The 282,500-nt window shown below is 41.5% G+C and overlaps 1 protein-coding gene and 1 long non-coding RNA gene across 2 annotated transcripts in view; both read left to right on the top strand.

Moving 5' to 3' along the window:
• Window positions 1-31,741, top strand: part of LOC119624861 (uncharacterized) — a 349,687-nt gene extending 317,946 nt beyond the window's left edge. Inside the window, exons 6-8 of the mRNA XM_073018620.1 lie at window positions 12,350-12,477; window positions 28,382-28,517; window positions 31,256-31,741. Coding sequence (XP_072874721.1) covers window positions 12,350-12,477; window positions 28,382-28,517; window positions 31,256-31,397 — 406 coding nt within the window. The 3' untranslated portion in view covers window positions 31,398-31,741. The remainder of the gene's footprint in view (window positions 1-12,349; window positions 12,478-28,381; window positions 28,518-31,255) is intronic.
• A 39,907-nt stretch (window positions 31,742-71,648) lies between these two features.
• Window positions 71,649-192,590, top strand: LOC140712247 (uncharacterized). The gene is made up of 8 exons (XR_012093769.1): window positions 71,649-72,015; window positions 83,894-85,505; window positions 86,428-86,685; window positions 89,572-89,671; window positions 118,538-121,378; window positions 124,587-124,782; window positions 185,469-185,615; window positions 187,000-192,590. It is a non-coding gene; the product is annotated as an uncharacterized lncRNA (long non-coding RNA).
• Window positions 192,591-282,500: the final 89,910 nt, after the last annotated feature.

The raw sequence follows: 282,500 nt of genomic DNA on the forward strand, positions 1-282,500 counted from the left end.
TCCTTAGCCCTGAGGGATGCCCCAGAGGGGTTTTAAGGATGGAAGAGACTGATCTTGCTGTCTTCATGCCCTTATTTCATTTCATTTTCTGCCTTTCCTCTCCTGACTCTGCTCTTATTTTTCTATTCTTGGACTAACATACTTTGTGTTTTTTTTTTTGGTTATCTTATTTGAAAATCAATATAACCACATCTATAAAAACACTTTTAAAGAATGCCCAAACCCCAGAACCATCATCTTACCCAATTACAACTCTTGCCTTCATGTCTGCTTGGCCTCTTGCCCCCTCTTCCTGCTGTGCGTGCATACATTTTATAGAGATGTGTCCTCAGTGGACGTGGGATTTTTTTTTTCCTCTGTTGCAGATTTTTACACAAACGTTTTCATTTGTTGTTCCTGTTTTTCCTTCTTTCCCAGGAGGCTTTAGGCTCCCACTCTCCTCTCCCTGACTTTCTCACTGTCCCATCCACCGCTCCACCCCTCAGGCCTGCCTATGTGAAAGAGGTCTCTTTCTATGCAGAAAATCCACTTTAGCAAGATGTGGGTGCCCTTACACAGACCTCATAAGAGGAAAATAGCACATCAGTGAACTTGGGGTCAGTGAACACAGTGATGTTCACCAGAACCAGATAATGGTAATGTACCTCTCCCATCAGGTTGCCAAAAATTAGAATAGGTTTTGTGTTTTTGTTGTTGTTGTTGTTTTGAAACGGAGTCTTGCCCTGTCACTAGGCTGGAGTACAGTGGCATGATCTCGGCTCACTGAAACCTCCACCTCCTGGGTTCCAGCAATTCTCCTGCCTCAGCCTCCTAAGTAGCTGGGATTACAGTTGTACACCATCATGCCTAGCTAATTTTTGTATTTTTAGTAGAGACGGGGTTTCACCATGTTGGCCAGGATGGTCTTGATCTCCTGACCTCGTGATTCATCCATCTTGGCCTCTCAAAGCGTTGGGATTACAGGAGTGAGCCACCGCGCCCAGCCGGTTTTGGGGTTTATTTTAAGAATGTGTCAGAGCCTGGCATATGCCTCCATTGCCAGTGGCAGCATAATTTGTTCTTTTGGAGCAACAATTTGTCAAGAGGCATCAAAGCCTTACTTTGACCTTCTAACCCTATTTGGGAAGTTTATTTAGAAGAGAGTGTCCAGAAAACGAGAAAGCTGTGTGCCAAAGGGGGTTCTTGCAGCCTATTGCACTTAAGGGCAAAATTAGAAACAAAGTGGACTCCAGGGACACATGGTCCTTCTGTTTCACGAAATCTTTCCCAGACATCTGAAGGGTCCTGGTGGAGAAGAGGTAGCACCTTAAGGAGAGCAGTGACAACCTGTGATGTGATAATTACATAAGGCATTGCGTCCTTCCTGAGATTACAGAAAACCTGTCTAGGGAGAGGCTAGCTGTTCACTGGAAAAAATGAAGGTTTTACCTGCTTGGAATAATAAGAGCATGACAGCTTCTTTTTTCTCTTTTTTCTTCTCATCTCTTCTCTTTTTTATAACTTGTCTTATTCAGTTAAACTCCAGTCATTTCCATAGAATAAAGTAAAAGGGAATATATATATTGAATGTGTAAGGCCCATATTCCCCCAGGAATGACATCACGGAAGGACAGCCTGACCCCCGCTGCTGTATCAGGCGTGAGCACAGCGCAGACCGCTGCACACAGAGGTCAGGACAGGAGGTGCTCCTGGGTGTCATGATCTTGCTTTTTGTCCCTTATTGTCATGTTTCATTTCAACTGCACCATAGTCACGCTGGGTGGGTAATGTAATAATCCCCATTTTATAGAGGAGAGAGCTGAGTCCTTAGGACTCCTGGCAGTTGCCATCCAGGAAGCCCCTGCTACGTTCCAAGCTCAGAATCTCCCCACACTATCTCCTTGGATGCTCACATAATAGCTCTGCAGAGTCACTCTTCAAACCTGCTCTTCATGATGGGGAAACTGAGGCGCTGTGATTTGCCAAAGAGTGGTAGCCAGGAAGGATCAAGGCAGCATTCATACCTGGGTTCTCTGACTCTAAATCTGGCTGTGTTTTTTTCTTTTGAATTTTATTATGAATGCCTTCTTTGTTCATTGTCATTATCGTCATCATGGATCTCTACCAGGCCCTTTACCCCCAGCCACTTGCCTCCTCTGTTGCAAGAGGAGATGAGGAGACCAGTGTAGAATTTTCATTCCCATTCCCTTCCCTCCTCCATAGGCAGCCACTCCGGTGTGCTTGCTGTAGGCCCTGCGTGAGGATCCTCCCTGTCTTGTTCTGATTGGGTATCTGTTTTTAATGTAGACAAATGGGATTCTGCTGTAGACCTCAATCTGGTTTTTTTGCTTACTCAACCCTCTTTTTCAGAGCCAGTCTTGGTGCTCTGTGTTCACCTGGTTCATCTGAGGGACTGCATCTACCCTGCCCTTGCCATAGTTCCTGCCCTGTTTGCTTCTCCTGTTGCTGCTAGTGGACATTAGGTAACCACAGCCTAGTTCTGTGATGAGCTCTTCACACCTGTGCCCATATGGACTGTGGGAGAGTTTCTCTGATATGGACCGTGGTGCGGGTGAGTCATAGTGCACACTCACACTTAATTTCGCAAGTACTGCCAGATTGTGTTCCAGAATGACTGTACTAATTTACACTTCCACAGGCAGTGCTCAGGGGTTTCTGTTTCCCTCTCTCCTCGCCAGCACCTGGTATTGGCAGATGCATCAAAAAGGACGCATTTGACAGCTCAACCGCATCAGCGCACTTGATTAGCATCCCTGTGATGGCCCTTTCTGCTGCAGACATCACTTTGTCATAACAGCATTTTGAGCAGGCAAAAGCATCAGGCAGGGAAAAAGGGGCCTTTTTACTGTGACTCCCTGTCTTCTATTAGGGAAGAAAATTTTCCCCAGAAATCCCCAGTAGACTTCCCCTATGTCTCACTGACCAAACTGGGCCAGGTAAGCTCCCAGACAGTCCCTGACAGAGATAACAAGATTGTCATGGCTGTTTCAAGCCAGGGCCAGTTCTTCCCCCTGCCATAGACTTCTTTTGAGCACATTGCCATCGGCCTTATCCCCAAACAGAACTGGGAATATTTTAATAAAGAAGAAGAGAGCAGTGGCTGATCAGTAACTTGGCAGCCAACAGAGTCTTCTGTATCAGAGTTCTACATTTGCTAATTTTTTGCATGCATGCTGCCTCTTCTATACCGGGGATCTTCCCCCACATCTGTTGGATTTGCAGAGAATTTCAGAAGCAGTGAGTCACTCATACATGTCCATTGCTTTGGGGATTAGATCCAGCCAGCTCGTTTTGGAAACGGCAATTCTTTTTGCCAGGCAGACGTGAGACCCATTTCCATGCCAGCTGCTCCAGCTGAGGTTCCCATGCAGGTTCTGCGTGAGAGAAATCAATAGAAAGATTCAAAGGGCAGAGCACCAAAGTCCCTGCCCTGCACCATGATGTCAAAGCAGAATGCCTGCTGAGGGCAGGTGGGGATGAAAACCTGTCAGAGAGAACCACTTCTGCAAGCAGCAACTTCCCCTTCTTATCAGCCACATGGATGCCATAGTAACCTTGTCTTTCTGGCTAGCTCAAGAAATTAATTTTTAGGATGGGTGCAACAGGTCATGGCTGTAATCCCAGAAATTTTGGAGGCTGAGGCGGGAGGATCGCTTGAGGCCAGGAGATTAATACCACCCTGGGCAACTAAGGAGACCCCCGTCTCTATAAAAGTAAATAATAATAATAATTTTTAAAAAACAGGCTTGATGGCACATGCCTGTGGTCCCAGCTAGTTAGGAGGCTGAGGTGGGAAGATCGCTTGAGCCCAGGAGGTCAAGGCTCTAGTGAGCTATGATCATGCCATTGCTCTCCAGCCTGAGAGACAGATTTGAGACTCTGTCTCAAATAATAAATAAATACAAAAGAAATGGAAACCTTGTAGTTATAATTTGTTGAGCACTTATCTTTGCCAGGTGGCCTGGGAAGTGTTTTATTTCCACGATCTCATAAATATCTCTTGGCAGCCCTCTGAGAGCACTGATATTGCTCCATCACAGGCTCCTATAGAATCCTGGTTCTGACGATTAGCAGCCATGTGGCCTTGGGAAAGTCACTTCGATTTTTTGTCGCTTGGCTTTCTCATTTCTACATGAAGAATGATAATAGTATATTGCACCTGCTCACATAGTTAATACACATAAAGTGCCTAGAATGGCACTGGATACTTATTAGCTATTATTGTTGCCATTTTTTTAAATGAAGAAACTGAGAGGTTCAGAGGGGTCAATTTACCAAAAGTTAGTTATAAGTAGCAGGGCCATGATTTGAATCCAAAAGTTTCTGGCTCGGAAGCTGGACTTTTTTATCCAAGGGAACATCACCGTCACTCCCCTCATCAGTAGAATCAATTTTCAGGTGAAGACTCAGTGATAAAGACCACAAAGACATAGTGTAATTCTTCTAACACACGACTGGATCATTTCTGGAAGGTGGCTGGGGACATGGATACTGGGCCATAGAACAGGCGTGCATGGGATGGAAAACACAGCGCTCAATTCCTAATTTGGCCACTCAACCTTGCAGAGCCTCCACCTCTCTGTTTTTAAAATCAAGTTTTCATTATAGTTCCTCCCAGTAAGGATTTTAAAAGTGCCTTATAAGCTGAGCATTGCCAGGGCTCCTTATTCCAAAATTAGGATTTTATATGTCACTTTATATTTTGTGTGTCATTCTCAATTTCCACTTACACTGACAGAAAGTCTAAGAGTCATTTCCCCCCAACTCCATTTTAGTCACCGTGAGGCTCAGGAAACTAGAATTTCAGAATCTTCTGGAAGAGATGTTTCCTTTCTTAACCAAGCGAAATGGGCTGGAGGCAGGCACCGCTGGGGTTTTTAGAAGGTTGGTTAACCACAGTGCCTAGCGGTTTGGGGAAAAATAAATCAGGTAGCTTTCTGTAGCACGAGACATTCCCTTACCACGTTTGTCCACTTGCGCACTTTTATTTTATTTTTATTTTTATTATTTTTATTTTTTTGACAGAATCTCACTGTTGCCCAGGTTGGAGTACAGTGGTGCGATCTCGACTCACTGAAACCTCCACCTCTTGGGTTCCAGCAATTCTCCTGCCTCAGCCTCCTAAGTAGCTGGGATTACAGTTGTACACCATCATGCCTAGCTAATTTTTGTATTTTTAGTAGAGACGGGGTTTCAGCATGTTGACCAGGCTGGTCTCAAATTCCTGGCCTCAAGTGATCCACCCACCTCGGCCTCCCAAAGTGCTGGATTACAGTTGTGAACCACCGCACCCGGCCCACCTGAGCATTTTTAGATGTAGACTTGGTGATGAGTCTGAGGGGCCACATGTTCGGTCTGAATGGGGATCGCAAGCTCAATGATGTGGCTTTAAGCAAAAAGGGTAGCTTCAAGGTCTAGATTTCCTTGAGAGGACGTTTTAACCTAAACCCACGTAACTAGTAACTCAGAGATCTTTTCATTTTGTTGTTTTTTAATTTAATTGACCCCATTCTCCCTCCTTTTCTCCCGCCATCCCTTCATTCCTCCCTCCCTTCCTTTGGACACAGGTCACCTGATATAGAATCTCCCACCTGGGAGATGGAGCCAGCCAGTGAGGCTCAAATTTGAATCACACACAAATCTCCAGGGGTACTTGTTAAATACAGATTTTTGACCAATTTTTCGGTGTGGGTCTACTCTAGTAATGAGCTCTCAGGCAGTACTGATGCCGCTGGTCCACGCATCAACCCATTTCAACTCGTGAGGCAGGCAGTTGCAGATACTCTCTAGAATACCAGATTGTTTGTGCACACATTTGACCTTCCTGACCATCCTGGGGGGTGTGAGAATACCAAATTTTTTTTTTCTTTTTCTTTTTAAGATGAGAAAACTGCTACTCAGAGATGCTGAACGTAACTCGACACAGCTGATAAGTAGCAAAGATGAAAGTCCAGGTGCAGAGAAGTTCCGAGAATGTGGCCCTCCTGGGATGGAAGGTGTCCTTGTGCTAGTCATGAACGAGACAGAAAGCAAGTGCCATTTTCTCTTCTCTTCCCCTGTTTATCTCTGAGATCTTCACTTGGCTGCTTCTTTTCAGAAAACAGTGACGCACTGGACTCAGGTGATAGCCCCAGCAGTAACATCGACGCAGAGAAAATTGAATACTTTTCCAAGAGAGCAGAAGACACATGAAGCTAGAAAAAGGAGCCCAGAAAACTGCCACATTGTACCCATATAGAAAAGCATATCCTGGCCGGGCGCAGTGGCTCACACCTGTAATCCCAGCACTTTGGGAGGCCAAAGTGGGTAGATCACAAGGTCAGGAATTCGAGACCAGCCTGGCCAATATGGTGAAACCACGTCTCTACTAAAAATTAAAAAATTAAAAAAAGAATTAGCTGGATGTGGTGGTGCATGCCTGTAATCCCAGCTACTTGGGAGGCTGAGAGAGGATAATTGCTTGAACCCGGAAGGCGGAGTTTGCAGTGAGCCGAGATCGTACCACAGGACTCCAGCCTGGGTGACAGAGCGAGACTGTCTCCAAAAAAAAAAAAAAAAAAAACCCTATCCCCCTCTTCCTTTCCCGCTCATTTCTCCCATAACACATAATGCTTTTTCTAGTGATTTGGTCACTGCTTAACTATCTTCACTTAATGTGGTTTTGACAGAATAGTTGGTTGGGAAATTTTATTTTCAATTAAAATAACTTGTTGAACTGCCTTGGTTTTGAAAGGATTCCATTAGGATGGCTAATTATATAGCAGTTGCTACATGGAGATATTTGCACTCAATTTCAGCTCTTAGGTAATTCAAATCAAATGCTTGAGATTTTCCTCGCTGGAGCTGTGTGCAACCATCTTCCTCTCACACTGCAGGCTTCCCATGAGTTATTTTTAGAAACCCAAATTTAAGCAGCAATTTTGGCAGAGCCATTTCTAGTCTAGTGGAGTAAACCATATGCACTGATAAATGCAGCCAAAGAGTCAGTTTCTTTAAAAAGCAACAAAACCATCTCTCTCCGTTCATGGGGGTTAAATGTTTACAAACTGCAAACTATCCGCTGTACTATTATATTCATTTGTGAACTCTAGCTGAAATGAGGGATCATGGATATTACTTTAAAATTACAAAAGATGTGTCCTTCTGCAAACTGTTGTCATAATACTCATTTTTTTCCAAGATGGCAGACCTTGGCAGAATTGACTGGGGACTCTGTTTTTGGCCTTTGAATTTCCTGTGAAACATGGAGATCCCTTTCTTTATTTTCCTACTCTGCTCTGGCTTCTTCATTCACCAGAGCACTTGTAATACATCTCATCATGCTTATAAGCAAGAAACCTCCTCCTTCTATGTTAGAACATATTCTTGTGGGCAGGGGCTGGATTTTTTTACCTTCTTTCATGCCTGGCACATAATAGATGCTCAAATAGTGAGGGAATAGATAGATGAATCATTAAAATTATATTTCTATTTTCTCCTTTTTTAAAACAAATTAAACTTTTATTACATAAATATTAAATGATTGCACTCATTTCGGAAAAATTAAAAACTTTCCATGTAAGGCCAAAGTCCTTTTAGCTCACCCATCCTCAATCTTTGTCTCCTCATTAGTTCTGTGTAGGTCACGTTTCTTGTCTTTTATAGCGCATTCTTGCAGACTGCTATAATTCATTTAAGTGTACACGCATGCACATATACACACCGAGTACTGTTGTGTACACCTCTGGTAGAGTATTTTGCAGTTTACCCCTTTTCACTCAGCAATATATTGGGGAGTGCTATCCATGGTAGCCACTCTGTTCTTTTTAACTGCTACATTGTTTTATTGCATCATGTGGATGTAACCACCTTTTATTTGGACCAAATACACAAATTATTTATCTGTTTTCCCATACATTATACTTCCAGATCCCTTCTCACGTGTAAGTTGACAGACCCAGACAGGTTCACTGCTATCTTTTCATAGCTACAACTCATTTTATCAAAATGAGCCACTTGCCTTAGAAATTATATCAAAGCAGTAGACAGATTGTGTAAAATTCGAAGGGTTGCCAGAGGGACCAGAGTTTCCTTTGTCCTCACAGTCTAGAGAAGTGCCCTGTGCTCTGGGAACCCCACAGGGTTGGATGATGAGGGATGTTGACCACCGCTCACTCTGTGTTGTGACACAGTGATCTGGTGTCTGCTCTGCCCAAAGCCAGCTGGGTTTCCTCGAGCAGATCACTTCTTCTCCCGGGACATTACTTCTCTTATCTGCACAATGGACTCAGTGCATAGCCTGAAGCTCTTAGACTGAATAACTGGGTCTACACACTGCCACCAGGATTGACATAAAGAGTGTCCTGTTAGCTCACCCTTCACTACATGTTGGGGTGGGGAAAGGTAATTCCTGATAAAGCTCCAAGCTCCAGCCCAGAGCTCTGAGCTGAGACAATGTCTCAAAGAGTCCATGAGTGGCAAGGAATGTATTGTCTTTAGATTTTCCTCCTCTTTCCTACTATTTTGCCATCCAGTTAAAATGAATATATATATTTTTCTTTTGCTTAGGTGTGTCTCTGTTCTAAGCAAGGTGGTATGATGATGGGAAAAAAGGTTGTGGTTCCCTGAATTCTACTTCCAAATTTGTTTAATTCTACCTGTGTGTTCTTAGGCAAGTCACTTACCTTCTCTGGGCTTCCGTCTATTGACACCACAATTCCAAATGAGCCAGGTATTCACTAAAATGACACTGAAAAGTTGAAAACCACACTCACTTATGAGTGTTTCATTTGGCATTTGTGAGCCTTGTCACCTGCAAATAGGCCATCTTATGAATTGATGAAGCATCCTCAGAGACCAACAGAGCCCATGAAATCTTGTTTCACAGGAGGATTTGCAGCTGTCCTGGCCCTTGGTGACACATGCTAAGCCCTTCAGGGGCTTCTGAGAGAGGCCCAGAGAAGGTGCTGAGCTACCATGATTCACAGGTGAAATTTTCTCACCTAGGCCCTGAGGCTTTGCGGTGGATCCACGGCAAAGGGTATTCCCCTGCTTTGAGACTCAGGACCACAGAGGTCACAGGATCTGATTCAGATGCCAGCGGGTTTCCCTAGGGGGCCCAATCAGGCTTTCCATGTAGTGCAAGAGTTATGGCTCCCTGCTGGGTGTTTCACACAGGACAGCAGACTCAATGCGGTTCTGAAGGTGAAAGGTCAGTGTAAGTGGGTGTGAAGCCACGTGGGAGGCATAGCCCAGCTAAGTGTCTGGGGTTTTGGTTCCCCTAGTCCCAGAACTTTGTTTTTTGCCCCTACTGTGAGTTTCTGTTCCTGAACACCCCTTTAGTTAAGTGTTCCCTGGTTGAGCAGGTTTCTACCAAAGGAGACCAAAGCCTGTGGTGCTTTTCTGCTGCTGAGCTTGCTGGGGTAGGTGACTAAGCCTCTCCTAGCCTCTGCTTTCTAACCTGCTCAGGCTTCAGGAGGTGAAATGAGACTCTACAATAGGTGCTCAATCCACATTTCTTTTATTTCCCTTTTCCTGTTTCATATGGAAAAAATAACCCATAATTTTATAAGCACGGAATCTGTAACGGAGCTTCCAAAAACCCACGCTGGGCATTTTTTCACATTAACTAAGATAAACCAAAAAGGCAGTACCACGAATACAGAAAATGTCATTAGGAAGGTGTACATGATACATTCGTTTTTTACATAAAAGGAATGGTGATCGTTTCCATGTATCAAGCCTCTCTGACTGCAAATTTTTCAGCAGCTGCCTTCCTCATTTTAATAAAATGCCGGCAGATCTGGTTTGCATTTTGGTAGATAAATGCAGAACAAGTCGCATTGACGTTCCCTGCGTTTATCATCCTTCCAGCCACCAATACCATTTTCATTCACAGCCCGGAAACTTTAAGAAATGAATCAGCCTGGCCTATGATTCACAGATACTTGATCTGAAATGGTTGGTGGTGTGGGGTTGGTGGATGGGGTAGAGACAAAAATAAATTTCCTGACCCTAAAAGTCAGTTCAAGTGAACTAGAATGAGCAGAGCGGGGTCGTGGGGATGGTTGCCGCCCTCCAGGAGCTGCACTTCCAAGTCTGACTTAGGGTGATCACACGTCCAGGGTTGCTGGTGGAGCTTCAGTTTACACCTGTGGTCCTAGTCTCTTAAACGGTGAGCGTGCCTGTCCACAATTAGGAATGTCCCAGGTTGAGAAGATGTAGGATTCTGAGGAGAGTAGCGTGGTAGTTCTTAAAGGCCAGAGATAACATTGAATCATGTGTATCTTCAGTGCCTAGCCTCTTGTAAGGAATTAATAAATAAATGCTTGCTGAGTAGGCGAGTGAGTAAGTAGTTTCTTAACCTCCCATCCTTGTTCTCTAAATGTCTATTTCTCATTTTTCTTCGCATGTTTGAAGCACCTAGTGACTCTACTGGGTTCTCAATAAGTATATTTTGAATAAGCCAGTGGTTCAGAGGTCAGTTTCTTACTTGCTTGTAAGCAACCCCATGCTATCTAGCTCTGGGCTTTGAGTGGGTTAGCCCAGGTTAGTTAGAACTTAGTACTAAGAACAGTGGCTTCCACGTAGTGAGTTCCTAAGAAATGGTCACGGAGGAGGTGGACGTGCTGCTATTGTTATTAGCCATCTGGCTTTACTACCGGTTTTTGTCTTTTTTCCCCTAACTGTAGGATTCGTAGACTATATATATATTTGAGACCTCATACATATTTTTAGAAGATAAATCAAACATATTATAAGAAATTGAAAAAAATGAATAAAATAGTTATCCTAATTTCATGCCCCTGGTAACATACTATCAATTGTCATTACCAATGTGCTGTACCCCATTTGTGTCCATTTATACAAGTGTTGACAGGGTCTCACTTGGTTGCGTAGGCTGCAGTGCAGCGGCGCAAACATGGCTCACTACAGCCTCGACGTCCTGGGCTCAAGCAATTCTCCCACTTCAGCACCCCCCCCCGAGTAGCTGGGACTAGAGGCAACGGTCACCAAGCTTGGCTAATTAGGGTTTTTTGTTTTGTTTTGTTTTGGGGGTTTTTTCTTTTCTTTTTTTCTTTTTTTTTTTTTTTTTACATGTTATCTTAAGGTGATTTCCAATTTTTTTTTCCATTTGCATTTTTCCACAAGCATTGTCCACGTTATTCCATAACCTTTTCAACTACCATTTCGAAATTTGCTTTTATCCATGTGGTTGTTTGTGATGAACTACAGGTTGCTGACTTTCTTCCCCTTCTGTAAATAAAGTTTTCCTCCTACTATGTCCTGTATTTCAAGAAGAGCTCAGCAGTGGAATCATTCGATCAAAGGATATGACTGTTGCTCAGCTCTCTGTGTGTATGTAAATTAATAGGCTGTTTATTTGAGCAGTTGTAGGCTTACAAAAATATTGAGTCAAAAGTATAGAGTTCCCATATATTCTCTTCTTCTCCCTCCATATCCCCTATTGTTCGAATCTTGAATTAATATGGTACATTTGTTACAATTTATGAACCAATATTGATACACTAAGAGTTACTGGAGTCCATAGTTTACATTGGGCTTCACTCTTCATGTTGTATAGTTCTGTGGGTTTTGATAAATGCATAGTGTTATGTACCTACCATTATAATATCATACAAAGTAGTTTCACTGTCCTAAAATTCCCCTGTGCTTCCCCTCTCTCTCCTCATTACTCTCTCTCTCCCCCTAACCCCTGTCAACCCACTAATCTCCACAGTTTTGTCTTTTTAGAATCACACAGTTGGAATCACATAGGATGCAGCCTTTTCTTTTCTTTTTTTTTTTTTTGAGGCAGAGTCTCGCTCTGTCGCCCAGACTGGAGTGCAATGGTGCGATCTTGGCTCACTGCAAGCTCCGCCTCCTGGGTTCAAACAATTCTCCTGCCTCAGCCTCCAAGTAGCTGGGACTACAGGCGCCCGCCACCATGCCTGGCTAATTTTTTCTATTTTTAGTAGAGACAGCGTTTCACCATGGTAGCCAGGATGGTCTCGATCTCCTGACCTCACGATCCACCCGCCTTGGCCTCCCAAGGACGTGGCCTTTTCAGACTGATTCTTTCAGTTAGTAATATGCATTTAAGGTCCCTCCATGTCTTTTCATAGCTTAACACCTCATTCTTTTTTAGTGCTGAATAATATTTCTTTGTCTGGATGTACCACAGTTTATTTACCCTGTCACCTACTGAAAGGCCTCTTGGTTGCTCCCAGGTTTTTGGCAATTATGCATAAAGCTGCTATAAACATTTGTGTGTAGGTTTCTGTGTGGATGTAAGTGTTCAACTTATTTGGGTAAATATCAAGGCATTCTGTTGCTAGATCTTATGGTAAGAATATGTTTTGTTTTGTAGGAAACTGCCAAATTGTCTTCCAAAGTGGCTACATTATTTTGCATTCCCACCAACAATGAGAGTCCCTGTTGCTGCAAATCCTTCACCAGAATTTGGTATTCATGTTTTGGATCTCAGCATTCTAATAGGTGTGTAGCCGTATCTAATTGTTGTTTCAATTTGCATTTCCCTGATGACATATGTTTATTTGCCATCTGTATGCCTTCTTTGATAAGATGCCTGCTCAGGTCTTTTGCTTATGTTTTAATTGAGTTGCTCATTTCCCTATTCTTGAGTTTTAAGAGTTCTTTGTACACTTCGTATAACATTCCTTTAAGTGACATGTCTTGTGCAAATATTTTCTCCCAGTCAATGGCTTGTCTTTTCATTCTGTTTATAGTGTCTTTGCATATCAAAAATTTTTAATTTTAGTGGAGTCCAACCCATCTATTAGTTTTTTCATAGATTGTGCCTCTGGTATTGTATCTAAAAAGTTATTGCCATACTCAAGGTTATCTAGGATTCTCTCCTTTGTTATCTTCTGAGAGTTTTATCGTTTTTAATTTACTTTTAGGTCTATGATGCATGTTGAGGTAATTTTTGTGAAGGGTTTAAGATCTATGTTTAGATTCTTTTTTTGCAAATGAATGTCCATTGTTTCAGCACCATTTGCTGAAAAAAAAATATCTTTCCTCCATTGTAGTCTCTTTACTCCTTTGTCAAAGGTCAATTGACTATATATATGTGGGTCTGTTTCCAGGTTCTATGTTCTGTTCCATTGATCTGCTTGTTTATTCTTTTGCCAATACCACGCCATCTTGATGACCGTAGCTTTATAGGAAGTACTGGAGTTGAGTAGTGTCAGTCCTCCAGCTTGTGTGTTCTTTTCCTGCAGTATTGTGTCAGCTATTCTGGGTCTTCTGCCTCGCTATAAAAGAATCAGCTTGTAGATATCTACAAAATAACTTGCTGGGATTTTGACATACCACAGATTGTTTATCTGTTCACTTACTGAAGGACATCTTAGTTGCTTCCAATTTTTTGTCAACTACAAATAAAGGTGCTGCAAACATTGGTACATAGGTTTTTGTGGGAACACGAACCCTACTCATTTGGGCAGACACCAAAGAGCACAATTATTGGATCACATGGTAAGACTATGTTTAGCTCCTTAGGAAACTGCCAGAGCTATATGGTTTTTGTATTTATTGAGAGATTTTTTTGTTACAATGTCACTAACATGATTAACCCACAGAATAGCAGAATAAATCTTTGGGTCGGGGGTTATTAGCCTTGCCTTCTGGCTAATGTTATTAAATGTTATTGCTGAAAGAAACACTGAAGATTCCTAAGCCTCTAAACTTTCTGAGTGTGAGATCCACATCCCCTATCACTGCTCCTCTATGGCTTCCATGGCACTGTGAGTATAATAGTTGCTCAATTAGTGTCCACTACACACTGAATACCAGTAATGGAAAAACCACTTCACCATACAGATGAAAACACAAAGGTCCCCAAATGAAAAATGAGATACTTCTGACCAAACAGCATTTTACTAGTAACAGAACCAAGGCTAAAACTAAACTATTGTGCCTTGTAGATCTGCAGACCTGTATTTTGAAGCATCAATCCTTGGTTCACGACATTCAAGCAAGACAAGCTGGAGGATTCTTAAATCTGTGATTAGTATTGTATGGAACACCTCCCCTCACTTTCAGGCCTACCCACTACTGACTGCCATTACCAGATTGCCCAAAGACGCCCAAAATGGTATTCTAATCTGAGTACAAGGCCACTGTAGCTACAAAGTCTAGTAGGGTAACAAGTAATAATAGCAGTGACAACAATAATAAAAATAGCCAAGAATTATTCATTGCTTAGTATTGTCAGGGCCTTTGCATATGTTATTTCATTTTACATTCACAGCTGCCCCTTGGTTCACATCATTACTAGCCACAGTTTAGAGATAAGTAGATTGAGCTTTAGGGAGGTTAAGTAACTTGTTCGGGGTGCTACAACTTTCGCTTAAAGCCAAATGTGTGTCCATCCGTTCTCGACTCCACTTAGCAATGTATTACTTTACATTTAAAATAATGAGATTTAGAGCTAGATGGGCCTGCATTAGTATTCTGGAGCTGCCATATTGTCAGTCATGCAATCTTAACCTTGTGCCTTCTAGCTGCAATGTTCCCATCATGGGGTACTAACACCCATGGCAGATGCTCTCTCTTGTTACCTCAAAACCATTGCTTCCCACTGTACAGAATGTCAATATGTTCAAAGGGTTGGCAGGAGACCTCAGGTCTCAGGGAAGTCAGACTCTTATCCCAGCCTGGTGAGATGAATCGTGACTGGTTTAAACTAGATATGGTAATGGCAGGCAAGTTACCCAGTCTTGTTAGTAACAGTATGCTGAGGAGGGAGTCTCTTTCTAAAGAAAAAGGCAAAGCCCATTGCAAAGGAAGCTTATTACTGTTTTCCTTTCTTCCTGCCTGGATCTTGGATGTGATACCTGGATGTGCAGCAGCCATCTTGTAATTATGAGGTGACAAGTCAATAGACTGAGATAGTGGAGCAGCAAAGATAGAAAAGGTCTGGATTTTTTATAGCGTTGTTGAACTGTTCCATCAGCCTAAGACAGATGGCTATCTTCAGACTTCTTGTTATGTACAACATGTCCTATTGTTTAAGTCACTCTAATTCGGATTGTCTCTTATTTACAGCTGAAATTATTTCTAATACATATAGAGATTTCCAACAAAGCACAGTGTAGAGCAGCTTAACATGTTACCTATGTGCCAAAGTTCCAGAGCAAGAATTCCAGGGTTCTAATCTTGACTGTGTGACGTGACTTTAGACAAGTCACTTAGCTTCTCTGTGACTCACTTTTCTCATGTATAAAATGCTCAGTAACTGTGTATTGACTATTAAATAAAGGATAATAGTGATACTGAATTCATATGATTGTTAGGATCATTAAATGCCTAAACATTTTATAAAATGATTAGAACATTGCTTGACACATTGTAATTGGCTGCAGATGTGCTTGTCAAAGTAAAATTAAAAGAAAAGTAGTCACTATTATAAGGCTTGGGTTTGCATCTTGATCCCATCCTTGGGCCACTTGTGGTATTTAAGCGGCACCTTGACCCTTTTACTACTGAGGCTCATGGAGCATGAAACTCCCCCTAAAATCTGTCTCAAAGCAGACACAATGGTGGTTTCTTTTTGACAAAAAAAGGCTCCTTAGAGAACGCTGGCTTGCAAAGGAGGGGCTGTGACCACCAAGTCGTGTCAACAACTGAATGGCCGAAATACCCAAACTTGCCCATGCAAATGGGCTCGCGTGTCTCCTGGCAGCCCCCTTTGAAGGCTCTAGACTTATCTGTGAACTCCTTTTTTGAGAGGGTCTTTCCAACTAGTGGTTTGTTCTTTGACTCTCCTCATACCTTTCTTGCCAGAGAGTGAGAGTGAGAAGGAAGGGCTATTGCCTGAGCTTCTGCCCCTTCTGTGCAGTGAGGGTCAAGATCCTCAGCTAGTGTTTGAGGGGAACCGGTGTAGCCTGGGTCTCTCATTTTCTGCCACCCAAGTTGCCACCTCTGTCGAGGTCCCACTCTAATTTGGGCAGCCACTAAGCAATATATTGAAATATACCTTGTTCATGGGTTTAAAGGATCAACTGGTAGGTGTGTCCATTAGCAAATCCCATGGAACCTTCCTTCAAAATATCTGCTCTTTTTACTCCCTACTTACCTTCACCACCAAGGACAGTTCAAACAAAGTTGTCACCACCTTTAGCCTGATTTACTGCAGGAGACTCCTAATCTATCTTCCTGTTTCTACTCTATCCTTCATCCCCGCCTTGGTGGCCAGGGGATCCTTTAAAAATGTGAACCAAAGCATGGGACTAACCACTCAAAATCTTCCCATGGATCTCATCTCAGTTTAAAATCCTAAGTGCCTTCTGTGTCCTCAGTGAACCCCAGGTGCACCCTTCCTCTGCCACTTTCCCCCCTTGTTTATCCTACTTTCCACCCTGTCCTCCTTGCTGTGGGCCAGACAGATCTGAGACCAGTGTGGCTTCAGGGCTTTTGGACATACCATTTTCCTTTTCTGGAACACTCTCTCTTCCTTGCACATCTGCCTGGCTCTCTGCTCAGATGTCAGCTCTCAGAGAGGCCTTTTCTGACCACTCCCTTTAAAAGAGTTTCCCCCGCCTCTCATTGCCTATCATTATCTGTAGTACTGATGACTTGTGGATGTTATTACAAATTTGGTTATTTTTTGCATCCTCCAGCAAAATGTAAGCCGAGTGAAGAATGAGATATTGTTTTGTTCATCAAGGAATCCACAGAAACCAGAACATTCTGTAGCAAGTGATCACTAAATATTTGTTACACTACAAAAAGCCATTTTAGGTTAGAAATAAGGTATAGCTGACACAATTCTAAGCCTGATGTTTCTTGTGAACCTGCTAAATTGGCCCTGAAATCACTTCCCAGAAAGCTCTAGATATGTTCTGAACAATGGGAGCAATGCTGGACCAGTGTTTGAGGTTCCAAAGTGAATACGTTGAAAATGAAGCTACATGTGACCTGATGAACCTTCTTGCATTTGTTTAAAAATCCTCTTCATCATAATTAGTTCACACTCTGTTTTTCTTGCTTTGCTTCTAGGCACCAGACAAGTCATTCCAAATATGGGGTCTTGGTACCAATCAGAATGAGGTTCTCATCTGTTCCCATTTGTTTAAAAACAAAATGGTCTTGTTCCTTGATATTCTTTCCAATGAAAGATGGGATATATGACTTTTCCTTGAGTCTGTGCAGGCTTGTGACTGCTTTATGCAGCTCCTGCCTGGTTTTCTGAGCATACTTATTCCAGGGAAAGCACAGAGACTGTCAAGCCAAAGAAGTCCCTGGTGGGTGCTCTTGTCTGTAGCCTCAGCTGAGCTCCCGGCATCAGCCAAAAACCCTGAGAGCCGCCATCTTGGATGCACATGTAGGCCCTGTGCACTTTCAAAAGTCCATGACCCAGCTGACATCTGACCACAAGGGCATGGGAAACTCCAAGTGAGAACCACCCAGCCAAGCCCATCCCAAATTCTTGACCAAAAAAAATCATGCAACATAAAACAATTATTGTTTTACAACACTGTTTTGCAGTAAATATGTAATCTGCAATAGTAATGAGAACCCCACCCTAACTCTTCCTCCTACGTACTAGGTAATCATGAGCAAAACCTTTTCTTAACACTCTGGGCATCAGATTTCTCATCTATAAGTTAAGAGTGATAACATATATTGATATGGTGGTTGTTTTTAGCAAAAGCAAGTTTTGTCCAAAACCTGGCATGCTTCTCCACACAAACGATATTTTCTCAAATTTAAGATGCCTTCATTTGTATGACTCACACTTAATTCATGTGCACTGAGAAAGAAACAAATGCTTCCAATTAAACTACTGCGTTAGTGTATGCCACTGGTGGTAGGACACATACCTATTTTGGAGATGTTGAAATTTGAAAAAATATATGTCTTAGCATCTTTGATTTAAAGACTGATTAACATAAGCACCTAGCTAAACCCAGGCAAAATACAAGATCTCCAAGATTAGAGTTTGTGACGTGTAAGAGGAGACGTTAAAGCAAAGGTACCTTTGTATGAACGTCTCCAATCTGCCATTCCGTTTTATACAATAAAACACGAAGATTAGTACAGACATCCTTGTGGTCCAGACAGAAAGTGCCTTCCTTGTCAGCTGTCAAATGGTTAGAATTCAAATGACATCATGTCACAGTTATTTAGCCAAAATGTATTTTGCAAAAGGGATGAAGTCAGATCCCTAAATCTGGCTGTGAGTCGATAAGTTGTTTTCAGCAGTAACTCATCCCTAGTAATGGTCCAAGCCCCGTTTCTCTTTGGTTCTTGAGAATTTCCTTTTTTAAGGACATGAACTAGTAGTTTCTTGAGTATTCCAGCCAATGGGCAGAAGGGGTCTAGGCAGTGGGCAAAAGGATGACACAGGGAGACCCAGGGCCGCATCTAGTGGGACAGAAACATAAGCATCAGCTTCCTAGCAGGCTTGATGCTAAGTGTTCACATGGAGCTCTGCAGTTAGTGCAGCTGCCCAGAGTGCTGCTATGCTAATCCTCATGTGAAAGGAAAACCCACTTCAGGACCAGAGAGGTTAAGTCTCTTCCCCAAAGTCACACAGCTGATTATGTCAACTTAGACCATCAGACACCAGAGCCTGTACTTATACCCACAGCACTATACTAACCAGAATGTTTGCAAAGACACAGAAATAGTTCATAAGAGGCTCCAACAAGCCCAAAGCTCACACCACAACAGCTGTCTTGTCAGCTTTACGTAAACAGAATTTCTTTTAATCCATACCATCTTTGTTCAGTATGGGTTTTCCGATAAGGCCGTTCTGACCTCCTCCTCTTTCTGGTAAAAACCAAAACATCCTTCAAGACCCAGCTCAAATGGTATAGCTTAACTCCTTGTTTCTACAGGGTGGCCCCTGGCTGCATTTGGCTCCAGCAAAGAAGTCCCTGGTGGGTGCTCTTGTCTGTAGCCTCAGCTGAGCTCCCGGCATCAGCCAAAAACCCTGAGAGCCGCCATCTTGGATGCACATGTAGGCCCTGTGCACTTTCAAAAGTCCATGACCCGGCTGACATCAGCATGACCCCATATTTGGAATGACTTGTCTGGTGCCTGGGGCTGTAAGGCTGGCTGTCCTGGAATTGTTGGGAGTGGTTTCTGTTGATTACTCCTATTGGACTGGAAGTTTCTTGAGGTTCTAGAGTTAGACTGAGTTTGAATTCCATCTCTATGACTTACAGCTGCGTCCTTGGACAAATGTCTTAGCTTTCCTGAGCTTTAAGTTTCCTATCTACTTCCCAGAAATGTCATAATGCAGCGTCTTTGCTTAGAGTGCACGGTCACTGCTCAGTATTGTTTACTGTTATGTGATTGGCACTTGTGGAACATCTTTATGCATTATCTCAGTCTTCAACAGCCCTCTGAGGTAGGTTCTTTCACTGCCACCCTCTTTTCACAGATGAGGAAACTGAGGTGAAACCTCTTGCCCATGGTTCCACAACTCAGATGTGACAAAACTGGACTGTAACCGTACCTTTCTAAACTCCCTTCCCTTGATGGAATCTCAGTGAAAGCCTCCATGAACTGATTTCCAAGGATGTTTTGTCATGTATCAGTCTCTTTAGATGTGTTTTAATTCAGATCTGAATTTTCCACTCATTTGTGTCTAGGTGACATTATCCTAGTTTGTAAGAAAATGATGCTGCAACCAGCTTTGTCTCTGTAAACTGTAGTTGTTTACACATTTCTAGCATCTGGCAATAATGTGTCCCTCCACCTGGCTCTTATGGGTGGCAGATTATTAACACCACAACTGCCCGTTTAGTTAATGAACCAAAAACATGGATCACTCTCATTATTGGCCTTGAAAAGCTCAAGCAAACTCTTAAGTAAAACTAAGGGCCCAGCTCATTCTCCAGCCTAAAGAATGCCAGGCCACTCCTGCCATTTACTTTGAATGATTGACTCACCAAGATTTTTGCCGGTTTTCTGTGTTGCTACACTCATGGAAACCCTCTAACTCCACTGACGTTCCCGATATGCTACTTTTTTTTTTTTTTTGAGGTGGAGTCTCGCTCTGTCTCCCAGGCTGGAGAGCAGTGGAGTGATCTCAGCTCACTGCAACCTCCGCTTTCTGCCTCCCAGGTTCAAGCATTCTCCTGCCTCAACCTCCCGAGTAACTGGGATTACAGACACGTGCCACCACGCCCAGCTAATTTTTGTATTTTTAGTAGAGACGGAGTTTCACCATGTTGTCCAGGGTGGTCTTGAACTCCTGACCTCAAGTCATCTGCCCACCTCGGCCTCCTAAAGTGCTGGGATTACGGGTGTAAGCCATCGTGCCCAGCAGCTACTTGGTTTTTTCCCTCAAGACATAACAGTTAAATTCTGCAAACAAAACAAAACAAGTTTGATTTTATTTGCCCGAGAATATTCTGAGTAAGCCGAACAAGATCCATTACTAAATCAAGCCTCACCCCACACATGAGCAGCCCCCTCAGCAAGGTAAGTGCCCTGTTTGGCAGAATGGTGGAAATCTTCCTGTCTAAGTGTGGATCTGGTGAAAGCACATGGGCTCAGCCAGAGGCCAAGGTTAATTCACGGTCCCAGCTCCCGGTGCAGACTGCCAGTGAGAGACACACTCAGGGCTTCAGCAATGTCCTTGCTGGTTTACCTTCACCTTCAACAGCACCAGAGGAGTTGGTCTTACCTGACGTGGAGAAAGATGTTGGTGCAGAGGTTGGGGGATGGAGCTAATATTATTGAAAGGCTACTTTGTGCTAAGCACTGAGCGAGGTTCCCCTTTTGCAGGTATTCGGGGATTGTCTACCTACTTACTGTTGTCAACTTCTAGTTTCTTTCCATTGTCCGCAGAGAAGATGCTGTGCATGACTTCAGTCCTTTGAAAATTATTGAGGTTATTTTATGGCTCAGTGTCCTGTGACGAATGTTGCACATGCACCTGAAAAGAATGTGTCCTCTGCAGTTTGGGGATGGAGTGTTCCATAAATATTAACCGTGAAAGGTCCAGTACTCAGCCTGGTATAGACTCACTGTTCAAGAAAAGCTTGTTCTTTCATTTATTGCCGTGATTACCAGATAAACCCACAAGCAAGAGGCTATTTTGCTAGTTGTGTGGACCAGCAGTTTCTGGAGAGAATGTAGTCTTCACTCTGCGGTGAGTTCAGAGGAGGAGAGAAGGAAAAAGTCCGCGTGGGTGAGAAGGCACTGCCAGGCCCTGACCCCAGGAGGCAGGTGCTGTGCCAGCTTGTCCTCCATGTGGCCCAAATAAGAAGAAAAGGCCGAGAACTCTAAACATATCGTCAAGGGAAAATAGCTTCAGGTTTGCTGGAGGGAGGGAAATTTACCCTTGGAAACAAGAGAAGCTATATGCGGTAAGACCCCTCCTCTTCAAGCACTCAGTCAAAACTGATCTGATCAGAGACCTACTGTCTTAGTCCATTTTGGCTGCTACAACAGAACACTCTAAGACTAAGTCAACTTCTCTCAGTTCTGGAGGCTTGGAAGTCCAAGATCAAGGTACTGACAGATTCTGTGTTTGGTGAAGGACCATTTCCTCGTTCATAAATGATTGCTTTTTTGCAGCGTCCTCATGTGAAGGAAAGGGCAGGAGAGCTCTCTGAGGTCGCTTTTATAATGGTACTAATCTCAATCATGAGGGGTCCACTGTCATGACCATCATCCCCCAATAATGGTACCAATCCCAATCATGAGGAGGACTCCACTGTCGTGACCATCACCCCCCAAAGGCCCCACCTCCCAATACCATTACCCTGGAGGTTAGAATTTCAGCATATGAATTTTGGGAGGACACACATGTTCGGTCTATAACTGGGACGCAAGGATTCAACATTGCCGCTGCCCTTCTGGACTTTGCGGACCATGAGGGTGTACAGATGATTAAACACACAGTTATGCAGAGCAGGGTGGGGGGGTCATAATTGGAAAAGTATGTCGAGATTAGAAGAAAATCGTTCTTTCTTTGTTTCTCCCTCTCTCTTTCTCTGTTACACACATTTGCAGACAAACCAGGAGGATTTCCACAGGGAAGCTGAAAGGGGAAAACAACAGGATCCTATCTATAAGCCTATTAGAAACCGTTAGAGAGTGATTTCATGAAGAGTAAGGAATTTGTGAGTTCGCTAGGGCCTCAACCACTAGGATCAGAAATGCTTGGAACATTTTTTTCTATCATAAACCCTTTCGGCAGACTAGAGAAGCTATGGACACCTTTTCAGAATAATGCTTTTAAAATGCATGTAACAAAATCCTCAGATTTTATTTCAAAAGATTGCAGAGAAAACCAATTATGTTGAATTCAGTTCTATGCGTGGGCCTTCCCCTCCACCTCACTCCGTCTATGGGACAGGGACCTGGATGCTTATGGAGTAGTAGGGAGATATTTTGCAGATAAAGAAAAAAGTCTTTCCCAGGGCCAGCAGTTTTCTATATTTATGGAATTCGTTACCTCCAAGGAGGGCCTGACTGGAAGTTTTACTTTCACATAGGTTTGGGTAACTCCACAGAAGACTGTCTTTACCCACCTTTGGTGAACTTATGGTTTCTGTTTCTTTTCTCAAAAGACTATGTGTCCAGACTTCCAGAGAGCAGACATATTGATGCAGTCGAATTGCCCACCTTTCACATTTCCCTTTTTGTTCCATGGATGGAGTATAATGAATTGGCAATTAAGGGAAGAGAAAAGTTAAAGTCTGACTTTGATGGGTGGCTGAGTCATCAGAGAATGTGTTTCTTACGGAGCCATCGGTCTCTTGTTAGGCTTTGGAATCCTCTTTGGGAGTTCACCAAACAGAGAGTGCAGCCCAGGAGGATGGGGAGCTGAGGAGAAGTCAGAGGTTCAGGGAGGACCCATGTCATATTCTGGGAGGTAGCAGGGGCTGTGGGTCCCATGAGATCAGACACCAGTTATGAAGGAACTACTGGCAGACACTTTGCTCATTAATGTCACTCCCCATGCTCATTACCACCCTAGGACCTGGGGTCCCCACTATACCACTGAGACAACAGTTGCTGAGCATAGTTAATCCAAGATCATCCAGCGAGCAGCAGTGGAGCTAAGATCTGATTCCACATAATCTCGGCTCCTAAATATATATACATATATGTTTTTTTTCTATTGCCACATGGCCAGCAGCCTCCCTGTGTCATGGAGGTCGTGGGTGCAGCTTGTGGGGTCAGGTTGCCGGGTTTCTATTCCAGCTCCTCTATTTAAATAACTCGGTGATCCCAGGTCAGTTCCTGATCCTCCTCTGTAAAATGGGAATAATTTTTTCACCTTTCCTACAGACTTTCCTGGAGGATTAAAGGGAGAATGTGTCTAAAGCTCTGAGCACACGTGCCTGGCATGTGAGTGGTCCTTAAATGTTAGTTACTGTGATGATTATTAGCCCAGCAGGACAGGGAGGAGTGTTAGGTCCCTGGGGCGCGATCACTCCTCTGTTTACTCCTCAGATTGTCCCGGCCTGGCAGGCATTCATGAGTTTGTTTTTCCTGTCCCAAGGTTGCCCTGGTGCTCTGCAGTGACCGGCAGGGCTGAGATGATTATACAACCTGCGCTCTCGGCCAAGTCCGGCACTGGTCCTGGCTGTTGGCTAAGCCTGTGCTGCTGTGGGTGAGGGAATCACTCCTCTCCAGCTGGCTTTCTCACGCCGGAGAAGCCTGACCTTTATTCAGAATCATCCTCCAGCGCCTGCATCACACAGCACCCTGGCTCACCCTCCCCTCCCCCAACATGTCCTTTACATTCTCATCTGGGGACGTAATGGGGCTCCAGTGTCCCCAAGACAGCGGCTTCTCCCTTCTTCTTCATTCTTGATAACTCTCTGTTCTCCAGAGGTGCTGCTTAGACTCTAGAGGGATACATGAAAGGGCGGTAAGGTGACAAAGAAAACAGCTGGGTTCAATCCTGGCTGCATACTCGGTGTGGGACAGAACAACTGCTCTACCTTTAAAGTTATATATCAGGATAATATACAGTATTTCATTTATATATACATACATTTATAATAAGTAATAAATTTTTGTGAAGTTGTGAGGATGGTAAAAGCTTAGCCCAGTGCCTGGCACCCACAGGTGCCAGCTGGCATCATTAGCAGTCATAGGAAAACTCAGGGTATGTCTCCATTCCAGGCTTTGTGGCCTGTGGGTCTCAGTGTCCCCGTTGTCCTGTGGGGTTGCTGAAAGCTGTCCTCATAAGGTTGTGAGGGTGGGAATATGAGAGGCGTTTGAGAAAGCCGAAGCCCACCAGGTCAACAGCTGGACTGAGCTCTCCCCTTGTTCCCTGGGCCATGTGCAAGCTTTGGGCCTGGTGGTGACACCTACCCCTCCATCCCACCGGGCGGACCCAGCTGACCCTCCCAGTGCAGGGGCTGGGAAGCTGCAAAGAACCCTTAAGCTCAGAATTTCCAGCTGTCAGCACGTCCCCCTGCCGTGTCTCATTTATTTTTCTCTATCTCCTGTTCCATCTCCCCTTCCAGCACCTTCTGAAACTCTCTAGTCTTGTACTACCAACACACCAACCTTTGCTTAATTGTCACATCAGACAGATGGCCCAGGTGTCTCCAGCTCCCTGAAGCTCTTCCCTTCCCCTCCCCTGGGCTGGGGCCTCAGGCCTTCCTCTGACTGATCCAGCCCACCTCCCAGTGTCCATACTATTAGGTTGGTGCAAAAGTAATTGCGATCTGCAATTACTTTTGCAGCAACCTAATAACTTTTGCACAGCCAAGATATCTTCTGCCATCTACTCAGTCTTCCCTCCTGCTCTCTGGGGCTTTATTTTTTCTGTTCTTTCTGTTTCTTGCTGCCCATGGTGCCCCCACCTCCTGTGTCTGAAATGCTGCCCTCTCCTATCCTGCCCAGATGCCTCTTCCACCAAGCTTTTTCAACTGCCACATCTGGAATAATACTTGTATGCAACTTTAAGATCTCTCTTTCTTTTTTGATCTTTTTTTTTTTTTTTTTTTTTTTTTTTTCTCTTTTGGTTATTTGCTACCATGTTCCTTAAGGAAAAGATTCTCCCCTCACAATGCCTAAGCAGCTTGGATCATGGAAAGAGCTTGGGCTTCTCTCCACACTTCTGTTCTCCCATCAGTAAAATGGGGATAAGCGTTGTAAATAACCAACCCTCTTAAGAGTTTCTGTAAGGCTTGGCCGGGCACAGTGGCTCACGCCTGTAATCCCAGACCTTTGGGAGGCCAAGGCGGGTGGATCACCTGAGGTCAGGAGTTCAAGACCAGCCTGGCCAACATGATGAAACCCCATCTCTACTAAAAATACAAAAATTAGCCAGATATGGTGGCAGGTGCCTGTAGTCCCAGCTACTCCAGAGGCTGAGACAGGAGAATCGCTTGAATCCAGCAGGCGGAAGTTGCAGTGAGTTGAGATCGCGCCATTGAACTCCAGCCTGTGGGACAAGAGCAAGACTTCAACTCAAAAAAAAAAGAGTTGTTGTAAGGCTTGAAGGAGGCCTTTGGCATGAATATCACCTGCCTCAGGGCTCTGCACATTTTTTCCTTTTTTGAGACAGAGTCTAGCCCTGTCACCCAGGCTGGAGTGCTACGGCGTCGTCTCGGCTCACTGCAACCTCTGCCTCCCAGGTTCAAGCGATTCTCCTGCCTCAGCCTCCTAAGTAACTGGGATTACAGTCACGCACCACCATGCTCAGTTAATTTTTGTAGTTTTAGTAGGGACGGGATTTCACCATGTTGGCAAAGGTGGTCTCAAACTCCTGACCTCAGGTGATCTGCCCACCTTGGCCTCCCAAAGTGCTGGGATTACAAGTGTGAGCCACTGCGCCCTGCCAGCTCTGCACATTTTGAGGAACCAATGAATAAATGATTGAATGATTGAATGCATAAAGGCCTTTACTGTTCTACTTGAAGTTGTCAAAATGGATAGGTTTTTGCTGTAGCCCTCACCACCCCTCCTAATGCCACATCAGCAGCATGGCATATGCACCTGCAAACCCAGACATCAGGTTGCATCAGGTTGCCAGGTCACCTAAATGACAGCTGTGAATTCTTCTAGAACAGGGGTCAGCAAACTATGATCCACAAGTTAAATCCAGTCTACTGCCTGTTTTTGTATAGTTTGCACACTAACCATCCTTAGATGGTTGCTGCATTTTAAAATGGTTTTTACATAGAAAATGTTACATTTTTCAATGTAAATGTAAATTAAATGCAAATAGAAACATTTACATTTTTACATGTTTAAAATAAAAAATCACAGGAAGTATAATTTTATAGCATGAAAATTATAGGAAAATCTAACATTAGCATTTATAAATAAAGTTTTATTGGCACACAACTATGCTCATTCATTTATGTATTATCTACACAAGCTATAGTTGGTGTGTGCAGAGCTTTCACTCAATGATGGCACAGTTGAGTAGTTTCAACAGAGATAGGATGGCCCACAAAACCAAAATATTTACTACTTGGCCCATTACAAAAACATTTTGTGCTGATCCTTGGTCTATGAAACAGGAGCAATGACAAATACCTGCCCATCGTGTGTGGGTAAAATGTTAACATGCTTGATATCTAGTGGGCAATCAAGAAAGGTTTTTTCTTCTACTCTCTGTTCCTGCCTGTCTTCATTCCCTTTCACAGAGCGCTCTTTTATTTCAGGGTCCCAGCCATGTAAAACCATAAGAAAAAGGATAGCAGGGAGACTCTGAACCACTGCCGTGCCCATACCCAGCCTCGAAACAGCAGAGCTGTGTTTGTCAGCTCCACCTTCCTGCTCCAGAGCCTCCCCCAGACCTCTCAGTCTATGGGACTGTTGGCGGACAGGCAGAGTTTAAATCCATTGCATCTTTTGCATCTCTTGGTTCCAGATATGGATGGGGCCAGCCCTGCATGGCCTGCCCCGGAGAGCGCTTTTATTAGGTTTATCTGAGGCTGGACAGCTTCCACTGCATCTTTTCTTGCTTTGGGCATTAAAACTTGTTGCTGTTGCGTAAAAGATTGCAGCTGCAGTTTGACTTGGCTGAAAATGAGATGCAGCCTCTGGGCTGAAATTGAGGGTCCTGATTCTGCTTTGAGAGATGGTATGGCACCCTGAAAAGAACCGAGATTTGGAATCTGGGCTGGAATCCCAGCTGTGCCCCTCACAAGTTCTAGGATTCGTACCTTTTTCTTTTTCTGAAAAGTGGAGGTGATGCTTTTTCCTGGGGTGGGGGTGGGGTGTTGGCAGGATTCTCCACCATGTAAGCTTGAGGGAGCAGGGTTTTGTCTTTTTCTGTACTGAAGCCCAGCTTCTAGAACAGTGCCTGGCCTGGAGTGAGCACTCAGCAAATACCTGCCTTAGAAAGGAGATTAAAAGATGTAGAGTTCCTGGCACACGATAGAATCTCATTAAGTGGTCACATTGCCATTGTCTGTACTCGACCAGGAATTGGCACACTATGGCTCACAGCCTGTTTTTGTAAATAAAGTTTTATTGGAACATAGCAATGTCCATTTCTTTACATATTGTCTGTGGCTGCTTTCCTGCTGTAGTGGGGGAGTGGAATCGTGAGGCAGACCTGTGCCCTGCCGAGCCTAAAATATATACTGTCTGGCTCTTTACGGCAAGACTTTGTGGTTTCTGCTCTGAATGTCAGGGTGACCCTGTTTGAGGATGATCACGGATTTCATTTTCCCTCGTTGGTTAGTGTTGCGGTCAGTCACAGTTGAAAACAAGGAACCAGCTTGAGGTACGCATTCTTGATGCCCTTTCTAAGATATTTATGGAGGCTTTTCTTTTCCACTCCAATTCCACCAGACTCTTTCGGCATGGTCAGAACTGGCTTCTTTGTGCCCTCCAGATCTCATATGTAAGATGGTGTTACTTTCATTTCTGTGTAAAAAGAAACTCAACCCACCTGTCAATTGCTGGTATATTCATTAGGGATTAACCATGGGTCCTGCAACAAGTAGGCTCAGGGCACAGAGGACATAAGTTAAGATAAAAAAGAAAACCAACCAGGTGCAACTGTGCTTTGTAATATTAGAGAATAGAATGCTGGTGGGGTACGGGAAGGAGTCCACTGTGTTTGTGGGGCACAGGGTACAGAAGATTCTGATTTACTTTTCCATCATGGTGAATGGCATGATCTTAGACACCTTAGTTAGCTTTATTCAAACTCAGTTTTCCAATCTGTAAGATGGCAACATTCACTATATGTTGTCAATCTCTTTGACGGACAGGGCCCACAGTTAGGAGCCTCTCGAGACCTTGGTGTCTACAGTGGTGAAGGAGAGCTTTCTGGAATGAGCGAACATATGTCAGATGCTCTAAGGTCCTCATTAGAAGGGTGCCCTGTCCCCTGTACCAGCTGAGCAAGGCGGGTGGGCCACCATCCTGCTACCATTTTATAGTCAGTGGATCTTTTTTTTCTTTTTCTCTTTCTCTCCAGAAGGACAGAATAATGGGCTCCAGATTCGCAAGCCCCACCAAGAGGATCACCCCAGGAACCCTTGGAGGCTGAGGAGTTCACTGAGGCTAGTGCATCTTGAGACTCAGGATGAAGACCCAACTTGGGGCTGTCAAAGGTGCAGCCTGCCAGCTGAGACCTCCAGGGGTCAAGCCCGGGCCCCTTTGCCTTGTTCATGGCTTAGGCCAGTGCTTAGCATATAGCAAACAACTTGTAAATGTTTATGAGAGGATGTGGGGGGGTCATCCCTTTGGAATGGCACACTGTCCATTATCATTGTCCTCAGAGGCTCCAGCCTCAGGTGCTTCTTAAACTGCGATGGGAATGATGGCAGCAGGTGGGTCCAGGGCTCAGCATGAGAGCTCACAGCAGGCTGTGCTCCACCCCACCCAGGACCCTAGTCTTGCCATGTTTCCTCTGCCTCACCAGGCTGGCCTAGAAACTGCTTCCAACTGAAGCCAGCCAACATGCATGCCCCTAACCACACCTGCAACTCTAGGGTCACCATTAGTCTAGATCAGAGGTCCTTAAACTATAGCCTTTGCCAGGCACGGTGGCTCATGCCTGTAATCCCAGAACTTTAGGAGGCCGAGGCAGGTGGATCACTTGAGGTAGAAAGTTCGAGACCAGCCTGGCCAACATGGCAAAACCCCGTCTCTACTAAAAATACAAAAATTCGCCAGACATGGTAGCGCACACCTGTAATTCCACCTACTTGGAAGACTGAGGCAAGAGAGTCTCTTGAACCTAGGAGGTGGAGGTTGCAGGAAGCTGAGATCACACCACTGAACTCCAGCCTGGGCGACAGAGTGAGACTGCCTCTCAAAACAAACAAACAAACAAACAAAGAAACAAACAAACAAACACTACAGCCTTTGGGCTAAATCTGGTCAGTGTTCTGTGCTTGTAAGAACTCTGAGTGAAGAACAATTTTTATGTCTCTCTAAAGGGTTGAAGAATACAAAAAGAATATTCAACAGAGACCATCTGGCTAGCAAAGCCTAAAATATTGACCCTCTGGTCCTTTACAGAAAAGGTGTGCCGGTCGCTGGACTGGGCAGTGCCGACCGCACCCCGGGCTCCCTGTGAAAATTTCACCCACACAGACTCATTTCCTTTCTCTTATCAACACTGAGGCAGGTGAGATTATCATTCCTTGTAAACGTGGAGAAACTAAGGCACGGAGAAGTTTAACTCATTTACCTGAGAATCTATTAAGTAACAGAGCCAGGGTTCCAACCCAGGCCGTCCAGCTTCAGAGTCCATACCTCCTAGCTGCACTCTGGGCCATCAGCGTAGGGATGAGCTTCAGACAAGAACTCCCCTCTTAGCTTCTGCCCTCTCCTGCCCCACAGCCAGTGGACAGGCATTTTGCACCCCAGTCTGCCCCAGCCAGCTCCTCCTCAGAGATTTCCTGCAGGGACTTAGACGGGGCTCTGGGACCACCCTCCTTTTCTGCCCCACCCAGCACCTAGAACTCTGCTTGATCCTGCTCCCTCTAAGGCTGGACACGTCTCCATGAGCCAGGCCTGAAGTTGTTCCCCTCTCTGGACCTCAGGACCTCCCTTTCTAGGAGCAGTTCCTGTATCCCCTCTCCTCTCTGCCTTCCCCGCTTCCCACCATGTCCTTCCAATAAGGGACTGGATTTGTAGTGTGCAGCCTTGGGAACAGGGTTGGGCTCAGGGGTTGGGAGCAGAGGCCCAGGGCTCTGGCTGACCCTCTCTCATCCCAGGAGGAGAAGCTGCTGTATTTAGAGTGTCACAAAGAACAGTGTTGGAGGCTTCAGAAACCATGGGAGATTCTGAACTTCTAGGCTGAGCAGATGGGATGGTGCCTCTGTGATCAATAGGCCTGGCAGAGGGGTGCAGGAGGGGGTGAGAATGGAAAGACAGCTGCCAAGGGGAACAGAGAGCTTTTCAAGTCACCCTTGTCCCCTCCCCCCCTCATCATCAGGGCTAAGACTAAACCTCACCATCCGGTTGCAGCCCCTCGGCCCTGGGGATGGAGATTAGTGTGCATAGAATGAAGGTACAGAGGCCGTGTTCTGGCTGTGTGACCTTGCACAGGTTACATAACACTCTGTGCCTCACTTTACTCATTTTTAAAATGATGAAGATGATAACTACCTGGCAGGGTCTTATATTAGAGATAATACGGTTCCCGGCACTTTGTAAGCACTCGGTGTGAAATTGTCTTCTGCTGCTCCCCTTCATCAGTCCACCCCTCCTCTGCAGAGGTTTCCTCCATGCTGAGCAAGCTGGCAGTAACTAAGTCCCTGCTGGGCGCATCCCTAGTGTCTTCTGCCCAGGCCTTGGGACCCCCAGGGATCCTGGCCCCTGTGGACAGGGACTTTTGTACTCTCCTTCACTGTTACCAGCAAGAGTGAGTCCTGCACTGAATTTCCACGGGATCATTGTTTGCTAACATTTGTGCGTGAGTTACTGTCTAGAAAGCAGCTTTTCTGGCCTTTTCCCATTAATTTCACGAAAGTTATCTTCCTTTGCCCTTACTGCAGTCCTGTGAGAGGTTCATTACCCCATTTTACAAACAACTAATGCTCCGAGATGAAGTGACTCCCCCGGGGTCGCCTAGCTAAGCAGTGGAGAGTGGGTCTCCCACCTGGCCCTCTCACTCTGACTCCTGTTCTCTGCGTCATTGCATATGGCGACATGTGGGTCACGTTTTCACACATCCCTAGCTGATATGGAATGGTGAGCTTCTCCTGGGTCTTCCGAGGAAGGATGTTTGCAGGGGTGTTTTGGAATGAAGGCAGTGGAGGCCAAGAGACCTCTAGGTCAAAGCCAGGCAGGAGGGTCCTCTCAGGGACCCAGCCAACAAGTTGTATTTCTCCCTCAGAGGCTTGAAGAGGCAGAACACCCGAGAGGAGTCTGGGGCCACCACCCAGCGTCACTGTGGGAAAACGGCAGCAGGAAATGTCGTCTCACCTGCGTGCTCCACCTCTGTCCACGCCTTCCCTCCTTCTGGAAGCCTTGCCTGACCACTGGCCTGCCCCTTCTATGGGAATCGCTGCTGACCTTGCAGCTCACTGTAGACTTATATGTATGCAGAAATATAATTTTAATTACTTTTGTATTGCTCCAAGAGTGATACCGAATCACGACAGAAAATTTAAATAAACAAAATAACCAAGTTAATACAAGCAATCACTCCAGTCAAATACACCCAGCTCACATTTTGATGTAAAATCTTCCAGTACATTTCCTATGTACATATATATTTTTAGGAAGGAGATTATATTTTACATGCTGTTTTCTAAAACGTTCTTTTAAAACTGTGTCATAAACATTTTTCCTTATAATTAAATTGTCTTCTACAACAAAATTTGCTAATGAATTTTTTTTTGTATCACGGTCACTGTTGTGTTATGTACATCTTAGTTTAGCATCCTCAGTTACATTGTAAGCATTTTAAGGACTCAGTTTCCCCAGCCAGCCTCAGGATGGGTTTGTTCATTGATTGATGGCTGTGTGGGGTGGAGGAGGGAAGTAGAAAGTGAGTGAGATTTGGGTAAGCAAACCTGGGTTTAAATGCTGAGTTTGCAAATTCCGTAAATTCTGCTTCTTTCCCTTCCTCCCTACCTCCCTCCCTCCCTTCCTTCCTTCCTTCTTCCAGCCTTCCTTCCTTGCTCCCTCCATTCCTCCCTCCCTTCCTTCCCTGCTTGCTGAAACAAATGCCTTGTTAGATATTTTATATAGTCCTGTAAATATGCACTCATTTAAATATCATGTGGGCACCTCCTCTGAGTGGCCCTGAGCTTGGTTCTGGGGATGTGGCACTGCACAAGAGAAACCAGGTCTCTGCTCTCATGGAGCTTGATGCATCCAGTTGGGGGCACAGACCCAAATCAAGCCAACAGACAAAACCTAAGCAGGCTACTAACTGTGTTTAAGTACAGCATCCACATGGACGGGAACGAGAATTACAGGGGACCACACTTGAACTGGGGTCCAGCAAAGCCCTCTCTGGGGAGGTGACAGTCAAGCCCAGACCTAAAGAAGCCTGCTGCAGGGAAGATGGAAAAGACGTTCTGACAAAGCCCTTGAGATCGGGAAGGCTTTGGCTTAGATGAGGAACTTCAGTTGGTCATCCCCTCTCTCATCCACCCTATTGAAACCACCTTTGCAAAAAGTATATCAGTGAGAAAATTATTTGCAAAAAATTTTCAAAAGGTGTATCAGCGAGAAAATTGTAACAGTAAGCTAAGCTAACCCAACCTCCATCTTGCCTTTCCCTTAATTATTCCTGGGCTATTGGGTCAAGCTAACTTTAGAAGATATTTAGGCTACAGTTTAAATGATAATAGGCCTTGCCCAAAACTCAACCACTTTTGTAAAGCTAATAGGGGACCATCAGGGTGTGGGGAGAAGAGCCTGAATCCTACTAAGGTGCAGACATTATTCCGGAGGTTATAAGATATGCAACTTTCCCAATACAACACTACTATTATAGATTGGCCTTTTGAGATATCTTTCCAGGTTTTTTGCATATTTGACACCCATGGCTCCACCTGGACCTGATGGCTCCACCCAGAAGCAATTCAGCCCCACAGGAGGACAGCTTCAACCCATTACCATTTCCTCTCTGCCCCAACCAATCAGCAGCAAGCACCTGTTACCTGTCCATCCCCACCCCTTCCCCCAAACTGCCTTTGAAAAATCCTTAACCTATGAGCTTTGAACAAGATGATATGAGTAGGAACTCTATCTCCCATGTGGCGTGGCTGGCCTCGTGTCCATTAAATTCTTTCTCTACTGCCATGGTCTTTCTTTATGCAGTGGGCAGGAATAACCCCTTGGGCGGTAACAAATTTGGGGTCTCATGTGGGATTGTACTCTTGGCTACCTGTGCATGGTTCGGTAGCCCCTTGTTGGCAACGGACCTGGAGGCCAGCCCAAGCGGCTGCCTAGTTCTCCTGGCAGAGAGATGGGGGCTGACTCTGGCGCCATCCCTAGTGGCGGGACACTGCTGACCACGGTGCACGGATGCAGTGGGCAGGAAGAATCCCTTGGGCAGTCACGCTATCTATCCAGTCCATCTGTCAAATGTATCCAGACTATGACCTCCTCTCATTTCTTGGTCAAAGACACCATCATTCCTGCCTGGAATTTTTGTAACAGCCTCTGGGTTGGTCTCCCAGCTTCTGCCTTTGCCTCTCAATCTGTCCTCAAAACAGCAGCCAGGGTGATCCTTTGAAATGGCAGCCAGAGCACATAAGCCCATTTGCTTCAAAACCCTCAAAGGGTTCCATCTAATTTGGAGTAAAAGCCACAGGCCTCACCGTGGCCTGCGAGGCCCATGGGATGCAGCCCTGTGACATCTCTGATCACGTCCTCTTCCTTTCCATCTCATTTCACCCTGGCATCCTGGTCCGTTTGTCATAACTCAGACCCTCCAGCCATAATTCTGCCTCAAGTTCTCTGCACCTGCTGTTTCCTCTGTAGCCTGTCTGTCTACTCCCTCATCCCTTCTCAGTCTTTGCTCAGGTATCTTCATTTCCATGAGGCCTTCCCTGGCCACCAAATTTAACACTCAAACTTCCCCACATCCCATGAAGCTCACTATGCTCTTTGCTGGTTCTCTTTTCCTCCATTGTTCTTGGTGTCTCCTACTGGGTCCTACAATTAATTGTCTGAGTTGATTTATTAGTTTCTCCTACTCCCCTGGAATAGAAACTTCAGGAAGGCAGGGAGTTTTGTCTTATCTCTTTCCAAGAAAAATATTTGTGACGTGGTAGGCACTCCGTAAGTATTTGTAAAACAAATGACTGGACTCCCTTATACCAAAGATATACCAAAGGCAGTCTGCACAGAAAACAAATCTTGACTTTAAGCACAAACCTTTTGATATACATATATATGTCCAAGGTTTCCTTTTTTTGTTTTTTGTTTTTTTTTTTTTTTTTGCAGAAAAGTGCCCTTTCTGGTTTCCCCTGCTGCCCATCGGGATGCACTCAGGCAGCAACTGTGCAGTAAATGGGACACCTTTAGCCTCTGGTTTCCCAGAGCAGAGAGCTGTCAACACCCTAAGCTATTTTTGCCTCACCTCTGGTGCTCTGGAGTGGCAGGCCAGTCACAGGTGTGGTGCATCAGACTATGAAGAGGCAGCGTGGCCACAACTCTGTGCCGGGATGCTGACCTCTTTGAGGCAAACAGCATGAGCTGGAAAAAGTTATCTCAGAGTTAAAAACTGGTGAATTCCCCCGTTGCTCTTCAGTATCTCCTGGGTCCGTATGATCTGACTGCCACCCACTATCCCTTTTCCTCACTGGGCTCCAGACACACTGGCTTCCTTCCTTCCTGAAGCCTCCATCTGCTGCCAAGCTCAGGGCTTCGTCAGATGCTCACCCTGCCTGTGCTGCTTCCTGCAGCGTGCTGAATTGTGTCTCGCGAAAGATATGCTGAAGTTTGAACTTCCAGAACCTGTGAATGGGACCTTATGTGTAATAGAAATAGGGTCTTCACAGATGCAGTCAAGTTTAGATAAGGTCACTCTGGATGAGGGTGGCCCCTAATCCACTGGCTGGTGTCCTGAGGACAGAGACACACAGTGGGGAGGCCTTGGGAAGGTGGAGGTAAAGGTGGGAATGATGCATCTCCAAGCCAAGGAGCACCGAGGATCGCTGGCAACCACCAGATGCCAGGAAGAGGCAAAGAAAGGTTCTTCCCTACAGCCTTCAGAGGGAATACGGCCCTGCTGACACCTTGATTTCAGACTGCTAGTCTTCAGAGCTGTGGAGAAACACTTTTCTGTTATTTTAAGCTCCCCAATTTATAATATTCTGTCATGGCAGCCCCAGGAGACCAATACATTCCTTTCTCCTCCTTCAGTTCACACCTCCAGTGCCATCTCCTTGAAGAGACATTCTTTAACTCCCAGTCATTACTAGGTTCCCAAGTTCTACACCTTTTGCCCTGTAACCTATTCCCATGGGAGATTCTCTTTTGGTAGCCTCCCCCGACAGTGTAAGCCCCTTTGTGTTCAGGTTGCTCACTATGGGTCCTTAGTCTCTGAGGGCGTCTTCAGCACACATTGTGTGAGCAATCAATTTTTGTTGAATGAATGCATTGCAATCTGGAGTGAACCTTCTGGGCCTCAGAAGCATCTTGATTTGATTCTGTCTGTGTGTTATAAGATCCCAGTCAGAAGGTTGCCCTGGGTGCTTCCCCTAGAAATCCTCAAAGTACAATTATTCAAATTGAGTCACTCAGCCCATGGTACCCTACGGTTACAGATGACACAAGAAGCATGAGAACCTCTGAGGACTTTCCAAGCCGGGGTCTGTTCTTACTGTTTAGCATGAAATGTGTTTTCCTGCTAAGAACATGAACCAGAAATGAGTTTTACCAAGTGGTTAGCAAGACCTTAAATAGAAAGGAAACTCCAAAAAATGTAACTTCTCTCACACTTAAGCCTCCTTTTCAACTTCCCTTTCCTGCTTCCCATCACTAGAACCTCCAGATCTTATTTCCTGGGTTATGATGAATGGTGGCCCCTATTTCAGACCTCCCCGAATTCTGCTGAACTTCCCCTCTTTGGGCTTTAAACAGAGATGTGTGGTAAGTGCCTCTAGAACTGACATCTCCTGTGAGGCCCTTCTCTTACATGCTAGGTAGGTTTGGCCTCTGATGGATTCAGAATGGTCTTTATTGAGCACCTACTAAGTGCTAACTTTTACACTAGGTAGTTTGACACTCTGTAACTTCTTTTTCATTTACTCTGTTCCAGAAACTTATGTTCACTGTGATGTGATCTCGCTTTTGATCCATTTTACTGATGAGGAAATTGAAGCTCAGAGAGGTCAAGTAATTTGCCTAAGGTCACACAGTTAATAAATGGTAAAGCCATTTTCAATTCTACATCTGCTTGACTCTAAAGTTGGAGGTTTTTCTCTCCTACCTTTTACAACTAAAAACCCACCCTAGCTAGAAATGGCAAGGGGCTTTATTGTAAGGATTTGGGCTGTGCCTGGGACTGCCTGGTGGTTATCCAGCAGCCTCATACGAGGAGTTTAACTGTTGGATTTATGGACTTGGGACCGTTGGTATGTGCTCAGCACATGCCACAGACCTGGCAAGCATGCTGGCCTGGGGGTCATCGGCTCTTGGGGCTGTGTTTTCTGATTAAGGGACATTAGGCTAGCCACTTCCCACATCCAGCTTCAGTTTCCCCAGCTATAAAATTAAGACATAGATATGCTTTCCACGCTGCCATCCTGCCGTGATAATCGGGGATTTTAGCATCCCAGGGCTATAATGACCCATACTTCTATACCCCTCAAACTCCTGCCTTTCTATCCTATATGGAGCCATGGCTTGCATAAAAACTCCCAAGGCATCCATGCAGGTCCGTTCTGTCAGAGGCCCCAGCTTCTCTATCCCTTTTCCTCCCCTCAGTCGACATCCCCTCCTCTCCTGGAGTTAGTCCTGCTGGAGGACCTTGGGCAAGTTCCTTCACCTCTCTGAGCTTCCATATCCTTCTGTTTAATGATCTCAAATGAATGTAACAACCCCACCTCATGGGCTCATTATGAGGGGGAGATGAAATGAAACAATAACCACTGTTTACCTTTCAGGCCCTGGCAGAAGTGCACGCTCTGGAGCTGAGCGGATGGGTGCAAATCTTGGCCTTGCTGCTCCTCCCCACCCAGGCCGTTTGGGCCTGGACCAGTTGCGTGTTGCTCCACACCTCCACATGCTCTCTTGTCAGGCAGAAACAGTACCGACATCCCCCCACGCCTGTTAAGAGAGTTAAGTGAGTTGATATTTCTAAAACACATCAAACAGTGTGGGGCATTAAGTATCCCCTAATGCCATTCATGCCAACAAGTGCTGCAGGAGAGTTAGCCATTATTCTTAGGTCAACTAATTATTCAATCAGCCTGCCAAAGAAGGGACTGTTATTAGCCCCATTTTATAAACAGGAAAGATCAGTAACTTGGCCAAGGGCAGAGGGGCAGGCCTTGAGCCCAGATTGATAAGACATTCTACGGGGAGGCACCTCACCTTCAGTTACGCTGACTGCTAGACATAAGAGGCCTCCCTACTTGGGGCTTAAAGGTTTGCAATAGTCACCTTGAAATTCTTGAAAATCTTAATCACTTTATCTTTGAGTTTGTGTTTTGTAAGTGAGGTTCTGCTTCTGCCGCCTCCCTGTCTGCCCAGATGTGCCCAAGACTGAAGAGGGTCAGAATCAATCCCATAATTGTGCCATGGGGCAGGGCTGTGGAGGTCTTCAAGGGGCCATATTCACCCTGCAAGTATTCCTGTGAGAAAGAGAGTATGACATTAAATAGCAGATAAAAGCAAAACAAAACAAAACACGCCAGGACGGAGATCTCAGAATAAAGAAAAAAGCTTTTTTTTCTTCCTGTTTGAACAAGCATTTTCATTCTGCACCAGGTCTTGCTAATAAGGTAGCCAGATCTGGGTGCATAGCATGTCATGGGTGGGAATGAAACGATAGCACTCTTTCGCTTCAGTAAAAACCCTCAAAATACTTGTTGCAAGTTTAGTAATTCAGAGCAGTTTGTTCTGACTTTTGATTCACAGGTAGAGACGAAGTCTTTAGCTGAAAGGTAAGAGTTTTGCCACCTTCTACAAATATAGATATATTTTTTCCCTAAAACCTCCTAAGGCCTTTGTAAGATTTGCATCCAAAATATGGGCCCTTTGCCACTGACATTCCTGTTTGGTAGTGGATGAGAGGGAAATCTTATTTTTTTTCTTCTTCTGTTGTTATAATCCTCGGATGCAGTGTTCTCTTTAAAAGACGCATTTAAAGAGCAATTACCTTATGCAAATGTCGGTATCTCTGGATGGCTGGCAAGGCTGGAGTCAGGCCACGGAAAAAGTGGACTGTGCAGGCTGTGCAGGGGACCAGGAGGGAGGCCCTGCTTGCCGGTATCAGCAACTTTCTTCGGCTGCCCCCTGGACCTCTGGGAGAAGACTCAGCAGCCACAGCCAGAGTAATGGGAAGATCACAGCCGCCCGGGGCAGAACCAGGGGACACCTCATCTGGTTTATTTCATGTGAAATAGATGAGGCTCCTTGAGATCTGAGCCAGTAGCCACTCGAAGCCAATCCTGGGAGCTACTGCAGACCTGTGTCCAATGAGAGATCTCAGTTAAGGTAGAATAGACCACACAAGGCTGGGAGCGACTTCTCCTGCTTCCGTGTAGGCCACAACACAGCAGAGGGTGAACAATCCAGGAAAGAGTGAAGGATGCAGAAGGAGCCCCCTAGGGGGCTAGGGGAGGCCAGTATGGGAAAAGGTGGCCTGGGATTGTATGGTGGGGGAGAGGCAGCTAGACTACAGCCCCTTTTCTTACCCTCGGAGCCTATGCAGTCTTCAAGAGGTCACTGCCGGCAGGGCGCGGCGGCTCGCACCTGTAATCCCAGCACTTTGGGAGGCCGAGGCGAGCGGATCACGAGGTCAAGAGTTGGAGACCATCCTGGCCAACATGGTGAAATCCCATCTCTACTAAAAATACAAAAATTAGCTGGGCATGGTGGTGCGTGCCTGTAGTCCCAGGTACTTGGAAGGCTGAGGCAGGAGAATCAACTGAAGCAGGATAATCACTTGAACCCAGGGGGCGGAGGTTGCAATGAGCCGAGATCGCACCACTGCACTCCAGCCTGGGCAACAGAGAGAGACTCCGTCTCAAAGAAAAAAAAAAAAAAGAAGAAAAAAGAAAAAGAAAGAGGAAAAAAAAAGAGAGACCACTGTCTCAGTGGCTAGGCCCAATCTCATTCCCACAGCTGCTTCAGGCATCTCTGAAACCCCCAGATAGAACAGTCCGGGCTGTGGACACTCTGTGGCATCCATGCCTGCTTATTGCTTAGTGAGCCTGTTCTCATCACTCCCCCAGCGCCACCCTCTGCATTTGCTCCACTCCTAGAGCTGCATCTTTCATGTTTGCATCACTAAATGCACCTTTTCTGTTTCTCTGTTTATGGGAGAAAAATTAGCAAGCATAGGAGGCAGGCCACAACAGTCTTCGCCCCGGGTTCCATTGGGTAGGTTTTGCCCCTTCTCCAAGAGGGGACCTGACTAGAGAGGCTCATGGTTCAGATCGGTGCTCTAAATTCCCAGCATACAATTGAGTCGTTTTTACTTGTTTCTCCAATTTGTTAATAGTAGCTGGCCTTTACTGAGTTCCATCTATGAGCTTGGCCCCCTTGCTAATCTCTCTACTACATACAATATCCCTTTTAAATCTTTTTTATCGCTCTATAGTTTACAGATGACAAAATGCAAAGATCTTAAATTAGAATTTGGTGTGTTTTGCAAATGTATACATCCTACTACCCCTCACCCACAAACAAGAACACAGGACATTTCTATCACCCCTGGGAGTTTCCTTGTGTCTCTTTCTATTTTCTATCCTGCTCACCCCACATGAAGGTGACCACTGTTCTAATTTCTGTCCTACCCATGCATTTTCTCTGTTCTAGAACTTCTTAGAATCATCTTTACTTTCCTCATGTCTAGCTTCTTTTCTTCAGCACCCTGTTGATGAGATTCATCCAGGTTGTTGCACAGATAAAGAACACTTCCTTTTTATCGCTATTTACTATTCCATTGTCTGGATACTCCACACTGTTAATTATTTCATCTATTTGATGGACATTTGGGATGTTTTAAGTGTGCGTTGATGATGAATAAGGCTGCTATGAGATTTCATGGACAAGGTTTTTTATGGACATATGTCTTGGGGAAATACCTAGAAGAGGAATTGTTGGATCATATGCTAAGTGTATTTTTAGCTTTCTAAGCAACTGCCAAACTGTTTTTCCAAGTGGTGGTATTTTTTTTTTTTTTTTTTTGAGACAAAGTCTTGCCCTGTCACCCAGGCTGGAGTGCAATGGCATGATCTCAGCTCACTGCAGCCTATGCGTCCCAGGCTCAAACGATTCTCCTGCCTCAGCCTCCCGAGTAGCTGGGATTGCAGGCACCCACCACCACACCTGCCTAATTTTTGTATTTTTAGTAGAGGCAGGGTTTCACCATGTTGGCCAGGCTGGTCTCAAACTCCTGACTGCCTCGGCCTCCCAAAATGCTGAAATTACAGGCGTGAGCCACCGCACCCGGCCAGTATTATTTTTTAACTCTTGCCAGGAGCAGAGGAGAACTCCAATTGTTCCACATCCTCACCAACATTTGGTATTGACGGTCTTTTTGATTTTGGCCATCTTAGTGGGTGTGGAGTGCTGACTCGCCGTGGTTGTTATTTACATTTTCCTAGTTACTAATGGCATTGGGCATTGTTTCATGCACTTACTGCATATATCTTCTTTGTGAAGTGTCTAGGTCTCTTCTGTATTTGGGAAGATGGGTTGTCTGTGTTTTTATTATCGAGTCACAAGGGTGATTTATATATCCTTGATACAAATCCCTGGTCAGATCCAGGTGCTGCAAATATTTTCTTCCAGTCTCTACTCAGCTGTCTCTTTTAATCCTCCCAGCAACTCAGTGAAGTAGATGTTACTATCCTCTACTTTATTTCCTAGAAGCCAAAGCTGAAGCACAGAAAGTTTAAGTGAAATTTTCAGAATCACACAGCTACTCAGTACGGCAGTGAGAATGTGGGCCCACTGCAGTGTGACTCAGAGCATCAACGTTCAGAAAATCCCAGGAAGCTTCTTTTTACACATGAAGCCTTGTATCTCCCTGGCAGTCTGGAGGTATGTGGCCCTCGAGCCAGTGCTGGGCTGGGTTATTTCGGTTCACACTCTCTCCCTCTGCCTTGCACATACCAGACCATCCTGGGAAGTAGGCAGCTCCCACAACCGGGTCAGGAGCGTGGTCTTCTGGGGAGGATGCCACACAGCTTTGAGTTGCTCTGATGAAAGACAAACTGCGGGGATTCTTATGGGCCTCCGAGGACATGGGCAGTATTACCTCATGCCAGGAATAACATTGAGGGGCCCAGGGGAGCTCACCGCCAGCCCTTCTCTGGGAGGCATTGCTGGAGGAAACCAGCCGGGAGATGGGAGGGCAGGGCTGGGATATTTTGTCCACAGCTGTCTCAAAAGAGAAGTGTTGGGTGCCTCAGGGACTTCCCTCTTCCTTTCTCCTTTCTGAGCAGGCAAAACAGTCGCTGTGGCAGTCAGAGCAAAAGGCTAGGAGGTTTTGTGAGAGGAAGAACAGCAACTCTAATCCTCAAAATTCTAGTTGGAATAGCGAGCCTTTCTGAGCACTTGTTGTGTAGCAGGCACCATGTTCACACTTTGCAGCCCTGCTTGATGCAAGACGCTGTGTAGCGGCTTTGCATTTACTACCTCAATCCTCATCACACCCCCATGAGATAGGCATTATTAAAATGCCCACAGGAGGAAACTGAGGTCCAGAGAGGTGAAGTAATTTGCCTAACGTCACTTATTTGTAAGTGGTTGAAGTTTGAATACGGGTTTAGCTAATTCTAAAGTCCAATAGCTTTACTGTTATGCATTTCTGCCATTCTGTTAAAAATGTTGTCAAATTTCCAGTTTGTGTCATGCATTACAAATGAGGTGTCTCGGTCAGTGGAATATAAGATTGAACAAGACCTGACTCTTCTTTGGGCACTGTGGTGGGTGGGATGGTGGACCCCCAAAAGAAATGTCTACATCTCAGGACCTGTGAATATCATCTCACTTGGAAAAAAAATATATTTTGCATATGAGGATCCTGAGATGGGATCATCCTGGATTCTTTGGGTGACCCTAAATCTAGTGACAAGTATTTTTATAAGAGACAGAAGAGGAGGCCATTCGAAAAAGGAAGCAGAGATTGGAGTGATGTAGCCACAAGCCAAGGAACACCTGGGCCTCCAGAAGCTGGGAGAGGCAAATAATCCTCCCCTCGGACATTTAAAAGGAGCTTAGCTTAATATATTACATTCATTAGAAGTGAGTCTCTAGGTCCAGCCCAAGTGCAAGTGGAGTACGTTACACAAGGGCTTGAATACTGGGAAGTAGGAATCACTGGGAGCTCACAAGCTGTCCAGCACAGTGCCAAGAGGCAGGAATCACACCTTCTATTGCTTTCTTTAAAAAAAATTTTAAATTTTTTTTGAGAAGGTGTCTTGCTCTGTCACCCAGTCTGGAGTGCAGTGGCGTGATCTCAGCTCACTGCAACTTCTGCCTCCTGGGTTCAAGCGATTCTCTGGCCTCAGCCTCCCGAGCAGCTGAGATTACAGGCACCCACCACCACGCCCAGCTAATTTTTGTATTTTTTAGTACAGATGGGGTTTCACCATGCTGGCCAGGCTGGTTTTGAACTCCCAACTTCAAATCATCCTCCTACTTTGGCCTCCCAAAGTGCTGGGATTAGAGGTATGAGTCTGACCCCACCTTCTATGTCTCCGGCAATCCCCATCCCCACCTTCTATTTTTCTGGCAGTCCCTGGCCCCTAGCTGAAAGAAAAAGAACTAACATTTAACATTTTTGTTTATTAAGAAATAACATTTATTGTGCATTGACTGTGTATCAACTACCATGCCAGGCTCCTTAAACACATCGTTTCATGCAGTATCACTTGACCCTCTTATGAACTCTGCAGAGGGGCGTGTTCTTATCTCCATTTGACAGAGGAGGAAACCAAGGCTCAAAAAGATGAAGGCCACACGGTAACCTCTCAGAGGAAGCCAGTGGTTCTCAAACTGTAGCTGCATTGGAATCACTTGAAAAGAATTTCTAAGCCCTGAGCACAGAGTTTCTGTCTGATTTTGCAGCTTTAGGGTGGGACTTGAGAATCTGTGTTTCTTTTTCCTTTTGCTTTTTTTGAGACAGAGTCTCTGTCTGTCTCCCAGGCTGGAGTGAAGTGGCATGATCTTGGCTCACTCTGCCCTCCAGGTTCAAGTGATTCTCTTGCCTCCTCCCAAGTAGCTGGGATTACAGGTGCCCACCACTACACCCGGCTAATTTTTGTATTTTTAGTAGAGAGGGGGTTTCACCATGTTGGCCAGGCTGGTCTCAAACTCCTGACCTTAGGTGACCCACCCGCCCTGGCCTCCCAACGTGTTGGGATTACAGGCGTAAGTCACCGCACCTGGACAGAGAATATGTATTTCGGATAAGTTCCAAGTTGAGGCTGAGGCTGTGGGTTTGTGGATCAAGCTTTTAGAACCACTGGAGAATCACTATCTTTTACAGCAACAAACCTAAAGTTTCAATGGATTAACATATCGAATGCATTTCTTGCTTAAGTTGCAGTCTTAATCGGGTAGGGCAGCCCTCCTTAATGCTATAGCCCCTATAATTTGGAGCACACGATCCCCAAAGTCACCATGGAAGGAAAAAGAGAGGGCAGAGGGTCACTTAGGATGTTCAAAAAGGCTAGGCCTGCAAGTGGAGGCTTTTGTGCATTTTGCTCAGTCTGCATGGGCCAAGACTCAGCCCCATGGCCTCAAACTAACTGCAAAAGAGGCTGGGAAATGTAGTCTTCCCCAGGAGGAGCAAATGGTTGAGATGAGCACACAGCTGGTCAGGGCAGGGCTGGGATTGGTGCTCAGGTGCTTTCCCTCCTTCTTCTCTTGCCTTTTTCCTGGTCTGGGTGTTTTTGGTGGGCTTTCTCAGTGGTAAGGAACTTCTGTACGTATGTGTGTGAAATTGAAAAAAGAGAAGAGGAAAGAGACATTTTTTGGGTCCTTCAGCCTGCTCTCTTGCCAGGAGCCTTCACCCTCTTAGAGGTGCAGGTGACAGGTGATAAGTACCTTGAAAGCCCTCCATGTGTGTGCAGGGCATTCTTGCATAAGTTTCATCTGTACCATGTTAAGTGATTCAGGGCCACCATCTCTGAATTTGAAGAACCCTCAAGCTACTGGTTCTCCGGGACCTAAACCCTGGACTCCAAGCCACAGATAAGCTCTGAGTAAAAAACGAGTCCTTCTTGCCGCTCCTCCCGTATGCTTCAGATTGCTCCAAACCTACCTGCCTCCAACACATGGTATAGTTTCTAGCTTCCCTTCTTTTGCATGTACTGTGACATCTGCCTGATATCTTTCTCTACCCTCCAGACTTGACTCAGATGATACCAGCTCTACGAAGCCTTCATCAATCTGCCAAAGAAATATTCAACTTACCCTCATTCTGGGTCAGAGGCACAGGCATGTTTCTTTGTCCAATCTGTGGTCTAGCACTTTTCAAGGCCTGTGTAGACTTTGCCCTTGCCTGCCTCTCCTTAGAGAATGTGAGATGTTCATGAGCCAAAACTGTGTAGCATCTTTTCTTGGCCTCTTAATTTCTGACAAGACTGAGTCTAGAAGCCTTCCTGTGACCAGCAAATCCCTCCTCAAGATCCACAGGTGAAGAAGGAAGTCTCTGGCATTAGTCTGAATCCCAGCTGAGCCATTTGTAGGCTGTGTGACCAAGGGGAGATTCTCATTAGTCTCATTAATGCCTCAGTTTTCTCATCTGTAAAATGGAGCTAGTAATGTTGTGTATATTCAATGAAATAATGCACCTAAAGTCCTTTGAACAGTGCATGGAAAAAACTCAGGAAATGCCAGCCATCATTGTGTTCTTATCATTGCTCTTGTTAGTACCTTGCCACTTTAGCACACACCAGCCGCTCCAGATCACTTACTTGCTGACAATTTAGATATTCTTGCATGCTCCTTTGCTTTTGCACTTAATCTCTTCCACGCAGAGGTCCCTGTTTCTCACCTATTAATTAATTAATTCATACTTATTCATTTATTTAACAAACTTTTTGCTTAACTCATTCCTGTTCATCCTGTAGACTCGTCTTGGCCCTTCCTGTCCATTCCTGTTGGATTCACCACTCCTGTTTTGACTTCTGTTTACTTTTCCGTATGTCCGTGAACAACTTGAAAGCAGAAAAAAACGATGCTCATTTCCTACTGGATTTATTGCTCTGAATCCAGTTCCTAATTCATGATTGTCACATAGTGGGAACTTAATGAACGTTTGCTGAATGAACATATGAACGTTTCTCACCTCTGAGTCTGTTCCCAATGCTTAGTGCATTGTGGATGTTTACCCGGGACTCTTTCTCTTGCAGGAAAGCAGATGACTTATCATCTAAAGGCTTATCATCTAAAGGCTCTAGTTGTGGGAGGGCTACTTTTAATCAGTGTTATAGGCCGGGTGCAGTGGCTCATGCCTGTAACCCCAGAACTTTGGGAGGCCGACGCGGGTGGATCCTGAGGTCAGGAGATAGAGACCATCCTGGCTAACATGGTGAAATCCTGTCTCTACTAAAAACACAAAAAATTAGCCCGGCCTGGTGCTGGGCGCCTGTAGTACCAGCTATTTGGGAGGCTGAGACAGGAGAATGGCGTGGACCCGGAAGGCAGAGCTTGTGGTGAGTTGAGATCACGCCAGTGGACTCCAGCCTGGGTGACAGAGAGAGACTCTGTCTCAAAAAAATTAAATAAATAAATAAACAAATAGCTAGCATATCTAGATTTTGCCACCTTCAGAACCAGAAGACTCTCCGTGGTCTAGCCTGACCAAGTCTAAAATGTCTGGGGGTTGGGGGGCTCTCTGAACAGTGCAAGAGGCACCATTTTATCTGTGTTTCTTAGACAATCCCTAACGTTATCCAAGACTTCTCAATAGTTGCCACATTTGAAGACACACTGCAGAGTATGTGTCTCATCATCTTCTGATACCACGGTACCTAGATTAGTGCCTAGTAACCAAGGAAAAAGGGAAGAAGGCGCCTTTCCCCCACTGGTCAATGTCTTAGATACGTGGATTTGGAGTCAAAATGTTTGCCCTACTAGCCTAATGGTGTGGATGGTAACATCGAGCTAAAACAGACCCTCAGGCTCTTATTTCATGAATTTGTCTGATTTCTTTGGTAGCTGAAGTCTGGTTTTGATTTGCAAACTGGCTCTAGAAATTAATCTGTCCCCTTTCTCTCTCACCCTTTTTAATTGCCTGATTTGTTTGTCTCTTAGGGGTGGCAAGGTGGGAAGTTTGCTCTCCCCAAGGCTGGCCAGGATAGAACCTTCTGTGCTGGTGCTGGTCTGACTGTGGGAAGACGTGCAGATGTTGAGGTTTGGAAAGTCATTGTCTGGGTTCCATGTCATATGGCCTCCTGAGAGGGACCCTCTTGGTTATTGCCTGCTCGTGTCATGGAGGAACTGCGCGTGGTTTTTATGGACATTTTGGTTCTATTTCTATTTATAGGAGGTTGTTCAGAGGTTGTCCCAGTTTTTACTCCTTCTTATTAATTGTCATGCTTAAAGCCATGCATATTTTCTGACTATCCACTTGTCTTTTCCCTGTGAAGCAAAAATAATATTAATTGAAACTGTAATGTGTGGCAGAGACTTTGCTTGATATTTTCACACTTGTTATTTCATGTGTTTTTCATGATCATTCTGCAAGGAAGGTATTAATATTATTAGTTCCATGTTACAAGTGAGGAGATTGCAGCTTAGGGATTTTAATTTCACAAAGCTAGTAAACATCTTTTTTTCATGACAGGTATAATCTGTCTGGCTTTTTAATCATCCTGCCTCGAAGCTAACTTCAAGGTTCTTTTTCAGGCGATTTTGGTGTTTGACTCTTCCCGTGTTGCACAATGGGTGCCCTGTACTGCTGTGCTTGTATTTCACGGTCTCTTGTAATAAATGCTTCTAAACATGGGCTCACAGGTTAATTTGTTTGTAGTAATTATTTCCCTGAAGGAAAAAAAAAAGTCCATTTATTTTTTCTCCTTTTATCTTTCAGACCCTCGGGCCTGATTCTCTGTGGCTCTTTTGGAGCAGATATAACCAAGAAATCAATATAACCATTAGATTCATCCATGGCAACCATAATGTCATAGCATCTCCTGCCTTGTAATGTTGACAGAGGAGTCGGAGCCAGGAGGATGGGAAATACTTAAAAGATGGGATGGGAGCCTTTAAACTGAAGGGGAGAATTAAAACCCCACAGAACCTCACTTAGCAGATGAGAAATTGTAGGTTGTTGCCTACGGCATAATCAGGTCTTCTTTCAAAGAACATAATGGCTTGATGTCAGGCATGGCAGAGGGATCTCCAGCATTCAAGTATCGTGAGGTCCTTTAGCAGTGGTGGGGAGCAGCTGATGGGCCGGAATTTTGTATTTGTCCTTTAGGTACCAATGCTCATCGCCTCCAGGGGTGGGGATGGCAGATCTCATGTGATTTCCTTCTTCCAGTGGATCTGGGCTTTTATTATTATTGTTATTATTAATTATTACCTGCGGCGAGGAGAGAGGGCATCTTTTATAAGCACAGTGCTCGGTTTATGGAAAGCGCCCCAGGTATGTTTGACTAGTACATGCTGGTCTAGTCTAACACATTCGGTTAGTTAACAACTATTTATTGAGCACCTTTTTGGAGTCAGGTGGTACTGCAGGTATGGAGGTGGAGATTCTGCAGAAAACAAAGAATACAAAACCCATGCATTCAGGGAGTTCACATTCTAGCAGGGACTAGGAATTCAGCTGAGCTAGTAGCTTGAATTTTCTCTCTCCAGAAGAGGTTGCCAGGTGCCTCGCAGTATCTCTTCTCCCCTTCTTTAGTGTAAAGCAGTATTTCTTAACCAGGAGCAATTTTTCCCCCCAAAAGACATGTCTAGAGACATTTTTGGTTGTCACAGCTTGGTAGGAGTTGTATCCTCTGTGTGTGTGTGTGTGTGTGTGTGTGTGTGTACTGGTGCCTGTACTCACACTACTAGTATCTAGTAAGCGGAGGCCAGGGAGGCTACCAAACATCCTACCATGTGTACAGGACAGCCTGACAACAAAGAATTATCCACCCTGCAATGCCAGTAGTGCTGAGGTTGGGAAGCCCTGGTGAGACAGAAGTGGCTGTTGCGTCAGTGACTACATTTCCCAGCTTCCCTTGCAGCTAGCTGTGGCCACGTGACTGGTTTTCACCAAGGGACCATGAGTGGGAATACTGTGCCCACATCCAGGAGGAGGGCTTTTAAGATGTGGATGTACTAGGCCAGGCGCGGTGGCTCACGCCTGTAATCCCAGCACTGTGGGAGGCCAAGGCGGCTGGATCACAAGGTGAGGAGATCGAGGCCATCCTGGCTGACACCGTGAAACCCCGTCTCTACTGAAGATACAAAAAATTAGCCGGGCATGGTAGTGGGCGTCTGTAGTCCCAGCTACTCGGGAAGCTGAGGCAGGAGAATGGTGTGAACCCGGGAGGTGGAGCTGGCAGTGAGCCGAGATCGCGCCACTGCATTCCAGCCTGGGCGACAGAGAGAGACCCCCTCTCAAAAAAAAAAAAAAAAAAGCGGATGTACCTTTTTCCTTTCCTCAGGCTGGATGAAGAGAACAACAAAGTTCCAGGTGACTCTGGAGCCGCCAGGGGCCCTGAGTCACCACGTGGAGGACACTATCTGTAAATCTGAGACTCTCACCATGGACTCCCTTGTATATGAGAAAATAGAATCCTGTTGTGTTTTAACCATTATGAATGTGAGGGTTTCAGCTACAGCACTTTGGTCTACCCTGACTACTGTTGTTCCTAAGTGTTCTTAACAGTTTTTCAACAATAACAATAGTTAACACACTATGAGCACACACCATGAACAAGGCAACAGACTTTTAACATGTGAGATTTTATTTTATCTTCATACGAACTCTATGGAATCAGTACCATTATTACCTTCGTTTTACAGATAAAGAAACAAATGCTCCAGGAGGTTAATAGGGCAAGTAAATGCCTTAAGCCAGTTAGTTCTCTTCTAGGTTCTAGTCTCAACCACTGAAGCAGGTTACTTTCTCCAGCCTTAGTATCTCTTCATTTGGGCATTAGCATCTTTCTTCAGGGTCACGGTAACTGTTCCCTCTTTGGTTCCTCTGCCACCACTGTGGATACTCCAGATTGAATGACTTTTTGAAAACCAATCTGAACATGCTTCTTTCCTGCCCAACTTCCTTCAGTGACTTTTTATTGCTTCCAGGATAAAGCACACACTTCTTAGCAGGGCAGAATGGTCCTTCTGCATCTACCCAGCCTACCCAGCTGCCTTCATCCTTTGTTCCTTTTTCCTTTTGCCACGCGTTCCAGTGGTGAGTGCAGGCTTCAGCAGCACAGCAAAAAAAGAGGACTATTTTTTTCCCCCAAATTATTCTTGCTCTGCAGAGGGATCACAGTTAAAGTATCAGGCTTCCCATGTGGATTTCCAAGAGTTCAAGAAAGGATTGTTTGACCATCCCCTGGGAATGCTGTTGAAAGAATTCTTACATTGGGTGGGTGGCTCATTCCAACCAGATATTGCTACAGTTCTTCAAAACAGATAATTGCATAATGTAAGGGGAACCTGGTTTTCCAGCTTTGTTCAGCTCTCAAATTCTATTTGTTTTATTAAAGACTATATTGACTTTGGAAAGTAATTTGGCAGTATTACGCTACAGCAACTTTACTCCTAATTATACTCCCTAGAGAATGCTCATGTGCAAAGCAGAAATGTAGTATTTGCAACACCAAAACATAAAAAAAAAAAAAAAAACATTAAATTAAATGTCTATTCAACAGGGAATGGACAAATAAACTCATACAAAGAGTATCACAGACAAGTGAAAATCAAAGAACTAGAGCTGCATATAGTAAATATAGGTGAATCTCAAACACGTGATGTAAAGCATAAAAAGCAGTCTGAAGAATCAGTATATGGCTGGGTGTGGTGTCTCATGCCTGTAATCCCAGCACTTTTGGAAGCCGAGGCAGATGGATCACTTGAGGTCAGGAGTTTGAGACCAGCCTGGCCAACATGGTGAAACCCATGGGAATAAATAATGGGCTTATTTATTCTCTTGGTATAAGGAGTAGCAAATTCCTATTTGCTGTGGCTGCCATTCCAAATTCCTATTTGCTGTGGCTCTCATTCCATTATTTATTCCCTATTTGCTACTCCTTATACCCAGAGAAGGGGCAAGTATAGGCGGCAGTGTTACAGGAACCCGGTGGGGGCCTGAGGTCAGAGGAGAGGCTGCCAGGCAGGCCCCAGGATCACACCATAGCAAGGATGAAGTGCGGTAAGAAATACCCCAGTCTCTCCCTCCTCCTGCCCAGCTGCAATCTCTTGCCAGGCTCTTTGGCTAAACCCAATAAGAACCAGAAAACAAGGGCATCTGGGAGATGCCCTCTACTGGAAGCAGTCTCTGGGGCACAGAGATGGATCTGGGTAGGACAGTGGTAAATAGAGAATAACCAGGATGTTGTTGTTCACTAACAGCACACTATATACACATTTAAGGGAATGAGAAACCTCAAAGTTACTTTTGGGAAAGAAGGATGTTTACCTTAAATAGAACAGCAGGCATTATGTTCCCATATATACTTTTTTTTTTTTTTTTTGGTATGTCTGAAATCAGTCACATTTAAGGGGAAATTAAGCCACCATTGAGTCACAGACTTGAAACATCACCTGACCTCTGCAAGCCTCCTTTTCTCTGTGAATGAGGGTAACAACACTTCCCTCATGGAATCCACATGGGGTCAAACTTGTGAATGTACCAGCGCAGTGGCTGCCAGCCAGGTAATTTTTAAGCAGTTAGCTCTGTCACACATAAGAAGAAATCACATACAAGGATGTGTGTGTGTGTATGTGTGTGTGAGAGAGAGAGAGAGAAAGAAAGAAAGAAAGAAAGAAAGAAAGAAAGAAAGAAAAAGAAAGAAAGAAAGAAAGAAAGAAAGAAAGAAAGAAAGAAAGAAAGAAAGAAAGAAAGAAAGAAAGAAAGAAAAGAAAGACAAATAGAAGAGAGAGAGAGAGAATACTCCACTTTGGTGAAAACCATTATCTGCATGTAAAGTAAGGGAACTCTTAATGCCTTTCCAGCTACCCTGTCATGCCCAATTCTCCTCCCCACCAAGCATCATACACATACTACACACACACCTACTACACACACACACACTACACACACACCTACTACACACACACACACTACACACACACATACTACACACACACACTACACACACCTACTACACACACATACTACACACACACCTACTACACACACACACACTACACACACACCTACTACACACACATACTACACACACACCTACTACACACACACACTACACACACACCTACTACACACACACCTACTACACACACACACACTACACACACACACTACACACACCTACTACACACACCTACTACACACACACCTACTACACACACACACTACACACACACACTACACACACACCTACTACACACACACCTACTACACACACACACACTACACACACCTACTACACACACCTACTACACACACACCTACTACACACACACACTACACACACACACTACACACACACCTACTACACACACACCTACTACACACACACACACTACACACACACACTACACACACACATACTACATACACACACTACACACATACTACACACACACCTACTACACACACACCTACTACACACACACATACTACGCACACACACACTACACACACACATACTACACACACACACTACACACACACCTACTACACACACACCTACTACACACACACTACACACACACTACACACACCTACTACACACACACACTACACACACACCTACTACACACACACCTACTACACACACCTACTATGCACACACACCTACTACACACACATACTACACACACACACTACACACACACTACACACACCTACTACACACACACCTACTACACATACACCTACTACACATACACCTACTACACACGCACATACTACACACACATACTACACATACACATACTACACATAGACATACTACACACACATACTACACACACACATACTACACACACCTACTACACACACACATACTACACACACACATACTACACACACCTACTACACACACACATACTACACACACACATACTACACACACACACACTACACACACACCTACTACACACACACTACACACACACACTACACACACACATACTACACACACACATGCACACTTATGCTCTCTCACACACACTCATGCACACACACTCACACTTGCACTTATACACATGCACAAACACACATGCAGGTACACAGAGAGGCACGTAAATACACATTCATGCTCACACATGTACGCATTTAAACACATACACATAAACACACACACACGCACAGACACACATGCAGGCACACATGCACAGCGATCTCATAACGCCCACCAAAGTGCCTGTTAAGACAAGCAGGAGTCAACCTCTTTCCTTCAGCTTGTCATTTTTCCTGCAGGCCTGGCTTCCTCCAACCCAGCGCTATGGCATTTGCTGACACGGAATTAGGACATATGAATAGGAAAGTACGCTCATGCCTGGAATCTCAGCACTTTGGGAGGCCGAGGCGGGTGGATCACTTGAGGTCAGGAGTTTGAGACCAGCCAATATAGTGAAACCCTGTTTCTACTAAAAATACAAAAAATAGTCAGGCGTGGTGGCACACACTTGTAATCCCAGTTAATCGGGAGGCTGAGGCATGGGAATTGCTTGAACTGGGGAGGCAGAGGTTGCAATGAGCTGAGATCACGCCACTGCCCTCCAGCCTGAGTGACAGAGCCAGACTCTGTCTCCAGTGAAAAAGGGAAAGCACCATTTTATGGGGGTTTAGAATAAGCACCTTTTATTTCAGTCTGTTGAAGTCCTGCCACCTGCCTCCTGATAGTGCTGTGACTTGGACCACTTGTGTGACATCTCTTGAAAACCAGCTTCTTCTTCAGAAAAATGGGAGTAGTGAGAATAGGAGAATGTGGGTGACTCGGCACCAGGCCTGGCACACAGTAAGCGCTCAATAAATGGCACAGGGGCTGCTGAGTTTCAGACTTAAGTCTCTCCACCTCCAGCACCTGTGTCTGGATGAAAGATCCTTCTTGGTGTGGTGGGCAGGTAAATACGTTTGTTCCTCCCTCCCTCCCTCTTTCCCTCCCTTGCTCTCTTTGCATTTGAGGATGGGGGAAGAGAAAAATAATTCCTGCATAATATTTGTCTAAAAGGAATGTGTAAGATAAAATAGTGTGTGTGAGACCTGTCTTTTTTTTTTTTTTTTTTTTTTTTGTTAATAGCCCCCATAGCACCTGGCATAGGTGGGCACCACAGGATCTATGATGATTGATAGGAGTGTTTTTCAAATTCAGCTGTCAAAGACAGGGCAATCATCCTGCCTCCTGCCTGGAAAGTGATTTACAATTTTCCTCCTTGGTGGCATCCTAAAGCAAACAGGCACTTTTGTTTCCATGGAGAACCCACTCTTCCCTCTAAGGTAGATGGTCCTCCCGCCTCGCTCCTTCTCTCCCTCTCCCCTTTCCTTCCTCCTCCCTCACTCCCTTCCTCTTCCCCCTCTCCTTTCTCTCTCTCTCCTGCTTTACTCCTCAGTCTCTCTAGCCTTTTCCTCCTCCCATGGAGGCTTCCGCCCCAGGAGGGCCAAATGCTACCCTTCAGCTTTGTCCCCAGGAAGAGCCATGCCCGTCCCTCCTTCCTGCCCCTATGGAGAGGTGAGACCCTTTGGGGGCTTAGAATTTTCACCCTAACTCTTTGGACTGTTTTCTTCTTAAGAACTTGTTTTCTCAAAGAGCTCAGAGCTCTTTGAGAACCCTTTACACAGGACCCAGAAACCATCTACCTGGGTCTCCAGGCCAGGCCCCTGGAGGCTGCATGGTGGTCTTGGCTCCAGGCCAGGGGCCAAGTGCAGGTGTATGTGCCACCTCATCTCTCAGTTTCTTCACCGGCAAAGGGAGAACAACTCTCCCAGCGGCTGCCATGAGACAGAGCTGGGGGCCAGCGGCTGGAGAGTTTCCTTTCCGTGGGTCCTCTGGCTCACTCAGCTGATACCTCTGCCTTTTGGCCTTGAAGTTAACAGCCCAAAAAGGAGAACCCAGGACACTCCTCAGGCCCAATGGCAAGGGATCCTCTGGAGACTGATTGTTGAGTGGGATCCTAGGAGTGCCGTCTTCATCCAGAGCTGAGGTCCTGCGGGGGCCCTGGGCACGCGGAGCAGCTGGGGACCCTGGGGCTATCTTCACGCTTGGCATCTGTGGAGATTCAGAAATGCCTGTAACCACCGAGAGCAGAGTCTGGGTATTTGGAACACATAAGAAGATAAAGCTGATCTCAGAGTGTGTGTCTGTTTGCTGTGAGCAGCTCCAGATGTGTGCCCCTTAGTGTGTATGTGTGTGCGTGCCCTCTCCACCAGTGCGTGAACAGGAAGTTTGAACAAAAGCCATTTATTTTGCATCAGATGCATGACTCCAGTGACAGAATGTGAATCTTGGACATCTGGACAGAACATTGGGATGTTCAACTCTGAGTGGATGAGCCTGGCCTGGGAAACCCCAAGCCCTAACCAGAAGCTCTACTGTTCCCATGTGCCCACTTCAGGGCACCGTCTCTGTGTTAGAGAAGATCCGTGTCCATGTGGCCTCTTTCTGCTCAAGGTGGGGCTTGGTGTCAGGCACCCAAGCTCAGGTTTTCATGCGTTTCCAGAATATAAGTATCACTTTTGTCTGTGTTTTGTTATGAATAATTATGCAGATTTTTATGTGGCCCCTGCTAAATATATAGTGATGCTTCTTTCCTTTTATCCTCCCCCATCTCTCTAACTCCCACATATACCCGGCACCTTTTCAGTACCGGGATGTCTTCCTTGTGTGCTCAGCACACACAGATGATTCAGAACTAGTTCCTGCCTGTAAGAAACTTCCAATCTGTTTGGGGGGAAGATAAACCAGGCTATGGCAACAGTGTACAGTCCTGAGGAGGCCACGGAGCAGGTGTTCTGGGAGTGCAGAGGAGAGCCCCTAACCTCCCAGGGAACCTGAGAAAGGTGTTAGGATTGGGAGGATGATAGAAGAGGCTTTGCAAGAATAGCTGCTGTGTTACAGAGGTGGGCTGTTGGGAGCAGGACAGAGTCATTGTCTCGTTTCTGGAAGATGTAAGAGGTCTTACAGTTTCTTGCAAAAAATGACTGGGCCTGTGTGTTACTGTCACAGCTTTGTACTAGAAAGACACATTTAAACACATTTAATGGAATGGCAAGCAATACGGGGAAAACAAGGAAGGGGAGATGAGCACCCTCCGGTCTCCATGAATTACCAACTTAGCTCCTCAAAGCGGGAAGGAATAGTAGAGGAGGAGATGAACACTTACTGCTCACCCATTGTATTTCAGCCTACTTTAAACATGATCTCATTTAGTCCTCGTCAGCAACTCTGTAGTAGATTGATTAACCCCATGTTACAGTTGAGGAGACTGAGGCTCAGACTAAGTAACTGTCCAAGCAAAGAGCAGGATTTTAAACTACGATCTCTGTGGCTCAGTTCCTGAGTCTGTGCTCTCTTTCCATCAAACCCTATTGCCCACAAGAACCTTCTATAGAGAACATAGCATTGTGGTCAATGAACTTCTTGTCAAGGATCATAAACTTGGAATTCAATATAAAGTCACTATCATTCCAGAAAAAAAACAAAAAGAAAAACCCTGATGGCTGCCTCCTTTGAAAAAATAGCATGCCTTAGTGAGATGGGCTATTAATACACTTTGTCACTGACATCAGTATTGCAGACTGGTTCTTTGGGAGAGCCAGGATGATGCTAATTTGCATGCTGCTTTGCATTTATTTGCATTCTCTCTCCATATGCAAAATCCAACACAGCTAATTAGTGCAACCTTGTTACAATGAGAAGCAGGCCCAGCGTTCAGTGCCAGGGCAGATGGAACCCACAACAGGGACTGAACCAACCCAAAGCCAGTCACGTACTGGGTTGGACACACCGGGAGACTTGAAGGGGAGGTACACACCCTGAATGAAAACTAGGGTAACTGAGCACCATTATTCTTCAAATATTATTCCTTTGAAGTAGCTATTGCAGAGAGGGAGGGTGAGAGAGAGAAAAAGACGGTGGGGAGTAGGTGGGGAGGAGAATGGAGAGATCACAGAAGGTGGCCAGAACTTTGCTGCAGGCAGGATTTTGTTGGAGAAAGAGCACAGGATTTGGATCCCAAAGGCCTCAGGTAAAGTCCGGCTTGGAGTTTGGCTTTGCCACTTACAAACTGTGGGACCTTGCACTTCGTGGGCTTGCAGGGATTACATGGGAAAAAGTGGGTGGACATGTGCTGTGCAAATGGTAATGTACAATATAGATGTGAGGGCTCCAAGACATGCCATATGACCGTGGAGGGCAGCACCAGAGCCATGTGGGGTCTGCAGACTCAGCCTCCTCTCAAGGTCCAGACCCTGGATGTGATCCACAATATGTGGATATATTATAACATATGGATGATATAGCGTGTGTGTATGTACATACGTATATATATGTATATCTGTGTAAACACACACACATGCTAGCATTTAATGATCATCTAATATGGACCACATACTGTGCTGTGCTTGTGCACATATCAATCATTTCGTTTAGTGATTCCCATGACCACTCTAAGATCTGTTTATTATTATGACCCCATCTTACAGATGTTACTAAGGCAAAAAATGCTTGCCAGGTGAACCAGGGCACTCTTGCCAAATGATTGGGAATTCATATTTTATGTCACCATCTCCCTTTTCCAGCTCCTATGGAGACTATGGCCTTTCCGTTAATCTGCTTCTTTTTTTCACATTGCCTAGTTGTGATAATTTTGATTTGGCCTTGGGTTTTGTTCTGTGTCATCTGAGGACTCCTTCTTCTCAACTGGTCATTTTGGTTGGGCTCAAATACTTCAGCTCTGTGTTTCATTACTTAAAGTGGTCCATTCTACAAGGGTAGCTCTAATCAAGCAAGATAGATTGAATTATTGTTCACAGATATTCGCTGGACTTCATAGAGGGTGAAAAATATTGTCCTGCCCCATGGTGTACAGCATGGTTATGAAGCTTGCTCTGGCCACTGAAAGGTGTGCGGAAGTGAGACGTGTCATTACCAGGCAGAAGGCAGCATGCGGTTTATCATAGTTGTCTTACTCTTCTACTCTGATGATAGGCGACATTGCAGACAGAGTCTGCTTCCCAGCGGGTCCAGGAGTTTCAAAGGCAACTGGCGATGAATAAGTCACGTGAATAAGACATAAACATTTGTTGTAATTGTAAGCCTTCATGATTTGTTACAGGAGCACGAACTAGCATATTCCGACTAAAACGTTCACTGTCTATTGAATATCAGGAGATTAGCTCTCACAGGATGGCCTTTCTCCTAAATTGTAGAGACACATTATTTGAGCCCCCTGTGAATTGGCTGTACTTGTTTCTGTGGATAGCTGGACAGTTCTCCCAATGATATTGTCATTACTCAAAATATTTTCCACTTCTATTCAAAAAACTGCTTTACATTATAAAAGTACTAAACTCCTGATAACATTACTACTCCTGCTAACAGTCAATGCTTTTTAAGATTTTCTTATTTAATCTTCACAAAAGCTATGTGAGATAGGTGTTCTTAATTTTCATTTTCCAAACAAGAAAAACAGAATCTCGGAAATATTCAGCAATGCATTCAAGATCACACAGCTAAGTAGAGAGTCAAGATTGAAATCAGCATTCCTCTCAGGCACAAGTCCTAATCTCATTACTTTCTACTCATATTTTCCCCCCTCCAAAATGGACATTAACTAGTGGAGTCACACACCTCATTTGCCAGAGATGGCTGCAAAGATTTTGTCTGCTATGAAAAGCAAAATAATTATAACGAAAATAACAGTAGACTTGATATTAGGAGATGTGGAGTTGGTTCACAGCTGTTTCTAGTAAGTCCAGTGACCTTGAGTTAGATGATTTTCCTCCCTGGATCCTGGTATTTTCCTCTGTAAAGTGAAGAACTTTGCCTCAGAAAACATAGTGTATGGATCTGGCCAACAGAGTCCTTCAATCTCCTAAAAGGGTATGCAAAACATTGTTTTGCATTGTTTTCAAAATCCTTCCATTGGAGGATCTATACTATTCATCCGGTTTTGGAAGGGGCCTGTTACTTGGAGAAGATGAGGAACTCTAATTCTCTGATTTGTTGAATTGATTTATCACTTTCCTCAGAATTGGGTGTGCAGGCAAAAAGAATTTAGTCTGAAAAAAATCGCAGTTAAATTTTGTAGGGTGAGTGTCAGAGTCATCAAAGAATAACTGGAAGGCAAGCTGTATCATTTCATTTAAAAATCATTAACAAATGTTTCTGCCTCACATTCCTGTGGTTCCTTATTGCTTACTCTGCATAGAAGTTGTTCATTCATCTCCTCAGCCAGGGACTGTGTCATTAGTTGTGGCTATTGGTCATTTCCTGTCTCATTCAGCAAATAATCATATTATTTTGACTGGGATGAGAATGAGTCCTGAGCTGTGAACTTAGTCTCACAGTAACTTGCGGATGTATTTCTTTGAATGGGGGAGGAAAGGAAAACAGAGCAGGAAAAAAACAGAGCAGGAAAACAGTGAGGCCCTACACTATCCCAAGCTCTTCAGTGGCATTTTATTCATTTATTTAGTCACATAGGTCTATTTTCAACCAAAATTTTGGGGTAACTATCATCCATTGGCCACTGTTTTAGGTGCTGGGGATATAGAAATGAACAATCAGACAAAAAAAAAAATCACATTCTGTAAGCTTATGTTCTGGTGGGGGAGAAAAAAATGTGCTAGTAAAATTTAGTACAAAATATATTAGTAAAATATATATGCTTACGTATGCTACTGTGGTATATGTGATATCCTCACATTACAGAGTCAGAGACATGAAATACCATTTATTATTGTTATTTCTATATCTATGTCTATATCTATATCTATCTATATCTAATGAATTGTTGACCTCTTTATTATTATAGTGTCTTTCAATGTCTTTAGTAATCCTGCAGTTTATTTTGTCTGGCATTAATATAGCCACTCGAGTTTTCTTATGCTTATTGTTTGTATGGTATCTTTTTAATTATTTTACCTTTAATCTGTTTGGATCTTAATTTTAAAATACATCCCTTGTTGGCAGCATATAGTTGGTTCTTAATTTTTTATTCAGTTTGAGACTGTCTTTTTTTTTTTGAGACAGAGTCTCACTCTGTTGCCCAGGCTGGAGTTCAGTGACATGGTCTTAGCTCACTGGAACCTCTGCCTCCTGGGCTCAAGCTATTCTTGTGGACTTTCTCCCTTTTATTTGAGGTTATTATAATTATTGGTAAATTTGTATTGAGGTCATCTATTTTTATCTTTATTATTTATCTCATTTGTTTTTTATTTTTCTCTCTTTTCCTGCCTTCTTATCAATTTTTTAAATATCTTGTTTTAATTCCTTGTTTTCTATCTATATCGCTCTGAGTTTTTTTTGTGTGATTTCTCTATGGATCTTTGAGTTAATATTAAACTAATTCTGATTTATCTGAAAATATATCTTCCACCTTCATTTTTTAAGCAAAATAATTGGAAACACAATTCTTGATGGATAATTTGTTTGTTTGTTTTGTTTTGTTTTTCTTTTTTTCTTTTTTTTTTTTTTAGATGGAGTCTGGCTGTGTCACCCAGGCTGGAGTGCAGTGGCCCAATCTCCACTCACTGCAAGCTCCGCCTCCCAGGTTCACGCCATTCTCCTGCCTCAGCCTCCCCAGTAGCTGGAACTACAGGCACCCGCCACTACACCGGGCTAATTTTTTTGTATTTTTAGTAGAGACGGGGTTTCACCATGTTAGCCAGGATGGTCTCGATCTCCTGACCTCGTGATCTGCCTGCCTCGGCCTCCCAAAGTGCTGGGATTACAGGCACGAGCCAGCACGCCTGGCCAATAATTTGTTTTGTTTTAACTGCTCTTTGCTGTTTCAATATCTTCCAATCTACAGAGTTTCTGATGAGATGTGTGCCATAGGTTTTATTGTTAGTTCCTATTGGGATGTATTATTTCTTTTGGTTGCTTCCAAAGTTGCTTTATGCTTGGCTTCTGGCCAAAGACAGTCATAGTTTTACTGTGATGTGTTCAGGAATATAGGTCTTTGTGCTTATTATGCTATGGGTTTGTTAAGCTTTGGGGGCCTTTAAATTAATCATTCACACCCACTTTGGGGACATTTGGACCATTATATATTCAAACAACATTTATATTCCTTTATACCACTTTACTTCTTCAATTCTTGTTATACACATGTTGGATCATGCTTGATATTGTCTCACAGGTCTCTGAACTTCTCTCTATTTTCCTTGAATATTTTAAATTTCTGTTATTTGAATTGAATCATTTCTATTGCTCTATCTTCATATTCACTGATTTTTTTCTTCTGATATCTCTAAAAATTGAACTTTTCTTTCAGAGCTATAATTTCTATTTTAATAGTTTCTAACTCCCCATTTGAATTCCTTATTAGATAATTCATTCATGTCACATTTTGAAACACTTTTCTGCTAACTACAGTATCTTTGCCATGCCATGTTATTTTTTATTGCCTTTTTTTCCTGAGTATGGGTCACTCTTTTCTGTTTCTTTGCATGTGCAGTAATTTATGGTTGAAAAGTAGACATTGTAGATAACACATTATAGTGACTCTGGATTATGTTGTGTACTTTTGAAGAGTACTGCATTTTTGTTATAGTGTGTAGTTAACTTAATAGGATTCAAAGCTCAACCGTTCTCTCTCTTATACTGTGTAACACCTGATAGCCTTACTCTCTTCTTATGGCTTCCAGTGTTGCATTTTTAGCCTGACTCTCTGGGGATCTCCTAGGTGCCTACAAAACTTGGTTATTTGCCAAGATTTTGTGCGGTGTGAGGTTCACCCTCTTAGTTTTGTTTTCTTCTAGGTTTTTCCCCTAATTTCTAGTTTGTCTACCCACCTCAGGTTTTCTATCCTGACATTTCAGGCCTATAAGACTTCCTTTTTCTGCTGCCCAAGCTGTGCAAAATGGGAAAGACACGTAATTTTAAAAATATATATATGTGTGTGTGTGTGTGTGTGTGTGTGTGTGTATATATGTATATCTCTCTCTCTCTCTCACAGATCTTACCCTTCGTAGTTCTATCTTTAAAGAGTAAATGTCCAGCTGGTCTACTTATGCCCTTTACTGGTCCCTTTGGGATGCTCCTGTGCATGCACAGTTTAGCTGTCAGCTGAAGAATTTGGCAGAATTTATAACTGGTGTTTATATCTCACTACTTTTGTGATTCTCATTGCCAGGAATCATCCTTTAAAATGTTACCTCCTCTTCTATCCCTATATTCTGGCACCTTAGGCCAGTAAGATTGTGGGTTTTCACAGTTGCAGCCATGGGGATCACAGAGCACCCTCAGTTCAGAAAGCTACAAATTACCAATCCTTCTCACAGTTGTGGTTTTTCAGGATTAAACTCTCCTCTGGCTACTGTCTGGTTTGGGATGCTTTCCAGTGTTTTTAAACTGTTTAAAGTTTTAAATCCAGTTTTTATAATAGTCCTCTGCAGGAGGACTCATGTAACCACTCTACTCCTGTGCCATTGTTCCTAATTAGATTTGACCCTGTGAAAATACTCTATTTAAGACACACAGGGTGGGGTGAAAGGTTTTTCTACTTCAGAGACCTTATTAAACTGAGTCCATTTTTTGGCATTTGGTCTCCTTTCATTCTTCTTTGTCTCCTGTGAAATTCCTAGAGGCTATGTCTTCAAATAAAATGTAAGCTCTTGAGACTAGGGCTCTTCATGAAATAGAACTGGGTGTGCTGAAAATCTTCAGTAAATTATACAGCCTCATCAATAACAATAACTATGGTGAAAATAAAAGCAATTGGTCCTTAATGCATTCCTACTAGAGGAATAAGCACTTACTATGGATTCTACACTGTATTTGCTTTGCACTACATTGATTTAGAGATGGAAGACTGAATGTAATGGCAGTCACCTGGATGCTTTCTTCTGAACACCCAAGGTTTATTCAACTTTGTCATTCACCTCTTTTGAATCTAAGGCTGGTATGTATTGGTTTTGCCTGCCCTGCAGCCATTCTCCCTTTTGGTCCAATGTCTTAATTTCTTCTTCTGAACCCATCCCTGACTCTTCCAGATGAGTGGGACTAAATGCAATGGGCTAGTTAGAATTAGCCAGGCTAATTAGTATGTCTCTGTCCTTGGCTGGGGATTGAAGATGTAATTGAAGATGTAATTTGATCCAGGTTGGTCCACTGGAATTTATTCCCGAGATTTTTTTTTTTTTTTTTTTGAACTTTGGAGAGAAAGAAATTCTCCTTCACCTGAGATTGCTAAGAAGACAGAGAATGAAACTTTTTTGACTTCTCACTATTAATAACTTCAAAGAAAAATAAAAGCAATGTGGATTTGGTCATTTCTGGAGAGATGGAAATCACCTTGACATCTCCTGGGAAGAGTCTGCCTTGTTGAAATTAAAATAGGAGAAATTATACTAAAAGATGGCATTTGTGTTTCTGGAAGCAGCCATCTCTGAAACTTTTATACGTAAAGTTTACGTTTAAATTTTTTAGTAACCTGAGCTCATAAATATCTTTTATACCAAAGCCAGTATGGGGTAGTTAGGTTTCTGTCACTTGCAACCCAAGGAATCCTGACTAAAAAGTAATAATTAATTGTCTCTTCAGACCTCACAGATGCATTAGAATCACACAAGACCCTACATAACTATAGTGGGTTGAATAATATCTCCCCAGAGTTCATGACCTCATGGAGCTTCAGAATGTAATCTTATTTTGAAATAGGGTCTTTGCAGATGTTGAAAATTGAGATGCTATCATACAGGATTAATGCGGGTCCTAAATGGCTGTTGTGGTTGTAAGAAGAGGAGAGAATACACAGAGACACAAAGAAGAAGGTGGTGCAAAGATGAAAGCAGTGATTAGAGTGATGCATCTACAAGACAAGGAAGGTGAAGGGTTACCAGGAGTCACCAGAGGTTGGAAAAGTCAAGGAAGGATTCTCTCCTGTAGCCTTCAAAGATAGCATGGTTCTGCCCACACTTTGATTTCAGAATCCTGGACTTCAGACTGAGATAGAATAAATTTCTATTGTTATAAGCCACCCACTTTGTGGCAGTTTGTTATGATACCTCTAGGAGACTAATACTGTAATTCCTACTTATCTTTCCAGCCTCATTGTAGAGGCAAAAGAGAGCACAGTGGATAATGGTACAGACCATGGAACTGGACTCTCTGAATTCAAATTTTGATGATTTTACTTAAATCTCTGTAGTAGTCCAGGTTTTCTAGAGAAGCAGGATTTATAGGAGATAGATATCTTAAAAAGAGATTCATTATAAGGATTTGGTTCACATGGGTATGCAAGCTGAGAAATTCCAAGATCCAAAGTCAGCAAGACCCAGGAGAGCTGATAGTATAGTTCTGTTCAGGTACAAAGGCTTGAGGAGAAGATCCATGTCCCAGGTCAGTAGCAGTCAGGCAGAGAATGAATTCTCTCTCATTCAGTCTCATTCTCTTCAGCCCTTCAATGAACTGAATGGGGTTCACTAGCATTGGAGCGGGCAATCTGCTTTACTCAGTCTACCATTTCATGATAATCTCACCTAGAAACATCCTCAAGACACAACCAGAATAATGTTTAATCAAACATCTAGGTACCCCAAGTCCCAGTCAAATGGAAACATGAAATTAACTATCACATCCTGGGTCTCAGTTACCTAATGGAGTTAATAAGAGTAACAACTCACTTCTTAATAAGGTTGTTGTGAGAACAAAATGAGTTTATATGTTAAAGCACTTAAAACAGGCTTTGGCACACGTGAAACACTTAGTAAATAGCTATTGTTATCACTTATTATCATTGTCATCCTCACTCTCTCCTGCCAGAGCCCCACAGATGCTGCCTGCTCCAACTATAGTAAATTGTTTGTAGTTCCTCAAACGGAACTTAGACCAAGGAACTTGAGAGAACTTCTTGCTCAGGATCAACCGGCTCCCATGTGTCATATTATTTCTTTTTAATTTACCTTTTATTTTGAAATTTAAAAAAATTTTCAACTTTAGTTGATACATAACAATTATTTATATTTGTAGGGTACATGGTGATGTTTCAACACATGTATAAAATGTGTGATGATTAAATCAGGGTAATTACCATATCCCTCACCAAAAATATTTATGACTTTGTTGTGCTGAGAACATTCAAAAGCCTCTCTTCTAGCAATTTTGAAATAGACAATATGTTAACTATAGTCACCCAACTGTGCAATGGAACACTAGAAATTATTCCTACCCTCGGTCTAACTGTACCTTTGTGCCTGTTGACCAACCTCTCCCTATTCCCCTGTTCTCCTCCCCATCTATGTGTCAGATTTAGAATTCAAATTCTGGTTTGCTTGTATCCATAACAGGCACAATGACTTATTCCAGAGCAAAAATAGTGAATGGCATGGAAGGCCCCTCTCTCCATCCCTCCATCCTATTCTTTATCCTGAGCCCTCTCCCCTAGCTTTCAGGGCTTTTGACCAAGTTCAGTCATCACACTGTGGTCACAGGGGATGGCCCGCACTCTGAACAGAAGTGTTAACTTTACTTAAGGCCTGCCCGTTTCTTCCCTACAGTAACAGACTCCTCCTCCTGTCTTTAAAATCAGGAAATAGCTTTGCTTTTGGGGGGAGGGGAGGGGAACTTTAAAAAACTCATTACTTCTATTTGTCATATTTGCAATCAGTAAGACATCCCCTAAAAGAACTTTTATAAGCTTAGAAAGACAGACTAGAAAGGAGGGCCCATAAACCTTTACAGATATTTCTGATAAAAACAAGTGGGAAACATATTCTTCAATGTTCTACAAACTTTGCCATCGAAGCGTTATATTGATCTTGTCTTGGTTTCTGTCAACACAGTTATCCCTTGGGTCAATATGTCCTGATTTTCCGTCCCAGTACAGGCTGGAATGAAGAAACGACTTTTTGACATTTCCAGTCAAGACATTTTCTTTGTGTTGAGGACATAAACACTGTCACAACCCTAGAGAGGTAATACCAGCATATACGTAAGATACACAAAAATTTTTAAATGTCTCCTATTCCCCTCATTGTGTGGTACTTTTTGTGATTCCCTGTTCTGTTTTCTGCCTGTACCTTTCCTCTTTGTCCCTATTTCTTTTCCGTTGTTTTTTTTTTTTTTTTTTTTTTTTTTTTTTTGAGACGTAGTTTTTCTCTGTCACCCAGGCTGGAGTGCAGTGGCACAATCTCGGCTCACTGCAACCTCCACCTCCAAGGTTTGAGCGATTCTCCTGCTCAGCCTCCTGAGTAGCTGAGATTACAGGTGTGCACCACCATGTCCTGCTAATTTTTGTATTTTTAGTACAGACGGGGTTTCACCATGTTGGCCAGGCTGGTCTTGAACTCCTGACCTCAGGTGATCCACCCACCTTGGCCTCCCGAAGTGCTGGGATTACAGGTGCGAGCCACCACGCCCAACCCCCTATTTCTTTTCAACCATCTCCATGGATGTCTTTCTGCCTCTTCACCATACTAATTTCTCTCATCTGCATTTCTCTGTTTCTGTCTTAGGTCTCACAACACATCTTTCATTGACTGTTTGTCGTGAGAAAATAATGTTTCTTTCAAGTCTACAGGTAATTGCCAAACTCATTAGCTTTTCTTGTCTCCTAAATTGTGATAAGTGCATCAAGTTTTTATTTCCTCTCCTACTGCAAAAGGGCCATCTGGTTATATCAAGTTTTATTCTGTAAAATAAAGTTTTATTCTGAGCAAGGTCAGCAAACTCTTTCTGTAAAGGATTAGATAGTAATTACTTTTTGGCTTTGTTGGTCGTACGTAAGTCTCTGTTGCAATTACTGACCTTTGCCATTGCAATGAGCAGAACAGCCATAGGCAATGTGCAAGCACACAATGTGTCTGTGTTTCCAATAAAACTTTATTTGTAAAGATAAAGTAGTTTGCCAGTGTCTGTTCTAGAACATTCCTTGTGAATGATGAGGTGACTCAGTGTATTTCTGATTTTCTTACTTGGTTTTATCCTCTTGGTGTGGTTGCCCAAGATTGCACAGTTAAAAGTGTGACTAGATTTGAACCAGGTCTGCCTGAATCCCAGATCATGCTTATTCCTCCTTCGTCACACTTCTTCTCCAGGGAGACAAGTATTTGCTGAGGCAGAGTGGAGTCATTTTTCCTTTCCAAACAATTTTAATGGCTTTTCTTTACCCATTTAATAAGGAGTTGTTTCCTTAGCCTGGAATCTAAGTCTCACTAAAGTAGGGTTCCAACCTCTTTTTTCAAGCTTCTGGTCCACTGGGCCTTTCCCCAGAACTTCCACTGTGTCTGTCCCCATTTGCCCACTGACTCTTCTCCAGCAGCTGAAGTGCATTTTCACTACTGCTCCAAGGACTGCATGGCCCCCCTGCCAGAAACACCTCCCCCTGTTCCTACATCTGTCTTTCTCTACTTTCAAGACAAGTTGAATTCCACTTAGGGAATCTGGGTTAGATGCTCTCCTAGGTATTCTAGTACAACACTCGCCTACCTAAAACTCTCCAACACCTTTCCATCATACTCACCATGGCTTGCAAATTCCTCTGTGCTCTGTCCACTGGTGACCATAGCTTCCCCTACGACCAGACCCCCTCACGTCCACTTACCCAGCTCTACATGTACCTGGCTTTGTGACTGTATGTGAAACATTCTCCCACCTCAGTGAATGCTCTTCTTCTTTTTGTCCTGATAGTTGTATAACTCACTTCCTTCCACCATTCAGGTCTCTCCTTAAATGTCGTCCCCTTCAATATCCCTTCCCTGGCTACGTGATCAAACACAGCATACCCCAAAGCTGTTATGGGGCCTTGTTTCAATTTACTACCCCGTATGCAAAACCTGACGATACAGTGTATGTTCATTTATTTATTGCCTTCTCCCCAACTAAATGGAAAGCCCCTCAAAAAGAGGGCTCTTCATGTTTAATTCACCAAATTGATCAACTGCTTAATCAACATTTGTTGACTGAATGAGGCCACCATCAGAATAAAACTCATTCTGGGAAAAACATAAACAAAAGATAGAGCAATTCTGGCATCAGATACGTGGTTGAACCAAATCTCTTTACAACCCTTCTGATTCTAAGATTTGATGATTTGAGGTGATACCATCTCTCTCTGAAAATCAGATCATTCCCTTGACTTCTGCGTTTCTGTTGATGGGTCTACTGTCCTTTCAGTCATTCAAGGTTTAAAACACATCATCTGTCAGAGCATGTTGTCAGGCCCCTTCTCCATCCTTCAGCCTGGCTTCCTCTGCATGTTGGCTTCATGCCACCTGGCTGACTTTCTCTCTGGGGTAGAGAACATTTCTGTATAGATTTCCAACTTGTTTCCTCCTAGTTTAGCAACATCAGCTGAGAAAAGACTTCTCTTTCCCAATATCTGTGTATTGATCCAGAAAAATATTCTAAGTGGCTCTTGTTGAGGAATCTGCTCACCACTGGACTGGTCATTATGGATTGGATGGGTTTTTATGATGGACCTTCTTGCATCCACTCCTGAGACTGTGAGACTACCCTAACTGAAGACCTATTAGACCCATTTGGAATGGAAAAGGCTGTGGTTCCTTCAAGGAAGTAGAAGGACTGGGAAGACAGTAGCAGCACATGTCTCCTGCATAGTTGCCTATAAATGTTCTTAAGATGCACTTTTGATTGTGTTACTTCCTTGCTGAAGGAAGCAGAAAGGGCCAGTGCCTCCGTGTGGAAGTTGTGGCCAGGTCCATGATACTCTAGCACTGTGGGTGTAGGAGGTTTCTGGAAGAGCTGGTGAGTTTGCTGAATACTTGAGGTTAGACTCTTTTCTGCTCCTGAGCACTGTCTTTAGATGGCTGTCTAACCAAGCTTTTCTGAAATGCACCACCCATTTTCTGTCTTTCTTTCTGTTTGCTTCAAATGCTTTTTCTTCCTGGAATGATTTCTTCCTCTGTCTCCAACTGAACCCACACAGAAGTGCTTTACTCTTGTGTTTTCTAAACACTTTCTGAAATCTTTTCTGGTGCCCCTCCTTTGAATATTCATAGTCTTTTTTTTTTTTTTTTTTTTTTTTTTTTTTTTTTTTTTTAGTGCGTTTGTATTGGCTGTTTTACGTTAACAGGTTGAGCGTAAGGACTTCTTTTTTTTCTGATTTATTTTTGTATCCCCTCCTGTTCCTTTACTGTTCCTGGAAGGCACAATTAATATTCGTTGGACTGAATTTAATGAAACAGAGTTAAATATATCAGTCTACCTAACATCTACAATCTGTATCGTTCATTTAGCATTTACATTTGCCAACCTCTATTGTTAATTACTTCTTTATGCATATTTGTCTAAGCAGGATTACTATTATCGAGCATGGAGCCTTCACATTAGGTTGCCAAAAGATGTTTTGTTCAATGTGATACATATTGATCGTGTGCCTTTTATATGCTGGGCACTAATGTCGGGGCTACGGCTACAGCAGAGAACATGGCAGACCTGCTTGCTGCCTTTATCGAGAGCCTAGTCTATTCTGGGAGTAAGATAATGAAATGTGCATTTGTAGGACTGTGTGCTGAGAGCTGAGATGGGAGAGGGGAGCTGCTGGAGAATATGGGTGGGTTGGGGAAACGTTGCTTAATCTGTGTTTGTGAGATGAATGACTAGGGAAGTTATGGGTGAGAAATAGCCATTTTCTTTCTTGACTTCCTTTCTTGAAGATGTCCTCTTCTTCAGCTTATACTAAATCCCTCACATAGGGCTAAGCCCCCTCTTCTATTCTTCTGGGTTTCCATGCTGCTGTCTTTTTTCCTTTCTTATTGCATTTAACACATTATATTGAAATGTAGGTGTACATTTGTAGTCTGCTTACACACAGAAAACAGATTGTATCATACTCAACAGGTCTGTCCCTGGCATCTAGCACTATGCTTGGTACATAATGAATGTTCAAGAAGTATCTACTGGGTTCAAAAAAAAAAAAAAAAAAGAGCTAAACAAGATGAATCTGAGTTTTGTTGGGGAAAATGAGAGGTTTATCAGAAATGTGCGTTGATGGGGGCACCTTAAGGCCAGGGTAATAAACTCTAAGAGTTTATGGAACATGACTCTTTATTACAGAAGAAGGGGTAAAGGTGACTGGGGACAGTGACAAAGACTGATGTTCTGATGTTGTTTGAAGCGAGATAATTTCATAACTTCAAATAGGGAAGTACCTGACCCTTTGTGCTAGACCAGAGGACAATAGACCTTGACTCACAACCACAGAGGTGGGAGAGATGCAGTTATTATCTTCTGTCAAGAGGTTACTCAAAATTAAACCTTCCTCCCAACTCCCAAAAGCCAGGGCCATGGCCTTGTCTGGGACTTGCCTTGTTCTGAAGAAGTTTATTCTTTGGCACATGGGTTTGTTTTCATTCTTCAAAAACAAAAATAGACTCAGTCCTTGAGTAAACTATTCTCAGGGTAAGGGTGGGGGTTTTGAAATGCAGTCCGAAAAAAGGATACTGAATGAGCATATATGCCCTTGGGCACTGTCAGGAGTGCCCCAGGCAGGGGAAGTGGGGAGAAGTGAGAATTGTGGTGGTTATCTGATACCACCAGGAATGTGATAACTGCCAATCATTATTATTGTTATTTTCTCACATTCATTATGGTATAACCATATGCCAGGCACCATGCTGAGCCCATGACGTGGACATTGTCATTTGTTTCAGAAAACAACCTCCCGTTGTAGAGACTACCAGTATCCTCATTTTGCAGACAGGCAATTGAGGCAGGGAGTAATTTACTGAACATTAATTTGTGCCAAATAGAATACTGAGTGGCACATAGAGCCCATGCAATTCTCCCAACAGCTTTGTAAAGTAGGTACCATGTAATACTTCTTGGTAAGGGGATAACTGGTATAAAGTTTCTGTTATGACAGTTATCTATCAGATAACTGAGACCCTAAGATGTGAAGTCACTTGCTCAGAGTCACACAGTACATAGTGTTGAAATTGGAACCTGTGTTCCAGTGAGTGGACCTGGAAGCCCCCCTAACCTTCCACTCCGTGGCACAAATCTGCCTCCTAGACCAGGCATGTGGCTATGGGTAACAAGGCGGTGGTTCTGGGGAGTGACTGGGGGCACTAAGAGTGATCGGGACACCTGAAGTTCAGAGACCTGAACTTAAAAATAGTACTAATTGTTAATTTTCTGCTTCCTCTGTTCAGGGACTTGATCTAGATTGTGTTGAGTTCTGGCAGCCCTTCTTTAATGGGGCAGCCATTATCCCCATTTTACAACTTAGGAAAGTGAGACTTCAGATGGCTAAATCACCTGCTAAATGTTACTAAGCAACTCACTGGGGAAGCTGGGCTTTGAATATAGGTCCACCAAGAACTTAAGCCAGTGTGGACTCTTTTAAGAGACCTTCCCTCTGGTTCTCAAGTCTATACACATAAACCCTACTTTATCTGCCAAAACAAAATGTGTCTGCAAAGCAAAATATATCTGCATGTCCAGGGCAAAAGCCTCTAGGAAGGTGAAATTGGATTCAGAAAGCTGAAATCGTTTATGAGGGTCAAAACATCATTGGTAACATGAAGCACATATAGTCAGAATTACTACCCAGAATTACTTCCCCTACTACTTGCAGGTTTCATGTGGGTGTGGCAAGGGCAGGCACACATGGCACCTTGCTCAGAAGAGCCCCAGGCTTGGTTTCATGCTCTGCTGTCACTAGCTTGAAACTCTCACAGATTTTATCTTTGAATTTGAGTTTTATAAGTACAGTCTGATGGGGTAATGCAACATGTAAGTGATGAGAGGAGATAGGCACTGTATCACATTTCTTGTTTATCACATATCGTCCTTGCCATGCCCCATGAGGACAGAATTCTGGTGGACCCACAGAGCCCAGAAGTTCGATAGAACTCACGGCCAGTACGAGGTAAGTGTGTAATGAAAGCTGCCAGCCATTTTGACTGTTGGTATAATGTGTGAGTATTGAAAGGTAAAATAAAAATAACTGAGTTTGTTTGGGGCAGTGTTTTTACTCTTTTGGTAAGAACAATATATTTATGTGCATAGGCTAGAAAATACAAATTGGGTCATTTTGGTGATTCTTTATATGGATTCAATGCTCTTACACTTGCACTTAAAACTGGAATTGTACAATATAAAGATGAATGATAAAATTTATGCTGATGATTTAAAATATTTATAATACTTTACTTATATTTATATTAAATAAAAAATTTAAAACAGCATGACAAGTCAAAAGAGAGACTGACAGAAAGGAAATAGTTTTATATTTTATTAATAGTACTTTGAATGATAATCTCCCCGTACTTTTCCAAGAAGGGGCCCCTCAATTTTATTGTGTTGTCAGCTCTGCTCTATTGTGAGAACAGCAAGGTCAGAGAGGTCAGTGGCTTGTCTGAGGTCTAGGAGTTGATAATCATCCAAGTGTTCACAGTCTGATTTTACTGGCCTGCTGGGTATGGCTGGACTCGGAAGCTCTGAACAGTTGGGTGGTGACACTTCTGTTTCAGCACCCCTTTTTACAGACTGTCTCACCCATATCTATTGACTGGTTCTCCCTAGTGGTAAGGAGAACAGAAATAGTCAGGAACTTGGATTCTTCTCATTTTTCCTACTTCTGTTCCTATCTGTAGACAAACTTATCTCTAGACCAACTTGAAATATGATGAAGAAACACTGGATGAAGAAACTTAGAAAATATGCACATGTAAGTTAGTTATTGTTAGTTGTGGGTTCAAGTTGCTGTTATGTCCCTTCTAGCTGGGAGACTTTGGGTATCTGCTGAAAAACCTCTAACCTGGAACCGTTTGTCTTCTGATTCTCCATCTTTGCATCTTCTCATACTGAGGCCAAGTGTACCTCCTCCCTGCATCCTTACCTGATTCTACCTGAGAATACTGAGATGGAGAATTTAAGTATAGACTTCAGGTCCCACAGCTTAATCGGGGATTCACATCTATCTATGATGTATATTGTTTCATCTTCCTGACTATCTTATTCTTTTTCCTGCCTCAGAACCTTTGCACATGCTGTTTCCCAGAAAAGTCCCTCACCCCACACCCAGCTGGGCCTTGAAGGCAGCCTCCTGCTGATCCTTCAGTCCTCAATCTCATTGCCCCTGCTACAAGCAACCTTTCCTATCCTCCTATCTGGAGGTTGCCGTTTTACTCTCTCTTCTCTTCTCTGGCACCCTGTTCTCTTTTCTTCATGATGCCACCACAACTTTTAATCCTATACCAGCATCTTCATTTGTTAGTTAATGTCTATGTCCTCTATAAACTCTACAAAGACAGGGACAGTGGTGTTTTTATAACTTGATCACCATTACCTGGCCCTTTATCATATCACAGAATTGTGCATGCACAATTAGTTAACTTTTTTTATTTTTATTTTTGGTGGGGGTCAGGATTGAACAAATTAAGAAGTTGTAAGTACAGCGAGAAAAAGGAGGACAACCTGCGGAATGCAGAAAAGCTTATTCTCCCTGATGGAGTTTGGTGATGGAGGCAAGACAGCAAGGTACCTGGGCACACCTGTGAAGCTGTTGTGTGCTCTGTGGCTTGGCTGTTCTGCAATCACAGGTTCCTAAGGGTGCTGCTGTGGCGACCAGGGAGTGTCTCTGGCGTGGGTGGCCCTCCCTGGAGTGTGCAGCTGCTGTGCAGGCCAAGGCCCAGAGCTCGTCCGAGGCCCAATAGATGGAGCAGCCCACAGCATTTTTCTTGCCTGGTTGCTGGCAGCTCTCTGACTTCAAAGCTGGGACATGCTGACCCAGAACACTGTGACCTTTGGCACAATTTCCTCTATCCTCTCCCCTGCTCACCCAGCAAGGAGGAGGGAGCCCAGCTCCCTTGCACTGGTTTTTGCTGCCTGTAGGGCAAGTTTTCCTTTGATTCAGAGACTGAAGAAAGGGAGGCATAAGAGAGGATCCGAGGCAGTTGCCTTCTGAGTATCTGGGAAGCCAGACTGGGTTCCACTGTGCTTGGAATTTGGCACTTTGGTAAACTGGGTGGCAGCCCGGGAGATTTTCTCTTTCTCAGCTTGAAATGGGACCTGTTGTTGGAAGTACCTGTCCAGACTCTGGAAAAAGTAGGGCAGGGCCACTTCTTATCTACCAGCCCTTGCCATCCACCCTCCCAAGTGCCACCTGATTAGATGAGTCAAATTGCATCCTGATTTAGCTGAGAGTTACTAAGGGTTCCCTGAGTAACTGTTCTGTCATCTTTGAGATGTAGATAGTAACAGAAACTTTCTAGAACCAACATGAGGATTGGAGCTGTGGGCAAAAAGTGCTTAAGCACAGTTGTCTGGCATGAGGCAGAAGGGAGTTGATAAGTAGTAGCTTCCATCACCATCATCAGGGATGCCATATTTTCTCTTAGGCTGCCCTATCACACATTAGCTCTTTTATCCTTATGGATTGACACAACCTCTTCTTAGCAGAGGAAATTGAGGTTGGGAAGTGATCAAATTACTCTCCCATAGTCACACTGCTAATATATGTTAAAATAAAGGCCACAAATCCAAGTCTGTCCCACTCCATTTTGGGTCTCCCTTGCCTTCCCTTCTCTTCTTCCCTTCTTCCCTCCTTCCCTCCCTCCCTCCCTTCCTTTTTTCCTTCCTTCCTTCCTTTCTTCCTTTCCTCCTTCCTCCTTCCTTCTCTCTCTCTCTCTTTTTTTTCTTCTTTCTCTTTCTTTCTTTCTTTCTTTCTTTCTTTCTTTCTTTCTTTCTTTCTTTCTTTCTTTCTTTCTTTCTCTCTCTCTCTCTCTCTCTCCCTTCCTTCCTTCCTTCCTTCCTTCCTTCCTTCCTTCCTTCCTTCCTTCCTTCCTTTCTTTCTTTCTTTCTTTCTTTCTTTCTTTCTTTCTTTCTTTCTTTCTTTCTTTCTTTCTTTCTTTCTTTCTTCTTTCCTCTCTCTCTTTTACTATGTATTTATCTATTTATTGCCTTGGCTTACCTCCTTGAGCCATGCAATAGAATCTAGTTTATGTTGTTGGCATCTGCTGAAGACATATGATTGTCACTATAACCATCACTATCAATAACAGAGAGCAGAGAGAGCTGCCAACACTCGCAGAAGACTTAATAGTTTATGAGGTACTTTCACCTACACTGCCATTTTGGCATCCACAATCTTGCCTTTGTAGATGGAAAAATGAAGAAAGTATTAAGACAGTGACTTCATAGAGTTACGTCCTTCTACATAGTTAAGGCTTTATTTGCCTATGCCAAGGAGTGATTAGCTAATTCCTGGGTTATGTACTTATGTGATCTCTTTTAATCTCAACTCTACCATTCATGAGCTCTGTGACCTCAATCATTCTGTGTGCCTTTCTTCATCTGTAAAATGAAGATAATTATAGCAATATGAGACAATATATAACAACTGCTTATCACAGTGTCCAGAACATACAAAAGCTTGATAAATAATAGATACATACTACTATCGGGTTGGAAAAAAACACATTCTGTTGCTAGAATTTTTTATTTCTTTTGCAGTGATAGTAGCTGGGTAAAATTAGACTTAAAAATATTAAATTCCACAAAAGCAAAAACTGACAAATGGAATCTGATTAAAGAGTTCCTACAATGCAAAAGAAACTATTAACAGAATAAACAGACAACCTACAGAATAGAAGAATATTTTTGCAAACTATGCATCTGACAAAGGTCTAATATCCAGCATCTATAATACACTTAAATTTACAAGAAAAAACCCCAAACAACCCCATAAACAGGTGACAAAGGACATAAACAGACACTTTCCTAAAGAGGGCATACATGCAGCCAACAATCATACAAAAAAAAGCTCAACATCAGTGATCATTAGAGAAATGCATCAAAACCACAGTGAGACACTGTCTAACATCAGGCAAAATTGCTACTATTAAAAAGTAAAAAAGTGCCTGGGCACGGTGGCTCACTCCTGTAATCCCAGCACTTTGGGAGGCTGAGATGGATCACCTGAGGTCAGGAGTTTGAGACCAGCCTGACCAACAGGAAGAAACCTCATCTCTACTAAAAATACACAATTAGCTTGGCATGGTGGCGCATGCCTGTAATCCCATCTACTCGGGAGCCTGAGGCAGGAGAGCCGCTTGAACCCGGGAGGCAGAGGTTGTGGTGAGCCGAGATGGTGCCATTGAACTCCAGCCTGGGCAACAAGAGTGAAACTCCATTTTTTTTTTTTTTAAAGTAAAAAAGTAACAGATCTGGCAAGGTTGTGGAGGAAAAAAAACCACATTCACTGGTGGAAGTGTAAATTAGTTCAGCCACTGTGGAAGACACTGTGGTGATTCCTCAAAGACGTAAGGACAGAAATACCATTCAATTAAGCAATCTCTTTACAGGGTATACACCCAAAGGAATATAAATTGTTCTATTATAAAGAGACATGCACTTGTATGTTCACTATAACACAATTCACAATAACAAAGACATGGAATCAACCTAAATAAAGACTGGAGAAAGAAAATGTGGTACATATACACCATGGAATACTATACAGCCATAAGAAAGAATGAGCTCATGTCCTTTGCAGGGACATGGATGGAACTGGAGTCCATTATTCTTAGCAAACTAATGCAAGAACAGAAAACCAAATACTGCATGTTCTCACTTAGAAATGGGAGCTAAGTGATGAGAACACATTGACACATAAAGAGGGACAACACACACTGCGGCCTTTCAGAGGGTGAAGAGTGAGAGAAAGGAGAGGATCAGGAAAAACAACTAACAGGTACTAGGCTTAATTACTGGGTGATGAAATAATCTGTACAAAAAACACCCACGATACAAATTTACCTATGTTACCTGCACTTGTATACATAAACTTAAAATAAGTTAAAAAATTAAGTTAAAGAATACTAAGGAAACCTCTGAGCACTGGGGGGATTAGGCAGAAACCCACTGCTTTAGGGTAACTAGAAATAGCAATGCTCAAGGGTGTGGTTTTGGTTCAGGACCAAGGACAGCACCAAGCTTGCTCCCCTGACCCTCACTTGGGACTTGGCCTGTGGGACCTGAGTAAGAAATCTACCTCAAAGCTTCCTGTTCTGTCTTTGCCACATGTCTCCTGACTTCTCTGCACCTGCCTGTGGCATTCTTCCCACCTGAAATGCTTTTTCCTCTCTTGTCATGAAATATTTTCAACATAGCAAGAAGCGCAGGGAATATACTAATTACCTTTGCACCTACCACTCATGTTTAACAGATGTTGACATTTGCCACAGTTACTTCTGATCTTTTCTCTTTTAAAATGAAACTTGGCAGAGGCCATTGTAGCTTTTTTACACACCTCCTCGTCAATATTTCTCCTTCCTCTCCAGAGATGACTGTGGGCCTTCACTATCTCCCTCTTTTCTCTACCCCAGTTTTCTTCCATTCATCTAAGTCCTCCACCTTTGAGAGAGCCAGGTCAAGGCCCCTGTCCTCCAGCTCATGGTGACCTTTCTTGCATGGCATTATTGCACTCGATTTTGGAGGGCTTATTGTGATTTATTATTTATCATCCTAGTCATTCATTCAACCTGTGCTGAACAGACCCTACTTTGATGCAGCACTCTTCTGCTTGCTGGGGTTGCAAAAATGAGTCCCACGTGGTCTCTGCTTCCAAGAGCTCACAGAACATGGCATGTGGGTGAACATTATCTTGCAGTGAGAAGGAAAGCATGTTGGGAGAAGGACTTGTCTTTAGAAGTCTGCCACAGCTTTTACACAGGAATTTGATCTCACATAAACACTTGTGGCCTTGTGATCATAAGACTGGAAATGGTGTGAGAATCAGAAGCAAGGTAGAGGTGTCTGCCCCATGTCAGGCCTTATGCAAGGCTCTTGAAATATAATATTTCATTAAATGTTCCACAAACCAGCAAGATGAGTGTTATACCTTTCTTTAACAGATGTAAAGTCAAGGGTTGGAGAGACTCCAAATCTGGTCAGAAGTGCAGTTCACATTTGAACTGAAGCTCTTTAATGTCAATGCCTGTATTGATCTGTCTCCCTCTTTAGGCCATAATCAACTCAAGACAGACTGAACCTAATTCATCTTTGTTTCCCAGACCCAGCACTGTCTCTGAGCAGATATTTGATGTGTGAACATATATGCTGCAGTAGATCTCTGGAATTAAAAGGAAACAAGGACACATGGGCCTTGCCCCCAAGGAGCTCACCATTTAGGTGGGAAGACAGACTTTGGTAACAGATGCAAGAAAGCAGTACCTAAATGTCTGTCACACAGCAAGGGATTTCTACTCTAAATGGGAGGGGGGATGATATTCTCTTTGCTGATCTAGCCTTTTAATTGAATCACACCAAATCACTTGGGTTTACAGAATTTTCTCAGGACCCCTGTTTTACTGCAGCTAAGGTTGCCTCTTTTCCCCCAAACTCTGACATTCCTGGCTCTATCCCTGTCTTCTCAATCTTCCCCATTGCTCTGTCACTCTTCAGACTTTGGGCTCAAACTTGCCACACAGATTCTCTGCTCTCTTCTTTCCCTTTGGTGTCTCTTGCTGTCTGGATGAGAATCTACTGCTCCAACCTCAGGGTCCCCATCAGCTGGACCAAACTCCACTTCACCACCTCCAAAGTCAGGAAAATGTGGTATGCATACGTGCGTGCACATGCACAGACACACACATACACACACACACACACCATTTATATAGTAATAATAATAATAATATATAATATATATAATCCCTCTTCCAAGAACCCATGTGTCCTTCAGAACAGAGTCTGGGGCAGCGGCTCTTCTGGGTGGCATAGACCTCCTTGGCAGATTGGTGAAGCCTATGATCTCTTCTCAGAATAATGACTTTAAATAAATTAAATAAAGATACATGGGATTTCAAAGGAAACTAATTATAGCAAAAAACTGTTATGAAACAGTACATACACACACACAAATATATTAATTGTTCATCACTGAACAACAAACAGCATATTAGAGCAACAGGCATTTATTATCTCCCAGTCTCTGCAGGTCAGGGTCTTGGGCATGGCTTAAACAAGTCCTCTTGCTCGAGGTATCTCATGAGGCTGCAATTCAGGTGTCTGCCAGAGCTGTAGTCATCTTGAGATGGTCTAAGGATGAGCCTGCTTCCAAGCTCACTTACAGGCTTGTGGGCAGAATTTGGTTTCTCACAGGACGTCTAACTGAGGGCCTCATTTCCTCATTGATTCTTGGCCAGAAGCTGCCCTCAGTTTTCTTCCTGCGTGGACCTCTCTGCGAGCAGCTCACAACGTGGCCTCTGGCTCTGTCAGAGTGAGTAGGTAAGAGGGAAAGTGAGTATGAGCAAGACCGAAGTCATAATCTTTTCTAACCTCCTCATGGATGTGACACGTGACACCTCCTCATCTTTGCCCTGTTCTATCCTTGAGAAGTAAGTCACTAGGTTCAGCTCACAGTCAAGGGAGAGCTGAATACGAATTGTGAAAGCCAGAAGGCGGAGTCATTGAAGGTCATCTTAGAGGCCTGACTACCACAAGTGCTCTATATGCTATTTAAAGGCATCAAATAAGATCTAGCAGAAGTCCAGTAACTAATGTAATTTTGAAATAGACATGAGGGCAATATTTCATGATCTCTGCCACAGCTGACATATGATATGAAATTATCTGTCATTTCTGTGGATGATAAAAATCACAGCTATTGCTAACAAACTGTGTGTTGTCTACATACACAAGTGATAGAAATAGTAAATTTCAATTAGACATGAGTGCAAATCAAGCTGTATTTTTTCATTATTCTTCACAGGCCTCCAGGCGTCTGCCTTCTGATCCTTGAAGAGTTCATGGACCTAAGTTAAGAACCTCCCCTCAAGAGACTGAATGTAGGCAGAGATGGCTTATTGGTTCATCACAGATTATGCGAACTACCTACTGTTAAGATCCCCAGATTCCGTGGGGCTAAAAGGTGTCCCAAGAGGGTTTACAACACGGTCAGAAGTTAGTGGGGTCACTTCTGTCCAAGTTCTTGTTTTCAGGCTTGTGTGTCTAAAAAATACATTTTTCCTTCTATATTCTAAGGTGAGTAGGGTTTAAGATTAGACTCACGTTAACTAGATTTGTAAGAGGCAGATATATAATACATAGTTTATTCACTCAATCACTAATCTAGTCAATCATTCATATAGTCTTCCATTCCTTCAGAGCACATTGTTAGGTGCACACTGATTGACCACTACTGTGTGCCAGGTACAAGATACGTGCTAGGATCAGTGGTCTCTGAATAGTAGTTGACATAATCCCTGATCTCTAGGACCTCATGGTGGTTTACAGTAGTCCTTGACTTCCCTTTTCACCCACGACACATGCATGACCACGATATTTACTCTAGGGAAAACCATTTTACTTCCACCCATTCCTGCATTAGCTCACTTCCAAATAGAAATTCTTGTAGTCTCAGAAGAATTGGGGAGGAAGCTTCTATCCTGGTCCGTTCTTCCCCATGAAAGAATGGCTTTCAGAGTCACGGGTGTGTTCTCTCAGCTTCTACCTCTTCTGTAAGGTCAGTTCCCTGGGACAGCCCTTGCCCTGAGTCAGGGTGATAGGAGGGGTGGAGAAGAGAAGCAGGGAGGAAAGGAAGAGAGAAGATTACAGTTTTCTAGCTGTAACTGCGTAAGTCATCTCTATCAGAAGAGGCAGGAGTGGGAAACCTATTTTTGACTCATTTTTAAGCCATGTGTTCTAATCCATATTTACCAGCATAGGGAAACAGTTCATCCCCACCTTACTCTCAGGTCTACGGCTCATTTGAGGGGGAAAAAAGTATAATTATCACCAAACATTTTACACCTTTTTATGGCCATGTCCAGGATGACACCCAATTCTCCATGTCCTAACTACAACTCCACACTTTTTTTCCCCAATGCATGAATGGCATTTTTAAGTCTATAATTCACTTTAATGGGTCTTCATTCAACAAATATGTATTAAACAATGGGCTAGATGCTAAGGATTGAGGCAGGAATAACGTCAAGGAGAAGGTGCTGCTCTCATGGAGCTTACATTCTGGAGGACAGAGACAGGTTACAAACAAGTAAACCAAGATATGGATGAGATCCTGAAAAGTTCTTTAGAAAAAATAGTCCACAGGCTGGAGAGAGAATAACCAGATGACGTTTATGTTGACAAGGTGGCCAGTGGCCAGGGAAGTCTTCGCTGAGAGGAAGGCATTTGACCTGAGACCTGTAGGACAAGAAGCTGGGCAGGAGAAGGTTGGGCAGAGAACATTCCAAGCAGAGAAAACTGCATGAGGCCTGAGTTTCAGCTGAAGCTTGGCATGTCTGGAGAAAGAAAAGATTTGCATATTTTTACTTAATTGTGTTCAAAGGAAAATACATGTGATAATCTTGGTTTGATGTACAAGTGGTATGAATGCAGAGATTACTTCTAAAATATTTTTTCTTTATGTGTATATACATTAATAATTTTACCTATCACACTTTGGGAAAACTAACCACTTTTAGGCCCATACTAGAGAACTTACGGATAATTCTAGAGACTTGAATATCTACCAACCTCAGTAACTGTCTTTCTAGAACAGCACTGGATAACTCCTGCCTTAGTCTTCCTTTTATCCTAGACTCTACAAATATTCTCTTCATGTTGATCCATTGACATACCTTAGACTTTTAAACAATCCATTCAAGTAGCAACCATCATGCAATGTCATCCAAAAAGATGTCTGATTTCTAAAAAGTTTTGGCCCTTCTTCCTGTCCTTGGTGAGATTCCTTCACCTCTAAGGACCTCTGCAATATTATAAATATTCAGCATTTATTATATATAATTTTTTCCTCTACCTGTTTTCAAGTTCCACTCTGGGAGCAAGCCGTACCCAGCACTTCCTCTTCTCCCTCCCTGTGTCCTCTGCCGCTGAGTGAGGCCACACTTAGTCCAGCTGGCAGATCTTTCTACCCTCCCTTCCCTCTAAATATCCTTGGCCTCAAATGCTAATTGAAGAGCTCAGAAAGAGGACATTAAGAAGGGGGCTTTCTGGTGGGCAACAATGAATCACCGGCAGAATCACTGTTCAGACAGGCGGAGACGGGTCTTTCTCGCCATCTGATGAGTCACCACTGTGGTGTGGGGGAGTGGACGGTCAGCCAGACAGATAATGTGTCAGTCTCTCTCCTCGGCCTGACCCTGGACATCAAAATAGGCTGCAGTTCCCTCCTTCTGGGCCCATTGCTGGCATTTGACCTAACGCTATAGAAATTTAAACCAACAAGGACGGTAGTAAAGTTCAGCTTTCTAGGCCATTGAGCTTAAGTTTAAACATTGTAACAGAGATACTTAAGAGAGGCTTGTCACGCTGGTCAGCGACTACCTAAGTAATGTCTTGCTGAGTCAGGCCATCCTCTCCACTAATATAAATGCTCTGGGCTTCATCTAAATGTTCTCATCATTGAGGTCTCGTTTCATTTGACAGTGAACAATGCAGAGCAGATGAAAACCACTTTCTACAAGGCAAACAATAACAGCTTCTGTGAATTAAACATCTACTGTGCCAGGCACTTGGCAAACATCATCTCATTTAATTCTCACACCTTCTCAAGTAGGTATGGCTCACTCTATGATAGAGACCATGAAACTGAGGCTCAGAAAGTTTCAGCCATTTCCCCCAAGTGCTCACGGGTAGGAAAGGGTAAAACTGACTATAGAATAAGGTGATTATAGAACTTATCATCCAAAACAGGGCACTTTTGAAAGTAAAAGGGAGAACTAGTAATAATTTCACAGCCACAGATGCAAAGGGGAAATGTCCCAGCAAGCCAGAATATAAAAATGCCTGAGTTTTGAACCAGTGTTTTTGGCTCTACAGCCCAGCACATTCACCCAGTTGGTTGTCAGGAAGGTAATAGGAGAAATTTGTAATCAGCTCCCCTCATTCTCTTTTGACATTTTTGCTTGCTGTTTCCTTTCTCTCTCTTTTCATTATGAGATAGTAGGATGAAGCCCAAACCTCTGTGCTTTTAAGCAGCCCTGTGGATGATTCTCCTGTGCTGCCAGGCATGGGCACTCCTGAGGATATGCTCTTTGAGGACAGGCAGTTGTTCTTGTTCATCATTGTATCTTAATAAGTAACATACAGACATGCAGTAAGTGCTTAATAAATGTTCATTCAATGAATAAGTTATTGAATGAATGCAATGATCTGCAGAAGCAAGCGAGGATGAGTATCACTGTGTATCTGAGTAATAAAAATGAGTTTGGGACATCCATATAAAGAGAAATGAGAAAGAGGAAACAGTGGACGCATCTGCCAGGCTGAGCTTCAATTTCATCGTTAAGGCAGAGCCACCAAAGTCTCTGAGTAGGAAAGTGACACAGTCTGATTTGCATTTTGGAAAGAACATGTCTGTGATTGTGTTCCAGGTTAAGCCTGTGAGAAACTAGACACTGGAGGTATTTAAAACATGTTTTCAAAAGGGCTACTGAGTGCCCAGCATAATATAACCTTTTACATATTTGAACAATCTCCAAGCCAGGGCTAGTACCACCCCTGCTTGGAGTCAGAATCTGGACACACTCTCTGGACCATAATTGGTCACCTCATTGGGACACCTAAGAGCCACTCTGTCGGGGGAATATTTTCTGTCTGTTTGTTTTCTGGCTTCTTCCTTGATATTAGCAGTTCTACCATGGGGTAGCTGGCTGGGTGGAAGGGACCCACCACATTCAGGAAAGTGAGGGGCAATTTCTGTGATTATAGCAGACCCATTCACTGGACTTTTTCCTGACATCTCTCCCTGACCTTTATGCCTCCGAGGGCCTGGACACAGTGCAGCAGCTCTCCAGCTGGGACAGGGCACATGAAGGGTTATCATACATGAGTGTTCCACCAAGTGGGGCTGTGGCTATTATTGCCCCTGCAGAGCAACCCAGGGGACCTTGCTGTGCACAACCCTATGTCCTGGGGTTTCCCGCAAAGCTTTGCCCTGTCTGGTGAGAAGGCTGCCAGACAGTGTGAGATGAAAGACACCGTTCACACTTAACAGTGACTGGAATGTGCGCCATGTAAATCAGATGATGTGGAGACCAATTCATAACCACTTCACAGTTCAATGATGAATGGTGGTTCCCTTGTACTGACTCTTTAACTAGCTCCCTTCCAGGGACAGGTGGCTTCCGAGATCGTCTTAAAGCAGTGTGGGATGTCCAGGCCCTGCCCAGGTCCTATCCTTTCTTCCAGCACCATCCACATCCCTGAAATCTTCTCACAGCACCTGGTCCTTACCTTGTTCCTCTTGTTGAATTCTGTTTCCTCCTTGATCTCCACCTTGCTACATTCATTCCACAGGCATCTCTGTTCTATTAGGCAGTCCTTTCCCTAAGCATTTCCCAGGGATATTATAACCTAACCTTCAAGCTTTGTCAGCACTTGCCAGCAGAATTCTGCTTGTATCTTGGGCCAGAATGAGTCACAGCGCACCCCTAACTGCAGAGAAGGTTGGGAACTCTGATACTTGACTTCCCAGCTTCCATACAAGAGGTAGCAATGGAGAGGAGTGTTGGGAGAAGCTTTTAGTGGGGAATCAACAGTGTTGACTCCAGGGCTACCATTGTCATTCTGTTTTACAGATTATAAAACCAAGTCACACGGAAGATAAATAACATGCTCAACATCACCCAGCCAGAAGTGCCGGAGACATGACTGACCTCGCAGGGGACAACTCCTGAGTCTGTGCTAGGAACAGCCAGTCTTCCTGTGAAGGTCCTCACAGAAAGAGGAAGAAGTAGATGAATTCATGATAAACTAAGAGGTAGAGCCATGGCCAGTGGTCTTTGGGAGAAAGTGGGATCAAGGACAACTCCAGGATTCTGCCTGAGATGGGACACACTAGAGCATTACTTGGGAATGTAAATAATAATATCAAATTGCTGAATGATTTCCATGTGCTACTCTCTTTATACACCAGTTCTAATTCTGATAAGCTTGTATCGTTATCTTCTTTTTGAAAAGCGTGAAAACAGAGGCTCATAGAGATCATATTATTTTCCCCAAGTCGCAATGATGGTAAACACAGATGACAGCTGGACATCAACTGGGTCTGGGTGGCCTCCAACTCCAGTGACTCAACGCTGCTCCACACGGCCTTCTTACAAGGAAAAATGAGAACAGAGGCCGCAGGCCGGCTTCTGTGAATCGCGTGTTGTTGGAATTCCTGTCCTTCCTTGACCCAGATTTGTAAACAGAGGCTGTGGAAGCCAAGGTACACATGGGCAGATGCAAACGAGCCGTCTGATGAGGAGAAAGTCGAATGTGCTCAGGGTGGGTGCGCATCTGCCTGAAGCACGTGTCCCTGAGGCTTCCTGCTGTCTCCCCAGCCGGCTGACTTGGGCCCGGTGGTCTGCAGATGGCCGCGAAGTGTCTCCGGGCTGTCCAGCTGCAGCCTGGGCGGGCTGGCGGGGATTTTTTTGTTGTTGTTGGGGAGTGATGCTGAGGGCTCTGGGTGGCCGCTGACAGAGCTTCCTTCTACTACTTTTAGGCTTGCTGCTGAGTGCTTTTAAAGGGAAGCGGGGGAAATAAGCAATGGTATTTGCTGTGACCCGCAACTGAAATGCCTCACTTTAGAAACAACTGTCATTTCCTCACTCATCCAAGAAATACAGGTTGAGCCCCTTCAGAACAACAGGCCCTGTCCTCAGTGCTGTGGACGCAGCAGGTATGCACACAGAGTACCTGTCCTCAGGGAACTTTCAGTTCATTGGATGGAGACAGACAACCCATAAAGATTTGTATAAATGTCTAATATGTCTACAGAAAGAGAATCGGCAAAGTAAAGGGGTGAAGATTGAAAAGGTCAGGGGATACTGCTCTGATGAAGCGACATTTGAGCAGAGACCCAAACAAAGCAAAGCAGTGGGCCCAGCAAATATCCGAGGCCAGGATGGTTTCTGGCAAAGGGAACAGAGAATTCAAAAGCCCTGAGCAAGGCGGGCCTTCACAGCCGTAGGCGTTCTACAGATGTGTAAAGAGCACCGTGCTTGGGGAGGATCGGGAAGCCACGGCCTGGGAACAAGTGAGAGAACTGAGGTGTTGAGGGCAGAAAAGGGAAGCCTTGTGAGTAGCAGGCAGCTTCCCTCACATAAAGCTTTCAAATGTGGAAGGATAAGACTTTTTATTACGTAATGCCAGAAGTTGGAACCAAAGACCAGACCAGCTGGAAGCTGCTAGAGGCTGTTTGCAAAGGTGTGTTGAATAATGCCCAAAGCATCAACTCTAAAGATAAGGGACCCGATATTAGTGTGCTAAGGCTGCCATAATAAAATATCATAAACTGGAGGCCTTACACAACAGAAATGTATTTTCTCACAGTTCTGGAAGCTGGAAGTCTGAGATGAAGGTGTTGGCAGGGTTGGTTTCTTCTGAGGCCTCTTTCCTTGGCTTGTGGGTTACCATTTTCTCTGTAGGCCTTCACATGGTCCTTTGTTGGACCATCTGTGTCCTAATCTCCTCTTCTTCTTCTTTTTTTTTTTTTTTTGAGACAGAGCCTGGCTTTGTCACCCAGGCTGGAGTGCAGTGGTGCGATCTCTGCTCACTGCAACCTCCGACTGCTGGGTTCAAGCGATTCTGCCTCAGCCTCCCAAGTAGCTGGGACTACAGGTGCATGCCATCATGCCTGGCTATTTTTTTTTTTTTATTTTTATTTTTAGTAGAAATGGGGTTTCACCATGCTGGCCAGGCTTGTCTCAAACTCCTGACCTCATGACCCACCTGCTTCAACCTCCCAAAGTGCTGGGATTACAGGCATCAGCCACTGCGCCTGACCCTAATCTCCTCTTCTTGTAAGGACACCAGTCATATGGGGTTAGAGCCCACTCACATGACCTCATTTTTACATAGTTACTTCTTTAAAGACCTTATCTCCAAACATAGTCACATTCTGAAGTACTGGGGGTTGTGGCTTCAACGTCTTAATTTTAAAGAGGGGACACAATTTAGCTCATAACAACCTTTTCCTCACAATTTAAATTTATTGAAGAAGCTGAGTTATTTGTTCTGCTCTGAGTTATTCATTCTGTCTGGATTTCTCAGATTGTGCCTCTGTGGTTCACTGTTTTTTTGGTAAATGGTACTTAGATCCTTGATTGAATTTAAGTTTGATTTTCAGGCAAGAATACGACATCAGGTGGTGGTGTATACTTCCATCCAGAGGCAAATGATATCTTGTTTCTCTGTAATGTACAAAACAATTTTCAACCAGAAATGAAGATTCTGAAGTACCTAGTGAGGATTCTGACATACCTAGAATATTTGGATGACTGCTGCTTGAATGGATGGCCTTGAGTCACCTGAAGACCCTGATGTGCCTTCTGAATCAAACCATGACTCAATTACATCCATCATTTAATAACAACAATTTTAGAAGGTATTTCTTTTGTAGATGTCATTACATTCGTGTATGAAACTGGAGTCTGGAACAGAACCCCCCGACTAACCTGTCATGCAGAAGGGCAAACATAAACAGGCTTCAGGGTAGGAAGGAAATATTCCGAGAGCTGGCTTTGGATCCTGATCCTGACCTTCCACATACTAGAATGTGATCCTAGCCAAGCGACCTAAAACTTTGAGTCCACATTCCTTATTGGTGAAATGTGTATTGCATTTCCGTCTTCAAAATTTGCTTCAGGTGTCACCTCCCCCAGGTAACCTCCTCCTACCCTTCTTCCCTGACAGCTCATCCCTAGGATATCCCTCTCACTGAATGCTCACCTCCAGCATGCAGGAGGTGAGCTATTTTTGCTATTTACCCGTGTGTCTCCTCCTCAAACTAGGAGTTCCTTCAGGTTCAGGGCTGTGTCCTCAAAACGGTTTTCAAGACAGTTGCTTGTTCATCGTAGCTGCTCAACCAATAATTCAGTGACTAAAAGGTTTGTTCCTGAGTAGTGTTCTAAATCTAAAAATCCCAGGAAGTGTTTTTTTTTTTTTTTTTTTTTTTTTTTTTTAGATGGAGTCTCACTCTGTTACCAGGCTGGAGTGGAGTGGCACGATCTTGGCTCACTGCAACCTCCACCTCCTGGGTTCAAGCGATTCTCCTGCCTCAGCCTCCTGAGTAGCTGGGATTACATGCATGTGCCACCACACCTGGCTCATTTTTTGTGTTTTTAGTAGAGATGGGGTTTCACCATGTTGGCCAGGATGTCTGGATCTCCTGACCTTGTGATCCGCCTGTCTTGTCCTTCCAAAGTGCTGGGATTACAGGCGTGAGCCACTGCGCCCGGCCAGCTTTTCGGCAATTACTGATATACCCCAGGGCTCAACCCTAGAGCTCTCCAGGTGGTTCTAATATATAGCCAGAGCTGAGAACCACTGTTGTAGGGCAGTGGTTCTTAAAGTGTGGTCCTTAGACCAGTGCATTGGCATCTACCTGGAAATTTGTTAGAAGTGCAATTCTTGAGTCTCACTCCAGACCTACCCAATCAGAATTCTGGGTCTAGGGCTCAGCTACATACATCGATTTCATAAGTCCTCCAGGTGATTCCGATGCAGGCTAATGTTTGAGAAAACTTGTGCTAGGGCAGGAACCAGCAATTATTTTTCTGTAAAGTGCCAGATAGTAACTATTTATGCTTTGTAAATCATACTGTCTTTGTGACAACTACTTAAGTCTACTGTTACAGCAGGAAAGCCACCATAGATGACATGTAAATACATGGACTTTTTTTGTTCCAATAAAATTTTTTTTTACAAAAACAGAACCTAGGCCCAGACCTTGGTTTGCTAATCACTGTTCTGGGAGATGGAATTGGTCAGTTGTTGTTATGTAACAAGTCACCACATAAGTGGCTTCCTATCCACTAATTTGCACCATGTATTCTTACTGAAACATCTGTGGTTAGCTGATGTAGCCTAGGTTTGCCTGAGGGGAAGAAGTGGGGAAATACACCCCACCTTTAGGGACAACTATAAGTCACATGGCAAAGAATGTAAAAAAGGGAAAAATGAAAGATGAAGAACTGAAATCAATAATCCATTCTATACCAGGGAGTAAGTGAAATAACACACTAAAAGTGCCCAGAAGTATCTGAGCATATGATCCATGCCTTGTGAATGCTGGCTATTGTTATTATTATAATTATTAATTATCATTCTTTATTTCGTGTAATCCAAGACTAGAAATTGGATTCAACTGTCCATTCTTTTGGGAAGGCTGTTTCAGACATCCTCAGTGATTAGTGTCACTTATCATTAGCACTTGTGACAACAGGTGTACAGAGTTGTCCGTGCTAGCAGCCTGCTGGTTGACAGAACAGTTTGTTCTCAGTGCTGTGGGCTGTTTATTCAGAGGAGGCCCCAGGACAGGCTTGTCATGTCATGATCAGTTGCTGCTGAAAAACAGGCAAATCATTTCTGATAGCTGATGTTCAGTAGGGATGCGCAACTTAGATCCTGGTTTGAAAGAAGAAATGACTTGTTTGGAGCTCAAGTAACTGGATATTCTTAATTAAGGAGAGTATGTTTTTGGTATGTCTTAGGGAAAAGAGGCACATGAAGAGGATGCAAATTGGCCTTAGAGATTTATTAGTAATGATTAACTTGGCAATGTAGGTCCTGGGCTCAGTACAACTTCCATCAGCTTGGCTCCTTCACTGTGGTTCCCATGTGCTCTGTGTAGACCGCTTGCATCTGAATCACCTGGGGGATTAGCAACACATACTCATTTCTGGGGTCTAACTCTAGAGTTTCTGATTTGGGAGTGCGAGGTGAGATGCTGGTTATAAAATCTTTCTGTGCTGGGTGCAGTGGCTCACGCTTGTAATCCCAACACTCTGGGAGGCCGAAGAGGACAGATCATGAGGTCAGGAGTTCAAGACCAGGCTGGCCAACAAAGTGAAACCCTGTCTCTACTAAAAATACAAAAATTAGTTGGATGTGGTGGTGGGCACCTACAATCCCAGCTACTCGGGAGGCTGAGGCAGGAGAATCTCTTGAACTCAGGAGGCAGAGTTTGCAGTGAACCGAGATTGCACCACTGCACTCCAGTCTGGGTGACAGAGCTAGACTCCATCTCAAAATAAAATAAAATAAAATAAAATAAAATAAAATAAAATAAAAATAAATAAAAGCTTTTGGTACTTGTGATGAACCATCCTCAAAGATGTCACTGATCTCCCCATTTGTACACTTACGTATATTTACACAATTTGACAGAAACTGAAGTTCAAGCTCACAGCTGATCAGAACTAGAGAGCTCTGACTTCCAAACTCTCAAAGTGTGAGAACCATGTCTTATTCATCCTTGTATCCCTGGCAGGGTGTCCTGAAGGAGTACCATATTGAATCCAGTGTTTATGGGGCCTTCATTTCATGGGATTGGAGTTGGAACCCAGAATGGCAAAGTGACTCACCCACAGGTATGCCCCTGATGCAACTTAGGATTCTCTGAGTCCTCTACTGTCTCCTGCCCCTTGGAGTCTGGCCCTTCCAAGCTTCTCCTTGGGAAGGAAACTCCTGTGTATAAAACCTTCTGACATGTTAGATGTTGTGGTAGGTGATTTCAACCTGCAATTTCATTTTATTCTTCAAAAAATAAAATCTGTCAAATTGACATTATGAACTCCACTTTATGAAAGAGAAAATGTGCTGAAAGTCACATGGCCGATGAGTGGTGGAGGTTGAATCAGAATTGAGGTTTGCTTGATGTGTGCAGTGATTGAAATGGAGCACGAGGGGATGGTCCTGGGGGCCTGATAATGTCCTGATTCTTGATCTGGATGTGGGCAGCTCAGGAGAGAACTTCAGTGTGTAAAAATTCATCACCATATACTTGGGCTTCCTGCACTCGTCTGTGGGTATTGCTCTTCAGTGACGAGGTAGATAAACAAATCCAGGTGTGTCTGGTTTGCAAACTCATGCTCTCCATTATTTCCTCCTACTTTTTAAAAATAAGAGCTTGGTTCCTTCCCAACCAAGTTTTGGGACAGCTCCATGTGAAGTTACACAGTGTGTAAAAGAACAGTCTGAGCTAGAACCCAGGTCTTTTTCTTCCTCAACCAATGTCAACTGATACTCTTTTTTCCCCACTAGTCCCACCTCTGGGGAAGCTCCAGCAGATGCCTCAATGTGCCTGTTTCTGGGATAGTACAGAAGCCCATTTTGCACAAGACTAAGAAGTTTTCATTATAGGCCAGAAGCAGTGGTTTACATCTGTAATCCCAGCATTTTGGGAGGCTGAGACAGGTGAATCACTTGAGGTCTGGAGGTCAAGACCAGCCTGGCCAGCATGGTGAAACCCCGTCTCTAGTAAAAATCCAAAAAATTACCTGGGGATGGTGGCATGCATGTGTAATCCCAGCTACTGGGGAGGCTGAGGCAGGAGAATCACTTGAACCCAGGAGGCAGAGGTTGTAGTGAGCCAAGATCATGTCACTGCACTCCAGTCTGCATGACAGTGCGAGATCGTGTCTCAAAAAAAAAAAAAAAAAAAAAAAAAGATGCTTTTATTACAATTAACACCTATATCTCTATGTCCTTTAATCCCAGGGTTTTCTTAAAACAAACACTTCATTTAAGTGTGTATATTATATACTTATATTTAAAGTGTGTAGTTTGGTAAGTTCTGACATATATCTACACGCATGAAATTAAGGTAATGAACATGCCAATCACCCCCAGAATTTTATTGTGACCCTTTATAATCCCTTCTTTCAGGGTTTCCCTGTTAACCTTCCTGTTCCCCCCATCCCCAAGGCACCAACGATCTGCTTTCTAACACTGTGATATTAGTGATATTAATTGTCACTTTCTAGGATTTTATATACAAAGAATTAACCATCATATACTCTTTAGCATGTAGCTTTTTTCATTCTGCATAATTATTTTGCAATGCATCCATGTTGTAGCATATACCAATCATTCATTCCTTTTTGTTGCTATGTGGTATTCCATTGTATGTATGTACCATGATTTGTAGATCCATTTGTTTGTTGATGGACATATGGATTGTTCCCAGTTCTTGGTTATTTCAAACAAAGTTGCTATGAGCCTTCTTGTACACATTTTTGTTGGACATATGCTTTCATTTGTGAAAACACCCAAAAGTAGAGTGGCTGGATCATGTGGTAGGTGGATGTGTAACTATTTAAGAAGCTGCCAAGCTGTTTTCCAAAGTGGTTGTACCATTTTACATTTCCACTCACAGTGTAGGAGAGTTGTAGTTCCTCCACACCCTTGCCAATGCTGAATATGGTCAGTCAGTCTTTCCCACATTAGCTATTCTAATAGGTATGTAGTGCAGACTTCTGCAGTTCTTTGTGCAGCTCTTTTCTGTCTGGTTCTGGGTTCTGTGAGCTCCAACTACATTGTTCTACTTGGACTCACCTTCATCTCCCCAACTCAGCCTGCCTGCTGGGCTCTGCCTAGATCCCCCTCCCTGTGTTGAGACCTGGAAAACTTCTCAAAGTGGTCATCTGGCGCAATCATAGGACCCACCTGAGCTAGAACCCCAGCCTTTGCCTCTCCAGTCAATATTCTTTATATTTCCATACCATGCCTCAGGTATGTGTTATTGTTCTTTGTTGCCTGATGTCAAGTGTTTTCCAAACTATTGTTCATATTTGGTCCCTTTTTTTCTTTTTTTGTTAAGTGAGAAGGCAGATCTCATCCCTGCTACTCCAACTTGGCCAGAAGTAGAAGTTTCCTCTACTTCCAGGGTTTTCAAATCTCTCAGGCTCTCAGTGGATATGACTCCATGGGTATCCATGACTCACAAACTTTTAGAGCCCTTTGTATGTATTGAGAGTTCAAAGCTTATACTATAATTATACTCTTAGGATGAAATGCAAGCATCCACCTGTGGGTATGGTAATTCTTGCCCAATCTGGTTTATGAAAACGAACAAATAAACAAACAAAAACAACAACAACAACAACAACAAAGCAAGAAGCAGCTCATGAATTTAACAGAGATAGCTAACACTGATGATTAAGTAAGGCTGTATTGGGTACCACTTTTTTTTCCCAGACGTTGTATTAGGCTATGAGGATCTAAACGTGAATAATGACTATATTCAGTGAGCTCATATTCCACTGGCTACAAAAATTCATGGACAAGTAATTACAATCTAGTTTTAGAAGTATAAGGATTTGAGTAGGTATTAGGGTGGTTCTGTGTCTGTGGACTAAGAGCTGAGCAATCTGCTCACGGCGGTCAGTCAGAGACCCTAACTGATGGTGCTTATGATATCTACCTCCCAAAGGCGGCTCCAGAGACCACCCTGATAACTATTCCAGTGACCTAGAAGGAATAGAACATGAGGGAGGTCACCCAAGGGAGGTTTATAAGGGCCAGGCCAGGAGGTGGTGCTTATCTTACCTGCTCCGTTCCCACTGGCTAGAGCCCAGCCACGTGACCACACCTAACTACAAGGAAGACTGGGAAATGTAGTCAATCTCTTGCCTGGGAAGAAGAGGAAACAGATTTCAGTAACCTGTTCACAGAGTCTGTCAGATTATGGATTTCTCTAATATCAGTTTGAAAAATTTACTTTTTTCTAAGCTATTTGTTGCAGTGACTCTTACTTGCATTTGATGGGGGGGAAACCGTCACTGTCATGTGCATTTGACATTGCCATGTGGCATTTCTGAACTCAGAGGTATGAGGAAAGGAGCAAGTGGAGTATAACCCTGTGTCCAGATGAGCAGTGGAAGTAGGAATGTGAGGCACACCTGTTTCCCACCTTTCATGTGGAATTAGCAGCTTGCCACAGAGGAAGAGTGAGGCCCTTTAGTGACATGGCATCGAAGCCGCATCAGGGCAAAGTAACAAAATCAGAGTCCAGAGAGACAGCAGTCCCCAAATCAGCCCTGCGCTTCAGTATATGACAAAGGCAAAGCAGCTATGTGGTTATTCCAAACTCTGACTTTAGGTCACTTTTGGGTCTTGTCCATCTAACATGTCAAACTAACATATTATAGATGAACTTTGGAGTAAGGTAGACCCGGGTTTGAATTCCAGCTCGCCAATTGCTAAACTTAGGAGGTTACTTGACCCCTCTCTGTATCTTGGTATTATTATTTTTTTGAGATGGAGTCTCACTCTGTCACCCAGGCTGGAATGCAGTGGCATGATCTCGGCTCACTGCAACGTCTGTCTCCTGGGGTTCAAGCGATTCTCCCTGTCTCAGCCTCCGGAGTAGCTGGGTTTACAAGCACTTTACAAGCCCAGCTAATTTTTGTATTTTTTTAGTAAAGACGGGGTTTCGCCATGTTGGTCAGGCTGGTCTTGAACTCCTGACCTCAGGTGATCTGTCCCCCTTGGCCTCCCAAAGTGTGGGGATTACAGGCGTGAGCCACCACGCCCGGCCTGTATCTTGGTATTCTTATTTGTAAAATGGAACTAACAAAATGCCTACTCATCACACTGTTGCACGAATGAAATATGTTTATACTTAGAAGATACCTGGTATAGTGCCGGGCACGTGCTAAGCATTCACCTCACGACAGCAATTACTGTCAGTAAATTGGGAATTATAATTCCTGTCTTGTAGAGGTGTTGTGAGGATCAGTGGGAGAATGTCACAGAGCCTGATCACAGAGCAGGCATTCAATAAGTAGTTGTAATTATTATGGCAGTATTACCGGCCACATACACCAGCAAGGCCTAAGATGCCCCAGGGGACACTCAGAAAGTAGTACCCAGAGATGGTGTTCACATATGGTATGTTGGTGGCTGATTCATGGTGAGGAGAAGAGAAAACAGTTATTAATATCAAAAGGAAGAAATGAATTAAAGTGTCTTTCAATGGTGACTACTACACAGCTGAGGTCCCAGGAGGTCTAGAATGGTCCTAGCCATTTCCTCAATCAAAGTTACTCAGCTTACTATATTTTCAGATTGCCTCCTCAAAGACCAGTGCAGTGGATTTTCTTCTTCATCTTCCCATCAGCTTCCTCCAACTTGTGTTATTCTTCTGGGCCTAGTATCCTGTTACCAGCACTATTGTCACTGAAAGCAGCTCCCTGCATTGTTTGGCTCTTTATCCTCATAAAAACCCTATGCTTGTCGCTCCATATCCAGCTCGAATGCTACTGCCTTTTTGATGTCCTTCTTGGCACTCCTGCTGATAACAGTCCATTGCCATATCCCGTGGTGATTTAGACATAGCCTTGTTGTGATACTTACCACCTTATATTAAAGTCATTTGTTTATGTGCCTGTCTCCCCAATAAGCTAGTGGCCCTGCCACTTTAACTGCAGAGTTCCTAGCCCTAGCTTGATGCATTCATGCATTAGGTGCTCACTCACTGTGTATTAAAGACATTTGTGGAATGTTCCCATTGTACCTGGAGCAAGAAGAGAGTGAACCAGAGTGGTCAACACACCATGCGCAGGTAATATCAGGTCCTCCTACCCTTACCTTCAAAATATACTCTACTCCACTCTCTTCTTCCCATATGTATCACTGTCATTCTATTTCAATCAATTCATTCTCCATCATCTCACACCTCCACTCATTCTTTTCTCTACAGCAGCCAGACTTAAGTACATTAAGTACATTAAGTACACAGCCAGACATAAGTACACATTATATACTTCTTGAGTTAAACCCTCCAATTGTCAACATATTATATTTAGAATGACATCCCAACATCTTCCTCTTTCTCATAACGCTGAACACTCTCTGACTTTCTGTCCTCTCCAGCCACGGAGGTCTCCTTTCCCTTTATCCAACATACCAAACTCTTTCCTCCCCTTGCTCTTGGCAAGGCTGGCTCCTCCTTGCCATTCAAGTCTCAGCTCGGATGTTGCCTTTTCAGGGACTGTCCTTGACTACCTAATCTAAAGTCATACCACACTTTCTCTATCACCTCACCCTTTTATATTTTTTTTCAGCATTTGATACTATATGAGTCCATCTTGTTCATTTTCCCGTTGAGTTGTTTATCACCTGTCTCCTCCACTTGAATCAAAGTTCATTCTGCAAGAGACTTTATTTTAATCATAGTTGTATTGCCATGAGTGTCTAGAACAATGTCTGGTGCACAGTATGTATTGAGTTATTGTCAGTACTTTTCTAAGGATTTTATCATTCTACATTTCTTTACATTGGGTTCTCGGGTAAAACTATGTCTTAGGGGGTCAAAGGCTGAGTAGATGCTAGGCTTCCAAGCCAAAATGCAGAGTATCAAATTCTGTTGATGCAAGAGTTATTTTTTGAATTATCAACAGCGTTAAGTTTCATAAAAATAGTGCATGAATAAACAAGCAATAACTACACCAGACAAATGTTCTAATCTTGTACGAGTTGTGTTCTAGCAGAAAATGGCTCCTTCAATGTACTGAGAATAAATTTTTCCCTGAACACTGGTCTTCAGGGAGAATTTGCAGACGGCAAACTAGTAAAGAGACAAAACCAGTGTGGCAGCTTGACTCTGTGGTTATGTTTCAACAGAGTAAGAAGTGAGGCTCATTGGTGCACTGAAACTGACTCATTGGCTCATAAGAACCAATTATGCTCACATCTTCCCAGCTCCTCGTGTTGCTAACATGAAATGAACATGGTGAAAGTGTTTATGCCCTGGAAATTGGCACTGTTATAAATCAGGGCTTTGAAGAAATTGTGTGTGTGTGTGTGTGTGTGTGTGTGTGTGTGTGTTTGAAGTGCTGTTTCACTAGTACACAATTTCAAATCTTCATTGTGTTTTGGCCCTGGGGAATGGGAAAGAATGAGGGGGCAGTGGATGGCTGGGCAGGACTCAGGATTTCTAGGTGCTGTGGTGACTGGCAATATTAGCTAAAGTGCTGTATACACACACATAAGCACCTATGCACCTATTACCTAAGAGTAATTGCAGCATTTTACTCTGAAACAAATGCTTGACTGTCATTCTGATTAAGCCACTAACAGGTTGTTTCTGCAGAGGCAGGCTGGGTGACAGTTCTGTAGGGCTTATAAAGAAATGAAGCTTAGAGTTTTTCAAGGAGTTGGTAATCCCTCTGGCTCCAGGATGATTTTTTTCCCCCGCTTCAGATCCAGAAAATAGAGGTTTGACAATTTTTATCCCTGTGATTGTGACAGATTGTAGTAGAAAAAGCACTGGAATGGGAGTCAGGCATCCTACAAAACACCTGGATGACATTGGACAGGTCAGTTAATTTTTCTTAGCCTCTTCTTTAGTATCTATAAAATAGAAAACATGATCTGACCTGAGAATTCATTGAATAAAGATGAAGATTTTGCAAACAGGCATGGAGCCCATTGGGATGCCCATAAACATTAAGAGATGAAATAGTGAGGGGTGAGACTGAGACTCCTAGAGAGTATAAGAGAGATACTGAGGGAAAGTCTTTGAGGAAGCTGGAACATGGACAGATATCAAACTGGTCTCTATAAATCTTGGTGAAGTCTCTGATAGATGACAGGCTTATCAAACAAGTTAATTCCTGCTATTTGTTGCTATAAAATAAACTACCCCAACCTTTGTGGTATAAAACAACACCCATATATTATGCTCACAGATTCTTCAGGATTCCATGGATTTGGACAAAGCACAGCAAGAATAGCCTGTCTGTGCCGCATGCTATCTGGGGCCTCAGCTAGGAAGACTTGAATGGCTGGGGATTGTTCAAACAACTGAGGGGTGGAATTTCTCTACTAGATTAACTGGAAGCCAGAAATCAACTGGAATGGGCTACCGGGTACCTACAGATGGCCCTTAGATGTGACTTGGGCATTTGATGGGGCCGGGGGGAAACCATCAAATGCTTGCTTCAAGCATGGTGGCTTCAAGATGGTCATACTTCCCACATGTCTGTTTAGAGCTCCAAGATGAAGTGTTCCAGTAAACAGGACAGAAGAACATGACCTTTTATCACCTAGCTTTAAAAGTCGCACAGTGTCTTTTATATTCTACGCTACTCGTCAAAGCTATCCTAAACCTGCCCAGAGTCAAGGAGAGGGAATATAGACTCCACTTCTCCATGGGAAGAGAGTTTAAGAATTTGCAGCCATTGTTTTAAAATCAATGAGCTAAAAAAGTCTTCTTGAAATAATAGGATTATAAAAGTAAGTTGTGTGCAAAAAATAGTAATAAAAATAATGACAATGATAGCTCACACTGTAGTGCTTATGTATGCCAGGCACTGTTTTATATACTTTAATTTACCCAATCCTCATAGTAATCCTAAAAGATAGAAGCATGGAGAGGTGAAGTCACTTGGTCAAACTCACACTGCGAGTGACTGACAGAGTAGGAATAGCAGCAACTAACGTGTATCAGGCACTTACCATGTGCAGGTACTCTGCCACACACTTTTTATGGATTGTCTTACTTAATTCTCAAAAGAATCCCATAACATAGATATATTATTTCTACTACCTTATGGGTGAGAAAACTGAGGCCCAGTGAGTTTAAATCATACAGTTAGGAAGAATTTAGTTCTCAACTCTGCCTTCCCCCAAAACCTTGTGCTCAGCATGTATGCAATGTAAGAACCCACAAAGGAGAGCAAGTGAAGGGCCTGGGAGCAATGCTGCTGGGGCTGCTGGTGGAGCGGGGTTTATACAGAGGAGTTCAGTGCTTTGATGGAAATGAAGGAGGAGAGTATTCTGAGATGAGATGATAATAACTGTATGTCTCTGAGTGTGTGTTGTGTGTGTGAAAAAGAAAGCTCAACTCAATCCAGCACATGTTGATGATACTCATCTGGTGTGTCCATCCTTGTTGCTGTCTCCACGACGAAGGCAGAGGAGCGTCGTCCAGGAGAGAACTGACCTGCACCTACTCATCCCTTCCCAGGGCTCAACATGTTTGTATTTCTGTATATTATCCTGTGGAATCTTCTAGAGTCTCAAGGTTTGGTTATTAGCATCTTAATTTTACAGACAAGGAAATGGAAGCCTGGAGATGTGAGATGAGCAATATGAAGTTAATATGAAGTCACTCAATATGAAGATCAGACCTCAGGCAAGAGAGACCTTGGTCTTTGTGACACTCCAGCCCCCTCATGAGATCCAAAGAGATGAGATAACTTGCTCCAAGCTTTCACAGACAGAGGTGGAGTATGCACCAGAACCCAGGTTTCTTGATTCCAGCTGTTCATTCATCTCACTCATCATTCCAAACACATCTAGACTGCCACCTGCTTTTGGAAGCCTTCTCACCCCTCAATCGACCGGAGAAGTTAAACATTTCTATAACAGGGAAGCATCTTCCAAGTTCTTATTGTTACTCTTATTACCCTCTATTGCCATGTATTTCTTATTCTTCTGTGGCAATGAGGACAGGGGATGAGTAGCTGCAGGTCAAGTCTCCTCTGGACAATGCTCCTCTGCCTTCTTCATGGGGACTAGAACCAGGATGGACACACAAAGTGAGCATCATAAACACTTACTTGATTGAGATGAGCTTTCTTTTAAACACTGCATCCCAACATCTCCACAGAACCCAAGAACAGAAGGTGCTCAGCACATATTGGCTAAATGAATGATAGGATGAATCCATGAGTAAACAGAGTAGGGTAAACAAATCTGGTCGAACAAAAGGGAATCGAGGGGGTCATCTTTGAAATATGACTCAGAGTCAGGGAGGCAGAGAAGAGCAAGAACATTCCCAATGGGGACCAATTCAGGAGCAAAGTCCAAAGGCCACGTGGGGCTCCTAATAAGGACATCCTAGAACAAGACCGCAGCCGTTTGCATCTTAGTTTGAAATGAGGCCGGAGATGGAAGCAGGAAGTCACGGTGGGTCTGGGAAATGTCAGATAGCATGGGCACTGTTCTTGTATCTGGAGCTGCTGTTGGTTTAGGCTTCCTCTTTGATTTGGAAGTCGCCATGCTGAATCATGCCTCAGTCACTGGCAGTCTGGATTCCCCTTCATAAGCACTGGTATTCTAGAAACCCCCACTCTTTCAAGGCAAACACCTCAGCTGCCATTCCCTGCTTAATTAAGGGAGTGAGTCAGGGTGGTGGCTTAAGACACAATTTCCACTGTGCTCCATGCTCCCTTCCTCTTCTCTCCCTCCGATGTTATTTCAAGCACATAAACTCACAAGACTTTGTGAGGAGTGGAAAGAATGTGGACTCTGAGCTACCAGACCTCCTGGGAAATCCCAGCTCTGTAGTTCACTTGCTATGGGACCCTGAGCAGAGACCACATCTACTCTGGGTCTCAGTTTCCTCAACATAATGTAGGATTGTTGTGAGAATGGATTGGTGTTAAACATAAAGGACTTTGCAGAAAATTTGGGGTACGGTGATGTGCAGTAAGGACCAAGAGTGCCTTTGGTTTGAGTCTGTGTGCCCACGTTCTCACCCTTCAAGATGTAGATGGCAGGGCCATTTCAATAGAGGTCTCCAGCAGGATTCTGGGAATAGTTTTCTCCTTCCTTCTTTCTGATTGGCCATTGTGGATCATTCCTGCAAAATTACTTTCTGTGGTTCTCCAGGGCTGGAGGGCATAGCTCAACTGCTCTTGAAACTAAACCCTTTCACAACCTCCTGGGCAGCTGCCAGACCCTGGTGCTAGCAGGGCCATATGGGCCAGGTTTCTGCTTTGAGGATTTTACTGAATTGTCCAAACACAGTCTCAGGTCTTTTCTCTTATCAACTCTTTGGTGACGTAAACAGGCACCAGAGTAAGGTCCCTTTACCTGAATGCTCCTGCTTAGAGTTGGTGAAGCTGTGGAATTAGTTTTTGCTTCCTGACTTTTGGATGGGCCTTCAGACTCAGCTGAAGGACTCGCCGACCGGAGGCCCCCAGATTCTTGTGTGGAGTGCCTACTCTTCCTTCCTCACTCCATTCCTTACCTAATGTAATCTCCTTGGGTTCAGACAAGTGCTAGTGGTTTCCTGCCTCTGGTACATCCAGCCTGCCCCAGACTGGGCATGCACTGAGTGTGCACACTCTTTTTATGAGTATCCTTTGCTCAATCCATTCAAAACTGTCCTGTTTTGTACCTCCACCAAAACAGCTATAACACACGGCGCTGAGACACTGAACTGAGAGTCATAAAACTCTCATTCCCAGACCCACTACTCACCAGTTTTATAATCTTGGGCAAATCACTTATTCTCTCTGAGCCACAAGTGTTCATATTTGGAAGGGTGGGGCTATTGATAATTGCCCTATTTCTCCCCACCTACCTCCCCACAGTTCAATTTACTGTGAGAAACAAATGAGATAATGTCTGTGAAAGTACTCTGTAAGCCAGAGCTGTTATTATACAGAGGCGACCTATTATTATTAAGAACTGGTTTTCCTGATTCTTCCAGCTCCCGCATCCTCTCCATCCCCTGAACTGACTTGAGGCTGGAGATCTGTAGAAGCACAACTTTGGGATCAGAGCCTAGAAATCATTCTGCTTTGCTTATGAAGGAATAGTCTTAACTCCTCGTATTTAAACATGTGGAACCAAAGAAGAGTTGAAAAAGCCTGACACCAAAATCTTTCTTTGTTTGGTTTTTTAAAATCCTAGTGCAAGCTACCACGTTAAGCCCCACATGAAACCCAGACAGAAAACTCTGTTCACGCAGATGCTCTAGGTTTACATCCAGAATGAATGTGCTTGGCCGACACTGCTCCTAATGGTTTCCCCAATCTGACCACTTTCTGGGTCCCATTGCCACTCTCTTTTTGGGGCCACTATTATTTTCCAGAAGCCTCTGCTTCCGGGCTTGCTCCCTTCATCCATTCTTACACCCATGTGAGCTCTCTAAATGCTTGTCTCTTCATATTACTTCTTTGCTTAAGCCTCTACGCCATGAGTCCACATTCTCCTCACAGTAAAGTGCACTTGCTGTAAAAGGGGCTCCTGATGAGCTTTCCAGAGTTGCTCCATGACCTCTCACCCCCTTGTGCTTGATCCTTAAGTAATTCTGCTCACCCAGCACCTTGTTCTTTGTTCTACCTCTTCTTCCTGTAGGGCCCAGCTTAGATATCACCCACTTATGAAGCCTGCTTGAACTCCCCTTGACAAAGTGAGGAGCCCTGCAAATTGCTTCCATAGCATCCCTCTTTTTGCCTATAGTACCCTTCTCATCCTTGATCATGGTCTTGTGTTAAAATCTGTCTTCTCCAGGAAGCTGGAAGCTCCATGAGGGTAGACGCTATAATTGTCTTGCTCATTCATGTCATAGTCATGGCACCTAGCCCAGTGCCCAGCCATGAACAAATGAATGGCATAAGTCAATGTTTAAGATTTTTGTTGTGGAAGTCAGGGCACTTAAAAACTTCATGGATAAACACAGATGAACTCGTTTTAGAGAAGAATGAACGCATTATGGAACAAAGTATGCAACCCTTAATTTTCTTCTCCTAAACCTCTCAGCACATGCCAACTAGCTAACGTTGCCTAACATTTATTGAGTGCTTCATTTGTGCTAGGCACGCTAATGAGCATTTTACATAAGTCAACTCCTTCAACCTTCATCGCCATACTCAGAAGTGAGTGTTATTATCCTGCAGCCACCGATGAGACACTGTGATTCAGAGAGACTGAATCACTCGCTTAAGGTCACCCAGCCAACAAGTGAAGGATAACTGTCGACCTGAGTCTGTTCTCCTCTAAAATCCATGCTTTTAATCACTGATCCAAACTGCATGGGCTTTGGCACCAGAAATATATAGGTTTAAGTTCTCAAGAGTTACTAGCTGTGTTCATTGAAATAAGTTAGGTTTCCTTCTTGTGCCTCATTCTTTATTAAAGTGTCTGTGAATGAAGTGAAATAATGTTGTAGGGTGCTCGGTGTTTAGTAGGTTCCCAACTTTCATTGCAAGTCAGTAAGTTAGAGATAGAGCTTAGATGCTTAAAATTCAGGCAGTCCTAAGAATTAAGACTGATTGCTTTCTTCTTTAACATCCCTGTACAGTGGGGAGGTCAGCATATAATTGAGCTGCTTGCATCCTGGGGCATTTATCACTCCTTGAGGCACATTAATCTGTCCTTTGACAATTGAGTCTGTGAGAAAATGCTTTTCATCAGAAGCCTGCTGCCTTCTTGTCCTACTTGCTCAGAGCCTTTGGAGAAAGTCTAGTCACTGTGTCACCAACACCTTCCTGGCCATCTGAGGGCAGCTGTCATGCCACCACTTCAGCCTATGGACTCTCACTTTTCCAGAGAGGAGGATGCCAGTTTTTCCACATTTTTTTCTCATGGAATGAGTCTTAAACTCTCATCATCCACCCAGTTGCTAGTTTAGAACAAACTCCAATGTATCAACATTGTCTTAACCTATAATAGATAAGACAAAGACTTAGCAACAAGGATTTTCACTGCAGTATTTATTACTTTGTGAACAAATGTCCAGCAACAGAGAACTGGCTGAACAGATTACAGCTTATCCATATGAACTAATGGCCATCAAAAATGACTATGGGAATGAACATTTATTGATCTAAAAGATGGTTACAATGTAATAGTAAATGTAAAAACCACGTTATAAAATAGAATGTAATGCATGATCTCCAATTTTGAATAATAGTATTCATTTATATATGGAAGATAAATCTGAAAGTGTTTAAAAGAGTAAAAGTGTTTATCTCAGGGTCACAAGATTATGAGGGATTTTCTTGTTCTAAATTTTCTATTAAGGGAGGAAGTAATAACTTGGTGGTTATGAAAATGGACTTCAAAATCGGGTAGACTTGGTTTTAGTCTATTTTCTGCCACTTAGCTTCATCACCTGAGTTTCATAATTTGTAAAGTAAGGCATATAATAGAGTTTGCTTTAGTATTGTGGAGAGATTGGTAAAACTAGCTTTGTTTTTGGAGTGCTTGCTATGGGCTAGGCACTTTGTGAAGCAATTTACATGCTGCTTTTTATCATTATTCCCATTCTCTATATGAGAATGAGGCTCAGAGAGGCTAAGGAACTTGTCCCAGTCCTACATCCAAGGGGATGGTGACTTTCCCTATTCTTGGCACTTGAGTTATTTCAATGTTGTTAAAGTGGAAATCTGTCTTCCTGTCATCCACATCTCCCTGCTGACTCATTCTGGAACCACTTTGACTAAAACCCCCAGATATTTTCGTACTGGCCATGTCTCCTCTATTCTCCGGTTGTGCTTTGTCTTATGTTTTTGGACTTAAATGAATTTATTATTGAGCAGACAGGTGGATGACTATGAGGAAGTCCAAGAATAAGCCTTGTAATTTGTCAGTAAAAAGTTGCTGATTAAATTCTACTATAATTTGGCAGTGAAAGGTGCCAATCATACTGTAGAGCCACAGGAGTAGTAAAATGCAGGAGCTTTGCATTTTCTGTTTTTTGCTCATCTGGAAAGAGTGACACTTCTGATGGAAGAATGAATAGGGGAAGGTGCCAGGATGGATCCAGCAAAGATGTCATTGGCCAGGGCTCCCAGGAGAAGCTGGAGGATGGGGTCCTTGGAACAGAATGTGGGGTACATTTGTGAGAGTGGGAGCCAGATCCCTGGCAGACCACGATTCTAATTCCTGCTCTTACTCACCTGTTATGTGGCCCTGAGCACCTCACTAAATTCTCTGAACTTCATTTTCTTATCCTCAAAATGTGATAGGGACTTGGCTGAGTAGATTTCAGCATATCCGTATGAACAAATGCTAGGCAGCCATCAAGAATGACTACAGGAATGAAATTCATTTACTTAAAAAGATGGTTATGATGTACCGGTAAATGCAAAAAGCAGGTTGTAAAATAGAAGGACATATATAGTACTCATTTATAGACGAAAGAAAATCTGAAAATCAGTGGTATCATTTGGATGTTCAGCTTTCTATAGCCAGTAGTACTTTTTTTGTGGGGATTTTAGGAGGGTGAAAATGAGATTGTGCAAGGAAATGGCTCAGACAGTGCTGGGACCGGTTTCAGTCTCTTCTTTTCCCTGTGAGCCCTTCACTCCCTCCTGAGAGACCTGATAAGTGTTGAAGAGCAAGGGAATAAATTCGTGTATCAAGAGGCTCCACGACAAAGGTGGGAAAATTACTGTTAGAAGTATAAGGGAGCTGGCCCAAACTCATCCTGTGTTCTCATTTTGATAAACTTATTACTATTTTTAAATTTCCAATGTGTTCATGGTACAAAAAAATCAAACTATACAGAAACACTTAGAGAAAATAGTAAAAATTCCTCTTTACGGCTCTTCTAATCTCTTTTGTCTCTCCAAAGATAATCACAGTGAAGAGTTCTCTGTGTATCTTTCTAGACATTTTATTAGGGATTTGAAACATGGGTGTTCAAATGTACAGACTTCCTCACCAACAGTATGAATGGTCCGTGACTTGAATGTCCATGAAACTTTTGTGACGAAAATAAAATGTTGGCTAGAGAGAACAGTCGAATGGGCTCCACATCTTAATTGTTTTTCCATGACTTTTTGGCCTGGGTTTGATATTAACAAATCCAGATGCCTACCAAATTTAGAAATGGCGGGAATCCTCTTGTCATTCTAATATTTCCATATGACCAAAGATTTTAGCTCTAGTTATTATGTTTCTGCTTTGGAAGCCATGGCCTCAAACCAGATCTCTCTCCTGAAGGATTGCCTCCTTTAGCCAGACTGATCCTTCCCCATTCAAGGAGAAAGGGGACAGGCCCAGGAGGAAATATGTGCCTGAATGACAAATTGCATGAGTCAAAGACATTTATGAAAATGACAAACGCTATTTCAGAGGAGGAAGGTGGTTGCTTCTGCTTTCTTTTTTCTTTTGAGAATGGGTGGAAGGCCTTCAGAGATGGTGCTGAACACAACACTTTGCAATGAGTAACATTTCAGGGATAATATTAGCATTAATGCTTCCTTTAGTTCCTCAGTTTTGGAGAATATTAGTAACTGGGGCCAATCCAAAGCACTGTGTGGATTACTGAGGCATAGCAAAAGCTACAAGGATTTTCATTGCTAGATTCTTTACCTCCCTGCCTCAAGACATTTAGTGTGATATGAGATTCTAACAAAAGGCAGAGACACAATGCCTTATACTAAGTAGGCACCTAATTGCTATTGATTGATTTATCTCAATTGTCAGCATTCTTACAGACCATTCATTTATTCATCTGCTCATTAATCAAAATGTACTGAGGTAATACTATCTGCCAGGCACTGCATCCTTTGTATCAGTGTGGGCACAAAAGAGGAAGTGATCAGTTATCCTCAAGGCTGTGGCAGGGACAGGCTTTCAGAGGAGAAGACATCTGAGAAAGGTTTCAAAATAGGAATAGGAATTTGCTAGGCAAATGTTGGGGGAGGGTATTTCATCAACAGGGAACAGAGTTAGCCAATGTAGGAAATATAGGAAGAGGGGCAAGGTTGTGAGGTTGAAAGTCATGGCCCTGACTGATTGACTTGACCAAATATTCATTAGAGAAATATCTCCTTTAACTCAAGTCAAAACTGAGTTCATTGAGTTGTCAATTTACTCAACAAACATTTATTCAACAACTTTGCGCTGCGCTAGATGCTAGCAATATAATGCTGACAAGTTTCTAGTGGCAATTTTCCTAAAGGCTCAGTAGACACTATTAGAGCTTAACCTGACAGTGATTACTATTATATTGGACACATGTCAAAGCACACCTCTATTTATGGGACATCTACTGTGGGGACAACATTCTTCTGCATGTCCTGCACAATGCAAAGGATAATTTTTTTTTTTTTTTTAGACAGAATCTTGCTGTGTCTTCAGTGACACGATCTCAGCTCACTGCAATCTCTGCCTCCTGGGTTCAAGTGATTCTCCTGCCCCAGCCTCCGAAGTAGGTGGGATTACAGGCACCCGCCACCATGCCCAGCAAATTTTTGTATTTTTAGTAGAGATGGGGTTTTGCCATATTGGCCAGGCTGGTCTTGAACTCCTGACCTCAGATGATCCGTCCACCTCGGCCTCCTAAAGTGCTGGGATTATAGGTGAGAGCCACTGTGCCTGGCCGCAAAGGAGAATTTGACATACTCTTTTGCTACCTTCTCAAAATACAAATTTAGATTTCAAAGTGACTCATTGTTTTATCTATTGCCATATACTCTGATTAAACTCTGTCTTCTGAGAGATAACTTACAAAGGCCTTTGTAGGAATTATAGTCATGGCTTTAAGTGTAATCTTGGGTTCAACTGTTTTGTCCCATGAGGAAGAAGTGACTTGCCTGATGTTACATGATGAGAGTTATCAGATTGTGAAGGAGAACTAAGGCTGCTGATATATATGACACTACATTGTATTGCCTCCATGAATAAAATGTTAATGTCACCCAATCAGTTCGTAACCAAAACCACCCTGGGATCGGCTCTGAGTTCACAGTTACTGTGATTGTATCTTCTGTCCCCACCTACCTCTACCGCTTCCCTAATTCTAGAGTTTAAAGGGCAGTAAACTCAATTTTGAACATGTTACCTTTGGACTCCCTCAGTTGACTATCTGATCTTTTGTGCAGCTGTCACTTTTCCAAAAAGACACACTCAGCCTCACTCTAGAATCTTCATTGGACAGCCCTTTCACTTGCTACTCTATGTGTCTTTTTCGGTAGACAAAACCACAAACCCAGATAGGCAATTGGGGATTAAGGGCAACAGTGGTTTGGGATTATTTCGGCTAATTGCTATCCTATGTGAAAGATTGCATCATCTCTGACAGCTGGCATGAGTAATCATCACTGTTTTAGCAGTAAGTTTACACCTTCTGTGTGGTAGGGACTGCCAATGTTATTTTGACTGGTTTATCATCAGAGTGGTGAATGTGAAAAGTTTTTGTATGTATCCCCTTGGTTGTTGTGACAATTAAATACAACAAAGCCATCACATTCTTACTATCTGCCTGTTTATAGTATACATTTGATTTAGCTTGGCTGTTTTTACTTTTTAGGCTGTGTATCTCTGACCCTTGCAAACATCACACCCTGTGCCATTATTTTCTGCTGTTAATGGCAGATTGGCTGTGATGCCTTCCTTTCTTCTGTACTGGGGTGGAGGGTTGATGTGATTTGCATATAGTTACCCAGAATGCTCTGCCAATGATCAGTTCTCTGCTGGCTGGGAGACTGAGCTCGGGAACAAGCTGCAAGGTCTAAATGGGCTTTTGGATATGCTGATTTATGTTCTCATTTATACTCATGTGACAAGAATTGACCCCTGATTGTCTTAGCTGGAGTGGAAAAGGTCCCTGGACAGGGGCAGGATGGGGAATTTGATGTCCATATATATCCACTTTTAGAGTTTTAGAGTTCTTTGGAAATAGGGATTTTTTTTTTTTTTTTTTTTTTTTTTTTTTGTCTGTCTCAGACTGCCAAGTAGAAACCCAGAGAAGGAGGAAGTTAATTCACATTCTTACTTTTTTCTAAGGGCAAAAAAAAAAAAAAAAAAAAAGCACCGACTCATTTTCCATCTCTGCTTGGGTCATCAGTGTGCATTGTGAGCCTGTACAAAGGCCTTGGAGGGGGAGTGCTGCCGAGAACATCACCTTTTGTGTCTTCCTTTATATGAAATGTGCCACTTCCCCACTAAGCCCGGCTCTGGGCTCTGCCTCTGCTCTCCTGATGGTGTGTTTATGGTGGATTCAGCATTCTGGGCCACACAGGGAAGCTACGGGGGGTGTCCAAGTTCACACATCCCTGCATTCCAGGCGAATGTTTCTGACATTGAGCAATGGTATGGCTCTGCCAGATTTAGGTCTGTCTGATTGGAATGCAACCCAAAAGGAAAGTCCCGGAATGATTCAAACACTCACCTCCCCACAACCCCTTCTTTTTTTTTTTTTTAATTCCTTTTTAATTCTCCAATGACAAACTCAGCCCAGTACTCTCACTGACCGCATGGCACTTGTTGGTGCTGATAAGTGCAACTTCCCAAGAGATAGGAATGCAAATCGTAATATTTTGTTGAGTCATGTGTACTCTGCGGCTCTTTCCCAAACATTGCATCAGACCTGTAATTGGCAGCTCCCAGTACTCTGCTGGATGACATCGAATGTCCAGGAAAAGCTCAGTCCATTTCTCGAAAAATGTAGTCTCACTCTCTCCATCTGACTAGCTGTAATATCCTGTTCCTAAGGAAGTAGAACCCCTTGGGGGAGCAAGGGCAAAACCGGTTTTGCAGATAAGTTTGAAAAATATGGCTGTTGGCCTTTCCCACCCACTCTGGTCTCTTAGCAACAAGACAGCTGATGGTATTCACTAGGAAAAAAAATAAAAACAAAAAACAAAAACACAAAACAAAACAAAGAAAACATAGAACATGTGGGGGAGCCTGTCTGAATTGTTGCCTACAGCCTGATTTATTTAAACCTCCACTACATTCTTGGATGTGAAGACCTAGGAGTCAAGTCATGGGAGCTTTCCCTTGCCCTTCTCTTGACCTCCATGAGGCAGATAGAGGAAAATCTCAGAATGAGAGGAACTTTCTTCCTCCTCAAGAGTCTGCGTTATCCGAGATGGTCATTTCCTTTGACCTCAGGAGTAACCACTTGAAAACTTGGACACATTTATAGAAAATTTGAACTCCTGGGATACAGTGCTGGGAAAAGCACAGGGCTGAGGGGCTGGAGCTTGGGGTAACATGGTAACAGTTTCTCCCTCCCTATGGGAGCACTGGCAGGAAATCCACTGTGCCCTCATCCCTACCCAGGGTTGATTTTCTCCACTGCAAAATAAGGAGATTGAATTAGATCTTCTCAGTCTTCTCTTAAGGTACCTTTCACAGTGAGCCTATGGGGTTGGTGGTATGTGCATGTATGTGTGTGTGTTTGTGTGTGTATGGTGTGTGTGTATGTATTTATGTAAACTTTATATTATATCATGTTTCAATCCAATTCTCCCTCTCTCTTTCTCTTTCTCTCTCTCTCTCCACAGAGCTAAGTGGTACCACAAGAATTCAAACCTAGATCTAACCAAGTTTGAAATCTATGTTCTCAGTTCCTACCCTATGCTGTTATGATCCACACAGAGAGACACTACATAGCTAGTATTTTGTTATATCTGGTGAACTTTCTATGTTTATCAATTCATAGGAGTAGAATTGGGAGTGTTGGCGTTTAGAACATGATATCCCAAAGTATGGCGCCATGGTCTGTTGAGTACTTTGAGCTGAAGGACATAGGGAGTTCATAGAAGTGAGATCCTTTTGAACTTCTGCTCCCACTCCTCTTTTTTGCCCAGAACCAGCCACAAAAACTAGAAAAAACTTTCTCCCACCTTACTGTGGAGGAGCTGGCCAAAAAGAAATTCTCCGCCCTACCTTACTGGATAGTAGGTCATCAGACTCCCATTTCGGAGGAATCCTACCTGATACCTGGGAGGAAGAAATGCCACACAGCGAGGCCAAGAAGAATAGGAACAGACAGATCATGCTGAGTTGCCCTCTGTTACCATCAGATCATACCCTCTTGCCCGATCACATTTCTACATGGCGGTCCATTCTTCACTGAATCTAAGCATAAAAATGGATAGTTTTCTGTAGGTCATTGGGTCTTCATTTCTGAAGGTTCTTATGTCACATCAAACTCTCATTTAAAAAAATTGTCATGCTTTTCTCTTGTCATCCTATCTTGTTATAGAGGTGCCATCCTTATGACGAGGAAGGACGAGGAAAGGTATCACACCTTTGTGCTCCTACAGGAAGTTATAGAGGACCTAGGGGTTAATAGAGAAACCTGAGTTCACATCCTTGCTCTGCCCCTGAACAGTTATGTGGCCTTAGGATTCTCTACTATGAAATGCGAATAACAGAGCCTATCTGATCAGGTTGCTATGAGAATTAGGTGAAATGATGTAAAATACCTGGCACAGTGCCTATAACCTAGTAAGTGCTAAATAAAGAGAAGAGAGCTTCGGAGAGACAGAGAGGGAGATGAAATATTGATAAAGTATAGGTTTCCTGATGACAAGAACTTGCCTTATTTATCCTGTAGCCTCAGCACAGTGTGTGGTACACTGAAGATGATTGTGTTTTCTGAGTCAAACAGATGACACACACACACACACACACACACACACGATAGAGTGATGAATTCCACAACTCTATGTTGCTGGAACTTCTTAGTAGAGCTCTGCATTTTAGAGCAATGCATCACAGTTAAAATAACCAATGTGATCTGACTGTAGTTATTTCTTTAATTATTTAAAAATATCAACAGTTGCTTTTCAAAGCACTTTGATTTTTTTTTTGGCCAGATTTTGTTAGGGTGTTTCTCTCTACCACCACTCTTTTTGTTGAGCACTTACTGTATATCAAGTCCTGGATCACGTGTCTTATATTGATTGTTTTATCATTATTCCTAATATCCTCCTAGCAACTTTATCAGATAGGTTTTGTTATTTCCATTTCACAACTGAGGATCTTGAAGCTCAGGAAGTGTGAGTCATCTAAGATCACACACCTGGTCAGTGGCAGAGAAAGAATTTGAACCTACATCTCCCTGCTTATTAAAGCTGGGGGTGGGGGAGGGGCATAATTTATACATCTTTGGTCTTGATAATTAAGCTCACTCCTTTGGAAAAAACCATTTACTTCCCGTAAATACGAGAGAACCTGGAGCACTTCACGTTTTTCGGTCACTGAACTAATTCATTATACCCTATCTTATTTAATCCTATTAATGACCCTGCAAGGTAGGTACGAATTATTAGGCATAAATTTCAGAGAAGGTAATTATTGATAAGGAGGTTAAGTAAAAAGCCTAAGTAACTGGGATTTAAACTTAGGTAGTCTGACTCCAGAGTGAGCTTTCCTCATAAGAGTGATCCATTGATTTTATTCATGCCCATGAGATTATGTGGTCTTCATGCACTTGGGGAGTGTGATTGTGGCTTATCTAGAACTTAACTTCTGCTCTTTTTGGAGGTGCCCATCACCTCCTTCTCTGCCCTGAGAATAAACAATAGAAATTGAGAATGCAGAAGCTATAGAACCATAGGCCAATAGAGTTTAAAACTTGAAAGGCTTCTTCAAGAGATCATCTAGTCTAATAGTTTCCAACTACGAGACATTGCTTATTTAGTGGCTTATAAAATCAATTTAGTAGTTCATGGCTGACATTCAAAAAATGAGGTGAGTAGAATAGAAAACATGAGATTGTGTTGTACTTAGGGTGAAGTAGTCTTGAGAGCAGTAGTTTCAATTATCTATATGTTAGTGTGTCCTGGGTCACTATGTAAAATGCATTTCTTCCTAAGGGTTATGTTTGCGAAAGTTTGAAAAATGTTGACTTCATCCAGTGTTTTTCAAATTTTATTCCATGGCATCCGAGGAGGCCTCTGATATCTTATGTGAGATAAGGATGGAAAAAGTTAAGTAGAAAGAATTTCAGAAATGTCTTCTTATGTTTATCTGCCTTTCATGTTGGATTTTCATAAAGTATTTTATCTTAAAAAGAAGAACTTTACTGAAAAAAAGAAAAAAAAAAAAAAGAGTTCAAGAACCACTGATTTACCCCATTGGAACTGTGTTGTTTTGCGTATTGATTCATTCTTATATAACTTCATGAGGTAACCAGGGACCAGCTATGTGCTCAGAACAGTGGTGTCTGCCATAGGATATGCAGGAAGACTAGAAAATGTGTATATCCCTGTTCTTATATTGTTGATAGAACCAATCTGATATCAATTTATTGCTTACATCAGCTATGATAAGAAAATACATGAAAAGATTATTCAGAATATGGCAATTGATTTAAAAAGAAATCAAAAGATTGCTACGAGAAGAGATGTGAAGGGATCAAAGCTGGCTGAAGCAATGGAGATGAAATTGAACATGAAGGGTTGCAATTGGGTTCTAATCAGCTGCATAAATACAAGTGTAATATGAATTTAGTTGCCAACAGTTCATGATTAAAAGTCTAAAGGTTGTGGCTGGGCGTGGTGGCTCATGCCTATAATCCCAGGATTTGGGGAGGCTGATGCAGGCGGATCATGAGGTCAGGAGATCGAGATCATCCTGGCCAACACGGTGAAATCCTGTCTCTACTAAAATACAAAAAATTAGCTGGGCGTGGTGGTTCACACCTGTAGTCCCAGGTATTCTGGAGGCTGAGGCAGGGAAATCGTTTGAACCTGGGAGGTAGAGATTGCAGTGAGCTGAGACCATGCCACTGCATTCCAGCCTGGTGACAGAGTGAGACTCTATCTCAAAAAAAAGAAAAAAAAAAAAAAGAAAAAAAGAAAAAGAAAAAGAAAAAAAAAGTCCAAGGTTGTTTATTGACTTCTCTGTGAGTTAACAGTGTGGCATGGGCCAAAACCCAAGGCAAGCTTGGTTACATTCAATGCATTCATGAACATACAGTACAGAATACTCCTGTTGTGGAATTGCAGAAATGATCACTGTACTTTCCAGCTTCTCCTATATGAGGTTCAGTCTGTTTTTCATTCTGGTTTGGCCCCATGACTTGCTTTGGCCATTAGAATATGGTAGAAGTGAGGTTGTGTCACTTGAGCCCATTTGTCAAACATGCAGTCTCCATTCTCGAACCCGTGGAACCCTGATACAGCCATGTGAATAAGTCCTGGTTAGCCTTCTGGAGGAAGACAAACAGTGTTGAGAGAGATCCCACCTGTCCTAGCCCAGGTCACCCTAGACCAGCCAATCTCTAGCTGATATGCAGCTGATGCAGATGCATGAATGATTCCAGCTGAAATCACCAAGTCCAATCCAGACCAGAATAATTGCCTAGCTGACTTCTAGGAGTGTGAGCTAACTTTTGGAATGTTTTGTTAGGCATCGAATCCTAACAGATGGGCCCATTGTCTTGCGCTGGCAAGGCCACTCTGGAAGACAATACCATGACCACATCTGATGGCTAAAAGCATTCACAAATATTGGCTACAAATGTTTACAAACTAAAATGTGTTCAGATCAGGGTGGGGAGAAAGGTTCTGAAAACCAAGGAGTTGAGAAAACTTCACTTGAAAAGTAAAGATGTTTTTAGGAACATGAACTCCACCTGCTGAGATCCAAAATTTGTAGGAAAAGTGAGTTGAATAATTTGTAACTTCTGTAGTTGGTTGAATATTTCACTGCAATTCTTGCCCCATTGCATCCATTTTGTCATAGCCTTGTAACAGGCAGCATGTACTTTCCTCCTCCTTTACCTTGGGATTAGATGTGTGGCTTGCTTTGGCCAATGAAATGTAGGTATATGTTACAGAGTGCCAGTTCTGACCCTATAAGGAACGTCTCATGTTTCCACTCATCCTCCTATACTTCTGCTATCACTGTGATAACCTAGCCCACTTGGCCCACTGGTCCCAGATAAGGTGAGAAATGTGGAGCAGAGCTACCTCCCACCACCCTTCAGCATGCTCCAGAGTCTTCCCAGCTAGCCCATACCTTCATAAGTGAGAAATTAATGCTTATTGTACATGCCTCTGAGGTTGTGATAATGATTCTTAACCAGAAATAGTTGGCCAACATACTGCCGAGATTAAAATTAGGATTAAAAAAACCATAAAATAATTAGGATCAAAGAATAGCTGCACCAAGAAAGCAGACTTCTGTTTCATTTAAGGAGGAATCTCTTTGCCAAGGAAGAAGAACTGGTAAAATTAGGAATTCTGTATCCCGAGGGATGTTCAACCATCAGCAAGATGTACATAGTCTTTGTAGCTGGAATGAGAATCAGACCTTCATTTCCCAGTGACCAAGATATCAAATAATCTGGGGGATGAATAGTAGGTCATTTCAGGTATGTTTCAGCAGAGAGGGAGGATGAGCATAGGAGCTTATGTGTGTGTGAAGGGAAGCTGTTGCTTAGAAGAAGCAGAGGCTGGGGGAGTTTTGTATGCCTCACCAAGGTGCTGACCTTTGATTTAAACTTGTGTGCATTTGTTATTCAATCTCAAATTCCTCCCTCTTACCAACAAGTTCTGCTCCTGAAGATCCAGTTTAAGTCTAATTTTCTCTGTGACAATTTTCTCTGACCTTTCTAGCCTACAGAGACCAATGCATTTCTGAGGTTTTTTTTTTGTTTGTTGTTGTTGTTGTTGTTTTTAATCTTGGCTGTAACTTATACGCTGTCTTCGCTTTTCTTTGACTTCTTTTCCAGGCTGAGTTAGATGTTTTCCATGTACTCACATAGTGTTTCCTCAAATTAAAAAACCTGTTACTCTGATCATGATCTTGTCTCTTTCCTTAAACGTGTGAACTGGTAGAAGGCCAGGAGCATGGCTTATTCACTCTGGTGCCCCTGTATCACCCACAATGCCCAGCATGCCATAGGGCCTCAGGAAATAGTTCTTGAATGAGTGGACATGGATTTCTTTTGTCTTTCTGACTCAAGTATAAATTCCTTAAAAGGCTACTGTTACTCACATTCTTATAGTGTTTCAAGGCCTGTGCATTTATTCATTCAACACATATTTGATGAATGATCCTTACTGTGGCTTACAAAGTCCTATGTCACCTGGCTCCTAACCATCTCTTTGACATCATCTTGTGTAACTCTCTCTCTCTGAATCACTGACCTTTGCTAGCCACATCCATTTTTCTCAGTTTTTGAAGCTCTTAAAGTTCTTTCCCATCTCAGGGTTTTGTAGTTTCTTTGGCTACAATATCTTCCCCTTGATTTTCTGTGGCTTCCTCTTTCTTGTCATTCAGGTTCAGTTTGAAGGGCTCTTTTTTTTGAGAATCCTGTTCTGAATACCCAATTTGAAGTATCATTCTGCCTCTCTCCATTACCTCTTTCAATCTCAGTTTTCTGCATGATATGCCTCACTTTCTGATAATTTCCCCTTTTCCTTCTTTTATTTCTCTTTCTCTTGCTCCCTCCCTCCCTCTCTCCCTTCCTTCTTTCTTCCTTCCATCCTTTCTTTCTTCTAACTTGCTTATTTATTTAATTGATTGTCTTTCTCTGTTAAAATGTAAGCTTTATAATTACAGGCACCTTTTTGGTTTTGTTCACCGCTGTGTCCCTATTGTCTTACAAACATGTTTTGAATGAATAAATGAATGAATATGAGTCTAGCACTTAGATGAATGCTAAGTGCTAGCATTGGGGGTAGAGAGGAAATAATTTAGACAAAGTTATCGTCTTTGAGTTTTTTACAATTTTTGCTGAATGATCAGTGTGCAAATGATAAAGCAAAATGAGCAAAAACAAAATAAAACAAAAACAAACAAGCAAACAAAAACAACCAACCAACCAAACAGCAAAACAAAACAGACTGGATTGCATGTAGCCCATCTGATGTACTTAAGCCTCAGCTTCCTGTGCAAAATAGGAATAATAACACATAGTTTGCAGGTTTGCCATGAGGATTAAATGGGCAGTGAACAGGCAGCAGCATATCATTTCTAGAATATCATGCCTGGAATTCAGCAGGTGCTCCCAGAATGGTATTCTTCACTCCCCTGCCTCATCTACCTTCTGATATGTGAAATAAAGTAATTAAGAAGCTCATATTGGTCTCCCATCTGAACCACTTCAGAGAATTGAACTCCAATTCCAAGTATGACTCCTAGATTCAAATCCAGTTATGAAAATCTCTCTATCCCAAGTTCTTCAGAGTGTTAACAGTGGAGGTGGAACTGATTATAGTTCATTTGTGTGATATGTACTTTGATTCTTTCAAAGCCTTTGTGTGACCTGGGAAGTCTTGTCAGTTGCTGTTCCACCGCAATGTGGTGGGGAACTATGTGATAATTGGCTAAAAGCCACTGAAAAAGCATAAAGTGTCTGGAAATGCTATAGACAGGGCCGGTCTTCTGCAAAGGTGCAGTTGACAATGCTGGCGTTTCCTGAAACACCACCATTGAAGAGTCAGTCCTTTAGGTTATATCATTTCTAGATAAAACAAAACACATTTTAGTAGTGATTTACATGTTAATACAAGTTTGCTAAATAGCAGGGTTTAGTTCTAGACTTTTAAATAGATCTTGTTCAGCCCTGACATTCAAGACAATTGAAATATTCTGTGAGCAGAACTCTGACCATGACTATAATAAGGTTAAGTGAATCCATATTTTGGGATAGTTCTTTCTGAGGCTGGGTGGCTGTGTCTAGTGAAGAGGTCCCACAGAAGCCCTGGAGAAGGGCAAGTTTAGCCACTGGGAGGGGCAAGGTCAAGGGCAGTTACACAACAGAACTCCCAAAGTTAACTCATATCTGTTCCTACTGTTCCTAATCGATTTCTCTCCCTCCTCCACCTACACGGATGTGCCCTTTAAGTATTTATTTGCCCACCTTTGTAGTGTGTGGTAGACTCAGTCTCAGAAGTCAGCTCGATCCCTTTGAAGGTGTTTACTAATTGAATCAGGCTGGGAGGTTAGGAAAGTTCGGATATATTTATCCTGTGTAAAGTAGTCCCTGGACCCAGGACCCTAAACAGCCCCAGGGAGGTCAGCTACAGTTTTCCTCCTTACTTTCTTTGGTGGAGGAAGTCCTAGTCATTGCCCAATTAAGCTGATGCTGCTTCTTTTTCTGTCATTGGCTCCTGACACAGTTCTAAGACAGACATCAGAATGACTGGAGCCAGAAAGCTAAATGCTCTTAACAAGTATGTTTATGGACCAGTTTCCCACACAACCGTATGAAATTCTCGCTCAGTGACACAGCATCTGAGCCACAGACACTGACTCAAATACAATTTTGGCTTGGAAGGAAAAGTGCTGCTGTAGTAATTCACAGGTCATTTCCCTCTAATATTTTAAAATAATATTTGTTTCAGGAGAATCTGTGCATATGCATGGATGTACATGTCTGAGTGTATGTGAGTAGTGCCTGTGTGTATGTGTTTGTATACATCTTCAGAAAAGGCGAAACACAATGTGAGGGGGAGAACTCCATTGTGTTGGGTCTTAGGGCAGCCTCTACCTCAGTGCAACTCCATTGTATTAAGTTCAGGCTCATTTGATTCTCTTCATCTGCTTTGTTCATTTTTACTGGTCTGATAGAGAGTGAGAAATAGCTGATCATGATTACATGAAATGTCTGGTTTTGGTCTCAGGGAATCCCCTTAGAGATTCTTGTCTTAAAGGTCTTAACTAGTTCCAACAGCAAGGCCAACCACTTCCCATTTCTGGAACAGTGGCATGAAGCACTTGGGGGTGCCTGAAAGCACCCTGAGAATCATGCAGTTAGCACTGTGACAAAGCTGTGGGTGCCCATGGGCTTTTCTAGGCATGACCTTCCTCTCATGGACAGAGTCTGGAGCATTCTGCTTTCTGTATCTATGGGTCATCATTCACTGGGCTGCCATGTCCATAATCCGCAGTCTCTTGGTATTTTTACCATGAAACTGGGAGCATCTTAACCCTGTAACCTCAATCCCTAGCTCTGTGCCCATTAATGTAGAATAAATAGCTAGTGGTGGTGTTTCTGGTTTAAAGGGCCTGCACTTTTTAAGGTTTTAATGAATACTCCCTAATTATTCTACAAAAAAGCTTTAACAAGTTCAAGTTTCTTTCCCAATAATCTATGGCAATAATTTCAATCTCCCCCTTCCCTTTTTTTAACTTTTATATGGTGAACTTGGCTAAAAAGAAGAATGACATCTCTGGGAACTTCTGCTGCTCATAGGAATGAGAGCAAAATCCTGGCATGACCATGATCCTTCAATGAGCACCACTGTGTTGCTCCATTCTCTCTGGCCACTCTAGTCTATAATAGTTTTTCTGTTTTGTTGTGTGTGTGTGTGTGTGTGTGTGTGTGTATGTGTGTGTGTGTTTTAAATTTTAGATGGAGTTTTGCTCTTATTGCCCAGGCTGGAGTGCAATGGCATGAACTCAGCTCACTGCAACCTTCTCATCCCAGGTTCACTAGCTCAGCTCCCCAAGTACCTAGAATTACAGGTACCCACCACCACACCCAGCTAATTTTTGTATTTTTGGTAGAGATGAGGTTTCACCATGCTGGCCAGGCTTGTCTAGAACTCCAGACCTCAGGTGATCCACCTGCCTCGGACTCCCAAAGTGCTGGGATTATAGGTGTGAGCCATTGTGTCCAGCTATAATAGTTTTTATGCATCATATTAACTCTGGGTTTTTGTTATAAAAAGAAGCCTTTTTTTTTTTTTTTTTTTTTTTTTTTTTTTTTGTATGGGAATAAGGCTGGATGGTGGGTTAGCAGGGTACTGGAGAAAAGGCAGTCAGTGCTACAGGTGAAGAGATATTCACCTCAGGAGTGCCCAGCGGGATGCAACCAGCAGTTGGGGCTTAAAACTCAAGCACATTTCTCGGGTGATAATTTACAAGGAGTAGCTACTTTTGGTTGAGGCTGCCTCTGGACTATCCCCAGTTTCTCAGTGGAACTCGGTAGTCCTGAATGAATCATAATAAAGAAGCATTACTTGTGGGATGTGGCCAACCTTTCTGTTCGGCTTTTATTGCAGAGCTGATGGCAGCAGCTGGACTTTACGAAGGTGATGGTGGCTCAAAGTCCTTCTGCTCCAGTGTGTCTCATAAAGCTTTTATGAAGCCTCAATCATCTCTTCAGCAGATCCTGTGTCATGAAGAAGGATGCAGAGAGCACAAGGAGCACCCCATTGATGGTGCATCCCAGGTTTCTAAACCTTCCAGGGAGGGGAAATCAGCATTTTTGGCTCTGGCCAAAAAACCAAATTGCTGAAGCTATGGGACTTGTTCCGAACTGCAAGATCTTGTTTGATGGGAATGATTGTAGCTTTAGGTAATTCTGGGGCTTATTGGCCTGGGTGAGAGCTCCCTAGTGTCTGCTGGAATGTGATGGCTGTAAGATGCAGGGAGGAGAAATGGGAAAGTAGGGTCTTTATTGACTCAACAGAGCCTTGTAAAGAAGTACCAACTACATATATGCCGTCTGTGCATTTCGAAAGCAACAAACAAACAAAATCAGTTTACCAACTCTTGGGAGAGAAAATGGATTATCATTCACTGCAAATTCTCCTAGGTAAGCAGGAGAGTGCTATACCTGTGCAGAGAGAAAAGTTTTTATATGCTCAACTCTGGGTCCTCACTATAATACAGTCCCATCAAGTATTTCCTGAGACATCTACTAAGGAGACTTCCTAGAATTGAATCTTTCTCATCTTTTTTTCTCTTTTCTTCCTCGAGTCTTCTGTGACATGCGATAATACAAAACAAAATACAGGTCTTAGAATAAATTTACCTGGAATCAAGTCACTGTGAAAGTTGGGCTTCTTTGACCCTCAGTATTCCCCTCTGCAAACCAGGAATAATAAGACCTGCATTTCTCCAGTGACCAATAGTAAACTGAGCTTCAATTATCTAGTTAGTGAAAAAGTTAAATATTGCTTCCAAAGTTTAACACACGTTTTAATATTTTTACTTTCTGCTTTAAAAATATGCTTCTCATTTTCTTCCCGTGACTAGATCTTTGACTGCCCGAGAGATGTGTAAGTATCTTGAGCTCCACTGGTAGAGTTATGAGTTCTTGAATTTAGAGGTTAGTAGAAGAATTTTTTTCCTACTGTTTTCATGTAAATTACCACTCAGGAAACAATGGTGGAATATGATCTTTATTTCTCTTTTATAGTGCTTTTTTCATTGCTTCCAAACTTTTCATAACTTTTCTACAGTTACCAATACCATCTTATATCATCCAGACTGCCATTGCAATACACTCCTGACTCTTTCCATGACAGCACATCTTATACATAGCATTCATTCATTCATTTGCTCACTTAGCAAACATCCCTGGTAGAGCTCGAACATTCAAGTAGGTGCTAGATATATTAATGAGCTCAAATATCTTCTTCAGATTCCCATCACTTGTCATATAAATGTCAAGGCCCATTGCCTATGATTCAGAAACCTCTGCATTTACTTGTTTCAACTGCTTTGATACCTTTAACTTATTTTTTTCCTTTTTTTTCTTTCCTTTAAGAAATAAGATCTTGCAATATTACCCAGGATAGATTTTAACCCCTAGGCTTAAGGGATCTTCCGGCCTCAGCATCCTGGTTAGTTGGAACTATAGGTGTGTGCCACTGTACCTGGCTCGACCTGCTTTTTAATTCTTTCTCTCACTACATGGTATTATGAACTCTCAACTCCAGGTGGACCAGTCTCCTCTTGTGTCTGTGCCTTTGCTTTGGTGGTCCTCTTCCAGGTGTGCCTGCCCATCTCGATTTCACTTGTTCAAACCTAATACTCAGTGGGAAGTTCAGGTATTACGGCTTTTGTGAAACTCCCCTGACAACAAAGGTCCATAAGACCCTTGTTTAATATCTGAATTGATATAATTCAAACTACTAGTTATCTAAGCATATAGGAAAACAACAAGATTTCAAGATACTTAAATGAAAAGAGAGAAAGATACTGGTTTATCTGTTCTCTTACCCGCCATAGAATCTAATACAGTCTCAATACTCAACAAATACTCGCCTATTTATTGTTTAAGCCACCTAATAACACATAAAAATGGAAAGTGATTCGCTGTTGGGGCTATTCCAGTAGTTTATGGCTTCCCTGTTATTTATTTATTTTTTGGATGACTTCAGATACCAACTTGGTTCAAACCCTTATCAAAAATGACATTTCCAACTTGGCTCCTATGGAGTCTTCATCCTTCTGTCATTGCTATAGAAATACAGGATTGCCTAGTCTAGTCTGGAGAGCTCAGTGTCAGGTAGTGGAAAGAGTTGCAGCTTTGCACAGAAAAACTAGATTTGAGTTCTAATTCTCCCTGCAAATTGTTTGACTCTAGAAATAGCTTGCCTCTCTGAACCTCAAGTCCCTCTTCTATAAAGCAGAATTAATAAAACCTATTGCACGACTGTTGTGAAAATAAAATGTGATAATATATGAATATAGTACCTATTTTGCTCACTTCACGGTAGGTGATTGCTAAATTATAGCTATTATTTATATCCACCATGAATGCTATAGTGTTCTGCATCTTCTAGGGCTCTGGAAGAACCACTGAACTTACAGGGATGCATACCAGCCTCCTGTGTAGTGAGCTCTCCTAGATTGTAATTTTGTGAGCTGTCCAGCATGCAGACTCCTTCCTTGTTGGTACAGAGCCTCTTTCTTTTTGTAGTATGGTTGGAGAATAGTGGCCTCTACTTATCACAGATGTCAGAAACTAAATCCTCCCTCTTTTCATCCCTAGGTTGATAGAGTATAGCACATGTCCAGAGTTTGGCCCATTATGTCCCTCTGCCACCTTATCTCTGAGATTTTGAATCCTGACTGTGTGACTCTTGCTTCTGGGATTTTGAAACCTGAGCGTAAGTCCTAAAGCTAAATACTCATGTATAATTTATTCACAGCTCAGGCAGTTGCAGTGGTGGTATTTGGCTACGTTCTTCCTACGAGATCATTGTTGAGCTTCCTCGTCTTTAATCATCCAGACTGCTACGATTCTTGTTTTCTAAGTCTCCCGTTGCTGTGAACCTCTGATAAACTTCCAATAAATCACTAACCCCTCTTCCCCAATTTTTCTCCATATGTTATTGAAACCAAGAACTCAGAGTGATATACTACATGTCCCAGGTGCTTCATTCAATGAGAGAGGATCCATGGTGCATTGGCCCACCCTTTGATCTCATCCCTATGACTGGCTGTAAGGCTTGGTGAGGTCTTCTGCTGTCATCGTCTTTGTATCATAGTTTCCAGGGAATCCTGGTTTTTAAGGAATCCTGGAGCCAGAAAGAATGTTGAGCTGCCCTCTAGCTAAGCCACTGGCTTTCCAGTCACCTCCTGTCTGTTTTCACAGGATGGCATTTCTCACCTTGAATTGTTTCCATGTTCCAGTTTTCCCCTCCTTCTTTAGAGGAATGGTTCAACCAATGGAATTCTGGCAACTTCTCTTTTCAACACCTGAACATGTTATCAGGAGACACAAATTCTCTTGTAACCTTTGCTGTCGATAGTCGTTGTGTCAGCCGGTTCATCTCTTTGTCCTTCAGTCTTCTCACCTATAAACTAGGCTAAGTAGCAACAGAAGGTCATTGTGAGGGGAAAATTAAAAAATTGTCATGGTGGAATATTTTAACATTTTTTAATTTTAAAAAATTAAATTACTGGAAGTAATAAGCAGATGATGTCCTGAATATTTTTCACAGAACAATGATAATAAAATGAATGGTAACAACATTAGGAAAGATGGGGTGACTTTTTGGTTTAACTATTAGCCATGGAGAATTGTGCGTGGAGTGGCAGTGAGGGGCTGGGGGCTGGATGAAAGCTACTGTTTTTCTAATCAGGTAGTGACCTCTTCTGGGGAAAGAAAGAGTCTAGCAGGGCCTCAGCATTAGGAGACATGTACAACGTTTGTACCAAGGCAACCAATGATAGAGAGGATGGTCCCCAGAGGAAGAAGCTCTTGGGGTAGATGTTTGCCCTGGGCAGCCAGGTGGAAAACAAAAATAAATGAACTGAAACTAAAAATCACTTTCTGGGTAGCCTTACCCAAAAGAGCCCTTACTGAGAGAGCTAATGAAACCTTGTGGACCTGTGTATGCAATGTGGTGAGGTTACTATCTGTGCAAGCTGGCCATATTCAAGAACCCAAGATTGGTTTTCACGGAGAATAGTTCAGAAAAGGTCCAGATGGGAAATATATTTGTGTGCATTCCTAACTGGAAGAAAAAAGCACTCTTTCAGAGGGACAAACCAAGGTTCAAATGAATGGTGAGGTCTAGAGTGGCGAGTGACTTTTGCCCAGTGGTCCTTCAGGGGGTAGGAAAGGGGCAAGTTCCTATTGCGATCTTGTCAATTGAACTAGAGTAGTACAAACTGTAAGTTTTTTTTTCTCTCTACTACACACCACTATATTCATCTGCTACTTAAAGATCTTGGAAGGAGGAAGAAAGAAAATCTCCAGGAAGTCTTCTAGGTGACTTCAGCAATAATTGCATTCCCCATTTCCAGGTACCTAAAGGACTTAAATTGTGCTAGAGAATGGAACATTAAATCAGACAGATTCTGCATTGAAAAGTGCTGCACGACATTACTGATTACTGAAGATACAAGCTATTGCTTCCACTTACACTAGTGGACAGCGAGGTGCAGGACTGATGAAAACCATATTGTCTTATCTATTTTTGAATAGCATTAGAAGAATGGGTCTCAAAAGGTGATGGGACTTGCCCAAGGCCAACTCAGAAACGTATGGGCATAACTCAAGTTAGATCTGGGGTTTCTGACTATCTTTTTTTTGTTTGTTTTCTGTTAGCAGTCACTCCTCTTCCACCTTTCTCCAGGCCCACATTGCATATTAAATTGATTAGTCATATTAATATTAATATCACTTGGATATTAGATTGATTAATAATATGGTAGGTATAATTTAAACAACTACCACATGTTAGTCTCTGTCCATTCATTCATTCAACAAATATTTATTGCATGCCTACAATGTGCTAGGCACTGGAGATACAATAGCAAGCAAAAATGATAAACTCAGCCATTGTCAAAAATGTCATCAACAAAGATATAACTAAAACTGTGCAATCTCTGAAGGCAAGAGATTTGATGTGGTAAGAGATTATGATGGTAAGGGCAGGGCTATTAGTCTAGGGAGAGCTTCCTGAAGGAAGTGAAAATTCTGTTTGTGTGTTGATCAGGTCTAAAAATCTCAGTATCATCCTTGACTTCTCTCATTTTCTTACACCATATATCCTATCCGCTAGCAAATCTGGTTGGCTTTGCATTTTAAATATGTTCAGAATCCAGTTGCTTCTTACCACCTCTGCTGCCATCCTCCTTTGCCCAAACACTTCTTGTCTCTTGCCTGTATTGTTGGATTATGGTGTCTCTGCTTTCACTCTTGTCTATCCATGCTCAAATATATTTGGACAATGCTGGGTCAAAATAAATTTCCAAGTCTTGTACTGCCACAGGACTTCTCAGAGGCTTTCATATAGTAACAAATGTACTGACTCTCCAAGAAGTGGGTGCAGTATACAGCATATTACACACATTTGACCACAGGGACTCTTTTCTTATAGTGCATTTCACACAACTGCTGTTCCATGGAAGACATCCTGAAAAATACAGAAAATGTTTATGAAAATATTAATACATCACATAAAGGATTATTATTATTCCACAGGAGTACATGATGGGGAATGGAGCCACCTACAACAGTTTCACGAAACAGGGAGTTAGGTTTACTGAGTCCTAGCTGCAGTTACGTTTTTCTGAGCTGTGTGGCATTCAACAAGTTATTTAATGTCTCTGGGTTTCCTCATCTGTGAAATGCAGACAATAATTCCCGTCCTGTCTACTTTTCCAGGCTATTGGAAGAATCAAATAAAATTAAAAATGTTAAAGAAAGAGCATCCCCTTCCTTCCACTGTACCAAACATGAACTAAACCCAACACCATTACTGTGCTAGTGTGGACACTTAGAAAATCATTAGTATTTTCAGTTACACGATCTCTGCACTTAATCAATGAGCAACACATTAACATTTGGTTTATTTGTTTAAGCAACCAGGAGCAAACCCCAAAGAGTTGCTAACTGTTGGCTGGAAATCAAACAAAACAAAGAATTAATTGGAGCTAAGGCTGTGGAGAGTGCCAGCCTGTGACATGCATGGAAGACAGCAAGGAAAGCCTGGAGTGACCTGGACTGCATAGCAGAAAGAAAAATTCCTGCAGGGACAATGTGAAAAAGACTAGGGAGGTAAGAGAAGCTGAAAATACAGCACTGTAGGTAGAAGGCTGTAAAACTGGAATGATGCTAACAAATACTTTATTATTACCTTAGCTGATAGCAGTGACATAATGGCCCACACAGAATCATTGAATAGCATTGGGTATGGTAATTCAGGGAGAGCCAATGGGGCAATGTGGAAACTCTAAGCTGGCAAAATTCTGTGGTTTTTGTAAAGTGCTTATCCAGAGTACATGGTTCATTCATGCCAGGTCAGCAAGAAGCAGCTGCAGATGTGATGCTGATTTCCCTTTTGGGCTAAACCTCTACAGAGTTCCCTTTTTCTCTAAGGCTTTTGGCTGTGACTGATGAAGTAGCCTTAGGCTCAGGATTCTAACACCCCACAAAAACAAAAATTGACAAACGGGATCTAATTAAACTTAAGAGCTTCTGCACAGTAAAATAAACTATCAACAGAGTAAGCAACCTACAGAACAAGAGAAAATGTTTGCAAGCTATGTATCCAACAAAGGTCTGGTATCCAGTGTCTATAAAGAACTTAAACAAATTTACAAGAAATAAAACCAAACAACTCCATTAAAAATGGGCAAAGGACATGAACAGACACTTCAAAAGACAACATATATGAGGTCAACAAGCATATGAAAAAAAGCTTAATATTACTGATCATTAGAGAAATGCAAATCAAAGCACAATGAGATACCACCTTACACCAGTCAGAATGGCTATTATTAAAAATTTTTTAAATGACAGATGATGGCAAGGTTGCAGAGAAAAGAGAAAAATTATACACTGTTAGTGGAAGTGTGAATTACCTCAATCATTGTGGAAAGCAGTGTGGTGATTCCTCAAAGACCAAAACACGGAACTATCATTTGGCTCAGTGATCCCATTACTGGGTATATACCCAAAGGAAGAGAAATCGTTCTGCCATGAAGGCACACCCACACATATGTTCATTGCAACACTATTCACAATAGCAAAGACGTGTAATCAACCTAGGTGCCCACCAATGGTAGACCGGATAAAGAAAATATGGCATATATACACCATGGAATACTATGTGGCCATAAAAAGAATGAGCTCATGTCCTTTGCAGGAACACAGAAGGAGGTGGCAGCCATCGTCCGTAGCAAACTAACACAGGAACAGAAAACTAAATACAGCATATTCTCACTTATAAATGGGAGTTAAATGATGAGAACACATGGACACAAATGGGAACAACAGACACTGGGGCATACTTGAGGGTGGAAGGTGGGAGGAGGAAGAAGATTAGAAGAAATAACTATTGAGTACTACGCTTGGTACCTAGCTGATGAAATAATCTGTACAACAAACTCCTGTGACAAGAGACTGCCTATGTAACAAACCTGCACATGTTTCCTTGAATCTAAAATAGAAGTTTAAAAAAATAATAAAAATAAAAAGGATTCTGATGCCCCAGACTAACTTACACTCAGTAAATACATTTTGATGTATTTGTGGGCCAAAGCTCCTCATGGAGATGACGATGATGATGATGATGATGATGATGATGGTGATGACTGTATTGATAACGGTAATAAAAAACATGGCTTTCATATGGAGTCAGGTTACATGAGATACAATACTCTTTCAGAGGGACAAAGCATGATTCAGAGGATGGTGATGGTGAGGTCTAGAGGAGCAAGAGACTTTTGCTCGATGGTCATATAGCAGCTTAGAAACCACACTCATGGTCAGGTGCGGTGGCTCACGCCTGTAATCCCAGCACTTTGGGAGGCCAAGGTGGGCAGATCACGAGGTCAGGGGATTGAGACCATTCTGGCTAACATGGGGAAGCCCTGTCTCTACTAAAAATACAAAAAATTATCCGGGCATGGTGGCACGCGCCCATAGTCCCAGCTACTCAGGAGTCTGAGGCAGGAGAATCGCTTGAACCCGGCAAGCGGAGGTTGCAGTGAGCCGAGATCGCGCCACTGCACTCCAGCCTGGGTGACAGAGTGGGAGTCCATCTCTAAACAAACAAACAAACAAACAAACAAACATAGTCATATCTAACCCCCTTAAATGATGGCCTGAAGTTGGTATTGAAATCCCCTTTGAATTAAAAAGGGGAACCCAAGTTCCAACAATTTACTGGAGGTCACATGGCAGAGAGAGACAGCAATGGGGCAGGAAGCAAATCTTTTGTTCTTCCATTGTCTTTGTTTTATATAATGTGCTTCTCTGGCCACCAGCCGGTGGGGTCATTAAACCTTTTGGGCACTCAATCCTGGGGAAAAATATCTTGCTGGACTCTTTAATATTTGAAATGAATCCCACTGGATAAGAAGTTTCATGTTTTGCACCACACGTTCTCATTCATAGGTGGAAATTGAACAATGAGAACACTTGGACACAGGAAGGGGAACATCACACACTGGGGCCTGTTGTGGTGTTGGGGGAGGGGGATGAATAGCACTAGGAGATATACCTAATGTAAATGATGAGTTAATGGGTGCAGCACACCAACATGGCACATGTATACCTATGTAGCAAGCCTGTACGTTGTGCACATGTACCCTATAACTTAAAGTATAATAAAATACATATATATGTGTGTATGTATATATATATAAAGAAGTTTCATGTTTTGGGGCATTTGTAAGTCAAGATAGTCTAAGCTGATGGCAAAGTTAAGTAGTCATCCAACCTGTAAGTTAATGCTTAGAAGTTTTACTTGAGGAAGCAACGTATGGTCATTAAAAACTACAAAGTTTTCCTCCTCAAATGTGGCACTTAAATGCTGTGTGACCTGATGTGTCCGTGGTTCAATTTCCCAGCTGTAAAGTGGCGTTCAGAATACTTCCCACCTTTGTAGGATTGTTGAGATGGTTACACAAACATGTGTAAGGCACCTGGGATTGTGCGAATGTATGTGAGCCACATTGTCAGGCACACACAGGCTTTACAATTCTTGTGTATTTTGTACCTGTTAGTTTTGCTTTCCTACAGTTCACCATTCTGAATGGTAGTTATCTGGCCCTAATAGACTAACAGGGCTTGGAGGGCAGGGAGCGTCTCATTCACTGCTGTATTTCTAGTACCTGGTGGAAAAAAAGTCTCAGAAAACAATTGTCGATTGAATGAGGGAATAAATAAACATATGAATAGCTGTTTAATACAGCCAATTAAAATAACAGGTAAAATATTTACATTACTTGTTTTATTATTTGTGAAGAGTCACAATTTCTTCTGACACAGTAAAAAAAAAAAAAATTAAAAAGCAAGAGGTAGATAACTTCTTAAAGTCTTGTCTTTCCTGTACTCATACATTGGCCAATATAAATTAAACTACTGAAGGTGACAGAGCCAGTGCTTATTGGCCAAATACTCTGCCATTAATTATTTGTATCATCTAGCATATTCCTTGATTGTGTATTAACAAAAGAGGGCAAAGCCTATGCTATATTCTCTGTTATAGTCTGAGCAGCTAAGAACTGTGCCTGCCACCCAGTACGCACTCAATATTTATTTAAATGAATAAAGAAATTGCTGCTAAGTGTTCTTTCATTATTGTTATAAGCTCATTTGTAAGGTAGTTTAAATCCAAAGCACTTTTTCCACCTACCCCTGGACCTTAACATTGAGCCTCTAGTGTCACAGGCAAGAACCCAATAGAATTAAAAGGTTTTTGTTTGCACAAAACTATTTGCCAGGATTACTAAGCAAACAGGAGAAGTGGAACAAAAATGATAAAAACAATTTGTGGTGCTTTCCTGTGGGATTTTTGGAGGTTTTTCAAAGCATGACTAGTGAGTAACGTAATTGACTTTTGGAGGAGAAGGGGAAGAAAAATGGACACATGATTATGGACTTTGTCTCCTATGAGCTTTGTGGCTCTATCCAGCCTTTGCAAAACATCACTTTTTTGGAATGGTCTATAGCTAGGTACATAGGCCAATGGCATTCACTGGAAACACAGGGAGACTGGTCTTCCTCAGAAATGAGGGTTCATTACATAACAGAATCCAGGTGGCAGCACAGTCAAGGGACAGGGAGCAGTGACTGAACTCAGGTGATCAGTGGTGGCACCTTAATTGCCTGGTTCAGTAATGGACACAAATGTTTAGGTAGCTGTTTGATTTCTCACAACTAGAAAGACAATAGCTCACAAAACAGGCTGGCAGCTCATTTGGTTTGAGGTTAACATTATTGTTCCCATTGAACAGATGAGGAACCTGAGCCCTGGAAATTGTGTTGAACGTGTTTGAGGTTACCCCACTAGGTTACCCAGGTCCAAATTTTGAGTTTTCAGTATTGTGTCATGAGCTCTTTCCTTACAGTAAAAAACTAAAAAACTTAATGTTGTCTAGCTACTAGCCCAGAAATTGGGAATGACTCATTATCATCCTGTAATTACTGGTTTACTCTGAAGCTGGCCTGCATCTCTGGAAAGCTCATGGTATAGAGATGCATTCAATAGTTATGATAGTTGTTTTTTTTTCTGGGGGCTGTGCAGTGCAGCCTAGTGAGGGGATGCAGGATAGTTGATCCCAGGGGATTTAAAACCCCTGGAATTTTAACAACTCACAAATATTGAGTACTTGCTAAGGGCAAGGTAGAACACTGAAGGCTCTATGTACAGGAGCTCCCCCAGTCATTGTAATAACGTTTTGAGATATGCATCGTTTTCATTTCCAGTTAATGTTGACTGAGACTGAGGCTCAGAGAAATTGACCTGTCCAAGTTTGCTCAGCTAGAAAGTAGAAGAGCTGAACAGCAACTTCAGGTAGGTTGACCAATTCATCCTGGCTGTGCAGGTGCTTGTTCAATAAGAAAAGACTATACCAGTGGTTCTCAAAATGGTATTAGGACCAGCAGCATTGGCATCAATGGGTAAATTGTTACAGATGCAAAGTCTTGGTCCCACTCCAGACCTACTGAATCAGAAAATCTGGCAGTGGAGCCCAGAAATCTGAGTTTTAACAGTTTTCCTGTAGGTCTTGCTGCATACTCAAGTTTGAGAACTTCTGGACCATACTAAATCACTGTGCTATCAGGAAAGAAAGGACTTACACAGAGCACTGAGCATACCAGAGGGGCTTAGAGCCTTGGGAAGATGTTCTTCCAAAAGATGCTGTTATTTTGGGCTTCTGGACCATAACTGAGGGAGTACAGTGGAAGCAGAATCTCTTAAGAAAGAGTATGTGATGGGAGGAGATGGTAGAAAGAGGTGACATCACAGCCACCTTCTGAGAATATGATGTGTTTGTAGAACAGGTGTTGATTATCCACTAAGTCTCACTGAAGTCAAGTGACTTGGTCAAGGTTGGGTAATCAGTGACAAATGAATGGACTCAAACCCAGTCCCCTGGCTCGTTAGAGAGTATGTTAAAGCTACATTTCCTCACTAGAGTAGGGTGAGGCATAGAGGTTCAGTGAGCATCTGAATCATGAGAACCTCTCCTCAGTAACTGTCACAACTTCTCCGGACTAGATGAGCTAGAATCAAAAGAAGAATTAAAAAGATAGTAATTTGTTGGTCCCAGGAAGGAGGGAAGACTAAGGCAAGAATTCAGAGACAAGCACTAAGGAGACGAGGATGTCTTCAAGGTACCACTCTGGAACCCATGACTGTCTCCTTATCGTGATCATCATTGTTACCATTTATTGGGTTGCACATGCTCTAGTATGTTACCAATCAGAAAATGCAACACAGGGGACCTTGAGTTTAATTCCCAATTTTGCCAGTGACCCCAAGTAGGTTATTGAGCTTCTCTGAGATTATTTCCTTATGTACAAAATGAAGATCATCAGAGTTCCAACCTTATGGGATTTGAGGGAAGTTTTAAAAGAAAGAATGTATGTAAAACTCCTAGATTGTCTAGCTCATAACAGGTGCTAAATAAACATGCACTGTGTTGTTATTAACTTATCCAAAGGCTGGTTCACAGGACAAGGCAGCCATGCACATAAAAGGATGCCTCAGTGAGTGAGGATGATAATTTAGCTGTTTGTGGACGCATAAATCTCCCACTACTTGTCCGTTGCCATTCTTATCTTTACTCTCTCATCCACCACTTCAGTCCTCTCAGACCCTCACTCAGAGAGAGTGGTCTTAAGAAAGGACTCCTTCAATTTCTTGTTCCCAGAGAGGCCATGGGTCCATCTCATCTGCTTCACTGTATCACCCAACACTGTGTGCAGCGTCCAGGGCATTAGAAGCTCACTCACCTGGACACCAGCTGCAAGGAGGTGGCAGGTAGACAGGAATGTTTTCAAGGGATCTCATCTGGACATTCCTTCTGATTGATTGCTTAGCAGATTCCTGGCAAAACAAAGTTTTCTGGACCCTCTTACCTCCTTTGTCTACTTAAATGACAATAATATTTATTGATCAATTGCAATAGGCCAACCATTTTATGATACTTTAGAAATGTTATTTCATGCAAATGATGCAATGGTATTTGTAAAGTGAGTATAATTATTTCTACTCTTACATCTTAAATGATGTAAACAGTAATAGATTTTGGAATCAGGATTTAAATCAGATTTCTGGCTCCAATTTAGTCTTTTATCAGTTGATGTCTTAAATGGCTGCTTCCTCTTAAACAAAATGAATACCTTGATAAGGAGGCCCCTTGGCAAGGCACATGGAGGAATGTTTTGTAGCGAAGGGGCTTGATTCCCTTTAAATTAAAGACATCTTTCTGCTCATGCTGGTATGTGATTTGGCTCCTCTCCACTCTCTGGCCATATCTGTGTGATTATGCCTTTTAACTTAGCCTTGAAAATGGGCAATAACTCTACTCAGAGTCAAATTAAGGGGTGGACTAGACAGGAAGTTGCCAGAGGATTGATTCTATAATAGGCTCTGAGACATCACTGGAAATTTAATGACATGGAACACAGTTTATTTATTAATATTCCTTACATGGAGAATTTTGCTTGGAAAAAATGTTTGATAAGACACTGAAGGTGGAAAGAGGTACCAACAGAGTTATCTTCTAGGGATGGTGGATCAGGTCAGTGCCAGGAAGGTATGCAAGTCTGGGCCAGAGCTGAATTGTCTGAGAGGACAGAGGGGAGGCTGAGGCTGCTACCAAAAAGCTATTTTCTCTGATTTCCCCATACAGAATAGATGGCTAAACAGTTAAAAACATATTTCCTTGAAGGAGCACTGAATCATTCCCCTGCCCAGGGTGCTCCCACCCCTGAGTAAACCCCTGATGCTGCTCAGAATGCTCCATGGGCCCTCATGCCCTCATACTCTTTTCTCTTTTTCCTTCTCTTTCTCCTTCTCTGGACATTTCTGTGCAGTGTTCCATTCTGATCTCCAGCTCTGGGTCATTTTCCACTACAGAACAACACCTGCAGCCTGGACAAGAACAACAGAGCATGTGAAGGGCAGTGGTAAGACCTGAGAGGCAGAGACAGAGGGCTGGGTTCCAGGACATTTCTAGCATTAAGAAGAGGAGGCTGGAATTTGGAATCTCTTGCTCTGCCTCTGCCTGCATGCCTCGACCAAGATTCTTGGGCTCATCCATAAAACAATATGAAAAGCAAACATTGTTTGAGCACTTAACTATATTCCAGGCACTATTCTCAGTGCTTCATGTGTTTATGCAAATAATTCTCATAATAATCCCACAATATAATTACTGTTAAAATCCTCACTTTAAACATGAGAAAATGGAGGCACAGAGAGGCTGAGTAACTTGTTCAAGTTCACACATCTAGCAAACAGGGCTCAAATGCCAGTATTTTGGTGCCAGAAGTTTCATTCTTAATCACTTTGTGATACTGCCTCCCTGAAGGGGACAGAAAGCATTGGTGAAGGTAAAATGAAGTCATGTATCTAAAATCTTTTTGGAAATTGAAGTTGTTTGAATGTGAATATTATTATTATTCACCCCCTAAATCTTGAAGAACGGAAGAACAGAAAGATGCCAGAAGTTTCATTCTTAACCACTAAATCTCTGCTATTGGCAGAAATCCCCCTAAATCTCTGCTATTGGCAGAAATAAAAATGTGAATCTAGAGATGCCTAGAAGGGAACGGAACTCACCCAGGTGGTGTATGTAGATGGAGAAGGGGCTGCCCCTTTTGCCAAAGAGTGAAGAGAGATTTGAGTTGTTGCTCACAATTGTGTTTTCTGTACTTAGCCCATGCCCAATGCACAGTAGAACATCAGGTAATATTCATTAAATAAGTCTGGGTTTGAATCCTTTCTCTGTCCATTACCTTGGGTGAGTTATTGAAGTTTTCTAAGCTTCACTTTCCTTTCATTTTGGAAATAAGGGTTTGGGTACCTACTCCAGAGGTCGTGAGGCCTAAATCTAGATAAATGTGGATTTTGAATAACTGATAGTTGCTGATATTATTATACTAGACCAGTGGCCAACAATCTTTTCCTGTAAATGACCAGGTATAAAAAATATTTTAGACTTTGCAGAGTAGACTGTCCCTGTCACAGAAACTCAATGCTGCCATTGTAGTGTGAACATGGTCATAGACAATTCATAAGCAAATAGACATGGCTGTGCTGCAATGAAGCTTCATTTACAAAAAGAGGTGGCAGACGGGATGTGGCCCTTGGTCTGTAGTTTGCTGACCTCTGTATTCTATGGTCTGAGCAGTGTGAATCTGAAAGGTGCTAAGCCATATTAACAGACTGAAAATGTTCTTGAACTTCCTGGGCCGATCTTGTCTCTTCATTCCTTTCCAGCGTTAAGGAATGAGCAACATTTTCCTGGCAGAGACAGTGTGCTTGCAGGGGAATCTGTTCTCAGAGTTTGTGTTTGTTTGTAATATTTCTTTAACAAGTGTGAGTGGTGACAGCCCTTCCTCCCACATATTTTCCTTCTAACTCCTTGTTTCCTGGTAACTGTGCACCTTCTCCACATACCTCTAGAGCTAGTCTATGGTGAGAACACATAGAATTTGGGAGTCTGGAACTTTGCTTGACTCCCAGATAGAACCTTAGTAATACAGTATATTTATCTAGAATAAGTGATGTGCTGAAAAATATATTAAAAAGATGGTGATTAAAAAAATGTGGTGGGGTCTTGGAAAAAGAACAAGGTAAAAATACTATATTTTATATGTTAAAGAGAATGAACCAAATGTGCTTTGGGGTGTGGAGAGAGAGAGAACATCAGTAGTATTTTAGTGTTTACTGTTTCTCAATTATCTAAAAGGGGCCTGAGACACCACAGTTGATGGTTCATCCGGAACCACATGGGATGGGTAACCATGGCTCCACATGGGAACATGAAGGGGCTGTTAACACAAGAAGAGGGAAAGATGATAGAGACTTAAAAACTGCATTTAATCTGGGTAAATATGAGGTGGCTGCCCAATCTCACTCTTTTGAGCATCTGTTTGCTCTCCTGTGCAGATGAAAACAGATAATGTGAAAAGCACTTTGCCCATTGCTTGGCACAAAATATATCTAGAATAAGTGGATACTATAAGTTTTCATTTTGTTCATTGATATTATTAATAAAACCTGACATTTCTTAAATCTTCACAAGCGTTAGGCCTATCTGAGCTGATCACATACTTGCTGGACTCTGATGCATGTCACCTTTCGATGTCATCGAGGACCTACTTCCTGTACATCTTTCTGTTCTTCCATTCTTCAAGTTTCAGCAATGTTTCTCCTTATGGTTGCAATATGGCTGCTTCACCCCCAAACATTTTATCCTATCAGAACATCATGTCGGACAAGAAGAAAGGGGGAGGGCTGGCAAAAGGGCCTCTTCTCCTGTGCTTTTCTTTCTATCTGGGAGGCAAATATTTCCAAGAAGGCCCCTTTCAGACTTTCTCTTACATACCATTGACCAGAAATGTGTCACATATCCAGCTGTAAACAAATGGCTGGCAAAGCGAGTGGGTTGGCTGAGAAGACTCAGGATTGATCCATGGGACTGAAACAAGGAAGGTGATTTGGTACGCAGGGTCTGATGAAAAAGGTACTTCCTTTCTCATCCCTCCCTTTTCCTTGAGAAACAAGTATGCTGTTTTCGTCAGTTCCTAACACAGGGCCTGGCCTAAAATGGCACTCAATATGTATTTGTTGGGGATAAATAATGACTAAATAAGTCATGAATAGAATGTTCTTCTTTTTGCCTTTTTTCCATCTAGAATTCTGGTTTCCTCTTTCCTGAGTCTGGGGTAGGCAGCCATGGAGCTATTCTTTCAGTTTGACAATGACTCTTTCTAAATTTGGTAATGTGGAAAGAACTGAATATGGCTTGTCACACTGTCTGCATTCAGCCTTTGATATGAGTTGGTCAGTGTGGTCAAAGACAGGCCAGCATGGGTGAGGTTGATGGTACACTCAAAGGTTGCATGCACAGACATGACCAAGCCCTTTCTAAGCAAGATTGGAAGTCAAGATAAGCTTGTTCCCTTTAGTCATCTCTTTGGGCAGGTTCCTATGGCTTTTCAAGGTCCCCTGTTAGAATGTGAACAAAATAACAGGGATCTGCACGAAAAAACCTTAAGAGAAATGATTTGAAATGCACTAAGCACCTTGGAAGCACTAGTTGTCAAGCCTTTAATGAGATAATTATAAATGTCCTCTACTTAGCACATAGCTCAAATGGTCTACAACACCTTTCTAGGCATCACTTTGTTGATCTGGTTTGAATGAAGCACTGGAAAATATTTCTTTAAATACAAGGTTATTCTTGATTATTTGTGGTTTCAGTCTTTTTTACCCACACTGCTAGGCCAAAATGAGGATTTTTATGCTCATAACTGGAATACCCAGGGGAAGAAGACAGAATGGCAGAGTGGTTGTCTAATCTGACTTGAATCTGATCACTATCACTTATTAGTGTGATACATTGGGCAAATAGCTTAATGTCTCCAATGTCAATGTCTCAATTTCCTCATCTGCAAAATTGGGCAATAATCGAGCGTGGTTCTGGCATGGTGTATGGCATATTGTAAGGGTCAAATAAATGCTATTTTTAATTGCTTTTGACAACATGTTATATTCTTCAGTTTGTCATTGAAAGGCATACTTAACAACTATAGTTGTCATCTTTGAAAAGTAGACTATGCCGTGTGGATATCCCAATTTCAGCCCATCCAACAACAGTCCGTCAATGTTGTAAGAAGGTTTCTGTAGTCTTGGAATGGTTCTAGGCAGTAGGATTGTATTGACCAACTGATGAGGCCTCATGCCGCTGAAGACCTTGACCAGACAATTAAAGTGGTTTAAAAACACTCAAGAAATAGATATTTCTTTACTACGCAGAAATGAGTTTCTTTAGGTTAAATAGACTAATTATGTTTCTCAAAATAGATACTTCAGGTTTCTTGATTGTGTCCTGCAGTTGGTGTGAAACATGAAGTCATGTAACACTGCAGCATGGAGTGCCTATAAAACTAGGAGCTGGGCAATGTCAGTTTACCATACCTGTTTACTAACATCATGGCACTTCACACAAGTGATCTCACTGTTCTGGGACTCGGCTCTCTGATCTCTAAAGTGAGTAAACACTCATTCGTGTCATTTGGCTGGTTATTCCAGAGTAAAAGATAAAATATTTCATTATAGCAATCATTGCAGTTACTGTGGTATTTGAGGAGTTTTTTCAGAAGCCAGAAATTTCTTGGACAAGGGGTATGAGAGTCATTGTTTTTCTATCATTAATTCTTTCTAACTCTCCGAAGGTGAGTTAAAAAAAAAAATCTTGATAATCTGAAAGTCTGAATGAATGAATGTGGAAGTTTGGGCCCTCTGAGAAGCACACACAGAGGGCAGGATTAACTGTGCAGGAGATTTGTTAGAGGAAACACCCATGAAGAAAAAGAGGAAGTAGAAGGCAGGGAGAGGCTTCAGACCTGCTGCAGGTCTCACGCCTGTGAAAGGAGAGGAGGAGGAAAGAAAATTGAGTGGCAACGAGTCTCAGATTGTAGTACAGCTCTACATTCTAGAATTTGGCATGATCAGAGGGAGTTCTTGAGCCTGTGTGAACATTTTCATGCCTTAAAACAGGGGCCCCCAACCCCTGGGACATGGACCTGTACTTTTTCCATGTCCTGTTAGGAACTGGGCTGCACAGCAGGAGGTGAGTGGTGGCCCAGCCAGTAGAGACTTATCTGTGTTTACACCTGCCCCCCATTGCTTGTATTACCTCCTGAGCTCCACCCTCTGTCACATCAGCCGTGGCATTAGATTCTCATGGGAGTGTGAACCCTATTTTGAACTGCACATGTGCGGGATCTAGGTTGCACACTCCTTATGAGAATCTAATGCCTTATGATCTGTCCCCGTCTCCCCTCACTCCCAGATGGGATCATATAGTTGCACGGAAACAAGCTCAGGGCTCCCACTGATTCTACATAATGGTGAGTTGTATAATAATTTTGTTATATATTACAATGTAGTAATAGTATTAGTAGAAATAAAATGCATAACAAATGCAATGCAATTGAATAATCTCAAAACCACTCTCCTGATCCCACGAGTCTGTGGAAAAATTGTCTTCCACGAAACTGGCCCCTGGTGCCAAAAAGGCTGGGGACTGCTGCCTTAAGGAATGGGCGCGGACCAGCCTCCTTGCGGTGTGTAGTCATTGGCTGGGGGCTGCCTATGGGAGGCGTGGCCATGACCTGAACACAGCAGATATCAGCAGCTGTGGCATTCAGTCAGCTTCTCATGGCAGGAGATCTGAGCAGTATATTTTCATGGACAGCCCCTAAATTTCCTGAAGTTTTCTGTTTTGAAGACAGACTTTAATGAGTTTGAAAAAAACCCAGAACATATGTGATAATAGAGATTTTTTCACTCTAGATCAATGTTTCATTCCTTCGTTTGATTTTCACTTCCTCCTCTGTTTCAGCTAGGCCAACCATGTTGAAAACCCCACCCAGGTTTGTAGAGTTCCTCATTTCACAATTAAAAATAAAATCTGTATGTGAATAAGCCACTTGTACTTCCTTTGTTTTACCTGCTCAGGGAATTATGATGTACTTTCTTGAGTTTCACGTGTTTTCTCCCTTCACTCCCTGGTGGCAAGGTCTTTGTTTTGGGATGACGACATGTGATAGAGAAACCATAAGTTATGTTCCATGAGCAGACACACATAGCTGTGTGGCCTTGGGCAAATTACACACCTCTCTGAGCCTAAGTTAACCCTTTTATCTAATGAAGTTATCTACCTCGCTGAGATGTTATAAATATTAGGAGAGATAATAAATATAAAGTTCTCAGCACAGTGCCTGGCACACTGTAGGTGTTTAATAAATGCGGGATGAATGAATACACTTGAAGACTGTAGGCACACAGGCCTTTTTTCCTTTACCTACCTTCTTCCGGTGTTCCAACCCTATGCAGTCAGAGGATTTAGATGAGAACAGGCAGATGGATAAGAGACTAAAACCATAGCAACAAACAAGCCATTCTTGAGCATTTATTGTGCACAGCCACTTGGTTAAACACTGCAGGACAAGAGGAGGGCACTGACTGAGGCACAGTTTCTGGCCTTGTAGAGGTTGCATTTCCCCATGGCATTAAGCATTCAAAGGTATGATGACTGGGGACATGGGGTGGGGAACAGGGTGATTAAAGGCATGGTCACAGGCTAAGGGTGGCAGCTTGGGAGATGGTGGAAAGTCTAATGTGAGGAAACAGAAGATGTAGCTGGAAAGTTGTCTTGGGATCAAACTCCTGAGGGTTCTGAAAACCAAGCTGAGGAAACTGGACTTGATTCTGTAGATAGTAGTGAGTCAATACAGGTTCTCAAAGAGAGACTTGAAATGGTCCAGCTCATGAGAAGGATTCACTGAGAAAGAATACACTGAAATGGCATGACTGAACAACCCCAAGGCAGGCGGTCCCCCTTGGTGGGTTGGGCCAAATACCGTTGTCAATAAATGAGGGTTATAATGTCTTTATTTTCGTTTTCAATACAGGCAATCTCCAATAATGGACCATTGAGAGCTAGCATGTTGCTCTTCCCTGTGGGGAGAAACACAGGGAGCGAAAGTTTTAATCTCTGTTATAAATGAGCTTGCTTTAGTAGAGGGGAGAAGAATCACACTCGCCTACTAAGTCACATTTGTTCAATCAGTGACATTTGCTCCGAGCTCCTACTGTGAGTCAGGTCCTGTGCCAATGGCTAGGGTATAAAAGCAGGCATATCGTCTGCCCTCAACGGGCTTTGCCTTCTATTGGGATAGCAAAACAAGTAAGTGACTGCAGTAGCACAAGACTAAGGGCCAAAAGGAATGGCACAGACAGGGAGTGATACGGAAATTTGCTAGGAGAAAGAGAATAATAGAAGATAAAATAGTAGAGAAAGACTTCTCAGAGGGGATGAGACCTCAACTCGGTTTTAAATTTATTTATTTTTTACAAATAATAGTTGTACATATTTGGGGATATGTGTGATATTTCGATACCCATATAAAATGTGTAATAATCAAATCATGGTAATCAGGATATCCATCACCTCAAAAGTTCATAATTTCTTTATCTTGGGAGTGTTACAATTCTTCTCTTTTAGTTACATTTTGAAATATATAATAAATTAGTGTTAACTATAAGTTCCCTTCTGTACTATCAAATACTAGAACGTATTTCTTCCAGCTGACAGTATTTTTTAAACTCTTTAACCAATTTCTCTTTGGGGGGATTTGGGGAGTAATACAGAAACTTGGAAGTGTAGTATATAAAGAACGAGAGTATACCCACTGGAATCTGACTGGGTGGTATAGACGCTGAATCCACTTCCTAGCTGTGCTCACTAGAGCATGTTGTCCTCTGTACCCCAGTGTCCTCACTGTTAAAGTGGAAACACTGGTGGGAGCTCACACGTAGGGTTGTTAAGTAGACAGAGCATGGGTCAGAAATTCTTTTCTGTAAAGGGCCAGATAATAAATATGTTAGGCTTTGCAGGCCATTTAGTCTCTGTGTCAACTTCTCAACTCTGTTACCACAGTGGAAGGCAGCTGCAGGCCACAGGTTAACAAATAAGTGGCTGTATTCCAAGAAACTTTATTTACAGACACCAAAATTTGATTTATGTCATTTTCATTTGTCACAATCTATTACTATTGTTTTGATTTTTTCCAATCATTTAAAAATGTGAAATCCAGCTGGGCACGGTGGCTTCTGCCTGTAATCCCAGCACTTTGGGAGGCCAAGGTGGGTGGATCACTTAAGGTCAGGAGTTTGAGACCAGCCTGACCAACACGGTGAAACCTTGTCTCTAGTAAAAACACAAAAAAACCAGCCAGGTATGGTGGCACACGGCTGTAATCCCTGCTACTTGGGGTGCTGAGGCAGAAGAATCTCTTGAACCCGGGAGGTGGAAGTTGTGGTGAGCTGAGATTGTGCCATTGCACTGTAGTCTGGGCAACAAGAGTGAAACTCCATCGCAAATAATAATAATAATAATGATAATAATAATAATAATAATAATAATAATAATAATAATGTAAAAACCATTCTTAGATCTCTGGCTATATGAAAATAAATGGCATGCTGGATTTGGTCCACAAACCATAGTTTCCAGCCCCTGTGATAGAGTAACAGACTCCAAAGGTCAGCTGTCATTATTTTTAACCTTACTTCTTAGACAGGAAAATGGAGTCTAGAGTATTCATACAAGACTCCAGAAAGAAATTTTTGCCATGTGGGGTCTCATCAAGTGTCTTCTACCAGCTATATATACGTACAAGGGAAGTGCAAAGAATTCTGTAAAAGACTGATTTCTTTTGCTAGCATAAATAATACATCTGAATTCTAAAGGAGCCTCATCTTCCATGCAAGGCTTTACTTAACAGAATATTTAATGTGATAGGATTATGCTCTACAAGACCCACATGAAGAGTTCTGCCCAGCTAAGGGGGAAGCACTATAGCAACACAGGGCATCAGCTCTGAATCCCTTCCTGTATTAGGTTGTTCTTGCATTGCTGTAAAGAAATATCTGAGACTAAGTAATTTACAAAGAAAAGAGATTTAATTAGCTCACGGTTCTGCAAACTGTACAGAAGCATGATACTGGCATGTGCTTGGCTTCTGGGGAGGCCTCAGGGAACCTACAATCATGGCAGAAGGTGAACAGCCAGTAGGCATATCACACGGCAAAAGTAGGAGCCAGAGAGTGCGATGGGAGAAGTGCTACACACTTTTGTTTTGTTTTGTTTTGTTTTTTGAGACGGAGTCTCTCTCTGTCACCCAGGCTGCAGTGCAGTGGCACAATCTTGGCTCACTGCAACCTCCGCCTCCTGGGTTCAAGTGATTCTCCTGCCTCAGCCTCCCGAGTAGCTGGGAATACAAGTGCATGCCACCACGCCTGGCTTATTTTTTTTTGTATTTTTGGTAGAGATGCAGTTTTACCATGTTAGCCAGGATGGTCTCCATCTTCTGACCTCGTGATCCACCCGCCTCAGCCTCCCAAAGTGCTGGGATTATAGGCGTGAGCCACCATGCCCGGCCGGTGCTATACACTTTCAAATGACCAGATCTCACAAGAACTCATCACTATCATGAGGACAGTACAAAGGTGATGGTGCTAAACCATTCATGAGAAATCTGCCCCCATGAGCCAATTACTTCCCACCAGTCCCCACCTTCAACATTGGGGATTACATTTTAATATGAGATTGGAGGGGGCAAACATCCAAACTGTATCACTTCCTCAACTGAAATTTCTCTCCACTGATCAGCTCTCTTTATGTATGATTTCTAGAGCTCTAAAAATGGCAGACACAGGAAACGCAGAATATCCCAAACAGCGGAAGTAAGGTAGCCGAAACGAAAGCACATACCTTCTTCAGCGAGTGATAATTATGTACTTGGGGTTTGGCCACAAATCCAAGACAGAAATGAAAGACCTATCTATGAGTACAACAAACTCATGTTTCTTTTTGTTTGTTTTGTTTTTTTTTAAAAGAGTTAAACAAAACAAAAAACACTTGGGAATTTTTTTACTTTAAAATAACACTTAAACGTTTTGAATGATCTGTGACTTACTCTTTTCCCCCAGCTCAGCAAGCTCTGTGCCCTCCTCCTCATTTTCTGGGGAAGAAGGAATGTTTCAGCTAAAAACCGGTGTCAATCACTGTGTGAAGAAAATGAACAGGCAGGATGTGCCTAGGAACAGTACTTAATTTGAAAAGCTTCATTTTTCCCTTAGCTTGAGGGAATGTGTATCTTACATTTGTGTGTTGCCTGGGTATTTGGAAGCCTTTTGGGTACAGTTAGCCCATTTGTTTCTCAGAGATTTTTTTAATTGTAAAAAAAGTACTTGCATGCCATCTAAATTTACTACTTCTCCTTCTCCCACCCAGAGTAAACCAAAAGAGATGGTGCATTCAAGGAATCTAACAAACTTTCCCTTAGCTGATCTCCCTGACCCCCACTTCCCATCCGTCTTTGTTCACAAAACAGCCAGGGTCATTTTTCAAAGACACACTGTTGCCTCCTCTGCTTACCTTCCTTGGGGGGCCCTCATTGGCCATGGGATAAAGTCCCATCTTCTGAAACGACATATAAGTGTCTCTAGCATCTGAGGCTATTCCTGTGTTTCCAGTTACATGTCTTCTCTCACTGTGGACTCTGAATTCAAGTCACTCTGTGGTGTCCAAAAGTCACAGCTGGCCCACATCCCTGTGCCTTTGCCCATGCTTTCCCCTTGGAATTGAGTGCTTTCCACCCAAGATCAGCCTAACTTGGGGGAAGCCTGGATAGAACAAAGAATCCAACCTGAGGAAGCTCTCTAGCAACCAGGCCTCTCAATTCTCCCTCACCCCTTTCAAATAGCAAATGTGTCCATTATTTTGAAGAATGAGAAGTGCAAGAGTGGGTGGAAGAACCCATCCCTGCATCCGCCTCAAATGTCCTGAGCATCCTCTCTGTATTGGGTGTGGGAATGTAGCAATGAATTAGCCCTCAGTGAACTCGCAGCTAGCAGGGAAGATGAGAGCAGTCCATGAACTCCCAAAACACCAGGCAGGAACTAATAAGAATATGTACAAACAGAAGTCTCCATAGAAAGCTCAGAGGAGGGAGAAACTATATGAAGCTGGAATAATCAGAAAAGACATTTTGGAGCATTTCCCCTGTGACTTTAACCTTGAAAATAAGAAATATTTGAATATGCAGAGAGGGTGGGAGAGTTTTGATGCCAGAGTTCATTCTGTGCAAAGACAAGGAGGTGGAAGATAAACTGGGCTTTCAGAGAACAGAGAGCCTCAGCTTGGCAAGAGCAAGTGGGAGCTGAAGAAAGAAAAGATAGACTAATGGGTCAGGGATAGACAATGGAGGAACCAAAGGTGTTGGCTGACAGCTAACCTGCAGATTCCCTGCTCCCAGCCATCCACAGACTCAGAAAGCTTCTTTCCTGATTCAAATTGAAAAAGAGGTTGCTTGGCAGCCAGAGATTGATCAGGACGCTGCTGGTGTGCCTTCAGGCCACCAGCAAGACAGTGCCAATGCCTTAAAATTGTATTAGAGCAATTTTGTCTATTTTGACTTTCTACTGAGTTTATTAAAAGCATGTTCCCTGAAATGGAAGATAAGGGTCAACTGCTGATAAGAACTCAATTGAATTGAAAAGAAAAAGTCAGGCCAGGTGTGGTGGCTCACACCTGTAATCCCAATACTTTGGGAGGCTGAGGAGGGCAGATCACGAGGTCAGGAGTTCCAGAGCAGCCTAGCCAATATGGTGAAATGCGTCTCTACTAAAAATACAAAAAGTAGCCTGGCGTGGTGGCATGCACCTGCAGTCCTAGCTCCTCAGGAGGCTGAGGCAGAAGAATCGCTTGAACCCGGGAAGCGGAGGTTGCAGTGAGCGAAGATCATGCCACTGCACTCTAGCCTGGGAGACAGAGTGAGACTCGTCTCAAAAAAAATAAACAAATAAATAAAAAGGAAAAGGAAAAGGAAAAGAAAAAGAGGAATATAAAGTTATCGTGTGTGTGTGTGTGTGTGTGTGTGTGTGTGTGTACTCACCTTCTTGCAGAGAGGTCAAAGAACTTTTCCAACATCATCTCTTCTGTAGGGCTCGGTGCTCTCTGTGGCTTGGTAAATGAGGACATATTTGAATGAGAATAAAGGTAATCAGATAATTACTTTTATATCGATGTTTTCCATGCAAGAAAGTATTTAGTTGGCTAGAGCTGGTTCTTGACTCCTGGGCTGATTGGACTCTGATTAGAGTTCTACCACCTGGCATGTCTAGTCAACAAATATTTTCTGGGCCCCAACAAGGCATCAGGAACTGTGCTATGTCTTAAAATAGGAATGTTGGGTGGAGGCACAAAGAAATAATGGAAATGACCCGTCTTCTTGAGAACTGTGCATCTAATGGAGCGAATACATATGTCCAAACACTTTTGGTTCAATGTATTAAGGGACCAGGTGAAAGTAGGCACTGAATGCTGTGGGAGCCCAGAGGGGAAACACCTCATCCAGCCTGAACTAAGGATGTTGGAAAGGGCCAGGGAGGGTTATCTGAAGGAGTTGACACATCAGTGCAATTAGCATCTTCCAGTGGTTGATCCAGCTTTAAAATCACAGCACCTCAAAGCTGGCTATCCCTGAGGTCACCGCATCTGTCAGACTTAATAGTCATCACCTGTTTAATTGTCTGATGTTCCTCACAGCTTCAAAGAACAAAGACAGTTTCTGTTTTGCTTATTATGTGTCCTCACCACATAACAGTGCCCAGCACCTAATAGGTACCTTAAAAATATGGGTTGTATGTCAAGGGAGAAAATATTAGCACATGAATTTTCACCTGCTCTCCAAGTGCTAAGGGGAATCCTCTTGTAATATTTAACGACTGCCTACTGCATTCTTAACTCTGAGCCAAGTCTAGAAGGAAACAATAAAATCAGGAAAAACGTAGTAAAATGTTTGGACCACAAGACAACTTGGACATCAGCTGTTTCCATAACTCATTTCTACTGTAAAAAACAAGTTCAGAAAAGTTGCCTTGTAACTACTAGTACAAGGTCACCCAGGTACTTAGTAGCAAGCAACTCTGAAATCCAAGCATCCTGAATTTCAGTCCTCAGTTCCTTCCTCTGAGCCATGGGTATTGTATCAGTTACAGACACTTGCAGAGGAAGCACAAAGGAGTCTGGAAAGGACGTACTTCTTTTGCTGGCATACAGAATATGTCTGAATTCTAATGCAGCCTCATCTTGCAAGTAAGGCTTTGTTTAACAGAATATTTTATGTGATAGGATTATGTTCTACAAAACCCAAAATTTTAAAGGATGCTTTCTTTCCCCATCTGTAATTGCTTCTAGCGGGTGCACCTTCTACTTTATAAAAAAGATTCTTTTCCCGCTTTCATCTATCTCAGAGAGGCTCCAGAGGGAAATGTAGGAAACAAATGCTTGTTCAAACTGTAATGTTCCCTTGAAAAGTGAAGCTTGAAATCCTGTAGGGATCTCTGTGTTCTTTCAGAATTGATTTTGACACTGTAGAACTACATCCTAACTAGCTTTCATGCCAAAATATATTGTGACTAGTGATCTGATAGCTTAAAAACTATTAAAAATATACTTTTTCATATCAAGAGCAAAAGATAATGGCTCATATCCCATAACTTGGGAATTATTCTTAAAGAACATTTTCTATTTTCTTAATGGTTGTAGATTCAAACCCAGTAAAGAACAATTTCTAAAGTGGTGATAGAAATTGTAAGAATGAATTACTCTGAGGGTGTGAAACACTGTCTTAATGGAAAACATTAAATGACAAGAAAAAATGCTTCAGGTAAAAACAAAATACATTTTTTGTTATATTATCAATACTAAAAATTCATAACTTTTTAATAATTTTGTTTGTCAGTTGGTTTTTTTTTTGTTTGTTTGTTTTGAGACAGTCTCAAAACAATGCTCAAAACAAGTCTCAAACAAGTCTCAAAACAGATGCCATCTGTTACACGGGCTGGAGTGCAGTGGTTCTATCTCGGCTCACTGCAACCTCTGCCTCTCAGGTTCAATTGGTTCTCCTGTCTCAGTCTCCTGAGTAGCTGGGATTACAGGCACCCACCACGCCTGGCTAATTTTTTGTATTTTTAGTAAAGGCAGGGATTCACCATGTTGGCCAGGCTGGTCTTGAACTCCTGACCTCAAGTAATCCACCCACCTCAGCCCCCCAAACAAGGTGCTGGGATTACAGATGTGAGCCGCCATGTCTGGCAAACAAAACAAAACAAAACAAAAAACATAATTTTTTTTTTTTTTTTTTTTTTTTTTTGAGACGGAGTCTCGCTCTGTCGCCCGGGCTGGAGTGCAGTGGCCGGATCTCAGCTCACTGCAAGCTCCGCCTCCCGGGTTTACGCCATTCTCCTGCCTCAGCCTCCCGAATAGCTGGGACTACAGGCGCCCGCCACCTCGCCCGGCTAGCTTTTTGTATTTTTTTAGTAGAGACGGGGTTTCACCGTGTTAGCCAGGATGGTCTCCATCTCCTGACCTCGTGATCCGCCCGCCTCGGCCTCCCAGAGTGCTGGGATTACAGGCTTGAGCCACCGCGCCCGGCCGCTAAAAAACATAATGTTTTACACCGACTAAGTGCTTACCCTGTGTTGGGCACTGTTGTTAACTACAGGAAACAATGCATCTGATCTTTACAATAACCCCATGAGGAAGGTGCTTCAATATCCTCACATTCCAAAGTGAGGCACAGAAAACCAACGTAACTTGTTCAGGGTCACATTCTGGGAAATGGTGGAGTTTACATTCAAGCATAGGTAGTCTAGCTCTAGAAACAATGTGTTTTTTCTTTTTTAAATTTAAAAATTTAAACACTGAAGTATTTAAAAGCACACAAAGTATACATATCCTGTGGGCATATTCCTTGATCCCAAAATTTCACTTACATAAATTGACAGAGACACACAGAAATATTTCTGTATAAAAATTTTCATCAAAGTATTTCCACCAATAATGGAAATTGGAGACAATCCAAATGCTGAACAGTTAGAGCTCTGTTAAGTTTGCCCAACTTTAAAATGAAAAAAGTAACATAAAGTACAAAGGAAAAAATGAAAATCAGCCATAATTTCTGTATTCAGAAATAACCACAAGGACATTGCTGTGTATATCTTTCCAGCTTTTTTCTATTTTTTGTTTCTGATACAAACGTGGGGTCATACTGTATATGTCGCTTTATGACCTGAATTTTCTATGTAGATAATGTTATAAATAGTTTTCAAGTCATTAGTTATTCTTTTACCACTTATTTTGATGGCTTTATGGTATTCCATTACTTGTACATGCCATGATTTATTTAACAAACTTTTATCGTTGAACTCATGCTCGTTTAGCCATTATTTCATGGTGCCTGAATTGATGGTAACCCGTCATTCACAGGAAGTAGCCCAGACTCTCTAACATAGAGTTCGAGACCTTCCATGATCAGCCCTTACTATCCAATTTAATCTCTCCGTGTTTTGTTTCACTAACCATGAATTATAGCCAAATAAAACCACTTGCTCCAAAAGTGTAATTGGACATTTCTTATAGCACCCATGCAATTCCTCTTGTTACATGTATTTACCTACCAATCTAGCTATACTCTACTAGACTGAAAACTTGCAAGCAGAATATCTGCCTGAATCAATTTCCTAACCCAACATTGAAGAATCACGTCTTGCACTTAATAGATGCTCAAAAATTATTTATGGAATAAATGAAGGCAATGTAATATTATTTTTAATAGTGCAAAACTGTAAATGATTCAAATATCGAACAATAGGGGGCAACTTAAATTAATGGTAACCCCTTCATTCTAAAAAGTTTGAGCAATAATTATGAAAAATATGACAAAAAAGTTTGTAAATAATATTAGGTGAAAAGAAGCGGAACATGTAATTAAATGTATACTAGAATTTTAGCTATTTTCCATATCTAAGTCTGAGGGCATCAAAAAACAGAAGGGAGCTTTGGAAGAGTGTGAGGGGACTGATGTTTAATTTGAGTGAACATAGTGGGTAAATATTTTTTCTTAATTTCTTGTAATATTCTTTTAAAAAGCTAGTACATAAACAAACTACATATACCGATATATTTATGACTTGGAGATAATGTTACTGGAGAATGGGACATAAAGAGTAAGGTTTTTCTTAAGATGTTTTGAATATTTTTTATATTACTGCAGGTAGTATAATTATTAAAAACATCCAATGAAGTAAATACTAGGGTAGCCCCTGTTTTAGAACATTGAGGCACAGAGCTATGAAGCAGCTTGCTCAAGGCCACATAGCTAGGAAATGTCTGAGTTTAGACCTGAAGTCCAGTCTGCTGGACACCTAAGCTCATGTGGTTCACCATCATGGAGTAACACTAAATATATTAAGATTGGCCAGGACCCAACAAGAAAGATATGAGCTTATCAATTAAAAACAAAATCAGAACCTACTTTCGGGAGACTTAAGGTTTTGCTTTGAATCAGTACCTACATGTATGAAATACTACTGGGAGGAATAGTGTGATAATTTCTTCATAGCACCCTCCCTCTTCCACCTTTAATTGTCCAGTGAATTTCTGCTGATTCTGTAATACTCAAATGCTTCCTCCTAGAAAATAGTTATCCAGCTGGGCGCGGTGGCTCACGCCTGTAATCCCAGCACTTTGGGAGGCCGAGACGGGCGGATCACGAGGTCAAGAGATTGAGACCATCCTGGCTAACAGGGTGAAACCCTGTCTTTACTAAAAATGCAAAAAACTAGCCGGGCGCGGTGGCGGGCACCTGTAGTCCCAGCTACTTGGGAGACTGAGGCAGGAGAATGGCGTGAACCTGGGAGGCGGAGCTTGCAGTGAGTCGAGATCGCGCCACTGCACTCCAGCCTGGGCAACAGAGCAAGACCCGTCTCAAAAAAAAAAAAAAAAGAAAAAAGAAAAGAAAAGAAAATAGTTATCCATATCCCCCTGGCTCATGCTGGTTCTTAGAGTTTCCTGTTAAAACTTCCACTATAATATTTAACATTATACTATCGTGTTCCCTGGAGGTAAACTTCCCTATGGTAAGGATCATCTTCAGTCTTTATGTTTTTGTGCCCACCTGGCACAATGGCCAGCACGTATGCATTTATATTTCTCTTCAATGAGTTATTTTGTTACCCCTTTACCGTAAGCATTCTTTCGAAAAACTCCAAACCCCAAAATGTGGCATAGCAATTTGCCAGTGCTAAACAAATGTGTAAATATAATGGCTATAATTACCTTACTGTTCCGCAGAAGGCTTCCTTTCTTAAACACAAGCAAACACTCTGATTTGTCACATTTCTAGAACACTTAATTGTCACAATGTCCTTGTGCCACATTTGACCTCATGACAGCAAGGACAGGATGCTTCCTTCCTAAGATTTTCTTTGCCAGGGTCTTTTCTGTCTCCTGAAGTCACCGTAAAATGGAATGCAGCATTTTGTTCAAATACCTTCTCCAGGTCAGATGTGTAAGTCTGTTTCTCTGGAATAATGATTCTCAATTTGTTTTCTTACAATTTAGAGAGTACGATCCCTTACCAAGGTCTCTTAAGGTCTCCGTCTCTCTCGCTTATCTTTTTCCTATCCCCACTTCCTTGCTGCCTCTTCTGGATGATGTGGTCCTTCATTTGTCTTCTCCGTATGAATTTTCTCTGGTGTCTACCTTAGACACCGCCTTCTGCTGCTTATTCATGCCCCAACATGGTCTTTAGCTGCGTGTCCAAAGCTCCAATGTTAATATCCAGGATTTTCCAGAGTATGGATATTTAAGTCTTTATGCCTTTATTTAAGATTTCCAGGAAAGAAAATCTGGCCCATTTGGGGTCACGTGTCTATCTCTGGTAACTGAGCTGATGCTTGCTTGGAGAGGGTCACATGGGACATGGCACCTAATGACCTCACAAAGCAGGCTGGAAGTGACCGCTAAATTGATAGAACACTTACAACACTTTTAAATTCTTACCTTCTGCTCCTCTAGTCCTGTCTAATATTCTAAATGTTTCTCACATCCATTCCCATTTACCCCTCTCTTCCCACTGTTTTGGCCTTCACATATCCTTGCTTCGATTACTGTGATAGTCTCCGATTTGATCTCCTTGGTTCTGATCTCTTCCCTTAAGCTAAAATACACTCCACATGACAGCCTCTGGAAAACATAAAAGTGATAACACCGTTTCCCTAATTCAGAATCCTCAATGACCTCTCACTGCTTATGAAATAAGGTTCAAACTCTGTGGGATGATGCTATATACATTATTTTAAAACGAGATCCTTTCCTACCTCCGTCATCCATCTGCTCACTGTTTTTTCACTTGGTCTTACTGCTGTGAATGATTGCTGTTCACAGGTGCACAGTTTTCTCTTCCCTTCTCTTCTGGGAGCATCTGCAGCTCTTTGTATTATAGAACATAGAAGACTGGCCAAAACACAGCTGGGGCCCAAGGAATGGTGGCTGCATGCATGAAACATGAAGGACTATGGGCAGAACACAGGACTCATCGTTTGACTCTTGACATGGTTGTTATTATTGTCCCATCTCAGCAAGTTTGCCTAAATTGTGCTCCCTGAATCCCCAGGGGTTCACGAAAAATTGTGAAAAATATAACAAAAAAAAAGTTTAGTCTTTCTGGTAATACACTGGCTCAGCCAAAACATCAACTTCTTCTTTTCTTTCTTTTTTTCCCTTTTTTTTTTTTAGACAGAGTCTCACTCTGACACCCAGGCTGAAGTGCTGTAGCACCATCTCCATTCACCACAACCTCCACCTCCTGGGTTCAAGTGATTCTCCTGCCTCAGCCTCCTAAGTAGCTGTGATTATAAGTGCCTGCCACCATGTCCAGCTAATTTTTGTATTTTTAGTAGAAACGGGGTTTCGCTGTGTTGGCCAGGCTGGAACTTTTTCTAATTTTGATGGAATGAAATCAATTTAAGGTGGCAACTCTACCTCATGCTAATTAGAAGACCCAATTGACAGCTTCAATAATAATAAAAAAAATACTAGGAAACACTGAAATTGCTTAAAAATAGTGTTTTCTTCTTTTCAGTGAGTACATAGTCTTTAACATTTAAGATCTGTTGGGATAAAAATAATTGGTACAAAAAACTGCCCTAAAAAATCTGGGACTCAGTTTTAATATCTATAAAATGGAGAATAATTGATTTCTTAGGTACTTTTCAGCTCAGACACTTACGTCCTAGGAAGAGACTAAAATTACCTTGGTTCTTATCTCTATCCTTTGTTGTACCACAAGGATAAAGTGTCCTATCTCTTTGTCAATTCCCAGTTCCTAAATCAGGGATTAGCCTATATTAAAGGCTAAAGAAATATGTATTGGCTAAATAACTGACCAAGCTCTGAACATGTTCTGAGAAAGGAGAAAAATAATTATACGTGAGAATACAGATGAACAATTTAGAGAATGATGATGAGTTAGACCATGTGACATTTACAAAAGATAATGCTGGGGACACTTGGAAACATACAGTTGGCAAATAAATAACTGTATTGCTACATGGGAATAAAGTTAGAAAGGAACTCAAGGAACCAGGTATTTCCTTATGAATGGCCATGGAGCAGACAGTGAGGACAAATAGACAGTGATTTTTAGAAAGAAGAAGAGACATAGACAATTATTGCACACTGAATTTAATTCTCCCACCTTGTTGGTTATAAGTCTGTTTCTTTAGTTCATGAATGAAGAAGTAAAAAGAACATGCTCTATGATAACTGAGAATCTGACTCAAAAGATAGAATTTATAATGTCATGATGATGATGCTTATCAACATTTTATAAGCATCTACTATGGATACTTTGTGTAAAGGAGTAGGACATAATGGAAGGAGAGAAGATGATAGACTCAGGGAAACTAAATGAGATTGTCAAGTAAAGGACCTTACCCCTGTATAAATCAATCAATATTAATCTCCCCCCTTTTCCTTTTAGGGTCTTACGTACCTATATTTGAATTCAAGTGCATCAATTACTAACTATATGACTCTGGACAATTTGTTCAGCCTCTCTGAGCTTAGATTTATTATCTATAAAGTGTGACGAGTAATACTTAGTTCACAATATTATTGTGAAGATTAAGTGAAAGAGACAGAAGTAATTTGTAAACTGCAAAGTGCTATGCACATGGGATTCAAAACATTAGCTATTCATATTATTTAACAGTTAGATAAAGTATATATAAGCAACCACGAGTATGAGTGGATAATGGTCTAGAGGAGGGGCAAGGAGATGTGTGTGGCAAGAACTGAATGAGTGAGATAAGGTAACAGAAGTAATGAGAGCTGGGAGCTGGATCACAGGGGGTCTTGTAGGTCATTGTCTGCAAACAACAACAACAATAAAAATCAAAACAAAAACAAACAAAAACCCTCCTTTGTCTTTTACTCTGAGTGAAAAGGGAACCCAGGGTGATATTTTGAACAGGTGAGTGGCGTAAAATAATGTATGTTTTAAGAGATTCACTCTGGATGTTGTGCTTAGAATAGACTCTAGGGTATTAAGGAAAGAGGAGAACATCAGGTGGTTTTTGCAGTAATACAGCAAGAGATGGTAGTGCCTTGAGCCAGAAGAGTAGTGGTGTGGTTGGTGAAGAGCAGCTGGATTCTGATATTTTCTGAGAGTAGAGCCAACAGTGCTTCCTGACAAATTGAATGTGGGATATGAGAGAAAGAGTGACAGCACAGATGACTCCTATTCCTAGTTCGGCCTGAGCACAGGAAGGATGAGATTCCTGTCCACTGAGTCTGGGACTTGGGAGATCAGGCTGGGCAGGAGATGTAACATCTGGGAGTTGTTGACATGTAGATACATGGTATTGGATGTGAGGGCGATCTGACTGTGACATCTGTCACCCCATTGATCTCCAGCATTGATTTGGCTCATCTGGCTGGCTAAGCCGGTGTCCCTTTCTTGCTCACCACTCCAAGTGCATTCCTCCCAAAGCTGCACATTTGGTCGAAGAAGATGAACATTCCCTGACAGAGCAGGCCTGATCTTTGGTCAAGGGTGTATGATTAGCTGTGTTCCCCTGCTAGAACCTCCAAACAAGCTCTCAAGGCCGATTAGATATATGGTATTTAAGAAATGCAATGCAGCTGACAACTATTCCACCATTGACTTTTCCTAAGATTAATTTCACCTTATTTTGGCCTAAGTCCAAGAAGTAGAGGTTTTCCCTTCCTTTCTCCTCCCTCCACCTCTTCCATCTCTCTGTCCTACCCCAATGAGTCCTTGATTCTGTATAGAACCATTCATTCACAATTCAACTCTCTTGTGCTTTTCTAGTTTATCCGTCTGTCTCTACTTAGTTTCCCCAGTGCAATGACTGCACGCTTTGTTGGGATTTTGGTTCAAGCCACAAGGAAAACAATAAAACTGAGGGATGTAGGAAATAAACTCATGGATTTGGCTGTGGGAGATTGGGTCACACACCACTGAGAAACCAGGGACAGAGGATTTTTGCACGACTATCCACAGAGTTAGGTGTTAAACAACGTCACTGCCTTCAGAAAAACCAACATTGTAAGTGCTAGTTTATTTATTCTGTATATTCTCGGGGCCAAATGCTTGTTATTTTTAGAGAGAATACAGGGGAACCAAGAGAATTGCTTTTTGCCTTCAAGTGGTATATATGCTTTAGTGGGAAAAGTCAGTGCTACTCATAAGAAATCATAAGAAGTATTTAGAAGGAAAGGGTGGGAAAATAAGTGCACGAAGGGATTGCTAAGAAAAAAACTTACCCCCATTTAGCCATTGTGTTTGAGATTCAATGTCACATAATTTGCAAAATTTTCATTGTTTCTCCATAAAAATAATCAATAGATCCCTGAGATCAAAGATAATCAATAGATCCATAACACTTCAGAGAATAATAGCCCTTGTTATATTACAAATAAAATGTACTTGATTACTGGGAAAATAATGTATCTTCTTTGTAAAAAAAAAAAAAAAAAGAGAGCGAGAGAGAAAAAATAAATAAAATTAAACACAAAAAAGAAAATTTTATGGCCCGAGAGGACTATGAGACTCTTTTTTGGTTGTGTTTTCTATGTATATATTTACTTTACAAAAAATGAGATCATAATGTACTTCTTTGTAGATTCTTTTCTCATTGGCAAAGAGCTGAAGAATTTTCCATGTCACTAGGCACTTTCCTACTACATTGTTTGGGTATCTGCTTATTATCAATATCATGGCTATATTATAATTGTGGGATTGTGGCTTGTTTCCTTTTATGCCTTTTCAGCATCAAGGACAGGAAGTTCTTGCAGTCACAGAATGTTAGAGAACTCAAAACTCCCTTAGACATCATCTAGTTAACCTTCTGTTTTGCAGATGGGAAAGTTGCATTAAATGGATTTATAGGTCAGATGGTCAGAAAGCTACAGAACAAGAATACAAACCAAATGACTATATTCTGAAACCAGTGTTCTTTTACTATAACATCTGGACTCTGAGTCAGCCCTACATCTGGCAAGTCCATATGCAGTAAAGAAGAGGGCATACTTTGGCAGGAGAAGTTTGGGGAGGACATGACAGCAGAAGTCTCTTGTGGTTCTTTTGGAACTTTCAGTTTTACTTCAAACCCTGAGATCCCCCAACTTTCATAGAGGGGCGAAGTTGCATTGTGTGGTATGGGAGGAGACAGTTTTAGGAAAGGAACTCATAAGCTCATGTTTGCAAAAACCACAGCTGTACAACAGCTCAGCTCTATCCAACACTATGAGGGGTGCAGAAACTTCTAAGAGAGTACCTGGCCACCTACGGTCTCAATGCTGGTTTCACATTATATCTGAAGGGCTCCCATCCCTCAGCACTGAGCCCTGTGAAACCTAATGACATTTTGACTTTGCTGATTGTCAGAGATGATTTTAACTTCGGATGCTTATGAGCCACAGTGTTCCGGATGTCCTTCAATCACTCTCCGTGCCCTCTTGCTGTAAAGGAGGAGGGCCGTGCTTAGAAAGCTTCAGACCATCTTCAATAGTGAAAAAAGAGCAGAGAATGCTGGGAGTTCCATCCTGCTGTGGAAATGAGGCACCATCCTCCAACTCCCCTGTCCCAGACCAAACCTGGCTATGCCACACTGTGCTTAACACCTTTCCATGACCTCAAGATAAAGTTCACATCCCTCAGCATGGCATCCAAGACCCTGTACCTCCCCTCAGCCCACCTTGATCTCATCTCTGCCATTTTTGTCTTTAGCAACACCAATCTTCCTGTAGATTCCTGAATGAAATCATCCTACTTTCCTACCCAGTTCCGCCTTTCTAGAATGCCCTTTCTCTTCTTTTCTCTATGGTTAATCTTACTTAGCTGGATTTGGTATCTCTTCTGTGTATTTCTATAACTATAAAATTCTATAACCTGTGATAGTTTCCAAAATATTCTTGGCCATATGTAGTCAAATGACTAAACTTTATCTTAAAACTTATACTCCTATCTAGGATCAATGTTACTTCACCCAGTGGCACATTCCAAAGCACTGACACCTGTGAAACACGCAGCATCAATGCAGTATGGAACATCAATGTACTTAGAATCTAGGGGAAAAAAAAAAACATTGCTTATGTTTCCCAGCTGCAAATTATCTGGATGGCATAGATGCTTTTCTCTAGTGCTGCACTTAGGATATTTACTTAAATATTGGCAATGATAAAATGGGGGGTAAAAAATTGCACATTCATCAAAAGTAGGCAGGCTGATAGAAATGCATAAACATGGTACTCATCTCAAAATTAAATTACCATATGTACATGGTTTGACTTGTCATTTATGTACTTGTATATTTATATACCCATCATCCTTAATCACCTACAAGAATGAATGAGTGCATTTAAGAACAAATGTTTGCAACATAAGCTAATAGTTAATTGAAAATTTCCTCTTGGAGGAAAAGGCTGAGACAAGACTGGAAAAGACAAGTGCTTTTTAAAAGAACAGTAACACTCACTGATCCCATACAGTCTGATTTTAGCTCAATCTAAAGAAAATTCCTGGTGAGATGTCTCAAAATTATTTTTAAAGCATGCCATACCCAGCACAGAGAGATAACATATCAGAAAGAACACTGAATTTAGCATCAGGAAAGTTGGGTTCAACCCTCTGCACAGCCTTTTCTGGTTGTGTGGTCTTAAGAAATTCTTGTGACTTCTCCAAGTTTGTCCTTATATTTAATCTCAAAATAATGCTGCAACCCTGCCTGCAATTGGGTTTGAAGAGCACAAAATATATGAAAATATTTTGAGGTGCTAAACAATCTGAATTGCATCAATATGTGATTTTCCACTCACATATGCATTGTATAACAATCAGGATGGTAAAGCCCAGAAACACTACTACTACTATTAGTACTGGTGCTATTATTACAACTACTACTGTTAATAATAATGGCTGATGTTTATCGAGAGTTTACTGTAAGCCTGCACTGTTTTAACATTTTACATAAACTAATAATTTTTGTCTCATAAAATTCCTATGAAGTAGTTACTATTATTTCCTCCATTTTATAGATAAAGAATAAGAGACTCAGAGAAGTTAAGTAATGTGTCTAAGATTGTACAGCTAGCAATAGAAAGAACTGGGATTTGAACCGAAGTTTGAACTCCAGAGTTCAAGCATTAACAATGACACTCTACTTTTTGTCTCATAATAATAGGAAAATTAGCTTACAGTTAGGTAGTGCTTTGTGTCTGTCGTAGTGATAATCTCCTTTTATTCCTGCAACAGTCCTGTAAAATAGAGATTAATTATCCTTGTTTGAGAGATGTGAAACTTGGGTCAAAAGGATTAAGGGATTTGGCCAAAGTCACAGTGCTCTGGAACAGTAAAATCAAATGGTTTTCCCACTAAGATGGCAACTAAAAACTTCTCCCAACCTGTTTCAGGCTCTGCCTTTGCTGGCACCATCTCACTGAAGAAACTGTCTGTGAAGACCTCATTTGAGTCTTGGTGTGTTTTGATTTGTTTTGAGAACTTTTTCATCTCTGTCCTTCTCTGAGACACTCTGTCTATCATGCATGAGACTAATTGTTTCTACAAGCATCACATGGTTCTGCAGAGCTTAGAAAGAACTGTAGTGAATTTCCAGCCCAGATGCCATTGACATTTTAGGAAATCATCCTGGGAGGACGACCCCAGGTGATGTCACGGTCACCTCCCCTCCAGGTGCTGAGCTCACCACTTATCCACATGTTCTCTGTGTGGTCATCCTTAAACAGAGTATTCACCATGTCATTGCTCACTGCAGATTCTGAATATGCACCCTCCTTCCTGTTTTTAGTTTTGAACACTCTAAATTCTGGCCTTGATTCACCTGTCTAAATCCTCTTGCCTGTTGTCTCTCAGTTACACCATCTTCTCTGTGCATCACAGAACCCTGTGCTTGGGGTATTCCTTCAGCTGAAACTTCCTTCCGCTAACTCTTGGCTTGGCTAACACAATCTCAGTTTAATTAGATATAACCTGCCTCAGAAAGCCTTCCTTGTGCAGTCCTCTCCCCTCCTCTGCTCTTCCATCTCATCTCATCTCTCTTCTCGCTTTAGCGTTTATTACATTGCCAAATAAATTAGCATAAAATAGCCTGTTCAATTATCCATGGTCTGCACTATGCTCTGAGCTCTTTGAGGGCAGTGGTTTTGAGTATCCACTGTAATGTCTGCACATAGTAGGTGTTTAATAAGTAGCTATTGATCAAATGCTAATCTCTAGCTCTGAAGTCACCAAATATTTTGAAAGATTCTTTTCATTGATATCTTTGTCTCTTAATCTATGAGTTGCTTGAAGGCAGATATTCTGCCTTGTTCAGCACTATACTCTTAGACTCTGGCATGGACGAGGCCCTCGGTAAACGAGAAGCTCGTTAGAATTTCAAACCCTCTAATCCTGCCGTTTAACCTGTTCAAAGCCTGCCCTGCCTCCTCTGAAATGGATCTCTTCCCACAATTGCCTCATCTTCTATTTTCTCTTTATTTCTAATATCTTCATTTATGGTCTCACCTACATACTTTAGCGCTTGCTTTTATACTATTTACTCTTATTTTTCCTATGTTTTATGTGTTTATATCTTTTCCCTGCTAATGAAAATATAAGTGGGGATAAAACCATACCATCTAATTTTCAATATATTAAAAATTACGTATTGACCAATAATAAGCACTAATTTTAGAGACAGGGTCTCACTTTTTCACTCAGGCTGGAGGGCAGTGGCACAATCACACCTTACTGTAATTTCCAACTCCTGGACTCAAGCGATCCCCCTGCCTCAGCCTCCTGAGTAACTGGGACTATAGGAGTGCCTCACAGTCCCTGGCTAATTTTTAAAAAAACTTTTTGTAGAGACAAGTTCTCACTAAGTTGCCCAGGCCAGACTCAAACTCCTGACCTCAAGTGATCCTCCCACCTTGGCCTCCCAAAGTACTGGGATTACAGGTATGAGCCATCATGCTTGGATAATAAGCTCTTATAATGTGCTACTCTGTAAGTCTTTTACATACAGATCATGTTGATATTTACAACTATAAGAGGTTGGCACTGGGGAAACCAAGGCTTGGTAAGACTAACAGCTTTGTTTTATGTGTTGTCCAGATGATGAGTGACAGAAGCAGAATTTAAATACAGACCACTTCTGCCTCTGCACCATGAACAATTTAGAAAAACAGAGACACAACAAAAATATAAAAACCAAGGATAATTCTGATCCAGCATTTAGAGGCAACCATTGCTAATATTTTGATATGTGGCTTTTGTATTCTTGGCAACCAGCTTCTATGATTGGTCTCAATGACCCCCACCTTCTGCCCTATACACTTTTGTGTAATCTTCTCCTTTGAGTGTGGGCTGGATTTAGTGATTCACTTCTAATGAACAGAATAAGGCAGAAGTGATTGGAAGTAACTTCTGATATTGGGTTATACAAAGACTCTTCTTCCATCTTGGGTTTCTCTTTCTCTGAGATACCCCTACTGTGGGAGAAGCAAACTTTTACTGTGATCAGAAATCTATGTGGCAAGGAATGGATGTCTGATCAACAGCCAGGAAATACCTGAGATCTGCCAAGACCCACGTCAGTGGCTCTGGAAGGAGATTCTCCCCAGTAGAGCTTTATGGTGACCACCCCAGTCAACACATGGAGTTCGGCTCTGTGGAAGGTGAAAGAGGGTGACCCTGAGGAACTCCGCTAAGTGGAGCCTGGATTCCGGACCCAGAGTCTGTGAGGGAATATATGTTTGTTGTGTAAGCCACTAATGGTGGGGGTAATTTGACAAATAGCAATAGGTAAATAATATGTAATCCAAGACACATTTATATAAATATTTGGGTAATCTATGTTTTCCTATCTATCACACTTCAAAATTGAATTTATTGAGTGAAGCAAACTGATGTTATGCTTGTGTTTAATAGTCTTTAAAAAAATTTTTTTAATTGTAAAATAGAACCACATATAGAAAGTGCACAGTCTACGTGTAGAGTTGAACCAGCTATAAACAAACATCATGGTTCCAATTTCATTATAATGTATTTTTTAAATGAAATAAATATGCAGAGTATATATAAAATCAGTGACTGTTTCATCTTCAAAGAGAAGATGAAAGGAATACTAAATCGATGCACCATTTTGGGATAGTTTATGAATTAGAGTCTCTAAATCAGTATGAAATATTGCCATATACTTTTCTTTAACCAACTAAAGAGGAAATTCTTAGTCAAAATTAGTCATCAGGAAGAAGTCTAGAAATTATGTCATGGTGGAGCAAACATAATGTGTGGGACAGAGTGGGGCCTCAGTACAAAACTGATGAATGGATGAATAGACTTGGAATTAAAAACATGAATTTCCACTCTCTCTCCCAGCTTGGAAGTGTATGAATGCTGTATTTGTCACTTAACATATCTGAGCCTTAGTTTTCTCGTCTTTAAAATGAGAACATGCTCATGAAGTTGTGATGTTTAAAATAAATGGTACCTTTATATAAGGCCCTCAATAAATCAATTACTAGTGAATAATGATTTCAGGTTTAGGGCATCATCTAATAGTGATTATTATGTTAATATTAATTGTGCACATTTAAAATTAAAATTATTTATTATTTATTTGTTTACTTTTTCAATAAAACTTTCTTCATCATGGTGTAATAAACATAACATAAAACCATTAACCATAAAACCATCTTAACCATTTTTAAGTGTACAGTTCCCTGGTATTAAGCATACTTCCATTGTGAAACTGTGACACCATCCATCTCCAGAACCTCCTTCATCTTGCAAAACTGAAATTGCATCTGTTAAACAATAACTCCTCCTTCTCCCCTTCTCCCAGCCCCTGGAAACCATCATTCTGCTTTTTGTCTTCCCGAATTTAACTACTCTATAAATTTGAAGTTCTCTAGGTGCCTCATATAAGCAGAATCATATAGTACTATTTGTGTCTTTCCATGACTGGTTTATTTCACTCAGCGTAATGCCCTCAAGGTTTATCCATGTTGTACTATATATCTGAACTGTTTTGCTTTCTAAGGCTAAATAATATTTCATTGTATGTATATGCCACTTACTGTTTATACATCTATGTACATTGATAGACACTAAGTTGCTACCCTCTTTTACCTGTTGTAAATAACGCTGTTATGAACATGGGTGTACAGATATCTCCGTGAGACCTTGCCTTCAATTCTTTGAGATATATGCCCAGAAGCGGACGTACTGGATCATAGGGTAATTCTATTTTTAAATTTTCTGAGGGACTAATTGCCATACTGTTTTTCACAATGGCTATACCATTTTACACTCCCCTCATCGGTGCACAAATGTTCCATTTTCTGCACATCCTTTTCAATACTTGTTTTTCTTTCTTCTTTTATTTTTTTTTCAAAAAATAGCAGCCGTTTTGTTTTTTCAAAAAATACAGTCATCAGTATAATTTTAATATATGGTACAACATGGATAAACCTTGAGGTCCTTATGCTGAGTGAAATAAGCTGGTCACCAAGAGACACATACAGTATTATATGATTCCGCTGATATGAGGCACCTAGAGCATTTCAAATTCATAGAGTAGTCAAATTCAGGAAGACAGAAATGCATGCGAAGTGGTATCTCATTGTAATTTATAAACATGTTATTTTGTCTGGGCACGGTGGCTCATGCCTGTAATCGCAGCACTTTGGGAGGCCGAGGCAGGCAGATCACCTGAGGTCAGGAGTTCAAGACCAGACTGGCCAGCATGATGACACCCCATCTCTACTAACAATACAAAAGTTAGCCAGGCATAGTGGCACATGCCTGTAATCCCAGCTACTCTGATGGCTGAGATAGGAGAAGCGCTTGAACCCCGGAGGTGGAGGATACAGTGAGCTAAGATGGTGCCACTGTACTCTAGCCTGGGCGATGGGGCAAGACTCTGTCTCAAAAAAATATGTAAAATAAAATAAACATAAAAATTTAGATTTATTAGATGATACATGCTCATAATAAACTAATTTTAAATTATTTTTATAAGTACAAAGAAAGCAACAAATCACCCCAAAATTCCACCAGCAAAAAGTAGTCGGCCTTAACTTTTGGTGGACGTCATTCCAGATATCAGTGTGCATCAAAAAATGCAAGAATTCAAAACTATTTAGGTAAACAGCTAGTTAATTAAATATACTGGCCATATTTAGCGAAATGAAGCATTTACTTAACTTCAGTCGAATGCAACCAGAGAAAAACTGAAGTTAAACTCAAGCAATTGCTGAAATTTGGATCATGTTTCTTTCATTGCCAGTGATACTATTTCCTCAAATATTCTTCTAAGTTTAGATAAAAACATGCTGAAACCAGGTAAGTTAGTGCCATGTTATTTACTTTTAACATACATATTTCAGTTTTTCATGTGGCACAAATTCTCTTCCTATTATGAAAAATCAGGTGATTCCCACTCTTAATATCGCCTCCCATTTTCTTTCACCTCCTGATTTTTGTTTCTTTTATAATTTTGAATTTAAATGATTGATACACCTTCTGTTCTGCAAACACCATTCTTACTGTTGTGTTGTCTGCACTATTTAATGGATTTAGTCCTAACCACTAGTTCTCTTAAGCAAAACTTCTTCACTCTTTTTTTAAAAAAGGAAATAAATGTATCATGTGATTGTGTTTAGTCTTCCAGTATATTTTCCAACATGGCCCATATATTCCGTGGATTCTTTCGTGCTTGGGGATGTGTTTAGTTTTAATATTCTTGGGTTGCACTTTCCCTTATTTGACTATGTAGATTTTACTCTGATTTCCTCTGGAAAAACATATGTGCAAAGCAGTCAGAGACCAGCTTGATTCCTCCACTCCCTTTTTGTTTTGCCTGGATGAAAGCATTCTCTATGTTTAATACTAATCGGGATATATTCAGTGTCTCTATGTAAATTACGTTGTTTTTTTTCCAATGTATTCATTTTCTTATGATTTGCAGATTTAGCGCAATAGTTTTCTAATATCAGAAAAAAACTTCAGACACGAAGTTGCACATCTGAATACTCTTCCATTTGTGGGGTGCTGTGCTGGAGAAATCCAAGTGACATCTATGTGGTTCAACTTCAAAGTCTTTATTTATCACCATCTCAGATTGATTTATTTGTTTTATCTCTTACCTTTGTATTCACTGTGATGCCCTAAAGCCTTTTTTTTTTTTTAATGCTATTGTTTGAATTTTTAGTCGTGCCTAGTCAGTTCTTTGCTGGCTTACATTTATTTATTTAATCTGTAAAGATGTTGCTTTGGCCCTTCCTTGTTTCCTTAACTCAGGAATCTTCCTTTTCATCACAGCATATTGCTTCATCATCTTGTTTCTCAGTCTTGTATAAATGATTCCATACTGAGTTTTTTATTGTTCTTTTACAGATCGTGTTTCCTTTCTCTTCTGTGCTCTAGAATGTTTGCATAGTTGAAATGCCATTTCCCCCCTTTTATTCTCAGGCTTAGCTTGGTGAGCTCTGCCCAGATCATCTCTTCGCCCTGATTCAAGGTGGAGGACACATCATTGTTCCTTTGTTGCCTTATCTTTAATAAGGTGGTATTGTCTTGTCATTTCTAGTTAAATTTATGGGCTAGCTGTTTCTTTATGAACATTATTCCAGACTCTGAGGATACAGAGTGTGGGGTGAGAGCTCAGCTCTAGTTGCTGGTTGACCCAACACTGATTTTGTCTAAGAGTCCACAAAGTGTCCTGTATCAGGGCCCACCACCAACTGTGTCTCCCCTTCATTCACCATCTCAGCATGGGATACTGCAACAGTCTGGGCTCTGATGGCCCTTGTTCTTTCTGCTAAAGCCTAACATGCTTCACTAATACTGTATTTTCTAAAAATGTTTTTCATATCACGACACTCTCCTGCTCAAAATCCTGCTCAAGATAAAAGCCCTTCAGTGCTTCCTAGGCTTCTATGTGATGGCCACTGGCACCACTCTCCTATCCTTTGGCTCGCTTGGCCCAGTCACACTGGCTTTCTTGTTGAGCCTCAAATCTGCCAGGCCCACACCATCCACAGGTCTTTTACAGTGTAGTTCCCCTGCCTAGAATACTTTTACCCCAGATAAACACATGGCTTGCTTCTTCAAATCCCTCAGGTCTAGGCTTAGATGTCAGGATATCAATGAGGTATTTGCTCATATATACTATTAAATATACTTTCATATATATCGTTTTATATATAGCAGATGACATGGCACCCTCCATCCCCCATCTCTGTTTTCTTTCTGTCTGTCTTTCTTTCTGTCTGTCCTTCCTTCCTTCCTTCCTTCCTTCCTTCCTTCCTTCCTTCCTTCCTTCCTTTCTTCCTTCTTTCTTTCCTTCCCTCCCTCCCTCCGTCCTTTCTTTCTTTCTCTCTCTCTCTCTCTTTCTTTCTTTCTTTCTTTTTCTTTCTTTCTTTCTTTCTTTCTTTCTTTCTTTCTTTCTTTCTTTCTTTCTTTCTTTCTTTCTTTCTTTCTTTCTTTCTTTCTTTCTTTCTTTCTTTCTTTCTTTCTCTCTCTCTCTCTCTCTCTCTCTCTCTCTCTCTCTCTCTCTCTCTCTCTTTCTTTTTTCTTTCTTTCTTGATGGAGTCTCTATCTGTTGCCCAGGCTAGAGTGCAGTGGCTTGCTATCGGCTCACTGCAACTTCTGTCTCCTGGGTTCAAGTGATTCTCCTGCCTCAGCCACCTGAGAAGCTGGGATTACAGGCAACTGCCACCATGCCTGGCTAATTTTTTGTATTTTTAATAGAGATGGGTTTTCACCATGTTAGCCAGGCTGGTCTCGAACTCCTGACCTTGTGATCTGCCCACCTCGGCCTCTCAAGGTGCTGGGATTATAGACGTGAGCCACTGCGCCCAGCCTATCTCTGTTATTTTTCTTCCAGGCACTTAACATCATCAGAAACATTTTATCTTTTACTATCTTTCTTTTTTAAAAAATCATTTGCTTCTTCCCTCAACCACCATGAAAATATAGGACAGCAGCTTTTTTTCTGCTTTGTTCCCTGTTATGTTCAAGTGCCTGGAATGGTGCTTGACATAGAGTAAGCACTCAATTATTTGCTGAATGAATGGATGGATGAATAAGCGAATGCTATATGGGACTTCTTGCCTCAAATGTTCATTCTTGGCCTTTGCCTTCACCGTCTATTTGTGCATGTTCACTGTTCCTACATGTTCTTTTCCTAACTGTATCTTTGAGAAATTGAGCATGGCTTTAGTTTCTGGTGGACCAGAATCTTGTTTCTTTTCTGATTTGCTGTTTTTGAAGTTTGTTGGATAAGGTTGTAGTGTCTTTTCCTATTAAACAGTTCCTGGTGAATTTTTGGCTTATTGTTCTTTTCTAATTTGTGTGTATGTATGTATGTATGTATGTATTTTTAGATGGAGTCTCGCTCTGTCATCCAGACTGCAGTGCGGTGGCACAATCTTGGCTCACCACAACCTCTGCCTCCCAGATTCAAGCAATTCTCGTGTCTCAGCCTCCCAATTAGCTGGGATTATAGGCGCACACCATCATGCCTGGCTACTTTTTGTATTTTTAGTAGGGACAGGGTTTCATAATGTTGGCCAGGCTGGTTTCAAACTCCTGACCTCAGGTGACCTACCTGCCTTGGCCTCCCAAAGTGCTGGGATTACAGGCATGAACCACTGCACCTGTCTCTAATTTGTGTTTATTTTAGTAGGTACCAGGCTTGGTTATACACTCACTATGCTGAGCTACCAAGTTTAGTTGAGTAATCCTGCTCTCTTTTGGGAGGATTGGTGATAGTGATGTGCTTGTACATCTAGTTACAACACTCTGACTTTGTTTCCTGTTATTTCTCTTATGTGGAGGAAATACTCCTGGAATATGCAGAGTAAATACTCCTGGAGAGAAGAACAGATAAGTAGATGAAATGCCTACAGTAATATGACCAAAAGAACTTTCCATGTGGTAGGTGATGTTAATAGCTAACAGACCTTGGACATTTATTTCTCAAAGAACTTTGAAGATATTAACTTACTTAATCTTCACACAACTCTACAAGGTAGAGACTCTTATTGTCCTATTCTACAGATGAGGAAATAAAGCACAGAGAGGTCCCATAACTTGCTCAAATATATATAGGTGCTAAGTGGCAGAGCTGGAGTTTGAACCTGGGGAGTCCTGAGTCTTTGATCTTAATTGTCATGCTGTTCTTAACATGAATACACCCTAATCATGTTAGTTTCTTTTCAAATTAGTCTTTCTCTTGTTTGCATTTTGTATCTTTTTGCCTGGTGTAGACTCAATGAAATTCGGCCCATAAACTGGGTAGAGGTCTGGGAGATGGGCAGGATAATTATCCTTGAAGGGGATGAAAGATGAGAAGGAAGTCTAAAACTGACAAGTAAAGATCGGAAGGTTTGAGGTAACTCCTTCCAAGACTGTAAGTACAGGGCTCCAGTTCAGCCACCCTGCAAAGCAAAGACCACCTTGGCCTCCCAGTGAGAAGGACAAAGGCTGACTCTGGAAGCTGCATGGCTGTCCCTGAGAAATGGGACTTCACAGATTTGACCTGAGGTAATCTGTAGAGTAGTGGAGAGGCCACTGGTGAGACAATCTGCTGAGGCTGAGATGTTGACTGAAAACTAAACTGGCAGTTTGAAAGATTCTCTGAAGAAGATTTACTAAAATGGAAATAATAATAATAATACTTTGTCATCTTTTTCTCTTGCTTTATGAACAAGTTTTCTACCAGACTGAGTAGAAGAGAGAGGGACAGGCCACCATGGGGTTTAGATGTTTGGATGTTTTCTTTCTGACTTTTTGAGATAATAGCTGCTTGGAAATTGGAAGTTTAAAGTAAGCTGCCTACTGACTTTTGGTTCAAAATGGCAGCTGGCTGGGGCCTTCCAAAGCTGAATCCCACAGTTTTTCTGGTTAAAACTGTTAAAACTATGGGTGAGAAAGGAAATGAAGACCAAGAGTACAGCCTAATGATAGAATCTGGAACGATTGGTAGTAATGACAGGTAGATAGATCTGGATTGAGAAAGACCTACCTTGGCTCCAGAATGTGGCATACCCTTGCTTCCCTTTGTGAGAAAAATTCTTCTGAACAGGTAAGAAGAAGCTTTGCTTTTGCCCACTCCCTGAACCTAGACTCAGCCCTAAACTTTGCATCAACTTGAAATGAAGCAATCACTTATTTCCCTTCCTCAGGTGCCAGTCTCTTAAACATTATTCTTTATCTTTCCTCAAGCTCCCCTTTTCCCATTTCCACCAATCCAGGCAGATTCTGCAAATCACAGCAAATTGCTGGGCAGGAATCAGGGGACAATTAAAGTGACCACAGGGGGGCAGGAAATAATGACAAAGCTCTGGAGACATCTGTCAAGACATGAAGACTTGCACCACTGGGACTAGCCCTGCATGCTGGGCCTTGGGCTGGTCCCATCTTGCATTATCTCTAAGTACCAGAAGCTGGGCTGAGGGCTGAGGAAGGGGTACCATATTCAAGGCAGAAGCATCACAGGTGAAAGCTGGTTATTGAGTAGAGCTAGACTGGAGTCTGAACACAAATCATGGATTTGAGATGAGAATTTGACCAAGAGGGCAATGCACCGTGCAAATCATTTCCTGGCATTAATAAATACTGACAAATTGACCTTGACCTGTCTGAGGATGAGTAAAACAAACAATATTATCAGCAGCAACAATACCAAGGGGCCGGTGAAAAATGATGCATAGAAAAAGGCATGTGTGTTGAGGGATGAGTGGGGGAGGGAATAACTTCAGGAAGGCAGAGCAATCTTGAAAATGATTTTCCACAAAATCTAGATGATTATTTTAGACAACTGCACGACATGCTCAGAGCCTTGGTCTCTCTGAAATTGAAGCAGAAGTCTGAAGGCAAACCCTGGAGGGAAATAAAAGCAAAACATGGCTTACACCAGGGAATAGTGATGGGGTGATGGGATAAAGTAAGAAGAATATGCATCAATGGCGGGAATTAAATCTGTGTAAGAGGCAAAAAGGGGCAGTATTGTTGCTCCCTGAAGGTGCGTCACTGCTGTGGAGAACATAGGTGAGAAAATCTTACAGAATTGAGAAAAAAGGGGACAAAGAGCGGAAAGAATGAAAAAAACAACAATTCCTGAGCTAAAACAAAGCAAGCTCATGGCAGATAGAAAGAGCTGACCCCAACTTAGGAAAACTCAAGGATAAGAGCCTCCCATCTATGTAGCTTGGTGAAACTTCCAGCCTACTGAGACAAACACAAAACCCTATAAATATCCAGACATAAAACTATGAGTAGTTTCTGAAGAGAAAAATTAGCCTGGTCTTAGTCTTCTTCCTAGCACATTAAATGCCAGAAGACAATTTGGTAGCATCTACAGAGTTTGAGGAAGACAAGGATATGCACTAAGAATATTACGTATATATTCCAGTTAGCATTCACATACCCAGGGAAGAGAATGATGTCACTGGATATGGAAAAGAGACAAAATATATTATCTATAAACTCTTCTTGTACATTTTTAAAGACATACTGCAGACTGAGTAATAAAACACAATTAAGGACTCCGAACTAGATGGCTACCATATAGAAGGACTAGCAATAAGCAGTGATAACAATTAAAGAAGAGATAAGTTTAAATGTCACTATTACGGCTCTAAAACTGAAATAAAGCCTGAAATCCATTCAGCACACAAAACGTTTATAATGTTTAAAATAATGTCACAATAACAATCTAGGTCCCAAGACTTCAAAGAATTATTGACAAAGACTGGGAAATACACAAAATGGAATGTGGAGAAGAAAAATAAAGTGCTGAACTCATGTGTTACAGAATACCTAAGTATTTTTATATTTGCAAAGTGTTTATGTATTTTATTTTTCTTCAGGCCTATCTATATTTTTAATGTTTCTTTCTTTCTTTTTCTTTCTTTCTTTCTTTTTTCTTTTTTTCTTTTTTTTCTTTTTTTTTTTTTTTTGAGATAGAGTCTCTCTTTGTTGCCCAGGCTGGAATGCAGTGGCACGATCTTGGCTCACTGCAACCTCTGTCTCCCTGGTTCAAGTGATTCTCACGTCTCAGCCTTCAAAGTAGCTGATATTGTAAGTGTGCACCATCACGCCCAGCTACTTTTCATATTTTTAGCAGAGACGGAGTCTCACCATGTTGGCCAGGCTGGTTTCCAACTTTTGACCTTAAGTGATCCACCTGCCTCGGTCTCCCAAAGTGCTGGGATTACAGGCGTGAGCTGCTGTGCCCGGCTCCTATATTTTTGATTTTTCTAACACAAGTTAGTATGTACTTGGCTAATAAAGAAATGGTGGAAGGTGAAAAACACAAGAACTTACAAGAAATAAAACACCCAAAGGTGAATTTGATCTGAAAATTTGAAAATCTACCAATATTAGATTAACTTCTAGTCTCTAAGGAGCCATTTGTGTTTGGTTTTTGGTTTTGTGTCTTTGGGAAAATGGCACAGAGGGAAGTTGGGGTCTGTGGGGAACTCCAAGGTGGCTACTGTTCTGGCCATGGTGTGACCTCACTGTCTCACATTTTCTAGGGTAAAGGAGGGAAGAAGAGAAGTTCCAAGAGATGGATTTAAGGCTCTCCATGGTTTTGCAAAGCTCCGAGAGTGTTATGACCTCTATGTGACCCACGATTGCCCCCAATGAATTCAGGATTCATTTATAGTAGAGAAGTGGGGTCTCCCTACTCCCCATTTTCTATGGAGCAAAGTAGTAGATGTGTGACCTCAGCATTATTAGTCTATCTTTCTTTGCCTCTGCCTCCTTGTCTGGAAAGTGCAGGTAATGATCTTGTCTCAAAGGTCCCTTAGAAGATTTAACTGAATCAGGCACACAAAGCATCGAACATAGCAAGAGACATGGTAGGTGCTTAATTGATGCTTCACCTTTACCTTCACAGCACTGTGAGATTTCTGTCAATGTATATCTTGAGGGAAAGATGAAGGATCAATTGCCAGTGGGATGGTTAGTTGGAGGTTCCTGGTGTGTCTCTGAAAAGAAGGGGAGGGGGCAACAAAGGAGATAAAGAATAATATCACGGGAGGGATGCTAGGATCTGACTTCTGTGCATTGCCCAACAACCATGTAGTTGGTCAATTTTCCCACACTTGCACAATCTCTTGGCACAACAATTCCACATTGCTTAGGAAATACGTTGGGAGAAAAATCCTTCCTCAGGTATATTTCTAATGTGAAGGGCTACTTGGTTTTAATAACTGTAAAGCATATCTTTCTTTCTCTAGGAAAGAAAGATTGCTCTCAGTTTTCCATTTTGAACACAGAATGGTGAGCAAGTCAGGCTATTTATGGATACCTCTTCATTTGGTTGCATAAGATGAATGCTTCTTGGGAAGGCTCTACTTCCCTAATTCAGGTTCTTGTAGTCTAGAAAGGGAAACTCTCTTGATGAATCATTGACCAAGGCCAAGGATTGGCCAACTTTGATTTTTCAAAACTCAGTCTCTGGTGTCATATTCTTTAGGAAGTCTTCCTGGATCCCCCAATATGCTGGGTTATTTAATATCAACTCAGCATTATCCCCTCCTTCCTTTTATGTTCTTCCCTGCATGAGAGAAGCTAGCCTTGGACCACATTTTCTAGATTTTTGCCAGGAGGGTTCAGGGTTGGATTCTTTTAAGAAGTGTTGGTGTGGTATTTTGAAGGCAAAAGAGAAGAAGAAGTTCTTATTCTCAGCAGCAGCCATCAGAGAGTAGGTGTCAGTAGATGCAGAAAGTTTCCGGTGGTTTCCTTCCATGCATCTTCTTGAGAATTATCCAATTCTGCACAGCTTCCTGGATTCTAGCTTTTCCAGATTTCCTGACCAGCATGACTCCAATTCATCCCACAGTTGTTTAAGCTTTTAATTTCCCATATTACATTCCTTTCTGCCTCAACCATGCAGAGCGACCTGTCTTCCTATCTAGACTTTGAAACTCCAGATTGAGTTAAACATTCTGTTCTTAACATTATTTTAGCATCTTTTTCTTGTTATTGCTTAAATCCATAGCTTGCATCCATAGGTGGTGGAGTAAAGAAGAAGCTTTCACAGTTTCTTCAGCTGCCAAGGGAAGTCAAAGGCTCTTAAAATAAAAATTTGGCCAGGCTCACGCCTGTAATCCCAACACTGGGAGGCCAAGGTGGGCGGGTCGTGAGATCAGAAGATCGAGACCACTCTGGCCAACATGGTGAAACCCCATCTCTACTAAAACTACAAAAATTATCTGGGTGTGGTGGTGTGTGCCTGTAATCCCAGTTACTCGGGAGGCTGAGGCAGTAGAATTGCTTGAATCTGGGAGGCAGAGGTTGCAGTGAGCAGAGATCGGGCCACTGCATCACAACCTGGTGACAGAGCTAGACTCCATCTCAAAAAAAAAAAAAAAAAAAAGAAATTAAAAACACCCTTATAACAAATCAAGAACCTGTGCAGCTGACACATATTGGGCACTTTTAGGAACACTAGCAGCATTAACACAGTGACTGGAGATTGAAACTAAGGAAACCAATAGTAGTAAAGTCAGGGACTCTGATGAGTCATTTCAGTATCACAAGGTTAACCACCCCCATGTATTGTGACTCCTAGAGTCACTGGCTTTTTTACTATGCTTAAGATATAACAAACTTATCTACCAGTAGAAAACCAGTTACATTTCTCCACTGCCTGCCACTTAACACCAATCACTATTATAAAGAAGGATGGAAGGAATTTAGTAAAAGGTGGTCCCCAGACTGTTAGAGCTGCAAAGCATATGCTCCTCCTTCTTTTTGTCATTCTTTCCATTGTACACTACTTCATCTTGGAGATTTGGAGAAGAAAATAGAAGGTGTAAATCATCTTTTGATAAAATAGCAAATATATTATAAATCATAGGTTGGCCATTTTCTTACTTCTTCTTCTTCTTTTTTTTTTTTTTTTTTTTTGGTAAAGACACAGATAGTAAATATTTTAAGCTTTATTGAACATAGAACCACTGTCCTTCCTGCTCCACTCTGCCATTATAGAGAAAACATCATAGATAATATATAAATGAATGAATGTGGCTGTGTTCCTATAAAACTTTATTGACAAAAACAATGTCAGAGTGACATTTGGCCCATGGGCTGTAGTTCCTCATCCTCTACCCCAAAGTAGATCAACTTGGCAAAGCTACTTTCTTCTAATCTAAAGAATACTCTGTCCTCATTTATCTTTGCTCCTTGGCCTTAGAAGATGGTCATGATAAAGGGGACAGATGATGTGAAAACTAAAAACAACAACAACAACAACAACAAAAAACTATTGGGCAAAAGTGTACAGATGGAGGAGAAAGTTAATATTTATTCAACCACTGCTGCACTTCTAACAGATTTTACAATGACTAGCTTAAGACAGACAACCCTAAGCAAATCATTTCACTTCCATGGGCTTAAATTTCTTTGGGAGATTGAGGTGTTTAGGCTGAATGTTTTCTAAGATCCCTTTAATCTCTGAGTTTTAAATTCGGTATCTTAATCGGTAGTGGGCCAGAGAAGGGACTCTGCCTTCTACCAGTCTTCACTGTGCCTGCCTCCACCTTCTGGGGCAGTTCTCAAACAGGTGTATTACAAGATCCTTCTTGCAGCAATGTCTATCTCCACCCAGAATTACAACTCTGACTCTACTCTCGCTACCTATTCTGTTTAATGTGGATGAAGACCTCCTGCTTCTGGTTATCCAGGATTCTCGTAAGCTCCTCTTTCACAAAGGCTGAGCATCTGAGTACAGGAACCTAATTTGAGGAGTGTGCACAGCCTGCCTGATTGGAACCACTCTCCTGCAGAACCTGTGGTCCCTTCCATCCCTCTGTACATGGGTTGTAGGTTCCTTTTCCTCTACTCCAGCTTTCACTCCCTCTCACGGCTTTTCTCTTGTCTTGAAGATAATTTTAAAAAATCTTATTACTAGTGCAATACATGTTTTTTGTAGAAAAAATAGAAAAACAAGCAAAAATTAGGTATGTTTGTAAAATGATAATCCAATGCAAGTTACTATCAACTCATTGTTGTATATCCTTTTGGATATTTTTTCATGCATACTGTAACCTGATTTTTTTCTTTTCTTTGTTATCCTCCTCTCCCTTCCTTCCTTCCTCCCTCCCTCCCTTCCTCCCTCCCTTCCCTTCCTTCCCTTCCCTTCCATTCCTTCTTTCCTTTCTTCCTTCCTTCCTTCCTTCCTTTCTTCCTTCCTTCCCTCCCTCCCTGCTCGCTCCCTCCCTCCCTTCACTCCCTCCCTCCCTTCCTCCTTCCTTTCTTCTTTTCTTTCTTTCTTCCTTCCTCCTTCCTTCCTTCCTTCCTTTCAGTTTCAAGTTCAATAGTCTTAAGTATACCCACACCATTGTGTAACTAATTTCCAGAACTTTTTATCTTGCAAAACTGAAACTCTCTGCTTATTATATGATAACTCCCTATTTCCTCCTCCTCTCAGGCCCTGGCAACTACCATTCTACTTTCTGTCTCCATGAATTTGACTACTCTAGGTGTCTCATATACTTAGATTCATACAGCACTTGTTTTTTGTAACTGCCTTATTTCACTTTTGCATAATATCCTCAGTGTTCATCTATGTTGTAGTTCATGTCAGAGTATTCCTCCTTTTTAAGGCAGTATAATATTCCACTGTATGTACAAACAGGAGTAACACAGAGATTTTGCAGGCTTGGTTCCAGATCATCTGAATAAAGCAGATATCACAATAAATTATCACACAATATTTTTAGTTTTCTAGTGTGTATAAAAGCTATGTTTACACTATACTGTGGTTTAAGTGTGCAACAACATGTGATATGGTTTGACTGTGTCCCCACCCAAATCTCAACTTGAATTGTATCTCTTATAATTCCCATGTATCATTGGAGGGACCCAGGGGGAGGTAATTAAATCATGGGAGCTGGCCTTTCCTGTGCTATTCTCATGATAGTGAATAAGTCTTACAAGATCTGATGAGTTTATCAGGGGTCTCTGCTTTTGCTTCTCCCTCATTTTCTTTTGCTGCCACCATGTAAGAAGTGCCTTTTACCTCCCATCATGATTCTGAGGCCTCCCCAGCCATGTGGAACTGTAAGTCCAGTTAAACCTATTTTTCTTCCCAGTCTTGGGTGTGTCTTTGTCAGCAGCATATATAAGGACTTATAAAACATGTGTGTAAAATAACAATGTACATACATTAATTAAAAATACTTTATTGCTAAAAAATGCTAATGATTATCTGATCCTTCCAAGAGTTACTAATGTAATGTTTTTTCTTGTGGAAGGTCTTGCCTCAATGCTGATGGCTGCTGACTCTTCAGAGTGGTGGGTGCTAAAGTTTGGGGTGGCTGTGGCAATATCTTAAAATAAGACAACAATGAAGTTCACTGCAATTGATTCTTCCTTTCAGGAAAGATTTATCTGTATAAAGCTGATGGCATTTTCCTGACAGTAGAATTTCTTTTATATTTGGAGTCAATCTTCTCAAACCCTGCTGTTGCTTTATGAACTAAGCTTATGTAACATTCTAAATCCTTTGTTATTTTAACGATGTTTACAGTATCTTCACCAGGAGTTGATTCCTTCTCAAGAAATCCCTTTCTTTGCTCATCCATAAGAAACAAGTTTTCCTCTTTCAAAGTTTTACCATAAGATTATAGTCACATTCTTTAGGCCCCAATTCAAATTCTAGCTCTCTTGCTATTTTCATCACATCTAGAGGTCTTGAGCCCCTCAAAGTCATCCATGAGAGTTGGAAACCTCTTGCAAACTCCTGTTAACGTGGATATTTTGACTTTGTTACATAAATCACAAATGTTCTTAATAGCACCTACAATGGTGAAATCTTTCCAGAGGTTTCCAATTTACTTGGCCTAAATCCATTAGATGAGTCACTATCAGTGGCATCTATAGCCTTATGAAATGTGTTTCTTAAATAATCAGACCTGAAAGTTGAAATTATTCTTTGAGCCATAAGCTGCAAAGTGGATGTTATGTTAATAGGTATGAAAACAACATTAATCTCCTCGTACATCTTCATTGGAGCTCCTGGGTGACGAGGTGCATTGTCAATGAACAGTAATATTTTGTAATAAATCCTTTTTTTTCTGAGCAGTGGGTCTCAACAGTGGGCTTAAAATATTCGGTAAACCACACTGTAAACCAATGAGCTGTCATTTAACCTTTGTTGTTCTATTTATAGAGCACAGGTAGAGTATATATAGTATAATTTTTAAGAGCCCTAGGATTTTTGGAGTGGTTTATGAGCATTGGCTGCAACTTAAAGTCGTGAGTTGCATTAGCCTCTAACAAGAGCATAGGCCCATTCTTTGAAGCTCTGAAACTCAGCAGTGATGTCTCTTTAGCTATAAAAGTCCTAGATGACATCTTCTTGAAATATAAGGCTGTTTGGTATACATTAAAAATCTGTTGTTTAATGGAGCTACCTTCATCAATTATCTCAGCTAGATCTTCTGGATAACTTGCCATAGCTTCTGTATCAGCACTGTGACTTCATATTGTATTTTTCTGTTGTGGAGATGTCTTCTTTTCTTAAACTTCACTAATCAAACTCTGCTAGTTCCAAACTTTTCTTCTGCAGCTTCCCCACCTCCCTCAGCCCTCATAGAATTGAAAAGCATCTTCAGTCCTAGGGCCTTGCTCTGGATTAGACTTTGGCTTGAGAGAATGTTGTGGTTGGTTTGATTTTCTATTCATACCATTAAAACTTTCTCCATATCAGCAATAAGTTTGTTTTGCTTTCTTATCATTTGTGTGTTCACTGAAGTGGCACTTTTAAAATTTCTTTCAAAACTTATTACTATGCATTCACAATTTGGCTGTTTGGATCAACAGACCTAGCTTTTGGCCCATTTCAGCTTTTGACATACTGTCCTCACTAAGCTTAATCATTTCTAGCCTTTGATTTAAAGTGAGAGACACGTAACTCTTCCTTTCACATGAACTTTTTGCAGCCATTGTAGGGTTACTAATTGGCCTAATTTCAATACTATGTGTCTCAGAAAATAGGGCCATCTGAGGAGAGGAGAAAAAACAGGGGAGTGGCTGGTTGGTGGAGCAGCTGGAATACACAAAATGTGGATTCATTAAGTTTGCCATTTTGCATGGGTGAGGTTCACTGCACCTCAGAACAATTACAATGATAATGCCCAAGGTGACTGATCACAGGTCACCATAATTATAATTAAAAACTTTGAAATATTGTGAGAGTTACTAAAATGTGACAGAGACATGAAATAAGCACATGCTGTCAGAAAAAATGGTGCCAGTAGATTTGCTCAACTCAGAGTTGCCACAAACTCTCGATTTGTAAAAAATGGAATATCTGAGAAGCACAATAAAGCAATGTGCAATAAAGTGAGTTGTGCCCTATTACATTTTGTTTCTCCATTCTTCCATCAATGGGCACTGGGTTTTCTTTCATGTTTTAGCCGTTGTGAATAATGCTACTATGAACATGGGTGTACAAATATCTCCTTGAGATTCTGCTTTCTGTTGTTTTGAACATATACCAAGAAGTGAAATTACCGGATCATATGGATTTTCTTTCCTAACATTTCTGAGAAACGGTTATGCTGTTTTCTGCAGCGGCTACACCGTTTTACATTCCTACCAACAGTCCCCATTTCTCCACATCCTCACCAACACTTGCTCTTTTCTGTTTGTTCTCATTTCATAGTAGCCATCCTAATGGTGTGAGGTAGTACTCCTTTTTGTGAGTTAGAAAAAGTGGGATCACACAAGTCGGGAACTTGCATTTACCCCTTCAATACCATACCACGTATATGTTTTTGAATCCACACATATTCATTTCTGGTACCATTTCTAGTGGCTGCAGAGCTTTCTGTTCCATCACTTGCTTCATGCAAGACCCATAGCAACTTGCTCAAACTTTCCCTGCCTCAGTTTCTGTAGTTCTACAATGGGGCAATAAATACCTTAAGAGAATGTTGTGAGGTGCAATGGAGTGAAACATGAAAAGAATGTACCATGGTTACTGGCACATTGGAGGCGTTCACTTAATATTGGTAATTATTGTCAATAGTTTTACCATTTGTGCCCTGCGTTTGTTGATCTACAGTATTCCTCATTGACTTTGAGGTTGTTCCTGATTTTTCATTTCAAAAAAAGACATGAAAGCTAGTTACATAATTGCAGTAATTTCCTTTTAAAAGCCACTTGGACAGGCTCCCTTTCTCAGGGATGAGTTTCTGAAGAAAAGAACTCCACCCTATCTGAGACCTGGACTCTGCCCTTGGCTTCCTTAGAATAGCTTTCTGTCACGTAGAGCCAGGGCCACCCCAGAACACACAGCTCTGGCCTTGGTTTTTAAAGAAACCCTCTCTTAATTCATGACCAGGCTATCTCACCAGCCGATCTGTGGACCTGAAGCTGTTCTCGGGTCCTGGCACAATGATGTATGTCTTGGAGAAAGTGCAGTCAAATGTTTACTGGAGTAATGCGGCATTTCCTATACCGGTCCCTTGATTGCTATGGGGGGCTTATCTTTATCCATAAAAGGAAGCATGAGCATGTGTTGTCAATACCAGAAAAATATAAGGTCTAGAACAGAATGCCTGGGAGACTTCCTGGTGTTCTGCTACATATTGTATCTGAGGGTAGAAAGGAGATCTTGCTGGAAAAAGAACAGTGGGGGGCTTTCTGAGTGTGGGTCTGTGAGGCCAGGTTTACTTAGCAGGTAGGGCGTCAGCCTTCTCATTAAACCCAGGGTTTCTTGAGGGATCAGAAGGCCTTCTGTGCATTGAGTTCTTTGCCTCTCATATTTGACTGGCCCATCAAGGGACGGGAACTGCTAATAGCCAGGAAAGATCTCCATCCCAAGCATATCTGTGACACAAACACACATCAGAGGTACCTTGTTCTCTAAAATGAAGCTGAGTGCTGCGTGGGCCAGTCAGCCAGATGGCACTGGATTGAAATTCTGTCTCTGACAGTAAATTTTTAATACAGACTCTCTGAACTCTGCAGTCTCCTTGTCTATAAACAAGAGATGAGGTGACCTAATGCAGGCTTTGAGTAAAGATTAAATGAGATGATAGGTGCAACATTCCAGGGGTATAGTTTGCTATATAAGATAAAGAGTGGCCACGCTACATTTGTCAAATGCATACAAACTGGGTGTGTTTGAAACCTGGGCACTTGCAACAAGGACAAATGCCTGATTTTCATTACTTGACTTTTAAAAATATTGAAGTTAGGACTTCTAAAAGTCCAAAGACTCCAAGTCGGACAGTAGGAAAGTAGACTAGCATCAAAATACACAAGGCCCATGATGAAAGAACTCATCCTAGTATAAACTTGAGGACATGTTATGATGTGGTTTGGCTTTGTGTCCCCAATAAAATCTCATCTTGAATTGTAATATCCTCATGTGTCAAAGGCAGGACTAGGTGGAGATAACTGAACCATGGGGGTGCATTTTCCCCCATGCTGTTCTCCTGATACTGAGTTAGTTCTCACGAGATCTGATGGTTTAAAAGGGGCTTCTCCCTTCACTAGGCACTCATTCTGTCTCCCACCACCCTGTGAAGAGGTGCCTTCACCCATGATTGTAAGTTTCCTGAGGCCTCCCCAGCCATGCAGACCTGCGAGTCAATTAAACCTCTTTCCTTTATAAGTTACCCAGGCTCAGGCAGTTCTTCACAGCAGCATAAGAATGAACTAATAAACCATCATTTTTCCCCTATGGTGTGTCACTATCATAAAAAAAGAAAGTAGTTCATTTATTCCACCAGCAATTCTGAGTGTTCACTGTGTGCCAGGAGTTGTACCAGGCACTGAGGATCCCAACTGAAGGAGACTCAGTTCCTACCTTCCTGGTGAGCCTACTCTAGTGGAGGAGAAAGACGCCTGAATCAACCATCTTGTGTCATCAATATGTGCAATAATAGAGGTGCATCCAGTGGTAGCAGACAATAGAATTTTAGAATTGAGAGGAAGCTTTGAAGCTGATCAATCCAAACCTTTTTGATGTGTGGAGTCTAACTGTGGGCATCCAGCTTTGGCCCCATCATCTCCAATCTCATGGAGCTCATAGCCCATCTCCATTCCCAGCCCTTGACAGCCTTTGGACAGCTCTGACTGTTTGAAAGTTTTTTCTTATATTGAGCCAGTATTCGTCTCTTGGAAACTGCTACACAGCCCATGGAGTTGGTCCCATTCTTCTTCTGCGTGACAATCCTTCAGATATTAAAACTCAGCTTTCAGGTGGCAGGCAAACAGGGATGGTCTCAGTCTCACACTGCACAAGGAAATAGTGGGGGCTCCTGGGATGCATCCTTCAAGACTTCAAGAAGGGACTCTATTTGACATTGAAGGTATGATGAGACTGCCTAAGTTTGGATATATTTGGATTTTAACTACTAGTCTTGCCAATTTTACTGTAATTTACAAAGCACATCAGCGTTCATTATTCTGCAATGCCCACATATCAAACTGGTAAGATGGTCCAGAATTATTTATTATTTCCTTTTTGTTCACAAATAAAACAAGGCCAGGAAAGGTATTGTGCTTACATTATACAGCTAACATCTGCTAGATCTGAGACCAAATCTTGAGGCCCTGGGTGTAGAGAAAATGCACCCTGGTGTCTTCTCCCTTCTTGCTAGTTGACCTACATTCAGTCAGTTCTGTCCATATTCAACTTTAAAGTCTTCCCTGAAATTTGTCTTAAAATATTGGCTACATTGTGTGACTCCCTCTATTACAAAATCCTCAGTAATTTCTCTTAAATTGTAGGATAGACCTGCAAGTCCTTAGAATGACATTCAATGCTCTCAATGCTGCCTGCCTTCCAAGAGTTTCAAGGATAGTAGGGTGGACAGATGAACGACAAAGGAGCACACACTACAGAGATAATTCAGATATAATTACATGCACAAGGTGTTTTGACAATGGCAGAGGAGAGTGAGGATCAGAGGATGCTTCCAACCATTGGCGATGCCTGAGATGGACTTTAAAGATGTGCATGCCACCAGAGGGTCAACAGGAGTCAAGATGACTTGGAGAAGAGAAGAAGCTTCGTGGCTCTGTGTGCAGAGAAATAGAAGTAATTGTGTGTTGCTGGAGCCCTAGGTACCAGAAGGGGCTTGAGAAACACGAGGCGACACGAAGCCCAGGCCCAGTCCTGTAAGCTGTCAAATGAAGAAGTTTGGACTTTATCCTGTATGCTGGGATGAACCAAACAGGATTTGAAGCAAGTCAGTGGCTACTGCATTTGGAATTTGCATTTGAAAGCTAGCCCTTTGGTATCCCTGGGGGAAAAATGGACTGGAGTTGGAGGTGGGGGGCAAGCAGAGCTGGGTGGGAGGGGAGTCAGTCTGGTTGCAGGTGATATATGGTAACATTTCATCATGATTCAAGTGAGAAATCAACAAGAGTGACAGTAATCATTAGAGGACGAAGGATTTCCACATATCCTTAGAAGAGAAAACTAGAGAAACTAGTGAGACAAGTCAGTGGTTGTGGTAGATAAAGGAAAGGGAGAAGTCACACTGCTGTCATGTCCTTAGGAACTTCCAGATGGGGCAGAAGACACTGACTTGCTCATTGTCATTTTCATACTTAGACTAAGGTTTGCAGAAAGGAGATGTGCAGCACCCATTTGCAGAAAAATTGATTTATTTGAGCTGATTGAATAAGAAAGACCTCTCTCACCTTTATGCGTGGTGGCCAAGACTGTTGGCTAGTCACTTATACCCTCTCTTTCTTTTTCCACTCCACTGGACTTCATTTCCTGGTAGTTAGGTGAGATTGTGTAATGGAGTTCTACAAGAGAAATAAAATTTTCACTTTTAGGCCTTGTTCATACACACTCCTCCATGCTTCACCTTTCCTCCAGCTTGGTGTGGAGGAACAGGGTGCAGCACTAAGAGAGAAGGAGACTGGTTCCTGGATTGCTTTGTGGATGAGAGCTGACCACCTCCGGAACAGCCAGTTTAGACATTGCATGAGCAGGGAATCAACTTCTATTGTGTTTGAGCCACTATGCATAGATTTGTTTGTTACAGCAATTAGCCTAGCCTAACTAATGCACCTCTTCAGTTTCCTGTCTCACCTGGAAGGAGGGTGCTGCTTTAACTATTAGAGTGAGTCACTGTGTATAGTAGATTGTACACGTTGCCTCATTTAATCTTAAATGTGTTCTGCGGTTTTTCAGCACTCTTTTGCCGAAGAACAAAAAACCCTGAAGCTTGTTAGTTTGCTTAAGGTTATACCATGTTTCCCTACACACAGTGCATGAGATGTGTAATGTAAGCAGTTTCTTTGGAGATTCTTTCTCTCTACTTCCCCTCTCATACTTAGAAAGTAATGCAATCATCAAGAAAAAAAATAGAAGGTGGAAGAGGAAGAAAAGAAGAAAGAAAAATTAGCCATTGAACTTTTCATTGGTTCAGGTCTAACTTACATAAATATCAGAGAGATTAACTGGCATTTGCATTGGGCTGACTGTTTGCATTCACAATGACTGATGCCATCACCAATTAGTGCTTTGGAGAGCAGTGCTATACTCCTGTTCCTCCATTCTTACATCGTTTCCACTTTGGGTCTCTGCGCTTTAGCCGCACTGACCTCTCAGTTCCTTAAATGTGTTACTATTCTTCCTGCCTCAGGGATTTTGCAAGTGCTGTTTCCTTTGCTGGGAGTGTCATTAGCCCTCCATTTGATTGGCCAATTTGTACTCATCCTTCCGCTTTCTCCTTAGATAGCACTTTCTCAGGGAAGCCCTCCCTGACCCCAAGACTGTGGTATGTCCCCTAATAAAACATCTTATTGCATTCTGGACTTCCCCTTTGTGGCAGTCATCAGAGTTTTTATTGTGTAATCACTTCTATAATTTAGTGTTTATGTCTGTTATGCCCAGCTGACTATCAGCTCCACGAGGGCAGGGATGGAATCGGTCTAGTCAGCCTGACAAATAGTGTTGACTTCATAAATAGTGAGCAATGGTGAAAAAAAGGTTTTTCCTTTGTGAAACAATAGAACTCAAACAAAAAAGGGCTGCTGCTTCAAATGGCTTTCTGGGAAACATAGTACACATGTGAAATTCTGAAATGAATCAGGCTACTTGGTAAGTAGATACTGACTTAAATCTAAACCAAGTTAGGTGCCATCCTATTTCAAAAGCAGAGAATCAGAGTGCAAAGGGCCAGTGCAGCAGATCCCTCCTGATGGTGAGTCAGTGGCAGTGGTGAGTCAGGCAACTCCCACTCACAGCCACCCGTGCACACTCTTGGGGCACTTTCTGTTGGATGTCGACTTGATAGTGACTTGGGAGGCAGTCAGAGCCTTGCCTTAAAGGAGTCAGGAAGAGCACTGGAGTCAGAATCTTGTTCTGCTACTTTTGGGAGCTAAGCAACCATGGGCAACTCTGAGTCTCAGTTCCCTCACTTGTAAAATGAAGAGAATATTTTATTTCCACAGCTTACTTGTTGAGTGGTTTGCAAGGCTCAAATGTGCTAATGTCTTTTAATGGGTGGAAGTGCCTTACAGTGAGACTGGAACTTGGCAGCTGCTCAAGAAATTGTAACTGGCATCTAGTGCTTTCCCAGTATGGGGTCTTATTTCAGATGTTTAGGGCATGTTTTGTTTGAATTCTGTTAATAAGGAAAAGTGGTGAATCTTTATCTTTTGCTAGTGGATTCAAAAGTTAACGTGATTTCTGGCCAATGGCTGAAACCTGAAGACAGTGATTGGATTCCTTAATTGTGACAGTGTGTGTTCCTTCTTCACAAAGTGTAAGGTATTATGCAAATAGTATTACCCTAGTGGAGCTACAGCCTGAGTGAAATCTCTCTAGGAAAGAACTTGTGGTAACTTGATCACCGTTAGCAGACAAGATGTTAAAGAGTTTGTTTCCCTAGATTTCGACATTCTTTGAGCACAAGTATGCATCAAGTACACCCTGTTAAACCCTTTTCACATGCAGTTTTGCTTACTCCTTGCCGTATTTCTGTGATGAATGCATTATAATTTCTATATTAACGATAAGAAAACTCAGATTCAAAGGGACTGAGTAACCTGCCCTTAGTCACAAAGCTAGTAAATAGCAAAGCTGGTATTTGAACCCAAGTCTCTCCTCAGCCAAGTACCATCCACTTCAAAATACATTATATTTCATCTCTAGTAAAACACATTCCATGGAGAATAAAGACCAAAATTTAGGTAGGATAATCTACATGCACTTTATTAATAATAACAATAAGTTAAATAGTCATAACATTATTGCCTGGCAATTTTTAGAAACAACTAGAGTTTCCTTTAGAATGTTGTACTTTTCTTTTAATGGAAGCCTTTACTTGATGGTGTGTGAAATCCCTGAGTAGAGAGGATATTTAGGGGAGTGGACAAATCACCAGACTGGGGTGGTTTTGACCCTGAGCCTCTACTTAACATGACTTTGGGGAAATCACGTAGGTTCTCTGGGTCACATTTCTCCTCATGTGTGAAATGGGGACAATTATGCTAGTTACTTGCCTACATTTATGGATTTTTTTTTTTTTTTTTTTGATGGAGTCTCATTTGTCACCCAGGCTGGAGTACAGTGGCATGATCCTGGCTCACTGCAACCTCCGCCTCCCGGGTTCAAGTGATTCTCCTGCCTCAGTATTCTGAGTAGCTGGGATTACAGGCACAAACCACCATGCCTGTCTATTTTTTGTATTTTTAATAGAGATGGGGTTTCACCATGTTGGTCAGGCTGGTCTCAAACTCCTGACCTTGTGATCCACCTGCCTCGGCCTCCCAAAGTGCTGGGATTACAGGCGTGAGCCACCATGCCCGGCCCATTGATGGATTTTGAGAAGCTATATCAAGATAATTATACGATGCTATGCAAAAGATGCCATGCTGTGTCAAGGTAGGGTTACAACATGACTTCCACTTTCTTGAATCCTATAGATCTTCTTGGCATTCTATGCCTGATAACACTTTATGGTGGATCAGCTCTAACAACAAAAGCTCTCTTCCTTTGATTTACAGGTATCCTGAATTATTTCAATTTTTGCATACATGGATGTTTTCTAATTGAGCGAGGTGAAATTCTACTTTGAGGTTGTGGACTTAAGGCATCACTACAGTAGAATTTATTTGCTTTCATTGACATTAAGTGAATCCTTCATTTGTGGACAGCTTTGTTACACAAACTCAGTCTGTGACTGCAGTCCATGCCCTTATCTGGTGAATCTTGTCACTGTCAGAATCAAACTCAAATATTGCAGGGACCAATGATTTCACAGAAGTGGTAATTTCTGAGACCACAGAAGCCTGCTTTTGGGGTTTTCTGTCACTGGCCAGAGACCCCTGATGGAATTACAGCCCTTTAGTTCATTCTTGCTTTAGTTTATTTTCTGGAAGCACTGTACTCAGCTTTCTTTGCCTTATCTAAAGAGACAGAGCCAGCCATGAGGTCCAGTCAATTGCATTTCTACAATTTTATTAGAATGGCTGGGTAGATTCGCTTTATTAAACATGAAATGACTGTCTTGGGTATTCATCAGAGTCTACCACAGATCCTGGAGTAATTTAGTTTCTAGTTTTTTTCTTTTTCTTTCTCTTTTATTTATTTATTATTATTATTATTATTATTTTTTACAGAAGCATCTGTGGAAAGAGACTAGAACAATGAGCCAGGTGACCTGGGTTACTGAATTACAATTTTGCAAATTTTGTAGGTCACCTTGAGCATAGCCAGATGCCTTATGGTCTTGGTTAGCCGTAAGAGCAAAGTGCCATGGAGCTCAGTGGGGTGGCAAGGGAGTGGCAGGAAAAGATTCTCTAGAGTGACATTTGAGTGAGATTTAAATTATTAACTTGATTTCTTTGGGCAGCCAGGGAGAGGAGCATTCTTCACAGAGGAAGCTGATTAAACAAATCAGTGCAAAATGAAAGTCAATGACTGGTCTCAAAAGTGGTGTATCTTTGGCTGTGGTGGGAAAGAAAGATATTCCAGTGGAGTTTGGAGAGGTAGGAGTTTGGGAGCAGGTCATGAAAAGCTTCTAAAACGAAGCTTATGTGGTTACACTGGATAATGGACAATTCCCAAATGCTGCTGAGCATAAGGAAGTGGGGAGGGAACGTGATTAGAGTATTTTCATTATGCAACCAATATCCAAGAAAAGACTTTCAAGGCAGCTCAGTGAATACCTTACCAGAAAACCAAAGGGATCATTAGCTCTTCACATTAGCCCTGCATGGTATGTGAACTCCAGTAGCTATTTCTTACTTCGTAGATGCAGAAATTGAGGCTTGGGGGCTGGGGGTTAAATGGTCAAGGACACTATTCAAATAATGCAGGAGTTAAAAAATTATATTTTAAGATCATGTTATATATTTCTGTTCGCTAGGATCCTATTGAATCCAGGAATTTCTATGAACTTCAGTTGAAGACTAGGTAACATTTGCTTTGATGCCTTACAAGGTTTCCCATCTCTGGTTTGGAAGTTCCTCCAAGATTCCAAAATGAAAAGAGGCCAACAATGCAGCAGTAAAAATCAGAGTCATTAATACTTAGTAGAAATATTTGGCCTCTCTTTTAATCATTTCTTAGACCCATATCACTATTTTGATAGGCTCTAGGAGAGGCTGGAACATGTCGAAAGAATGCTGTGCTGCTAGAAATTTTGTAATTTTTCTACATCTGCTCTGATAAGGTAGGCTTCAACCCCTGCTATTAATGCCACAGTGGAAGCTCAAGAGGTTCTGGGAGAACAAAAGAAATGCGTCTTCACAAATACTTTTGGAGAAGATTATATATTTATACAGATTTGCAGATAAACTCAAAGAATCCATTTGACTGGACTGTTTCCTGAGGGTTACAATGTTGCATCTCAGAAAATGCAAGAGCAGAACTGTGAAAGAACTGGACAGTTTTTTCTTTAGTTGCCTTCCCAATGATTATAAAAATGAATTTTTGGTTTTCGGCTTAGCACTGAGAGCTAGCCAATCTAGTTTGAAACACTCACTCTGAAAGCCATTTGTGTAAATTTTGGGAAGACACCTGTTCTGAACCTCAGCTTTTATTCCTTTAAAGTGAGTTATAATACCATCTTCTACATAAAAGTGCTCTATAAATGCAGCCATACATCTACAGACTGAGCTCAGATACATAGTAAGTGCTCATTAAAAATTACGTGTATTTGGACTTAGTTTTTTTTCCTTCAAGTTCTGAATATTTTAACTGAACTTTTGCTTTTTTTGAGATTCCACTTAGAGTAATGCTAATTCTCTTTCAGCTCCTGGATTCCCTTCCAATCATTTGTAACACAGGAAGATTTTCCCAATCTCTGAAGATTTTCTGTCTTCCGTCTTTTCATCTGAGGTGCCTTTTCTCCAGCCTCTGGAACTTCTGCATCCAGGGTCGTGCCTGAAGCCAAAGTCAGGTATTAAAAACATTCAGATGTGAAAGTAAAGATATCATTAAGACTAGGAGGAAGATCACCTTTTGGGAGCCCCCCAAAAGTTCACTTTATGTCCTAAGATATAAATGCCATTCTTTTTTTTTTTTTTTTCTCTTTTTTTGAGATGGAGTCTTGCTCTGTTGCCCAGGCTGGAGTGCAGTGGCCGGATCTCAGCTCACTGCAAGCTCCACCTCCGGGGTTTACACCATTCTCCTGCCTCAGCCTCCCGAGTAGCTGGGACTACAGGCGCCCGCCATTCTAAAACATAGAAAAATGCACTTGTTTATACACTGTTGGTGGGAGTGTAAATTGGTTCAACCCTTGTGGAACACAGTATGGCAATTCCTCAAAGACCTACAGGCAGAAATACCATTTGACCCAGAAATCCCATCACTGAGTATATATCCAAAGGACTATAAATTGTTCTATTGTAAAGATACGTGTATGCATATGTTTATTGCCGCACTATTCACAATAGAAAAGACATGAAATCAACCTAAATGCCTATCAATGTTAGATTGGATAAAGAAAATGTGGTACATATACACCATGGAATACTATGCATCCATAAAAAGGAATGATATCACGTCCTTTGCAGGGACATGGATGGAACTGGAAGCCATTATTCTCAGCAACCTAATGAAGGAACAGAAAACCAAGTACTGTGTGTTCTCACTTATAGGTGGGAGCTGAATGATGAGAACACATGGACATATGGAGGGGAACAACACACACTGGCCCCGTCAGAGTGTGGGTGGGGAGGAGGGAGAGCATCAGGAAGAATAGCTAATGAATGCTGGGCTTAATACCTAGGTGATGGGATGATCTATGCAGCAAACCACCATGGCACACCGTTACCTATGTAACAAACCTGCACATCCTGCACATGTACCCCTGAACTTTAAAAAGATAAAACAAAATAAAATAAGAAAAATGTGCACCTGTAATCCCAGCTACTGGGGAGGCTGAGGTAGGAGAATCACTTGAATCCAGGAGAAGGAGGTTGCAGTGAGCCGAGATCACACTACTGCACTCCATACTGGATTACAGAGGATGTCTTAAAAAAAAAAAAAAAAAAAAAAAAAAAAAAAAAAAAAAAAGTGAAAGAATAATTTATCCCAGTTGAAAACTGAAAGTTAGAACCTATTTGTAAAGAGGGCTTTTAAAAGTTACATAAAGTAAACCATTATCCATTTATTGCAAAGGCACTGAGTTTGCAGCAAAACATAAGTCAAGTTCTAGAATACTACAGGTTATTTTTTCAAAATGCGATGATGCACTTTCCTCATCATTGGGTTTCGATGTGGGAAATTTAGTATCTTCTGCTATTGAAATTAACATTCACTTCTTTTTCGCTTATCCGCAGCCGTGCCCACCCTCATGCTCTGTGTTGCTCAGAAATTCCAAGAAGTTTCCTGGTGCTGCACTGACAGGAACAGGCTGGAATGTACTGCAGGTGATAACTGCCAAGAGGTGCATAGGCCACCAAGGCAGGCAGGCCCAGGAACAAGTCCTAGCTCCCTTCCTTTCTGCTCAAAGACTTTGTACAAGTTATTTAGCCTTGGTCGTAGGTCAGGTTTCCTGGAGAAGAGAGTCCAAGACTCTGAAGTTTATGTGGAAGACGCTTCTTGGGGAGTAGACTCAGGAACAACTGTGGAGGGAGGGAAGCAGGTATTAGGCAGAAGGAGAAGTGGGACCACAATGCAATTCAGTGGAGGCCTCCAGAAATCCCCACAGGGAATCCTGCCACTGGGTTGGCCCTTCAGAATTGTACCAGTTGAAGGCCGGGTGTAGTGGCTCACACCTGTAATCCCAGCACTTTGGGAGGCCGAGGTGGAAGGATCACTTGAGGTCAAGAGTTCAAGACCAGCCTGGCCAAAATGGTGAAACCCCGTCTCCACTAAAAATACAAAACTTAGCTGGGTGTTGTGGCGGGCACCTGTAATCCCAGCTACTGGGGAGGCTGAGATAGGAGAATCACTTGAATCCAGGAGGAGGACATTGCAGTGAGCCTAGATCATACCACTACACTCCATCCTGGGTGACAGACTGAGACTTTGTCTCAAAAAAAAAAAAAAAAAAAAAGCAAAAAAAGAATTTGTCCCAGTTGAGAAGTGGCAGGGCTCTTGTGTATCCATTTTGACCAGTCATGATTGAAGGCTGCCTTCTGAGGGGGAGTAAACATTGGAGTGAAGAAGTTCTATTTGCCTGAGTCTACAGGCAGCAGCCAGAGATTTGGGTAGCAGGTGAAATGAGTGCCTCCATCCTGGGGGCCCCCTGGGGTAGCCTACCACATCTTCCCCTAAATGAAGAGTGAGTCACAGTCTCAGGGAGCTTTCCTGGGTTATTCTATCTAAAATTTCAGTCCCTTAATCTCATACCCCTTCTACCCTGCCTTATTTTTATCCATGGCATTTTCAGTAGTAATTTATTATCGTAATATGAACTCACCTACTTTATAGTAATTTGTTTGTTATGTTTCTGGAACTGCTCTAGAACCCTGTCCAAACTACAGGAGGACAGGGATTTATTTTGTTCATAACATTGCCTAGTTTCTAGAACAGGGCTTGGCATGGACTAAACTCTTTATAAATATATTTTTAGTTCAGTGTAATCATTAAATTAATAAATATAATACAGATTGAGGGCTTACTGTATGGGAAGCACTCAAGTTCCAAACACTTATAGTAACTAATAAAATCTTCACAACTGTCAGGAGACCCTAGTATTAATTATCTCCATTTTACAGATGAAGAAACTGAGGCACAGAAAGTTAATTATCTGACCAAGACCTTGCAGCTAAGAAGCACTGTATTAAGGATCAGAGCCAGGCAATTGAATCCCTACTCCAAAATGCTAAGTCCTACTCCCTTTCTTAGCAGGTCCTCCCTAAAAGCCAGTTATCCCTTCCTACCTACATTCCTTTCTTCCTTGTCACCTAGAATCTGTGCATAGTCATCACATAGTTGGATGCTCCAGATATCTTGGTTGAATCTTTGCTGTTTTACAGATTCAGTCCAAAGGTGAGAGCTTGGCTCAAACTCCTACCTCCTCTTGCCTTTTTCTCAATACCAGCACCTCAGAACTTGATTGATTCATATAACTTTTTTTGTTCGTTTTTACAAAGTCATTGACAAGTTCTGATACTGTTAGGTTTATGGTGCTATTTTTCAGGCATCATCTTATTTAATCAGCTCATCTTCCCAGGCATATGTGCAGTGTAAGAATGGCTACCTGCATTTCATAGATGAGGAAACAGAGGTTCTAAGAAGCTATTTGGAAGCAAAGTTACTAATTCTAAGTCCCTTATTTGCTCTATTTTTCTCTTTACTTTTCCTTGTTGGGTGCTAGATAATAAGAATTAAGCCTGGAACTTTTCTGCTTTCCAGATTTAGTGAAAGTCACATGGAACATCGGTGAGCATTTCACATTTGCTTTTCCCTATGTGACAAATGAGGAATCTGAGGCACAATGAGGTTACATGATTTCCCCAGATCATAGGGTGCTGTCACTGCAGCTGGGATATTAGTTTCAAAGCTCATGTGCTTTTCAGCAACTCCCCTGCTTCTTCTAAGTTAGCAGTTCTGAGGTCTGCTTGGAAGCCCCATCCATCTTTCCTTGAGCAATGTAATAGGGTTCCTGTTTAACATTTTAGAAATAATGCTAATTGAAAGTTTAAAATCTCATTTACTTTAAATGAACTCAGGATGTTATCCCTCTGCTGGCCCCAGAAGATATTCAAGGAGATAATATTGGCAGAATTTACTTATTATAAAGATTTTCCTTTTCTTGAGTGTCATCAGCAAAATTTTATGGTATTTCCAGAAACCTAAGGGATTGAAGGAATACTTCTTCTCCCCTTTGAATTTAATTTAATCTCAAAGCAGCCCAGGCAATCTTCCTGATACTGAGCTCCAGAACACAGCTTCCAACGTGGAGAAAAGTAACTTCAAGGAGCCTGTCTTACACAGGTCTGTGGAAAACTTGATGTCCTTGCTATGGGTCTACAGGAGTAATGCTTCTCAGCTCAAGGGCAGGTGTGAGTGGACAGTGAAGGTGGCTGTCACCAGGACAAAATCATAGTTACTTTTGCGAGAAATGACTAAGGGAATGCATGTTAAAGTTCTGTCCTTATGGTACAAAAACTCAATTCAGTCCCTGGACTATCAGAGCTCTTTATGACCACTGTTTGAGAACCATCACTCCAATAAAAGCAATGGTAGCTGTGGAGATGTTAGAGTCATCAAGAGGTGGAGAGATGGGTTCCCTCAGCCCTTGAAAAAGGGGAGGAATTTGAGACTTCTTCAACAAATAAAATGTGACAAATAAAAACTGACCTTAAGTAATTTCTGAGGTTAGGTTAGAAGTGCTTCTGTAGCTCCTTTCTGGCTCTCTCTCTCTTGGAAAATGCATTTTTGGATGGCTACCCTGAAGCTGCCATGTTGGAGTGACCACATGAGGAGACCACATAGAAAGAGGATGAGGCCTGAGGAGGCCAGTTGATGCCATGTAGAGCAAAGATGAGTCTTTCCTGCTGAGTTTGGCCTAAATGGCATCATCATTAACTAAGTAGATGATCAGTACTTATTTATGCATCATGTTGGGGGTGATTTGTCACATAGCAACAGATAATCTTAGTAATAGCCAATATCATACATGGCAGTTTGGAATGTCTTAGTCTCCAATAATTAACAGAGACAAATTCTGCATCTGGAATTTACATTCAAATAACCGTGTATACAATGCATCAAATACAAGAGTGGCTTCATAAAATGTTATTAAATGAACTGATGAATGAATGGGTAAATAATCTTAGAGAGAGCTCGTTCGGAAGAAAAACACTTGAGGTCTATAAGTTACCACATTCCTAATTGAAACCAACCATGGGATGAGGTTGTTAAAAAGCCATAGAGCCCAAGTTAAAGGAGTAAATGTTTTTCTCATTACCTATAATGACTTGATCACAAGGAGGTCTTACGATAGTTTTGGCCATGGCAATTTAAGAGGATCTAACAAACTGAAGGGTGGCCAGGATGGTGTGCAACCTTAAAAACCTTTTCCACGACAAGTTGAGAAGTTAATTAGCCTGGAGAACAGAAAGGAAGACAAAGAAGTTGTTTCAGATCCTTGGAGGAGATGACAGGCTTCTTTTCTGTTACCCACAAGTTGGAGTAGAACAAACAGTCCAACGCTATAAAGTAGCAGTTGGTGAAGTTCTCTACAAACGGGCAGATAGTAAATATTTGAGGCTTCAGAAGCCACATGGCCTCTGTTATAACTACTCATTCAACTCTGCCCTTGCAGCAGAAAAGAAACCATGGTCAGTAAGTAGACAAATGAGACAGTCATGTCCAATAAAACTTTATTTATAAAAACAGGCAATGGGCAACATTTGGCCCCCAATACAAAAAGATTGATTTTTTTTCGATATAAGCCTGAGTTTCCTAATAAATAAAGCTATTAAACTTCAGAATTGCTTTAGAGAAGACTGATATTTTCTTAGTGTGTTTAAAACACACTAACTGTACTAGACTGAGACAAAATAGTCTCAACACATATATCTGGCAAAACACTTCTAAAGGGAGTATATAAAAAACTCGTACAACTCAATAATAATAGATATTGTCTCCATCCAAATTGGTAAAAGTTTTGGACACTTCATAAAAGAAGATACAGAGATGGCAAATAAACATCTGAAAATCTGTAGTACATAACCTGTCATTTGAGAAATGCAAGTTTAAATCACAATAAGTTATCAATATACTCATTAAAATGACCGAAATGAGAAAGACTGACAATATCAAATGTCAGTGAGAGTGTAGGCAACTGAAACTCTCAACATTGCCAGTCAAAGTATGTGTTAGTCCATTTTCACACTGCTATGAAGAAATACCTGAGACTGGGTAATTTATAAAGGAAAGAGGTTTAATTGACTCACAGTTATGCATGACTGGGGAAGCCTCAGGAAGCGTACAATCATGGTGGAAGAGGAAGCAGGCACGTCTTACATGGCAGCAGGTGAGAGAGAGCGTGTGTGAGCACAAGAAAAATTACCATTTATAAAATCATCAGATCTTGTGAGAATTTACTCACTATCACGAGAAATTATGGGGGAAACCACCCCAATAATCCAATCCCTTCCCAATAGTTTCCTCAATCAACACATGGGGATTATGGAGATTACAATTTGAGATGAGATTTGGGTGGGGACACAGAGACAAACCATATCAGAATATAAAATTCCATAACAATTTGAAAGATATATTTGGCAGTTTCTTGTGAAGTTAAGCACAAGTTAAGATAAGATTGCTTATCATCAATCAGCCATTCTACCAGCTATTCTCTTTATTTACCCAAGAGAAATAAAAATATATGGCCACACAAAGACTTGTACACAAACGTTCATAGCAGCTTTATTTGTAATAGTTTCAAACTGGAACAGTCCAGGTGTCTGTTAACAGACGAATGGATACACAAATTGTGGTATATATGTACAATTGAATATTTCTCAGCAATGAAAAGAATAAGCTATTGAAACTACAACATGAAAGAATTTCAAAATGTGTTGAGAAAAAGTAGCCAGACACAAAATACATATTTTAGTATACCGTACACATGAAATTCTAGAACAGGAAAAATTAATCTATAATGATATTTAAGATTTGCGCAAAGCAGATTAGAGGTTGTCTGGGGCTTAGGCTGGAACAGATTGGCTTTAAAAGTTCAGAAAGAGACTTTCTGGTGTCAAAGAAATGTTTTATATTGTGACTTTGATGATGGTTATACGATACAGTCAAACATCAGTTGTCTGATGTTAGACCAGCAGATAAATTTGCCAAAACTCATCAACTGTGTATATGTGTATTTTATTGTATGCAGATTTTGTCACAATAAAATTGATTTTAAAAAGAGCAAATAGCCAGCCTTTGGGGATACAGTAATAATAATAATGATATTAATGGTTAATATTTATTGCATGCTTACACTGTACCAGATGTTGGGCCAGGTGCTTTGAGAGCTGATGCTCATTTAATTCTACAGCTATCTTTAAAGTAATAGTGGTATTATCTCCATGTTAGAGATGGAAAACCCAAGCCTCAGAGAGATTTAATAATTTTCAGAAGGCCATGCACTAGTTATTTTGTGCAGGTGGGGTTATAATCAGATCTATCAGAGTCTCAGACTTTAGGCTCATTAGTTAGAAGGCTGAACCATGTAACTCCAAAAGTTCTTCCTAATTTAAGATTCTAGGAATATTTGCAAACATCAGTTGTCTGATGTTAGACCAGCAGATAAGAATCATGTAGTCTGTTGCCTAATTTAAACATATTTTTTAGTTACTGGGGAGAAGCACCACTGCTGGCCAGTCGAAATGACCATTTGATTTATTGGACAGATCATCAGAAACATCATTTGGAGCATGTGATTGCCAACTCTCAGGCTGAAAAATAAAATGTGGTTGTTTTTACCATTAGGACTTATCTTGCTGTGACCTCACAGAGCATTTATGAGTAGACCTGGTGTGATGTTGATATAATGGTATCTGCATTATCCAAAAATAAATTAGACAGCTCCATGTGTGTCCTATTCCTGGATCCAGGCTAAAGAAGCAGCAGTTACTTGCACAACTGGGTCTAGGAGTAAGAGAGTCTCCTTTGTCCTTTCCTCAGAAGATGACATACCAGTCTCATCTTCTTACCTTCTTGGTTCTCCTCTAGATTTGCTTGTTCTTAAGTAAAAACCCCATGCCTCAAATAGACCTGGAGGTCAAACTGTAGGTCCTCGGGGGGATTAAGATATTGGCCTTCAGCATTTCTGATCTTTTGGGGCATTTAAGGATCTTAATATTATTTTGAATTACATTGACCTATAGTATTAGTAATCTTTTGTGATCTTGATGGGGCTAGGAAATTATTTTCAAATGGGAATTTGTTCTCTGATGAAGGGTGTATGTTCTGTGACAAATCTCACTCTCATATCAGCTGCAACATTCTCTATGATCACATCCCTTTGTGAACATCAAGCAGAAAAAATGAAGAGGCCTGGCACTGAATGAAATACCCATTCTTATAGAACGTTCAGCTTTCTTATATGTAGGAAGAGTCCATAGGCTAAAGATTATTAAACTCTGCCTTGAGAAAACCAGTTATATTGTCTGTTATATTGGTTGAGTAAGCTTCTGTAGAATTGATTTTGCCAGTGATTGCATAATGTATCTTAAAGATAGTGAATAATCTCAGGTTCACAGGAGTAGATAATCTAAAACTTGAATAAGTAAAGAGGCAATTGGACAGATATATAGCAAATAATGTTGTGCTATTGAGTACAGTTTTGAACCAAAAAAAAAAAAAAATCATGCTTTCTACTGGACCCAATGGACCAGTCCTATCTATCTATCTATCTATCTATCTATCTATCTATCTATCTATCTTCATTAGAGTGGAAAAAATGGCAAGTTGATTTTAATTTCATTTGTAAAACTTCAAATTTGCTTTTCTACTAACTTCTCTCCTTCACTCCAAACCCTGCCTGAGAGATTTATTATCAAAGCTCTGGAACTCTTAAAGTCCTGACTGAGCAGGTTCAAGTGTGATAGACTCCTGGAAAGAATCTCTTAAGGGCCTCAGAAAACTTTTAGACTGTAGACCAAAATCATGGCCTGCCTCAATCACAGCAGAGGACATGGCTCTGCATGACCCCAAGAACAGCCACAGAACCAGACACTTAGAGGGAGCCTTAGCAATCAGGGGACTCTAAGACCAAATTCTGTAGATGGGAGACTTGTGGCAGAGAGAGGTCATATAACTTGCTCAAGGTCACATAGCAATGTAGGAGAAAAGCTAGGATAGGAATCAAAATCTCCATACTTTGGAAGGCAACTTTTTTTTTTTTTTTTCCTATAAAAAGGTTCTTACTCTTCTTTTGTGTGACCTGTTCACTGTTAAAGCTATTTTACATTTTCTTGATCTGTTCAGTTTTGCAATTCTCATTGGTTCCTTGAGTCAAACACAGATTTGTGGTGTTACATCTCATATTCTCACCATTGACATCTAATAATATGTACTAATATTTGCTTTTACTAAAAGTCAACTTGGTGCTTAGAAACTGTAAATCTTGGGCACATCCCTCAATTTTTTCAAGCATTGTAATCCAAGAAATAAATTGAGGAATTTGCCCAACACTTAGTTTATAAAATAAGGCTGGATAATCATAAACAATCAGTAGGTCATTTTAAAGATTAGAGAAATATATGTTACATTCCAAGCAGAACATCTAGCATGCAGTACAGGCTCTGTAACAGGTTGGCAAACTTCTTCCATAAAGGGTCAAAGTAAACATTTTGCATTTTGCTAGCCATTTTGTCTCTGCCACCACTGCTTAATTCTGCTATTATAGCATGAAGATATTCATAGAGAATGTGGAACTGAACAAGTATGACTGTGTTCCAATAAAACTTTATTTACAAAAGCAAGTGGTGGGCCAGACTTAGCCCATGGGCTTTTGTTTACTGACTCCTACTTTAAACGGCAGCTACTTAATAGTTATTAATGTGATTATGCTAGAAATTGATGTGTATAGCAGATGATGATGAGTTTCCTTCAAATTCCTTCTGAAAAATTGATGATGTGTTTTTCCTGGAGAAGCAAGCTGTTCAATTGAGTCATTAAACCCCCTATTGTTGAACAGAGCATTGTGTTGCAGCCATACAGATTTGTAATGCAGTGATATTTCCAGACATGCTGAGGAATGTTCTAATTCTGGCACTGCCACTAATGCACTTTGTAATCTTGGGTGCATCTACTTTCATCTCAGAGCCTCAGTTTCCCTCTCTGTAAAATAAGAGATAAGAACGATTGTCTTACAGTCTCGTTCAACTCTAAAATATCATGAGTCTGTGATGCAAATTTTCCATGATGAGCCTATTTAATGTGAAAGTCTCATGGACTCTGGGGAGAAAAGACACATATCCTTAAGTCTTTGGGATTGAATTCTCCTATCTACTTGTGAATGTGGAAGGGGCAGGAAGGGAGAGGGTGGTCAGAGTACCAATACTGTTGTTTTTGTATCACTTTATTTTGGATGCAATCCAAATCCACTGACTTGAAAAAATCAACGCTCAACTAAATACTTCTTAAATTGGCCGGGCGCGGTGGCTCAAGCCTGTAATCCCAGCACTTTGGGAGGCCGAGACGGGCGGATCACGAGGTCAGGAGATTGAGACCATCCTGGCTAACACGGTGAAACCCCGTCTCTACTAAAAAATACAAAAAACTAGCCGGGCGTGGTGGCGGCGCCTGTAGTCCCAGCTACTCGGGAGGCTGAGGCAGGAGAATGGCGTAAACCCGGGAGGCGGAGCTTGCAGTGAGCTGAGATCCGGCCACTGCACTCCAGCCTGGGCGACAGAGCCAGACTCCGTCTCAAAAAAAAAAAAAAAAAAAAAAAAAAAAAAAAAAAAAAAAAAAAAATTGTCAAACAATATTTTCTTTAATTCAATAGCGTACGCCAATCAGCTACAAAGAATAGTGTTGGGTGTTAACAGAAAATCAAGACTGAAGAGTCCGCACCTTTGCTCTCAAGAAGCTTTCCTTCTCATGGGAGAAGTAGACAACTGACTATAACAAAAAACCACATGGGACATATTCAAGAGGACAATAACAATAACTTCTAATAGAACAATTATAATAACCAGCATGTCTTGAGTGCCTATTATTAGCAAGATACTTCTCTAAGCACTTCATCTAATCTCCTTTGATTCTGATAATGACTCTATGAGCTAGATGCTTCATTTGTCAGATGAGAAAACTGAGGCACAGCCAGTGAGTGGCAGAACTGGGATATGAACCCAACAGCCTGGCTCTAGAGCTCATGCTTTCAATCACTCTGCTATATTGTTCCAAAAGGAGTCCATGCTTCATAACATGGGAGTGAGGCAGAAGGAGAGACGTGTTCCACCAGAGAGGGAAGATGGGGTAGAGTAAACTGTAAAGGATGAGAATGAAAGAGAGAACACTTTTCCCACCATGTAGCAACATTCTCCTTGTCATTATTTGGAAAACTGTGAGCAGAGATGTCATACATTGTGTCTACATTTTTATAGAAAAATAACTGGAGGTAGAACTGGAGCCCAGCTATCTTGCCTCTTCTTCAAAACTTTCCTTATTTGTTTAAGATATCTGATTTGAGTAACAAGTCAAGGTTTTTGACCCACTTGGAATCTATTTGTACTATTGATTCTTTTATATTTTCTAGATAGTGACTCTTTTTTTAACCTAAGTAGAAATATTACAGAAGAAAAATTAATCATGATGACTTTCAATGAAAAACAGGTATCGATTGTTTTAATTATTTAAAAAGTACTTCTAAACTTTACAACAAAAATTCAATATTTATCCATGCACCACTCAGAAGCAAAAAAATCCCCATGTGTGGTGGCACTTGAGGAGCTGCCCAGGGCTTCCTCCAGACCTGACTTGTCAGGGTGGGCTTTGAAGAGTTGCTGCAAGTTTTCTAGACCATGCTCCATCCTCCTTCATCAAGCAAATGCAAATGAATCACGCCCTGACCTTTATGAAAAAACAACATGAAACTTCTGTCCTTATTTTCTCCTCTTGATACACAAAAACTGTATCCGAAGCAGCCTTGGGGAAAGGAGATAATCAACTAATTTTTTATTCACATCCCAGTGTCTGCAGCATTTTTTGACCACCCTCAATGTTGCAGACTATTATAGTGAGAGCTAAATGCAAACATTATCCTCAGGGATCATATCTGAAGCTGAATGTGGGGTTACAGCCCTGAGGAACTGGGCTCATGGTGATGTTACCAACAATAATCTCAGCTGAGTAGTGTGGGTGTTCAGCTTGCTGTCAAACACCACTCATATTGCTGCATGTTTTTCCTCATGGTCACTCTGTGTGGCTGGATAGGCTTTTAAAATCCCCATTTTACAGATGAAATTCAGTGAAGTTAAACCATTTTATCAGGGTCACACATTTTGAAAGAAGAGAGAAGGCCAGGCACCATGGCTCATGCCTGTAATTACAGCACTTTGGGAGGCGGATCACAAGGTCAGGAGTTTGAGACCAGCCTGGCCAATATGGTGAAACTGTGTCTCCACTAAAAATACAAAACTTAGCCGGGCGTGGTGGTGGGTACCTCTAGTCCCAGTTACTTGGGAGGCTGAGGCAGGAGAATCGCTTGAACTCAGGAGGCAGAGGTTGCAGTGAGCCTAGATTGCGCCATTGCACTCTAGCCTGGGTGACGGAGCGAGACTCTATTCTGTCTCAAAAAAAAAAAAAAAAAAAAAAAGAAGAAGAAGAAGAAGAAGAGAGAACACGTAAAATAAAGAGAATGTGGGGGCCTGGGGCATGTTTTTCTTTGGTTTTGCAGTGGCAGGTGAGCAAAGGGAAGGGCCTGAGAGTCAGATGGGAGGTAGCCTGAAACTCAGCCTACTCTTGTGTCTGCCAGTAGAAGGTGGGGAGTGTCTCTCAGTGAATGCTGATTTATGTATGAGCAACAGAGTGAAGGAGGAAAAAAAGGAAGCCTAGTGTCTAATTTTATCTTCTGTGGCACTTTACCAAAAAGTCCCTCAAGGTGGCCGGAAGTTGGAAGCCCTCAAGGGGAGAAGCTCTAGAGTGGCATGCAAAGGCTTGGGCAGATGAGAGGACACTGGGAGGTGACCCACCACGAGGTCATCCACCTGGGCCTCTTCCGCTCAGACTTCTCCCCTGCTGCTCATTTGCATAATAGATACCCATATGGGGTTGTTTTATTTACCTTCGCAAGGAGGATGACTGCTTTAGAAAATGGTGAGATGAGAAGCTTTGATTTTTTCCAAAGCCCTCTTTCTACCTCTCCTGCCCTCCCACTGCCACTCTCTCTCTTTTACTCTCTCTTGTCTTTGCTTTCTTGTTGTCCTTATAAATGAGCACCTTGCTTAAGTGACAAATCTACTTCTTCTAGTGAATGGTTGCCAGTGGGTGTTTGTCTTTGAGAGGTTTATTCCAGGGGGACTTACGGCTATAGTGCATTTAAGCATCCCCAGCTTCTATTTCTTTCATGAAAGAGGGACATTTGGAAGTTTCATTTCATGAAGAGGGACATTAGAAAGTATACTTAGGTTAGCTCTGCTTTGTTAGTTAGCTAGAATTTCCTAAAATAGGCTTCCTCAATTTTGTGTAACATTCTTGGTGGACCCTGGGCTACATACCCAGAGTCCAGAGTTGGAGAAGATCTGGTCTCTGCTTTGAATCCATTCAGCCTTTGCTAATGTACATCTTAGAAGTCACCGTTACACAAGAGGTACAAAAAAGAGCCCATGGAGGACAGAACTTTAGGAAATTTGTGAACTCCAGGTGATTTATTGTAAAATTTTATTTGCAAGTGGATATCTCTGGGTAGACAGTTCATACATTTCACTGGGTTCTTAAAGCATTTATAAATTAAAAAAATTAAACTATGACCTTTGCAATCACAGCAAACATTTTAGATAACTTATCCCTGGTTATTTACAAGTAGGATCTTCTCTTTCTTGTCACCTGCTCAGACCTACTGGGTTTCCTGCATTTGGGCCTGGTCAACTCACCTTAAAGTTTATCTTCTGACAAACTTTAAGTTTATGTAAACCTCTTACATACCAGGTCAATGTTTTCTCATATCCTTATTCGCAGGACAGGGCCTTATACTGTTAAGTTTTTACATTTTTTATTGCACTTAGCTCTATATCTTTCCAGAGATAGGAGCTCCATAAAAAGTGGTTTGCTGGCCGGGCGCAGTGGCTCAAGCCTGTAATCCCAGCACTTTGGGAGGCCAAGATAGGTGGATCATGAGGTCAGGAGATCGAGACCATCCTGGCTAACATGGTGAAACTCCCTGTCTACTAAAAAATACAAAAAACTAGCCGGGCGAGGTGGTGGGCGCCTGTATTCCCAGCTACTCGGGAGGCTGAGGCAGGAGAATGGCGTGAACCCGGGAGGCGGAGCTTGCAGTGAGTTGAGATCCGGCCACTGCACTCCAGCCTGGGCGACAGAGCGAGACTCTGTCTCAAAAAAAAAAAAAAAAAAAAAAAAGTGGTTTGCTTAATTATGCTCTTGTCACTCAATTATCTATATAGGCCCTTGCGTGTCCCCAATTCTGCCTCATCTCTGGTCACTGTGAGATATTCTCATCTCTCCCAAGACAGAGAGAGAATAAAGAACATTCCTTAATTGGGGTGTGCGCACACACACATACTTACTATGGAAGTTGTTGCATCCTAATGCTTTGTTGTTTAACTATCATGTGGAGAGAGGTGTTTGGACACCATATTAATAATAGCTCTTAGTGTGTATGTGGTACATTCCATTTTCAAAGGCATTTATAAACATTGCAAGATGAAAGCTTGCACCACTCATCTTGGGAAAAGGGAATGTTAATCACCACCATGCCTGTTCCTTAGAGAGGGTCACAGAATCTGAGAGCTAAGAGGGATGTCAGAGTTCACTGGAGCAACCTTCAGTCTCTACATAAATCTCCTTTCCCTTGGAGCACACCAGGGGTGATGAGGTTTTCTCTGCAATCTCTTTCTTCAGTCCATGCAAACTCTGCCATCCTGTAATTTTCAATTATCTATCTGTCAGTCTATCTATTCATCCATTCTCTTCTCCCTCCATTCTTTCTTCCTTCTTTCCTTTTATTTCTTCTTCTCTTCCTCTCTCCTGTTCTCCCTCCCCCTCTCTCTTTCTTTCTCCCTCCAGAGCCCTGTTGAAATTGTAAATACATGAACAAAATGTTAAGCTGCTAAATTTGGAGTGGATTGCTACTTATCAGTAGATACTGTAACACCTGGGCAGACTGGGAGGTATGATCACCCTATGTATGGTAATTTTTCAGGCAGTGTAGCACCCTGCCACCTTCAGGTTGCTTCTAGCCTTGGTTCTCCTCTGTTTGCTACTGTTCTCTGATTTACAAGCACTCAGGACTTCAGTTCCAGACCTTGTTTCTCTCAGCTGGCAGAGCACCTTCATATGTTACTCTTGAAACTGCTGCTCTGCCTGAGATAAGTGTATTGTTTTCTCTAAAGTACTGATCTAGAGAACCCTGACCAAGCTGTCTTTTCTTTTTCGAATATTATAATAACTAAAATAAAGTGAATGTTTGTGAAATGCCTGCTTTTTCTCAGATACTGTGATAAGTACTTCCATGTACATAATCGTCATCAAAACCCAGTGAGGGAGGTAACATTTATTATTACACCTGTAGATCAGGAAGGAGAGGCTCAGAGGTATTTAGTAGCTTGTCCAATGCCTCACAGCTAAGAAGCAATAGAACTAGGATTTGAATCCAGATCTGTCTGGATCTATAACACATACTATTAATATTAATATGGTATTAGTATGCTATTTGGATGCATACGGTGGGTATTTAATAATTATGATACATTCCCTTCCACCCTTTCAAACCAAGCATCCTGTTTATTGTTTTTTTTCCATCAGAAACCTTCTATTTTTAGAGTCTATCTACCACATAACCATATTTATAAAATAATAATTATTTTTTCCAGTTTCATATTAACTACAGAAATCGATCTTTTAAGAACAGCAAAATAGCTAGTATTTTACTAGCATTTGTATAGTACAGGGGTTTTTATACATATTATTTCATGGACTCTTCAATAACCCATGGAGGTTGATATTACCATCTCCATTTTGCACATGAGGAAGCAGAGTCCTGATGGAGCTGAACTCCTCACAATCACACTGACACTAAGAAACAGAGCTGGGATTAATACTCCGTTTGACTCCAATAAGTCTGTTCTTTTGAGCTAACGCCTTCTTATGGCTGATAGTTATGAAATGACCAGTGCTTCCAAACTGAGCTATTGCAATTTCAGGAAAAAAAGGACAAAGATTTTAAAAAATTTTTAATCTATGCAGCTGCATCATGATAACTGTATTATTTGCAAGGACCTCAGGTCTATTACACTAGAGAACCAGTTAATGGCACTAAGATTATCTACAGAAGAGATATTAGTAACATCATTGCCAAGCTCTGCATTCAGATTTAACACAATGTTTATTTAAATAACATGGTTTTGTAATAATAGCAATAATAATATAAATAATATAATCATAGCAATAGCTGCTACTTATGGAGAACTACCACATGTCTAGTTTTGTGGTAAGTACTTTATATACGTTTTCTCCTTCAAATCCTCCATCAAAAATCTGTCATCTTTACAGGAGTTCTTCAAAGATAAGTAAAATATACAAGGGTTAGTTTCTTCAAAGATTAGTTTCTTCAAAGATAAGTAAAATATACAAGGGTAGTGTTAATATGGGAATTAGGTGCGCATCTATCTGACCTTAAAGCCTGGGCTTTAAATCAGTGCAACACTGATTTAAAGTAGAAAAAAAATCACCTAATTTGAAATAAGCATAAAGAATTTCTATGCATCTTAACATGGGAATCTTATACCTTGAGACAAAGGAGGGCATTCTGAAGACGTAGGGGTAGGAGTAGGGATGAGAGGCATAGCTGACGTTTCACAAATCCCAAATTCTAGCGGTGGCCATTCCCTTCCAAATCTTAGATTCAGAGAAGCAGTTATTCCAGATGGTTGGTGCTCCTCTTTTTCAACTGATTGGAAGCTTCTTGAGGACAAACTACTAGAAGACATTCCACAGACCCTGGGAACAGTGGATGGCATATAATAAAGGCTTAACAAATTTCTTCCGAGTCAGTGTGGACTTATGGGAAGGGAGACTGGAGATGTTGTTATTTTCACAGAATGTGGAGAGGCAGACCTCATGAACACAAATCGAAAGTCTCTGTGATAGGAGAAGAATTTGAAATTGAAGTGCAGGTGAGATCAAGACAGTCCTCGGGCTCCTTCCTGCTCTGCCAGTGATGAGCTGCGTAGTTCTGAGTGAGCCCATTTTCCCTCTCTGGCCCACAGAGGATGACGTTAGCTGCTTATCTTTACAAGAGAGTTGTTATGAACACCCTAAGGCAGAGCATATGTGTAACTTATAGTAGATAATAAAATGATATGAATACAACAGCAGTGACGTCAACCACAACAATGATAAAAAAAAAAGCTTCCTTGTGTTGATTACCTACCTGGCATTTTCACACCTTGTCCTCACAACTACCCTGTGGGTTATTATCTCTCCAGTTTACAGATTAGGAAACTTTGAGCAATTATCATTATGAATTATATAATTATTATACACACAAAAAAAGTCCTGACATTTGCTCAGTTTTCTAGCAGGTGGCAGAGTAAGAGAGTTGGGGAACCAGTGACAACACCTTGTTGGCCAAAGCAAACCTTCCAATTTAGTCTAATTCAGATTGTGCTGGGAACATCTGTGTCGAACTGGATTCACAAGGGGTTCTTGAAAAGCAGAACTTGCTCTTTTAATCCAACATTTTGCACAACCCATGGTCCAGGGAAATGTCCAGGTCTTTCTGGAATGGGTCCATTAGGGATGCCTGGATTAAATTAAACTGCTCATTCTGATGCCAACTGGCCACAGGCTTTGGCTAACTCCATTACCTCATCCTCTTTGCTGTCTTGAAGAAACAAAGATAATGACACTTTCCCAAGGCTGGGGCTGGGTAAGCCTTAGTTTGTGAGTCTTCGTAAATGGCTTTGAAGATGGCAAATGTTATTTAAGTACTAAGTATTATTACTTATTGTGGTTTCAAATACTGTTTCTCCTCCCCATTGTCAGTCTACAAAACAATAAAGAACAAGGGAGAAGAGCCTCTGAAGTATCCAAACATCTATAAATTAGGTAACTTTGGCCTGAGCTCTGTGATGGTATCTGCAAACCTAGCATTAGCTTTGCAGCATTTTCGTGTGGGCAGGTGGTTGCTTAATTTGCACTTTAACATGCCAGCAGCAGGTCCTGGCACAGGTTAGGCACACACTGGTAACGCAAGTGCCCTTTGGTTAGACCTGGATTGCTGAGATCAGGCTTTCCTGTGTTCTCTTTGTGATGTAAATGAGGTTCTGGAGGAGCCCCTTGTCCTTTCATCATTAACACTTAATGGAAGGGAATTAGCATTCATTGAGTCCTTCTGTGTGCCAGGAACTTTTATGAACATGATCTCATTTATTCTCACGATAATCTACTGAAACAGATCTGAATGGTCCCATTTTACAGGTGAAGAAACTGAGGCACATGGCAGTTAAATAATTTGTCCATAATCATCTAACTATTAGGGGGCTGAGCTAGGATTAGAATCCAGGATTGTGCAGTTCCAAAGGCCTCGCTGTCTTATTACATTAAATTGTAGGCAACATGCCCTACTCTACCTCCCTACCCCAACTGCCTGGTAAAGTTTCCTCCATCTGCTGCTAAAATCTCTTCTGTGCTCTTTCATTGCTTTCAAGCAGAATAAAGACCACAGCCGTAACATGGCCCTGTGCAGTCAGACTCTGGATCCCCTTCCAGCTTTATTCAACCTCATACTCCATTTCAAGTCCTTGAACATGCCAGGACCTCTCACCCCTGGGCTTTGGCACAAACTGCCTGCAAAATTTTATCTTCTAACTTCTGCAAAACCTAGCTAACTTCTGCTAAACTTTCACACATCATTTTCTAGGGAGGATGTGTTCTCTGAAACTCCAGACCTATAGGTCTCTAAGTGTAGTCCCTGGATCAGCAACTTCAGCATCACCCCAGAACTTACGAAAAATGCAAATTCACAGGCCCCACCTGGACCTTCTGAACCAGAAACTCTGGGTATGTGGCCCAGCTCTCCAGGTGATTCTTTGCCTGGTTAAGCTTGGAAGTTTACCAGGGTTTCATAACCTTGATACGACTAACAGATAATTTTTGTTGTTGGTGGTTGAGGAGTGGGGGACTATCCTGTAGCTTCCCCACCTCCAAACTCCCAAATATCATACATGGTAGGATATTTAGCAGCCTCTTAGCCTCTAACTTCTCAATGTCAATAGCACTCCTGTTCATTTCTCCACCTTCCCTCGTGTAACAACCAGGAATGTCTTTAGACGTTGCCTAATGTCTCCAGGGGGGACAAAATTGTCCCTAGTGGAAAGTCACTGCCTTAGCCTAAAGTATGTCTCCCTGTGAGACACTCCTGTAGCACCCTGAACAGTTGAGATTATGGCTTAATAACTTACTGGAATCATTTATTTAAGGCATGTCTCCAAGGCCACATTTTCAGCAGCTATTTCACTGCCCGACACCTAGTGGGTTCTCAAGAAATATTGTTGCATTGACTAATTGACATAACAGCTCTGTGTTGCACTTTCTCAAAACCAAGTCTGTACCTGAATTTTCGAAATGAGTCAGGAATTGGGGCTGGAGTGGGATCCTAGGCAAACAGGATCCATAAGATGCTTCCCAATCCGAAGGCAAGTGTTCCTCTTTCAGAACTGTAGGGACAGAGGGGCTATTGCATCTCTAGCTGGATCGGACCTACATCACTTCTTTTGAAATATAGTGGCAGAGAATATGATTAAATGCAGGAGAGAAAAAAAAGTTCTCTTAGAATGATGCAGGAGGTCCTGACTAAAGATAGGCTGGGTGCCACTGGCACTGAAAGAGAAACAAAACTGCATGCTGCCCGCAAGAACAATAAGAAGATTGTTGGTAAAAAGAGACTTGACTCAGCATGCCTTGCCTTGGCTTCAGTCTGCTTGCCAGGGGTACATTTAAATTAAAGAGGAAGGGAAAAGGCAAATTCTGATCTTTTTGCCACCCCAGATTTCCTCAGACTGAGAAATTGTTTCCAGAAGAAAGGTAAAGGAGAGCTGCGAGTTGAGGAAGAATGTCATTCTTGCTGGCACGCCTTTTCTAAGTTGATCATCAGCATCATAATCGTAGCTGTGTCATATGGCTGTGGATGTGACTGACTTGATTGGGGGGCTTATGGAGGTTCTTCTAACTATTGAAAGTTTGCCTCTTGTTAGGGCTCTGATATGGTTTGACTGTGTCCTCACCCAAACCTCGAGTTGTAGCTTCCATAATTCCCATGTGTCATGGGAAGGACCTGGTGGGAGGTAACTAATCATGAGTGTGGGTCTTCATGATGTTCTTGCGACAGTAAGTCTCACAATATCTGATGGTTTTATAAATGGGAGTTCCCCTGCACACGCTTTCTCTATGGCCTGCTACCATGTAAGACGTGCCTTTCCCCTTTTTCACCTTCTGCCATGATTGTGAGGCTTCCCCAGCCATGTGGAACTGATAATCCATTAAGCCTCTTTTTCTTTATAAATTACTCAGTCTCAGGTATGCCTTTATTAGTAGCATGAGAACAGACTAATATGGGCTCACACCACCACTGGGAATGAGGCCTCCTGAGTTTCATAATAGTGGAGATATGCGGCCAATATCAGACTTCATGTTACCTAGTGATCCTTACAATTTGGGAGTTGCAGTTGATGTATGAGAAAGTATAGATCTAAGAGGCAAACTTTTTTTTTGCAAATTTATATATATTTATTTTTTTTAAAGAATATTTTAGTTTTTTTCTGGAATAAATTTTGAAAGGAATGGCAAAAATGGGAAAAATAAACTTAGTTTCTTTTTAAACATTTTTACTTCTATTTCATTTTTTGGTTTCAGTTTTGTTACCAGGCTACACTAACAATTTTTTTCCTGCTTTTTTCACTTAACCTATCTTTTAAGCATGTAACCAAGTTATTGCAAAATGATATCACTTTCAACGTGATACCTAAATTAAATTTCAACCCATTTTCAAATGTAAAATCATTAAAATGCCACAGTCTTAGAAACAGAAATGTAATATTCTACCATTCAGAAAGCACGTATTAATGTGTTCACTTAAAGTTAAAGCATGAACTCACAATTCCTTTAGCATTAGAGCTCTTAAAAAGCCAATTATTATAAGTTTACTAATTTAAAATTTGTAAGAATTTACATATGACTGGAGCTATACATATATGCATATGTATAATTTCAATCATCACTATATTCTATATGCCAAACTAATTTAACAAATCTCTGTAGTTGGTGGTTGTTGCCATAATCACCCCTACAACAAACATTTAAGTGTAAGACCTTCATTTCCTGAAATTAAGAGCATTTCCTTTGAAATGAGGACAGAAGTTCAATCATTGGCTCAAAGAATGTGAACACATCTAATCTTGATAAAATGTCCAATGAAACTGCTTCCCAAGGATGTAATTTCATTAGGAGTATTTATCTATTGAATACTATTGAATGTACTCTTATTGATATCAGGTGATATTTAAAATATATGGTGGGAAAGATGGTACCTCAGTGCTTGCATTCCTTGGATAACGGGTCAGATTGAAGGGGACAAGGAAGTCTGTGTATTTGATTTTAGGTAGACATGCATAATACGGGAGCAAAATCCCTTTGTTCCTCACTCCATACCCTATGACATCAAGAATCTCAGTTGGGCTTAATTAGAGTGAAGGTGTTTTTCTGCCAGAACTATTCCTCCATGCATACAGTCATAAAATCCATTTTAAAAACTGATAAAAAATAATGCTTGTCTCCTCCACTTCCACCCTCAAAACAAATTCAAATTCCCATGAGAGCTGGATCTCTTACTGCAAGTGTTAAGAATAATTTGTTGCAATGCATATTTTTTCACAGAACCAAATTACTGAAGGGAGTTGTAACCTGGTTTCAAATACTCTTGGGTTCCCTCACTCTGAGCTACTTTTTATCATTGTCATTAGACCAGAGAGGCTGGTTTTAGAAGCTGAGTGTGGTTTCCCAGCAAAGAAGTGGAGGAATGTACAACTCATACAGAGAGGGGCCTGCTTCCTTTCTTCTTTCTTTCTTCCTCATTTCCTTCCTTTCTTCTTCTCTCTCTTTCTCTCTCTCTCTCTTTTCCTTTCTTCCTTCTTTCCACCCTCCCTCCCTTTTTTTCTTCCTTCCTTCTTTTTTTCTGTCATGAGGTATTTAGTCTAGGACAGAATGTATGGTAAATAGGGACTCACTAGGATAATTAATATTACAGAGTCTCTATTAATAGCCATTGGTTTATTAATTAGTTAGGGTAAAGTCCAAATTAGTTGACTGAATGAGGAATGTGGCTTTGGGTAAATTACATTTTTAAACTAACCCAAGGATATTTTGATAATTTTTTTCTCCTTCAATTCTTTCCTCGAGCACTCTTTTACTTACTCCTGAAATGGATCTCTTTACTTTCATTTCTTAGGAAGAGAAGTTCTCTGGTGGCAATTAAAGGTTGTTAGACAGAAAAACTTACTACATGTTATTTCTGTGCAGGGATTCCTGTGTAGGACCAAAGACGCAGTTAGGATAGACTAGGCTTCATTTCTCCAGCCTCCAGGGTACACTCTGCGAACTGTCATTTTATTGTTATTGGACTAATTTTAACATATTTGCATATCGTGTAAATATACCACACTGTTTCCTCTTCTTCCTGGACATACAACCTACATTTTCCAGCCTTTCTTGCATTTAGGTGTGATTATGTGACTAAAGTCTGACCAGTGGAACATGATCAGATGTGGAAAACAAGGAGGAACTCCACAAAAACGAGCATGGTGGAAAAAATGGCAAATAAGAGGCTGGACTAACTTGCAGCTCCCACTCAGAGGGACAGAGCAGCATGTGGAGATCCAGTTCTTATGAGCCTTTTCTCTAAGAACTACCACAGGAATATACCAGGAAAGCCAAGAATATCTCCAGAGCCTTTGAAGGAGGTGGATTGCTCCTGCAGGCTCCGTGGGACAGCCAAGGAACTGTGAGTCTCCTTGCTTCCTCACCTGAGAGGCTTGTAGCCTTGGGCAAATTCTCAACAAGAACTGGAAGTGAGCTTTATTCTGTAGGCAGGGCATGGTGGGAGTGAGACTGGCCTTTCAGGCTGCAAGCTGTGTGGGAGCTGGGTGAAGCCTGTGGTTGCCGGTTTTCCCCCACTTCACTGACGACCTAAGTGATCCAGCAGAGACAGCCATAATCCCCCTGGGAACATAACTCCATTGGCCTGTGGACCACAGCCCCATCCCCCACAGCAGCCACAGCAAGCCCCACCCAAGGAGTGTCTGAGCTCAGATATGCCTAACCCTGTCCCCACTTGATGGTCTTTCTCTATCCACCTTCATAGCTGAAGACAAAGAACATAATCTCTTGTGTGCTCTATGGCCCTGCCCACCACCTGAGAAACCTGAATACTTATCCAAAGATGACCCTAGGGCAAGCTTGTATTCTCCCTCTACAATCACAGCTGATGCACTCTTGAAAGTACCACCTCCTGGCTGGAGGCCAACCAACACACAACAAGCACACTTAACAAAAATACAACCAAGGACCTTCACAGAGTACACTTCACTCTCCTGCTGCCTCCACTGGAGCAGGTGCTAGGATCCATAGCTGAGATACCTGAACACAGATCACATCATAGGACTTTTTGCAGACACTCCCCAACCAGCCTGGAGTCCAATAGCCCCACTGGGTGGCTAGATCCAGAAGAGAAATAACAATTACTGCAGTTCAGCTCTGATGAAGCACTATCTGTAGGGGAAAGGGGAGAGCACCACATCAAGGGAGCACTCCTTTGGGACAAAAGAATCTGAACAGCAGCCCTTGAGTCCAGATCTTCCCATTGACGTAGTCTACCCAAATGAGAAGGAATCAGAAAAACAATTTTGGTAGTATGCAAAAACAAGGTTCTTTAACACCCCCAAAAGATCATATTAGCTCACCAGCAATGGATCCAAACCAAGACAAAATCTCTGAATTGCCAGAAAAAGAATTCAGAAGGTTGATTAATAAACCAATCAAAGAGGTACCAGAGAAAGGTGCTACTTAATACTACTTAAAGAAATAAAAAACATGAGTACAGGATATGAATGGAAAAAATCTCCAGTGAAATAGCATAAATAGAAAACCATTACAACTTCTGGAAATCAAAGACACACTTAGATCACAGCCTAGGCACATAGTCATCAAGTTATCTAAAGTCAAGATGAAGAAAAAATCTTAAGAGCTGTGAGGTAAAACATCAGGTAACCTATAAAGGAAAACCTATCAGATTCACAGCAGATTTCTCAGCAAAAACCCTACAAGTCAGAAGGAATTAGGGTCCTATCTTTAGCCTCCTTTAAGAAAACAGTTATCAGTCAAGAATTTTGTATCAGTGAAACTAAACTTCATAAATGAAGGAAAGAGACAGTCTTCTTCAGACAAATAAATGCTGAGAGAATTCACCACTTCCAAGCCAGCACTACAAGAAATGCTAAAATGCCTTAATCTTGAAACAAATCCTCAAAATACTCCAAAATAGAATCTCCTTAAAGCATAAATCTCACAGGACCTATAAAACAATAACACAATGAAAAGAACACAAGATATTTAGGCAACAAATAGCATCATGAATAGAATAGTACCTCATATCTCAATGCTAACATTGAATGTAAATGGCCTAAATGCTCCACATAAAAGGTACAGAATGGCAGAATGGATAAGAACTCACCGACAAAGTATGTGCTGTCTTCAAGAGACTCACCTGACACATAGGGACTCACATAAACTTGAAAAAGATATTCTATGCAAATGGACACCAAAAGCAAGCAGAAGTAGGTATTTTATGTCAAACAAAACAAAATTTAAAGCAAGAGCAGTTAAAAAAGATGAAGTGGGATACTATGTAATGATAAAATAAATAGTCCAGCAAGAAAATATCACAATCCTCAATATACATACATCTAACACTGGCAATCCAAATTTATAAAACAATTACTACTAGATCTAAGAAATGAGATAGACAACAACACAATAATAGTGGGGGACTTCAATACTCTGCTGACAGCACTACACAAGTAATCAAGACAGAAAGTCAACAAAGAAATAATAGACATAACCTATACCCTAGAACAAATGGACTTAGCAGATATTTCTAGACCATTCTATCCAGCAACTGCAGAATATACATTCTATTCATCAGCACATGGAACACTAAGATAGACCATAGGATAGGCCACAAAGCAAGTCTCAACGAATTTAAGAAAATCAAAATTATATCAAGTACTCTCTCAGACCACAGTGGAATAAAATTGAAACTCAATTATAAAAGGTAGCCTCAAAGCCATGCAAATACATGGAAATTAAATAACCTGCTCCTGAATGATGGTTGGGTCAACAATAAAACCAAGATGGAAATTTAAAAAATTCTTTGAACTGAACAACAATAGTGACACAACCTATCAAAATCTCTGGGATACAGCAAAAGTGGTGCTAAGGGGAAAGTTCATAGCATTAAACGCCTACATCCAAAAGTCTGATAGAGAACAAATAAACAATCTAAGGTCACACAAGAAACTAGAGAAACAAGAACAAACTACACCCAAACTCAGCAGAAGAAAAGAAATAACCAAGATCAAAGCAGAACTAAATGAAATTGAAACAAAAAAATTACAAAGATAGGGCATTAGGAGCTTAACCAGGATAAGAAGAGAGAAGATCCAAAAAGATCAATCAGAAATGAAACAGGACATATTACAACCCATACCACAGAAATACAAAAGATCACTTAAGGCTACTATGAATACCTTTATGTGCATAAACTAGAAAACCTAGAGGAGATGGATAAATTCCTGGAAATATATAACCCTCCTAGGTTAACCTAGGAGTAAACAGAAAGTCTTAACAGAGCAACAACAAACAGTGAGATTGAAATGATAATTAAGAAGTTACCAACAAAAGAAAGTCTAGGACCAGATAGATCCACAGCTGAATTATATCAGACATTCAAAGAAGAATTGGTACCAATCCTATTGACACTATTCTACAAGATAGAGGAAGAGGGAATCCTATCTAAATCATTCTAGAAAGCTAGTATCACCCTAATACCAAAACCAGGGAAGGACATAACAAAAAAGGAAAACTATAGACCAGTATTCCTGATGAATATAGAGGCAAAAATCCTCAAGAAAATACTAGCTAACAGAATCCAATGGCATCAAAAAGATTATCCACCATGATCATACAGGTTTCACACCAAGGATGCAGGGATGATTTAACATCTTCAAGTCAATAAATGTGATATATCATATAAACAGAATTAAAAACAAAAATCATATGAGCATCTCAATAGATGCAGAAAAAGCATTTGACAAAATCCAGCATCCCTTTATGATTAAAACCCTCAGCAAAATCAGCATAGAAGGGACAAACCTTAGGGTAATAAAAGTCATCTATAACAAACCCACAGTCAACATTATACTGAACTGAGAAAAGTTGAAAACATTACCCCTGAGAAGTGGAATAAGACAAGGATGCCCACTCTCACCACTCCTCTTCAACGTAGTACTGTAAGTCCTAGCCAGAGCAATCAGACAAAAGAAAGAAATAAAGGGAATCCAAATTGGTAACAAGGAAGTCAAACTGTTGTTGTTTGCTGATGACATGATCATATACCTGAAAAACCCTCAAGGGGCATCCAAAAACCTCCTGTAACTTGTAAATGAATTCAGCAAAGTTTCAGGATACAAAATTAATGTGTACAAATCAGTAGCTCTGCTATACATCAACAGCTACCAAGCTGAGAATCAAATCAAGAACTCAACCTCTTTTACAATAGCTGCACAAAAGTAAAATACTTAGGAATATACTTAACTAAGGAGGTGAAAGACCTCTACAAGGAAAACTACAAAACACTGGTGAAAGAAATCACAGACAACACAAACAAATGGAAACACATCTCAAGTTCATGGATGGGTAGAATCAATATTGTGAAAAATTACTATACTGCCAAAAGTGATCTACATATTCAGTGCAATTCCCATAAAAAGACCACCATTATTCTTCACAGAACTAGTAAAAACAATCCTAAAACTCATATGGAACCAAAAAAGAGCCAAAACAAGACTAAGCAAAAGTAATAAATCTGAAGGCATCACATGAGCTGACTTCAAACTATACTATAAGACCATAGTCACCAAAACAGCATGGTACTGGTATAAAAATAGGCATATAGATCAATGGAACAGAATAGAGAACCCAGAAATAAAGCCTAATACTTACAGTCAACTGATCTTTGACAAAGCAAACAAAAATATAAAGTAGGGAAATGACACCCTATTCAACAAATGGTGCTGGAATAATTGACAAGACACGTGTAGAAGAATGAAGGTGAATCCTCATCTCTCATGCTATAAAAAAAATCAATTCAAGATGGATCAAATAATTAAGTCTAATACCTGAAACCATAAACGTTCTAGAAGATAACCAGAAAAAACCCTTCTAGACATTGGCTTAGGCAAAGACTTTATGACCAAGAACCCAAAAGCAAATGCAATGAAAACAAAGATAAACAGATGGGGCTTAATTTAACTAAAAAGCTTCTGCACACCAAAAGAAATAATCAGCAGAGTAAACAGACAACTAACAGAGTGGGAAAATATCTTTGCAATCTATACATCCTACAAAGGACTAATATCCAGAATCTACAAGAAACTGAAACAAATCAGCAAGAACAAAATAAACAATCCCTTCAGAAAGTGGCCTAAGGACAGGAATAGACAATTCTCAAAAGAAGTAACACAAATGACCAACAAACACATGAAAAAATGCTCAACATCACCAATTATCAGGCAAATGCAAATCAAAACCACAATGTAATACCACCTTACTCCTGCAAGAATGGCCATAATCAAAAAATCAAAATATAATAGATATTGGTGGGGATGCGCTGAAAAGGGAACACTTTTACACTATTGGTGGGAATGTAAACTAGTAAAACCACTATGGAAAACAGTGTGGAGATTCCTTAAAGAAATAAAAGTAGACCTACCATTTGATCCAGCAATCCCACTCCTGGGTACTTACCCAGAGGGAAAGAAGACATTATATGAAAAAGATAGTTGCGCACGCATGTTTATAGCAGCACCATTCGCAATTGCAAAAATATGGAACCAACCCAAATTCTCATTAATCGAGTGGATAAACAAAATGTGGCATATATGTGTGTGTGTGTGTGTACTAGTCAGCGATAAAAAGAAATAATGGCATTCACAGCAAACTGGATGGAATTGGAGACCATTATTCTAAGTGAAGTAACTCAAAATGGAAAGCCAAACATTGTATGTTCTCACTCATAAGTGGGAGCTAAGCTAAGAGGTTCCAAAGGCATAAGAATGATACAATGGACTTTGGGGACTTGGGAGGAAGGGGGTGATGGATAAAAGACTACTCAATGGGTATAGTGTACAGTGTTTGGGTGATGGGTGCACCAAAATCTCAGAAATCACCACTAAATAACTTATTCATGTAGCCAAACACCACCTGTTCCCCCCAAATGTATTGAAATAAAAAGAAATAAATAAGATATCCTAGTGTTAGTGAAGGATATGGAGCAACTGGGATTCTCATATATTGCTAGTGAGAGTGTAAACTGATACAACTCTTTGGAGAACTGTTTGGCTCTGTTGAGTAAGTCTGAATATACACATGTCCTATGACTCAGCAATTACTCTACTGGAAATGTTCCCAACAGAAATATAGATATACAATCATCAAAATTTATAGTAGCACTACCTGTTATAGACCCAAACTAGCAACAACTTTAATATACATCAGACAGTAGAATGGATAAATAAAATGTAGTTATATTCACAAAATGAAACACTATCACAAGGAGAATTAATGATCTTCAACTACATGTGACAATAGGAATAAATATTACAAACACAATGTTGTGAGAAATAAAGCAGAGATAGAATTGTTTAAATTGTATTATTCACCTTGTAGACAACATTGTTCTGTGGTGGTAAAAGTCAGGACAGTGGTTACCTTTGTTGAGAGGTGAACAGAGCAGGAGGAAAAGGGAGGTTTCTGGGATGCTGATATTTTATTTCTTTACCTTCTTGCTGGTCACATGGGTGTTCTCAGCTTGCAAAAACTTTCTGAGCTGCAATTTTTTCTTTTTTTTTTTGAGCTGCAATTTTTTTCAAGCTCTCTCTCTCTCTCTGCATGTGTGTGTGTGTGCGCGCGCGTGTGTGTGTGTGTGTTGTGCTTCAATTAAAAAAAAACCTTTACTTAGAAAAAAAATTGATCAGAAATGTTCTACTTTCTGGTTTGGTGCTTAAAGATCTCTCCTTGTCTCTTCCATGGTCTTTCCTGTCTATCATTTTGGTGCTGACATGGACAAGCCATTTTTGGAACTCCACGTTGAAGATGATGGAGCCACAAGAGGGAAGACTCCGTTTCTTAGAATCAGGAATACATCCACTTTCTGATGAACACCACCCATTTAGGATTTTATATAGGTGGAAACTTCTGTTGTGTTTAGGACATGATACATTTTTGAAATTTGTTTATAATAGCAGCTAATGATACCTTGAGTAATGTTTTTATTCCTTGTTAATACAAGTAAGATTAAAACCTGAATTTCATTTAAATTATATGTCTGAGGTTTATAATGAGTTGGCTTTCAGGGAACCAAAGTTTTCTTATGACCAAAAGACAGTTATCTTTCGGATCTTAGAATTAGTCAACGCCAATGCGGGGGCGAAGGTTCCAGATGGTGAGATCAAGGGGTTCTGAGGTTTTTTTGGCCCCTTCTACACTTTCCCAGCCAGAGAACTAATGCCTTCAGGAAGGAGAGAAAGAAAATACCACCACAGTTTTGGCCTGTTGGCTCTGTTGAAATGTAAACCCTGAATGTTGCACTAAAAATCTTATTAGTCATCCAATACTAGAAACAATTCTGAAAAAAAGATAAAACTAATACTGGTCTCTAGGTAACATTTGTGAAGCACATTGAGATCCTGGCTACAATGCAAGGTCCTATTGCAGAGGATAAAATAAGCAGATAATATGAAAGCAGGCACTGCCTTTCAGTAGGGAATTCCTCTGAATAAGACACAAAGCTCCTCCTCCATGTTGTCAATGCACTAAGTTCTCTAGAGGCAGTCTACATTTAAATCATAGCATTTGAGGGTACAGTTTTGGGGACTGAAATTGTTAATAGAGTCAGTTGACAATTTCTGTCTTCTAGTACAGGGCTTTGGTCGGGTAGAAAGTAAAAATCTAGAGATGTGGAAAAGAGGAATAGGCCTTGCCACATTTCTCAGAACATACAATTCAACAGAATGATGAAGGACATCATAAAATATACAACGGAAACCCTTCTCCCACAAGTTGTTGCTAAATGCCTCTCTAAGCGTTTGTCTGGGCTGATGAGATGCTTTCTGGACTGGGTAATTTACTTCTCTTTTCTTTGTGGATTCATTCTCTTTTAGTGCCTGAAGATATTCATCCCATTCATAAGTATTATTATTTATAATAAATAAAAATAATAAATAGTAGTATTTGACTGGAGGTTGTATATATTTAAGTAGGGCTCATAAATATTCCCTTACATTCTTTTTCCTTCCTATTTCCTATAACACCTCTGAGCTCTTAATTTAAATATTTGCATATATACACTTACTTATATTTTATAGATATATTTTTCTATCAGAAGGAGCCTTGACTGGGGTCAGGAGGTTTTGATTCAAATCCTGGCAATGACTGGTCTGGTTAATTTGCCATCTGTGGAATGGAAATTGTGGAAAGGTGGGAACTTACGTTCTCTGTGAGATGCGTGCATGGTGTGCAGGAAAGGTGAGTCCTCTTTTCACAGCATGTCTTCCAGGTTCAGCATTTTATGGTCAAGTGATATAACCTGTTCCTTATTTCATCACACTGGTAAATCTTCTTTCTCCATTCTTGCCTTCAATCTTCTCTCCTGGAAACAATACAGGTTCATTGTATATTTTTCTGAAAATAAGAAAGAAGAAGAAGGAGAAGGAGAAGGGGAAGGAGAAGAGGGGAGGAGGAGAAAGAAGAAAGGGAGGGGAAGAAGAGACGAGGAGAGGGAAGGAGAGGAAGAAGAAGGAGAAGAAAAGGAGAATGATGAGAGGAGGAAGGAAAAGAAGAAAGAAAAAGAAGAAAGAAGAAGGAGGAGGAGGAGGAGGAAGAAGAAATAATTTATAGTCCTACTTCCTAGAGTTTACCCTTACTAATAACTTGACATATTTTCCTAGGGTTTTGACTAGGTAAGTATATACTTAAAAAAAGGAGAAATTATGAAATTATATTGTATATCTTGTTTTATAACCTAATTTTTCACATTAATAATTAATCAAGAATATTTTTCCTTGATGTTAAAGATCCATCACATTACTTTCAAAGATTGCATAATCTTTTACACCGAGAACAGATTACACTGTATATAAGTTGTTTCCAAGGTTTTTTTTTTTAAAGATACACAGGTATCAGTGAACAGTCTTTAGCTGAGGCTAAATCTTTGTGGATTTCTGTGATCATTTCTTTAGGGCATATTCTTAGAAGCGAAATGACTGGGCCAAAGAACATAAACAAACTTAAACTCTGTTTTCAAAAGTTTTGGTTGGGCATGGTGGCTCACACCTGTAATCCCAGCACTTTGGGGGGCTGAGGCAGCTGGATCACCTGAGGTCAGGAGTTCGAGACCAGTCCAGCCAGCATGGTGTAACCCAGTCTCTACTAAAAAAGTACAAAAACTAGCTGGGAATGGTTGCAGGCCCCTGTAATCCCAGCTACTTGGGTGGCTGAGACAGGACAATTGCTTGAACCTGGGAGGCAGAGGTTGCAGTGAGCCGGGATCATGCCACTGTACTTCAGCCTGGGCAACAAAGAGTGAAAATCTGTCTCAAAAAAAAAAAAAAAAAAAAAAAAAACACAAAAATTAGCCAGGCATGGTGGCACACACCTGTAGTGTCAGCTACTCTGGAGGCTGAAGCGGGAGAATTGCTTGAACCCGGGAGGCGGAGTTGGCAGTGAGAGCATGCTACTGCACTCCAACCTGGGTGACAGAGCAAGACTCTGTTTCAAAAAAATGTTTTTACACACTCCCTTTTCAATTTTGAGGGTACTGACCTTAACGGTCCAGGTGAGTACTTAGTACATAATTTGTGAAGTGGAGGTGTCAAAATCAAAAGTACCTGACAGGGAAGAGGTGAATTTCCCGGAAAAGGCAAGCCTCAAGTATTTTCCTACATGTCATCTAGTCTGGAAAATGGAATATCTCTATGGTCCTGAAGCTCCTAAGTTTGCCTGCAAAGCACTGAAAACCGAAGTAGGGTTAGAGGAAAGTGCATATGAGTTACCAACACATATCGAACACATATTTACTGGATGCCCATTAGGTAATTCCTGTACTAGTTACTGGGGGTACAATGATGAGAAAAATCAGTGGACTCCTTCCTCTGAGAATTTCCAGCCCAGGCAGGCACTTAGATGCCAATCAAATAACTGCCCTGGAAGGTACATGTGATAAATGTCATGAAGGAAGGCTAAAGGATACCATGATAGAATGTAACTTGGTGTCCTGTCCTACTTACAGTGGGGGATGAGAAAAGTTTTCTCTGAGGAAAGGATAAGTCAACTGAGATCTGAAGTGGGAGTAGGTAGAGTGTGGTCCAAAGCACATTTTAAGCAGAGGAAACTACAGGCACAAAGGCCTTGGGGTGAAACAGAGCAGGGAGAATGTGAGAAACCGAGTCCTGGTCAGTGTGACTGGAATACATGAAGGGCGCCCAGAGCGTCAGGAGGTGAGGAGGCCAGCTCTCCAAGGGATACACTTATAGATCATGTAACAAAGTTTGCACTGGGGTGATGGGCCAGCTCTCCAATGGATGGACTTACAGATCATGTAACAAAATGTGAATCGGAGTAATGGGAAGTCATCAAAGAATGTTTAGCAGGACAGTGACAGAATCAGGCTCACACTTCAAAAATCGGAGTAGAGAAAACTTACCTGATCCCCGTTTCTTTGCATGTATCGTGTGTGTGTTTGCGTGTGTGTGTGTGTGTGCGTGTGTGTTCTCCTTGCTTATATCCTTTTCTCCCTCTCTTTGTATTTTTCTGCAGTGGCCGTGGGTTCTCTCTTTTAGAATAACACTCAGTTTCTAAGGAGCCAGCGACCACTGAAGAATCAAATGGGAGGAATTTAATGACTGCCTCTGCCTCTCCCTTCTCTATTTGGGCTTACCATCTAGCATCTCTCAGTAGAAAGTCTTTCTTTTGCTCTTGGTAGACATAGCTCTTGGTTTTTGAAGTACATACAACAAGTCAATTTAACTTACAACAAAACCCTTTGGTCACAGATTTTCTGACTTGTGATCTGAGTTTTCACTCTACTTGATGTGCCCAGCCTTTTACCATCCGTCTCCTCTCTTCCCTGCCAATCCAGTCACTCCCCAAACCTCAGGTGTTATCCCAGTCTGGATTCCATCTCCACTGCCCTGTCCTGTGTACATCCTTTGAACCACCATGGTACTTTAATTCACTATCCTCTAAACTTGCCTCATTTGTGAAACACCTACACATTTTTCCCAATATTAGAACACCTTCTGTCTTGGTATTTATGGAATGTTACTCTTTAAATAAAATTTATTTACATTCATATATATTAAAACTTAATTAGAAAGAAAATTTATGCATACGTAAACAATGAAATGTTTGAAAAGAGTGGAAATGCAATGTCTTTTATTATAAATAGAATAAAATTCTCAAAATACGTGTAATGTTATCAGAACATGGAATATGCACCTATGTACCACCAAAAATCAACTTGTATCCCACCAGAGCTGTGTGTGCTTCATTTTCAGAATAATATAAATGGGTTTCCCAACACCCCTCTTTTATTACCCCAGTTTCCAAAATTCATCATGTTCCTGTGAGAGGGCTCTTTTTAAAATCCTGATCTGATCTTAACATTTTCCTTTGATCCTGCAATTCTAGTATCACCCAGCGATAAGAGCAATGGCACCATGACTAAGGCTACCATTCATGTGCATGGGCTACACTTGCATTTTCTCCAATCCTTACAGTCTCTGAAGGGTAGGGATTCTTACTCTCACTTTACATGCGCAGAAACAACCTTAAAGAAATAAATTTAAGGTTCCAAGTTTATAGAGCAGTTTATGACAGGACTTGCATTGGATTCTGGATAGGTTCTTTACTTTACCCAGTGGTCCCTGGAGCCAGAACATATAGGCTGGGAAGAGCCAACTGTTAAATGGTTAGGAATTTTGGAAGCTGATTTTTAAACACAGGCATTATTAAAATCAATATATATCAACCTAAAAGTGTATAAACTATATTGAAAACAGAGGTAACAAATATTCAAAACTCATCATTTTCTGATAGTTTGTCCTAGTCATGTCATATTGGTAGCTGGAAATTGACCATGGGGGTAATATTTACACTGCAAAACTTGGCTAATGGCTGGGCACAGTGGCTCACACCTGTAATCCTAACAATTTGGGAGGCTGAGATGGGAGGATTGCTTGAGCCAAGAAGTTCGAGACCAGCCTGGGCAACATAGGGAGACTTGATCTCTACAAAAAATAAAAATTAGCCAGGCATGATGATGCACACCTGTGGTCCCATCTACTCTGGAGGCTGAAGTGGGAGAATCACTTGAGCCCAGAGGTCAAAGCTGCAGTGAGCTGTGATCACCCCACTGCACTCCAGCCTGGGCAACAAGCAAGACCCTGTCTCAAAAAAATAAAACTTGGTTAATGCTACTAATTAGGGCTTTCCCCAACTTCTATTTCCACAGAGCTGGTTGTTAAACATTTACTAGCACTTGTTGGATAGGAAGGGGTGATTTCTCCATGCATGATATCAGTTCACTGTAGGATGTGAATACTGGAAAACACTGAAGGAGTCCAATTCAATGGAGTGTAAGCTCAAACTGATATTCAACCAAAAGGAGATAAAAGTGCAAATGATCTCCTATAAGGTCATTTACTTGAGTGATTTACTGGAAATACCGTGGTCAAGTCACAAACATTTTTGTGAGTAAGAAGAAAATTACAAGTCTAAGCACATTCAATGGTGAAACTTATTTGTGTCAGTGTGTTTTGTCCCAAATGATATACACATGATAACATACTGCCTTTTCTTTCCTGACAAATAAGTGTTTCAAATGTAAAATAAACATTTCAGGGCTTTCTGAAATGTTTTCCCAAATAAAACAGGAGACAGCTTGCTTGTGGACTAATGATTTCATCTAATCACAATCTATCACTCTTTATTGTTTTTAATACATACAATTTTTGAATGGTAATATGCCAATTACCATGTAACTCATTAACCTACATTATTTCTTTGAAAAATAATGTAGGAACTATTGCTGTCATTATAACGTTAAAGAAAGTGCACCTCATAAAGCTTAGGGGACTTACCCAAAGTCAAGCAATTAGCAAAACAAATTCAAGAGCCCAACCAAAACTGCCTGACCCCAAAGCTTGAGTGCTAAGACAACCACACATTGTGGCCCCCACCATGTGACAAGGACATGAACTATATTGAATGAATAAATGAATGAATGAATGAATGAATCATCTTATCTTGCAGGTGGATCTTAATAAATGTTAATTGACTGGAAAACCATAACTCTGTGTAATTCTTTCACCAAATTTGATTCTTCACACCGAATGAGATAGTACATTACATGTAATGAACTTTGCAGCCCAACTACACGTCAAGGTTTCTGAGACCAGCTGAAGTCTCCTGGTTATAACAATGAGACCGAGTGGGAAATCATCAGAGAAAATCTTGTTCAGCTCATTTCCTCCCTCAAGTAATCACCAAGGCATCAATCCGGGGAGCCCTCTGATATGGTTTGGTTGTGTCCTCACCCAAATCTCATCTTGAATTGTAGCTCCCATAATTCCTATGTGTTGTGGGAGGGACCCAGTGGGAGATAATTGAATCATGGGGGGCAGTTTCCCCCATACTGTTCTTGTGGTAGTGAATAAGTCTCACAAGATCTGATGGTTTTATAATGGGTTTCCTTTTTCTTTCTCGACTCTCATTTTCTTTCTTGTCTGACACCATGTAAGATGTGCCTTTTGTCCTCTGCCATGATTATGAGGCCTCCCCAGCAATGTGGAACTGGGAGTCCGTGAAACCTCTTTTTCTTTATAAATTACCCAATTTTGGTTATGTCTTTATCAGCATTGTGAGAACAGACTCATACACCCTCCTTCCCAGACTTTACTATACAGGGGCAAAATGAGTAAATTGTCCCAAATGTCTTGACAGCAGCAGCACCACCAGGCTGGAGGCAAGAGAGCAGGGTTTGGGCCAGCACTGTCCCTCAGGTCTGCTTGACTCTGTCCCTGTCTCTGGACCTGATTATTTGACTGGAAAATGAAGTGACTGATACAAAGATGGCACAGTAGGGGGTTTGGAGCTTCTTTACGGTTTTTATCTTCCTTTGACAGAAACAACAACAACAACAGAAACAAAAAGAATATAGGCAAAACCTTTACTGAAGCTAGGGCATTACTAGAGACCGAGTGCCAAATACAGTGATGTGTAGGCTGAGTGGACGAGCAACCTCATACCTTGACCTTGATCAGGATGACCTTCTCAAAAAAGCAATTGTCAATGCCTTAAAAGGTTTAGTTAGTCAGACTTTGAATAGATCCTTTCTTAGTCCTTTTTCTGTTGCTATAACTGAATACCTGAGACTGAGGAATTGATAAGGAAAAGAGGTTTATTTAGCTCACAGTTCTGGTGGTTGGGGTGTCCAAGATCAAGAGGCTGGCATCTGGTGAGGGCCTTCTTGCCACATAATAGCATAGCAGAAGGCATCACAAAATGAGAGGTCAAGAGTGTGTCAGTTCAAGTCTCTGTTACTCTTATTATAAAGCCACCAGTCTGCCGAGCATGGTGGCTGATACCTGTAATCCAAGCATTTTGGGAAGCTGATGCAGGAGGACTGCTTGAGTCCAGGAGTTCGAGATCAGCTTGGGCAACATAGCAAGACCTTGTCTCTAAAAATAAAGATTAAATTAAATTAAAAAATAAAAGCCAACAGTTCTATCGTGGAGTGCGCCCTCTGATTACTTTACCCTCCCAAAAGGCCCATGTATAAACAACATATGAATTTGGGGATTGAGTTTCCAACACATGAAATTTGGGGTATATATTCAAACCATAGCAGAGCCACAGATGGAAGGTCATAGAAAGGCCAAGGGAGAGATGAGACACTTCTCTCTAGAGACTCAATTTAACTCTGTAGAATAGAATGAAAATGAAGCCATGCTGTCAAGCCATTGCTATTGTCCACTATCCTCCTGGCTAAGCAAGACTGATGATGCACTTTTGCTTTTCTCAACACATACCATAATGCCTTGCTCATAGTAGGTCTCCCTATCTGAAGAGTGAAGCGGTTAAGTGTGGTGGGCCAAACTGAAGGACCTACAAGAAAATTTGAAAGTGCATACTGGGTTTGCACCTCTGGTTTTAACTTGTCAAGTAATGTTTTGAGGAGTCCCTTTTAGGGCAGAGTCATCAGGGATGTGAAGAGTAGACAGCCTGAGGTCACTTCTTAACTCTAACCTCAAGAGCTCCTGTTGTCTCCAAAGGGTGTCTGAGGCAGCTGATCTCTTACCCAAGCCCTAGTTATACCTATGGGCTTTGAGGTGGTTGAACATGAGTAGTTGATCTATCTTATAATCAACAGGAGAATAAGAACAGGTGCTATCATCTCCTCTCTGATATCCCTGTGATGCAATAGTCTGAGGAGTCTGAGAATTTTGTGCAAGAAAACAGTATCTCAGGTCTCCTGCTGTGACTCTCTGGGACCAGGGATGTCTGGAATGCTTTGTCATTAGAACCAGTGGGACTTGCTGGAAAACTTGTGGAGTGTAAGAACTTCAAAGTGGCCAAGGTTGGCCATTGTGATGATTTCTGGAAACTAGATACTAGGACCATGAGAGTCTGCTGTACCTCAATTTGTCCTTTTTCTCTATAGGTTGGGGCAGAGGTTACTCTGCTTTAAATTTAGTTCAGGCCATCATAGAAATCTGTATTCTGGCCCCTTGTATTTATTGATGTTGGCTTAAGGGATCATCCTTTCCAGGAATCAAAACTTTGCAGCCAATAGGTAACTTTACTTGACATACTATTTACGAGGAACCTGTTAAGGGTTTTATATGGATTGTCACTTTAACTCTATAAGAGAAATTGTTATTTTCATTAGGACAAATGAGCGCAGGGAGCCTAAATAACTAACTCAAGGTCACAAAGTTAGTGAGTGGTACAGCTAATGAATGAATCCAGGTCTGTCTTCTTCTACAACCTTAATCTATACTTTCTCTACCCTGAATAACTCTGATGGTGAATCTTTAGAAAGACGGTGAAGGATTTGGGTTTTTCTGTGCCTTTCCAACATCAATAGACTTAGGGGACCTGGGCTTGATCTCTATGTTCTTCTCATAATATATAATTTGGGAGAATGTTCTTCCTCCCTCTATCCCTTCCCACATCCCTTTCCCTTCCTTCCTTCCTTCCTTCCTTCCTTCCTTCCTTCCTTCCTTCCTTCCTTCCTTCCTTCCTTCCTTCTTGTGGTTTTTAGAGTTTATTTCTTTATGTCTAAGTTGGGGAAAAAATAGGGTCTACCCGTAAGGTTGTTATGGAAGTTAAATGAAAGTAGAAATGTAAATAAGGATTCCCAGAGGCTCAATGTTCATAAGGGGAGACAGAAGGCCACACAGCTAGTTCTTGAAAAACACAAGCTATTACAGCAACATAGATGGACACACATTTCATGGAATTGACAAGCTTCCCTTCAATGATTGTATTAATGGAAGAGGTGGCCTTGATTGGATGGATTGTTTTTAGGGTGCCCTTGAGGGTGAGTCAATCTACAGATTGGAACATGAAATGGGACTTTCACTATTGGAAGGTGATCATGGTTGAATTTCTAAGAAATCTTTCTGTGGTGGCCTCATAGATGAATTTTCTATCTAAAATGATCAAAGTCTAGGAAGAAAGAGCTTGCTATAAGTGAAGACCTAAAAGAAAGAAAACAAAGAAGAGGGTTCATTATGTAGTGGCTAGAAAAAACGAATAGAGGAGTAGGAAAGAGAAAGGAGGCATTAGGGAGAATATGGAAGAACTGAAAGAAAAGAAGAAATGAGAGAAGAAAGGAAGTGACTGAAAGATAATTAAAAATGTACAAAAGGGGCTGAGCATGGTGGCACATGCCTGTATTTCCAGAACTTTGGGAAGCTATGGTGGGAGTTTCGCTTAAGCTCAGAAGTTTGAGACCAGCCTGGGCAACACAGTGAGACTCTCTCTACAAAAATAAAAAATAAAAAAAGCAGGTGGGCATGGAGGTCTGAAACTGCAGTCCTACTCAGGACTGAGGTAGGAGGGTTTCTTGGGCCCAGGAGGTCAAGGCTACAGTGAGTGATGATCATGCCACTGTACTCCAACCTGGGCAAAAGAGCAAGACCCTGCCTCAGTATATACATATATATTCAAATATAAGGAAGAGATAATATATGTACATATAAGAGAAAGAGAGAGTTAGACAGAGAGAGGAGAGAGAAGGAAAAGGAGTCGGATTGAGAAAGAGGAAATGAGAGACAATGAGAAAATAACTATACAAAGAACCTATTGTATGCTAGATATAGTGCTAACTGCTAGGTAGATAAAGTTCATTTTACCCCCAACTTTATGTGTGTATAGGTGATTCATTTCCAGATTCAATTGTTTGAAGTGGGTTGAGTCTATAGAGTTTTCTCTTATCAGCTCTTTCTCCTTACATAATTACTTATTTACTTCATATTCATTGAACATAGGGACCAGGCACTATTCTAATTATTCTTAATAATTAGCTAAAGAAGCCCTGAGATGTTTTCATTCTAGTATGTATGTATGTATGTGTATGTGTGTATCATTATCGTGATCATCTTATTATCAGCATCATCGTCTTTAATGTGCACTTCTCCCTTGAGAGTTTGTAAACAATTCAATTATCCCATTGTGTGCTCCCAATATTCCTGGTGAGGCAGAGATTGTTTTCTCCACTTTGAATATAAGAAAACTAAGATCCAGAGAAGGTAAATGACTTATTACAGGCCACATAGCTACTAGCTAGGACTCATCCCGACTCCTCATCCAGTGCTCAGCCCACTGTATGCATAGGAAGTCAATGTTGCTGACATAGACTGAAAAGGGTTGACACACAGTACTGTGGACTGTTGTGCTCAGTGTGCACAGAGCAGACCTACATTACATCTCAGCCACTTCTTAGTTGTTTGACTTTTAGCAATGACATAATCTCTGTGAGTCTTAGTATTTTATATAATTTGTGGGTTATAATAGTATAAATCTTGCTGGATTGCTGGAAATATTAAATAAGATAATGCATAGAAATTGCTTACCCAAGTTCTTGACACAGAGTTAGCTTAAGAAATGTTAGCTATTATTACGGCAGAATCTGCCACCTTTCTTTTGCGCAATGGAATGTGGCAGAGAGGGCAGATCGGGAGCGTGTGTGTCAGTGTCCTCGCTCATCCCAGTGACTGAAGACTCCTTTGCCTGCTACTAACCCCACTGGGCACCAGGCCAGGGCTCTACGGGAAACTCCTGTTTGTTCCAGCCAAGAGGAATCAGCTGCCACTTTAATTGACATTGTGTAATGGGGTGCAACCCATGCCAGCTATGACTCCCTGGGGTCATATGCTCCCAGGTCAGGGTCTTGAAAATCTTCTTTTTTGAGGGCTTGAGATTCAACAGTCCATGGAAAAATGACCCAAAAATATTGTGCATGTTTGTGTAAAAACGTGTTGGCGATGGAGTTCGTCAAGGAGGGATCTAGCGAAAGAAAGAAGTGCTGGTGGAGTGCAGAGAACTGCAGGTTCTTGCTTTGCAAATCGGTTAATAAACCCTGTCCCTTGAGAAACCCTAGCCCTTGTGAAATTGGCCTTGATGGGACTGTGACATGGTGTTACAACGAACTAGGGATGTGGAGTCAGATTGGAACTTCTGTATTAATAAAACTTAATTTGTAAAGCCATGCTATGGGGTATCTGTTATGATCTCTATTTTATAAATGAGGAAACTGAAATTCACATGTTGAGATGCTCTAAACCTAGTTTTCCCCTTCTCTCTCCCCAAGATGATCTCATCTGGTCACACGTTTAACTTACCATCTACAGGTTGAAAAAGTCAAAATCTGTTTCTAGGCTGTCCTCTCCTCTGAACTCTACTCATATATTAAATGTTTGCTTTCCATTTCTACATGAATATCTAATAACCATCTCTAACCTGTTAGGTCCAAGTAGAACCCTTGAAACCTCTTCCCCAAACCCCTACCAGCTTGTTCATCACCAGACCCACGTGTTTCATTGATTATCACCACCATACATCATGTTCCTTGCACCAAAACTCTGCTAACCTGGCTGCTGGTTATTTTCCTAGGTTTCACAAGCTTCCACATCCACCGTATCCACTCTGTTAGTGAGACCTCTTAACTCTAACTTAAAAACATTTTCCACATCTGTCTGCTTTGCTGCAAATAAACCAAAAGCATCCTAGTCCATGCTCCATCTTCATCCGCCTGGACCATTATTAATATCTTTCTAACTGATTTCTCACCCTCCTTTGGCCCCCTATAATTCATTCTCTACACAACTATCAAGTAGATACTTTCACCAAGGAAAATAAGCTCTCTTCTGCTTACCATCCTCAAATGGCTTTCATAGCACTTAAAGTGAAATCCAAATGTCTTACGCTGAGCTTTCAAGCGCCTTCCTGATCTGGTCCCTAGTTACATCCTGGATTTCATTTTCTCTTACTCTCTCTCTCTGGTACTCTATGATCAAGCTAAACTGGTTTTCTCTGTTGCTCCAACAGCCCAAGTTCTCATCTCTGTTAGGGTCTCTGCTCTGGGTGTTTCCTCCACCTGGCTGCCTCCAGTCTTAGATCTCCACATTACAGGTTCCTTCTTACTGTCCATTCTCAGCTCAAACACCATGTTCTCCGGGCAAACCCTGACCCCTCAACCTGGTATAGATCTTCCTGAATAATTCTCCTTCATGTCACTCTACTTTATATTTGTCCAACTGTGTGTCTCAATCTGATACTATCTTATGTATTTGGCTTTTCATTTATTGCCTGCCTCAATTATTGCACAACTACAGTGTTAATTCCAGGGGAACAAAGACTGTGCTTCTTTCACTTCACTGTCATGTCTGTACATGGTCCGATATGGAGTAGGTGCTCAATAAAAGTTTGTTGATTGGATAAACAACTGCTATTCTGAGGATACTAAGCTTGCTTCAGCTAAGAACAAATTCTACAGGGTATTAATTAGAAAGAAGGGTCAAATGGGTGTGTGAACATGGTACCAAATACTGTCCTAAAACCAAAGTAACATTTTTTTTTTAAGTTTTATTACTTTGGGTAGATTTTGGAAGATACTAAAATAAAAAAGAAAAGTTGTCTTCTCTCCTCATTCTGATTGTGGTTTTACACACTTCAATATAGAAAACAAAAACAGAATGCAACTTAATAACAAGATGTATGAAACAAATGTGTGTCTCTGTTGTGTGGTTTTTCTTGGGTGGGGTCCTTGGGCAGGGCAGGATCCAGGCTCATGTGCATCAGTTGGCCTGAGTCAGTCTCCCTGCCCTGAGTCCAGCACAGTCACCTCCACCTGCTTCGGTTCCAGCAGCTCCTCTTCTCAGCATGCCCTGTCTTTTCTTTTCCCTTTGCCCAAGTCCGTTCCACCTGGGTTATACTTTACCCCCAACCCACCAGCCAGATTTAGCAGAGTTCATATCCCTATGTTAAAATCCCAGCTTATTCTACATAACCTTGAGAAGATAGTTTGCCCTGTCTGAACCACAGTGCTCTCTTATGTAGAATGGGGATAACACAGTGCCTACTTCACAGAGCATTTGTAAGGAATAAACGGCTTGGTACTTGTGGAGTACTCAGGGTGGCACCTCGTGCATTCCAAGTATGCTGCCAAAACTTAAGGATTATGTCCCTTCTGTGGTTACCCTAAAAGACAACCTTTTCCTAAATCATGTGATTCTTGAAAATTCAACTATTCAGTTTGAAGCTTAAAGAGTTTTTCTTCTAAATGACCAACTGTTTTATGTGTGCAGGCCGTTCTGCACCAAAGAGTAGGTTTCTTGAGAGCAGAAACCATAGGATATAAAAATATAAGAACCCTTTTCACCTCCTTCTTAGTTTGCTTCTTCTCAGCCCAAACTAACTGCCAGCATGTATGGAGTGCTTGACATTTTACTGCTGTCACTACTGTTATTACTATCATCACTATTACTATAACTGTTACTCCTACTATTACTACTCCATTTCTTCTTTTGTTATTACTCTTATCGCTGTTGCTACTACTGCTATTACTAACACTAGCTAACATTTATTGAGGATTTACTATGTGATAGACAATATTCTATGCACTTTACCTTTGTTACCCTGTTTAACAAACACAATAGCCAATAAAGAAGGCAGTGTTCACAGCAGTTAAAAATGTGGGTTGGAAGTCAGATTTCTTGGCTTTGAATCTTGGTTCCAACGATTAGTAGCTGTGTGATTCTAAAAAAGTGACTCAATCACTCTGTGTCAATTCTCTTAAAATAGCGATATTTATAACAGAATAGAATCAATTAGATAATGCAAGTAAAGAAGGTGTTTTTTTTTTTTTTTTTTCCAAATGCTGAATAGTGCCTGGTATTTAATCAACACTCAAGTTACTGTTGATATTAAAAACATTTTTTACTGTATTTAGGGGATATTTATCCCCCTACCCTCCTGCTCTTCTCTGTGTCCCCATAGCACTGTTCTTTGTGCCATCTAGCGCATAGCCTACAGTATTGTAATCGTCTTATTTGTTGAATCCCCTACCAGTTACACCACTTTAGAGCAGGAGAATGAGTCTTGTTCACTGTAGTAGCCACGTCACCTACAATAGGCCTGGCACATCCTAAATTTTCACTCAACACTTGCTGAATGAATAAAGAACTGAATTTTTGAGTGTGTAATTTGAAACAAGTCTTGTGCTAACCTGTTATAATATTTAATGCTCATAACATCCTTGGAAGGTGGGACACATTTCTTCTCCTCATTCCTCCCTTTCTTCGTTTCTCCCACAGTGGCAAAGGTTTTACTTTCCCCATTTTAGGGATGGGGGCATTGAGACGCATGATGGCGAGCAACCTGGCCAAAACCAGACAGCTTCTGTACAGAGAACGGCGAATCTAGAACTTTGAACTCTACACTTCTAGCTGCATAGCATTGACTTAATAAGTACTGCATCGACTAGATCGAAGTTGGGAAACTCAATGAATATTCTTGAATGATAAGGGTTATGCTATCCCTTTTCTTTGGAATGACATCTTGACATCACTGAGGACAGAAAGAATTTAGAGTCCCTCCAAGGGCCTCTGAGCATTCCCAACAATGTGAATTAGTGAGCAGGTCCCTAACTATATTTGTGAGACAAGAAAATACCTGAGTCCATGCATTTGAGCTCCTGGCTGCCAAAGGAGTTGATTGCATGGCTGATTCACATCAATGTAGAGAAATTGCCTGTTAATCTTTTATTACCATGTTCTTGTTCAAAGAACACAGTTTCTAATTTACCTGTAGTGTGTAGACCCAGTCATTGAAAGACCATAAAGTATTGTTTCTAGTTGGAGATAAATCTCTTAGTTTAAACATTTGAAAGATTAAACACACATATACATTCACATCTTCATTATAAAAGGCAACAAAATAAACCATACAAGTAGAAAATTTAGACAAGGAGGAGGAAACAATAACCCTTAATCCCATGACTTTAGAGCAATTACTCTTAGTATGCTAATGATTTTCCTTCTACACCTCTTTCTATTTATTTTTACAAATTCATTTGTTATAATAGCATTCATATAAAACTGCTTCCCTACTTTCTCTTAGCGGTTTAACAGAATATTTTTCTTATTATTCTACTACAGTATTTGTCACCCTAGTATTTCAGTGGTTAAATACTACTGTCACGGACCACTGCTAAATTTCCAGTTTTCACTATAAGAAAGGTTTTTTACATCTAATTTTGATTTTCAGAGACTGTAGTGAAGAAGTATGGAAATGCAGGCTCTTCTTTATTATTGGTTGGAGCTCAAAATGCTGTCCCATTTTTAGGGTTGGGATTTCATCATCTTCATATTTGCAGATAATAGTTATAAAGTCATAACATTTTTATGGAAGGACTTTAGAGACTTGTTGATCAAATTATCTCATTTTGTAGGTGAGGAACCTGAGGCCCATTGCCTCTGTGCAGGGGACACAGGTGGGAAAGTGTGTGTCATTTTAAGGAACAGCAGAGAGGCCAGTGTAGCCAGACTGTAGTTGGCAAGACAGCACAGAGGGAAAATGTGTGGGGGGTGGGCAGGAAGGAGAAGGAGGAGGTGGAGGGCCCCCTCATGAGGGCTTTATGATTTCTATTAAGACATTGAACTTTTACTCTGATGAGAGGGAGAGCCACTGGCACCACTCTGGCTTCTGGGCTGAGAATAACATGTAGGGGTCAAGGGTGAGAAACAGGGAGATCATTGGAGACAATTGCAGAACTATAAATAGGGAAGAGGTGATGATGGCTTAGGTTGAGTGTAGTAGGAAGGTGGCCAGAGGAGGTCAATTTCTACATGTATTTTAACGGTTGAGATGATAGCATTTGCTTGACTCCCTGTGGAGTATGAGGAAGGAAAGGTGTCAGAAAGAGTTAATTCCAAGTTCTTCTGGCCTAAATGGCTGAATGTTTGATTTTTCCATTAACTGGGACTCAGAAGACTTTAGGAGACATAGATCAGGATTGTGGAGAGGTGGCAGGGAGAGCCTCAAATCAGTAATTTAATAATAATTTAATTCAGAGCATGATAAGTTTAAAAAGTTTATCAGATATTCAAGTAAAGATGTCAATCCAGCAGCTGCATGCACAAGTCTAGAGTGAAAGATAGAGGTACAGAGATACAAATGTGGAGGTTTTGATTGTTGAATGGTGCTCTAAGCTATGAGACCAGATGGAATCACCTTGGAGGTGAGAATAGATTAGAAAGGGAAGAAGACCAAGGATTCTTCTTTGGAGAGATGAGAAGGAGCCAGCAAGGGAGACCAAAAAACAGCATCCAGTGAGGTGTTTGATGGCTGCATAAAATCCATCATATGGAGGCAGTGCAATTGATACATTCCACTGGGGAAGGGCAGTAAGCTGTTTTTCATAAGGACTCAAAGACCACTACAACCCACATTCTGACAATGCTTCTTTGTATCGCCCTGAGCTTTTGCACAGACATCATCTATACATTGGTACCTGGTAGGCTGGTGCCCTAATCAAAGCCCTGGGAACACCTCATTTGGTCTCTGACTAACTTAGTATTTTACATAATTTATTACAATTAGACTTGAACCTGGTTTAAGTTAACCTTTACACTGTCTCTTAGGAGAAAAAAATTCATTCAATTCAATCCAATAACCTTTATTAATTGTTTAAATTAGTTATAAGTTAGCTGTAAATTAGTTAATCTATGCTGGCTAATGAATAGTATAAGCAGTATTGGCAGTGAGCACATTCAATCTACTTAGAGAAATGAACTGGTTACAAAGGCTTTCATGCATTCATTGTTTGGCTACAATGACAGAAACTCTGGTATTACATCATTTTAATCTTGTTGCTCATATGCTATGCAGAAACTGTAGGGCAACAGAGGATGTAAAATCACAGGTTCTATATCATCCAGGGCCACGATAGAATCCAAGCTTCTACTCATTAATGGTGTAGGCTTGGAAAAAATACCCTCTCATCTCTATAATGAGACTATCATACTTATATCTGTCTCAGAGAGTTGGAGAAATTACTTGAAATATGGTGTATTCAACATATGGTACAGAATAGATACTCAATAAAGATGAATTCCCTTGCTTTTCATTTGCGTTTAGTCTTCAAAGCCCAGCTAAAATGTCATCTAGCCTCCAGAAGGAAATTTGTTGTTCCTATTTGTAACAATTGCTTTCTTCTGGAAGCCCATAAAACAATTTTCTCTTATTTCACTGTCTTGAAGTGAAGTTAGGTATTTGCAGCTCTTTCACCCAAAAGGCAGATCTCATTCATGAGTGTATTTTCCCCTGAATCCCTGAAGCAGTGTGTGGTACCAAGTGTGTGCTCCATACTCTTATCTATTTCATTAACTGTATCAGAGAATTTCAATTTAGATCTGTTTAATAAGTAGTTAATAAGCTGAGGCCACTATGTGCAATTGAAGGTAACGGCATGTTTTGGAAAATTCTTCAAATTTGTGATCTGTCTTCCCCTCTGTATTAGTCTGAATTAATGAGGGTCAACTTGAGAATATTTAATGGGATTCTTTTTCTTAGATGTGTGTTCCTGTATCTTGGGAAATCAAAAATCACCAAAAACCAACCACAAATGCTGCTTAGAAAGAATTACATGGTTTTAATTTCTCACTAACCCTGGCTTAATTTTTTTTTTTCTTTTGACTTTCTTTGGTTAAATGAGGCCCCCTGGACCCACCATCACTATCACACACACACACATACACACTTGACAATAATGAATCATCAGGCTTACTTGTAGAGTGATTGACAAACTCTGGTCAAGGCGGTATATGATTAAGCACTAGCTTTTTCAATCTCAAATGCTATTTTGGGGCAGAAGAAAAATTTGCCTTGCAAAAAGAAATAAATAATCTTACTTAATTTTATCATACTCGTATATATATATATGGATGATAATAAGGCAATCCAGGTTATTGAATGCTCACATGGGAGTATTCTTGTGTATGCTGCTAAGAGATATACAAAAATAGTCTCTATGACTGTATTAGAAATACAAATGGACTACCATTTATTGAGCTCTTACTGTATATCTGGCACCATGCTATGCACTATACAAACATTTTTGAAATTATTTTGTGTTCTCATAGTAACCCTGGGAGGCAGATATTATTTTTTCTTATTTCATGTATATGGAAATTGATTCTTAAGTAATTTAACTAGCCTAACCAGGTCACGTGGCTCATAGGTGGAAGTGGGTTTTTAAAAATCATGTTTGCTCATTCCAAAGTCTGTGCTTATGCCCACCATGGAGTACCTATTTTGTAAAACAGATTTAAAGATGAAATAGTTACAAATATTGTCCTTCAAGAGCTCTAAGTCTAGTAGGAGTCAAAAAAGAGATGAAAAATAAGTCTAATATTTCAAAAAGTGTGATCTTAAGAAAGACCTAGAAAATGCTATAGTAAGGAGAGATTATTTACTAAGTGCTAGCTTCTTCAGTCTTAAGTAAGCTATCATTTCCTTCAGAAAGGCATTCCTGACAGGCTGATTCTCCTCCCATCTCCCACTCCACCCCCACTCATCTTGTGATGAGCAGCATGTGCTGAATAGTATGAAAGTTAAAACTGCTTAGCATGAGGTAGACACTTAACAAAAAAGTGAATGGGACGCATGCTTCATGGAAGGATTGGGTATGTGTGAAGACGAGGTGGCTACCTAGAGTGCATTCTCAATAGGGGGAGTAGTTTCAGCAAGGTGGTAAAGGCTTGGCTTCCGTGACACATAGAGAACAGTTTCATTTACCATGATAGGTTCATAAAGGACAGTAGGCTGGAGTCAAATAAAGAGAACTTTCAATTCCAGGTCAAATGTTCTTCTCAAATCAAGAGGGGGGCAAACTGCACATTTCTTAGCAGATCTGTGATTTAGCAAGATCAATCGGACTTTAAGATAAATTGGGATGGAGCAGAACATACAGAAAAGAGCTCTGGAGCTCAGACAGACCTGGGTTTGAACCCTAACCTGGTGATTTACTGGGTAGCCTTGGACATAGAACTTCACCTTTCTCAGCCTCACTCAGTTTCCTCATCTGTACATTAGAATAGTTGGGAATACGTGTAGTATTGTTATGGAGATTAGAGTATGAGTATGCCACATGCTTATCTTCCTGGTAAGTAGTAAGAGCTTAAAAAGAGTAGTTATTAATATTATAATAGGTCAGGGAAGGAAGAGACAGAAAAAGAGAGATCTTTAGCTAGATTTGTGCAAGAATCTGGGTGAGATTCCAGGAGGAACTGGACAAAGGGAAGAGGCAGTGATGATGAGGCAGGAAGTGAGACCAATGCAGCAGATTGAACTTAGCATCAGAGGGAGAGAAGTTGGCCAAGTGGTAGTTAGTCTATATTGTGAAAGGTCTTAGAGTTATATTGTGAGTTATATTGTGAAAGGTCTTAGAGTCTTCTTTGAGAGAAAAATATCATCCACATGGGAGGATTAAAGCATGCGAGAATTAGAGCACAGAACCCTAAGGGAAATGGTGTGGTAGGACACTAAGTACACAGAAAAACCAATGGTAAGTCATAGCCAGAGCAACTGTAGTTTAATGAGCACCTACTTTCTTTCAGGAAGCCTACCGGAAGCCAGCATTTATTTTTTTGTTTAATACTCATTTTACTGATCAGGAAACCTAAGTTTGGAGACATTCAGTAATTCTTCAAGGGCAGAGATGTGGTACATGGCTGAGCTGGACTCTAAACTCATATCCATCTGACTTTAACATGTGTGCTCTTAACTCATTTGCTAGCACATGGAATAGATCATGATTATTCAGTAAAGGTATTAAGTTGAGTCTTAAAGTATGAGGTGCACTGTCATGGAGAGAGTAGGAAGGTCCGTTTGAAGTGTGAGAAAGAACAGAAATGGCATACTGGATATCAGCTCTTTCTATCTTAGGCAGGGAGAAAATGAGCATAAGAGGCCTGGGTTATATTTTATACTATCTTTTTTCCTGGAAAAAAAGTAAAGTAATTCTTGGTTTTTCAGAATAAAGTTAACTATGAAACTAGTATATTTCCAGACAGACTCTTAATAAATAATATATGTTTATGCAGAACAAAATGAGCAACAATCCAAGCGCGGTGGCTCATGCCTGTAATCCCAGCACTTTGGGAGGAGTTTGAGACCAGTCTGGCCAATGTGGTGCAACCCCATCTCTACTAAAAATACAAAAATTAACCCAGTGTGGAGATGGGCATCTGCAATCTCAGCAACTCAGAAGACTAAGCCAGGAAAATCACCTGAACCTGGGAGGCAGTGGTTACCGTGAATCGAGATCAAACCACTGCACTCCAGCTTGAGTGACAGAATGAGACTCGGTCTCAAAAGCAAGCAAACAAACAAACAAACAAAACAAAAACAAAAAACCAAATCAGCAACAAACTGAGTTTGACATTTATAAAAGTGGTAAAGTTGGAAAGTTGGGGGCAAGTATTAGAAGTGTTGCATTGGCCCGGCTCGGTGGCTAACGCCTGTAATCCCAGCACTTTGGGAGGCCAAGGTGGGTGTATCACAAGGTCAGGAGTTCAACACCAGCCTGGCCAACATGGTGAAAACCCTCTCTACCAAAAAAAAAAAAAAAAAAAAAAAAAAAAAATCAAAAAAAATTACTGGTCCTTGAAATTGAAATTACAGGTACCTATAATTTCAACTACTCAGGAGGCTGAGGCAGGAGAATAGCTTGAACCAAGGCAGCAGAGGTTGCAGTGAGTCGAAATCACACCACTGCACTCCAGCCTGGGCTACAGAGTGAGCATCTGTCTCAAAAAAAAAGAAAAAATGCTGCATTATAGCACTATTCTCTATTCTCTGCTGTCTCTGCTGTCTTCTCTTTGTGTGTGTCTTTTGTTTCTTTACTTCTTGGTCCATTAACATTTCCTTTAAGATGGAAAGTCCTTTGAGTCTTTCCTTTTAGGTCCTCCTGGCCCTGTCAGTCTACCCTGAATTTCCCTACCTCCACCCCAGGCCCCTCCCTGTAACTTACAACGTCTAACAGAGCTTAGTTACGACAACACACCTCATCACTGTGTGCTACCATTCAACACATGAGCTACTTCAATGTTGAGTTACCGTCAAGTTCTTTAAAATAAACAAATCCTCTATTGGATCAAGCTTTCTGATCAGAGCTTTACAAAACAAGCTTAGTTGATATCAATGGACATTTATCAAAGTGAGTGAATATACAAAGAAGACATTGAGGGGGAGAACAATTCATTTTGCTACGAAATCTCTAGGCACCAGAAATCGGGGATGTCTTGTAGTGAATGTTTACACTAATGGCAACAATTTGCCAAGTGCACACATAAATTTAATTTGGGGAAGCAGTGAAAAATGAAAAGAATTAAGCATAAATACAGTGCGGCAAGGTTCGGGGAAAGTGCCTTCCAGGAGACTTAATTTACCAGGAGCTTTGAAAACAAACCACGACCATTGACCATCTAGTGCCAGGAATGGCTTTCTCATTAGGCTGCAAGAAGCATTCAGCAGATGCCTTGTGGGTTGCATGTGAAGGTGTCATCCAAGGGTTGGAGAGTCCAGATTCATCCTGAAAGCAGACACATTTGCTTAGTGATTTGTTTGCTGGGTAAAAATGAGCTCCCTGGAACTGTTTTTAGCTGTTTCTCATGGAGGGGCAGTCCGCTGGTTTGATGGCCAAAACCTTTTGGGCTGGGGATGGGAGACTTTATCCCCCCCAAATGCCCTTTTCATCTTCTTGCTCCACAGTTTCAGGGGCTTCCTGAGGTTCATGGTAAATTCCTGGGAGTGCCACCACAGAGGCCAAAACGATATGACCTTGGCTTATTTTTTACACTGCTCCTATCTTTTGTCATCATAGCCACAGCTCCACTTACCTATATATCCACTAAACGGAAAGTCACCGGCTTGCCTCTAAATTTTTACACCCGTAATCAGCATAAATATATTGGCTTCCATTTTCTTACCATCTGATTAGCCATACCCGTCCCTCCCTCCTTTAAGGCACAGCTTCAGTTTTAACTTTAGAAGAATACTTTTGTAACCTCCGACCCCACAGCAAACTCTTTCCCTTACACTGAGCAGATTCACTTGGGGTCCTTCCAACTCTGAAATCCTAAGTCCAGAAAATATTGTCTGTATCAGACCTCTGTCAGTCATATTTCTTCTTCCAGATTGTCATCCTAAAATATTCTGGTAGCATTGATTTCATTTTTCATTCATCTATATGACTAGATCACAATCTCCTTTGGGGGACAGACTATATATTATATTTCCTATGTGATCTTATTCCAGCTACTTAATGTCTCTGTTCCTTGGCTTGCTTACCTATAAAATGAGAGTAGTAATAGAAACCACATTGTAAGGTTGCTGTGAAAACTAAATGAGGAAATACACCACACAGTGCTTAGAAGAGAGTCTTGAGTACAGAATATGCTTAATTTACTATTATCAGACATTTCATGCCCCTTTGCATCTACAGCCTTCAGGAGAGTAACATGGTAAATGCTCAGCTTCTATTTAGAGTACGGTTTTGCATATGTTTATTTAACTCACGAAAATCAACTACAAACTCTTTTATATATAATTACAATGCTATTTTGTAGTATTATAAATTTTATTATATATGTGCATATGTACTAACTACCATATGTATCATATATTTATAGGTATATGTTACTTATATTACTATGGTAGACTATATATATTTGTTCATATATATACATGTTATATATACACATACTTAATGTCCATTGTTCTTTCTGGGCAATTCAAAGGATTCTCAAGGGTAATTTTAGTCATCTTTAATTTTTACACGGTGTATGAAATCCGGCTCCATATTATTGAACTCTTACTATGTACTTGATGCTTTACAAGCATGATCTCATTTAATCCTTGTGCTCATTCGTTTTACAGAAGAGGGATCTAAGACTGAAGGTGGCTAATCAACTTGTCTAAGGTCACGCAGCTAAAAGAATAAAGATGTTCAAACCAGAATAGTTTGGTTCTCAACTCTCTGACAGTCCATCCCTATTGACTGATATGGTCCGTAGGATAATAGGCATGCCCTCATTGAAAAGTGTTCAGTGGTCAACAAGGGAAATGGGCAACTGGCCGTCCCTGAAAAAAAGGCCTTGTCATTTGGCTCCATGGGAACTTTGTCTAGTTTCCATACCCTAGGGCACCTACACCAGGCTAGGAACAACTCTTTTGGCCTATTCCTGTTTCTTTGGGGGATATCTGAGATGTCCTACATGTAATGCAACCTGAAGATGGAAGCTAGTCCCTAACTTGGTGTCCACTGGCAGATCCCGGCCAGATTCTGACTTCATTAGTATGATGCCATGTAGTGCTTCTTTTACTGCTGTTAAGGAGATACCTCCTGACAGCATGCGATGAGATTGTTCTTGGAGGGAGATCACAAGGAATCCTGATCAGGAACAAGCCGTATCTGAGCTCTTGGTCTGATTTGATTTGACAGAGTAACTAAGTAAAAGAGAGTTGGCCCGTGGCTCAGGACTCCCCACAAACAACTTTCTTATCTGAACAGAATGGTAATATGCTATTTGCAGAAGTCAACATTTACTCTGTGTTGAGCCCAGGGGGAAAAAAAAAAGTTAGCAGGACATGACTTTTTGCATGGGCTTATAACCAGCTGTATTCCATAATAAATTCCATGTTTCTTTTGTACTAAGTTTGTTGACAGTGCTTCTGGGTGGTTTGCATATTGTCTATAAGTTCTGTATGTCTGCTTGTCTTGGCTAGAAAGTGACCAAAAACTATGGGGCAGAGCAGATGGCAGAAAGATCTCTGAGTGAGGAGTTAGGAGGCACAGCCCAAATTCTAGTTATGTCTCCTGCATTACAGATAGAAAAGCTTGAAGAGACTTAATTATGTCACATGGGGCACATAATCAAATCTCTTCAAGCTTTTCTATCTCTAATGTAGATAATGCTTCTAGTTTTCTCATGGCGTTGTTGCATCGTATTTGGTTATGCTCTTTAGAGTACTCTGTAAACTGTAAGGCATTTTGACTTCATATGAGGTTAAATGTACTGTATTATATCAGTCTACATTTTGGAAATGTAGAAATTTATCTTTTGTTAGCTGTAGTCCTTTTTTATTCACCAGACTATTAAATTAATAAGACCATATATCCCCTGACTTTTGGATAAATGGGAATTAATGGTCATTTTTTCTGTCTTTTGAGAGCCGGCAATTAGTTAAGAACACGGTGATTAAATCCCCTGGAATGGATCAGGCCCCTAACCAAGTTTCCGAGTGTCAATGGATTCCATGATTATTCTTTCCAAGGCAAATACTTGTGACTCTAAGTTTTGTTTGTTTGGTTTTTTTTTTTTTTTTTTTTTTTTGAGACAGAGTCTCGCTCTGTCGCCCAGGCTGGAATGCAGTGGCACGATCTCCGCTCACTGCAAGCTCCGCCACCTCCCCGGTAAATGCCATTCTCCCGCTTCAGCCTCCCTAGAAGCTGGGACTACAGGCGCCCGCCACCACGCCCGGCTAATTTTTTTGTATTTTCAGTAGAGACGGGGTTTCACCGTGTTCGCCAGGATGGTCTGGATCTCCTGACCTCGTGATCCACCCGCCTCGGCCTCCCAAAGTGCTGGGATTACAGACTCTTAAGTTTTGAAAGGATTTGTGGGCTGCTATTGAATAAAGAGGGACAGCTCACAGAGTTCAGTGGTTTCTGCAAATTGTGAAATGCACAATTTGAAATTTCAATTAATCCTACCACATCTGAACTGACCTTCTATCTTCTGAAATGGAGTTCTGGATGCCACTTGCTATGCACCTGCAGTCATTCATTTTGGAATATGAAATCAAAGTCACCGTTGACTTAGTGTGTACAGTAGGGGGGTGTATTGAACTACTTCCGGGGAACTAAGTTTGATGTCATGTTTATTTCTTCTCAGCAATGACCTTGATAGACTGTTATCCAGCATAAAAAGAGTATTGGCATGAAGATTTCAAGATCTGAAGTAAATAAGCAAAAAAGGTTATAAAAAAGTTAGCTGAACCGGCTTTGGATTCAGTGTGCTTTAAGTCCTGGCTTTGCCACTTATAAGAGTTGTGCTCGCGGCCAGGCACAGTGACTTATGCCTGTAATCCCAGCACTTTAGGAAGCTGAGGCGGGCGGATCATGTGAGGTCATGAATTTGACACCAGCCTGCCCAAATGGTGAAACCCTGTCTCTATTAAAAATACAAAAAAATTAGCCAGGCATGGTGGCAGGCACCTGTAATCCCAGCTACTCGGGAGGCTGAGACAGGAGAATTGCTTGAACCCGTGAAGTGAAGGTTGCAGTGAGCTGAGATGGTGCCACTGAACTGCACTGCACTCCAGCCTGGGTGACACAGCAAGACTCCATCTCAAAAAAAAAAAAAAAAAAAAAAAAAAAAAATCGTGCTCGTGAGCAAATTATTTACCCTTTCTAAGTTTTACTTTCTTCATCTTTAAAATAAAGATAAAAATAATACCCACCTTCTCGAGTTGTTGAGTAAATTAGAGAATGCATATAGAAGGCCTGTGTTGAGATGCTCAAAATGTTGACATCTCTTACCACCACCATCATCACCACCACCACTATTGCCTTTATCATCATCACCATTACTACTGTCTTCATTATCATCATCATTATTGCCTTTATCGTCATCATCATTATTATTATTATCATTATTACCTTCACCATCATCTATCTTAACTTCCCCGCTTGTTCCTGTGACTCAGTAGAGCTCACTTCAATTCTTCTATTTCATTCTAGCCTGTCATCTCCCATATCAAATGGTTTCTCATTTTTTCTTTTCTTAAAACATTCTTTTCACATCTTTAAAAAATTCATCTGGCCTAGCCACCTGAAGCTAACTATTGCAGGTAGGAGTAGATTATGCCTTTTGATGCCCATAGAAAAATGACTGGAAACTGTATTTGGCTTTTAAAATTCCAGCAGCTGGGAGATAACATATAGTCCCAAGGATAGTTTAATACAACACTTCTTTTTCTGGGACTTCCTTTGTTCCTCCCTTGCACTCATCCATACTGGTACCTAGGATCCAAGAGAGTATATCATTCATGCTGTAGGGAACTGTCTTCTTGACCATTCTGTGCAAACTGCCATTTGCTTACTGTCTTCCAACTTCATCCCCTCATTTCCCATTAATTTGTTCACTTGTTTATATTCAGCAGTTATTTTGCCCATGTTTTGTAGCGGGCTAACTGTATAAAGGAGAGGTAAGGTGTCCTAAAGAAATGTACAGTCTAGTGATGGGTGTTAAATAATAAGTAGGCAATTACAATTCAGTATGCTAAAGGATACAGTGAAGGAAGCATGTAGTGTTGGAAAGCACAGAAGAGAGGGTCAGGGACCTCTCTTGGTGGGTCAGGGAAGGAATGTAGGAAGAATTGATGTTGAAGCTGTGTCTGGTCAGTAAAAGAGGGAGGTTGCCAGTGGTCTAGTATGAGAAAACAGCATGAATCTAAGGGACAACTCCATCTCTTGGCTCTCCCAGAGCACCAGCAATCAATTCTGCCAAGACTGGCTACTTTCAGCTGTTGAGCCTTTTTCATATTTACATCCTCTTTTCTTGAGAAGTTGATCATAGATCTCAGATATGAGGCAATATGAATGACAACCACCAGCTAACCTTGGAATTCTTCCTCCATGGCCTTTTAGTCAAACATGTGTGTCTCATGGAGAGATTCCTAGAGGTTGCGATAAATCCAGCTAAGACTGTCTCTGACAATGCAATTCTGTATCCCTTCTTACCATAAATGGAAATAAGTATCTCTCTCTCTGTTTCTCTCTTTCTCTGTGCCTCTACAGTGAACATGAACACTACCCTTGAGAGTACAAATCAAAGAGTCAAAATGAGATGTCTAAAATCATATAGCAAGTTGGTAGCAGGGCAAAAAAATTGAGACAGATTTCCTGTATGAGCAACATCTTTGCACGCATAATAAATTTTCAAGCCTCCAAAAGTTTGCTCATGCTCTTGTCTCTACCTGAAATGCCTTTCTTTTTTTTTTTTTTTTTTTTTTTTCCATTCTGCTAGGCTCATCTCAAAGCTTCCTTTAGAGGCTTCTTACAATTCCCCACTCATCACCCCTGCTCCACCACCCCAGTCCTGGAGATAATTGACCATTTGCCACACTGTGCTCCCTAGCCTTGGCTGAGGTCTTTGTTTTATAGTTCATCCTTCGCTTTTACACTTGTGTATGTTAGTCTCTACAAGTTGCGTAAAGACTGGAATTATCTCTTAGTCATCTCTGTGTCCTTAGGATGCAATAGGTCTTCAATGAACCTTGCTGAATGATTCAACAAACAAATCCCAGAGATGTCATATCTTATTTGAGTCAAGGTGCCTTTCAGTTTAAAGCCACCTGCAGGGTTTTGTTGAAACCCCAGAGAAGGTCACATCCCTTCCAAATAAACTTTTATCTTGACAATGTTCTTGGAGCTGGAGAGCTGTGTGGACCTGGCTATTGGCCAATATGAAGATGGGAGAAGACTCCTATGATGGATGGGCTCAAGATTGCCATCACATACATGGACTTGATAAACCAGTATTTCACAGAAGCAAATACAAACCATGGTTCCTAGCTCAGATAAATACTGGGAATCCTTCCTCTGTCTTAAACAGGATTTCCTTGGTGAATTTTTGTGTCTTCTTACAAACATCACCATGCTCTCTGCTCCCTTCAATTGCAGTTTTCACATCCAGGGGTTTGAGTCTGGGCCCAAGTGGCTGACTCCAAGTAGAGTGGTTTCAGAGTCTGAGAAGACATCTTTCCCTAGCTAAGTATAGCACACCATCTCTCTCTCTCTCTCTCTCTCTCTCTCTCTCTCTCTCCCTCTCTCTCCCTCTCTCTCTGTTTCTACAGTGAACATGAACACTAGACTTGACACTATAAATCAGAGAGGCAAAATGAGAAGTCTAAAATCATATAGCAGGTGCAGCAAAGTGTAGTAGAGACTTTAGAGTCTGAAAGACCTGGGTTCAAAATCTGGCTCCACTAGTATCACTTTGGGCAAGTTACTTTGCTGCTCTAAGCCTTAGTTTCCACATCTGCAAAATGGATGTTTTTCTGGAAGAGTTTTGGAGAGGATTCAAGGTGACAACACAAAGGGACAGTAAGCAGAACGAGATGCGTACTTGGTGCTTTGTAAGGGTGAACTCCCTCTCCTTCCAGGGACTTGGGGAAGCCGAGATAGACAGGAGATGTCAAGATAATCTTTTCTGAGAGTGCCAAAAGCTGCTAAACCGAGAAGCATTTTGTATGAAAAGCCACTTTTGCACCTATTTTTTGTTTCCTTTTTTGGATAGTGGCAAGGGTCAGTGTCTTCCTCTCTCATAGGCTGTCTCATTTCCCTCCCTGCTCTCAGCTCAGCTGCCTGAAACCACCAATTGTTCTTTTTTTTCTGAATGGAGCTCCCCGTGGGGCCCGTTTCCCACCACAGTGGTTGTTCGTGCCCCTCCCCCAATTCTTGCACCTTTGTCTCCCACCCCCGCTCTTGCTCTTTTCAGTGACCATTTCCCAAATACCAGGAACTCAAGGTTTGTAACAAGAACAGCAACCTTTTTATGACTTTAGTCCTGGGCTTCCACCCTAAGCACATCCTGTTAGAACAAAATAGGTACTGAAAGCAACAATTATAACACCACACTGAGCACCCCTCCCTGTCACATCCCCCACCCTGCCAAATTCCCCAAGAGGTGTCACAGGGGTGAGATTGAGGGAAGGTGTTCAGAACAGGCGCCTTCTCCTCTCCCATCCACTTGTTCGCCTGTTGAAGAGGATATCTCTCCTGCTTCTTTACATTGGTAACCCTATGCACATAAAACAAAATTGAAAAGGTGCAAAGTGGTATCTAGTGAAGATCACCCTCCTCTCCTATCCTGCTTCCTCAAATTCCCCACTTGAGAGGCAAACTACTGTTACTGGCTTCTTGTGCATCTCTGCAGTATTCTACACATATATGTACGGTTTTATTTTTTTCACACAACAGGTAGCATGATTTTGCAGCTGGCTTTTCGTACTGAGCACTGTATTTTACAACTCACCTCCCAGCCAGTACTCCTCCTAAATTGAGGGAGAGTCCTCATTTATATGCATGAATCAGAGTTCATTCAACAAGTCTTCTGCTGATGGGTGTTTACGCTGTTTGCAAAAATGCAGCTAATAACTTTGAGCATACGTCATTTCCCCTGATTTAGTTCTAAATTCATTAAGAAAATATGAAGGTTGGAGGTACTGTGAGCTGGCTCAGGAACACAAACACCTGGAATTTCTGGAATGTTCCCTGCCAGGTCTGATTGTCCTCCTGGGGAGCTCTCACTCTCCTTTGAAAGTGGGCTTATAGGTCACTTCCTGCCTTAAGCTTTCCAGATCAGTCCCAGCCAGTGAAAGCTGCTTTACATCTTTTGGGTTTTTAGGTGGTGGCTCCCAAATTGTGGCTGTGTAAAGATCCCCTGGGGCAGCTTATTAAAGCACAGATTGCTGGGCCCCACCCACTCATAGAGTTTATCATTCCAGAGGTCTGCAGTGGTATCTAGAATGTGCATTTCTAACCAGTTTCTAGGTGAAGCTTCTGCTACAGATCAGGACCACACTTGGAGAACCACCAATAAGCAATTTTTCTACCTCTGTGATCGTTGCTGAGTGCAGCTGTTACTGAAAACCACTTCCATCCTCTCTCCAGGCTGGCTTAGCCCCTTCTGAAATACTTACCCATCTTTCCTCAATAGGCCTAAAGTTCCATAAGGGCAGAGACTGGTAGGGTGTTTATTCCATAATTTATCCGTAGGGCTTGATAGAGTCCCCAAGAACATAGTAGATGGTCAATAAGTGTGTTAAATGAATGAATACACTGAAATTACTGATTTATTGCATTTCTCCTAGCAAGGTTAAATGCCTTAAGTCCAGGGCCTCTAGGTCCTTAAATACCTGTCTTCTCTTAGCTGGCCTATTGCTCTGTAACTAGGGTCCCCAGTTTTACTCTGACTGCCCTTCAGGCCTACTGTCCCTAAGGCGGACAGACAGACTGATATCTTAATAATGTAAATTGTAAAGATTAGCAACTATCTCTATTTCCATCAATAGGGAGCTCCTTAAATAAATGATCGTATGTCCATGTCAGTAGATAAAGAACTCCTGTCTTTCTCATAGTTGCACACCTTTTTTTTTTTCCCATGCCACTTAGCTAGTTAAGTGCCATGGCATTAGAGGGGCAGTGGAATTTGGTATAACTAAACTAAGTGTTCCAAATCTCTACTTTGTAGATCACATTTCCACTAATGTTTATTTTTTTAATCTATAGTTTTTTATTGACATCAATTGCCCCCAGATCTTCTGTAAAGTGTTTGAAGATATCATGGTGCTGGTTGGTGGCAGATTTCTTATGGAGACAGTAAAGGTACTCTAGGATCAGATCAAGGAGGATTTCATTGGCTATGCTTAAGAGCTAGGACTTTATTCTATAGGCACTAGTAGATGGGGAGTATGACGTAGGGGGGTTATGGTTGATATGCATTTTAAAGAATTCCTTTGGCTGCATCATGGAGCTTTCGTTCAAGGAGACGAAGGCTGGAGGTAAGGAGAGTAGTAGGAGACTCTTCCAATGGCTAGGTGAGCAATGATGAGAATCTCAGCTCAAGAGCTGTGGGAATGGAGTTGGAGAAAAAGTCTAGAATCAAAACTGAGAGGACCTGGCCTTTGAATACAGGCACAGTGTATGGGGTGTGGTGTGTATGTGTGTAAAGTGTATGAGTGTGTGTATGCTATGAGAGTGACACTGGTGAGAATTAGTGAGGATTAACAAGACAGTTGATGTTATCACATATTGAGTCTTACCATACTTTAGAGAAGTAGGAAGATGAATTCAGTGTTGACCAAGTGGAGTTGGAAATCCTTAAGGGAGAGATCTTGCAGGGGATTGGATATTCCAGTCTGAGGCTCCGAAAAGCAGTCACAGTGGCATATATATATATTTGAGCTTTTGGTATATTGAAATGGAATTTTCCTAAAATATAATGGACTGATAGAAATCAGAGAATTTGAATATCACCAATATTTGAGGGTTCACAGAGGATGTAAATTCTAGGAGGAGATGGAGAAGGAACAGCGACCAAGGAAGGAAGGGTACTAGAGTGAAAGCAAGAGAAGAGTTCAAAGCCAACGGATGGCCAGACAATGAGGGTGCTGGTGACCACTAGGGAGAAATCATAGGGCTGTGGAGCAGGAGCCAACATGGAGAACAGTGACGTCAGCAAGGGGGTGGGGGGCTCAACCCTCTCAGCAAATTCAGATGCAGAAAGACAGAGAGCAATTAGGTTCTACCTAGATGTTTCTAGGCTGTCTTAACTGAACATTTCTTGATTTTTGTTTGCTTTGAAACCTGAAGGCATTACGTAAGTACTTTTATAACACTATCACTTTACCACTGAAAAATCTTGAAAACATTAAAAAATGCAACAAACCTAAAGCTTAGAATAAAAGAAGAAAAACAATCCAAGGTTACTCTTTGATTTTTATGGCATTTTCATCCACATTGTATGACAATCATTGCAGGGACACAGGAAAAATGGTCATTTGAAGCACTGTTTTAAACATCTGCTCAAGTTACCTGGCAGTCAGCTTAATTAAATACTGGTGAACTGTGCAGATTGCCTCCCCCAGCCTCTCCCTGCAATGGGATGTTCTGGGGCAAGTCAGTTTACTCTCAAGGAAGCTCGCTTGGTTTCTCATCAGTACAATGAGATCCTTGGAGGGGAACATCTCTAACTGACCTATTGTGTCTTCATAGCTGAGGTGGAATCTAGTTTGTTCAGCGTCAGCTGGGCACAGTACAAGAAGGAAACAGTGAGAACTTGGAAAAACCTTCCCCTCCCCTTCACACCTTTGTACTTAATGCAGCAACCTGCTGTTTTGTGCCATGTACCAAATGTCAGTGTATCACAAGTTGCATGGCTGATTAGATTTTTAAAAGTTTGCTGGCATCTTGCTTTTCCAACTGATTTGTCCAAGGTCAAAATGAAATTGCTTTCAGAACAGTCTCTAGTTAAAGTGATAGAAGTTGAAAATATATGAATTTACAACTGGATTTTGTTATTAATTGTAAGCCGTTGTAGAGCAGTAGTTCTCAATCTTGAGCTGCTGCATCAGAATCACCAAGAGGATTTGCTAAAACTCACAGTGCTGGGCCCCAACACCAAAATTTCTGATTTGGTAGGTCTGGGGTGGAGCCTGAAAATCTGCATTTCCCACAAATTTTCAAGTGATGTTGGTACTGCTGGTCCAGCAGCTACACTGCGAGGAATACTGGTGTGGAGGAAACAACCCTGGCCTTCAGATCACAGGTGACTTATTGTCTCTGAGCCTCAGTTTTTTATCTAGTAAATGGGGGCATGCATACCTAACAAACCAGAACTTAAAAAAAAGAAAAAGAAAAAAAGAAAATAAACTAAAAGAAAAAAGGAGGGAAAAAGAAAAACAAGGTTATTTTTGTGTGTGTGTGTGGCATTTTCTTTTAAGCTGTGCACAGTGGGGCAGGGAGAATGATGGTTTTGAGTAGTATTTCAAGCATCTGTTAAGTGATCTGGCAGTCAGAATTCTTTAAGTTTCCATAGTGGAAGAACTGTATGGATTTTTTCCCTCCAGCCTTGATCTACAGCTGGGTGACCCTGGTCAAATCACTTCATCTCCTGGAAGGCTGCCTCTTCTGCTTGCATTACATTGGCCAGAAATGGATCATGTGGCCATGCCTAGAACCAATCACCTCATTTATGGTTTCTGTCTCCTTCCTTAAGACCCCAAGGATGTTGAGGACTTAGGACTGCTTTTCTTGGTATTGTGGGTGGGTGTGTTCTAGTGGAGATCAGAAATAACTAGGTTCGAATTGTGGCAATGCTTGTGAACCTGAGCAAGTGACTGGAACTCACTGAGATCCCACGTCTCGTCTCTAACATTGGAAATACAAATAAAATGTATTTCTTTGGATGGTTGTGGAAATTAAATAAACTCGGGGACATAGAGGCTTAATACTTTTCTTGGACATATAGTAAAACATCAATAAGTCATAGTTATTATGTGCTTATAAATGTACAAAACAATGTGATAGTTACTCAGTAAGTCCTGGGACCCACCTTAGCTGAATTATACCCAAGCAGAAAGTTAAGGTATTAAAGGAACAACCCGAAGAACCAAGAAAACGAAGAAAAACAACACAGCTCACCTTTCCCCAAAGAAAACCTCTGAATTTTCCACTGTTAGCAGCAATGGACGGGTACCATGCTGCCTGGGAAGATGAGGAGAAACAGCTGGTACATCACAGACAAGCACCAGCCCCAGAGGTCTCCTCTGTCTGCAGAGGCAGTTTTTGCAGCAGGCCCTTTGCCAGATCCTAGAGGGGAAGGAAAACTCAGAGAAGCTGGGAAAGGAGGGGCAACCAGGAGAGAGCAAAGGAGACTTTGCAATTATCTCCTTGAGACTGTTTAGAATGCAATGTTCCTCTCCACCCCCTTTCCTTTTCACATAGTAATTTTCTTCACAGAAAGAACACAATAGAGAACATATTCCAGACTGCCAAGCTTGCTGCTAACTCCAACAACCCAGACATAAGAGATAAGGAAAAAAACAGAGGCATGTTTTCCCCCCTGCAGAGATTTCAGAGATCGAAGCTCAGAAATCCAGTTACATTTGAGCATCGCATTACCTGCCCACTTAGTGGTTTTGGTATAATCTGTTCATGATGCTTGGCAAGTTTAGACAGCTGTTTTCCTTGCCTAGGTGGTTGGTGAGGGTCTGCCTCTATCGTGGGATTTGCCTCCAATCCCTATCCATTTGAGAGGCTGGGGAGTCAGCCCAGGTTATGTGGTTTGTTCCACCTGTTTAATTGTCCACATTTTCTTCTGACTTGTCTATAGGAAGTAGAAAGAGACTCTGGACTCATGGCTCAGTCTCAGAGAGTTAAGTGGTCCTTGGAAGAGCACAGGACAGAGATGTGAGAGGACTTCAGGATGCAGAGTGCCCTCTGAGGTCCCTGCCTCGCCTTCTCCATCTCTTTTCCCACTCCCCTCCCCTTGGCATTCTCTCACCTGCCACTCTGTGCCCAGTCATTTCCCAAACTCAAGCCCGAATGAGCATCCAGGTTGCATTTTAGCACAGATTACCAAGTTGCCTCCCAGAGAGGTTGAATATTTCCTTCAGCAGAATATATATGTAGAATCAGAACATCCATTTTGTTTCTCTCTTTCCTAGTGACTTTCCTAGGATATATCTTGGTGCTATTAAGCAAACTAAGTGCTGTCTTGCTAACCCTTTGTTTTCCAGAAGACCTTGTCATCTCTGAGAGGCCATGTGGAGCAAAACCCAGTCATCTTAACTGAGACCATCCTAGACCAGCCAGTCCCCTGCTGGCCTGCTAGCTGATCAGTAATATATGATAAGAGAGGAGTGTGTCAAGATCAGTGGAGCCCAGCCCATGTCAGAATGGCCCACCCAACCCACTGACCCAAGAGAAATAAGACATGTTTGTTGTTTCAAGCCATTGCCATTTATGGATCATATAGTATGTGTTAGAAATTGCTAAATGCAGAGACACAACAGCAAATAAAATATGACCTCTGCTCTTGAGTGCATCACAAGCATACAAGACGAGATCAATATTGGAAAGTGCTACAATGTCTAGTTTACAGATGAGAAAAAGTAAAGTATAAAAAGTGCTATGATGTGCTTAAATAGATACTGTGACACTGTGGTCATGCTAAGAGGAGAATCTCAGATCCTAGCTATCCTTAAGTTTTTATTAAGAGGAAAATATTCGTCAATGAAAATGGAAAGAACATTTTCTTTTCCATCCTCACTTTCTCTTCCATTTTTTAAAATTTATCACTTACTTGGCAATGTGGAGGGTAAACAAAATTTCTTGTACTAGCTTAGCTTGTAGTTTATTTGGAGAGATAAAAAATAAGTGCCTAGGATTTGAATAACAATGCAAGAGTGTAAGGGCATTGCTCATCAGCCCAAATGCAGCAGTTGCTTTAAACACTTTCCTCATTAGATAATAATCATATCCACTAGACACAAGCTCCTTAAGCCTAGGGCTTATGTCTTACTCAAGGTTGCATCCAAGCACTAGCAGGGGACCTGTCAGATAGTAGGAACTCAGTGAACAATTAATTGAATGAATAAAGAAATGAGTAGTCTAGACAATTAGGTAAGTAATTTGATTTTGCTTTGGCTTTAAGAATACCATTTCTAAAGAACATTCCTTTACATTTCCTTTTAACTTTAACAAGTAGATTCAAAGCATTTTATGTCTATAAAAAAGGGGAGAGCTGACATCTGTCAAACTCTTGTCGTGTTCCCGCTGCCATGCTAGACCTTTTATGTTCTTAATGACATTAAACTCTCATAAGTGACCATAGGAAGTAGATTTTATTGCTGATGTTCACAGATGTAAATGCAGCGGCTCAGAGAGGTTTAGTAACCTGACAAAATTCCACAGTGAAGATGTGGAATAGATAGCATTTCTATCTTAAAACCTACTTTCCCTGCCCCCCACCCCCCTATGGTGACATTGTACCTTGAATATCTTCTAGATAAATTCCTCACCCAATGACTTGTAAATCTTTTCAATTTGGTGATGATTTGCAAGAACATTCAATGAAGAGAAAGAAGAGGAAAGGCACAGTTCAGAAGAGGACTCATGCAGTTTTCAGCCAGAGAAGAGTCAGATTTACAGAGTTTATGGAATCCTAGTTGGATAGATTAGCAAGTGGGGGGATATAATGACAGGGTCCACACACATTCCTAGATTGAAGAGTTTATGCATGTCTTCCTGCTTCCACCAGCTGTACTTGCCTCTGATTTAATTATATGCTCAGTGTACAGATGCCACTAGAATTGCAGGCCATATCTTGCTTCCCAGGAAGGGTTATTAGTTAGATGACACTCAGCTCATGGAATGCAGTGAGGGTGTGCGGCGGTGAGGGGGGCAGGAAAAGGATGTTGGTTTGTTCCTTAGCAGAGGAGATAGATATGAATTTTTGTGAGCCAAGATTCATTAATTAATTTACTCAAAAATATTTACTGATTACCATAGTGGTCATTGATTGTCTTTGTTCACCTTACCAGAAAGATGGCCATTCAGAATATACTATTCTCCTGGACACAACAGTTAGTCCAAGATTTGGCATGTAACCTAACCTGGGCAAGGGTACAATATAAAGAATTAACATGGACATTCAGGGAGAGAGTGTCTCTCAGATCTTAAGCTGAAAGAATCTTGAAAACTAGAGTTCCCAAGGGCCATTTTACCCCTCTTGCTAAGACAGTGTGAGAAGAACACCAACTCAGAGCAATGCATAGCTGAGACGTGAAAAGAGAGAAATATTTGAGCACCTAGATCCTGTCATGCCTGAGTCCCTGGACTTTTATAGCTACATCAAGCAGATATCCTCACTGCACTCAACACTCAAGTTGGGAGCTGGAAATATGAGGAATGGGAATTTCCTTTACCTGAATATACGTATTGTCTTCAACTTAAAACGGTTATCACAGAATAAGCAGAGGAACTAGAGTCAGAACTATGGAATTGAATCCTAGTCCTATTATTTATTTCTTTAAAATCTAATGATGGGATCTACTGATCTGGTCCCAAGGAGTCGGGAAGACAAGGATCTCTCTTCTCATCCCACAGTGAGTACTCAGTCTAGTGGAGCATGTGAACTTGCTAATTGGCTGGATAAAATTTTGGAAAATTAGTTGGCTTCTTAGAACCTCAGTTTTCTTATCTGTAAATGGGAAAATGTGAGAATCAAATGAGTTATTGGACATGACAACACTTGGTAACAGTGAAGGGCCTACTCTGCAAGAGAAGGGCCTGTCCTGGTCACCAGTGTATCCTTTAAGTACTCATGTGCTTAATTAGGTGCTAATGCCTAACAACCACTTGGTTAATGTTCAACTTGCTTGTTTAAAGAATAAAATAATCTGTTATCTAGCAAATCCTCCTCAGCTTGATGCTAAAACATTCTTTATTTTATTTTTACAACCTGGCTTAAAATGTATCTCTAAGGAGGGTCTAGTTCTTGTTTGTCATGAGAAACTGTAATCTAGAAGTTCCCTGGGGACATTTTAACCCCACCTGTATCAGTTCACTGTTGTTGCACAACAAACTACCACAACAGTTATGCTTAAAAACAAAACAAAACAACTATTATTTTTCTTGAGTCTATGGGTTGACTGGACAGTTCTGCTAATCCCAGCTGAGCTTGGCCGGTCTCACCTGGGCTTGGGTGATCTTGTCTGTTCCTGTGCATCACTGCCAGCTAGTGGGCCAGCCAGGGAATGGCTGGTATAGGAAGGCTTCAGATGAGCTGTGTCCCCTTCCTCAACAGGCTGGCCTGAGCTTGTGCTCACTGTGGTGGCATGTTTCCAAAACACTGCAGGATTGTTCAAGGCCTCTTGAGGCCTAGACTCAGAACTGACTCACTTCCTCCATATTCTGCTTTCCAAAGCAAGCCATTGGTCAGCCCCAATTCAAGGGGTGGGGATATAGACTTCATCTATTGAAGGAGGGAGCTATAAATCATATGGCAAGGGCAAAGGGGCAGGGAGGATAGGAATGAGAGAATGATGCAACTGGTCTATCCAATAATCTTTGAGCTATGATAGGGAAGTGATTTAATGCTGTAAACTCAGAAAAGAAAAAAGGTGGATCCCTTTATCTCTTCTCTGTTTATCTAATCCTTGCTGTTTTGTCTCCTGACACTGCTGTGTTGCAACTTCCATGATCTCTGCTGCCTAGATAATTAGGGTGGCTCTAAACTGAGCTTTCTGGCTACAAACCAACTTAAAGACATTTATTTAGCACCTATTATTTCTCCAGTGTTCTGTTAAGCTCAAAGGGGTAGAGAAAGTTGTTCTAAGAATATAGTTCTTCTCTTCTGAGCCTCAGCCCAGGTGGGGATACAGATATTTATCGATACTGCTGCCCGTCACTGCAAAGCCCTCTCCACCTTACCACCAAGGTTATTTTAATAAAGCTCTTCATGTTGCCTACAAAATAAGGACCCCATATCTTAAACCGATATTCAAGGCTTCCATGAATTGCTTCTAATCTTTCTTTCCAGGCTCTTGACTCCTTACTTCTGGAAGAGAATTCAGCACTTCTGTTGCATCAGAATATTTAATATTTTCCACAGATCCCTGGCTATATTTCTTTTAGTGTTTTTCTCTACTTGTATATTCTCACTTCTCTTCTCTGGCTGTTGAAATGTCACTCACTTTATTAAAACCCTGCTCAATTGTCAACCTCCTTTGTAAAGTCTTCCCTTCCTAAACTACCTAGAATTGATCTCTTATTTTTCTCTGTTTCCATAGTCATTTTTTCACTCTAATATTATCATCTACTTATATTTTCCATCACACTAGATTTCATCCCCACGAGAGCAGGCCTGTCTTCCCCACCTCTGTGTCCATCAAGTTACCCAGGACATCTGCCTCAGAGTAGGTACTGAGTCAATGCTATCAACCTGATTTGAATCTCTTCCTCCTTCCCTCCTGCTCTGCACCTTGCTTCCAAACTTGGAGCAGACGAGAGTCATGGCTACTTTCCAGGACTCTCTTCAGCCAGCAATGTAAGCTGCACTTGAGTTGAGATGTGCCGTAGGCTGCTGAATTGGCATGAGCTACAGGCCTAAAAAGAGTCCTGCCCTGTAACAGGGGGCCAGTTATGAACTGTAATCCCTCCTCTGGCCACTGTTCTGAGACTTAAACTCACATTGCCTTGCTCACTTTATTTTTAGATGTCTGGCAGTTTAAAAGAGGGCTACAGCCATCTTTGGTTTATTATACTTACGCACAGCCTTGGAAACACTGTGCCCTGATAATAATAATACAAACTGTTCAGCTGAGGATTCCTTCTTTATTCCAAGTTTGAAACCCCTTGTTTTAGGCGAGTGGCTTTTAAACTTATGTGTGAGTAAGAATCATCCGAGGAATTGGAAGCATGTGAATTCCTGGGCGTTATCACCAGAGTTTTTGAATTCCTAAGTTTGGGCAAGGCCTAGAACTATGTAATTTTCTCAGACTCCCCAGGGGATTTGGCTGCTGCAGACCATACTTTGAGAAAAAAACTACTACAGAATTATAAGCATCTGACAATGAAGAGAAATGTTGGTAGCATTCTGGCAACTAATGTGATGCCCAAGTTGCCATCACATCCCAGAGACTAAGGAGGTCTCCAGATACCTCTCCTTTCACCATGCTACTGCTCAGCTCAAGAACATGCAATGGCTCCATCTTGCTTCTTCCAGATCAAGTCCAAACTCTTCCCCATGCCATTCTAGACTCAGTCCTTCTACAATCACTTCTCTTCCCGGTCTTGCTCAATCCAGATGCATTGCTGAAACCAGGCAAACTCTCCTGCTGTTTCTGTCACTCACCCTCGGCTGCTTCCTGACTCCTTACCTTCTGCTGGTGATAGTTCATTTCATCTCTACTGCTTTGCTTTCTGCTTGTTTTGTATCTAATTGCTTCTTCATTAAAGATCATCACAATTCTATTGAATACCTTCCTTATACCAGGTACTGTCCCACACATTAGTTTATTTATTCATCAGATCAGTCTTGGGTTAGAGGTGTTTTCATCATCCCCATTGCCAAAGATAAGGTTTTGGGACTTGCTCACAGTCACACAACTGGTCAATGGCCTTCAAACCCACAGTGACCCATCTAAGTGCCATTGTCATTTATCTAATGCTGTGTCACTTATGTGAAACCTACTTAAATCTAATTCTTCCTTCAAGCCTCCAGTCAAATACCTTCTTCTGAAGTAAGATGGAAACCCCATTTTCTACATCTGTAAATTGAGTAGGCCTGCGTAGCTTGAAGGCCAGTGTGGGGATTAAGGGTAACAAGGTATCTAATATACTGTGTACAGAACCGGCCACAATCTGAGTGATTTAGTGGTACTGGCTGCCCGGACACCATTCACCTGGAAACCCACACAAAATCTCTTTCAGCGGGAGAGACGAAAATCATGTGGCTTTTGAGGAATGATGAGATTTAATTATCAGACTAAACTTTCTGGCATCAAAGCACGATTTACCCTTTTCCTGCAGGTCACAGGTATCATTCAAGGATAAAGATATTAGGAAGCATTCTTCCAACTGGAACATTTTTTATCTCCTCTTCAAAGAGTAATCTCAGGACAGCCACAGCCATGGAAACAGAACGTGGCAGGTGTAGCTGTGCCCTGGATTAGAGGCCCATTTTCCCCAGCGGGAAGGAGAAAGGCTGTGGTCAGGGAAGATGAATGGACCGGGGCCGTTTTGTCACGGTCTGCAAAGAGCACATTCTCCCAGCGCCTCGATCAATCAGGCTTCGTATTGAAGGCCTTTTGCTATCACTTTTGAGTGACTTGCTGCTTTTTTGTGTCACCAACAAGGGGCTTCTCATCTGCGTGGGTGACCCAAAAGTGTGATCCGGCTTGCAGCAGTCACTGGCCCGTAATTAAGAGTAGATTTATTTGTTTCTTTGTTCCTTCTCAGCCATCGGGGATGGAGTTTGGCATTTTCCCTAAGAAGAGCTCACTTGCCTGTGTTTCACAGCTTTGCCTGTTCCGTCAAGTGTGGAAGAAGCTGTTAGGTGTGGTCTCTCATGGGGAAAGGAGAAAATGCAACACTGAGAGACAATGTTGCTGGTGCTTTGATGAGACATCAATGTGGTGGGAAATAACCCGGGTGGGCTATAAAGCGAGGCCAGTGTGGCTTCATATCCTGGCTGATTGGCAGACTAGTCACATGTCTGTTGGTAAACCACTCGCTACCTCAGTTTCCCCAAGCTGTAAAATGAAGTGATTGTGTCTACCTCATCAGGTTGTTATAAGGATGAAAAACAGGTTAATAAAACATCTGAAGCGTAGTAAAACTACCGTGTCGGGAAATAACAGAAGCCAGATTTCGAATCTGTCAGCGTTTACAGTAGCATGCAGGCATACATGGCTGTTTCTTCATTTTCGTTCAGCCAACATCTGCAAGGAGCCTCCTGTGCTTTGGGGTATTAGGCTAGTCTCTGAGGACATAAATATGGTGAAGATTCTGTCCTCACGAGGAGTTCATTGTGAATTTACATCTAGTATTTATACAGTACATGTATCCTTGGAGAAAACCAGAGCCCATATAATTTAAAGGGCTCACAGGCAGCGCCAGAGCTAGTTATTTCCAGAATTCATATCCAGGACTTCTGATAATACTTTTTCCACTGACCGACAACTCTTATTTTAAGAAAGGAGCAGGGCCTGTTATATCATTCTGAACAAAGGTTCTGCTTAAGCCCAGCTACCCAGAGACCAGAGCAGAGTGGATTACTGAATATAACAAACCAAATAAAAGCTAACTGAAGGCCACAATGTGATCACATTGGGAAAAGGAGCCACTGCTTTCTTGGGCTAAGCTGCTTGTCTGCTGGCTCCGGGAACACCTGGTCACCTCCTCCTCACCCAGGCACTGCAAATGGGTCATTTTGATGATCCAAGAGATGAGCCTTTGGTGATGTCAGTCTCTGCCTGGGCACGAGGCCCATAATCACATGCACTCGATCTTCTCTCCCTATGTCCCTGGGTCTCAGCACAGGAATGACTCAGCAAGGGTGAGCCTTTGGCCTTCCTCCAGAGAAGGGTCTGCATTTCCTCCGCGAACATGTTACTGGCTGCATCCCCTGGCCCATCCATGCATATAAAGTTACGCCTTTCAGCCAATTTAGACCCCATTTAAAATTGACCTGCATTGTAGAGACAGGACAGTAATTTAGTGTATGTGTTTCCTTCACAGAACTGGGATGAGGATTTGCTGTCTTTGCCCCTGTGGATTTACTTATTTTCCACTAAATTTCACTATGAGGATATTCAAACATAGAGAAAAGTAGAAAGTAGTCCTATACCTACTAACAAAATTCTGCCATTATCCTTTTACTGTAACTTGCACCATCACATGTGTATTGATTGGTCTATCCATTGATCTAGCCATCCATCAACCTATCTAATTTCGTAAATAAAAGGTAAACTAAGCTGCAGTATCAGTATATGTTCTCCTTAATACTTCAGCATTTTAATCATTATCTAGAGTTTAGTATTTTTTAATCCGTTTTTCCTTTTAAACATGCAATGCAATGTACAAATGTATAAATCTTAAATCTTAAGGTAAGTTTTGAAAACTGCATATGTTTGTGTAAGGCAACCCCTAATGTACATCACTGGGATTCCCCGCAAAGTTTCCTTAACTCTGTCAATCCCTACCCCAACACCCATGCCCTATCAGGAGCAAACACTGTTTCAATGTTGTTGTTGTCATTTTTACCAACATTATTAGCTTTTTCTATTCTAAAACTTCATATAAATTGAGTTATGTTGCATGTTCTCTCTTTTGTATAAGATCCTTTCACTAAAGATAATGTTTTGAGATTCAGTTTCTATGTATTTAGACTAGGGTTTAATTACTGTGAAGATTAAGACTTCTGTGAGGATTAAAAGGATGTCATAGCTAAAACACTTAAATGCAATGCCTGGCACATAAGGCATGCTATAGATGTCAACTACTGATAATGTAATTATTATTTATTCTTACAATTTTCACATCATCACACATGTGGGAGTTGTCCTCAGAGAATATTCTAGATCCTAATATTGTGGTTCAGAGCTCCTTGGAATTATATTCTCTCTATGTCTCTCTCTGTGTGTCTGTCTCTATCTATCTATCTATCTATCTATCTATCTATCTATCTATCTATCATCTATATTTACTTTTCCAAATAGATTATAACCCTTTTAGGAGCAGCACACATCATACTTACTACATCTTTTTATCCATTCTAATGCTTTGTAACATGCTAAACATGTTGGTGACAATTTATATATGCATTTCATACTAGGTAAAAATTAAGGCTTTACCTGCATGGGAATAAGTTGCTTAGGAAATGGCAGGGAGGTTACATTGGTTTGGAGTAGTTGCGATGTTTATCATGTTGACATCCCTGGTTCGGATGTCAAGAATTCTGGGTTTGAATTCTGGTTCTGTTGTGAATCTGTCTTTCCTAGAGTGACTTACACAGGACTTGTGTCTCTGGATTCTTATTACAACTCTGTATGATAGAGCTTATCATCTCCATTTTACCAATGAGGAGACTAAAGCTCATGGAAGTAGCCTGAGCATTGGAACTGAGATTTGAACCTAGACCTGCCTGATTTCTAATTCCTGTGCTATGTTCTTGAAACTATGTTCTTTCTGACTTAAAGTACATATGGAGGAGAGAAGTAAGGCCAAAAAGTTGGACAGCTGATGCAACCAGTATGAACAGTGAACAAGATTAATAATAAACGGTTCCAATGTGTATACCTAGTACAATAGGCATGTGTCTAACATTTTCACATTGACCATTTCTTTTGGTCCTAAGGCAGCCTGGGAGGTAGATGGGCAAAGCTTATTCTTGCCACTTTACAAGTCAAGAAACTGAGGTTCAGAAAGGTAAGTGATTTACACAAGGTCATGAAACGAAAAAGTGACAGGTGGTTAGTGGAGGTGAGGGATGGAAGGGGGATTGAAAACAGGTCTCACTCTTCAAGTAAAGGATATCCCGGTTGTGCTCTTACCTGTTGGAGGAGAGATAAGTTGACAAAAGTTATCTGTGGGCAAATATATTTTAAATAATATGTTTAAACATTACTACTTCAAATGAGGTTGTCAAAATGGTTTCAAAATCAATTCATTTAAAAATGTACCTGTCGATGTACCAGGCCCTGGGCCTGTTGGCCACACATTCCCAGCAGACTTGACGGAATGAACCTTCCCTATGAATGATGCCGTGCCATCACACGTCCTTCTTGTGAACCACTCAAAAGGGTTTAGTTCATTTATTCTCTCAAGAATTTTATTTACTTTCTTTATTCTCTTAAGCTATAGGCCTGAGTCATTTCATTAAATAAGTGTTCTGCTTTGGCCTTCTTCCAGCTAACAGCTGCAAGATACCAGACTGGCATGAAGCAGGGGAGTGGAATCGTCTTAAATTTAGCATCATGGAAATCTGGTCCTAGTGAACTCGTGAGGACCACTCAGCATCCTCAAGACAGGGTAGTCACCTACACAGTCACTGGGCCCAGGAGGGAGACCTGCTCTCAAGGCTTGGAAAAGGCACCATGTTTTTTTGTTTTGTTTTGTTTTGTTTTGTTTTTACTTATACTCTGCCTGGTTGAAAAGCATGACTAGCCTCTTCTGTTTAGAAAACAACAGAGAAGTCAATGGGTGAACCCAAGAAGGAATTGTAGGGAACAGAGGAAATGGGAGCAAGAAATTTACATGTATTTTCATAGAATCCTGTGGCCATCCTGTAAGGAAAGAACACTTACTGTTCCCAGTTTATTGTTTATCCTGTAAGGAGAAAACACTTAGTGTCCCCAGCTTCTTGTCCCTTGGGGAACCAATTCATGCTAATTGTCTGGGAATTTTCCAGACTTAGCACTCAAAATCCTGCTCCTGGGAAATCTCTCAGTACTAGACAAATGGGAATAATGGATCACACACTGGGGATCTGAGATTCTACCTCTACTACAAAGACTATGTTTTCAAACTTTGCACTCTCCTGCTTCTCATCCATGATGTCCTCTGATTGTCCAACCACTTTGCAATTTGAGGATTGTTATACCTGCTTTACTAATGGGAAAAAGAGGCTCAGAGAAGCCAATGGCTGGTCCAGGGTCTAGGGCCTAAGCACTAACAATTCAGCTCTGAAATCTAGCTCTCATAGGCTCTGAGGCCCCTCTGTGCAACTCTCCTAAAACCAATTGAAATGTCAAGACTGACAGGTGTGAAGAAGAGACAGCAGCTTATCTGGGGACTCCACCATCCACTCTCAAGCTCCCCAGGTGTAATTCTATTTCAGTACTTTAGCTTTTTATTCCTACAGGCGTTTATAGCTTTCTGACACTGGACATGATGCAGAGTCAGAGGGGAGGAGCATAGATCAGGGCACAGGTGGGGACTGCTGGGGTCCAGGGGGTGCTGAGAGGAGCCAATAGAAGTGTGGTCATTGTCATCTGCTTCCTGGCAGACAGGCTGGATGTGGGATCCAGGCCCTGTGAGGGCCAGCCCGCTCAGAGGGCCAGGGGGCGGACAGCAAGGAGGGGCCGGGGGGCAGGGCTGGACCTTTTTTTCAGACAGGAGGTGATCTGTTGGAGAAAATAGTCTTCATGTGAGTCTGATTTGACCCGACAGCCCAGACCAGCTGCAGTAGCTGAACACGCTGGGAGGGAGTGTCTTCTGTCCCTTGCGTGTCTGCTCTGCTTTTTCCTCTCAAGTCATTTTAAACATATCACATGGGAAAGAGGTTACACATGCCCTGTATTTACTCATCCTCTCATCCAACATTCACTGAGTGCCCACTGTGTAGGAGGACACTGTGTGAAGTGCTGGGAGTTGGAAATGAGGAAAGCATGGCTTTCTCCCTTACAAAGTGACAATGTATTGAGAAAACAGATATGGAAGGAACTAATAGTGCAGTGCGTAAGGACAATGGGCTTGAAAGTTTCTCATATCTCAGTTCCCATCCTGGCTCTGTGACCTTGCCATGTTACTCAAAACTGTCTCTGGGCCTCAGGCTTCTCATCTGTAAAATGGGGTTAATAATGCTGCCTCACAATTGCGGTGAGTGTCCAGTACAATGATACCTGTCTTGTGCTAGTTCCAATGCCTGTTGCATGGTAACTACTCAATTAACAAGAGTCATTTTTCCAGTTCTACCAGTAGCCAGTTCTAGATACTTGGGAAAGTCAGTTAAATTCTCTATGTATCAGTCTCTCTTCTGTAAATTGAGCATAATAATAGTAACCACTTAGGAATGTTGAGAACATTAAATGAGGTAATAACTGTAAAGCACCTCAAGCAATGTCTGGCGTATAGTATGCATCAAATATATAATAGTTATTATCACCAATACCAATGGTAATACATGCTACAACTGAAGAAAGCAAAAAGAAACATCCTAGGAGCAAATTATAAGAAAAAGAGTTGGAGGCATTGCAAGGCTAGGGTGGCGTGTGTACGATATGGGGGTGTGAAGATGCCCAGCATCCAAAGGACAGGCTCCAATGGGGAGATTAGGGTCACACATGGGCAGAGGGTGAGTGGGCTTTAGAATGAGCCAGAATTCAGGTTCTGCCACTTATTAGGTGTGTGACCTTTGGAAAGTGACTTAACCTCGCCAAGTTTCCTCCTCAGTCACAGATTGCTAGCAGTTTCTACTTTTTAATGTCAGTCCAAGAATAAAATGAAGTAACTTCTGCAATTGTTCAGCCAGTGTCTGACTCAAAGGAGGCCTTCAATAGGAGGCAGCTAATTATTGCCATTTTTTAGTAGAGGATAGGATGAAGGGTGGGAGGAAGCCAATGGAGAGCGACTACGCGGTGGAGGAAAACTGTGATCAGTCTGGGAGTTGCGGTCTCTGACAATTTAAAATATGGAGATGTTGAATGTGGAAGCAGCGGGAAAGCTCAGGACTGTGACTCCTCGAGGCTCTTGCTTGATGCTGTACCGTTTCCACCTCTCTCTGAGCCTCAGCTTCTGAGTCCTGCATCCTTCAGTTTTGTCAGGTTCTAAATTTACCCTCATGGTAATTCTTCACACTGTGTCTCTTCAGCTTGTGAGCAGAAGAACTAGTGGAGGCCAAAACTGGGGGAGAAGAAGGAAAGAAAAGAAAAGAAAGACAACTTCAAGCAGGAGAGCTGCCCAGTGTTGACTGCAAGTTGTGGGTATTGGCCAGTCCCCCTGAAATAACTCCTAGGGGCAGAGTTGGCTCATGCGTCTTTGAACGTTAAAATTAGAGCGAACCAAGATTAAACGCTCCCGAGAAACTGACCAGCCTAACATTTTTCTCCTCCCTCTCTCTTTTTATAACTATGACCACAGTAGTAATTCAATTGGAAACATATTCTGTCCCTGATTGCTCCAACACTGGCACTAGATCATTCCCAGGGCTTGATTTTTTTTTTTTTCTTATTAAATGCACACACTGCTGTTATTTTCTGCCAGGGCTAAAAATACATCTGACCGAGCAGCAAAGGCTCAGCTGGGGCCTCCTCCCTGTTCTCTTCGAGGGCAGAACCAGGCAGAACGAGCAGACTGATGGGCCTTCCAATTAATTTAGACAGCATGTTGTTTCCAAGGAAAACTGCCCCAGATACTGATATAATGGTAAAAGTAAAGACGGAGTTCCAGCCTGAAAGGATGAATAACGAGAGCCTATATATCCAACCCCATTTACTACCAGTCTTTTTTCACTTCTGGCTACTACACTTCATCATTTCAAAGCACTTCATGTATTTTCAAGGCCTCTAGGCTTTGCAGATGCTGTTCCTTTGTTGGAAATGTTTTTCCTCCCTTTCCTGTGAATTTGTGATTATGTCTTAGTCTCAGCTCAAGCACAATCTTATTTTCAGAGCCTATGAGCTGATGCTATGTCTCTCAGACCTTCACATTTCTTCTGTCTTCTCTTGTCTGAATGCATCATCTGCATCATAATCACCAGCTGCAGGTCTGTCCGCCGCAAAAAACTTGAAGTTCTTGAGGGCAGGGACAGTGTCTTATTGACTATTATATTTCAAGTACCTAGCACAGTGCTGGGCCCAACAGGGCTGGCACTAGGGTGGGACAAGTGAGGCATTTAAGGACCCAAAATGTAAGAAGGTACCACTCTCAGGTGCTGATTCTGTGCTTGTACCATCCTGAGAATGAGTGCTTTCTTAAAACTCCCATCCTAGACTCCTAGCTTGTCTTAATCCCAGTCCTGGCCTTGAAACATGAAATATTAATCAATAAATGATTCTTAAGTGAAGGCTTATCAACTACCTTTTCCTTTTGGAAATTGTCTCCTCAATTGGCGTTTAGGATGGTTCTGGTTATCTTCACACCTCTCTAACACGAACTTCTCTGCAATCGTTTTGGATTCTTCTTTCTCCACCTGCCCTGAAAACATTGTTGATAAGATGCTGCTCCTCTGTGCTCCCACGGTCACGTCAACATACCACTCATGTGTCGATTCAGTCACTCGTTATTAAAGCAAACACTGTTTGTGAAGTACTTACCAGGTGCCAAGCTCTGTTCTGGGTGTTTCAAGATAGCCTAGAAAAACCAGATAATATAAGTTCTTCTGCTTTCAGGGAACTTATATTCTATGATACACTCAGAGACAAGCATACAAATATATCAAATACAAGGTTATTTGTCACATTGTTCTATCATTCATTATTGAGGTCTAAGACCTTGCTTTATTCATCTTTGTATGCTCAGCTTACCTGATGCCTAGTAACAGATCATGTATAATATACATGAATAAACAATTGATCACTTAAGTAAATGAAAATGCAGCTTAAGTATCAACTTTTCTATAAAATATGTTCTAAATTTCTCAGGCAAAGTCTGGTTAACTCATTCATTCACTCACTCATTCATTCATTTAACAAATATTTTTTGAGTGTCTCCTCTGTGCCTGGAATGATTTGAGACATCTTATAAACTTCTGCCTTGGTGCCTACCACAGTTTAGTACCATTATTTGTTGATTTCCTGTCTCTAGCACTCCACAAAGACAGAACCTTGCCTAATTGGTCTCTGGATCTCTCAACCTAACACAGCAGCTAGCATATTGTAGGTATTCAAAGTAAAAGTTACTTGAATGAGAAACATATTTTCAACAATTAACAAAGAAATGAAATTACCACACTATGCCATGGTGGCTAAGTGCCCTCTACTTCTCTGAAAATTCCTGGGTTAATGGTTTATTTATCTTATCGTGCAATGAAACGTAGAGTATACCCAGGTTGTGAAAAGATCTTCATCCTCATTCTGAAATCCTTCCTGCAACTTTCTACTCTCTGTGACTTTGGAATATAATTCATTTTTCTGAAATTATAAGGATTTTGGAGGAAAACTTAGTAAAAGGCAAGAAGATTCTATGTAGCCATGTCAATTTGCAACATCCTCAATGTAATAACTCATTGAGAGCTTCTCTCTGAGGTCAAAAAACTGTTTTCAAATGGACTGTTACAAACCTTTTGACTAGATTTCTTATCTATTCATGGTCAAGACTTAGGTACTAGTCTTAGAACTGCCTGCAAGTCATTGATGATCTTGGACAAATCACTCTCCTTCTTTGGACTTCTTTTTTTCTTTCTGGAAAAGGAAATCGGGCTGGTTAATTGTGTACATTTCCTGCAATTCCGATCCTTGGAGGAGTCTGTGAGTCTCCTCCAGAGAAGAGGCTGGTTCGTAAGGATTCTTGTCTTTCCTCCCAGTTAGTTGATACGCACAAAAATGACATTCAGAGGGCGTACTTCTTGCTGTCCTAATATGGCCAGATCATGGACCTTTGTTGAGAATGAACTGTGTTCCAAGATCTACTAAAAAGAGATGTTTTTGTAAAAGGCTGTGTTTTTACCCAATAAAACTGTTGTTGAAATATTTCACTGTCTTAACTAATTCCTGGGAATATACTAGATAGAATTCAGGTGGTGTCAAGTGGGCAAGAAGACAGGGCAGTGAGCTTCAACTGGGGGCTCACTTCCTAATTGAGGTTAAAACAGAGCATAGAGCAAAAACTCAATAAAAGCTCCAAAGAGACTATTACATAAATCTTCATCCTGAAGAATACCCAAAATGCATTATTTAGGAGTCAGGAGAGGGAAAAGTAAAACTTCTAAGAACTTAAGTAATTAAGAGAACGGTTCATGACAAGGTGGAACTGGAATTGGACCTTGTGTGATGGGTGACAAGGTAAATGGGGAGGAGGGGAAACACGTCTGAGAGTGAGCAGCAACTAAGGGAACCTTCTTTCCAGCCTGTGCAGTGGTTTATTTGTTTAATAAGCCAATGATAAGCATCTGAATCTTGGGTAGATGTGAAGCTGGGACTTGCGTCTAGTATCCAGGACTGGCCAGGGCAGAGCCCATCTCTCATTGCCACAATGATGTGGTCTTATGTGTGGTATCCATCAGTATCTTGTGTGGGCTGGTGACCTTAAGAACTTTCTCTACCTTCTGTCTGCCTATGAGTGAGTTGTACTGAAGGGGAGTCTCTTTTAGGAGAAGAAAGGAAACACCTCTTTTCTCTATGAGACTAGGAAGAGACTCAATATTCATGGTCCTGTTGGACCTTACAGTTAAGCCTACTTCTGCTCTTTGAGTCCTTGGTTCTCAAAGGTGTGGGAGAATCTGGAGGATGAAAGAACACTACCTGCCCAACTGAAAGTTAATTAGCTGAGAAGTCTTGGAGGTAAGATATTCTGGCTTCTATTATTAGAGCCTCCATTTTGGCTTATTACAGAAAGCTTTACTGTAAGAATGTAAGAACATGTATGTGTGTGATTGTGGTTTGCACGTATTTATGTGTGTGTGTGTGTTGTATGCATTTTGGTGATCACTAGCCATTTTTTCTAAAAGTGGTAAAGAGGGGAGATGGTCCTTAATGATAAGCCTCTAGGAAATTAGAGTCTGATTTATCAATTAAAAAAATTTGCCACTAATATCTATTTTTATTATAAAATGTGCATAACATAGAATTCACCATTTAACAATTTTAAGTGAACAGTTCAATGGTATTAAGTATATTTATATTGTTGTGCAACCATCACCATCATCTCCAAAACTTTTTTTCGCAAAACGAAAATTCCATACTCATTGAACAATAACTCTCTATTTCCACCTGCCCCAAGCCCCCTGTTTCCACCATTCTACTTCCTGGCTCTGTGAACTTAACTACCCTAGGTACCTCATATAGGGGGAATCATGAAGCATTTGTCCTTTTGTGACTTGTCTTTTTTTTTTTTTTTTTTTTTGGTTAGCATAATATCCTCAAAGTTTGTTTAAGCTTTAGTGTGTGCCAGAATGTCCTTCCTTTTTAAGGTTGGATAATATTATTGTGTGTGTACAGCACATTTTTCTTATTCATTCATCTGTTGATTAGTTCTTGGGCTGCTTCCACCTTTTGCTACTGTGAATAATGCTGCTATGAACAGGGGTATACAAATATCTGTTCAAATTCCTGTTTTCACTTCTTTTGGGTATATACTTAGAAATGAATTGCTGGATCATATGATAATTCTGCTTTTGATTTTTCTGAGGAACTGCCACAGTGTTTTTCACAGCAACTGTGCTATTTTACATTTCTATCAGCAATGTCCAGGGATCCAGTTTCTCCACATTCTTGCCAATACTTCTTATTTTCTGGGGTTTAAAAAAATATGTATTAACCATTCTAATGGGTGTGAAGTGGAATCTCATTGTGATGTTGTTTTGCATTTCCCTAAAGATTCATGATGTTGAGCATCATTTCAGGTACTTATTCAATTTATTGTTTTTAATGTTTCTGTATTTGCTCTTGATCTACACTTTTCTTCCAGACTTCTAAGCTGATTTATACTGAAAAGCAAATTATTTAAATTCAGTACTGTTCAGTGTAACTCCATAGGCATTTATGGAACACTGATTGTGTGCAAGAGACAGTATTTTGCTGTCTCCTGGAACTCCATGGCTACTCTCTTGGGGCAATTATCTGACAGAGGAGACACACAGATATATAACTTGCAAACCAATCAGCCTATGAGAACTGCTACAAGAGCAGATGACCACCTTGCTAGAGTAACAAGGCTGAGATTCTTGGAATATGTAGGTCAACTCTTAGAAGACTCTTTGATTCATTCACTAATTTATTCATTAACTCACTCATTTATTCAGTAAACAGTAATCAAATACTTGCTTTGCTTTAGGCAGTGTGCCAGGTAGCAGAGACGTAGAAAGGAACAGTCCCTAGAACAGCCCTACTCCTTTACAATGACCAACTTTCTCATTTACCTCTAAGCCATCACCAGAGAGCCTTAGATCCCGGACATGGCCCCCTTCTCCCCTGCTCCACCTTACCTCTGTCTTAAGCCTTTCTACTTTATTCCGCTTCATATTCACTTTCCTACTTGCTTTGTATCACCCCAGGCCTCCGTCATCTGTCCTCACCTTTTACTCCTGAATTCGCTTTCCCTCTGTAGAAGTAATACTGATGGTGACTCTCTGACTGTGGTACTGTCATGGTGACCTTCCATGGCCCTGATTTGCTTTCTTTGCTTATTCTCGGTATAGTGTTTGCTCTGAATAACTGTCTGCTTTGTTCCAGCTCCCAAGGAGTGAGGCTGCTCCAAAGTTGGCTGCTGCAACCAAGTTCCCTTGGCCTCCAGAAAGAAGAATTTAATGATTCCTACTTCTAAGTGGACCACAGCTTGGTGTGGAATTGACTTGTCAACACATAACGCAATGTGCTAAGTGCCAGAATGGAAGGCTCATATGAAAAGTGATTTTGGAACGTAGGGGCCAGTCAAGATGTTTTTACCAAGTGGACCTTTAGGCTGAGTTTTGAGGTAGAAGGTGACACATGAGCAAGGGGTGGAATAGGACTTTCAAGGCAGATAGAATAACATACAAGGCATGGGAATGGTAACAAACTGTGGTGTGTGTGTCTTTGGCTGGTGCTGGTGGCAAAGCTATAGATGCTTTGAGCTAACTGTAGTGCTCAGTGCTGATGACAGGATATTGGAGCATTCATAGCATGGCAGCTTATTCATGAAATAATTCCTATTTTTTATGGGAAGTGGCAAAGTCATGAGTCCACACATACCTTCTAACCCCAAAACCAGACCAACTCCTTGAATATTATTTTGGAGCAGTGTTTGATGATCAAGAGACATGAGCCTGTGATCTATATTTAGTCATGTGCTCGACAACATGGGGCCACCCCATAAGAGCAGAGTTTCTGTGTCAGCTGGGGAAGTACTGATGTCAGGAAGAGATTCTCTGATGATGTCGTCACCAGTTTGGAAATTACTGGTAACAAAAAATGTAAGTCTTTTATATTGTTTTTGCACTGATTATGGTTGGCTGATTAGAAGGTGCAGGGAAAGCATTGTGAGCTAAAAAAGCACCACTTTAAATATTTGCATGTGGGTTGCTGTATAAGATTTTCGATATTTAATGCAAAAATTGAATGAAGCCATTCTAATGGGTATCTGACTCATTTTGAAAGTGAACACTACAAATTTGCTACATGCCAGTAAACACCCATGCATTTCTGTACCTCTTTAAGTAGATGCTTCAATACTTGCTCTCACATTAGTGTTGTTGCCTAGTTGGCACACTTTAGTGGAAGTGGAAAAAACCATTTCATGGGTGTGAGTGGACACCAGCCTGGGAGGGAGAAAATCTACATTCCAGATCTGGCTGTCTTATGGGTTGGCTTGGCTTTGTGACTTTAGGCAAGTCCCTACAGGTGGACATTGAGAAGGAGTTGACATTGCCTTTCTCTAACTTGGATGGCACAAAATGGAAATTGAGTTAGGATAGAAAGAAGCAGGCTAGACACAAACAGGCCTTAAATATCACAGAAAATTAAATCCCTGCAGAATATGATCATGGGGACTCAAATGCAACAAAAATATGAATAAAAGGAATAAAAATATTAACTCTGATTTACAACCTTCCCTAAAAATCGGTTTCATAATATTAATATTACAAGAAGACTCAGGAATTAGTATCTTTAAAGCTGGTTCATTCATTCATGGTCTTCTTAACGAGGACCTATTGAGTGGATAAACTGTTAATTGCAATTTCAAGTCCAGTGTTAATACGTGGTGTGTTTTGATCATTTACTGTGGGTCAGTGCTGTTGTAAATAGTTAACATTCATTATCTAATTTAATCTTCACCACCAACTTTATGAGGTAGTGCTATTAATATCCCCATTTTGCAATGGAGGAAATTGAGGTTTGGCAAGGTTAAGTAGCTTGCCCCAGTCTAATGGCTGTTATGCCACAGAAACTAAAATATTGGTCTATCTCATGTCATATCTGTTATTGCCTGACCAATTCTTTGCATTTACAGAACGCTGAAGTATTGGTTTGCATCTGTATTTCTAAGGACTTGAAGATTGAGAAGGGTCTTTTCATTCAATCTCCATCTAATCCACACTTTTTTTCCTTGTAATCCATGATGAGCCACACGTATGCCTAAAAAGAATCTTTGTCTGTCATTCCTTAGGTCAAAAACTTCCTTTGGTGGTGTCCTTTTATCTTTAAGATAAAATTCTGGCTTTATAACCTGGCATTTAATGACCCTTTAGGCCTTTTCCAATGTAACTGTCTGGTGTGAATACTGTATCCCAACCCAACTCCCCTTGGGTCAGAGAGGTCTAGTAATTGTACATCCTTGCAGCACTCCTCTCCTCCTGCTACCCTACTGACTTAGGAAAGCTCCCACTTACCCTCCCTGAGGCATCTATAACATGCCTTTTAAGCGGAAGACCATTTGTATGGTATCTGTCAATTCCCAGTCCTTATTGAAACCCTACCTTGATGTATCAAGACATCCACTTAAATCCTGCCTGTTCTTATTCATTTGTTCACTCAGCTACTCATTCATCCAACATTTATTGAACATCTATGATGTGCCAGTCTTTGTGCTAAGGATGTCCTGTTAAAAACTAGATAGTGCTCCTGTCATAGATATTTTTCTCTTTAATTATGACTCATTTTTGTAAAGGGATAGTAATCTTCTTGGAGCAGACCTTTTTCCTTTTCTTTTTCTGCATCTTTGCGTCTTCAATATTGGCACATAAAAAGCTGCCAGTAAATGGTCTTTTTTTCTTATGAATTTCTGAATCACATTGCTTTTTAACCTAATTTATTCATACAATATCTGAGGAAATCAAAACATTTGTGTCTTTTTGGCAAGAACTTTATGACTACAAACTAAAGTACTGGTCTACCTCATGCCGTAATTACTTGTCTGTTATTGCCTGTTCAATTCTTCACATTTACAGAACGCTGAAGCATTGGTTTGCAATGCTAAATATCATTTGTGAAAATATTATCAGGATTTCAAAAGGTATTTTTTTGTTTTTCTTGTCTTGCTTATTTTGCTCATTACCTTCACCACACTGAATGGAGAGCACCCAGAAAGATGTTATATGAATGTAATGGTTAGGAGGGTTTTTTGGTGCCCTTTACTTACCTATAGATGAGAACAGTAAAAGCTAGTTGACATGGTATGAACATTTCCTTAAGAGTGTAAGGTGTTTCTGGGTCAAAAGTTCGCATGGGTTCTGCAGAACTTCAGGGGAAGAACTTCTTCATTGTGGGGGTTTCAGCCTCAAAAATGACTTGAAGTATTTTTACATCTAACTAAATTCAATTCAACCATTTGTTGTAGCACTTGCTACATTGGACTTACAGCCCGTACATTGGACTTATAAGTTAGATACTGATTTTCTGGTAATGGTCTTACCCTAAAGCAAAATGTCTAGATGAAGATGCCTGAAAGCTGCATCTCCTGAGCAATTTTTCTGGGAGAGAGAAGCAACACACACACACACACACACCCACACACACACACACACCCCCTGAGTGTTCCAGAGACAAATAAGTTGGAAAGTACTTCTTTACTAAGTACTTAGTAAATACCATCTTTTGTATATTTGCCAAGCATATTTGCATACAAAAGACTCTGAGAAGTCTCTATATAAAGAGGCATCACTAACTGTATTACCCCAAATTATTGGACTGTACAATTTTCCCCACTCCCATACTACTTGACTCTGGCTTCTTCCCATGACTCTGTCTTCATTAATTCATTCAGCAAATTTGCATTGCCCAACACTGCTGGCCACCAAGGAGTAGAACAAAGTCCCTATCTTTAGTAGCTCAGAGTCTATTGGGGAAGCAGATAAGTAAACAGTGGGTAAACAGTTCTGTGATGTGAGCTCTAATGGATGTATTCATCAGGAGCTGGAAATCAGACATTGTATTCAGGAAAGTGGAATAGAAGTAGCCTTGAGCCAAGTTCTGCAGAACTGGAAATTGACCAGGCCAATGGTCAAGCATAGGAGATTTCAGGCAACAAGAAGTATATGAAAGTCATTAAATATGAATAAGTGACAAGTCTGCCCTGATTAAGATACAGGATTGGAACAGGACACTAGAATGTGATGATATGAATGAAGAAGCAAGACAAGATCCTGAATAACCCTATTTCTCATCTGGGTTTGTCTTTTGCTTTTTCAGAACTGATCCTTGGACCGGGCCTGGCAGTCCTAGTTTGGCTTTTCATGCCTTCTTACCAGCAGCAGGGACAGGAGGCACACAAGATGATTCAGAATATGGGAAACTCGGTTCCAGAGTTGTAGGAGTTGGTCAGAATAGGAGGCGGCTATTGATGACACCGGAAAGTCCCCAACGAATGAGTGCTCTTGATAACAAATTGTTTTTCTCTCTCAATGATTTTTGATATAACCAAATGATTCATGTTTTTCTACCTACAACACCCAGTACTGCTTCAGACACGGGTAGTGCTCTCATCACCACTCTGCTCTCTGCTTGAAAATTATTGTGTAAAATGGTTTCCCCAATAGAAACTGTCATTATTGACAAGTGGTAAAATGGTACCTCAGGTTCTTTTTCTTTCTCTAGATCCTGGCTGCACATTAATTTTCCTTTTGATTTTTTTAAAATATTTTTCCCTCAGCTACGTATATATGTATGTATCTGTAAGCTTGTGAGATAAAATATTGTTCATAAATGTTGTTATATTTTCTCATGTCCAGCAAGAAGAAAACATCCTAGCAAAATGATCTTGAAAATGGAAAACTCTATAAGTTATTTATTCCCTCATCTGTAAAACAGTAGGGCTGGGCTAGCTTGTCTCTGGGGTCCCTTCTAACATGAAGGTAATGTTCTTGGTTTCCGTGGGAGTTGGACAAAATTGTGAACAGCAGCTGTGAAGGATAATTGCCTCAGCAAGAAATTTGTCCCTCACAGACTCTGGGAAATGGTGAGCGTATATTGTATTTCATGTTATGACTGGAAGATGTGAACAATAATTATGAGAACATCCATAGAATTTCCCCTGGGGTATAAAATACAGATAAAAATCTCATAATATTAATCTTTAATGGCTAATATTCATGAAGACTGGAACTCTGGATGGAGCTCCCTGAGATTGGGACTGTGCTACTCGTCATCTGGATCTACTTGTCTATGAGGATGCCCAGGCCTTGGTTGGCTTCCAACGATCAATTCATTCATCCATCTGACAAATATTTATTGGGCACCAGCCTTGTATAGGGCATTATTCTAGGGGCTAAGAAGAAGGATAAATAAGAGCTCACAGTGTAGAGGGGAACTCAGATATGCAGTCCATTCAACAGACATATATTCGGTGCCTAGAATGTGCATGGCTCTTGACAAATAGGAATGAAATAAATGATAACTGATACTTGTACTCAAGTTTTGAGGTTACTAATCCATGGTAACTAGATTCAGAAGTTTCACAGAGGAGATAGCATAAAACAAGATTTTAAAGGAAGAATTGGGGCTCACCAAGTTGCTAAGATGAAGGCCCTTCTATGCAGATGGAACAGCATCTCCCAAAGTATAGAGGCATAAAGAACGTGGTGTGGTGAGATAGTTGCAAGTGGTTGTGATGGTCACAGTATGTCTGAAGATAAGACTTGGAGGCTTGAAAGAGCCTTATATGCCAGTTCAGGAAATCTGGAGAGAGATAGAGACCCACAGAAAGATTTGGGCAGAATGCTTCAGTTGCTTGTCTGTAACACAGAACTGAAAAACCCTGTTCTACCTATACACCAGTGACAGCCTTGCCCCTTCCACATGGTAGCTCACATGGTCTTCCTTAGAGCAAAACCTGATTCTCTCTTTTCTCAACAAAAGAGTTAATTTTTCAAAGATGGGGCTGTGCCTTGTTCACTATCATGCTTGCTATACCTAGCAAAGAGCCTGGTAACAGTGAGCTCTCAATATATACATGTAATGAAATAGAGTTTTTGTTTCTCTGCCTCTTTCTCACTCTCCTATCTCTTCAGGCTTTCCCCCATTCTAAACCCTCCATATTGTCCTAGGCTTCCTTTCTCTTTTCAATCACCTGTAGGATTCAACATCATCTTCTTTCCAAGAGAACAGATCTCTGCCTTAATCACAGTGGCAGGTCCATAGCAGATTTCTGACATAGGTTGATGAGTAAATGAATCCTCACGTGAATAAATAAGTGGACTCATGAGGTTTATAAGGAAAATTTCCCAGAGGACACAAAATGCTTAGCTGACTTGTCACTTCCATTGAATTGTGTATGGCAGAAAATGACAGCTGATTTTGGATGGAAGGGATTTGGAAAGCTGATGTGCTCTATTCCCCTGACTCCAGGAAACATTTCTCAAAGTGTGGAAAGTCCTGTGAGATGCTCTAGAAATCCAAAGAATATGTACAATGATTTACCCTGTTTTGGGAACTGACAAGGCACATTAGCATGTAAAAGACAAACAATGCTACTGTAAAAATACCTCTTCAACTTTTACCCCAGTTTGTAGTTTTACCCGAGTCTTCCCCAAACCTGGGTACCTACCGTGGGTCTCTTGTCTTTCCAATGATATCTACTAACATTCTGAAGATCCAGTGGCCCAATTGGTACACTTTGAGAAATTTTAGCCCAAGGAAACATTTGATTTTTGTGTAATAACTTTTACAAGGTGAAGAAAATTTATTGCAATGAATATTCTTCCCACTGTAAAAGCTGATCATGTTCAGAAGAGTCTTCACAATGGCATTTTTTTTAAAACCTGCCAGAGCAGAAGCAGGTTTTAATATTCTCTTTGTCAAAGTAAGCTTTTCCTTTAGTTAGAGGGGTGGAAGAAAACTGAGGTAATTATATAGTGACGGGAACCCCCCATTGAGCTCTAATGTCAGTCTTCTCAAACAAAGGTGCCATTGAAATTGTGAATTATAAAGTTGATTTTTCTAACTTCTGGGCACCAGCTGGGCTCGGTAAGGAAGGGTCTCTGGTATGGAGGAAGGCCTTTTTAACCAGAGGTCCCTTATTGTGTCCTTCATGGACTCCACACAGCTATTTTGCATGTCATTTGTTCATTTCACAAACATGTAGAGAACCTCTATTCTTATAGGTGCTGGCAGTGCCCAGATTAACAAAACCCACCTGTCGCCTCCCCAAGTAAGAATTTGAATAAACTCATATGTCACTCTTTCTTTTCATGTTAATACATTTTAAAGTCACTCAGTTTGTACCACGCACACCACGTTATGTGCCTTGAAAGCTCTGATGAATTCTCATAGACACCCAGGAGGTGGTTAGCACAGCCGTATCATATTTCAGGAAACTGAGGCTAAGGGACTTAGGAGACACAGTTATTAAAGGATAATGTCAAAGTTTGAATCAAGGCATATCCACTCCATGGCTTATTGCTTTCACATTTGTACAGTATGATGTCATTGGTAGAATGTTTGAAGGTTGAAGGTTTGCTAAAGGTCAAGGTTGGGCTGTTTTGAAACAGTCACTGAGTCCTTTGTGCCTGGTTTTAGGTAGCTATCACACAGCTGCAGCAGCAGCAGAAAAACTTTTCCATTCTATCTTAGACTTCATGCAAATTCCCTCATAGCAACACTGGCTTGTGAAGAATTACATTTCCTGCTGCAGTGATTAGATAGGAGGATGCATTTAAGTCCTATCAGCCAGAACTTAGCCCTGTGTTTTACTGGAAAGTTTGTTAATAAGCTTTTCATGTCAGCTTTCTCCCTCTTTGCATTGGGATAATAATTCAGGACTCTTTGTTTTCCATTGACTTCCATCTACATTATTTCCCTTGAGATACCTATTGTTCTATAGGCAAGACAGGTGGTATTATTCCCATATATGGGAAGAAGAACCGAGGACTAGAGAGATCTGGGACCATGGCTGAATGCCACACAAACTGCACCTCATAACCACCTTCATCCTAATACTTACAAATGGTATGATCAACTTTTCTCTTGACCTCTTTGCTCTATGGCAGAGAATACTCTGAGGGCAGAAACTGTGTTGTTTACTTTCTTGTTACAAGAAATCTAGAATATATCAATGCATAGAAACATTCAAGAAGTGGATCCTTGAAGGGTATCTGTGATTCTGATAACTCCTAAATTTTTGCCTGTAGTCTGAATGTGCCCTGAAAGCTCAGACTTTCATATCTAAGTGCCAACTTCACATTTCCATATGAGCATCTTTGGCATCACAAGAATAATATGGTCAAAGTAGAACTCTGGATTTCCCTTTGCAAAACTGCTTTCCCTAGAGTTTGTCCATCCTAGTAAGTAGCTTCATAGTTTTTCATGCCAGAAATCTGAGTTATCCTTGATTCTTTTTTTTCCCAGAAACTTCCAGATATAGTGAATCACCAAGTCCTCTTGACTTTCCAATCAAAACACATCCAGAATTTTCCCTTTCTTCCAACTCCCTTCTTTCACTCCAGTCCAAGCCACCACCTTCTCTTGCTTGAGCTACTGCAAGTGTTTTCCTCATTGATCTCCTTTCTACTCTTGTCATCCTACAATCTTTTCTCCATGCAGTACTTAGAGTGAGCTTTTGAAACGGCAAATAAAACCAAATCACTCTCGTGTTTAAAACCCTTGGCTGGACTCTTGTCACTGGAAACAAAACAAAACAAAACGAACTCCAATCCTTCTTTTTGGTTTGTGAAGCCCTCTGATTTTCCCCTAACACCCTGGTAGCTATAATTTACCTCTCCTTGTACTCTTCATGTACCAGCCATAGTAGTCTTCTTGATATTCCTTAGCCTTTCTGGGTTCACTCATGCCTAAGGGTCTTTGCGCTGGCTATTTCCTTTGTCTGATGTCTCCTGTCCCTTCATCCTATTTACATGACTGGCTGCTTCTTGTCATTCAAATGTCAGCCGAGAGTGACCTCATTAGAGAGGCCATTGCTGACCACCCAGTTTCAGATAGCCACATATCTACTCTATTAAATCATCTTATTTTAAGGCTCTCTTTGGACAGCACTTACCATAATCTGACATTCTTGCTTCCTTTATCTATTTCTCCCTCCACCAACCACCTGTTCACCTACTAGATTACACACCCCAAGTGAGATCCTGACCCTCAGGAGACAGGGATCTTCCTGTTTTTTCATTGTTACATCCCTTGTATAGAACACAGCATGGGCTCCACGAATATTTGTGTCATGGGTCTCAGAGGTGTCACTTTACACTGTAAAGCCATTGCTGGTATTTTCAGCAGAGTAGATGGTCAAGGACTCAAAGGATGTTGTCTGGATTAATTTTTGAACAACCTGGGATGACATACATTTTTATCTTTTATTTTTCAGATGATGCAACTGACACACAGGTGAAGCAACTTGCTTAAGAGCATAGAATCGAGCGATCTATTAAATTTGGAAGACGAGGGAAAGAAATGAATCAAGGATAATTCAGATTTCTGGTGTGAGAAACCATGGAACTATTTTTTGAATTGAGAAAATGTAGAGAAAGCAGATTTGTAGGGGGTAAGACTATTTCTTCTGCTTTGGGCTGTTTATTCTCATAATGGCCAAGGATACACTCTTCGTCCTAGTAAGAGGATCAGGATTTGAGCTTCTGTCTTTGGACGCTAAACATTATGCTACCTTCCCCAATAGTGTGCTGAACTTTCACAGTTTCTTTCCTTCTCTGCAACGAGGGTGCCCCCTCTAAGTAATTTTCCATATAACTTAGAGAAGTGGTGGGTCGTGCATTTCTGCAGTCTGGAGATAAGAAGGATAATATTCCAACTGGGAAGTGTAAGTGATACCCCGTAAATGAAGGCCAAGGAGGCTGTTTGCTTTGTATTTCAATGGCTGATAAATGGGGCCTTTGAAGATTCACAGGAAAATGTGAATTTCATGGTCAGAATGAGGAAGGGGGACTGCACACAGGAAGAGCAACCTTCCCCTCCTCCCACGCTCAACTCTGTGATAATAATGTTGCCCCCTGATGTGGACAGGGCTTTACAGTTTCCAAAGAATTTCACAATGCTTCTCATATGTGAACCTCACACCAGCCTGCAAAATAGGATGTTTTATTCCTGATAAAATAGGAAACTAAGGATCTAGAGAAGTTGTCCCAGGGTCCTAGAGTTAGGAGTGAGATGGGGCAGACATTCAAAGCCAGTCTTCCAGCTAATGCTCCTGGTTCTACATACTGCTCTTTTCACAGAAACCCTGTGGCCACTCTTCTCAGGCCCCCTGCCACTGACCATGTCCTTCTCTCCTTTCTACTGATCTCTATATTGTGTCCACCTCGGTTCTGGAATTTACTTTCTTGCCAAAATGACTGCAACGCTGTTTATAATCCCCTAGGGACTCTGTTGAAGCATTACCTGTCAGTCAGCCATAGGGAAGATTATTGAGAAAAAAATTCAGCAGGAATGGTCAAGGGAGTTGTGAGTTCCTTGGTGGTAGCACTCATAACTTTGTGTCTTATGTTCAAAATTAGTGGTTCTTAAACTTTTAGGAATGTTGTGAAGAGCTTGTTAAAACCCAGTTTTTTAATAAACATGCATGTGCATGTGTCTTTACAGTAGAATGATTTATAATATTTTGGGCATATACCCAGTAATGGGATTGCTGGATCAAATGATATTTCTGGTTCTAGATCCTTAAGGAATTGCCACACTGACTGGATAAAGAAAATGTAGCACATATATACTATGGAATACTATGCAGCCATAAAAAGATGGTTCATTTCCTTTGCAGGGACATGGCTGAAGCTGGAAGCCATCATTCTCAGCAAACTAACACAGGAACAGGAAAACAAACACCACATGTTCTCACTCATGAGTGAGAGCTGAGCAATGAGAACACATAGGCACAGGGAGGGGAACATCACACACCAGGGCCTTTTTTGGGTGCGGGAGGAATAGCATTAGGACAAATACCTAATGCATGTGGGGCTTAACACCTAGATGACGGGTTGACAGGTGCAGCAAACCACCATGGCACATGCATACCTATGTAACAAACCTGCACGTTCTGCACATGTATCCCAGAACTTAAAGTAAAATGACAAAAAATTAAAAACCAGTTTTTAAAAACCGAATTGCTGATTGAATAGGTATCTGGGTTGGGGGCTGAGAATTTGTATTGCTATAGGATTCTACTGCTGCTTGTCTAAGGCCTATTGAAGGTAAAACTGCTCTAAAACCAGACCTGCTGCCCTCCTTGGTGGTGGTAGGGTCAGGTACACATTCATTCACAGGTGGTATTGATGTAAGTGTCTATTGGTACAGCTTCTTTGGGGGAACAATTGACAATTTCAATCAAAATCTGAAAAGTATACTTTCCCCAACAGTTCCACTTCTGGGAACTTCACCTTAAAAAAAATAATTAAGGATGTGAGCAAAAATTTAGACACTATGTGGCTGGCATTGTAGGTGTTCAATAAATCTTTGTAGATGGAGTTGTTGAATAAAAAAGATGCTCCTTGCTGAAATGTTTATAATAGGGAGAAATTGGAAGCAACCCATACATCTTTTCAACTGGAAATGAGGCAGCATTAAACTGTTAGAAAGGATGATCATCATATAACAATATATGAAAGATGCTTGTATGCCTTCATTTTGTTATATATTTTAAAAAACATTAACAATAATAGGATATCAATTAATTCTTGTTTATGGTGAATGGGGCTTTTGATTATTTTTCTTTGCAATGAACAAATACTGTCTGTGTTATTAAACAAACAAAGCCAATTTGTCTAAAATCAGCATAAAAGAATAACTGTTCCACTAAGAGCTTCACTCTCTGACCCAGTATCATTTTCTATACCTGCCACCTTGGAGGAAGCTGCATTTATAGCTGTGGACAGAGGAATTTTCTCTGCCTTTGAAGAGGCTGTTGCAATCCCAGTTAATGGAAACCAGATGCATTTGAACCTTAGCTTTCCGGAAGGCTGGGTTACTCTTTATCTTGGAGCCCACCTTTCACTCTGGCCTGAGCTGTCCTTCCCTGTAGGGCTGATGTGCAAGGCTGGCTTTTAGTGGAGGTGAGCACCTTGGAGTTGTAAACATTAACTGCATTGGGCATTATGTTAAACTGCAGCAAATCGTGTACTTCTCCTTTCAAACTTCCAAATTAGTTGGATGATATTAACCAGCAACGATTGTTAGATTAAAATTTCAAGGGAGGTTATTGTTTGCCATGTGATGTTTTTAAAAATAAACAAAACATTGATATCTACTTTTTTTATTTGACAATACATATTATCATCAGCCATAACACAAGCCATAGTTGGAGTTATTAGCGTGGAACTTCACTCATCTGGGCAGGTAAAATGAATGATGTTGCCTCTGGTGGGTTGAATTGTGGGTTAATATGTATTTTCAATTTCATGGAAGAGATATTGATTTTCTAAACACAAAATATGTAATAAAGTATAAAATAGTAAGAAAGAAGATGTTACTAGGGGAAACGTGCATCTGGGTTGTTGGAAAATTGAGGGTCTAGAGATGAAAATGTAGAACCTGCCAGAAATCTTTGTGATTATTGATTGCTTCAAGGATTTGTCACAATTTCTAAATTCGTACATTGCATGCATTTTCCAGTCAGACATTCAAGTTAGTGTAGTGCTTTCAGCATTTATTCGTGTGAGACTTGGATAAAAAATTCTCAAACTTTTTGGGCTATAGTCATCTTTTTTTTTTTTTTTTGAGACTGAGTCTTGCTCTGTTGCCCAGGCTGGAGTGCCGTGGCACGATCTTGGCTCACTGCAACCTCCACCTCCTGGATTCAAACAATTCTCCTGCCTCAGCCTCCTGAGTAGCTGGGATTACAGGTGCATGCCACCATGCCCGGCTAATTTTTTTATTTTTAATAGAGACGGGGTTTCACCATGTTGGTCAGGCTGGTCTCAAACTCCTGACCTTGTGATCCACCCGCCTCGGCCTCCCAAAGTGTTGGGATTACAGGCGTGAGCCACCACACCCGGCCTGGGCTATAGTCATCTTATTTGCAAAAAGAGAACCTAGAACCTCACATTAAGTGGATCCCTGGTCAGGAAATGTTTGCTTATGGTAATAATGTTGATAATAATTCAAAATAACAGCAAACTTTTCACCAATGAAACAGATTCAATCTTACTTGCTACCTAAGCTAGGAAAGTAAAAAGGCATTTATACAATTTACTTCATTATAAGAATAAATATAAAATAAATATATAAAATAATAAAAATTGGGAAATACCTAAGAATAAAAAAAAAACTTTTTAGTATTATCATTTCAACACAATCATTAATACTTTCTATATCACAGTTACTTTTTATAAAGAATGCCACCAAGATGAGGAAAAAAACTTGAAGTTCACATTGTAGATTGGATGAGAAGGTTTTTAATTTCCCTTTAACCCTGCCTCCCTTGAGTCCAAGGATCTAGGAAATTCAGTTTGGAATATTTTTCAAGTATTTTGAAGTTTAACTGTGAAAAAATGATGAAACATTATTTAAGACACTATATCTTAACACTGAGTTTTATTAGAAGCCACTGAAGATACAGTAACTTCATTTATTCATTCAACAATTGAACAAATGTTCATAGCTTATATGTACTTGGAACTAGGCAAAGTGCTGGGGATACAGCATTGAAAAACAACAACAGTACAATCTTTACTTTTGTGGGCATAGTAGTCGGATTCAGAAGACAGACCTGAAACAGACAATCACATACATAAACACAGATTCACACTAACAGGGATCAATAAGGAAAAATGGAGGATTTTAAGAGATGGTGTAACCAGGAGGCTAGTTTAATTGAGGAGTCAGAGGAAATGTTTTGAATGATATTCCTGGTAGAGGATGGGTAGAACTTAATCAGCCTAAGAGATGGGATGGGAAGCGGGTAGACTAGAGGAACAAGGGGAATGGGAGTTTAGACTCTGAAGTGAAATAAGTTGGTGTATTTGGGAGTATGAAGGAAGAGCAGTGTAGTTAGAACAAAGAGGTATGAAGGAAGCACAGTACGCCGTGAAGCTCAGAGTGCCAGGGGTGCTGTGACACAGGGGGTGAAGCTGACAGTGGTAAAATATTTGGATACTATCATTTTTTTTCTTTCTTAGAGACAAGGTCTCACTCTGTCACCCAGGCTTCAGTGCAATGGAGTTATCATAACTCACTGCAACCTCAAACTCCTTGGCCCAATCAATCCTCCTGCCCTCTTCTCTCAGCCTCCTGAGTAGCTAGAATTACAGGGGTGCACCACCATACCTGGATAACTTTTTATTTATTTATTTTGTAGAGATGGAGTATCACTATGTTGCACAGGCTGATTTCAAACTCCTGGACTCAAGCAGTCCTCCCGCCTTGGCCTCCCAAACCTGGAGTTACAGGCATGAATCCACGGCTGGCCTTGGATTACATTTTAAGGGCAAAAGGGGACACTGAAAGGTTTTGAGTGGGCAAGTGGCCTGGTTCAGTTTAAAATTTCAGAGAATCTCTTTGTGGCTTTACAGAGATTGAATTAAATGAGGTAAGAGGGCAAGTATGGAAGCATGGAGGACAGTTAGAAGGTCCCTGGAGTGGTTCAGAAAATAAGATGATAATGTCTTAATTTAGGATGGCATTGATGAAGAGCTGAAAAAGGAGATTTGGGTACTTTGGAAGTGAACTTGATAAGAATTGGTGAAAAATTAAACATGAGGACTAGGAAGAAGAAGGAATCAGGATGTCTTTCAGATTCCTGGCTTAAGAAACTTGATGGACGGTGATTGTCTCAATGAAATAGGGAGAATAAAGGAGAAGATTAGGCGTTGGATGAAGCTTTCAGTTTGGAACAGGTTGCTTTTGAGACAGTTGTGTGACATCCAAGTGGAGATATCAAGGAGACAAGCCTGGCAATTGCGTATGTCTTGCTTCTCTTGAAGATTCTGAGAACCAATGAACTTTTCTCTCTCTTGTAGTTTTTACATTAGACTTTACATCTGATAGGTAGCTATGAGGTAATGTGAGGCAATTTCTACGTATTATTTTATTTAGCCTTATATGCAGTGAAATGTCCTTCTTAATTTCAGTTGAGAAAATTGCGACCCAGAGGAGTGAAAACTTGAGACAATGTATAGACTTTGGAATGGGGTAAAATCTGCTAAAAACCACTGGAACGAAGATTCAAACCCAGGTCCTGTCCTCACCTGGATCCAAATCTTCTATGCCATATCTGTTATTTCCTCCTTCCCTCTCTTCTTTTCTTTTCTCTCCCCTTCCTTCCTTCCTTCCTTCCTTCCTTCCTTCCTTCCTTCCTTCCTTC

This window comes from Chlorocebus sabaeus, chromosome 8 (assembly GCF_047675955.1).
Source record: "Chlorocebus sabaeus isolate Y175 chromosome 8, mChlSab1.0.hap1, whole genome shotgun sequence".
Taxonomy (NCBI): Eukaryota; Metazoa; Chordata; class Mammalia; order Primates; family Cercopithecidae; genus Chlorocebus; species Chlorocebus sabaeus.